The following is a 288,358-nucleotide window of genomic DNA, read 5'->3' on the forward strand; positions in this document are numbered from 1 at the left end:
TGTATTGTGATTTATGCGGTTTTGACGAAGTAGATTTAATTCAAAATTCGTTAACTGTTAATTCAGTATCTTTAAGTGAAGTGCAGGAAAATTCCGTATAATTTAATATTCCGTACAAGGAAGTCATGTGGTGTACACATCAGATTTTTTCTACTAGGAAGAATAATAAAAAAGGTAGAGCACTTCGGTGATGCTGTAATGTTCCCGCGCAACTGGTTACGTAGCTACTACCGCTCAAACATAGACAAATATCTCTCAGAAAAACACACCGATTCAAAGGATTAAATACATCTTGCTCAACTATTCTGTCCAGATTTTTGTAATCATTTGCCTACACGTTCATCCACTTCTGGATGTAATCACGAAATCAGGTATTAATACACTTATAATTTCGGTGGACTAGATTATTATAGAATTATAGAAATAATCGCTTAATAATTTTATTATGACACGATCATACCAGGGTAAACATCTAATCTATAAATATGTGAGAGTATTTATGTATCGAAATTTTAGATCAGAGTGCGACTCAACAATTCCTTTTAAACGGTTCTAAGAACTTCAAAAACTAACTGCAGACATGCACATTTTATGTGTCACCGTTAAGCTCTAGTGTCTGGAGATTCGGCAAATAAGTCTCGGCTTCAAAGTGTTTGGCAAATGACGCTTGATTTTTTATTGCTTTTCTTCTACAGTCTCTAAGTCAAAGGTGTTTTCTTGTGTTCCATGCATACTTACTCTTCCTCGGATGTTTTTGATTCTTCTAAATCTTGACAAACTTCTTAGGTATCATGCAGTCTTAACAGATTAGAATACAGCCCAGTCAAAAAAGTGAAAGCGTCAGCATAATGCTCAGCTGAGGAGGGCATGTGGAAAGACCGCGTTTATGTGGCTTTTCCTCCTAAGTCTTTTATTCTTATTTTTGTAATCTCTTTAGTCTAAAGAGGCAATTAACCGTGAAGGACTATTAATTTCGTTTTGGCATTTTGCGTTGAAAACTATAAACGGCGAATCACTTTTCAAATTGCTGCCACCAATGATTAGATCCCTGTATTATATTTAAAGAAATTGAATAATGAAGAATCTGCATCGATGTGTGTATGTTTCTCGCATTGTAATAAAACAACGGTACCTGCAGTCATCAAAATTTGAATAACATGATCTTCCGCATAATATGGGCATGTGGAAGCCCTAATTTGCATTTGAAATTTGTTTTATTATCGATTTCATATTCTGTGACACTTCAACGAATTTTTGATTAAAAAAACTAAATGATTACAAAGCGAGCAATGGCAACACTATACGAAGAAAAAAACATTTTTATCTCCAGCCCGCGAGACTCTATATCGGAAATTCTAAAGATATGCTCATTTTAAAATTATTTTGCGATATTGCTGTTGAACTGAATTTTATATACGTAGAAACTGATTTGAGTACGTAGAACATGATATTTAATAAATAAAGGTAACACACGAAACGTTAAAAAACTCCCCTTTGGACGCAATTTAAAATCTGAAACCTTTCAGACTTTTTCATTTTACTTTCATTTTTTTTTTTAATTTTTGTAATCTTTTATGTCCCGCTAGTAATTGTTCTTTACTCCACGTTTTTTCGTGAAGGTAATGGAGTGTTTTATATATATATGCACTTGAACGGAACTGATTTTGAAAGTAATTTATTTTCAGTACTTTAAAAAAATAGTTGCAAATGCTGTTTAGATATAATAAATAATAATTAAAATTAGAATTAAAATCACCAAATAATAATTCATTTAATTTTTTTAATAAATAATAATTGTTTTTTTCCTCCTTTAGGTGTATTCCTTATGTCTTTTAAATATTTTGTTGTTGAAATAATATAAATAGAAAATAATTAATATAAAAATTTTAATTAAACAACTGTTAATTACTAATTAACATTCTGGAAATTAGATTTATGAATCCGCAATGCGAATTAGTTCTTTAGTGGAAAAACTATGAGTTAGTTGGTTGTGGGTTTTTCAAGTGGAAACAAGCTAAAAATTTACATGGAATTTATACCCTTAAATAGTATTTTTCTTCTTTCTTAATGATAGTAAAGCAGAAACTGTATAAAATGCAAGGGAGGATTTAAAAGGATTCAGATTTTAACGGTCGCCCAAAAGGGATTTGTTAAAGTTTTTTTACGCTGTCGCTGAGATCGCTGAGCTACCAGTCTGCTGTTGCATTCACTGCTGCTAATGCATTTCTTTTTGTCTTTTTAACTTTGTTATTAGGCATTGTTTTCTTCGCACATACGCCATATAAAATTCAACAATAAAATTAGAAAAATCTCAAAAGCAGCTTAGCAGCATACGTTTAGAATTCCCGATGCACTGTTAAGTTTCAGCACAATATTTTTCTATTTTTTTCAGACTTTTCTCCGCTCATCATATGAAGGCATGGATTTTCTTAGTAAGATAGATGGCTTGCAAAACTTTTTTTTTTTTTTTTTTTTTGTCTTTTTATTACTAACGTTTTAAATGATAAATTTATTAATTAAATAACATGTTCTTCGCAGTTAGCCCATAAAATTAAATTCAACAGCAAAATCAAAAATATTTACGAACAGCATATTTTAGAATTTCCGATAGACAGTCTCGAGTGCTGGAGATAAAAATGTTTCATTTCGTACGGTGCTGCCACTGCTCGCTTTCAAATCTTTGAGATTTTAACAAAAATTCATTAAAATTTTACAAAATATGAAATATAAGAACTAAAATTCAAATTTCGGGCTTCCAGGTGTATATGTTCGGATGAAATTTGAAGGTCTTAGGATGAAATTTGAAGGTCTTAGGTATCGTTTTTTCACAATGCGAGGAACATACACATTTACATGCAGATTCTTCATTACTTAATTTGTTTTAAAATAATGCAGCGCGTTAGTATTTGTGTGCAAGAGTTTGGAAAGTGATACAGCCGTTTATAAATTACAAAATCCCGTTTCCGGGTTAATAGCCCTTTCGGGCTAACCTCCTTCTGGGCTAAAAAATTAAAAATTTTGCATAATGTTAAAAATTGAAATTAATAAATTTCGTGCCTCCCTACAATCTCCCTTTAAATAAGAGAAAGTGTAAGGTAATATCATATTCTCCCCTCTATGCCCTCGTGAGAAACTAGAAGATCACGGCGAGGGTATTATTTGATTTTTTTCGCTATTTCTGTCTGTAGTAGAACAAAAAAAAAAAAAAAAAAAAAAAAGATTCTTCACATCTTTTAGTAGGATTATTCTATTCTTATAAGGGTTTTTCTTGAGAACCATTAACATTATTTTTTGCTGTATCATTATTTAAAAAATAAATAAATATATAAAAAAAATCTGAAAGCTTTCAGATTTTACATTAGCCTCCAAAGGGGCGTTTTTTCAACGTTTTGTGGGTTACCTTTATTTTATTAACTATATTTTGTTAACTAGAATTTCCCATACACAGTCTTGTGCGCTGGAGTAAAAATGTTTTTTTTTTTTTTTTTTTTTTTTTTTTTTTTTTTTTTTGTTGTTGTTGTTGTTTTTTGTACAGTGCTGTCATTGCTCGCTTTGAAATCGTTGTTTGTTAATCAAAAATTCGTTAAAGTTTTACAAAATATGAAATAAATAATAAAACAAATTCCAAATTTGGGCTTTCAGATACCCAGATTCGGGTGGAAACGTACGTTATTCAAAATTTGATAGCTCTAGGTACTGACGTTTTATCACAATGCGAGAAACATACGTACATTTATGCAGATTCTTCATTATTTAATTTCCTTAAATACAATACAGGGATGTAATATTTGGTAGCAGCAGCTTGAAAAGTGAACCGACATTTAAAGATTTCAACGCAAAATGCCGAAACGATTATTAGCCCTTCTCGGCTAACCCTTTGGGCTTAAAAAAAAAAAAAAAAGAAGGGGGAAAAAAAACCTGGTTTGTTTAATTACAAATAATGTTCAATCACATTATCTTGATTGAAAACGTGTCCTCTCTGTTAAACCTGTCCATGTGTCTCAACTTACATACTTGGATATGCTATGTGAAATTTCCAGCTATCATTTCATAACAATGAATAAATAAATTGCTTAAAAATACATAAAAGCCTTTTTCTTTTTGTCCTCACATATTTTGAAACTTTTTTTTAAAAAAAAAATTTCCATTTATAATGAATGATTTAAAATATGTAAGCACTTTTTCCTTCGTACATTTTAACGCATTTTATTTACTTCAGTTTATTTGTAAAAAAATATACGGAGAAAAATTTAGCAACCTAATTTATAAATTAAAACGGCAAAGAATTTGATTACTAAAAACTCTCTCTCATTGTTCACTTTTCCATGTTTCTTATTTTAAACAAAACAAGACACCGAAAACACTTTAAAAATAATTATTGCAGTTTCTACTCAAAAAATGATCGCTATCCTTGATCTAAGAAAATAATTTTACATAAAAATTACAAATTGATTCAAAATTTTTAGCTTGAAAGTTAGTTAAAAAATTTCTATGAGGTTTAAAAATTCATTAAATTTCATTTAAATGAAATTTCTGTTAACGGTTTTTAACCTCATTTCTTAACAACATTTTAAATAATTATTTATTATTATGCTCATCAACAGATTCTTTTAACATATCGTCAAAAAATCCTCAGCTTTGAATTTATGCAATAGTTAGCCAGCATGATATAGCTAAATCCAGTCATTGCTCCTGAAGAAGAGAAAATTCCATACTTCCCTCTTTCGACACAACACCAAACAAAGCTTAAATTTTAGTAATTAATATAATTACTTTATTGTGAATTTTTATAATTATTTTTTTATAAATACTTTATTAATTGCTAATATTTTTAATATTATTAAAAATTGAAAAAGTCATCATATAAAATTATCTTATTAGAATAATACATATAAAATTCCGCAATATTATATATTATTAAAATATTTACTTATACAAGACGCATAATTTGCGAATAACGTGTTTACTATGCAATACAATTACCATCATATAATGCTACGAATGCATATAGCTGCAATAAAAACAGTTGTAATTTAAGCAAAAAAATGAGAAAAATCCTAGTAAAACAGATTAAATTCCATTTTCTGAAAGCATACGCAATAAATAAAATACAGTTACAGCATGTGAACAGAAGATTATGCTTCACAAAATTCAAATCTGCAATAAAGAAAATGCTTAAATCAATCTTTGAATTAATCAACAAGATTTGAAATTTGTAAAGTATTTAAAAAAATTTATTTGTAAAGTATTTTTAAAAAATTTAGTTATTCTTATACGGCTGTAACCTTTAAGAAATTATTTAATTTTCTGATTTGATTTGACATTTTATCATTCATTCCGCAGTCTCTAAACATACGTAATTTATGGCGAGTTGCTGATAGTTTATCTACAGACAAAAAAACACTCACTCGTGTCACAGAATACGCAAGGACAAGATATAAAAGCAATTATTTATTACAAAAGTAATCACGAAAAAATTACCACCGTCCTACCTGAGAATGTCCAGAGATGGGTGGTGTTATCCCACGTGATGCAACAGATGCGACCCCACCGAAAAAGACCTCTTCTCCCTGCCCCCTTCTTCAAAAAGTCACCGCCCGTAAGCCATGCCCCTTTTCAGCGCGCACCCAACGCAAAACCCTGCGACCTGACGTCACCCTCACGAGTGACGTCACCCTCACGAGTGACGTCAGCCATCAACCCGAGATAGGCGGGGTTAAAATAGGCGGAGTTTCAACTAAGAGCTTCAGCGAATGGGATAGTGGAGGAGGCCAGGATTTACCGCGCCGCGTGATCGGGCGATTCACTCCACCAGCAGCTGCCTTCGCAAGCGCGGAGCTATTGCTTCTGGGGCCGTATTTCCCGCGAAAACGACTGAGTGAAGCGCGCTCTTTTAGATCCGGGAAGATCCCCCATCCGTGCGTCCGACCCAAATCCGGCTTGATCCAGGCGAAAAGGAAAGGCTTATAAAGATTTGGGGGTTTTGGAAAGAGTATGCCCCGCCTAACTACCCGCTTGTAATCCCCCCCTTCTTCCTCGTGGCATTCCTAATTGATAGATGGACAGTCTCAACGAATCGCTCTGCCTGCAGGACTTCGTAGGCTCCCAGGACCCCACGTCACTTGGGGGACCCATGGGGCCCCTGGGCCATATGGTCAGCTTGGGGCACCATCACCATCACCATCATCATCACCAGTCACCCTTGACCCAAAGGTCCGGAATGACTGCTGACCACGGGGCAGTGGTCACGTGTTCCACAGCATCCCATTTACCAGATTCGGCGTCTGATAAGAAAAAAAGAGGTAAGATTTTCTTCTGACAAATTTGACAACTTGCTATGTGTTTTCTTTCGGTCTGAAACGTTAACTACTCCTACACAAATGGATGTTTCTCTCTATGACTTGCAAAGCAGGTCGATATATCTCTTTTGTTTATTATTCATCGGCCTGTAAAATAGTTACTGGTTATTTTTTTAAACTTTAGTGGTGATTAATTAAAATATAAAGGCATTAACATAAAGATATTATTCACTATATTTTTTATTAAACGTTGAAATGATTTTAAAATGATAATGCAATAATTTTTGTAGAATGTTCTATCAGAACTAATTTCCTAAATTAAAAATTTTTATTGCTGTTGTAAAACTGTTAATAATTTAAACATTAGTTTTTATTTAAAATAATTAAGGTTGTTACTTAATCGGCAGAGATTATGTAACAAGGAAAAAGAAAATTAAAACAGTAAGTTTCTAATGTTGACTGCGAACTATAATAATGATTATTAACCGTAACCGTATTATATGCATCACTGTAAATTAGAACTTTATGTTTTGGCTTTTGATAATACTTGGGCAAAAGTATTTTCATTGTGTCGCTTTTTTACATCTAGATACTTTGAAGTTAAAAGATGATATTTAACGTTTAAGTAAAATTTTGCATGCACGGTAATTGATTTGATTTACATAAGGCTGAGATCTATTTTACTTTGACGTGACATCTGGGGTAAAAAAAGATATAAAATGAAAACAAAGAATGCAGTAAAGTAGCTTTGACTTTACTCAATCAGAGTATTTACGTAGGGAAAAACATCATTTAATTCTGCAGAATGGCATTCCCAACTGTTTCGTATGTTTTGCAAGCTAATTGAGCTATTTTCTGATACTTTAAAAAAAAATACAGAACTGGAATACTTTTTCTCATCGGGGAAAAAGCTAACATAGTCGTTTTGCTTTAAGGAAGATTAAATATCTTCTGAAATGATCGTATAGAATTTTGATTTCTTTCGTTGCTTTCTAGTCGTTGTTAGAATCGTTTGTTACCGTTGCTAAGATTACTTTTTGGAGAGATTAATCTCACAGTACGTGTAAAATATACGCAACGCTGTCTCTGAAAAACTATTTTTTCATTTCCTAGTTTCTGTTTTAATGATATACAAAAAGTTTGTACACTGGATTTTTTTAATTGCTGTATTTTCTTCTCTATAATTTTATGAAAATATTTGCAGAAAAGTAAACAAATATATATTCATGTTTATTTAACTAAAATAACTGAGCACTTTATAACTGAGACAGCAATAATATTCATTTAATTACTGCATCAGCATTTTATTCCACCCATTCCGTTCCATATACCAAAAAAAAAAAAAAAAAAAATATATCGCATTGTAATATAAAAATTTATTATAGCTCTCTTTATTTAGTCTGAGTTTCAGCAAATAATAATTAATTTTATCATAAAGACTCTCTAAATTGCTTGCTACTGCAATGCCTTTGCTGAGTATGTAAAATACGTAAGACACAAATTTCTTGCTTTACTTTTAAAAACGTTTAATAATTATTGACAATCAACCGCAGGGGCGAGTACGAAAATATCGTTATAGCCAACGGCACTGGTCGGCTGCATATGCGTTTTCCTATTACTTTCCATATGCAATTATCGTAAAAACACTTCAGAATCGGCCTTTTGAAAACCGTACGCATCTTATATATGCATCCTTACATTTAAAACTATTCCAATGTAATTAATAAGGTGTCACATAACGTTTAAGTTAAAAGAGAACTTTGGTTTTAAAGCAAGGTATGGTATTTAGAAAATGTAATTATCATCCTTAAATAACATCAACATATCAGTTTTCTTATGTGTATGAGGTTATCCCTCTTTCATTTTTCGTGAAAAGTAGTCTTCAGAATTGTAGAGTCAACTTACATGTGAAGCAGTCTCCATAATTGAGCTTATACGACACATGATCCAGTTACATGAAGGCAAGACTTCCAAAAGACAGATAATATTCATTCATGCATTCGTGCTATTCGGTACGTATAGCTATATATATTTCATTTTTATAGAATGCCGTCCTGACAGCATTATGGGCCTTTCAGCAAACCAGTGTACAGGGCCCCTACGAAAAACCATTCATAGAAATAAAATGTACCTGGATTAGCATGGGGCTTCCATTTTCGTGGGGCCACTGGGCAAGTGCCTAAAGACGACCTTGATTTCATATGAATCAATTAGTTAGTGGTCCAAGAAAGCAAGTCTTTTAAGGTGACGGCCTTCTGGTATTTGTAGCGTTTACTTGCTCTTCATCGTGTGTTTTCTAGGAAACAAAGAGGAAATTTCTATGAAAATAAGCGCCATCATTTGCTATGTCATTTAAACTACGCTAAAAATAAAGCTTCTTTTCTCACCTTTCCTCCTATGTCACCATATAGCTTTCCTTTCATGACCAGATTAGAAAGTCACACATAAAAGCAATCCTTAGGGAATAATCTTTGTATGTTGGCTATGACAAACCAAAGAGAAAGACGCGCTTTCCAGTTTGTTTAGTTGATACTTTGCACAAATAAATAAATGAAAAGAAACTATAATGTTAAAATAAGAATTATGAAATTTTCTTTCATTCCTATATCTGGTGAAGAAACCTTAATTGCAGGAATTAGCTATACATAAACTTTTAAGTGAAATTATCTAGTACATATAAACTACAGACAACATTTGGTTAATATTCTGCCATTAATTCGTAATTCTTTGGTAGTTTTAGTTTCTTTCCCGGTGAAAGGAGTAAATTTATGAATGCAAAAGTAATGACAATTACTCAACACTCAGTTGTACATTTAAAAAATTTTCTTCGACGTAGAGCATGAGACGTTCAATGCATATATATCTGCAATTGAAGTGGCAAAGAAAACATTTTGACTTCATTCTGTATTCTATATGAAGAGACTTAATAGTGATATTTATATTTTGGGGCAATGGAATACCATTTTAACTATAGCAAACTAACTAACTGAACAATAGTAAGAGATACAGATGTTAATTTGCCTTCATATTTTTCATATTTATGCAATATGTAAATTTAATTTAGAAAAATTTTTAAGTTCCTTTGAAACGATATGCATTACATATTTAATTCTACATTACATATCTAATTCAGCAGCCGAGATCGTAAATCAAGGCCACCCGCTAAACTATTTTTAAATTCTATGACTATTTGACTAATCATAGATTTTAAGGACTATTTGATGTTTTTAACGTCAAACTAGAAATCATAGCCATAACTACATTTGTAACTATACGAAATTTTATTTTGATGATAAGAAAAGTTTTGAGATGATTTTTCTAAAATTTTTTAATTTGTTATTAATTTCCCTTTTTAAAATTTATTCATGCAATTACGTTACGCTATATCACATTAGGATATTAAAGCATATATCTTTCATAAAATCTAGCTAGTACTGTTGATGTCTGAGACTTTATCTTTAATTTACTCTCCATGCAACCTAGCAGTTTCTAAATTTAATTTATAATACATCTAACTGATAATTTTTTCAATATTTGTAGACTTACTGTAAATTAATCAAAGATTATTTATTAAAGATATTGAATTAATCAAAGATATTTTAACACCATTATTACCGACCTCGGTACACATTTGTTTATTATTTTAATGAATTTGATAGTATTAGTCATTGAAAAATGGAAATTCAAATATATATATATATATATATATATATAAACTTAAAATTTATAAAACAGAAGTACTAGATTTTACTATCATATATATATATGTTTAGAGTCAAAGCAAGGCAATTACTCAACAATATTAATAACTGTAAAATAGGTTCAACGCATTGTATATATAATGGTAAAAAAAGGAATTAAAAGCATCAATTTTTTCTGTAAGCAATGGTAATAAATAAGGTTTTGCAAGAATAAATAGAAAGCAATATTAGAAATTTCAGAAGCATTGTATGTTGCGTCATTATGATGGAATTGGATGCTCAATACTTTAATCTATGTGTCTTACAATTAATTATTTCTTAGGTAATATGCGATACGGTAATATTTTGTTGCTTTTAAATGATATTGTTGCACTTTGCATGTGGTATAATAGTATGTAAAATGAAATAACATAATTTGCCCTACCATAGTAACATGATTTAAATATGCTTGTTAAATACTGGATGCTTTTGTAGGACCCAATGAAACGAACTCGAATACGATTTATCACAAAGCAATTTGTCGTAGAAAGAAACTAAAATAGAAAAATGAAACACCAGAAACTAGAAACACCAAACCATCGTAACATGCTCTTTGTGAATACAAAATTGAGAACGATTTTTTTCGTAGCAATAAAACTATTCCGAAAACAATCGTGACGAAAAAATGCAACTAGGAGGGAAATTGAATACAGATAGAACAACTGTCGGAAGCAGAAATAAATAAACTTTCTTCTAGCTTTGTTATGGTATTGTTCAGGGAGAATGTATCTGTATTTGTGGCGGCCGAAAAAACGGGGGCTTTCTGAAGCTGGAATTTATTATCTTAACTGAACAAATCTGTTCTATTTTTAGACCCTAATTTAATTTTTAAAATTTATTTGATATGCTTCTGTAATCTGTTCTATTTTTAGACTCTAATTTAATTTTTAAAATTTATTTGATATGCTTCTGTACTGCTTATATACTAGAACCACAAATATAGCTAAGCTAATTTAACTTTACAGTTATTATCTCATGCTTATTAATAATATCTCTCCCCAATGGTATTGTACTGTTCTTTAGACCAGTGTTTCTCAACATTTTACTTTCGCGACCCACAGACGCAAAGCTGCAATTCATCACTGTTCTTATTCCTATATTTGCTGCTTTATAAGAGGAGAGTATGTAAACATATGTAATAATTACTAATTAATTAATAATTATAAAATAGTTGAAAACTATAAATAAATATTTAAAATTATTTAGGAAAACTGTAAACTTCAAAACGTTTCTCGACACTCATTTTAAGAAACATTTTTTCAGATTATTTTAAAAGAGGAGGGTATATTTAAAAATACTTATTTAACACTACTAAACGTATAATAATTTTGTTGAATGATTCATAATAGAGTTGAACACGAAAAAACTAACCTCTCTTTGTTCTAGAAATGTTCCGTTTCGGTATAAATAGTTTTAATTTATTGTATCTTTAAAGTGAAAAGATCGCTTTTAAATTAAATAATTCACAAACTTTTAAACCAATGAAAACTATTTTTTAATAATGAAAACTATTTTTTTAATAATCAAAAACATTGTGAGCTTAGATGTGATTATTGTCTACCTTAACAGGGCATACAGTACATTTATTTACTTGCATATCTTCCACCTTTTTTTTTTTTTTTTTTTCTTAGTCCAAAGGGATTTGAATCCCGAAGGACTATTAGTTTCGTTTTGGCATTTTGCGTCGGACTCATAAATGTCGGTTCACTTTTCAAACTGTTGCCACAAAATGTTAGAGTCCTGCATTATATTTGAAGAAATTAAATAATGAAAAATCTGCGTAAATGTATGCATATTTCTCGTATTGTGATAAAACAACGGTACATAGAGCCATCGAATTTTGAATAACGTAATCCTCCAACGAATATGAGCATGTGGAAGACCAAATTTGAAATTTGAAATTTGTTTTATGATCGATTTCCTATTTTTTAAAACTTTGACGAATTTTTGATTAACAAACTCAAGGATTTCAAAGCGAGCAATGGCAACGTTGTGCAGAAAAAACATTTTTATCTCCAGCGCGTGAGTCTCTGTATCGGAAATTCTAAAGATATGCTCGTTTTAAAACTATTTTGCGATATTGCTGTTGCACTGGATCTTATGGTTTAAGTGCGAGGAACATGATATTTAATAAAGAAAGGTAACACACAAAATGTTAAAAAACGCCCCTTTGGACGTAATTTAAAATCTGAAACATTTCAGTTTTTTTTTTTTTTTTTACTAATTTCATCATCTGAAAAATCGAGAAAGGAATCTAATACATGAGGAACTAATATGTAAGTTTCTAAAATGCAGGTTCCTGGAGTTAAAGAACTCAACAGACTAAAAATGTAATACGAATAAGTATTAATGTACATAATAGATATTACTATATTGTATATGTTTCGAACATACAGTATAGTAATATCTATTATATACATTAAGTCAACCATAGCTATTGCCTTCAAAAATACTTATTTTACTTCTATATTGCATGTTATTGTTACCTTATATATTCATACCACATTAAACGAAAAGTTTTTCGAATTTTATGCTGAAGAAAGACTAGGGACATAAATAAGCGAATAAATATGGTAACAAATCACAGTCGACCCTAGCAAAATACCTGGCTTTTATTTTTTAAACTATTTGCCTGTTAATAACTTATTGAAAATGAGAAATGAGACCCCTGGGAATGGAAGGAATGTATTGGATGCTTCCCCCCATATCAAAATATGTATTTAAGTCCACATTAAGTACCCATATTTAAATCCTTCCTCACATACCTAATTTTAATTTTTCTCTCTTTATAAAGTATAGTTGCAGAAAACATGTCATCAAAAATACTAAAATTGGCAAAGGAATTATTATTAAAATTCAGATTTTTCAGATAAGTATAAATGAAAGCATCTATTTGTAACTGCTGCACATTGAAGTTTACACTTTTGTAAATTTGTATAGTTTGCATTCTTGTAAATGTGATATAGTAGAATTAATTAAGCAAGATTTACAGAAGTATTTTTCATTATGTTTGGCACATATTGGTTGCATCACGGAACAAAATTATTTGTTAACAAAATATAGATTCAAAACCTTTTGTTAATTTCAAAGCCTTTTTGACTTTTTTTTTTTTTTTTTTTTTTTTTTTTTTTTTTTGTCTTTTAAGACGAAAATAAATGGAGGAAAAGAAGTAAAGATAGAGTTTGGGTTAATGAAAAAATCCCGCAGTATTTTGATTTAATTTATTACTTTTTCATGCATGCAGCATGATTTAGAGTAAATCTCCTTCTCGCTCTCTCTCTCTTTTTTTCCCCCCTTAACATCGAAACTTAAAACGGCAGTTATAATTCTGTATAAAAAATTAAAGCTCAATGAATATTATTTTTTGTTCGAATGATCAAAATATTTAGTTAAGTGATATATAAATGTGAGAAGTAGGTCTGTGGAGTCGGGCAGATTTTGGGGTAAAAGGAGTCGAAGCTGGAGTCACTAAAAACAGGTCGACTCCGACTCCAGTTTTTGTTGGACAGTTTGAATTTGAATTGAAATTAAAATGAATTGAAAAAAAAAATTAATGACAAGGTGAGTTATTACTTTTATTTATGAACTATATACATTAATAAACAGTTATTTTCTATTTTATTGACATATTAATAAATAAATATGAGGGAGAAGGATGGATGTGATATTTGCCATTAGTGATTAAACTGATTCATTTATTTACTTCATTTAGTTAAAAATCTCACTGGTAAATTTAGGTAAATAACAATAGTAGCAAGAACTCCCAAAATTGATGCCATTCTTAGGAAGTGAGCATGAAAAGGAGCAATTATTGATCAAGCAACGTGATAAGGAAGTACATATTTGATGATAAACGTGTTTTTTTAAAATTAAGAACTTTTTTAGAAGATGTAGATAACCCTAATGTTTTACTAACGGAAAGACTTTGGAATGATCTTGCAGAATTGAAAACTCTTCTTTCTACGCTGTATATAGCCACAAAAAAGCTGCAATCTGGAGGCGAAAATGGAAGAATGGGATGTTTGTTTTTTCTGAAGTGGAAGGTTTATTCAAATCATTTCTTCAATGAAGAAAAGAGAAATTAGTTTGCTAGATTATGAGATCTTGCTGGGTTCAATATATATAGATCCAAAACACCTAATTTTCTTGGATGAAGAACAAATTAAAAAGTCAAAGAAAGCCATCTATGAACTTTCATTAAGAACGAAATTATTCTCAGAACAACTGGAGAATTCGAATCAGGACAGTCAAACTGCCTACATTGCAACTGAGTCTCTATCATCCTCTTCCAGTGATAAATTAGATTTTGAGAAATATTTTTAGATAATATTGAAAAGGCTAAGGCAAAGCGAATGACAATAAGGAACCAAGAGCCTTTAGATATAAAAATGAAAAAATACAAGCAAGATTTCTACACGGCCTTTGAAGAAATAGAGAAATATGATTGCGTTTGCAAGACATCTCTTTTAGAACTTATAAAAATCTATCCTGAAAAGTTGAAAGAAATAGCCCTAACAGTAACAGCTCTTCCTCTTACTCAAGTTAGTGTGGAAAGACTCTTCTGAGCTCTGAAGTTTATCAAATCGGATCTATGGCGCTCCAACAAAGAAGATCTTGCCGAAGCTATACTGTTTCTTAGAAATAACTAATGCCAGTTTTTCCATTTCATAAAAATGCTAATTGATATAAATAATTTGCTATGCCGTTAATTTTTTTTTCTGTAGGATCTATTACTTCTTTTATATTAAAAAAAAATAAGCTGTAACCCATGTGTATATGTTTATATGAGGGAGTCGGAGTCTTTAAAATTCCAGGAGTCGGAATCAGAGTCGGAGTCGGTTATTTTCCCTACCGACTCCATAGCCCTGGTGAGAATTTCAGCTTATGTTTTGCTACAGCTTTCTTTTCTGATTTAATTTAATTTCCATTTATAATGCTGCCCACCAGTGACCAAGTGGTTAAGACTTACGAGCCCTGGTCTGAGACTTACGGTCCCGGCTTCGGTTCCCTGAAAGCAAGCTTGCTATATGGGGTTTTCGTGGTTTTGCTTTTGTATAACATGAATACAAACCGTTTTCTCTTGGGCATTTCTCTACAAAAGTGGTCCTTTTGTGGTAACTTCGCAAGCTTTGTCATAATCAGTAAACTACATCAGATAATCTTTATGAGTATAAAAAGAAAGAGCTTTCAGCCTAATTGCACTTTTCTAACTCAAATAGGAAGTAAGCTTCTGAAGGTCTTATAATTCATGTAAATGGTCTCTTTAAAAATATTTTATAAACCATTAAGTCTAAATACTTTGCATACATTTTTATGCATGCAAAGTATGTAGACAATAACAAAAGCTGCGAATTTAAATAAGAGAACGAGACGCTTGAGAACTTTTGTCTAGATTGCATATTCTGCTTTTTCTTCCGATGTTATATATTCAAGAAACACATATGTCAAACTAGGGTTAAACAATTTCTAATACTGCTTTCTTTTTCCGTTTAATTGTGTTGTTTTGTTTTTTCATTTTAGAAACGTTTACAGAAAAGTCCTTCCAATTTCTATATTTTCTCTTTTTCATTACCAGAAATAGTCATTTTCCTATCTTCAGTTATTGCCATTACTCAAGATATCAGATCTTTAACTTACTTCCCATAAAATCTTACACATAGTCAGTTCTCAGAGGGCTGCTATATTCATCGTAACGTAAAAATCTCTCTCTTTATTTAAAAAAAAAAAATAATTAACACTAGTTGCTTAATGAAATGAGATTTTCAAAAATTTGAATAATTTACTTAATTAACACGATTTATAATGCATGTAATTAATATAATTTACATTATAACCAATTCGGAGTTGAATATTTGCACCATTATTATGATTAATAAAAACGTTGCCATCGTTTGCGCATATCAGTACAGAATAATTATTTGATTTGTAGAATACACAGTAATAATGTCCGATCTGTAAAGTGAGATGAGACATTCTTTAGAACTTTTATAATTTTCCTTTGATAAAAATTTAGCAAACATAAAATCATAAATTAGCTTTTCTTTATATCCTTTTCTTTTCAATATTTTATTAGTAGTATCATTTAGCTAAAAATAGTTTACTAGTTTGAAGAATACAAATAATAAAATAATTTTACTTATAGTATGATAATATCATCCTGTCTATTTATTTAATTTGAATATCCACAGCGTGTTTAGTATATTTGGAAGTCAGACGGGATAGCTCAGAATCTAACTGAAATAATAATAAAAAAAAAAGTTAAATGAATTTTACATATTTGCATCAACAAATCAAGCAAAAATTTCGAAAACTGCTCGGTAAAAATATATAATTTTTTAGTTTTAGTGATTTAGTAACTTTAAACAAAATTTAATGAAAAGCTTGAAATTAAATATCAGTCTGCTTTTTCCCTCCTTATATTTGTTTCTTTCTGGCCAGTCCCATTTTTTTATTATACGGCCGGCTTGTACCGGCTAGGAGGATTGGGGCTGTGCCTTTATAATAATAACAATATATATTGCTATTCATTTTAAGCGCATCCACTTGGTTATATCTAATGTATATTGCAGGAGAAAAAAAAAAGGGGGGCAAGTTCTATATCTCTCGTTCTATACTGGGACGATTGACGAAATTCAACTTGCGTTTTTCATGTCTCTAGAGCGCGACTTAGGATATGTATTAGATTTATATATAGCATTGTTCTAATACAGGTATTTTGACACAAAATAGGACCTTTTTCTGAAATAACATACCATTTTTTTCCCATATTTCAATTCTACGACTCAAATCACGCCAAGTTTTGTAAAAATCGCACGAGTAGTTTTTAAAAAAATTAGCTCTCAAAATTTTAGCTCCTCTATGTTCATTGAGTTTGGTATATATTTATTAATCTTTCTTTTTTTATTAAATTTATTTGATTCTTCCTTTCACATCTCGAAATTCAGGTTAACTAGTTAATAGGTATATAACTTATCATTGTTTGCTTTGACTAATTTGTATACATATCTAAGTAACCTACCCATCACCTTTTATAAATCATATTATATAATCAGCTGTTATAAAGAAACTGCTAATACATTCTATTACTTATTTAATCAAGGATGATACTAATGTACTAATTATATAAACACATTATTTTTGAAATTTTACGGAATAACTATTTAATTTTAATTATACGTAAATGTGATTAAGTTTTAAAACACTAGATTTGAAACAATTTGTTTCAGCAAAAAGTTTGTTTGTAGCCTTATATAGTTTCTTCTGGACATTTTTTGATTTCTTTTAAATTTCCCAGTGTGAAAACTAAAGAAAATTTCAAGCAAATAAAAAATTCTAAATAAAATTATTCAATAATTATCTAAGGTATTGTGGAAGTTATGAATATTTAGCACAACTAAATTCATTAAGGAAAGAGTTGTGAAGTTAGATGCCGATGTTTTCCAAATAGGAATGCTCCAATTAAATAATAATCATAAAATCATCTTTCTGAATTAAAGGATGTAGAATGAGGGGGGAGGAGGAATTAATTTCGTTGGAGAGTTAAATTTATCTAGTGCTAACTTTGTCAGCCCGAGTATTAGATTTCATCACACTGAAGACGACTTTGCATTTTTGAACGGGTTTATGAAAAGGAGGCAGAAAAGGTTTGCATGTACGATAGCTCGATGTTACATTTAATGAAGACTTTTTTTTCAAATTCTTAATTGTTCCCAAATAATTCAATATTTTAGAATTACTAATGACTTATATCTACTAATACTATACTAATACCTATATATATACCTACTATACTAATACCTATATATTTCAAATTACTAATGACCTATATTGTTACTATAAATGGGAATCTGTTATCTATTGTTAGATGGATTTTAGCGTTTTATTTCAGATATTTTATTTGTCCAGAATTCATCCCTTTCTTTTCTGTTAGTTATACTAAAAAATGAGGTGTATTGTAGAATCTTAGAATCAAATTTCTTAAACATTAATTTTAAGTAATCTTATTCTAAAATTCTAAAAAGTTCTTCTTCTGAGAACTTTTAAGTTCGATCCTAACATTCTAAGAAATTCTGAGAACTTCTAAATAAATTTGATCTTAAAATTATAAAAAACTCGAAGAACTTTGATTCGAAGAAATTCTAAATGCCAATAAGACGCGTATAAGCTTCGGCTAATGCCATGTTTTTCGAACACATGTTTTCGCGGAATATTTTGGGAAAGAAGTAATATCTACATATACATAACGTGTAAAATGTAAGATTAAAAACTATCTAAATGGAGAAAGAACAGATATTGCCAAAGAAGGAGAGCTGATTGATATGATGTTTGGAGGCTTAACTGAATCTGACAACTTTTTGATATCTCAATGACTTGACTTGACTTGAAAGAGAATTTAAAGATTTATGAAGGCTGAGTGATTAGATGTAACTACAATGTTTTGGGCTCTAGTTTCGTTTTGGCATTTTGCGTCGAAAACTTTAAACACCTGAATCACTTTCTAAATTGTTGCCACCAAATATTATTCCCTTGTATTATATTTAAAGAAATTAAGTAATGAAAAATCTGCATAAATGTATGTAGGTTTCTCACATTGTGATAAAACAACGTACCTAGAGCCGTCAAATTTTGAATAACTTAATCCTCCAGCCGAACATGGGCTACTGGAAACCAGAATTTTGAATTTTGAATTTGTTTCATTGCTTATTTCATACTTTGTAAAAACATTTATGAATTTTTGATTAAGAAACTCAACGATTTCAAAGCGAGCAATGGCAACACTGTACGAAAAAAAAAAAAAAAAAAAAAAAAAAAAAAAAATTATCTCCATTGCGCGAGACTGTGTATCGGAAATTCTGAAGATATGCTGATTTTAAATTATTTTGTGAGACTGCTGTTAAATTGAATTTTATGGTTTAAGGGTGAATAACATGATATTTAATAAATAAATTCAACACACGAAACGTTAAAAAAAAACCGTTTTGGGCCTAATATAAGATCTGAAGGCTTTCAGATCACCCCCTCTTCACCAATTGGCGGGTACTTAACCGACTTAGGATTAGCCACTACTAAGGCCGGAAGTGGTGGCCACTTTATTGTGGAAGCACCTAACAGATAGGCCACCATTACCTTCCATGAAGAGATCGACAATTACAACTATGCCTTCTCCGGGATTCCTTCGGCACAGCAGTAGGCTGCCCTATCCACTATATCATCTATAAAATAGAGTAGGCTGTAACTATAAAATAGAGGTAAAACCTAGATGCATATTATGGAGGAAAAATACAACGGTCAGTTTTGAAAAATGTATGTGACTATATTATGAAAACAAAGAATTTCTCTTCGATTTCTTCAAACAGTCAATAGTTAATTTCAGTGGCGTTGCTAGGGTGGAGGCAAGGGGGGACATCTGTCCCCGGGCGCAGCATCCAAGGGGCGCCAAACTGATTCTACGAAATTTTTTAATGAAATGTCTCCCATTCTTGGCACACAGAAAGGGTCGCAAATTCTTCAGTTGTCCCCGGACGCTGGAAGTTCTAGTTACGCCCCTGGTTAATTTAGTATTCTTTTTATTTTTGGCAAAAGCGAAAATTTACACTTATCAAACCTGAATTTTTAACATGCTTTTTACTGAGAAGAATTTCGAAGTATTAGGAATATGCATCTTCATTTTTAAAATAATAAATCCGTCTAATAAAATTCTAGATCTTCTCCTGGACAGATCTTGCAAGAAAAGAATACCGTTATAACTCCACCCACCAGAAGACATATTTTTTTCCCTGCTTGTTTCTTTATTTTTCGTGCCTCTAATTGCTTGTAAAATACTGCCAAGAAATACGAAAATTAATTGTGCAAATACAGTATACCAGCAAGCTACTGAAATCAGACAATTCTGATTTGAGTAGCTTGCTGGTATTCCATTTAAAATCTAGCGGAATATTTACTGCCCAGAAAACCTTAACACTCAGCAATGCAGAGAATGCTTTTTCTATACAAACTCATAGAATATAAAGTATCAGACTCGCCAGAGTTCAGTGCATCCCATTAATCTAAGTCACTCAACTGGGAAGTGACTTATTTACCTACAGAAGAAACCGTCCGCGATAGAGTACTGTTATTTACTGACCCCTCCTAACCTTCTGCTAGAGCACGTGTTGCTTGACTGACCCCCCTTATAGGGGGTAGTGTTCCGCGGTCCTAACGAGGCGGTGACAGAACGACGCGGGCTGCGGAGGTGTCGGCTCGGGTCCGCGTGCAGCTGCGTGTTCCGGTTGACACGCGATACTTTTCCGAATGGTTCAGGGCAATTGGTCACGCAGAATGCAGGCGAGAGACTGCGTCGGAGTATTCTCTGCTCAAAAGAAGCGACAGAGAGGATACTTAAACAGCAGGGGTCAGATTTAGAACCTATTCCGCTCCCCAAAACAGCCATTTGAAATATTACGCAGCGCCGCTATTTGTACTACACGAAAAAAATTGGATACTATTTTCTGATTTTAGAGCTGAACAAGAAATAAATTGTATTTATACATTCTAGAATTCATTTTTGATTCTTAGAATTATTTTGAGTTATTTAACTTTATTACTCATAAATCTCTATAAAGTTAAAAAACAAAATTAAGTTTCAAGAATTTAATTTTGCAAATACAAAAAATTTAAATTGCAGTCATATTCCGTGCATGCATTATTTAAAAAAAATTTAAAAATATATTAAAGAGCAATATTTTAAGTCATTTTAGAGTGCCAGATAAAGTTTTTCTCTGCCTAAAGTATCCTACGAAAAAGGGTAATGGAGAAAACGTATATATGTTTGATCAACATTTTATTCTATAATATTTAACAACTAAAAATGTTTATATTATATTGAAACACACCACACAATGATTAACAAGCTTAATACTTTCAATAATAAAAAGCTTTCGTATATTTGCTGAATAATTTCATTACTGCTTTTCACCACTTCTAAAATTTGCTTTTAATTTAACTGCCAAAGATGCCTTCTCAGTGAAGCTACATTAGTTTTCTTTGTGCTATAAATTCACAATTCTAAGATTCATGCGGGAAGTTCTCTCATGTCATCGATGCAGCTCTCAAATACGAAACATCATTCAATAATAATATACATTGCTGATGAGAGAAATAGCACTACCAAGGAAGGCATGATTTGTAACATGAATATTTACTGGCGACAACACTTAATGATATAACGCACGAATGATTAAAATTTCAAAATTGTAAGCGAAAAGAAATGTGCTAAATTTAGTATTCTACTTGTTCGTCTTTGATATTTATAATTAAACGCACGCAGCGCAGACTCTGGATACCTATTCATGACAGACAAATTAAATATATATCAACAACTTATCAGTTCTGTCGATGGATGTACGACCCAATTTGGTAGTGAAAATATTCCACACGTTACCTGTCAAAGATAAATCAGGCGAGCGTCCAGGCAGGCGAAGACTCGTACTTCATAGTCACACAAGAAATATTGAACAATAGGGGCGACATGTGCAATAATATTATCTGTTTGGAATGTTGTCCCAGTATGGTTCTGTAGCAATAAGACTTCTGATTTCAACAATTCAGGACGATTCATAGAAAGCGAAAGTCTGAATGAAATGTGACAGCATCCAACACTCTGATGTTAAAGGTAGGACCACTATATTCTTATACGTTCCGTAGCAGTCTTCCAAATGGTGTTTCCCATTGTATTGGCAATCAAGAATCCTGCCATCATAGTCCATAATTATATTTTAAACTCATCGGTTAGGGGACATATTCAGAATCTTACTGCCGTTGCTCTTTACACCATTGAGGTCCCTGATGTCGGTGGTAGGAGGTCACCGTAAGTCATAAAAATAGACAACTCGGTGTAGCAATCATTAACGAATATGCTAACAAATCCAACATTACCATACACTGAGAAGCAAAAATCGTACGATATCTGCAAATTTATAAGCAGCACATCTCGTTAAAAGTGGATAAAGAATCAAACAGCTATCATTGCTATCTACTGTATTCTTGAATACTTATAAAATATTTAGTGGCAATATAAAGGCTATCTGACTTGAATTAACAGAGTTTGAACGTGAAAAGTAGTAAGAAGCCGTCCTTGGGAACCGAAGGATGCTGCCCTGGAGATCATTGCGTTATAGAACAATAGATGATGTAAGAACAGAACAATGGATCCATGCCTTTGATATGTCGCCACCGCCATCTTGGACACGTGACTGCTGGAAATGAAGTCGCCATCTTGAATTTACTCGGATATGATGTAGACGGGTTGAAGGACGCTAAATGATAGTTTTATTTCTTTTAGTGGTAACGACAATATTTTTTCAAAGTTTTATTTTGTGGCAATGAACTCTTGAAACAAGTTTGGGGAATAACTTTAGTTACTCGTCGGATTCATAACTTCCCTCATTGGAAACCCACAAGTCGAGATTTTATCCCTTCAAACCTGTCTTTAAACCTTGCCCAACAACAAAATTAAGCATGACGTCACTAGGTTGGGACTGCGAAAGCCTGTTTGAACGTGCCCAAACCGTTTTACGCCTATATGCTTCCTCATCGAAGAACGAATACATTACTTTAAAACGAATGAACAGATTACGATTATTCTTTCACAGCTCTGGACGTAAGACGTTTTTCACATTTTTAATTTTTCTTTTCTTATTACTTTATTACAAACAGAATTTTCGCTATTTTCGTTTTGTTTTCGCCTTTTATCAAGTAAAATTTACTACTTTTCTCTGCATATTTTTTGTTATATGCAAACATACATTTTATTTTTGCATTTCTTTTTCTACGTTTGAACTTTTATAAAAGATGCTTTTCCAAATTTTTTTTCCCTTTTCATTTTTCTCTTTTGGATTTTTTTTATCTTTACAAATGTAATGTTTTTCCTTTTGTACTTTAATTAACTTTTTTATTTTACAAAAGTAATATTTATTTTTACAAGTTTAATTTTTTGCTTTTCGTTTTTTATTAAAAAAAAAGTTTTTACATTTTTCATTTATTTTATAAGAATAATATTTATTTCCGTAAGTTAAATTTTCCTTTTTACTTTTTTATTACACAACCACAAAATTTTTATTTTTTTCTTCTTACTATGTTTTACTTCGAAAATAAATTTAAATTAAAAAAAACATTTTTTTTCTTTCTTCAAAAATAAATTTAAATTTTAAAATTTTTCTTACACAGATTTTGTATATTAGTTCTGAATTAAAATCTAATAATTAAAGAATAATAACTTTTCATGAAATAAAGTTTACTTAAACCAATACATGTACAGTCCTACCCCAGTTTAGTTGAAATACATACCAAAATATCATTTCTTATTATTTTATGCTACAAACATATAAGTCAGAAGGCACTTTTATTCAACAAAAGGTTACTTTTACATAATCTATTAACTCTTTGGAACAATTTATAAAACTATTTTGGTTTTTCTCGTACACATCCTGCTTTAAAACACTAAAATCAACATTAAAACTTGATTTTCGTCATGTGAAAACATCACGCGGATTCTTAGCATGATGCCGCTATTAATAGCAGTCGGTAAGTTAAGATCTGGTCTTCTTCGGTAGCACATAATGAGACCAGAACTCTAGAAAACAACTTGTGGCTTTTACTATGTTTTATAGATACCTCAGAGGCAGGCAAATGGTGTAAATGACCTTTCTTTAACTGAAATAAAGTTTAACAGACGGCACCCAATCAGAAGCCAACACTTTTGGCTTTAAATCAAAGGTAAACTAAATAAATAATTTATAATAAACTAAAATAAACTAAATAATAATAATAATAAACTAAAATTAATGAAATTTAAGTATAGTCAGTTTAGAATAGCTTCACAGTCCTATTAGCTTCACAGTTTAACGAGTGCGCAAGCTGGCTCTGATCGAGGTCGGCGTAGACAAGCCTAACAGAAAGAATAACTCAATGCCGCAAAACTCTAATCTAGAGAATCAACGTTAGCAACGTGTCCGTCGAGCAGGCAGAACATGTTTCGAATTCACCCTCCAAAACTTGCTTTTAAGTACATCCTTCTTTCTACCTAATTTGAATATCGTTCTCGCTGGAAATTTAGATTCTACCAGTGAAATAAAACGAGGGTTGATAAGAAAGGACATTAACATAAAATAACTGGTTAGAAAATTAAAATGAGATCTTATAAGAGACTACAGGGGTCAACAAGAGACACATTACAGATTTGTCTATAAGAAATGTGCTGTAAAACTGGCCTTGACAGGACACGGCAACATAAGACCGAATCTTATGCCTTCATTAAAAAAATAGCATCAGTTTCAGTACTTTCCTTCGACTCACGAACTCATTATTCATTGGGACTTTAGATGATAACGAGAAGCAATGGATTTAGCTTGTCAGCTAGGTACTGTGTAAACTGGTGGTGATTCTATAAAGATGTGAAACATTTATCTGACATATATTATATTTTCTGATCAAATTGAACAAGATTTTCTGCTCCTTGGCGACCATTTGCAGTCCTTTATATAGACTTCACATACCTAGTAAAGATAGGAGTTCCAGGATAACATGCGCCATGTTACTGCTCTCAAAATGTTCGCGATTGGTTTGAGGAACATTCTGGACAATTCCGGCGTGTGATTTGGTCACTTAGATCGTTAGTTATAAAATCTATTGAGCACATTTGGGTACTGTTCCAGTGCATTAAAATTGGTCTATACTGATAAAAATACGTCAGGTATAACTGCGTATGTATAATTGCGAATAACTGAGGTAGGTGCTATCTCAGTATCTCAGTGCACCTATCTCAGTTATTCGCAATTATACATACGCAGTTATACCTGACGAACGAATAATAATTAATTATTCCGTAGCCAAGGTATATAATGGATGGCGCTTTTAATACCATGCATTATACTAATTATTAATTATTATTTTAATTAATTACTTTTATTAATTATTACGTATTATTGGTTCTGTAAATTTTAACAAAAATATCAGTTACATACATTATACAGTTCTATAAATGTAAATTTTTAATTATTTATGAGTATGTTATTTTTCAATAGCACATTTCTTTTACATGCATGAGCAATGAATGTATTGTAATGATCTCAAAAGTTAAGTGCAAAACATAAAATATTTTGTTAAGCATATGCATTTATTGTTTCTAAACTACTCAAACTGTTACACTGGTAGGTGAAGCACCGCTTTTTAACATGAAAATTAAAAGTTTGCGTGGCAACAGCTTTAAAACGGGCAGTTTGGGAGTTACTCATAATTAACGCTTTGATAGCATAATATTACGTAAGGTAATGAAAAGAATGCAAGGCAGATTATAGAACAATTCTAATTAAAAAAATGAAGAAGATAAATTACTTCCTTAACATGCTTTGAAGATAATTTTTCAACCTTTAAAAATACCTTTTGCAGAATTAAAATCAGATTTAAAAAAGCAAAATATATAGTTTTGGCTAAACCTGATGGAATGCTATCATTTTATCATACTTTTCTACTATATTTTACTATTACTGAACAGAAACTAAAATATGTTTGTTTAAATCAGTACCGAAGTTTTAGGTTTCCTCTGGTTGTAATTTTCGGCTAAATTATCCTCATTTGAACACTACTTACTTTGGAACTGATTGCATGACATTAAGTTCATGTACGAGAAACAGATTTATGAAAATAAATGCATTTTATTGCGTAATTTTCCAAATGAGTGCTTGGCGAATGACCTTTTTCTCTCTCTCCTTTTTTTTTTCTTCGCACTTTTCTCCCTGAGTAGTAATTTACGAATCATATTTCCTTTAAACTTGCATGGCGTAAAAATTTGCGAAATCTTGTTAAACGGGCTACTTAAAAGCTTTCCGCATTAAATATCTCGACATCTAATATATCCTGGGGATTTACATAGAGATTTTATGGGCCTAAACATCCGAATAATTTTGGAAAAGGAGAAAAAACTTTTCAAATTCCTTCGCAACAGTTTGCAGTCAAATTAAAGGAATTCTGGAAGAAACGTAATTAAAGGGTTATCTAATTAATATTTCTAAGGTAATTGCTTTATGAATGTTAGAAAAACAGCTTGTATTGCACCAAAATATTACAAAAAAATTATTACAAAAAATCGAGTTAAATTTAAAAAAAACACCTTTGATTCCAATAGTTGAAATCTTTTGTTAAAAATGAATGAATAAATGCAGGTAATTAAAAGAGTAAGCTTTCTATGAAGGGAAAAGCTCTAAATCTCTTCTCTTGCTCTTTTTTATTTGGGGCTGGGAATAAAATAGTTGATCTATTTTTTTTATAACTCATAAGAAAGTTGCATGAAAATCTTAGTGTATTTTAAAACAAAAATATGAAGGGAAAAAATTATCAGTTACTGATGCTTGCCAAGAAATTGATTTTTTTATTCGAAGAAAAACTAATTTTTTCCTCCCTTCAGCTTTGGCAGAAAGAGACTTAAGCAAAACAAAAGACATGTTTAATCTCATAAGAAAGAAATATAGTTTTTGACAGATCCAAGTGTTAATTACTAATCTTTTTTTCTAATTTTGTAGCTTTCTAATTAAAAAATAATGGACATAAAAGGAAAAAAGTGGCAATTTTTTTTGCTCTGATCTTTCAAATGTAACCGAAACACGGAAAAAGAAAACAATATCCTCCTTTTTTTAGAATTTAATTTTTTTAAGGATCTTTTGTAGTGGGCAGAAGAAATATCTAATCTCACCTTTAGATTTTTGACGTTGCCTTTAATTTTTTTTTTTAAATACCTCAATACCAACAATGACTACGAAATCTCGGAGGATAAGAGAATTATTTTACCAATTTTAGATAAATAAGGCTTTTATTAAATTATTTATGTTGAGTGTGTTTACTGGCAAGAAAGCTACAAGTTTAAATAAAAGAGGAAGGAATTAGTAAGTGTTTACCAGAATAAACATTTGTAAATTAGTTATTTTAAAAAGACTGATTTTCTTTTTCATAAAGGATGTTATCATTTTTCGAATATATTAAGGCTTTTTTAAGTCCTTCACATGCGATTTATAACTATGAAAATAGTAAGGTTGGATTTAAAATTTTTTTATGTATTTTGTAACTAAATAAAAAACTCTTTTCGGTTTTCTTCTTCTTTCTTTTCGGTCTTTAAAAAATAAAGAATTTTTTTCGGTTATCTCCTAGAATTCTTACATTACCTTGAAATTTCATTTAACGAATATTTTTATTCATCAGGGAAACACACATATTAATTAAAAATGTATCAAGGGGAACAAAATATGTGTGGCATTAAAAACATATACATACATTGAAAGGGTGCTTTTAAAATACAATTAAAAAGTTATGCAGACTTTATTATATCCTACAAGTTTAGAGCAACAACTAAAAATTTTTAAATTTTAAAATTTATTTCAGTTATTACATTCAAACAAAAGTTTTATAAGGCTTAAATTTCCTACCATGCTGCGTTATTGTTAAAAGAAAGTTAAATTACATTTCAAGATTTAGAATGTAGAAATATTTTATTATCCTTCTGTCATTCTTCGGTAAACCTCTCTTAATTTTGACATGCATTTTATCTTATGCTTTTAAACATATGGTTGTGAACAGTATAAATTATAGGATTATATTATGTTGAGTAGTTATTAATTATTCCAGATTTTTTTATTTTTCACAAGAGCTCTAATTTTTACAAGAAACCAGATTGTTGATTTCGTAATTATATGTGATCTTTGCATTTAATATGAAATTAGCCCTGCAGCGTTCAGACTTTTATATTATTTTCACCAGTCTGTTGAAAATTTTGTCTGTCATTTTATAACTTTATAGATACTGATGACCATTTTGATTGCTATTTAGTTATGGTTTTTTCTTCCACCTGAAGATATAAATTTTTTGGCTTTTAAGCCATTTTACATGGCACTTTTTAAAAATTTCAATCCTTAAACGTGTTCTTGTCAGATGCGGTCGTGTATGTTACAAAAAGCAAATGTAGATAATCGTTCTGAATGAATGAATTAAATAGAAGAAGTTTCAATCCATTTCGTTTCACATACTACATATTTCGCAGAAACTTCACGAAAGCGCGCCACTCAGTCTCGGGGAGTCTATATTTACAATCGTTTAATTGTTAATCCTAATCATGTACTTCCAATGAAAATTGTTCTTAAAATAATGTATAAAATTTTATGTAAACTCTTCAATACTGCAGGTTGAGGGCTCTCTAAATGTACACAGGCATGCACACGCACCCACACCAAAAAAAAATTAATAAAATGTTTATTATGCATTAACAAATTAAAGCCTACATATTTTTACATTGAATTCATACATACATAAAGACTATACTAAAGCATGATTTGTTCATAAATCTTGATACCAGACAGTAAATTTCACGTTAGTGTTATTTATGTACATAAAATATTTCTTTCATAACGGTCAGAAAGTGTATTTTTTTATAGTCTTATTAAAAAATAAAGCAGAAAAGAACTTTTAAGAAAACTTGGGATTTTAAAGTAATTTTACTCTAAAAACTTAAATTTATAAAAATTATTCATAAATAAGAAAACATGCAAATTATAATGTCATTGAATATGCCATTTGATTTCTGAAGCAGATCTGAGCTTCAAATCGGATTCGGCGTATGAACAAAATGACATATACCAGAGACAGTACAGTGCAATACGAGTTGATACTTAAGACAATCATTGGCAATACAGTGCTGCATATTTCAATATAAAAGACGTCATAATTTCTCTCATGTTTCTGACTTATGTCCATTCAAATTTTGAGTTAGTCAAAGCTGCATATGAGGTAGCTCAACACAGGAAGACTTAGCCTCGTCTAAGATTTGAAACTAAATTATGTATTTTGTCTATGAAGTAGTGCCTTATGTAGCAACCACTTCAAGATTAAAACTCGGAGGATCTTTTGATGCCATGACTTCACTGATATTGGCTCTGTAGTTAAGAAATTTAAGAGGACATGTCGTTTATAAATTTAGTTAGAAGAAAGTTTATAAACATATTTGTTTATTTTTTAATAATTCAGGAATGATGTAATAACATACGGAGAATTTATCAAGTAATGCATGATTTACATACACAAAACATCAAATGCTATTGGAAGGTAACAATCGTGATATGGAAAAGACTGTGATTTTAGATAATGAAAAGAGTTTTGACATAAAAATGAGCTTTCGAATGTATTTATTTAATTCTGTGACATACAATTAATCAAAATTATACGGAATAAAATGAATAAATAATTCTGGCAATAACACACAACCATGTAAAATCGGTGTAACTCAGCTACACGACTGTGGAAGAAATAGCCAAACTGCAAATAGTTTTTCTTCTCGTGAAATCTACTGCACAAAGAAAACATTCCTCTTTCCTCTTCTTCACTAAATCTTGACACCTTTAAAAGGAGTTTAATAAAATTCAACTTTAAAAAAAGTTTTAAAAAGCTTTTACTAAATTTCATTTTTCTATGCCATTTGCAGCCATGATGAAAAACATAAAAATGCTAATATATATGATATTACATGCATAAAATTTCTCTTCCTAGTTAATATTCAAGCTAGGATATTCACTTATAGATACAGAAATTAAAAAGCTTTAATATTCAGTTGTCAAGGGCAGGAATGATTTTTTTTCTCTAATATTCCTAAATTTAAACAACATTTTTATAATTTGGAAAGAAGAATAGCGTGGTTCCATTTCATAAAGGTGTTCCGTGATAAAAGTGTGGCACCTTTTTGCTAGTCGTCCGCTGTTTAAAAAAACAGAAAGCTTCACACGTGTGAAAAATGTTATATATTATAAAGATCAGTTTGTAACTTGTAAAAAGAAACTTCGAAAAGGTGTGGGCAGCTTCATTTGCTTTGCTAATCCGAGTAGTGCATTACTTCCGTAATGATGCTTCATTATAAAGGTGATAGCACCAGGGCTTAAATTAAGATGAGGTATACTGGAATCTGGTTCTGTTACTTTTCGGTTTTGAAAGAAACTGTAAGTTGAGCCGATACCCCAATTAAGATCAGCCTCAGTATTTTAATGTTTTATTTATTTGTTTTTCAATAATTTACTAGTTTTTATTAATCTCTGTATATTTTGCACAATCATTCTTCTTTTTTTTTTTTTTTTTTTTTCTTCTTCATCTTATTACTCACTTCTGGCGCTTTCCATAACGTTCCGTCAGTTTTAAATTTTGAAATAAAGTCCTGACCTGACCCTGCCTCTGATCTGTCAGTAAGTTATAATAATATATGTTTTTGTTATTTACGTGAAATTTCATTATACATAGCTTTTACGTCTGTTAGCAGTGACTACGGATTTTGAATACTGAACTCTCCGAGCTTTCCTTATCTATTTTATTAGGCCCTTTTAAAATAACTAACACTATAATCGCCAGATGTTCCTATAAAATCACTACCTCTACATTATAGTTTCAAATCTGATTCAAAGCAATTTTTTGAATATTTAACTTCTAATACTGACTGAAGTCTTCAAATTTTATTAGTCCAAAGGGGCAATTTGCTCTGAAAACTATTATTTTCGTTTTGACATTTTGCATTCATCAAAAATTATCCCTCTGTATTATATTTGAAGAAATTAAATAATGAAGAATCTGCATAAATGTATGTATGTTTCTTGCACTGTAAAAAAACAACGGTACTTAGAGCCATCCAGTTTTGAATAACATACGTTTCCACCCGAATATGGGCATCTGGAAGCCCAAATTTGGAATTTGTTTTATTATCTATTTCATATTTTGTAACATTTTAGCGAATTTTTAATTAACAAACTCAACGATTTCAAAACGAGCAATGACAACACTCTACTGGGGGGGGAGGAAATCTTTTTATCTCCAGCGCGCGGAACTGTGTATCGGAAATTCTAAAGACATGCTCATTTTAAAATTATTTTGCGACATTGCTCTTGAACTGAATTGTATGGTTTAAGTCCGAAGAACATGATATTTAATAAGTAACGGTAACACATTTAATAAGTAACGGTTAAAAAAAGCCCCCTTGGACGTAATTTAAAATCTGAATCCTTTCAGAAATTTTTCGTTTATTTTTCTTTTAGAAAAGAGACATGTAGTTGCTCTAACTTTCATTTGCAGTGAAATTATTTTTATTTGCAATATTTCAACTGCAGTAAACACTTACAAAACAGGGAAAACGTTAATTTTTAATTTTTTTTTTTTTAATTTTGTGTGTGTGTTACTAATGAAACATAACAGGCTTGCAAAGTATGAAAGATAATATATACTTTCAGCTTTTAATTCGAAATACTGCCGCATCAATATAATAATAAACTTTACCTTTTGTAGGAGCTACTGAAATAGATTAGCATCTCTATTTTGACTATCTAAACTATCTTTTACTGATCTTGACTATGTCTGAAAATTGCATCTGGCCCTGTTCCAGATTCTGCATTGAAATTGCCAAAACAAACCAAAAAGTTCGGATGCTAAATCCATACGCAGAACTTGCACTCGAGAGGGCCATTTGGCGAAGGCAAAACGACTCAATTATATCGCCAACCTCCTCTCTCTCCCTCTTAATAAACAACGCAAACACTTAACATAAGCTACCGTACATCACCGTCTTGGAAGTAAAAAATATATATATATATATTCCCAAAATCCGAAGTCTAGCTTACCCCAAATCCTCCTGGTTAGGTAATTAAAACTTTAATGAGCTTTAGCACGGATTAGGACGCCTCGTTTTGCCATATCAATTACAGCGATGAAGGAGCCAAGATGGCACGCCGGGGGAAACGATAAGGGGGGTTATAATATACTGAAAAGGATTTGACTCGGAATCGTTGAAGCTTTAAAAATTAAGTTTTGGAAAAGTTTCGGAAGATTTCGGAGGCTGTTTGCTTCGAATGGATGGTACATTCTTTCTTTTCTTTTCCTTTTCCTTTTTTAAGTGTAAGTTATTTCAGAAGTTGGGCTTGGATACTTAAAGTTCAATTTCCGTGAACAGAAAATTTCTGCCATGTTTACAGAAACTATATTTCATCTTCAGTTTTGCGTGGGTTACGTGCATGGTATTCCACTGGATCTTTTCTGTATGCATAAATGTTATATAAATTTGCAAGTGTTAGTAACAGAAAAAATATTAATGTCTAATTTTCACAGGCTTTCATAACAGAAAGAAATTAAATGCAAAAATAAATGCGTTCTTTTAAGTAAGTTTAACTAAATTCGTTTAGGAATCATGAATTTTAATTATGAATAGGAATTATGAATTGAACTGCAGAAATATTAATCTTTGAGTATGAATAGAATGTAGTTTTCCAAAAACATAATAAGCAATTAAATAAATAAAAAAAGGAAAAATACAACCATAAGGTTTTATTCAAAATTTTAAATTATATTCTGAATGTTAGATAGTATATAAATAACAAAAACGATATTTGCATTCATAGCCGGAGTAATAACTTTTATTATGCAGTTTATTTTGAAAATTTCGTCTGTGAGCAAGTTTTTAATTTAAGCATTACTTCCATACCATTTGAACGCTTCTACAACTGAAGCTTCTCCAGAAAGACTGCAGGTATGAATTTTTTCTTCTGGAGAAACTTTCTTAATCTATATTGCTGAAATGATTTTTAAGATAAATTATGCATAGAAGTAGAGGTTCTGACATATTTTACGCATTAAAAGAACTTAAAACACATGCTACACTGTACTGATTTTCCTATTAGTGAACAGGATTGACAAAAGAAGATTTGGGTTTCGTTAAACTTGAAAACTCTTTGAAAAATCTTTGCCGTCACCAGCAGTAGCTTCATTTTCAGACAGGGCTTTATCTTTTTATCTTTTATCTTGATAGGGTATTTAATTAGGCATTTATTCATTTAGAATAATACAAGAAATGCACTAATTTTAAGGAAAAGAAATTTTCAAACTTTTTTATTTGTAGAGGCGGAAAATAAGAGGAGGGATGTAAAACGAGTGGTTTATAAGAACAAAAAATGCTATAAATTCTCTTCCTTTTTAAGGACAAGATTTCCAGGAATTCATGTATCACAGTTTGAGAACTATTTATTTCATAAAGATTCTCTTAACACTAATTCAAACCAATGAATTAGACAAAACATATATTTGAGTCAAAGCATATTCGTAGTCAAAACATATTGATATTTCTGATACGGCAATGAAAAATAATCAAATGAGATCTTTTTACCAAAAATGATGCAAATATGAGAAACTTTTTACCTTATGTACTTACAGTTTAAAATCACTAATTTATTTCTACACATCTGTGGTACTGATTTATAATGAAAGTCTGATTCCACCTGTGCCAATGCACTGTATGCGCTCAAAATTCTATAGGCATCAACTACAGGACATCGACGTTTATCAATGTCTCCAAGCAATTATAAGGAGAATAAATTAAATCCTATTGATAATGTAATAGTACAGACATTATTATTTCACATACGGTTACATTTGTAACTATTTAATTCATTACGCATGATGATAATTAACTATTCCTGTAGTCAAAGAGAATGTATATTTATTGCTGTTTTTTATTTCGGAATTATTTTTTATTGAAAGATATTAGCACTTGATAACACATTCCTTCAACTCCCTTTGCTTTCACTTTAAGTGCTGAATTGAACTTGCATTAATTTAGATAATTTGATGGTAAGCATTACATATGTATTACATATGATAATACATTTTCATTAGCTAGTAAAAGAAGAATTATTTTGTGCAGCTGAACCAACTGAACCAACAGCGTCAGATAACAGAACTTATTTTTGCCACTAAAAGCAACAGTGATATATAAAAGTAAATTATTTTTTGCCTATTACTTGTATTGAAAATGATAACAGAAAATGAAAACTAAAGTAACAAATATAAATAAATAACTAAATCTAAGTACATATAATATATTTAGATTTAGTTATTTATTTATATTTTTTACATATAATGTAAAAATTACCGATTGCAGCCTAAAACTCATAAAGTTTACCATTAAATTTTCAGATAGCTTAAAAATAATTGAAAATTATATAACTCATGAGATTAAAAAAAAAAAATAAAAGATTGCGATTTGATCTCGGCATGTAGATTTCAGTTTAACGCCGAAAATAATTTCAACCTAGGCAAATACAACAGGCTCGCTATAGGACATCGTATGTACTTCATGCAACGAGTTTGATAATTAATTTTTGTACGTAAAATGCGCATTTCTTGGAGCGATTTACTTCTATGTGATAGCCTTGATTCTTGGCTATAGATTTGACTCAAATTTTTCATGAAAGTAAGCTTTTTCTTAGACGTTTTTCAAAGCCTGTTTATCATTCTTGGATACCATTTCTCTAAGGCTAATCCAAAGCGCAAAATACCATAGGAGAAGCAATACTCACCAGCGGCCGAAGGGTGAAGTGGCTGAACACTGATAGCTCAGTCGGTGGTTCGAACTCGAATTTTGTATGGCGAATTTTGTATTATCGGCCTACCAGCGGCCGAGCACTAAATCGCTGAACACTGGTAGTTTGCTCTGAGGTTCGAATCCGGTAAACAGGCTGGCTGCATGGGTGTTTCTGTGGTTTTTCCCATGTGTAAAGTGTATATGAGCCAGTTTTCCTTCGAAAGTCCTTCAAAATGGCATCCTTTCCCATAAGCAGATAACCTTTGTGTGCTTTGCGATAATTAAATAAACCAAACCATAGGAGAAGCGTCAGGCGATCTACAGGTGTTTCGTTAATTGAAATTTCACAGGTGTTTTGTTAAATGAATTATAAGATTCACTCAAGTTTATTTTATTTCAATTTTTGTTTCTTTCTTTACTAAATAAATGACAGTTGACTTGAACATGTGACTAGAGGCTTTGTTCATATGAAGCTGATCTTTACTGATGTCTTTTCCATATAAGGCTGTAATTTCTTCAAAAAATTTTCTGAAAAATTCTGCAGATAGGGCATTAATTTTAGCTGTACTTAAGATTTTTGGGAATTTTAATTTATTGAATTTGAATTTTAACTTGTAGTAGGATCTTGCAGTTATCCCTTGGGAACGTTTCCTTACGCTAATGAAGCTATTTCTTAAGTAATTTTCGTCAAACGAGTAAGAAAAAATGATCGCCTTTTATTACAGCCATCAGGCCTCATCGAGTGTTATGACGAATTTTCGTTTACATTTTTCAGCAACTATGCGTTTTTCATATAATTTTCCACAGTTTGTATGACTTTCAGCAGTATGTTTATGCAAAAGCAGGTGAATTTTAGGTTTAAACAGCTTTTCTTTTACTCACAATGCAGAAGACTTCCCCAGTTCGATGTAATGGATCGTTAAGTCGGTGGATTTTCTTTCAAGATCAGAGACTTCACTTTTTTTTTTATATTTACTTCAGTTTGAGGTGTTTTAGAATGCGATTTTGCGGCTTTTTATGTTGAGTCCAAAGAGGCTTTGTCCCTGAGGGACTATTGTTTCCGTTTTGACATCTTTAAAAGGCTATCCCTTTACAAACTATTGCCAGCAAATATTATCGCCCTGTATTATATTTGAAGAAATAAAATAATGAAGAAATCTGCATAAATGCATGCATGTTTCTCGCATAGTGATAAAACAACGTTATTTACAACCATTAAACTTTGAATGACGTAATTCTACTGCAAATATAGGCATCTGGAAGCCCAAATTTGAAATTTGGAATTTGTTTTATTATCGATTTCATATTTTATAAAACTTTAACGAATTTCTGATTAACAAACTCAAGAATTTAAAAGCGAGCAATGACAACGTTGTATAGAAGAAGCATTTTTATCTCCAACGCATGAGACTGTGTATCGGAAATTCTAAAGATATGCTCAATTTAAAATTATTTTGCGATATTGCTCTTGAACCGAATTTTGTGGTTTAAGTGCGAAGAACATGATATTTAACAAATAAAGGTAACACATAAAACGTCCCTTTGGACGTAATTTAAAATCTGAAATCTTTCAGATTTTTTTTAAAATTAAATTTTATTTTTTTAATTTTTACCCTCACTTACCTCACCGATTTTCCCTGTCGGATTTGATGTGCTAAAAATGTTCTTTAAAATGCAGGAACTTCGATTTTTACCCCCTTTACAATTTGTTGGTACGAATATTTTTTCTCGAAAAGTGCATTTACATAACCTTCGAGCCATCTATCAATTTTAGAAACTATTTCTAACATAAATATCTTATTCTGCATTTCGCTCGAAACAAAACATTAGCAGAAAATTATATTGAAAATACCAAACTTTGAAATCTCGAAATGCTAACTGGAAAATGTAAATAGAAGATAATATGTAAATAGAATGTAAATAGAAGTCCGAACTACCTTTTCTAATTTAAGAACTAATCCCCTTCTAAAATTAATGAAATAGAGCATAAAATCTTGTATCTAAAATGGCAAAGACAAATAATAAAAAAACAATTGGAACATTAATGGCAAACTTTGTGAAATGCTAGACTGTAATCTGAAGTCTTCAAATCGCAATTTTCTTTTATTTTATTACTCTCTATGCGCATGAAATAGAAGAGAATAATTTATTCATGGTTAAAATTTTAAGCAGCTCAGAACTATATATATATAAAAAAAAAAAAAAAAAAAAAAAAAAAATCTGAAATGTTTCAGATTTTAAATTACGTCCAAAGAGGCGTTTTTTAACATTTTGTGTGTTACCTTTCTTTATTAAATATTATGTTCCTCGCACTTAAACCATAAGATCCAGTGCAACAGCAATATCGCAAAATAGTTTTAAAACGAGTATATCTTTAGAATTTTCGATACAGAGACTCACGCGCTGGAGATAAAAATGTTTTTTCTGCACAACGTTGCCATTGCTCGCTTTGAAATCCTTGAGTTTGTTAATCAAAAATTCGTCAAAGTTTTAAAAAATAGGAAATCGATCATAAAACAAATTTCAAATTTCAAATTTGGTCTTCCACATGCTCATATTCGTTGGAGGATTACGTTATTCAAAATTCGATGACTCTATGTACCGTAGTTTTATCACAATACGAGAAATGTACATACATTTATGCAGATTTTTCATTATTTAATTTCTTCAAATATAATGCAGGACTCTAACATTTTGTGGCAACAGTTTGAAAAGTGAACCGACGTTTATGAGTCCGACGCAAAATCGCAAAACGAAAACAATAGTCCTTCAGGGACAAAACCCCTTTGGACTAAAAAAAAAAAAAAAGTTAAACATCCTTTTCTGGTACCGCTAGTTTTTATGAAATGAAAGCTTCTAATCTAAACCGCAACAGCAACTTTTCTGATCTTTCTCCCCCTTCTTCCATTTGAAAAATCTACTTAGGTCTTAAAATCATAAACATCCTTCTACAATGGTGTAAAAAAATTAAGATAATTTGCAAATAATGTCTATTTTTTCTAAATGTACTGAACAAAAGGTACTAATTACTCCGCTGAAGATATGCAGACATTCAGAGTCAAATACGTAAGCGTATACGAGCGTAGGTGCTGAGCTGGGATTGTGATATAGAGGATATAAGCGCACGAGAGGTTTTCGACGCTTTCTGTGTTTGTATTCCTTTGCGACATTCGTTGTATTTCTCCCAAGCTTTGGATAAAATTTATGAGGTCTCAAGTAAAATAAATAACCAGGAGCCTACGGATCACGGAATGAGATGGCGAATTGTCGGTAAATTGGAGGCGGGCCAATCATAAACACAAGTGGCTACAGAGCTCAATGCAACGTCCAGTGTAATCTGCAATTTGAAGAAACCGTTTCAGGACACTGAATCTATATCGAGAAGATTTGGACGATGTCCACCAAGATCCACAACGGCGAATGACGATCGTTATTTAGCACTTTCACCGCGGTTATTTAGTACTTTCACATGGTTCTGACTAATTAAATTTGTTACCTTTTCCCTTGTATGATCCAAGACGTAAAGTTCATCTAACGAAATTATTTCTAGTTCTAACTTTCCGCCCTTCGTTTTTTGTCTATAGTAAATTTTAAAATCTTTTGAATAATCCCTTCAAACTTCTATGCAGCTCCTGATAGGCTGCATAACCCAAGTAGCTCTTGGAAGCGAAAAAACTCATTCTGTGTTTCTTAGATATTGAATGATGTATGTATGAGATGGTCACCCAATAATTAAAACAAAATCTATTGTGTGCACCACGTGATTTCCTTGCACGGAATATTAAATTATACGCAATTTTTCCTGTACTTCAATTAAATTTATTGAATTCTATCTCGTGGATAGCGTATGAACCCCAATAGAACAAATACACTGTTTAAAATTCAATATATTTATTTACCATAGCGACAATCTGGCGTTAGGTTAACTTAACAGAGTCACATCTCATTCATTTTATAACTCAGAATACACAAAATTTATATCATCTGAAGAGCTGTCTAATCGATGCCACATGTTCTATTCAAATACTATAATAAATCTAAAACGATATGTAAAAGAAATTAAACAAATGAAAAAGAAACAGATTTTCACACACGATTCAGCGTAACATACCTAATGCTCGTGCGCTAATCGTAACCATTCTCATCTGTCCGAGATAGACTGGCGATAATATTTGCAGCTAATACGAAACACTTATTTCCTCGAATGTCGTTAGAGATTTATTTCTCATTGAATTAATTCAGTACTCACTTCGCGGCAAAGCCAAAATACAAAATACAAAAACTTAAACTAGCTTCATTAAAAATTGAAAGATATAGAAAAATATAAAACACAAAATACAGTTAAAACAATTTAAAAACATAAAATTAGAGTTTCTGTGCAAAAAGAAGCAATTCGGCCAGCAGACAAAAAGGCAGATTTTTCGGTGCAAAAAAACTAAAAGTTTCTTTTTGGACCCACTCGGCAAAAAGATACTGAAGGCGTAGAAACTGACTGAATTTGTTGTGGACGCTATGCCGAGTCAATATGTGGAATAATTTAATAACTTAAATCATAATTCCAGAATGGATTAAGCATGCTGCTATGAAAAAAAAAAAAAAAAAAAAAGAGGCTTAGCCGCACTTTAACAACTTTTAAATTGTTGATAAGTCTACAAATATAACATGGAAGTTAACTAAAGGCATAAAAACCTTAACGGGAAGATAAGAACAATATAATTCAATCATTTTTTAGGCAAAAAATGCCCAATTTACCAACATGTAAGAACAGAAAAACTGAGCTCAAGGAGTCGAGTAACAGAGTGGGTATATACGAATATATCAAATGTACATTATATATATTATATATTTATATACTTTTGGTGGGCCGATTGCAACCAAAAAGGGAGGTGCACATCTATATGTCATAGCAGTCCCACATACAAAATTTCAACTTTCCGAGGCTATTCGTTTTTGGGTTATGCGAGGTACATATATACAAATGCAAGTTCAGACGCAACGGAAAAATCTTTTCTGAATCCATTTTAAATCAGTTTTATAATTCTTTTGGGGAAAAAGAATCCTTTGTTCAGTCCTTCCGTACAGATATCACGCAAAAACATCGTTAAATTGCATTCGATAGCGGTCAAAATGGATATTTTTGTTGAAATATGGTACCCGGAATTTTTCGTGATTATAATATTTCCTTTACTTCTTACAAGGAAGTAAAAAAGCTAATGTGTACACCACATGACTTCCTTGTACGGAATATTAAATTATACGCATATTTTCCTGCATTTCATTTAAACTTATTTCCTTTAATTTTATTACAGATATATTTCTAATTCAATTAATTCAGTTCTCATTTCGAGGCAATGCAAAAATACATATAAACTCAAAATATTTTCATTAAAAATTGAAAGATATAGGAAAACATAAAACTCCAAGCACAGTTAAAACAATTTTTGCAATTAAAATTACAGTTTCTACGTAAAAAGAAGCAGTTCGGCCAGCATGCAAAATGGCAGACTTTTTCGGTGCACAAAACTGAAAATTTACTTTTGATCTAACTTTGGCAAAAAGGCAATGAAGGCGTACAAACTGACTGAATTTATTGTGGGTGCTATGCTGAGTCAATATATGGGATAATTTAATATGTTAAATGATAATTCCAAAACGGATTAAGCATGATTTAATTCGCAATAATAAAAGAAGGCGTTATCTTGGTTGATGCGAAGCTTAGTTTCTCTAGATTAGCAACAAATCCACTATTCTGCTACGTTTCAAATGCAAACAAATATGGCTGCTATAGTAAAAATAATTAGGCTTAGCCGCACTTAAACAACTTTTATATTGTTGATAATTCTACAAATATTGCATGCATATTTACTAAAGGCATAAAAACTTTAACCGGAAGATAAGAGCAACATAATTCAATCATTTTTAAAGCAAAAAATGCTCAATTTACCAACATATAAGAATATAAAAACTGAGCTCACTAAGCCGAGTAAAAGAATGGGTATATACTATATACAATTTTGGTGCGGCCGATTGCAACAAAAAAGGGAGGTGCACATCTACATGTTATAGCAGTCCCACCTACAAAATTTTAATGTTGTGAGGCTGTTGGTTTTGGAGTTATGCGAGATACATACATACAAATGTACGTACGGACACCACGAAATATCTTTTCTGAATCCATTTTAAATCAGTTTTATAATTTGTTTGGGGAAAAAGAGTCCTTTATTCGGTCCTTTCGTACAGATATCATGCAAAAACACATTTAAATTGCGTTAGATAGCAGTTAAAATGGATGTTTTCGTTGAAATATGGTAACCGGAATTTTTTGTGATTACAATACTTCCTTTACCTCGTACAAGGAAGTAAAAATGGAAAACAATCTGTTTCTTTTGTGTAAATCCGAAGCTGTGAAAGTCATTCATGCTTTATAATTTGCAGCAAGTCACAGGAATATTCCTTGCATTTTTCAAGTATTGACGCTTAGCAGATTTTTCCAATAATTAATATTTTCCCACATTTCAGTTCCTGTCAAGTTAGCTCAAATTAAAAGAATAATCTTTTGTTTTAGAAATTCTCCTTCAAAAAATTTTTCAGAAGTTTTATCCTGTATTAATTTGCTAAAATCTCCTGTCATAAAATAGTTAAATACTCCTTTATTCAAAAGTTCGTGGAAAGTCATGGATTCCAACAGTTCCAACAGTTGAATTTAGATGTGAAAAGTTTAGTTTGGTTTATTTGATTATGGCAAGCACTCGAGGGCTTCCTTTGCCTTAGGGAAGGGATGCTTTTGTGGAGGACTTTTTATGAGAAACTGGCTCGCATACGCGTTACACATGGAAGAAACAACGGAAACTCCTATGCAGCTAGCCCGTTGACGGGATTCGAACTGGACTGAACTAACAGTGTTCATCGACTTTATCGCTTGCTCGTTGGTGGACCAGGTGGGAAAGAATGTTAGTAGATTCTGTATAAAAGAAATGTATTCACAACATGGGGGACACCGTATTCCGTGATACATTGAAAACAAAGTTAGAGCGTCTTTCAACCATTCGGTACATCGCCGCCCTTTCAGCAAATGGTACTTGAGCAAAAAAGTTTGGATTGTTTCTTTGTTCACAAGAAAATGCCTTTTATCACAGAAATACCTTTTTTTTTGTGGGAGAGGGGGTCAGATTTTTCATTTAATGACCTCCTTGTAATCTCTAATCGAGATAATTTTACAAGATCAAAATTATCAGACAATTCAAGCTATCTAAAATGACGTTACGGTCAGTCCCTACACGCACCAACAAAGGGATTTTACCTACACTTAAGGGAATTTCAGAAAGCTGGAACTGGTAATTTTTTTTTTTTTTTTTTTTTTTTTTTTTTTTTTTTTTTTTGCTATGAATATTACTTTGGAGATGGCTAAGTAATAATGCTTTTGCATTTCATATACTACTGTTCTGTAAAATTTTTCGAGAAATTTTTTAACATAATAATAAATTATTATTCAGACATAAAATTTGCCATATCGTTTGATATCAGCTGGAATGTCAAAAACGTATCTTCTCGAATTAATTCAACATATAAATCATGTCATGCTGTTTCTTAAATCATCCAGCTATCTAATTTATTGCTTACGAAATTAGTATAATCTTATTTTTCAGAAAATTTATCATGCGTGAGCTTTTAAAATCAGGCCAGTATTTGGAAAATCAGCCTAAGTCGCTGAACAGTGGCAGTTCAGTCCGGGGCTCAAATCCCGGAGAACGGGTTGACTGTATGGGCGTGTTCGTGGTTTTCCCCATGTGTAACGTGTATACGAGCCAGATTCCCTTACAAAGTCCTCCACGAAGGCATGCCTCCTTCAAGGCAGATAGCCCTAGTGTGCTTTGCCGTAATCAAAGAAATCAAACCAAATCAAAACCTAGAGCGCATTATATGATACCTGTATTTATGAAAGGCAGTCATTATTGCATTTTGCTGTATTTATATTTATAAAATTCCATAATCCCTGTATTTTATGAATACAATTTTTAAAATTCGATGTGCACGCAAACGCGGAGGTTGAAGCTGAAAAACCTCTTCTCTCTTCTCCTAGATCATTATCTGCAAAACTTCCCTATTCTTCCGCTTATATAAAATCCGCAGCTACTAACATGAATCGGGAGTTGACGGATTAGTGCAAAGAACTAGAAACCGCCTTTGGTAAATGTTGCCGAAATGAGAAACATGAGTTTCAATTTATTTTCCGCTCACCCTTGGAATAGCGGAATTTCAATGCTTCCACTCGGCGAAAAATCAGTATTTTGAAGTTTCGAGAAGTTTATTCTTCAAATTAGTAAATCTTTTATTAATTAACAAACAGAACGGTTTAAAAGCAATAATACCGTTCTTAATAATTTAAAACTTTATGTAATTTTTTTGAAAAACGGTTGTTCCTAGAGCCATCAAATTTTGAATAACGTAATCCTCTACCCGAACATGGGCAAAAATTTTACATATTTGGTAATGTATCTGATTAATATAATTTAAAACCCATTTAATTTGTATTTTTTTTTAATTCATAAAATGTGTGTCTAACCCAATAGGTAACGTAAGAGGTTTTTTTTTTATTTATTTTTTATTTTTTTATTTTATTTTATTTATTTATTTATTTTTTTTTTTTTAGTCTTACTTTTCTGCAATCAAAAAGAAACTGAAATTTTTATAAACCCTTCTTTTGAGGTGTTAAACTGAGACCTGATGTCTTCCGATTCCCACTTTCTTATCACCTTTCCCTTCTCACCACACCCAGCTGTAACTGAGGTGTGGGGAGGAGTGGAAGGTAGTATAAATCGTATTTGATTTAGCCCCAATTATGATCCTATTTTCTTAGCATGGGAATGCACACTTTATTGGAATTTAGACAGGTCAAAGGTTTTTCTCCATGCTAAATAAATAATCATTGTCTTTGCTTGTAACAATAAAAGCACCTCATAAGAGTTTTCTCAAATCAATTTGCAAATACTCTAGTGAAAAGTTCAGTTGCCAAAAACAAATATCAGATCTTTAAGAAGTATTAGATCTTTTTTACAGTTTCATCTTATTATTATGAGGAAAAACATATTCCTTTTATGCGAAAAAGTGTACCTTATGCTGTGTTATATAACAACATATCCTGTTCTAAAGCTCAAGGAAGCAGCCCTTTCTACTGCATTACAGGTAGCAAAAGTCATGTGTAATTTTTATCAATGGACTTGTGCGAAGAGAATTTCTGGGCTGTTCATTGTTATAAAAGAAGAGTGACTGGGTATGCGCACTTTTCTCATTGCTATGGTTCACCATTTTAAACTGGAATAAAAAAGTTTTGATGATGTTTAATATTGTAACAAAGGTTATGAAGACGTATGGAAATGCATTTTCTGGTGGTTTTGATCTTTACTTCGTGTTGGAATGTCTTCATTTCATCGCCGTCTAAATGCTGAAATAGGAGCTTCAGTTCTCGGCTTATTACTTTATCGATAACTCATAATGTTATGTTACCATTTCCAAATCTACGGCGAAACTTAGTAATTTGATCATTTGTATACTTATATCTCATTTGCATTGCTGTTTCCGCCGCCTAGCCGGTATAGTGGTTAGGCAAGTTCACTGCGGTAACGACCGGCCCGGGCTCGAATCCCAAAGAATGCATGGTTGTAACTGTCCGTTTCTTCATAGGAGCCACATGGGGCCGTCTGTTAGGGTGACATTCACAGTAAAATGGCCATCACTTCCGCCGTTAGGAGTAACCAATGCTGAATAGGCAAATGCCCACCCTTTGATTTAAAAAAAAAAAAAAAAAAAAATGTGTTTTTTTTTTTTCTTTTTTTTCTTCAATAATCTATTTATTTCGCTCTGGGACAAGTAAATAAGCACAAAACTATTTGAATTTCATTCTGTTCCTCAACTCATTCCTTAAGAAAGCTTTGTTGGCTCATTTTATAAAGAATTATCTTATTACGCGTCCTTGAATATTTTTAGAAGACTTACAAAATAATCTTTAAGTAGAAAAATAATTTCATTTTTATAAGCTTTGCAAACAATTCATCGTTCTGCATGATTTTTTCTCATCATAAGAAGCTTTCGATCTGTTATCATTACTGTTATCATTCAAAATAACAGTATGTTTTGAAAGATATCATTGAAAAATGTAGCTTATCCATGTACATCTAAACATTCTTTATACTAATGTATGCTTTCAAAATTACTGTATTAAAAGATTTTAAACTTAAAATGTATTGCATCATTGATTTTATATTTTTAACTGTTAATATAGTAGCGAGATATGAAAAAAGCTATTAGAATCAATTAAAGAACTTTTAGTCCAACATTCCTAAAAAAAAAATTGGAGAAGAAATGAAATTTATGGGCATTTAGTTGAAATTTTGTTCATTTATATATCAAGTACACCTAAAATCTAAAGTATGTATCGCACGACGCAAACATTTAAAGTAATGAAACAACGAGTGATCTTTTTTCAAGTAATATTTCAGCTTCGTTTTGATCATTAATTGCAGCATATATATCCACTGTATATTAAACTTTTATCAGAAATTGGAAAGATTCATTTTTATACATAACTTTTTTCAATTATTTTTTAATGCATTTTGCAAAGCAAGAAAATAGAGTCTAAGGCCTCAAAGAAGAATCTGTTATTAAAAATGTTAAAAAAATTATTAAAAAAATCTGAAATCTTTCAGATTTTAGCGATCGCCCAAAAAAAAGGTTGCTAAGGTTTTTTTTTTTTTTTTCTTCTTTTTTCTACTCTCTCTGAGCTCGCAGTTACCAGTCTGCTGCCCCTTCTAACTTATTTCTTTGTGTCTTTTTAGCTTTATTATTAAGCATCACAATTTAACAGAAACATAGTAAAAATTTTAAAAGCAGCAATGTCTTTTCCCACTTAAACGTTCAGTTTTCTAAATAAAAAGGCTTGCAAACTTTTTTTTTTTTTTTACTTTTCGTTATGAACTTTTTGCGTGTTAACTTTATTTATTAAATATCACCTTCTTCGAACTTATAGAAAATTCAGTTCAACAGCAAAATCGTAAAATATTCAAAAATAGCATATCGTTAGAATTTTTGACAGACAGTCGCGTTCTGAGAGATAAAAATGTTTTATTCCATAGAGTGTTGCCATTGCTCTCTTTCAAATCATTGACTTTGTTAATCAATATTCATTAAACTTTTATAAAACATGAAATAAGTAATAAAATATATAACATCATTCTATGAAAATATTAAATATTTTTAATTAGATAATAAATTTAATGCATTTTTATTATATGAATCAATCTGATTCAAAAGTAAGGAGCGAATGTTCTTAAGAACTCGTCTGTTGTTTTAAAATAGCCTTGTTTTTAAAGATATTATATTTTGCCCATAAAGATCTTACATTTTCCCGAATGGTATCATATTCGAATGGAAAGTGAAACGACGCATTTATAGTAAATTCCATTTCGCAACCAATAGCCCTTTTGGGCTAATAAAAGAAATGAAGTCTCATTTTTGTAATCATATTTCAATTTAGCACTTGTAATAGTTTTAAGCTCGAGAGTTACGATAAGCCTATTACTTTAAGAATTAATCTAAAATGTATGTGGTAATTCAAAAACCAAATATTCTTCATGACAAAACTCGGGACAATTATATGCAATGTTGATTTAAATTCTATATAAAGGCTACAACATTGTGATCGTTTACTTCGCTAAAACTGCAGTCTTAAATGGACTTTTCATATCTCTTGCAGATAGGTAGAAGCGCTTTCCATAACATGTTTCGTGGGATACTGTCGGTCAAAAACAATACAGGAATAGCCACCGCCAGAGCGATAACTTTAATTCCAAATCAAAAGAATCTAATTTCGATTATTATAATTAGAACTAGTTATTTGAGGTAATAATTCCTAATAATGTAAAAATTTTGTCAGTTTCTTATGTTTCTACTTAATATAAGAATTATTTTGAATACTCCGAAAGCTGTGCTTTTACTCATAAATTAACTTTCAATCAGATCAGAGATTTCCTTTTAGCATAAAAAATTCAATTTAAATCCAGAGAAACAGTTAAAGTAAATTTTTTATGAATAAACTAATTATTACCTTTTATTTAATTGAATTACATGTGAATGCCTGAAATAATCCGAGAAATATACATAATTTACAATTTTTCTTATAATCAATATATATTATAAAAGTGTACAATGTGCGTGCCGCTAAAACTCAGAAAGGAATCCCAGTACGATCAAGAGAGTTATATGGTGTGGTAGCCTCTAAGCCCCATCCATCCAGATACCCGTTTTTACCTGAAGAGCTATTTTTGAAGATATAAGGGCTGAAATTTTCGTCCTCTAGAAATTTCTAGAACAGACCAGAACATTCGAGAGCATTCAACACATTTCAGAACATCCCGAAACATTCTGGGAAACTCTGGAACTTTCGGGAACATCCCAGATCACTGGGGAACATTCCAGAACACTCTCGAATGTTGTGGAATGATCTGGAGCATTGTGGACCATACGAAGGCTTTTTCGTGTAGGTGGGTCTACCCATTGGTAGGGGTCATATAAACCAAGATCCGTCGTGGGTTCGATCGTCAGTTTCTTATCCGCGAAGTTCAGTGAGTGAATAAAAGCAAACAGTGAAGTGTGAGTAATCAAAGTGATACAGTGACTGAATATAAATCGAAAATAAAGTGTACATAGTGTATTTCTTAATAAAAAGTTGTTTTGATTTATATTTTATAGAATGCGCAAACGTAAAAGAGAAAGCGATTTTGCCAGTTCTGGAGTAAAACGGCGAAAACAAAACAAAACAATAACAACAAAACAAACAAACCAAACAAGCAAACAAAAAAAAACAGCGAAGAAATGAAATAGTCGAAGAGCGCGAAGCAGCACTATGAGAAGTAGAGAAACCGAAGAACAACGAATTGAAGAATCCGAAATTGCGACATAGTCTTATAATAAAAGACTGCGAGCGCGAGCCACCCATGAAAATATCTCCCTACGAGGAGAGCGAACGAGGTCAAGTAAACAGTATTTCCTAGCAAATGAATCATTCCACTACGACCTGACGGAAATATATAACAAATGCAAACACGTCGCAATCCGAAAAATGGCAACATAAATTTTGCAACGCGAAATAAACTCAGTAGAGAAACACCAAGGATCTGTTGCACGAATGGAAAAATTCGATTACCACCAGTGGAAGCACCTCCGCAGGAATTTCTACATTGTATTACCAGGAAAACTTCAGAATCAAAATACTTTCTTCAAAATATAAAAGCGTACAACGCCTGCTTCCAAATGACTTCTTTCGGAAGGAGGACGAACTGCCCATTTCGCCCTACAACTACCGTTGAATATAGCAGAAGAAAAGAACGATTCCCGATCTGTAAAATTTCAAGAGTATCTGGAGGGGGTGAACCCCTAAAACAAACTAAAATTATCTTCTGAGACGAATGCACACTGGCACATGAAAAATCACTCCAAGTCATGAACAGAACATTGCAAGACTTGCGAGGAAACTCTGAAGTGATGGGAAGAGCTCTACTCATACTCTCAAACAAATACTTCCAGTTATTCCCAAGTCAACACCAGCAGATGAAATCAATGCATGCTTAAAAAATCACATCTCTGGCCACACATACAAATACTGCGTCTAACAAAAAGTATGAGAGTTGAAATATCGAAGGTTGAAACAACAGCACATTTTGCTCAAAAACTTTTACAGACTGGCGAAGGCACATATCCTACTGACCAGATGATGGACCTCCTTGAAATCAACAGTGATTTCTGCAACATAGCCACTACTGAAAATAAACTCATCGACCAAATTTATCCAAACATTGTTCCCAACTATACCAATCTGGAGTGGCTATTTCAATTTGGCAACTAAAAATAACATCACCTACGATATCAATGGAACAAGGATGGTCGTCAAACAGTTATCGAATAACATCACGGAAGTCGAACTTATGACTGGAAAGACAAAAGAGACAGTATTTATCCCCAGAATACTATAGATGTCTACTGAAATGCCATTCCAGTTTAAAGGCTGCAATTTTCAATCAAATTAGCCTGTAGCTTACAACTAACAAAGATCAATGATAAACTTTAAAACACTGCAGCATCAACCTGAAAGACTCCTGCTTTACTCATGGTCAGCTATATGTAGCTTGCTCTAGAGTAGAAAACTCGATAAATTTGTACATGTAAAATGCCCCGGATAACAAAAGGAAAAATCTTGTTTATAAACAAGTATTGTAAATAGTTAGAATATGGTTTCAGTAACAAAAAATTACCTCTCATATTTTAAAGTTTATCCTTTTATTTCAGCTACCACCCAATCTCATATCAATTCCCCGCACGAAGCCGGGTACCCCATCTAGTAAAAGTAATAAAATATACCGTAGATTTCTTTTGTTTTTAGGGTTTTTACAAATGTGCTATAAAACGTATTTTATTCATGCATCTAGCAAATAATGTGTATTTTACATCCAGAACATGTCTGATGATGAATTATAACGCTATTTTTTTTAAAAAAATTACATGGAAAATAAACTAAATAAAGATAAAATGAAATGTTTTATGAGCATTAATTTTTAAAATGTTTTAGAATTTGAAAGAAAAAAAATATTATTTATGCCTTCATAATTTTTATCAATATTTTCACACTTTGTAAAGGATTCAGAATCATCACAATTCAGTATTCTACAAATTTAGGAACATTTATGTCCTGTACTGTCAAAATTAAAAGTTGGATGCAATTCTGAATCTCTGTGACTCTAAGAATTCATTTTCACAAGATAAATTATTAAGTCTTTCAGTTAATGCATGCTTATACTAAAAGTATCTTATATTTTGTTTATTGCAGACGGCGGCTCACTCCACGAGAAGCCGAGCCAAAGCGGGACGACCGCCGATTCCCCTGCGGACAACTCCGCTGACGACGATCCGAAAAAGAAGAAGCGTCAGCGGCGTCAAAGGACCCATTTCACGAGCCAGCAGCTTCAAGAACTCGAAGCTACATTCGCTAGGAACAGGTATCCGGACATGTCCACCAGGGAGGAGATTGCCATGTGGACCAACCTCACAGAAGCCAGAGTCAGAGTGAGTATGCTGCTTCAATTTCTCCTCTACCCAAGTTACCGTATTACCGCAATGAAGTGAATCAGTTGTTTGCGAGTCTCTTCAATATTCTAAACCTTCTTGTTTTGAGCCTGTACGAACACTTCTCTTAAGGTCTTGGAATGAGGTATAGCCAACTCCCTTATGATGGAAAATATACTAACGTTGTTTCCATTCGTTCTTTTACACAAAGCTGTAGGAGCTGTAGGAGTTAGCCACGTCTAAAAACTTTTTATAATCTATGTTTAAGTCTGTAAGGAAGATTATATTTTGTGCTTGGATAATAAAAGCAGTTTTCAAAATAATTAGGGGCGAGGGAAAAACTTTCATTGTGCAATCTTCCAGGCTAACACGTTAGAAATGCCAGTACTTTAAGCATTAAGTAAACAGAAATAATTCTTCCTGTTGCCAACTGATAAGACTAAACTTTGACCGGAAATAAAATTAAAACTCAAAAGAAGAAAAAAAAAATTCAAAAGAAGAATTTTAATTTTCCGGCATTTATTTTTCTAAAATAAATTGGTGAAAAAATTGACAAAAAGAAAAGAAATTTACAAAAGTTTGCAATCTGAAGTTTCATCATTATCATTAAATTTCACTTTTAATGCAGACGATTGTGATATGGAATTCGATATTTTGCAATTGACATATTGTATATAATGATTTTATTTATAACGCTAATGGTATAAAACAATACTTTTTCCAAACTATTATTAAGAAACACAGGTAAAAATAATTTTAAAATTATTTTACTTTGTTTCGCTGCATATTTATGAGCAAGAAAAAAAAATAATGTTATTTTTATTCAACTAAAAACTTGGTTAAGCATTCTTTTGTAATGTTCCCCACTGATGGTGCTACGCTTATAATGTTTTATCTATATTGTTTCACATTAATTTACTCTTTTATAATGATTCTTTACTTTCCTTGATAAATTTTCCATTTTGGTTATTATGAGTCATATTATAGCGAATTGTTAAACTGTTACTTAACATGTCACATAATAAAAGAGGAAGTGTTAAATTTTTCTTTAGAAGTATAATTCTTCATGTGCGTTTTGTTTTTTGTTTATATTAAAGTAGATTTCTTAAATTACTTTCGTCAAAGGATTTCTTATTCCTTTCTCAGACTTTTTTCTCAATAGGCTGTAGAGTTCCTCACTTTGTAATCTAGTAGGTTGCTGTTAGAAGTGAAGAATCTTAAGAACTGATAAGCGAATAATCGCTTGAGTCCGTATGACAGGAAACAACAAGATAGAAGAGTAAACTAGCCCTTTATTATTCCAACTAAAGTTTAACAAAACTCCGTCTTGGAGTGTACAATAAAGCCGACATTTCGTCTTTGAACTTAAGAGACTAAGAATAATACTAAACTAATCTAAACTAAAGAGGTATAGCCGAAGCTATCAAAATTCTAACAGTTGGCCACTTAACGTTAATAGACTGCGAAGCTATCAAGGGCCTAAAGTACGGCCGAGCGTGATAATAGCTTACGAGAAAATAGCCTAAAAAGGCGGACGCGTGCAGCCAGAATACCTGATATCTCTTTCTCCAAGCTCGAAGAACTTCGCGGTTAAATACCGCTCTTATTATGTATTCAGACGTGATTCTAAAACTACGCTCTGGCCGGGAATGTAAGTTGAAGTTAAGAATCGATAGGAAAGGAACTTAAAATTTAACTGTTAATAAAATTAACATAATTCTTACAGTGCAATTACTGCAATTCTCAGTATTTTACAGTATATTAATTAAGCTGCTTGCTCTGGTATTCTTAAGACTCGTCAAGGATTTTCGAGAAATTTATTGATAATATTATCTAAAATTAATTTTAATTTTAATTTGTTACAAATGGATATTTAAATAATCAGACATGTATTTCTTACTATTAAGTTTTGATTTGATATCCATTTTTATTTATTTGAATAAAATATTACCCTTATATATTACATATTAATTTAAATAGAAACACTAATAACGTGCTAGTAGTAAAAGCTGATATCTGATTATCTCAATCTAAAGTACTTATCACAGAAATAAAACTGATGACAGAAAAAAAATCAAAAATTAATTTACGTTTATTTAATTTTAAATTTTATATGATTGATATAATTTAGATGTTATTAATTAAATGCATACACTAAATTATTTCTAGTGCTATTGATTTACAAATATTAAAATAGTTTTTGAAATCATAACATGTCTAAAATTTAGTCGGTTTTTTCGAATTCGTTTTTTGATCATAAAAAATGAATAGCAATATAAAACTGAATTAACTTTTTGTTTATGTGGAAAAATATTTAATCTTAAGGCAATACTTATTTCTGTTATTCCAAGCCTGCCATTTTTCTTTCAGTTGTTTCGAAAACATTATAGTATCTTTGAGTGGCGTTCTGATGTTTACCCAAAGGAAGAATTTAAATAAAAAAAATAAATATAAAAAATAAAATAAAAAATAAGTAAAATACAGAAAAATACATTAAAAATTCTGAAACCTCTTAGATTTTATATTATGCACAGAGGAACTTTATTTTAACGTTTTGTATGTTACCTTTATTTATTAAATATCATGTTCTTCGCACTTAAACATAAAATTCAATTCAACAGCAATATCACAAAATATTTAAAAGAGCGTATCTTTAGAATTTCCGATACACAGTCTCGCGCCCTGGAGATAATTTTTTCATTTTCTGTACAGTGTTGCCATTACTCACTTTGAAATCGTAGTGTTTGTTAATCAAAAATTCGTTAAAGTTTTACAAAATATGAAATAGGTAATAAAACAAATTCCAAATTTGGGCTTCCAGATATCCATATTCAGGTGGAGACGTACGTTATTCAAAATTTCATGGATCTAGGTACCGTTGTTTTATCACAGTCCGAGAAACATATATACATTTATGCAGACTCTTCATTACTTAATTTCTTTAAATATAATACAGGGCTCTAATATTTGTTGGCAACAATTTAAAAAGAGATTCGCCGTTTATAGTGAATCAACGCAAAGTGCCAGAACGAAATTAATAACCCTTCTGAGGATATTGTCCTTTGGGCTAATAAATAAACATTCCTATGCTTGCTTTGAAATATGAAATTTGCATTACCAACGAGTATAGTACGTTTTCCAGGAACAATTCTTCTGATTTAGATGAAGTTACTAGAATATTATCTTGTCATCATCGATATCAATATTATTTCGAATGTAAAAAAAAAAAAAAAAAAAAAAAAAAAAAACTGATTTAAAATTTTTTAAATATTTTATAGATTTTTTTAAAGCAGTTTAGCATGTACATTTTGTACTTGATAATTTTTTTTTGAACAAGTTGATAAAGAAACACAAAGTTATTTTGTTTGCTACATTTCTTTTTTTAAATTCTTTTTTAAATTCACAATAAAAATATCTGCTGTTCCTTTCTCAGTTAACAATAATGGATCTTTTCATGCTTAAGCAATTGATAGTTATTAAGAAATTCGGGTTTGCTTTATTGAAACCATGTTCATTCACAAAAGAAATTGTTTAAATTAATTTTTGCACACATTGTAGGATATTTTTCGGAAATTTTTTCACGAATTTTGCTTACTCGGAAAAATTAACTACCACACAACAATGTTCGATATTTTGTTCAGTTTTAATTCTGTTTAGTAGTCGTACGAGTTTCTGAACTTTTCGCATGGCAAAGCTATATGTTTTATTCAAACAAACGCTATTTGATTTTAATCTGTGTTTTATTCAAACAAACGCTATTTGATTTTAATCTGTGTTTTATTCAAACAAACGCTATTTGATTTTAATCTGTGTTTTATTCAAACAAACGCTATTTGATTTTAATCTGTGTTTTATTCAAACAAACGCTATTTGATTTTAATCTGTGTTTTATTCAAACAAACGCTATTTGATTTTAATCTATGTTTTATTCAAACAAACGCTATTTGATTTTAATCTGTGTTTTATTCAAACAAACGCTATTTGATTTTAATCTGTGTTTTATTCAAACAAACGCTATTTGATTTTAATCTGTGTTTTATTCAAACAAACGCTATTTGATTTTAATCTGTGTTTTATTCAAACAAACGCTATTTGATTTTAATCTGTGTTTTATTCAAACAAACGCTATTTGATTTTAATCTGTGTTTTATTCAAACAAACGCTATTTGATTTTAATCTGTGTTTTAAAATAGATATAAAATGCTTTGGAAAAAATTTCGATTTAATTGAATATGCAATTTTAATAGTAACCAGAAAATGCTACTTTTAATTTAATAATAATAATACTGCTTGTCAGAATATGATAAGCAAATCGGAATGAATTAAGTATAAAAATCTTGTACTAAGTGAAAGCTCATAGTTTATCACCTTTGTTAATTATTTAAAAAAAGTGGTAAATGTATGAGTGTTATTTAGCAGAAATTTTTTCTTTAATATTATATATTTTAAAAATAATGAAAACAATGTCTAAAGCTGATTATACAAATTATTAAGTGATTGTAATTGTAAATAATTATAAGTATTACAATTTTGAAGATATTTTCTGCGCTAAACCCAGTACTTTATTAGGAAGGTAAATTTTTTTCCTGTTTTTTTCAAAAATGAAAATTACAGTTAAGGATATTTTTCGATCATAAATTCGGATGTTCTATTTAATCTCCTCTCTAAAACAAATGGACGACAAACAGTACATTTCTATTGTTAACACTTACACTCAGCTTCAGAGAGTTTCAGCTTCTAATTTTTCAAAATTAAAAAACTATTTAATTGAATTCTGTTTTGCTTTAACCTCCAGTAGACAAACGATAAATTTCTTTACTTTTCCTTTTCATACCAGTGACTTCTTACTAGTGAAAGACAATCTTTCATTTTTACTGCCTTGTACGAAATAAAGGAAATATTGAAATCGCGAAAAATTTTGGGTATCGTATTTCAACGAAAATATCCATTTTGACCCCTCTCGATTCCATTTGAACGAAGTTTATGAATTACAACTGTACGTACGGTCAAAATAAAGAACTCTTTCTCTCAAAATGGATTGAACAAATGGATTTAAAATGGATTCAGAAGAGTTTTTTTGTGACATCTGTACGTACATATGTATCTTACATAACTCAAAAACGAGTAGCTTCAGAATTTTGTATATGGAACTAATATAAACATGTAGATGTGAAACTCTCATTTTGGTTGCAATCGGTCGCACCAAAAGTATATAAATATATATATATTTATACTTACTTTGTTACCTGGCTCAGTGAACTAAGTTTTTTTATTCTTATATGTTGGTAAATTGCGTATTTTTTGCTTTAAAAGTGATTGAATTATATTGTTCTTATGTTCCGGTTAAGGTTTTTATGCCTTTAGTTAATCTGCTTACAATAGTTGTAAAATTATCAACAATTTAAAAGTTGTTTAAGTTCCACTAGGCCTAACGACACCGCCATTTGTTTACATTTGAAACTTAATTGCATAGTGAATCAAGTCAGTTTCTTTGCCAACTTTAGTGTCTTTTTTTGCGAAGTGGAGCCAAAAGTTTTAAAATTAATTCAAACTCTAATTTTAATTGTAAAAATTGTTTTTAACAGTTTTTAACTCTATTTGTTGTTTTAAGTTTTTCTGCATTTTACAATTTTTAATGAAGATGTTTCAAGTTCTTATTTGTTTTTTTTTCTTGTCATGATGTATGAATTTAATTTATTGAAAGAGAAATAAATCACTAATGAAATTTGTAGAAATAAGTTTAAATATGCATAATTTAGTAGGTTGTACAAAGAAGTCATATGGTGTCCACATCCGATTTCCTTTTTTGTGTTTAACTCGATCTATTGTACTTTTATTATTGAAAGCGTTGCAAAATTTAATGCAAAATGCATTTTCCAGGAATGTCGTTCAAACTCGCATTCGGGCATTTATTGAAAACTGTCTTATTCAAAATCAGCTATAGAATACTAAACTACTGTTTAGCAAATGCTTTTATTTTTTTATGTTATACAATGCATTGTCGATGTATTGTTCTAAAGTGCATTGATTGAAATAACTAAAAAGAAGCGACCTTCTTTTGAATCTTAATAAAATTTTGCATTTTAAAAAATGCAGCAATAGTTTTTATTTAAAGTTTTATAGGAAGAACAATGTGCATTTTCATGAGTAAAAAGGGATATCAGAATCACAAAAATGTGTGAGATAATATGCGATATATTAAAGGGAAAAAATATACAAAATGTTTACTGCTTAGAAAATTTGAAAATACTTTGGACGGTAATAAGGAGTTTATTGTAATAATCTAAAGTAGTTTTATCATTAAAAGTTTTTGAGGTGTGTTGAATCTGAAGTAGTTTTATTGCTCAAAGTTTTTCGTATAAATTAAAAAGAAAATTAGAAACGAAAACTACATTTCACGCTATGCTCATGAGGTTTGATGCTATGTCTTCTTATTAAAGTGGGCGTTGTATGTGGCTTGGGTATCATTTTGGCGAAGAATGTCTGATAGTCAAATAAGTTTTGCATTAAAAGCACTTTTGGTGTTTAAACCTGGGGGGGGGAAGACGCTTTAATAAAGAAGTACAATTTAAATAACTGCGTTTTAGTTAACATTACCTGTAGCCACTGAAAAACCTTTAATTATTTTAATAACTTTAAACATTTCATTATTTTATAACTTCACTGTTTTAATAATTTAAATTTCATTTTTATGATATATTTTTAGTGAGAAACGCAATTCAACCTGCAAAGAGGAGTGGGAGGGGAAAGCCTTTAAACTATTCTGTACATTAGAAAGATTTCACAACTTTGAAAATTGTTTCTATTCTTGCTTAAACTATCTTAAGCATTCAGAAATTAAACTACGTTATGTTTTCTTTCTAGTTCTGATAGAAAACTATCCCTTTATACTAGAGTAAATTGTCAATAATCATTTGCAAATATGAGCAATATGTACCAATGATAGATCACAGCCGCAATAACAACACGTTTCAAAACCCATCAAGTGATTACTTCTCAGAAGAAGATGCAATCGCCAAATCCGGAGGAGAGGAGAGACAATCGAAGATTAAAAATGAGATTAACTGGGAGAGGGGCGGATTACGGCAGAGGATTACTTGGCTTCGCGTCCTCCGTTGCCCTTGACAACCATGAGAAGCTCCGCCGAATTGCAGAGCTGAGTCTCAGGAGTTAATCATTGGAATAATTTTGCGATGGCCAAAAATTCGGGGTCAGGAACGCCAAAATGGTAAATATTGGGAGATTAGTAACGCTGAAGGATGCGGTTGAGCTTACTGAGGCACGCAGTAAATTGAATTAATATCGCTAGTTTAAGAAAATTCGCGTGCCTCATTTATGGAGGAGGTAAGGAATCGGCAGATACAAATTTATCGTAAATGATTTCTGGATGATAAAAGGAAAAGAATCTAATGTGGCTGGTTTATCAGTTTCTCAGTCAAACAAATCTGATGCAAAAGTCAATGATAAAAACGGTGCATAATTTTACGCAATATTTAATATAGTGCAAATTCAGTATGCTCAGTTAAAAAAAAATATTAATTACATCTTCGTATTCGTAGATTTTCTCCATGCATGCATAGTGCTTCTCTAAAGTTTTAAGACTAAGTTCACGCAAAATTAGAAGTAAATAACATTCTTAATTTTTAGTCTTCAATATAAAATCCTTGTAAGTTTACACAACGTGGCAACTTCATACAGCTACTTGTTTCCTCCACCAAACTCAACTTTTGGAATACTGTTTAAATCTCAAACAATAGTTTTTGAATCTCGTCATTGCTATTAAAACAGTAACTTTTGTCATGTATCTTTACATTAAAGAAGAAAATGTATACTGAAGATGTCGCGAATAAGCGAGGTTGAGAATCGTGATATATATATTTTTTTCTAAAAACTGCTTGAGTTAATGGGATTGTATCAAGGCGCTTTTATCATGTAGCAGAAACCAGTTATTCGATTTAAGGTTTTTCAGGACTAACGTGCTGAATTCTATTCAAACGTATGCCCATTACGTCTATATAAAATATGGAGTTCACCGATTATCTTTTGGGAATAATGGTCAAATTAATTTCGATAATCTCACCAAATAGAGTCTACTTAGTGTAACCACTCCTGGATTCATTATCAACACCTTCACATCCATCATGAATTTACCTCTACTAATGAGAAAATTAAAATCGTGCTTTGTGGATTGGAAATTTTGAGTAAAGCATGCGGCGCCGTATGCTTTGCGCAACATTTCGAATGTCTTCGTTGATTCTTCTCGCTTTACTTGCAAAAATTTGGCTTCCATTTGCTTATCTTTCGAATCCATGACGGTAGATGACACTGGATCAAAGCAGACAATGAACTGCATGGAAAATTCTCTCCATAAGTAGATGAAATTTTAGGAGGTGTACGCTAAAATGTGATAACAATAAGCCCTGTCAATTGCCATTTAGCACGTTTGCTGGAATTTATTAAAAATTAATCCTAAAACTTCTTATAGGCCTCGCGTATTTATAAAATTTTTAGTTCTCCAAAAATGCCAAAAAATATGTCTTACCTGTAAAGCGACATATATCATTATTACTCTATTCAACGGAAGAATTATATTTTTTTCCCTAATGGCGTGTCTAAACCGTCAACTACTAAGGCCAGAAGCGATGGTCACTTTATTATGAAGGCCCTTAATATTTAGGTCATCTTTGCCTTCTATGAGGGGACGGACAAATAAAACCATGCGTTCTCCGAGATTCGAATCCTGGCGCTTTAGTATCGCAGTCGTCACCCCTAACCACTATACCAGAAAGAATGACGTGTTTAAAGGATAAAAAATGCAATGAAGCAATTTTTGTTAGATTAAAATTGTTGGTTAATTTAAGATTAGGCCGTATAACAACCTCTCAGTTTGACTTTTAAGTTAACAGCATGTTTTTAATAATGAAAATTTCGGAATTTTTTCTCTCCCTTTTTGATTGAGATAGACAACATTTTTACACCTCGAAGGAGATCCACTGTTTTCAATTGCTACGCAAAATCACATTCTGACTGTATAAGTTTCTTAAATACGATCATATTTCGGAACTGAGGAGCGGAAAGATGCAGACATTGCGGAAGAGACAGAGGGCTAGATGCAGACATTGCGCAAAGTATAAGAGCTTTTACTTATCTTCCATTTGTCCTTACCCATGACAGCAGATTCTTAGACTGCTGCCATTTAGAGAAGCATAATATTTTAATATTTTATCTATACATTTTAATCGGCCTCTTACAGATTAATGAAATGAGAGATTTAAAGGCAATAAATCCCATTCTTTAAATTAAATCTTCATTTTATTTTTTTTTAATAATGCGCCTGATTGATGTAAAACCAACTGATTTTCATGAATATTTGCAGTATTTTTGCAAATATTAAAATTGATGATATATATCTGATGTTTGATGTATGATGTCTATATTAAATAACTAATAAAACGTCATTTGCTTTTTAAACGGTTTATAATACTTTTCATTAAACATTTTTTCAATACTAATTTAATCTTTAAGAAATCTTAAAGATAAACTTTACTTTGATATGTTAGTCTATAATCTGAAGACTTGAGATTAACAATTTTTGTTTTTAATATTTTTTGCTTTGCTTGAAAAAAAAAATGCTATATGTTTTCCATTTGCAACCTAATTAGTTAATTTTAAATTAAAAGCTACGTAGCATATGCTCCATAGTCTTCAATGAATTAAAATAAATCGTATTTTAATTATTTTGCTAAGCAAAGTGTAAATTCGCTTTTAAAGATGTAAAAAGAAATCTAAAAAAACAAACCGGAGATTACTCCTTACCATTAGTGTTAACCAAATAAGCTTATATGTTTTTCGCCTCTGCTGTAATATTGGCAAGAGCTGAGAATTAAAATAATATTCTTTGCTTGATTTGATCTCCCCATCTCCTGTTAAATTAATGAAAAAATTATTTTCGTTCTCTGTTTCTGAAATAATTTTGCTTAATATTCTATTTATTACAATGATTTGCTATTTGCACTCTTCTTTTATTTAACCTTATCTTTTCTAATTAATTTTGAAACTTGCTGAGCCATTAATTTTGTTTAATTAGTTTCAGGTAATATTAGTTCTCGTTATAACTTAATTATAGCAACCCACCAGGTCGAAGGAGAAAGGCGACATTGTTAAAAGAATAACCTGAAAGTTTCGGATTAGAATGGTGACACTCATATACAGGAAACTGTTCATAAAAGCATATTAATGTCTGCATAAAAGCAAAAAACTTGCAATAACATTTCATTATTACAGATTAAGAAAAAGTGGGCATTAAGAAACTTTTCATAAGTTCGAGGACAAAGAATGGAATCCGAGAGCTTCATATCTCTCTTTCCACTGCACTCAAAAGTGCTTTTGTTGAGCGTATTATTTATCTTGAAACCGTGTTATACTACTGTTGAAAACGACCATGTCCTTACCTAGAATGTGATTCCTATTTCGTAGCTTCTGCTAGTCAATCTATATATCCAACTGCCTTTGCATTCAAATTGTCCCGTAATAACTTTTGGTTCTGTATTCCTTTTAGAATATAAGGGGTCATTCTTCGCCATAGGAGAATCGATACTTATTTCGCTGGTTACAAAGTTTTAATTATTCCGTTTAATGTTACTCTCGGAAAGCGCACCATGACGCCTATTTATATGCATGGAAAATCAATTTAGAGTTACCTGTCTTAAAAAAGGAGCCTTCGAAATGGGTGTTTACCATTGAGTCAAAGTGGCTAAAGTTAAATATTTGATAATTCTTTTAAAACTGATAACATTTAGGGTTCTGGCGGCTGGGTGCATGAGACTATAGCATGTTTCTCAATTTCCATTTCATGGATTTACCCCTTTTTGCAGCATAACTAATTTCTTTTAAAATATTTTCAAAGAGTTATTCAATTTTTTACAGACATTTGTCATTCGTTTTGTCTTAAATAAAACAAATAACCTTCGATAATTCCTTAGTAAGTTAAACTGTATGAATGTTCAATGGACTTATTTACGCAGCTGGTGGTGAACTATTTCGCACTGCGTCGTTAGACAGATAACCCACAAATGCTTTGTCGTGATTGGATAAAGTATCGCATCTTTAAAACATACATTGCAATATAAATATTAGTCTTACAATCAACATTTACAGCTTTCTAATTGAATTATAATATGAATATTTATTCAGCATCTCCGGTAATAAATCACAAAAAAAAAATAGTTTTATCTCTGGAGCATTCCTCAGCAACAAAACAAGTGAAATTAACTTCAAAAAAGTTTTATAATCTGACAATACCGAGACAAAGAAAAGGAAGATGTAGAAGAAACTGATAGCTTCAAATTAACAGGTATTAACAATAGTAAGCAGCGTTCAGATAAAGGTTCTGGGCTAAAAGTATGGACTGAATTTCAATTATGCAGTTATGCAGTTTCAACCATGACTAGACTGGCTAATTTTAAAGCAAAATACAAATAGTCGAATATTTCGGAAATGTTACTTAAAAACGAATTTTATAAAATACGCATGCTTGTGCTGATTTGATTGCTGATGTAATAATATGTCTAAACATTGCATTAATCTGCAAAGCGTTTAAACGTATGATTATTTGCAATTTGCTCTTTTCTGTTTTATTCGATGCTTTTTATTTAGATAATTTGCTAATTAAGATGCATAAAACCGATTTTAGCAGTTTAATATTAAATGCTTAACTATAAGTTTCTTCATTTTCTTTAAATATTTGACGTTTTTATCATAGAAAACTTAATTTTTATGATAACACATGTAACGTGAATTTAACTCTCACACTGCCATCCGTTGCTTTGCGGAAGCATTATTGTTAAAAAGGAATAAAACATAACGCAGAATGTAAATAAATATCATGGCCGGAAACTTTAGAGTATGATTTAATGCTGCAAAATCAGCTGACATATGCTTGTTTGTTTCTTTAACGTTTAGCGTCAGACAGCTCTGCAAGAAACATAGAATACCCACATCATGGTCATCATTTTTAGTAAGTGATCCGACAAGCGTGTTCTATTTTTATTACTTCTGCACTTCCCTTCTTCTGCTTCTGCGAACCGATAGAAATTTTCCAGCAGGATTCTTTTTGAGAACGAAGTAAAGCAAAACAAGGGGCAAATCACCTTCTGCCATACCTGAGCGAAACGTACATTCGTCAATTAAAAGAACTAGAAGTCTCGTCTGTCTCAGTAGCTTCTCTTTTTTATTTATATATTTTTTCCGTCTAACGTCTTTCTCTTCTGTTTTAAGAAAGAAGAGAAAGAAAGAGGGTGAGAAAGGAAAGAGGAAAAAAAAAAAAAAAGAAGAGTGATGTAGTGTCTCTGGACTCGAATTCGCGGCAACTCTATAAATCGGACTTTAGTTGCAGTGACAGGGACATAAATTTGAGAACGAAGTTTGGGCCGCTTTCAGAGCTCGGATTCAAAACTCCCTCGACAGCCATTTTTTACCACACGAAGTGTGTCATTGACTGTTTAATAGGAAATTTTTAAATGTGAACCATTTTTAATCTGTATGGTTTCACAATTTAAAAGCAAAACATCATTGTAAAATGCATTCCTAACAAAGGGTAACAAGATCAAATCTGGATAGGACGCTCGAAATTGTTGGAAAATTTCAATAAACTCTCATAGGAAAAAGAAATTACGCTATGAAATTAACATCCTTCGTAACAGTTGTTACTAAATAAAAATATGTTTATCAAATAATAAAATGTGATATTATAAAATAATTTCCGCCATATACAGTAAATATTATTAAACAACAATCCAGGACCTCGAAAATATCTGCAGTGTTTACGAGCTGCAATAGGGGTAATATTTTAGTAGTGCCGAATAATGCGTTACGTTTTAAAACAGATTACATATCATAGCTTTTCAGAATTACGTCTAAGATTTCTCGCTTAGTTTCTTAATTTAAGACTCTTCACCTTTCGCCGAATTTATTCCATGTTAATGCATCCTAAATATTTAATGTGTCTGAATACCCAGGTATAATGTGGTGCTTCTGTGTGATGAATTCCGGATGTAACTCACATACATTAATATGTCCATTTAATTCCTAAACTGAAGAAATTTTGGGAAGATTATCAAACAGCAAATAAAAAATAAATAAATGAACTCGAATGAAAAATAGTATTTTATCCGTTATTCAAGCAAAGATGATCAGTAACCGTTTATATTGCTCTCATCTCGGTTGAGCATGTAAATGCTCCTAGACATGAAATGCAGGCTAAATATGTACTTATTTTAATTCAAGAGAGAAATTTTGCTTCGTCATTTGTGATATTCTCTTTCAATAAGGATGGTATCAAAAAAATCTTTATTTTTTAAAGTACGTTAAAAGAAAAAAACTCCTTTTTTCGACAAAATTAAAGAATGAGCTATATTTTTGTAAGCATGAAGTCCATTTTTCTTTTCATTAGAGACAAAAAAGTGAAATAATTTTTATTAGTGTAGGTCGGAAACTAATTTAACAGTCTGGCTTTGCTGCTATTGTACTAAAATTAGAGAAAAAATTGTTTTTAAATAAATAACATTTATTTAAAATTTAAAATTACATTACTGACATACATCCATGCATAATCTTCAGGCCACATGAAATTCAGCGATATTATATATGCGCCCCAAAACGAAATTTATTTACAGTTTTTGCAACGAAAACACACGGTGAAGCGAAAGTCCTCTTGAGAGGTTGATGATAGGGAAAGAGGCCAGAACCCCCAACAGCGTCCCCACCAGGGTGCTGTCCCACAAAATTGAGGCGGAACTGCGCAGTTAATGCAGCAGGACTATACCTGTACTATTAGCGGTGAAATTCTGGTCTGCTAACTAGTTCTACTCAGGGAAAACCTCTATAAAGGAAGGTTGTTAAGGATTCTTTTAGGGAAACTGGCTCACACAAACGTTAAAGTTTGGGGCTCACCTGCCTAAATTTTGGTGTTAGTAAAAGTTGAAGCTTCTCAGACGCACGTTGAAATTTACGTCTTACATGTCTTGTAATTTATTAAATTTTGTAATTAGTAAATTTTGTGTCTTAAAATTTGTAATTCCGACCACTACCAAATGCACCATCATCTATACTCGACAAAACTCATTTTTCATTGCGCATGCTCCAACTATTGTAGTTCTGTAGTTACGTCGATGCGTAGAAGTTTTGATTTTCAGTTTTATTTTAATTTCAAGCATACATTCATAAAATTTTATTATCTATAATGGTAGAAATATCTTTAAAAAAGAAACAAAAGTAACCGATGAATATCGATAACTTCAAAACGTGAATACTACTTTGTAATGTAAAATGAACATGGTTTAACAATTTGCTTGTTTTGCTGTAAAAGCTAGATATTAAAAAAATATAGTATTGATAGTTATTATATTACTAAAACAGATCATTTATAGATATTTTCCTCTACAAACACAAATCATTTAATGATATTTCCATTTACACATCCTTTCCCTTGGATCTTTTAATGCGAAATGGAAAATTAAATATCTTAAAAAAAAGTCTTAGGACAACAAAAAATAACGTATTTTATTATTGCTAAGATTTCTTTCAGTTATCGAAGAACAACAACGTAATATAATGTTGGTTATTGTTGTTCTTAGGCTTATTCAGATGACACAGCGCATTCAAGAGCATTACATGAAATTTATTACATACTTGGGAAATATAGAAGATCATTTATTAATACAGAAATTATACAAAAATGGGCTTCATCAATACTTCCATTGTATTATTCGATAAATTTAGTAATAAAAATCAAATAGGTTCCAAATTAAAAATATTTCACTCTTAAATTTTAACTTGCCTTAGTCGTATTGAAAATATTGCAAGGCACATTTCTGATAACAACAAAAAATATTTAAAATGTATATATATTTTAGCTTGCCTTTGATTTTAGAGTATTGGTATTTTAACAACAGCGCAAGGTTCCGCTTTCATTAAATATTGTAGTACACAAAATTTAATTTATTTGCTAAGAAATTTAAAGTGAATTTGAAGATTTAAATAAATTTCAGTCTATTGCCTGCAGAAAATCTCTAGAATGTAGAAACAGCGACTGCAAATGCAACGCTGTTTGATGAGTTTGTCAAGTTAAAAAACAATACGAATTTGAATGTTATTTTTAAAGAAAACAGAAAAAAAGCGAGGTATGATGAATTTTGGAAGTTAGCGCATAAAAAATAAAAAGTTGTATACTGCATAAAGACTTTTGACGTTTTTCGCATCACCACATCTTTGTGAATCGCGATAATTGAAAATGAGCTATCCGAAGAGCTTATATAGAAAATGAACTGCTGATTCCTAACTTCATGATTAAGACCAGAATGTAGCAGTTAAAAACCTGTAACCTGATGCATCAGAAATAAAATATTTATCGCAATTTCAAAAATCATATTTATTTTCAAATTGATGTTTAGATATACCAAGGTTTATTTCTTATTTTGTTTACTATTAAATTATGAAGTAATCTTATACTGTGTTTTGACCTGCCTAATGTAAATATATGTGTAAGATGTGAAATTTTAAAAAGAGAAAAAATATTGAGATTGGAGAACGTAGAATAGTAGAGCGATAAAATTAACAATAAAATAATACATTTTTCAAAAATATTTACTATATTAGCTTTTATACAATTTAAGTTCATTAAAAACTAATGAAAAAAGAACGTCGACAAAAAAGAAAAAAGCAATCCAGATAATTGGTGTTTCACATAACTGGAATCCTAATAACTGGAGCTGGGCTACACATCTGTTTCAGAAAACTTGAGAGAAGCTGAAATGATGCTAACTCTACATATTTTGTGAGATAATTCTACGTATTTTGTGAACCGAATTTAGAACGCAATCTAACACTTATAGGGCCTTTATCCACTCAGCAATACCTATGAATAAACTAAAACAAAAAATGTACTTAATTATTACCTTTTTTACCTCCGGAATTTGGGTTCCTATACAGTGCTGTTCAGTTCAGTTTTTTAAGTTTTGCTGTGGCAGCTTTTAAAATGATCAGACTTCTTAGAAATTACATAAATATCAGCAAAGAGTATCATCATTCTGTAAAACGATCACCTCTACTGAAGACCAAATTCCTCTAGATAAGTGGAGGGTACTTTTAGGGAAGTTTCATTACATTCAGTTTAGATTTAATTCTGTTGCGAATGTAAATAATTAATGATTTTAAAAATTGCAGTCTTTTATTTTTTAACTGATAAAATTCAATAGGTATTTTGAAAAAAAAAATTGATATACACGGTATGAATATATGTTTCATAATTATTTAATGTTGTGTTATGATTGCTATCACGTAAAATATATTTGAAATCTCATTGGAATCAAATAACAGAATTCAGAAGAGCTTTACTTTCAGTCAACAGAGGTCAGCTGAAATCTACTCGCATAGTATTAAAGGCTTATTGCTTCCATAGTTAACTAGAGGTGTAGAGGCATTAGGTTATTTCGAAGCAGTAGGCATGAAAAATGAGCAATGCCCTCACCGAGACTCGAACCACAGTTCTCTCGAATACGCACCGAGTGTGTTGACCACTACACCACGAAGGCATGCTAAGAAGGCGGAAGAAATACCTTATAAAAGTAGTGTTTAGCGTTAGTTTGTCTTTCGACTTAGGAATAGTATTGTACATTTAACTGATCAAAAGTTGGTGAGTAATTTGACGTCCCCTGATCTCAGAATTCCAATTTTATTTCGGGAATATGGACAAATTAAAGTAATTTTATTTTAGACATTGATTGGAACACCTTCAAAAACAAACTTCCTGGAATTGTTTTATGTTGTTCTTGCGTAGAAGCATGTTTCTTTATCTTCATTTTAGCTCCCTGTAGCTGAAGAGGAACGTTAAATTTAACAGTCAAAACTATAGTCTTGCAAATTTATTCTCGTTACGCCTTGCTTGTTCTTAGTTTTTTTTTTTTTTTTTTTTTTTAACACTGATAGACTCATTTCTTACATTATTACAGAAATTAAAAAAATAATAATAATCCTCTAATAAGGTATGCGTTATGTGCATATCTTATTAGAGGATTATTATTGTTGTGTACAGGAATTTAAAATGCGTTCATTATCAAAGAGAAGGAAAACTGAGCCCAGAAGATAAATTGACTATTTACCGTGCCATTTGAGTTCTTAAATTTAAGGTAAACTAACTTGTTTTAATTTAAAAGTATGGTTTTTTTAAACGCCTGTATTTTTTTAATTTGTGTTATTATTAACCCTAATATTGCAAATAAAGTTCTTTAACACAGTTATCTACACCTAGCCTGTAGTTTATTTTTCATTATATTATGAAAGGCTTAAAATCTGTTGATGTTTAACTTCAATTCCCACTTTCAATTATATTTTTTTAAACAAATAGTTCATTGCCTGGTATTATGTTTTTATTTGCTAAACTATCATTAGACATTTAGAACCAATTATAGAATTTTCGAAAATCCTTAAAGTAACACATTCCTGTCATAGGCAGAGGGTCATTGCATGAATTTTTGTAATTAAAATTATTCTTTACATGAGTGATTAAAATTTAATTCCTTATGTAATTTCAGATGATCGAAAATTGTTAGAGAAAATATTTCTAACAAATAACTTCAACAATTTTTAAGGAAAACCAGCGTCTGATAATTAGCTGGTATTTTATTATCAGAAATTAACCTTTTTTCTATAATAAAACGTGATATTGTATCAAATGTCTCTTCTTGAAATAATCATTAGTTTAAGTTAATAATTATGTAAACAATACAAGTAATTAGTTAATTAATAGTAACGTAGGCAAATGTTTTAAAGTATTAATTTTTATGCATTTCTTTTTCATCAAATGTACGCGAAACGAGAAGTTTGTGAATACAGATAACCCTTGTATAACACAGTACATAGGTTCCTAGAAAATGTCGTGTTGTGTGAAAGAGTGTTGTATGGGACCCAGAGCCAGTATAAAAAGGGGGTTTACGTTCCGAAAACTTATTAAAAACAAATATTTTTTTAATTCTATATAAACAACTTAAATTTTATTAAACATATAAATAAACTTAGGAGATAATATAATAAATATTATTTAGTAAATAATATATATATATATATATATATATATATACAACAGAAAAAAATATTACATATTTTAATTTAACATAACTTTAGTTTAATAAATTTCTTCTCTGTCAGCCCTCAATATAATCAGCCGAAAACGTTTTTTCGGTGGAATGAGATCGCTTTCACTTTCAGAATTTCTTTCTTCATTTAAAGTTCTGGCATTTTCTTCCCTCTTTAAAACATCTGTAATTTTACTTTGCTTAGTAGTTCTTACCGAGTCAATGTAAATATGCCGATATGCAGCTAGACAGTTTTGCAACTCTCTTTTTGAATTTTCGGCTTATTTCAGCGGAAGAGTCTGCAGTCAAGAAAAATGATTCGAGATTTTCAGCTAAGCTTAGGCCTTCTTTTAATTTTTTAATGCTAACTTATTAACTGCACAATCTTCATCAGTGCTAGTGTCCTCAGAATCAATTTGGTTTATGTCTTCAGATGCCATTTCCATCAAATCTGCTTCGTGAATTCTTCTTCCGCAAATAAATCTTGAACGTCCTCAATATAGCCATGTCGACGAAACCTTCGCCTGCCTCCGATTGATTTAGCAAGTTCTAATAAACCATCAACTTCATTTTCTGGCGATTCATTTTCTTTCAGAGACAAAGATACGATGTCGATACAGTGCTGTCCTGTATGTCTTCCAAGCTTCCATTACATTAATTGACTTTGAATCGTCTAAAATCCACTGTAATGCTTTTCTTACGTAATATGTTTTAAAGGTATAAATACTACCTTGGTCCAATAGTTGGAGTAACGAAGTAGTGTTAAATGGCAGTATTTCGACGTTGGATGATTCAAATCTTGTGGGTGACATGGAGCATTATCTAATATTAATAGTACCTTGAAGCTCAAATTTTTCTGCCTTAAATAACGTCCAGCGTCTAGCACAAAACAATTTTAAAGCCAATCTTTAGCTTCATAATCAGCCGATGCAGTTTATCCTTGAATTCTTATTCTATGAAATGTAAGACGTTCTTTGAAATTTTCGAACCAACATTTACTTGCCAGAAAATCTGGGGTGACAGAAGAATCTCCACCTTCTTTAAGGTGCTTGAAAATTGAGAGCTTTTTGTTTAATGACATTAACATCCAACTGAATTCTTTTTTGACAGCTATCATCAATCCAAATGCTGAATGCCTTTCCCATCTTCTCAATTATTGCCGCCCGGGGGCGTACTGCACGTTTTGCGGATGTCGGAGATCCTGCAGCCAGTGCACGTCTTATTTCTTTTTCATTTTTATTAATAGTCCGGACTGCTGCTTCATTCAAATTAAAACTTTTTCCAATGTGAGATACCTTTTCTCCTTTTAAAAGACTGTCCAAAATTTGTATCTTTACTTCTAAAGAAATGAATTTCCAACGTTGGTTTTTTTATTTTTAGCGGACATTTTTTGAGACTGAAACTTAATGTCTTAAAAGATCAAAAAGTTATTTTTTAACACATCGTGGCTAGACGCAAACTGCCGAACAACAGCGTGAGACACTTTTGCTTTCAGGGCACAATGATGAGGATTCGAATTTTGGAAGTCGAACGTGCAGGTTGTGCGTTTTAGAGCACATTTTGTGACCTTATATTGTTCACCTTCTGCAATAGTGAGGCTTCTTCATTGTTATCTGGTGATTGTGCTCCATTGAGACTGGGTATTGTTTGGCGATTTTCTTATAGTGTTAGAGAGAGACTGTGCTAGGAAAACATGTCGTAGGAGGGTTCTCGCAATTTATGAATCGTGTTATAGCGAAACCGTGTTACAGGATGCCGTGTTGTAGGAGGGGTAGCTGTATTTTAAAATACTACAGTTCACCAATTTCTTTCTCATAGAATAAACTATTATTTTTTCTTTGGTAACTTTTCTATGGGACGGTTTGATGGATGTTAAACCTTCTCCAGACTTTGTAAATTACATTTACTTTGTTTTTTAATGTTAATTTTAATGTTAATTACTGTAAATGTTAGTTTTGCTACATTATAATATCCAACTAACTTACTACTCTTTTTACTTCACCCTGTTCCCCAAAGATTGATTGTTATTTACTTAAGCTAATTGTAAACACATTTTTTTAGCTTTAAGTTCCATAAAATTAGGATGAATATGCCCACAAAGCAAAAATTTTCGATCAGCCTCAAATATTATTTCAGATTTAATGAAGGAAACAAAATCTAGAATGTAAAATGAAGAAGAGTAAAATAAGTTTAATGCAGTAGTAATAGGTGAAGTAAATACTAGTATGGATAGTAGTTATCAGATGTCGAAGAGAGCCAATATTTAAATTATAGAATACAAAAAGGAAGAGATTTAAAATATTTGAATAATTTCTTTCGACATACCTAAAACACATTTTCAAATAGTTCCTGGGAACTTTGCCAGTAAGTAAGTTTCTAATACAATTTAAAAAATTCCGACTCTAAAGTACGTTCACAAAGCCTAAAAGTCAAACTACGTTTATAAGATGACTAGTTAATAAAAGTCTAACAGCTATATTTCAGAAGTAGTATACTCATTTGCTTCGGGCTTTTAATTGATAACCAGAAAAAATAATTTACAGCCCCCTATATTTATGACCAAATATGGCGATAGAGGATTGTTCGTTATTTTCTAGACGGTGTTCCGTCACGTCTCCCTTTAGACTAGACAAACTTCCCCAGAAAGTACAGGAGTATAACGCCGTGCAAAGTCGAAATCAGTTTTCCTCGCAACTAGCCGGGGAGTTGGAAAAAGCAATTTTTTGTCCCTCTATCATCCATGTAATAGCGGTATAACTGCTACAAAACCGCCCCAGATGCGAAATGTTCCCCTGGAGACAAGATGGGGGTCGAGGAGGATATATATTTCACTTACTAATGAAAAACAAAATGGTGATGTCCCGAGCTACTGGACCATCTTCTCCATCGTACTGTTTCTCCGTTTGAGACACAGTGATGTTATATATATAAGAAATAAAACGGAGCAAAACGTTACTGATTTTAATAAGTAAATATGCAGGTATGGATAATTTTGTTGGCTTTGTTTATTATTTTTTTCAGATGCAGAGCCTATTTTGTAAACTGGAGCCCTTTGGGAATCCGGTATCCAATCCGTTTACGAGTGAAATTTTGCCAACCCCAATGAATGCTTCCCATCTCTATAAGCCCATTTCTCAAAATAGCTTAAACCTCTTCATTATTCTAATAGCTAAATCAAATAATGTTCTAACTGTGTCTTCTAAATATTCAGCGATAAAGTTATATTTGTTATGTGAGTTTTCAAAACGATATTATTTAATTTTGTATATTGTTTAAAATTGTCTAGCTCGTTAGCTATTCTTTCTTAGAAATACTTCAGTATTTCTATGTATTTCAAAAATTTAACACATCTCCATTATATATATATATAAAATGTTGTATGATCTTAAATCCATTTAGTGGATCTTAAATCCATTCTTAGGAGATAATATAATCAATTAATCAATACTGTTTAGGAAATAAATTATATATATAGAGAGAGAGAGAGAGAGAGAAATATTCAGATTTAAAAGATAAAGTCAAACGCTAGAAAGGATTGTTGTAAGTCATATTTTAGAATTGCCATTCTTTGCTTCTTTAAACTAATTTTTACACTAAACTATAAATACTTATTTAATTGTCATAATTTTACAAATTATAAACAAATTCTAAATGAATATGAAATAAAAAGTAAGTTAGCATATGTAAAATTGTATAAATTGTAACAAAAATAATACTTGAAAACGTAAAGAAAATGATTTTTTAAGGGTCAGAAGTCAAAGGCCTTGAGGTAAAACGTTAAAATTGTATACTTTTTACGCTTGCCTAAAGAAGTTATAATTTATTTACGCATAGAAACTAATACTTCCACATTACTTTTTATACGTAATAAAAATACATAAAATAGTTGCGACTAATTCTGCATCAAATCGCTCTACAGTAAATATATTTTGATAAATATACAATGGTATTTAAAATAGAATTAAAAAAAACCAATACCACAAAAAATCGCGAAAAAATCGAGAATTTAATATATAGCATTGTAAGTCTGCAAATATAAATCAAAAGAATATTCTTTTACTACTCCCATTTATCTGTTTTTTAAACCAGAATTTTAAAGTTGAATAAGTTTTTATCATTTCTTGCGTCGCTACTCGGTGAAGTCAAAAGTGTCTATTCAGAACGGAGCAATATTATGTTAAAAATAATTAAATTGTCACCAAATTTTGCAAGCGGAAATTGAAAAATGGAAAATATACAATTATTTTTTGGCCTTTCTGCTGTCTTTGCACTACTTTTCTCTTCCATGGAAGGTTAATTAAGAAAAAAATGGTCTTGATCTGTATTAAACAAGTGTTGTAAGTTTCATTAGACAGAAAGTAATGTTATCTAAAACCTTCATCTTATTTTTACCTCCCAGGTAATCGGGAATTTTATCACAGGATTGCAGAAAATAATTTTCTCTTAACAAAAAGTTATTTATTTAAGATAAAAATTAAAAACCTTTCTAATTAAGCGTTACTGACTGGATATTTACTTTTAAAATGGGGGTCGAAACTTGTTATTTACATCATATGCATTTTAGAGGTTGTAAAGAGAAAAGAGTTTTGTGAAACTACTATGACACTTATGCTATTGCGACGTGCCTTAAGACAAGAAATATTGAGGAGGTAATTTGTCATAAAAAATTTTAAGGAAATTAAAATTGTCCTATACGTAACATAAGCATATTTTACCGGCAACGTGAACAACTTAAGCTATAAATTTTGAGAATTATATGTTAAACTCCGTAGGAAAAAGGAAAAAAAAAAACTGAGAATGATTAATAAACATATTTTTAGCCCAAAAGAGCGTTGTCTCGAAACAGCATTTTGCGTCGGTTCACTATAAACGGCGTATCACTTTTTAAACTGTTGCCACCAAATACTACTGCTCTTTATTATATTTAAAGTAATTAAACAATGAAGAATCTGCATGAATGTATGTATGTTTCTTGCACTGGGGGGGGGAGAGAAACGGTGGTTTTTAGAGCCATTAAATTTTGAATAACGCAATCCTCCACCCAAACATGAGCATCTAGAAGCCCGAATTCTGAATTTCGAATTTGTTTTATTATCTATTTCGTATTTTATAAAACTTAAACAATTTTTTTATTATCAAACTCAGCGATTTCAAAGCGAGCTGTGGCAACACTGTACAGAATAAAACATTTTTATCTCTAGCGCGCGACACTACCTATCAGAAATTCTAAAGATATGCTGTTTTTAAATATGTTTAGCCTAAAGAGACATTAAAAATAAAAATAAAAAAAAAAAAAAAAAAAAAAAAAAAACACCCCACCTTTTTGGATAATATAAAATCTAAAATCTTCTACAGACATTAGGATATTTTGGAAGCAGGACATGGGAAAAATGTGCAGTGTCCTCGCCCAGACTTTAATCTCGGAACTCTCGAATATGCACCGAACCTGCTGACCATGACACCCCGAAGGCATGCTAAGAAAGGCGGGAGAAATACCTTATACACTCCTCCTTTTAAAGGCTATTGGAAATTAGGGGACCCAATCGCCAAATCCTGGTGGTGGAGAATCATATTATCCACCACCTTTCTTAGTTCGGGTGCCACTGTAGAGACATTCGGATTTTTTGGAATCAGGAGATGTGAAAAATGTGTAATGTCCTCTTCGGGACTCGAGCCTCGCAGCTCTCGAATACGCTGACCATTACATCACGAAGGCATGCTAAGAAGGCGGAAGAAATACCTTATAATCTTCCAATTTTGGGGGGAGGGTGGTTAATAAATCATTTTCCTATATACTTTTAGCCAGGCATTGGTAAAACTCTTTCTGTTTTGAAATAACAATATATTGCAACTTATAGAACACGTATGCTTTATATTGATGGATTAGTTCTCACTTTGATTGGTAAAGACTGGATCCCAATTGGAATGAAGTAAAGAAACTTCTTAGAATCTAGTTTCTAAGAATCTCAGAATAATTTCATTGTTAAGCATTTATTTTATATATTTTTATTTACATATTTTATTTTTAAGGATTTTTATTATATTTTATTTACAATAAATTGTAAATGTGTCGTTACCTTCGTAGTGTATTATTTGCTGCTCAAATATATGTGTACACAGCCAGAACTCATTAGATATTGCTGAGGTATAGGTTATAATCATGTTTCAATTGAACTGTATTCTGAATTTTTTTATTGAAATCTCCATGGTAAACTGAGTCAACAAGCAGGTTAAGAGTGATCTTCGATTACGTGAGAGAAAACTCCATATTTCATAATCTTTCCAGATGCTTGTTGAGTGTATTCACCATTCATAAATAACTATCCTTATTCGATGGTTGACATAAATCAAGTCAATAAATAGGAGCATGCAATAACGGTTGATTCAACACCTACGTCGGATCCCCATGCCACGTACCCTTTCTGCAGCACTTATTCACAAAAGACCCAACAAGCTAATATAACGAAAAAAGAATGAACCTGTAATGAGAATCATAACCGGTGGGGAACTACGCGGAATGAAAACGCGACCACCCCTACATGACCCAAGGGGCCTGAACCCCCGAAGGGACAACGTCGACGCGTCATTTTGTGACTGCGAAGGGGGAGAGTTGTGACTGTCGTCACCTCCCAGATGTCGGAGCTGCGGGCACGCTCAATTAGCAGCAGAGACCGATATCGGGACTTGCGATAACGGGTGCAATTTCATTTTGTTAGTCAAATATCGGGTCTGTTTTGCAAGGAAAGGTGGAATGCCTGCAACTAGTAGTTGGTGCCTGGGTATGTGGTGCTTGCGATATCTTCCATGTCTGACATGCGTATCAGTTGGTTTGAAAAGGAAACATGATTGCAAATGGTACTTTTTGTTCACAAAAATTCATGTCCATCTCGCCCCGAAACTAAGACAAAAGTGTTACACGGATTCTTTTTCCCTCAAAACTGAGATTAAGTTTGACCTCATTATATTTGAAAACATATTTTTTGTCAATTTCTAGACGTCTAAGCATTAAATCTTCGTAAAGCATCATAGTCAACAGTATCATATGTTCTTTTTCAAATTGGAGTCCTTTGAGGAATATTTTTGCACAGTTTCCCAAAACATATGGCGGTAATTTACAACCTATAGTATGTACACGCAAAAATAAATACGTAAACAAGTATGATAAAAATTAAAACTAAATTAAAATAAGAAAAAGGCAAAGGGGAGAATGCATAAACAAGAATCACATTATTATTATTTTGCAAAGGATAAATGATTTTCGATAAAGATGGCTACAGGCTTGATTTCCTTAAATATCGATTCTAGATATGAATTTTCAGCTACAAAATGTTATAATAATGTAGACGGTTTTATGAAAACAATGTCAAGTTGATCAAGATGAAAGTTTATAAATATAAAATCGAATTTTTAACGATTATCGAGTAAGTGAAATATTTCATATTCTTTAAAGAAGTTAAATATAAAATGCTTAATATCTGTAAGTGCTAAGTTCTCAGACCTATTCAAGAATAAATTTACTGGCTTGAATCACTTTTCAATGACCACTACTAAGCGATTTCAATCAGATTTTGAACTAATTAGGGATAAATTGCCAAACAAAAGCTGTCCGTTTTATTGATTTATAATTCCATATTGCATAAGAGCAAAGAAAGTGGTTGTAAGTAGATATTAATTTCTAGTATTTCCGCGAATTTTGCAGGTAAACGATTGAAACGTTTTGTATTTATTTTATGAAAACGTAATGAGCAGTTTACTATCTGAACTTTTCTTCTTCAGAGATCATATAGAAAAATTAGACTCTATATGTACGGAGCCTCTCTGTCATAAGGCCTGAAACTGCTTACCCAGAAATGTCTATGTTTTTGAGAAACTTCGTAACTGGAAGTACGAATCGAAGAACAAACAATGTTTAAAAAAAAAAAAAAAAAAGGACGTTTTAAGCATCTTCCCTTAAATACCTCATTACTTTATTTCTTAAATATCCACCTCACAATGGCCTCGTTAACCACTTCAGCCTGATATTAGCTCGTTAACTCTTGAGAGAGACTTGTCGATTTGAAAATTCTCGTCATGCGTTAGCAATATCACACACTCGTTGGGGTTAAATGTGGGCTCGATTGTTAACCCCGAAAGACACTCGCCGCTTCGTGCTTTCCAACACACAGAATGCAGCTAAAATGAAAAAGGTGATTGAGGGCTTAATTGGACACGCTTGCTCCTTAGATGGATTGTATCGGAATGGCACAAAAGTAAGTTCACTTATAAAAAAAGGGAATTAAGAATACTCTTCCAGCGTCCTTTCAGCTGGTATAGAAATGGAACTATTAAATTAAAGATGTGCTTTTAGGGGGTCGTCTTTATTAATTTTCAGATAAGAGATTAAGGAACCCAAAGAAATTTTTCTCCTGGGTACGGAGACGAGTAGGCCGTTTTCTAAGTAGGACTTGGCGGGTGATGAAAGAGGGAAGAAATATTTCTAAGGCCAATGTCAGATGCAAAAAGTTTATCTTTGGAAGAAAAAATAAGAAAACATTTGAGTTTCATAGGATGGCGAAGTGGTTGAACGTTGGTCCGGAATGGCTGAAACCGTCTTCGCAAAAATGGATATGGACAGCTTCAGATAACCATTATTTCCCTGGGGCTAAGCTTGGACCCAAGGAAATGGTAGCTGGTACTGCTAACTACTATACGAATAGACATTTCTTAAATATTTTTCAACTATGATATAAAATTTTTGTTATGATCATATTTTATCACCACTTTGATCATTTAGAAAGTTTTAGGATACTTTTCAATTATCAATAAATTACTTTCAGAGAACCAATCATCCACACCATATTTTAACTACTGTGGATCATCGTTTCCAAAAGTAGCTTAAATTTCCAGTTACAGACGTTCAATATCCCACCATCTTTGTAACTAGAAATGTTTAGTAAATATATAGAAAAGAAGAGGAAAATTAATCAGTGTATCAGAGAAAAATAGACCGTGGTCGAATTCAAACTTGAGCCCTTCGGATTGGAAAATATAATTCTTTAGAAAGCAAAACCAGGATTGAAGGAATATTTTGAATGGATTCTTTTTTGTGTAGTTTGAATGCAAGTGATACATATTTCTCAAAAAGTGAATATTTGACAAATAGTTTACAGACTAGTTTTCTGGTGTGGTGAGTTATGGCAAAGCACACGAGGGCTATCTGCCTAAGGGGAGGGATGCCTTCGTGGAGGACTTTCTAAGGGAAACTGGCTCGTATACATGTTACAAATGGGGAAAACCACGAAAACGCCCATGCAGCCAGCCCGTTCGCGGGATTCGAACCTCAAACCGAACTACCAGTGTTCAGCGACTTTACCGCTCGGCCGCTGGTGGGCCCGACTAGTTTTCTAAGGCAGACTGTAAGATTTAACAGAAAAATTACTTGTAAGTTAAAAGATAACAGATAAAAAACCAACTTTTAATAGATAATTTCTCAGTGTCTCCCAATTCCTAAGTGATTTATTTATTTAAAATATATAAACTAAATTAGACAATCTGCTACGGATTAACCTAAAATATTTAACTCAGTTTATTTTTAAATGGCGTATGACTAAAATAAATGTATTAAACCCTAATTAATATATAGACAACTACTAATTAATATATAGACAACTACTATATACTATATAGACTATTATATAACTATAATACTATATAGACAACTAACAGCACTGATATGCGACTAAGTCAACTAACTTACAGAAAAAAAGTCTCTTGCAAAGCTTACTAAAGTTGAGTTATGGGAAACGTTTTCAATATCCTTATAACTGATATATTGCAAAACACCATAATCTGTAGTTTTTTTTAATTAGTTAAACAAATTTTGGTTTCTTTTGCCCTATGAGGATGGTAGTTACAAGAAAAATTTGATTTTTTAAAGATCTCACAATGCGATAAAAAATTCAGTGATTTTCACAGCAGCAGTATCTGAAAACTCAGAACCAAAAACATTGAACATATGAGCATTAATATACGATAATAAATATCATTGGTAAAAGATATTAATCCATTATGCGATATTTTAATTAGTTGGTTGGCTGATAAGTTATTATAAATATTAACTCATGCTCTCACTGAACGCAGATAAAATCGCAAAGTATTCTACTATTCCATTCAGTCATTGCAAGCTGAACTCTGAATAAAGTACTAGTGTTTTACAGCGATGATCAGAAATTTTAACTGTCTAGCTTGCTTCGTTAATTCTTCTGACTGCATTTTGATAAACTATAAAATCGCAATTTAAAAGGGAAAAAACTCGGTCATTTTTATTTATTTATTTATTTTGTTATTAAACTCGAAGAGAAAGAAAACTTTTCTGCTGTTGAAGAGTTGAATAATAAGTGAATAAAATGATAAGATATATTACTTTCGTTTCCTGAAAATATTCTGTGAAAAATATATGCGTGAATAATTCATAGTTTTTTTTAGAAATCTAAAAATCATAGTGAAGTTTTTTTTCCAAATAATCAATAGTGCTTAAAAAATTCCATACAATTTTACTAAAAATTAAGTTGATGAGAAAAATATATTATTCACGAAACTGAAACCACGAATTTCACTGCATTTCCACTGTTTCCTCTTTTTGCAACATCTTGGACGTTTTCCGACATTTTGCATAATGCCAAAAGAGAGAATTTCGTTTTCTTAGGGAGACATATAAACAGTTACCGTAAAGTAATTATGCCGACTACATAACAGTATTTACCTCAAATTTAAAATGTGTCAAAACTTAGAAAACAACTATTCTTCACTTTCAAGACTTGGAAATGATGTCAACCCTATCTGTATTTTTGCTTTCGAGTTTTTTAAATTACAGAAATGAACTGAAATTGCTAGAAATAAGGTCTAAAAATCCTGCATCATTTCATGAAAGAAATGATAAAGGAAGTTTTTCAGTGTTAAGTGATAAAGGAAAGTTTTGCACTTGCCTTGTACTATTCAGGAAATTTGAAAACAAAACTTGAAAAACAAACAAACAAAAGACGAGAAAAATATTTTTAGGTATATTTAAGTCACTTCTCAGAAAGTTTTAACAATATCTAATCAGAAACACGTGACAGAATGCAAAAATATCGATGAGAAAGGTTTACGGTATGTTAAATAAATAAATAAAAATTTTAGGAAACATGATACAAGCACTGCATATCATGTTTTCTCCAGATAAAAATGACAAGTTTTACAGTTCTCTTTTAAATCTTTCGTATAAGATAGAATATAAACAACTAGATAACGAAGTATAAAGAACGAAGCCTGGAAACACAACATGTAAAGAGCAAAACCTGGAAACACAACATGTAAATTTTACGAAAGTACAAGCTGTAGCAAATGTTAACAATAAAATAGAATAAAATTAAACAAAGCCTGTATTTTCTAAATTGCGACTTCTTTATTAATCAAATGTAATCACAATGGGAATTTGAAAACTAACACAATTTCGTCCCTCTATCTATAGTTCATTCACTATATTCGTGATCAGTTAAACTTGATATGTGAGTTAAAATCATTATGACGTTTTTGCAATAGTCCTGATTTCATTTACACTACTCACGCTCATTACGCTCAAAATATTCATTATTTAAATCTGAATATTTAATTAAAATCAAATTATTTAATGTTATCGAATGTTATTATACAATCTTGAATAACTTATCTCAGCTTTAAGAGTTCTGCTAACAATTTTCTTTTACGGTCACCATGAAAGTAATATTTGATGAAGACTACCATATATATATACGTCCTGCACGAGATTCGATAACCCAGGGGTCTAAAACCCATATTGAAAATATCCGTCCATTGTTGTTAATGGTGATACAACGTTTCGATATCATCTATGTATAGGCTATACAGTCAGTCGCCCAGCTGATCTAAAGTAAACCGGTATCTGCCGTTTTTTATTGCCATATTTATCAGGCGGCTTCTACGGTGGCGGCAATAACGGTCGCCGCGGGTGGCGCCCCGGCACAATTGCCGCCCGTCGCTTCCGCACGTGTCCGTCCGTCCGGCGGTCGCGACGGACCGTCTTTCCAATCATCGGGTGCTTCCAATAACGCGGCTCCATTTATCACAGGTTCCGGCGTCAATTCCAATCAAAAGTTAATATTTTTTCGGAAGAAAAGCTGGCGAGGCGTGACGCACTGTGACACTAGATTGGAGGTTGCCGGATTTGGCGATTTAGTGACCGTATACCTTTGGTTTGAAATGCACAGCCAGTGATATTTTTCCCATATAATAACTAAAAAACATATTTCCGCGTTTAGCCAATGTTGCATTAGGAATTTTTTACTTTTCCGCCATTTTTGTAAAATAATTTTTATGTCAATTGAACTCTTTTAAGAGTTAGATATTAAATTCTTTATTTAAAATGTTAAAAAAAAATCCTTTTTTCGAATAAATTTTCTAATATTTTATAGCTATTTAATCAACTTAGAATAATAAATTTATGCTAATATTTAATTCCATACTGCGTGTAATTTTTAATATGTTGCTTGCAAATGGGGTAGTTTATAATCATGCCTCTATCTTTTATTGCATGGAACCGATTTTTAGGTTTGTGCAAATACATCATATCTCATATTTTACGAATTCAATCAATAGCCTAGTAACTAAACTCACCGAGAGCCTTGGCTCTTGGCAGATGAATGGCATTCTGTATGGAACACTCATATTCCTTTCTAAGAAAGCATCCTTTCCCAATTATATCAGGCAAACAGCTTCGAAGTGCTTTACTGTAATTTAGCAGCTAATTATCTTACTGTAAAACTTTGTACTATTTGGATATTAGCCAAATAATTCAAACTTAATAAGGTTCAAAGGTAATCAGAATATTCAGTTCTTCTGCTGACCTTATTATATGAGCGATTATTACAAATTTAAGAATTTATTTCATCTAAAGAATACAGCTTGGCTTGTTTTTAGATTTATCTGTCCACTTGTATCATTCGCGAAAGAATGATAAAGATATGTCTATTTGATACGTTAACTACTTTTATAATTTAATTTTAATTGGTTAACATGAAAACCACTATTTCTTGCAACTTAGAGCTGAGATTTTGCAGGAATATGATTTGAAATGCAAAATGCTTTCAGTTAAACAGCTTTATGTCTCTGACTTCATTATTATTGCATTTCTTCGATTCTGAAAATCCTTTAATTTCAAAACCACCAACGCTTGAGGGGGGGGGAGAGGTATAGATGGTAACTGGAAACAAAGCAAATAAATAGCAACTAAAATATGTTTTAGCCATTTTATTTTAGTAGTTATATTCGATTTCGAATAACAACAGTAATATGTTTTAATGAATAATTACGAAAAATTCATTGCTTTGTTATAATTAACAATTCGAAAAATATATGACTTTGAGACTCCAGCCAATTCTGTTTTCAGCCACATTTAAACAGTCAAAAAAGATGTTTTAGAACCCCCAGAAATGCGGTGCTCCTATGCTTAACTGGAAATATCTGAATCAGTTGCTATTTTGCTGTAGATGAGGTTCGTGTACTGAAGTTTTACTGTCGCATTTACCAGTGAGTTCATTATCTGCAGCCTACGCAAGTTAAACAGAGGATTTTTATTGTTATGAACTGTGAATTTTGTCACGGGTATATATTTTCGTACTTTCTTTGATAGCATACCACAGATTTACAAACTAACTACACTGTAGATGTGATTTGGTAGGTAAATTTATTTCGACAAACTTATTGCTTCGCATGGTGTTGGTGTGTTGGTGTATTTAATTATGGCAAAGCACACGAGGGCTATCTGCCTAAGGGGAGGGATGCCTTTCGTGGAGGACTTTCTAAGGGAAACTGGCTCGTATACACGTTACACATGTATTGCTTCGCATGAGCTCCAACAGAGTTCTCATTAACTTATTTTGAAAATAGTGTATTTAAAAATGACGTTTTGAATTTCTAATACTTGTTAAGTTATACTTAGTCTATGAGCTTTATTTTGTAATATTATTTACAAAACCTAACTTGAAGAGTAAATAGCTATCTTAAAATTATAAGGTATTTCTCCCGCCTTTTTGGCAAGCCTTCGTGGTGTGGTGGTCTGACGCTTGGCGCGTATTCCAGAGGTTCGAATTTCGATTCCAAAATATTCAGAAATAGGCTTTTTCCACGTATCTATTTGATTAAGAAATATAAAATTTAATTCATTGCGTTCAGATAGTTAATTTTTATATACTCTGAGAGCTAATATCTGTTTCTATGTCATGTCATATAAGTTATTTAAAATTTTTAAAAATGGCAAGCATTGGGAAATAACTTTTTAAAATCGTTACGGTCTTCATAATTATTGTTTCTTTTTGTGAGTATAATATAAGCTAAACTCTTAGATCAGAGTTAGATGGACATAAAAATTGTAAAAAAAGCATTTAGTACACTTTTCACTCTAATATTGGATACTCATACGTAATATAAATAAATACATAACCCTTTGGTATAATTATTTTAGTCTAGTATTTAGAAAGGTAGACATCTCGTCATAAACATGAATTTGCAAAATCTTTACATTTTTAGGGTGGGTAGAAGCCGTTTAAATATTTAGCACTGGCTTAGTTTCGAAAAAAAATCATTCTGAATTATCCGCAATAGGTTTCTTATATTTATATCTTAGAAAACGTACTACACTCTTTCAGTATACAGATATAGGTATCAGTGGAAGAGACACTAGAATATTATCATATCTTTTAGCATGCAGGTGATAGGTCACAGCAGGTCCGGACAACCGGGCGGCTTTCGTAGATTATTCGAGTATTGTCCGCAGTTATCTAGGGCAAGCCATTAATGGCGTCATTTTCAGAATCTTCATTTTCAAATTGAACAAAAACGAATCCTTTTGATTGCCCTTCCTCCTCAGTTGCCCCTTCAGAGATGCAATTTTTCCATAATTAGCAAATATATCATACAATATTCTTTCATTAATACTTGTGTCTAAATTTTTCACGAATAAATTGGCAGTAGAAGATAGCTCCTTTAAGACGTTTATGTTCGCCCACATGATGCGGATGGCCCGACCTTTCACATAGTTCAGAATATTCAAGGCCCTTTCCACATCCTCAAGCCTTTCATAATTAACAAAACCAAAACCTATAAACTTGTTAAAATGTAGGTCTCTGCAGATTCGGATATCCGAAATCTTTCCAATAACTGAGAATTTCTTATAAGCAATATCTGAGAATTCCTTATAAGTATAAGCATGCATATATCTTAACAGTTATGTATAAAACGAGACAGCAAATTATCATACAAAATGAGAACAATAAAAAATGCAAGTTCTTAGTTTTGTCATGATTCCTATGATATATTAAAACCAAGTACAAGAAAAATTTCCTAATAAATATGTTTGATCTATCACTTGATCTATATCTATATGATTGTAATTTTTTATGTGTTTTTTTTTTAGAAGTCGCTCTCATGAATGAGACTAAATCAACTGACCTATTTTCATTGATTAATCTTCTACAATGATAGACAAAATTATACGATTCCTTTGTTATATGACTGGTGTGAGAGTTTTTAAAATGAGTGATTATACTAATAATTTGTGATATTCGACGAAGAAAATGTAAATTGTCACTATTCAGTGACTATTATATATATAATAAGACACTGAACTCTTCGAAAAAATCGTACCTAGCTCGACTCTTTGGCGACAAAATCTTCGGACGTTTAGCAACCCTTTCTGCATGGCTAAGAGCAAAACGCTGTGGGATAAGAAAGTTCTATTCTAAGGTAGTGTCTGGAGGCGGGAGAGGCTCAAGAAATGAATGGCAGCTCCCATATTAGCAGCATTCCCCCTGAGACGTCCACTGCATGTACAGCCTCCCGTGTTCCGACATACCAAATTGTTTTCCCATCTGTCCTTTCGTCCACCCCTCTCCTTGAATCAAGGCTTTCATCTCTCCAGGAGTTGATATTGATGAACAAAGACACAATTCCTGCAGAGTTTTGAAAAATACAAAAGGAAAGTCACTTCTCCAAGTGTCCTCTCCACAAGAAATGTGAAGTTGCCTTCCCCCACCCTCTACACAAGCACATATAAATATATATCTATATAGAGCCTAGTTAGTTGTCCAATAGGTGGCTTTAGGTCCCACGGTCTCTGGGCTGTCTCATCGAATCTCGTATTGCTCCGTCGAGCTTTAATCTGCGAGGCTGTTCTTTTTCGCTCCTCCGGGAATGGTAGAAGATTCTTCTAGAAGCTCCTGTGAGTTCAGATTTTGTTTGGTGCACTTTTCTTTTTTTGTTTCTGCACAGCAATTGTCTATTTTCTGCATTGGTCAGTAGGAAGTTTGTCAGGAACCTAGTTTCTACAGTGAATAAAAATGTAAGGGCTGCTTTTCGATAGTTATTTTACGTTACCTAGTTAACTGTATAGTATCTGGTTAGTATATATGAGCATCTGTTATTATTCTGTTACTACTCACCACAGTTCATTTCTAACAAGGCGGATTGCACGAATTTAAGATAACAATACTCGCTTGACACATATAAACAGAAGATTTGCTTCACGATTGCCGAGTAAAACGGACAGTACACAACGGACCTGAAGGGTTACTAATTAAAAGTTAAATAAACATTCGAAATTACTTCTTGCATAAGATTTATTCTCAACTCGGGACTGCTGTGAACATAAGGTCATTTAGATTTACCTGAAAAGTTTGAATAATGGCGGAAAAAGCTCAGTCGTCAATATATAAGGTTCATTTAATTAACTCAGATAATCCGTGTTAATTTTTTTCTGTACTTTCTACTCCATTACCAGAACACAAATAAAGTTAAATTTAAAAAATGAGTGAAAGCAATAGTTTGAAGAGCTTACTTTTGCAAAACCAAGTTAGTTCCTTAAATTTAGGGTCAAGTCATTGCGAGCTCCGGCCGATAAGTGTTGATGATTTCAATTTAAAGCCAGCTAAAGAGATTTACAAAGCAAATCTTTAATTATCCTTTCTCTTAAATATTAGCTCCACATACAGCAGTTGCTATGTCGTTAATTTTTTGTTTCGGCTCATAAAATTTATAAAAAATGAAGTTTTAAATGAGTTTTATCATTTGTATACTACTGAAGATTAGCGTTACCAGGCTTGCAAAGCAAATCAAGATGAATACTTAGCCTAAACTTTATAAATAATCCAAGACAAATATTGTAAAAATACTTGAACATCATGTTAAATGACAGAAGGCTATAATATTAAGAGCTGAAGTTTTTAGGGAAGAGATCTTTTCATTTTTATGCCTTAATAATAAAAGGAGAAGTTAACTTAAATCAATTGCAGTTTTAAGACTCAGTCATATCACTCAGCTCATATAATATAATTTTTTTATTATCAATAAAAAATTTCCTATATTCAAAGTCGGCACCAGACATTTTGTCACCCGGTACCTCCCTAAATTCAAAATATATTTCCCGTCCCTAAATTCTGCTCTTCCGTGAACACTTAAATGTCAACAGCTTTGGCACTTGTATTGCAAATATTGGGCTGGCAAGAATGTAATTTCGGTTTGCACAAATAGATAGCATCATGTTCGTTTTTTTTTTTCCCTTGTGTGTCAAATTCAGGTTTTGGTTTTGGTTTTATTAGGTTACGGCCAAACATTCGAGGGCTATTTGCCGTAAGGGAGGGATACCTTCGTGGAGGACTTTCTAAGAGAAACTGGCTTGTATACACGTTACACATGGGGAAAACCACGAAAACGCCCATGCAGCCAGCCCTTTCGAGTGATTCGAACCTCGGACCAAACTACCAGTGTTCAGCGACGTTACCGCTCGGCCGCTGGTGGGTCCCTTTTGAGATTTGGGAGCTGATACTTTTAAGTTTCTACAGAAACAAATTCCGTATATTTTTTTTACATCTGTTAATCTGCGTTCAGTTTTTAACATGGGGAGCAAATATATTATATATATATATATATATAAAATAATGTATATATATATATATATATATACATTTTTTAAGGAATCCAACTTAATTTAACTTCAGGGTTTCAACTAGTAATAATAGCAAAAGAGATGAATATGCGTTTATTGCTTTTAAGTCGCTTATTGCTTATTAATTAATAACAAAATAAATTTGAAAGAAAATTTTAAAATCTTGCTCTTTGTTGAACGGTTACATATATAAAAATATTTCAATTTGGGAAATGGCGAAACTTTTCTTTTAAATCGCTGAATTTATTTATTAAATTTGAAAGACAGATATGTTGCATTTTGCTCAGCGGCAACACACTTCTTTTACACTGCCGAATTTGTTTGATTAAATTTGAACCGTAAATATCTTATGCCTTGCAGAGTGGAAACACAGCTTTTACCTTTGAATTTTTAATCTAAAGTTTAAAATTAGCGTAAAATATATATATATTAGTATATAAAGAGTGCGGAATCTCATGGGGGCGGGGGTTTGAGAAATTCTGGGTAGACAGTTACTTTTCTCTTGTTTCGATGATAGCCCATATTTCATCAGTTTTAAGGAGAAGTTAACTTAAACTATTAGTATATAAAGAGTGCGGAATCTCATGGGAGGGGGTTTGAGAAATTCTGGGTAGACAGTTACTTTTCTCTTGTTTCGATGATAGCCCATATTTCATCAGTTTTAAGGAGAAGTTAACTTAAACTATTAGTATATAAAGAGTGCGGAATCTCATGGGAGGGGGTTTGAGAAATTCTGGGTAGACAGTTACTTTTCTCTTGTTTCGATGATAGCCCATATTTCATCAGTTTTCATACCACTATAGATTTATATGAAAGACAAACACGCGAACACTCTTCTTCATTATTTACTAGATATATTTTTCTCACAATATGGCAAATAAGTAACAATATTCTGATATTGTCTATGTGCGTGTGGAGAATATTCCATATACCTATATGACAAATTATAAGTCTTGAATATAATATATAAATAGGATGTAACTTGCTCGAGATATAAATATCATCGTATCTCACAGGTTCCTTTACTCACTTTGTAAATCTTAGCTTCATTTATAAACTTCGAATTCTCTCTTCAAATGAATTTATTTAACAGCTAATAAAGTTATCTACAGTAAAAAGAAAATCCATCGTGAAACGATTTCCTTATTTATTTTCAAGAATAATTATGTATTCTAAATGTATAATATTGAAAAATAAATACCATTCTTTACTATAAAATATATGCGAAACATACAATTTTCATTTAACTGAAATATATACAAACTAGTGATATAAAATAGCTGGAATATTCTACTGAGATTTTTTTTTTCATTTTTGTTAAATCGAGTTTATAATAAATAATGAAGATTTCATATATTAACTATACTGATAAATATTATTCTTGTGCAGTTCATGGTTTACATTAGGTGATTAAGTCTAAGCAATACGAGGGCTATCTGCCTGTGCGGAGGGATGCCTTCGTAGAATTTTTTTTTCCTTTTTTTTTTTTTTTCTTTTTTTAAGAGAACTGACTTATATCCACCTTACACATAGGAAAAATCACAAAAAGCAGGAACCCTAGTCAACCTGTTCGCCGAGATTCGATTCTAGGTCGAACTACCAGTGGTCAGCAACTTTACTACTCCGAAGCTTGTGGGTCTATTCATGGTTTTAATTTAAAATAAAGCTTTGGTTACATCTATTATAAAATAGCCGTTTTCAGATTACCAGCGGCAGAGCGGTAACGTCGCTGAACACTGGTAGTTCGGTCCGAGGTTCGAATCCCGCGAACGGGCTGGCTGCATGGGCGTTTTCGTGGTGTTCACCATGTGTAACGTGTATACGAGCCAGTTTCCCTTAGAAAGTCCTCCACGAGGGCATCCCTCCCATAAGGCAGATAGCTCTCGAGTGCTTTGTCGTAATCTAATAACCCCCCCCCCAAAAAAAAAACTAATCAGATTACAAATGTAATGCATTTCAAAGTAGCTAACGACTAAGTTTGCTGATCTTTCTTGAACAATAGCATTTTAAAATTATTATATGCGCATATTTTACACATATAAGCCTACTTATTATTTTATCAAAATACGTTTATAGGAAACTAAAATACATTTTTGTGGGAGGAGGGAAGCAGAGTTTAAGAAAACATCTCTAGAAACTTAAAAGAGAATCATGGGAGTACTCATTCTTTAGTTGCGAAAAATGTATAAATGCGAAGAAGCAACCACTATACTCGTCCCTTTGAAAAACCAGTAGTTATTCGATGTCAAGTTCAACACTTATTATCTCGGAATTTCGAAAATTCACTTATGTATACAATGTATTATAGTTTATTTCAAAAAATTCTAGAAAATCTTCATTTGATTGTGCATTTAATTACTATTCTCAGCTTAGCCGCCTAGACGGTACAGTGGTTAGGGAAGCCTGACTGCGATACCGAAAGGCCTGGGTTCGAATCCCGGAAAAGGCATGGTTGTATCTGTCCGTCTCTGCATAGGAGGCGATGATGGCCCACCTATTGGGTGCCTCCATAATAAAGAGAGCACTACATCTGGGCTTGTATAGGTTAATGGACTGTGTTACACTGTAACTGTTCACAATCTGCTTTTAGAGGGGGACTATTCTCAGCTTTGAAACAAGAAAACTACTACCTGACAGCATTTAATTTTTATTTGTTATTTGCTTCTACTGATGAGAGAATCTTATATCAGTAAAAAAATTAGATACAATATTTTTATTCTTGGATTTTGTGTGTTAAGTGTTGGTTTTTGTGAGTAAATCATATAGTAATTCCATCTTCTTATAAATTATACATTCGTCTTTTAGAACAAGACAATGAAAAATTTTGATGCTGCAAATGAAAACTTCTATTATTATATAATGGTTATAACGAATTATCTATCTTAGAGAATTTTTTTCTATCTTAAATTGTCCAATCAAATATTACTCTGAGGTTTGTAGGACAAATTTTTGAACTTTTCTTAAATATAACTTTTTAAAAAACGTCATATCACAGTTTTACAAAGTACGAAACACGCACAATAAAGCAGTTTCGTAGGACTGCATTCATATATTCTCAAGAAAAATTAAAAATTAAAGTAAAGTTTCATCTTGGTGATGCACGTTTTAAGTTACTTATACCAATGGTGTTTATTCAACTGACCATAATAATTAAGTGACTGAAGTCTTTCTGCGTTAAACATAGCCATGGCTTTTGTTGGAGAGCCGTATAAAATTAGATATATTATTCTCTGTAATTTTCATTTTATTTAATGTAACTGTTAATATTTTTTAGGTAACATTCTAGCATTTTAAAGCAAAATTATTTTATAGAAACACTTAGATTATAATAATTATATTCATTATTACAACTGCGATATTATACTATAAAATTATAATAAGTGGTTCAATGAGAAAAACAACATATTTATTACAGTAAATGATATTTTAAGTAATTTAATGGTTCGATTGGTTTCATTCTTCAATAATGAAAGTAGGAATTGCTATGAAATGTTTATACCAAAAAATGAGAGTTTTTTATCCACCCAAAAAGTTTCATTGTTTCGATGATAGCCGAATATTTTCAATGAATACAGTTATACAAGCACTTTTTAGCATGATTATGCTTGTCATTTTCCCTAAAACTCTAAAGATTATGTAATATAAGCTTGTTGTTGGGTAAGGTGTATCTTTTAATTGCTTTTGTAAAATGTTTGGCCATTGCTTAATTATTGGCAAATATTAGCTCAAGATGGCAGTACTTGAGATATTTCACCAGAGGTAGCTACCATGCTGATAATGACATTGGAGCATCAAGTGAGTGCCACAGACACGTTATTGAAAAGCTAGTTAGAGGCGACAATAATGAAGATAACTCTACAGCGTAGGAGCACTTTAAATTCCAAAGCTCGCAGCGCCAAGCATCAGCATTCGCACAGCCAATTACAAGCTTCCACCTAGCTTCGAAGTCAGACACCGGCCTTTATGTCAGGCACGTTTAAGGCATTAGTCTACCCTTGTAATATATAGCCTCTTCCACACATTCTGAGCACACTGCGGGGGACCCTTCTAATGATTTCAGAATCACCATAGAACTCCATCCTCTACCCACACCGACACCATCCTCCCTGACTCCTCGGTGTGCAGTGGCTCTGATTTAGAAAATAGGGAGGAATAGCAGATACTGTTCATTATTTATCCACCCCTACACCATTCCCCCTCAAAGTCTGAGGACAGTCGCAAACCGCGCCAACCCAAGCGTGAACACTGGCATCCCAATTTATCTTGCTTTATTTAGAAGGGAAGCAAAGCCTTTATAGGGGTCAGCGCGCGGAACTCAGTCTCAACTAGGGACTGCCTCTCTCAACCCTTTCGTCTCCCTGAGGCTGCTTTTGTCTCACGGCATTCATAAATATTTAGAATTGTCGACCGTCGTGGATAGCGGAATGAGAGAAGAAAGGCTTAATCCCAGGGATGACCACTCATCCCTCTGCCACTACCCCATGGTTCCGACCAACCCACCACAGCGATCCCTTTTACCTCACTTTTAAGTGGAAGAGTTGTTTATTTGCGGAGGGGATTCATATTTCGAGGGTGGGAAAGGAGAACGCGATCTTAAACTGCATGTCGCGAAGAATTAGCATTGTTGAAAATTCTCTGGGGTTTGGGTAACAGCTAGGTCGGACGATTCTAAGCCACATTTCGAGTGCTATTTGTTAAGCGGCTTTTCCAAGTGACAGAATTCCTCGAATTTACTGTTTCCTGAGAAAAGCGGAAAGAGTTTATAATGAATTCAGATGCCGCAAACTTTCCTTCGGAAGTGGAATGGTTGCTTGAGTGTGTTCCGTGGACTTCGAATGAAATATCCCTTGAAATTCTCTCCAAGAGCTTTTCTTTATCTTTAGACATTTACTCTCCGACCTGCTGGAGAAAATCTCTTAATGCATTTGTAGTATCGCTTGCATTTCGCAGGGTTAATTTATCTGTGTAACCATTTAAGATTCTAACCATGTAGACTGGTTAACCATGTATGGGATTTTTCTTTCACTCTTAAACTTAAAAGCGAAGTTATTAAAATTTCGTTGTGAAAAGTATTGTCTATTTTGCAAAATTTTGCCATGATATATTAAGGAGATCAAAGTTTTGCAATGTGCATTCTGCTCTGATAACACTCTATTTTATGTTGCGTATCGTATCTACTGTTACATACGCATAAACACAGAGTGTAAAAAATGTCTTGCAAGAAAACCAGGAGTCTTGAACTGTGGATATAACAACTCCCAACGGTTGAAAAATGTATCAATAAAAGAGCATGTTAAGGAGTCTAAAAATGAATGAAAATAACACCAGTGTTGGAAATATTAAATTTACATCTATTAGATAGTACATATAGCAGATAAATCAGGCATCAAATAATATATACAGCAACCGAATAAACCAAGATGAGAAGAGAAATAATGCCTACAGGGGGCTAGATCAGATTAAAGAGAGAAAAATACGCAGATTGATTCAAAAGTAGGCTTTCAACAGTCATTTACTTCTGCAGAAGACCTTGGGGTCAATAAAGGGAGTTAGAAGCTTGTAAGACAGATTTAGTATTTCAAAATTTAACACACAAGCTCCCAACGGTTGAAAAATGTATAAATAAAAGAGCATGTTAAGGAGTCTAAAAATGAAATGAGAACTGCAGGATTAGCTACTGGTGTTTACAAAGGATAGAATAGAAAACAACCATAAGCAAAATATTTTTTTTTCTTTTTTACTATAAGACAAAATACTAATGAATTCTCAATTTGGGGGGGGGCTAGGGCATGATTTTTTCTTCTCGACGTAAATAAATATCGCCATTTCCAGACTCTTGCTAGACTGTATCGCAATCAGAATTATTCGTAAAGTTGGAAATATCATATTCCTTCTCAACCATTATTTTATATAATTTTGAGGTTCTTGCGTCAAACAGTTAACAGAGTTCTAAATGTGTACTGAAAGTAACTGAAAAAAATTAAAGTGCTCTGTGATGACAAAAATGGTAAGAAAGTGAGAAGCTCATTGTTTTATAATTCACAGTAGATAGAGTTAAAAGTATAACATTGTTTATATGAAATACATATGACCTATTCTATCATGATAATCACCTCTAGAAGGTATTTGCTTTATTGTGATATTCATATCTGGATACCTTGAAATATTAGATTTCGTTTCCACTTTGCGGCTTTCAGTCAATATTAAAATAAAATAAATAAAATTTATCAACTGTCTTTTGAACTGGGAACTGTACATTGCTTATAAGAAATAGTGCCATTTAGAAAATTATTTTATTTAATAATAATAAATTGATATATTTGCATGGCAACAAAATTTTTAAGAGACTATCTCTTATTTCAAAAATTGTCTTTCTGGTGGGTTTATGTGAATTTAAAGTAACTGTTAATTTATTTATGATTGTTAATTGTTTTATAAGCACTTGTAAATATTAGTATAAAAACAATATATCATCATATCAACAAATGCAAAAGAAGTAAATATGTTTAGGCATTAATAATGATAAAATTTAACGTTACACTGGCTCTAATTTTATAAACAAACTCTATGCTTTGGAAAGAATTTGATTCTTGACCCTTTTTCAATGAGTAAATTATGCACGAGGAAATGAGTTTCAACAAGCAAATTATTTAGTAATTTGTTTCATTGTCAAAACATTCTGCCTACATTTTTGCTCGAACATATCAGCTCCTTTCGAAGCTCTCGTAAAAGTTCTCTGCAAAACTAATCCTAATTTAAGTATGAATTTTGTCTTGTGATGTAGCTCTCATCATATGAGTAAAAGACCAGAGCCCAATTTCCGGAGAGTCTAATCATTCTTCAAGTTGATCCAAAAACCCTAATATCTATATATTGAGTACATTGACGGCAAGAATTTCATCTAATTCTCTAGTTTGTGTGCTATTTTTTTATAATATGAATTCTACATCTTATATTCTACGCCCATATTCGGTCTCCATACATAAAATCATTGTTCGCATTAAATAAAGCAGAAGATTATTATTTTTTTCCCAATGGTGGGCTCTAGCCCTTTATAGGCAGGGGCTATAAAGGCCGGAAGCGGTGGTCTTTTTATTATGTAGGCACCTAATAGGTGGGCCACCATTACCCATATCGAAGGGACGGACAAATTACATCCGTGCCTTTTCCATGATTTGAACTCCGGCCCTTCGGTACGGCAGTCAGAGTAACTAACCACTATTGGTTGGGCCGCTTATCAACTATCATTAAAAAAACTATCATTAAAAATAAAATGCATATATAAATTATTAAAATGTAATCTGTTCATACCTCTTCGTTTGTTACGCAATTAAGTTAAAAGTAGTTAAGTAAATTAAAAATCTTATTTGACCTCTTATGGCAATACTGTTCAGACAGTTTATTTTCCAATCGCATGAAAATTAAAGATTTTATGTCTCTTTAAAGCTAAACCAAAAATAATGCAATATAACTTAACGGTATAAAGAAACTTATAAGAATCTGCTATATTTATCACCATAACTTTCGGTCTGATGATTATACAGCCTCTTTTTTAAGGATAAAAGTCGTTAAAGCGTTTGACATCGGTAAATCAATCGGCTAACTTGTTTACAGGCATTCATTTGCTAGCAATGAAATTACGGTAACTAACACATTATGTCATCACCATATGTTGATTTAGGAAAACTGACAGCAGATTGGTGTATCTTTTGAAACACTTAAGCCCGTACTTAACTTTAGGGAAATTAGTTAACTCTATTAAATAAGCGCTGACAGATTTAAAAATATGTCTAAATTCGATTTTTCGAAAGTCACAAAATCGTAAATTGAGTTGAAACAGCGGAACGTAAGACAAAAGCGAGGGGAGAAAAAGCACTCAATGGCCCAAGACGTCATCCCAGCCATGTGCAACAAGCTGCCACTCGGCTCCAAAAATCAAAGCGAAAACCTCGAACCATTGATCAAAAGCATAGACTGTGTTTAATTAGGCATAGTAATGTGTTTAAGCCCGGCCTGCATTAGAAGGGCTTTTCCAAAAAGGAGAGAAAACTCTCTAATTACGGCAGAAAGGCGCAGAAAAGGTATCATTGGCTCGGATTATGGGATCTCAGCCATCAAATCCCTCAGGATTGAGGTTGCTTAAGCAGCTGACGTCTCCGGTTATGCGGCGGACACAGAGAGGAGCAATTTTGATGATTCTTTCTTTTGTTTTGGGTTTGCTTCTTTGGTTTTTTATTTTTTTGCCATATTATTTGAAGTCTTATTTTATTTGTTCTTAGAATTCCTTACTCGATTTTTCTTTTCTCTTTTCGAATTTTCATAGTATTCTGAACAGAGCGGGTCAAATGTTTTTAAGAATTTGCGTTGTCATATGAGATGCTGGTATTAATGGAATTCACAGAATAATTACCTTCAAGTATATCACTTCATCCCTGTTATATAAAAATATGAATGAATTACATTTTTAATAAACGATGTAAAACATTTCTTGGAATTTTGTGGCTTCAGTTCTAACCCACCTTAATATTGCAATAAAACGACTCACGTTTATTTTCTTTCTCTTTTTTATATGTTTCCCAGCATATAAAATAGTTATATTTTCACTCTGTGTACCACATTATTTTTTACATATATTCTTAGTTCAGGATTTCTTAGATGACGTTCCCCGGAGTTCTGTTGTTCCACAAGAAATCGAGGTTTCGCGAGAAGTGATGAATAGGCTGATCATATGTAAATTTATTTTTACATTTTAAATAAAGTTATATAAGATAGAAGCAGTGGTGAATTGTAGATTAAATACATTTTTTAACTATTTTATGTTTGATTTTATATTTAGAGTTTTTATTACTTTACTTATTATAGTTTACTAATTTCGTAATTTAACAAATATTGAGTTTTACTGAATTGCTGTAAATTAATTTTATTCATTTTATATCACTTCAACAATGTCAATATACGCTTAAGTTATTTAACTAAGTATTAATGAGTACTATTTTCCTTCGTTTCGCATGCATTTTATTTGATAAATATTATTTCCGCTGATTTTTTAAATTGAATTTTATAATTATTGTTATTAGCCCAAAAATGCGATTAGTCTCCAAATGCAATTTTATCTTATTTCATTAAATGCGTTGTTTCACTTTTCATTCGAGTCTGATCCCATTCGGCAAAATGTAAGATATTTAATTTATCTTTCAAATATAATGTCTTCTATTGATGAATTAAATAAGCTATTCAAAAGATATAGATGCAGCTGTCAAGAATATTATTTTTATACTTTTTAATCTGACTCAGTTAAACAAAAATGCATTTAATTCATGACAGAGCTAATTAAAAACACTAAACATTTTAACAGAATTGCTTTCCGTATTGTTATATAATAATGTTATATGTCACTTTCCAAATATATACAAGACATATGTTCCCATAATAGTCTAAATATATGTTCATCTAGTATCCTTATAAGGTATTTCTCCTACTTCCCTAGCGTGCCTTCGTGGTGTAGTGGTTCTGCACACTGAGCCGGTATTTCAGAGGTCCGTGGTTCGATTCCTGGCGAAGGCGGTTGCATGTTTTTCATCTTTTCTGTTTACAATTAACCTAATGATTCTACAAGTGGCGCCCGCACTAAAAGGGTTGTGGATGATGATTCTCCGCACCCAGGATTTGGCGACTAGGTCCCCTAGAACCCTTGTCGCCCTTTTAAAAGGGGAGTATATAAGGTATTTCTTCCACTTCCCTAGCGTGCCTTTGTGGTGTAGTGGTTCTGCACAGTGAGGCGGTATTTCAGAGATCCGTGTTTCGATTCCCGGCGAAGGCGGTTGCATATTTTTCATCTTTTCTCCTTCCAATTAACCTAATGACTCTACATTCTAAAAAACAATCGCTATTCCAACAGGGCCATCTCTAATCATATAATCTAAGCTGATAAAATCATATCAAAGTTTAGAAGAGCCCTTTTGGGCAAATGTTAAAATCTGAACCTTTTCAATTTTTTTAAAGTTGTTCTGCATTATTATTATTTTTAGCCCAAAGCGACAATTTGCCCAGAAGGGCTATTAATTTTGTTTTGCATTTTGCGTTGGTTCACTATAAACGGCGTTTCACTTTTTAAATTGTTGCCACCAAATAGTAGAGCGCTGCAATAAATTAAATAATGAAGAATCTGTATAAATGTATGTATGTTTCTCGTACTGTGAAAAAACAACGGTACCTCTAGAGACATCGCATTTTGAATAATGTATTATGTCGTATTAACGTATTACACGTATTAACGTATTATGTACCTCCACTGGAATATGGGCATTTAGAACCCCAAATTTGGAATTTGGATTTTGTTTTATTATCTATATCATATTTTGTAAAACTTTAACGAATGTTTTATTAATAAATTCAACGATTTCAACGCGAGCAATAGGGGGGGCATTTTTATCTCCAGCACGCGAAACTGTATCGGGAATTCTAAAGATATGCTCTTTTAAAATTATTTTGCGATATTGCTTCTGAATTGAATTTTATGGTCTTGGGGCCGAGAACGTGATGTTTAATAAATAAAGGTAACACAGAAAACGTTAAAAAAATCTCCCCTTTGGGCGTAATATAAAATCTGAAAACTTTCAGCATTTTTTATTTATTGTTTTTAATATTTTTATTTACTTTTTAACTTTCAACTAAAGTCTTAACTATTTTATATTGGTATTTATTTAGTTGTTCTTTTGTGTGTGAGTGTGTGTATGCAAATTTTGGATAATGTGGATGAAGCTTGGATATCAAATCAGAGCAAGCCCATGAAATTCATCGCGGCAAGGAGTAAGATTGCGCCTGTCGTTGGTAACAGCGTTGGGCACCATACGGGTGACAGTACGACTTTGCTCATTTCTACCTCCAGTTTTGAAGGACAGTACCCGGGAACGGTTCCAAAGGTCTTCCACCCCTCTTCTCCTGCCACTAATTTCTCGAGAGGACATTCAGCTAGCCGTGTATTTCGAGTGTCCCCATGCCGCACAGACATTATATATTTGCAAACATCCATGCCTCCTCCGGGATTTGAACTCTTGCCCTTTAGAACGATACCGAGAGTCACTAAACACTATCGCGATTGGTCGCCGCCAAACAGCCTTAAAAATGTAAGCTGTTTTCTTTTTTATATAAGCTAGATATAAAAATACGTTCAAATTTGGTATGAACTTTCTAAAAATAGAAAAATATTAGCAAAGATTTTTTTACAATATTTTATGTACAGATTCTTTGAACATGAATATTATTTCAAGGGTTCCGCTGGGCTAAAATGGCTAAAAAGTCTAAAAAATTAAATAAATAAATAAATAAAAAATCTGGAAGATTTCAGATTTTAACGGTCACCCAAAAGTGTGTATTAAATTTTTTGACGCTCTCGTTGAGCTCGCAGTCAGCCACTCTGCTGTTACACTCACTCCCACTAACATATTTTTTTCTCTTTTTAGCTTTATTACTGAACATCATTTTCTTCGCACTTACCCCATATACATTCAACAAAAAAATTACAAAAAATTTTAAAAGTTTAGAAGGTGTAGAATATAGGTTTAGAACTGGCGATGCAGCGTTACATTTTTTTGCTTTTTTTCGGTCTTTTCTCAATTTATCATATCAATGTTCAATTTTCTTACTAAGATGGCTTAGAAAACTTTTTTTGTCTTTTCATTATTAATGCTTTGTATGTTTTCTTTATTTATTAAATATCCCGTTCTTGCCACATAAAATTCGACTCAATAGCAAAATTACAAAATATATAAAAACAGCATATCTATAGATTTTCCGATAGACAGTATCGTAGGCTGCAAATAAAAATATTTTATTCTGTGCAATGTTGTCACTGCTCGCTTTGAAATCGTTGAGTTTGCTAGTCAAATATTCGTTACTATTTTATAAAATAGGAAATAGGTAATAAAATAAATTCAAAATTCGGGCTTTCAATGCCCATGTTCGGATGGAGGACTATATTATTATATTTGATGGCTGTAGATACCGTCTTCGTTCACAGTGCGAGAAACATACATACATTCAGAAAGACTCTTCATTATTTAATTTCTTTAAATATAACAGAGGGCGATAATATTTAGTGGCAACTATCTGAAAAGTGGTACAATACAACGCATTTAAGTGTTTCGTTGTGAAATGCCATTTCAAGACTAATCCCATTCGGAACTAACATCCCTTTAGGGTAACTAATAAAATAAAAATAAAAATCTTTACATGTCTATCATTTGGACATTCTCTACACTAACTCTGTTTTTTAACTTTATTCAGAATTTTTCATCTGTGTTTGTAACTTGGTTCATTGTTTGATACAACAAGCGGCCTTAATTTAGATTCTCCAAAATGTCCCATTACTTTCTTTCTAAATCGGGTCGTTTTTATTTTTTGATTTAAAATGAGAGATTTGTAACTCTTTCTCTCTCTTTTACATTTACAGACAACTGCTTTTTTCCCAAATTTCAACATAATATTTAAGAAAACCTACAATAAAAATTTCGATCAGCCAATGAAAGAAGAAAAAGGCTAATAAATTTTCAAATTAGAAATGAAATAATTAACTTTTTTTCTTTATATTATTTTACCTATAAATCATTTTATCATCCAAAAATTTGGATGACGAAATGACTTTTTATAATCCAAATATTTTGTTTTGTTTCTTTCGTTTAAACGTTTCATTTCTTTCCTTTTTCTAACTTTCCAGGTTACATTATACAAAAGATTTATATTTATACAATATTCGTAGCAGTATGTATTCACATTTGCATAGTAAATTTGTAAACACTAAGTTGATCGAAAATGCTGTCATTAAACGTGTTGCCGGATGTAACTTATGAAACAACCTCCTTGAAAATAAACATGTTGAGTCTATTTGGCCTTTTTAAAATAGGCAGCACGAAACATCAACAGTGCCTTTGCAGTTTGAACTTCGGACATTCTGATGCTAGTTGGTTGGGTTTCTAATAATACCACACAGTCACGTGGTAAAAGAAGTAGAACATTCCTTGTTTTCTTCCACTTAAAAAGGGAACAGGAAGGAGAGGAAACAATCACGAAATTCAAGTAGTATTCTTTGCATTTTTAGTTCAAGTGCCACTTGAAGAGTCTTTAAAAATGTTTTTGAAGACAGGAAACACGAAGAACTAGCTGTGGCCTCGTCAAGATTCGAAAACTACGGATCTTCCAATCCTAGCCTGACGTGCTTCCAATTACTCTTCTAAGGTTTGCGGTGGTGAAGTAAAAAATTCCTTATAAACAAATGAAAATCATCTTGGGCCACTAAAAACTGATTATTTTTAAAATTCCACATCATTGTGAGACAATTGTAGTGAAAGCGCATAATGTTGTAATATCTGTGTGCCGTTTATATCAACAACAGCATGCATGAATGCAAATTGCTCTACAAAAATAAGTCAAATATGAAACCATTAAACTTCTGTCTTAACTGAGTAATAAAAAAAGTAAAGGAATATATTGCTCCATTAGAACTTTAGAATAGTGTTTTTCTTATTTTGAACACTCTGATTCATTTCACTAATCCAAATGAATTTATTTCTCAGATTAATCCGTTTTTAAATGCAGGCAAGTCGACAATCGTGCTTTCCTGTTACTTATGGCATAACATCTAATAATTATAACATTATTCTGTAGTTTTAAACTGACCTTGAGCTAATTGTGATTTTGAATCAGTCATGGAGATCGTTCCTCTTATTACTTCAATAAATCTGAAGTTAACTATACATTCTAGACTAATAGTAGATTCCTCTAGCAACTTTTAGATTATTAAAAATGAAAATTAAATAAATTCCCTTTCGGAAACAGAACTTTCTTAAAAATGTAGCAAACAAGCCAAATTTTATTTTCAAACCTAAGATTTATGCATTTATATTGTCCCTTTTTGCGGCATGCGTTCGTGGTGGTGTAACTGAAAGTACATCCGACGCGTAATCGGGAGATCCGGATTTCGAATCCCAGCGAGGATATTGCGGATTTCTTCAGTTTCCTGCCACTGAAAAATTCTAGAAGACTGAACAGTGGCGTCCGAACTGAAAGTTAGTCGGTGATAATTCTCCACCACCAGAATTTGGCGAATGAGGCTCTTCATCCCTAGTCGCCCTTTAAAAGGGGAAGTATATAAGATATTTTCCGCCTCCTTTCCGCATGTCTTCGTAATGTAACTAGAAGCATGCCCGACGCGTAATCCGGTGGTCGAGATTTTGAATCTCGCGAGGGCACTGCAGATTTTTCACATCTTCTACATATCAAAAAAATGAAATAATAATGCCAATTTTGTGATATTGTAATATCTAATGAATTTGCCTTCACATACACATATGTAAAAAGAAATACTTCTAATACTGAATTTAATTTCTCGGACAATTTTTAATTTCTTGGTTTCATTTCTCATTCAAAAATATCATATATAAAATTGTCAGGAATTTAATAGAAACGTTCATGTTAAATATGATATGCGATAAGAAATTATTTTTAAAATTATTGAATATTGAATTGTGTCTATGACGCGCATTCTTCTCTTTGTGTGAATTTTTTTGACATTTTAGCTGATTTCATTGGCCAAATAAAATTATCTAATTGCATATTTTTGCAGTACTCTAACATTGTTTCGATCTTAAATAAATAAACCAGATAAACACTACCACGAGACAACGATGCACCAAAAAAATAAATATCAAGTAATGAGGATCATTTAATTCATCGAAAAGTATTGTTATAGATATTCTTTTGCGTTTTGCGAATCCGTTAGTTTAATAAATTAGCAAAAATGGGATAAGTTTCATTCACTATTTCATCCGCAAAATTTAAAGGAATAATGGTAATTGCATTCTTCAGGTTATGCATCATACTAAATTTCCTAGTATCTTATGATGTAAAGAAAAAAATCTTTTGTATTGCAAGCACGTTCTCTAATATAATTCCCTAGTCGTCCTGCTTAACTTTTTACAATTATCCCTTAACTAATATAATGAAACAAAGACAAAGCGGCGAGCCGGAAAAAGGAATACTGAAAAGCGTAATTTTGAAAAGTCGAGGTTCTAATCACTGGAATCGAAAATTCGCTCATTGTTTAGCTTCGCCATTGAATTAACGCTTTCGGTGGCAACGTATTCGAATTAGCGCATTTCCGAGGAATCGCATCTCTGATAGCAATATTTAAATTCTAAAACCCGAATACATTTAAGTATCCGGAACTTCACAACAGACATCGTTTCCGTCTTTAATTATTCAAATCACCTTTTCGGTAAAGAATCTTACCAGTGAATATGTATAGGTTATATGTATATACTAAGTGGAAAGGGAGGGAGAAGTCCTGCTGATTGTCTTCTATTCTCAATCCTTTTTGAAAGCCTACAGATTGCTAATCCATAGGCTTCAATAGGGATTATGCTTCGTGGAAAAGAGTTTTAATCACCCAGTTGGCAACGAGTCTTAAGTTTCTAATTACGTTATAGAAAGGCGCGAGACTGGCGAGTGAATATTTGCAACGTTCTGTAATGTTGAATTGTCTTTAATTTTGCCGGGAGTGTTAATTGACATGCAAAGGCGTCGAGCACTTCGATCTTGAGTTAGCGGGTGTGGAGATTCTACGTATTCAAATTACTTCCAGGTTCTTAATTGCTTTTCTGGTGTGATTAAATCTCGAAATTTTCCGGAACGCTTTGATTTTTGTCGAAGAATGGGTAGTTCGACGAGGGATTGGTCATGATTTGTAAAATCTATGGAAACCACTCGAGGAGGAAATAATGCAGATTCAAAAATTACAGGAGATGATTTGCACGGCTATTTGATACGTCAAGAATATCTTGTTACTAACTGAGGTAATCTCGCCCAGATCATGTATAAGAAATTTGCATGTTAGATCCCAAGACTGATGTTCTGGTGTAAAATGTAGTATTATAACATAAAGTGCTAATCTAGAATCTGCCATATTAAAGAATAAGGAATGTTAAACAAGTCCATGTCTCGAAATGCATTTTATGATGATAATTTCTAGAATTAGTTACATTGTTCAACATTTATTATGTCAGCTGTAGCATTCAAAAGTAGAATATCTGCATTTCAAGTACTCTGAAGTAAACTCAGAATTTGAAGATTTGGATAATTTTCCGGGTCTTTAAGGTGACACTGAATGAAAATCCTGCTAATATTCACTCTGTCTTATAATCCTTCATTTGCAGGCCTGGAGAAATGTCAAATAACAATAATCCGAAACAATGTAAAGCTAAGGTTTAAAATGGTGTCAAAACTTGATGACCTAATGCCACATCTTTTGTTGTTAATCATTGAGAATAAGTCACACAGAATGATACATTTCTTATGATCTCCTTTTATAATACTTTCCTTCGATGAACTAGAATTATTTCATGCATATAATATCATAAATTCAAATACTGGCCAGTTTCAAATTTTTTTATTATGACTGATCAGCAATTACAAAATCTACTGCCGCGTTCCGTTGATATTTCTACCAAAAATTATGAGCTGTAGATGCGATAAAGCCTCGATTATCCAAAAGGTTAACCCAACTCATTAAAAAAGTGTTTTGTTTTTAAATGCTGTTGACGAAACTCCTGAAAATATATGAAATAAAATACAGAAGTAGCGAAAGAATCGACTTCAACAAGGTCATCTAATAAGTTCTTTTAAATGCATCGTTATCGTTTTTTGTGCATTCAACGCTATCTTTAAACGCGTCTCTGCTTTTTTTATGCTATACTTTTAAAAATTTGGTTTAGTGTTTCAACAAATTAAGGAGTTAAAAACGTTGAAATCAAAGTAAGGCAAATCTTTGTTCCATTATTCGGGGCTTTGGTTGAACCAGTGTCTGGTAATATGTTAACTAGACGTTGGTTACATGTTGAATCATGAATGGGTGTTAAACATGAATTAGGAATATGCTCAACCATAAATTGGGAACATATTTAACCTTGTATTCGGAATATGTTAAACTATGAACTGGGAGTATATTACGTCGTGGATTGGGAATATGTTGAACTATGAATTAGAATACCTTAGACCATTAATTATTATGACGTTCCCTACTAATTGTACACAATTAACTTCATTTCTAAAATAAATTTCATTCATTATTATTATTGCCTTTCTTGTAAGCCATAGAGATAAGGCTCAAAGCCATAGAGATTTATCAACTTTTAATTTCTGTTAATGTTTCTTGCACGGTACGTTAAAATGCATTATGAAGCATTTTAAAATGTAACCGTATATACCTATGAAACAAAGAAAATTTTACAAAAATATTCAAATTCTTCCATTTAGTCAAAAAAATTCTATTTTTAATATCTTAAAAATATATTTATAATGTGTTATAATAAATGTGTTCATATTAATAATGTGTGAATTAATATAATGCTTTTTTAAAAGATAACCATATCCGGAAATATCCATAGCCCTTAACGACAATAAATTATACTGCAGAGTTGAAGCAAAAAACACCGATTTCCAGCTATGAAAGAACCTAATGGATATTAAAATTGCTGATATCAAACAAAGAGTGAACTGAATGTTGGTTACTCTATCATTTCATTTTTTTCTATATTTATCACTAACAAAATGGAGCGTGAAGAAATAAAATTTCTTCATACTCCATTTTTCCAATCATATTTTCATTGGTTAGATCCAATCAAACTACTCTAAAATCATACTTTGATTGGTTAGATCCAATCATATTTTGATTGGTTAGAAATAATTATTTATATTTTTAAACACTCAAACTTCCTTTTGCAGAAAATTAAACAGACATCCAAATAGCACTTCTTTACCCTTTCAGGAAAAAAAGAATCAAATGCCTCTTAATTGTTATTACCTTTAAATACACGCTATTAATAAATTCTTAAATTTACATGCAGAGCTTTTACTTTGTGGGAAAGGTTAATTTGTTTTATCTGTTAAAAGCAGAAGCAATATTATAAAGTCATTTCTGTTACACATAAAACTACTAAGAGACATGATTTTACAGGACTATTGGAAGTGTTAGGAGAAAAATATTTTTGTCATTTCTGCCGTGAAAAATGCCACCAGTTTGCCAAAGTCTTAAGAAATTCAACGAATTAACGTTCTATCTTTGCAGAAGTACAAATTGATGAAAATTATTGATATGAAGAGTAAAACATAAATGTTTTTTCAGTTTGGCAGAGAAAATGCGCATAATTTCTTAAAATCAAACATTTTCAGCAGTTTAATGTTAAGATAAGCTGGAATTTAGTTAAAAACACGTATATTTTTGGCATTTGTATAACAATAGGGTGCAGGAATTACAACAATGTGTATAATAAATATAGCTGTTCAAGTTCTATATGTATTAATATATATAAAACGAGAAACTACATAAAAGAGAAAATTTTTAAACACCAAGTTTAGCCAAATGACCATGCATTCAAACAGAGTATTTGATAACATGGCTAAATAACGAAAATTCAAAGTAACTTATCAAAAAAAATTTCGTATAAAGGGGAAGCTTAGTTAATATGTCAAAAACGTTTTAATCAAATAATAAAATTTAACAAAGAAGTTTTAAAAAAGAAATAAAAAGCAGCAAAATATTCCAAATGGATTTCTAAAGTTAATCGATTACCTTAATTTTTTCCCCCTCTCTAGAAAAGTTTTCAAAATCAAGGTATTCTTTAAAACTATCATCACATTTTGGCATGGAAAGAAATATACTTGGATATTAAGCGTACTTAATAATAGTAAGCTGATGATAATATCAAATTCTCGCATTTTTAATGATGATTTATTTTGCACAGAGATTTCCAGGTCATAAATTTTTCACGAATTTCATTCCGTGTATTCTGGTATACAGTAACTATGCCTCGCATACAGGTGCGCGAACGATATGCGCAGATCTCAGAATTTGAGAGAGGTCTTATAGTTGGGCTCAAAGAAGCTGGTTAGTGTTATCAGCGAATAGCTCGACATTTGAGCAGGAGCGATGCCACTATTAGACGATGTGGTAGGAATGCGTGAACCATGGCCGCAAACAGCGTCAAGAAGGAAGCGGTAGGCCTAGAGAAACGACAGAACGTGAAGGATGAACAATCATCAGAGCGGCACTCACAGCCCCAGATGCATCATTATCATCGACTGTACGTGCAACTAGTGCTTCAGTGACCGCAAGGACCATTCATAGACGGCTCACAGAAAAGGGGCTGAGGTCACGGCGCCCCTTGCGCCGACTACCATTGACCTCTGTACAACGTCAAGCCCGTTTGCAGTGGTGTCGGGTTCATTCGCACTGGAATGTCACTGACTGGAGTAGAATAGTTATCAGTGATAAGTCCCGCTTTGAACTGAGCCCCAATGACCAGCGAAGGCGAGTCTGGAGACGCCCCGGACAGAGGCGTGATACCAACTTGACTATTTTCCGGCAGATAGGCCGACAACCCGAACTGATAGTCTGGGATGCCATTTCATTTCATAGGGGGCCCCCTTTGGTTGTCATCCGTCGCAACCTTACAGCACAGCGGTACGTCGACGAAGTTCTAAGGCCCGTTGTGTTGCCCTTCATGTCACTCTACCCTGGGCTTATATTTCAGCAAAATAATGCCCGCCCCCACACTGCACATGTTTCTACGGCTCGCCTTAGTGCTTGCCGAACATTACCTTGGCCAGCAAGGTCACCGGATCTCTCTCCTATTGAGGTCGCTTGGAGCATTATGGGCAGGGCCTTCCAACCAGCTCGGGATGTTGGCGATCTAACGCCGCCAGTTGGACAGAATGTTTTCATGATATCCCTGAGGAGGACATCCGCAACCTCTATCAATTGATGCCAAGCCAAATAACTGCTTGCATAAGTGCCAGAGGTGGACAAACGCGTAACTGACTTTTTCACTTTGTGAAGCTCTATTACTTCAATAAATCACCCAATTTTTCTCAAACTGTAATTTTTATTGTAATCTCAAATTGTTTTTCTGTACATATACATCACTTCTACCGATTTTCGTCCCATTTGGATAATTGCTTCTTAGTGCGTCGCCTTTTCTTTTCTTTCTTTTTTTTTTTTTTTTTTTTTTTGTTGTTGTTGTCTAAGAGTGTATATACTAATTATATATAATATTAATTATTAAATATGAACGGATTATTTATTTGTGCTTCTGTTATATTTTGCATTCTTCTAGAACATTCTGTGAATAATAGTTATTCCCTTATTATTTTAAACTAGAATTTATACCTATAATTTTAAACTCGCAGTTACACGAAGCGTGAACACTGCATAATAAGATACATTTCAGCTTTCTTACATCTAGAAAATAATCACAAATTCTAAACTAAAAATTCTACAATTGGAAATTTTTAATGTTTGCTGGAAGTGGAACTAGCAGAATAACTTTTAATAATGTGTGTTACACATAAGATCATTATGAATTAAAAGGCCATCTATAAATCAAGGCTATTTATAAATTAAAACGATAAAGAACTCTGTGAAACTATTTGTATGAATTGAGTAATATTAACTGTTCCACTCTGATATATATATCATTAACTATACGATTTTATTATAAAATTTGTCATAAAATCGCCAATCTTGAGGTTCCATTATTGAACCTGAAGATTGCCGGTGATCTGTAATGAATATTTTAGATTTGAACCTTGGTGTTCATAAAGACAATGGAGGATTTTGTGGCATTTCTTATTTAGTTAATCTACATATGGTCAATTTAGAAATCTAGTATCTTCGAACAACGTTAAAGGCAGTACGATCAAGAAGAATAAATCTAGTTTAATCGTTTGCCACAATGAATTACCTTATTGCTGCAAATACTAATTCTGTAACAAATCAAAGAGATCTAGATTGTACTAAGATATCATATACAGAAACTTTCTTACAGGAAACTTGCTGAGATTTATACAGTATATATGCATTAAAACACTAACAGGAATTCCAGAAATTTAACTTTAATAATATTTCCGCTGTTAATTTGTTTTATCCCTTTTGTCATTGGTAACCAGTTGGTTACTTAAAGAACCTCTATGTAATATCTTATTTTGCTAACAGTTTTAAGAGGAGGTACTTTAGTAATACGTTTCAAGAGAAGTTACGATAGTAATACCTTTTAATAATAATATGTTTTTAGTAGAAGTTGCATTAGTAATATCTTTTAATAATAATACGCTTTAAGAAAAGTTGCGTTAAAGAAAAATTACATTATGAATTGCGTAATGCTATAAATTATTTCGTAATATGAAGACATCTGGTTATGACAGGAATTTGTACCTTCGCGGACTTCGAAAACTAATAAATAACCAAATTGGAATCCTAATTTGAATTAGGATACGTAGGAGGTTTATAAACTCCCTTTAACTTTATAGGAGTTATTTAGATATTGGGTCAATATCTTTGAAAATTCAGAATTTTAAAGTTTTCTAACATAATTACAGCAAATCTCGATGTATTCTTCCACATGATTGATTCATCGTTGAGAATTTTCACGAAATTATGTCCTCGTAACGTTATCTAACTTCTACATTGCCTAAAGACATTATTTTGCTCCCCCCCCAGGTTTTACATGCATTGCAGCTTTGATTGTTTGAAGGAAACACGAAATCTGTTGCCTTTCTAATCTAGAGAGTAATGTGAACTTGATTACTGAGGTTGCAAGATATACCATTGTTTTGGTCGCAACTGTGGCAAAAGCTTTGATTAAGCTAAAACGTGTTACAGTATAACCCCATTATCAAAAGAAAAAAATAGCCATATGCCTAAATTGCTTCTGCTAACTTAAATGGACTTTCCTATGTAGTATATATGTGCATCTCTCTCTGTGTGTGTAAATGTAAGATATAAAATATCTAAATTAGAAATTATTTGCAATAATTCTGAGGTCTTCATTTTATTTGTCTATTTTCCTTTTCTGCCGTAAAATACTGCGGTTTATAATAAATTACTCTAAACTGTGTTAATTCAAAATTAATCTTTTTAGCGTGATTCTTGATAAAGATATAATGTACCAAATATTTACATAACTTACAGTCAATATAATTTCAAATTTGGGAATCGAAATTCACGCTTAATCAGTCAAAATAAAGCTGCACAAAAACTAAGCCATTCCGAACAGGATTTCATCTTGGAATTGTCGCATTCTCTCTTTTTTGTTTCTCCTGGTATCAACTCGCTTGCCAATTGCTACTCTTTCTCCGATCAGAATTAATTGCTATAAAGATATAGGAATGGTACAAATGTGACCATAAATAAAAACGTAGATTGTGATCACTCTATAATGTGAACATGTTAAAAATGTGCTTCTCAAGAATAAAATGGTATTAAATCAGCCGCTTCGACTGTTAACATCTTTTACCCACAAAACTCCGTCACTCCGTAAATCACGCTCTCTGTTTGAACAACTTCTAAATTATTATACATCTCTATATATAGATAGAGAGAAATCAAATTTTCTAATAAGCTAAAAGGGTATGTTTAATAATGCTAGCTTCTCTCATGCACATGAATAAAGCAATAAATTAATTAAACAAGTATAGCTAATGCTATGCTTCCAGATTTTTATTGTTCCGTTAATTTGGCACCCTCAACGCGGAAAGAAGGTATGCATTACATGGACAATCCAAAAGTTCCAGCTCTGGTATATAAAAAAATGTTTGCTACAAACTTGCAGAATAAATGAATAAATTTGAAAGCTTAGTTAGAATATTAGTATGCTTCTTTTTAACTCTTTACTGAATGAAAAAATGTGGCAGTTTGTTTTAAAATGTTAAAGACTGAGTATCGTTCTGTGATTAAATTTTTGACTAAAGCAAGCCTTAACCCAAAAGAAATGAAACAGCGCTTGCTTCATGTATATCCTGATTAGTCTGCTTCCTATTCTATGCCGAAAGAATGTGTAGAATAGTTTCGCATGGGCAGAGAATCTCCAAATGATTCTTGTAAAGGTCAGTCGTTGGCGGCATTGGAATAAAAAAAGATTGCTCGTGTCCAGAAGGAGATATCGAGAGATTGGAGATAAAAATTCAAAGAAATAGAAACAAGATTGCATCTGTCTAAAAGCTGTTTGGGGCATTCTGTCGTAAACATCTTCACATGAATAAAATCTCTGCTTGATGAGTACCCGGAGTTCTTTCAGCAATTCAAAAACAAAAATGTGGGCTTTAAACGTGCGACCAATCCCTTTTACAGCTCAGATTTCTCTTAAGTGATTACTCTGTTCTTCAAGTTGAAATCTGCTCGTCAATGGAAAGAGATATAATTGATGACATTGGTGTGAAAAAGAGCATTTGGAACATTTTGAAGACAAACTGTAAGAGTACTTTACAGAAGCATAGATTTGTTCATTAAACGACGAGAAAAGGGTATCGAGGTAAAAGGGAATTATACTAAGAAATAAACCATTAAAATGTACTATATTTCTTTCAGGAGTACATTAAGCGCAAAAGTTTTGGAGCAACTTTCGATTACAGCTTTAGTTTGATATCTCTTAACTAACTACTGATTTATTTTGCCTTAATTATAAAATTTAATTTATTTTTATTAAGTAGATGAAATGTTCATGCATTACTGGATTCTCTTACATAATTTTCATTTATCACTTTACTGCCTTGTGGCTATCTTAGGCCAAATTTTAATAATGATAACATGTTTTTTGTTTTCGCTCTTTTTACTTCCTTGTACTAAGGAAGGAAAAGGAAGTATTGTAATCGCGAAAAATTTCGGATATCATATTTCAAAGAAAATATCCATTTTGACCTCTCTCAAAACCATTTGAACGATGTTTCGGCGTGACATCTGTAGTTGCGGAGAGTATAAAGGATGCTTTTTCTCAAAAGGGATTGTAAAATGGATTCAGAAGAGATTTTTCCGTGACGTCTGTACATACGTATGTATGTATCTCGCATAACTCAAAAGCGAATAGCCTCAGAACGTTGAAATGTAGTATATGGGATTGCCATAGTATGTGCACCTCTCTTTTTAGTTGCAATCATCTGTACCAAACGTACATATATAACGTATATATATAATTTATTTTTAGTAGATTATTCAATGCATTATCTCCTTTGAAAACAATAGTTAGAATTCTATGAATTGAATTAATTCATTCGCATATTTAAAATGGAATTATTAAAATGAAATAGTTAAAAGCGAAAATGTAACCAACAAACTAAGTAATTAAAGTAATTATTGTTATTGATTGGAAACTAGTTGAATTTTCAAGAGGAACAAACTAACTTTCTATCAATTAACAATAATTAATAGAAGCGAAAGTGTTTCGTCTTTTTCTCAAGCAAGGATCAAGATTAAAAAAGCTGTGAAGTAAGATTGAGTTAAAAATTATGACTCAATCTTAATTTGCAGCTTTTTTTAGTCTTAATCAGCTTTTTACTGTCCATTGGTTTTTCCTATTTCCATTTTCCCCTTGGATCTGAATTTGCTTTTCAAAAATAAGATCAATTTATGGATTTGCTGGATTTATTGCTTTAATACTGATAATTACTTTAACATTCAAGCATATGGAGTCTTGATGTAATTTTTAACTTTCTTATGGATATTGCATTTATTCACATTTTTGTGTATTATTTCAGTTTTCAGTTAAACTGAGTATCGACAGCTTCAGTATTTAGTTAAATCTGAAATTCAGCATTCAGCTAAATTTTTATTTTTGTACTTTAATATGAGCTGCCAACTGGGTGTTAGGAAAGGTATCCCAAATTACTAAATATTTCCTTTTGGCTTACTTAATCAAATATAAATATTTATTAACTACTTTATCTTACTCTACACGTTTTCAAACAAGTCAGTTATGTAGCGTAACTCGTCTTTCGTGTTTTGTTACTGTTTTCCTACAAACACACACATATATGTTGCAACTTCTTTTGCGAAGCGCGACAGAAATGAAATCGCCTCAGCTCAATAAATAGTAACCACGCAAAGAAAGAAAAAGTACTTGCTTCTTCTTTGTCGCAATATCCAAAGTCCGGCAGGAAAAATATTTTGTTTAATGATCCTTAAGGCAAACAGCCACCGTTTGAAACAAGAACGAGAGGTACATACATGTGTGTACACATACACTTATGTATATATGTGTGTAGTGTATCCATCTATATATCTGTAAAAAGCGGTTAGTAAAGTGGCTGGGAATGGGTGGGAAAGGAGAATCGGTGAGGGAGAGGGGGCTATCGTAAATTATACAGCTCGGTCCGATAAGCCCCGTCAGATCGGAGATGGTTGTCATGGCAACGGGATGGAATAGATAGCTGGCATCGATTTTTTGGAAGATTTTTTTCAATGTCTGTGTGTGCTCGTGTTCCTGTTTTTTTGATTGAGATCGGTCTGATATCGGATGGAAAATTCGATAAAAGGATTTTTGGAGTACTTGCTCCTGTTTCTCCAGCATTTTTATTTATTTTTTGCCTTTTACGTTTTTTTCCTTACTTTTTTGTGTCCTTTTAAAAACCTGATATTAGTTTTGGTTCTTTTTTAAATAGGATGTATAATTATGACTTAAATCTCTCAAAGTGTATTCCTTCTAAATAAAACTTTTTAAAATTACTTATTTGATAATATGTTCTTTACTTTTAATAAATGCAATGAATATTTTCTCACTTTCTTTTTTTTCTTTCTTATTACTTTTTTGGGGGGGGCTTTATATTATATATGTATAATCCTGTCTCAAGAAATTGAAGTTATACTTCCAGTTTTACAATTAAGTAAATAAAAGAATGAAACAAGTTATATCAATGTTTTGAATTCCATGTGTATTTTTGATGACTTTGAATTTTAAACACCGGCTGAACACTTAGTCATTTTTAGTCTATGAGCCAGAAGCACTGGAATGCAAGATATAAGAGCCAGATGATATGTTAATGACAAAATTAATGACATATGTGCCAAAATCCAGGCATTTGTAAGTAAACAAATAAGTGTTGGAATTTTATGTGCATCGAAATGATATTTAAACCCATGTACACTCCAATCTGCAAAACAAATCGGCACTTTCACCGTGCTCGCTGAGGCACTTTTAATTTTCTTCGAATACTTTTCTTTTGTAACTTATTAATTGTTTTTTATATTAATTATCGACTTCTCTCGCTATATGATTTTCTCTTCGATAACTACCAATTGGCCCACCAACGGCCGATCGCAAAAGCCGCTGAAAACTGGTAGTTCAGTTTCGAATTTCGGCTAGCTGAATGGGCGTTTTCGCCGTTTTTCCAGTGTATAACGTGGATACGAGCCAGTTTCCCATAAAAACCCTCCACGGGACGTCTCTCGGTGCCCCGTGGAGTACTTAATTGCGGAAGACATCAAGAATAAGAAACTGAGAATAATTAGCGTTTAATTTTTGATTTAAGGTTCTGTGTCAATAAATAAAATTATAGAAATATTGGAATAATTCGAAATATGAAATGACAAAAAATATTAGCAATAATTTTTACAAGAATTAATAATAATAAATATATTAGCCACTGAAAGTGTATTAAGTCTCTCTAACGAAGTCAGATCAGAATCTCAGCCTCTCTAACGAAGTCAGTAGAACTTCACAGTTAAATACTTCTTCTCCTCATTTGCATTCAAGCGCGATTCTGAAAATACACTCTGGACGGAAGTTGTAATCTGAAATATGAAACACAGACAGAGCTGAAATAAGCAAGCTGAAATATGGCAAGACAGGAAAGTAACTCTAACTCAAAATTAACTGTTAGAAAATTAAGATAAACCTTAAAGTATAAATCAAAATTACAGTCTAAAACCTTGCTCAGCTAAAATTAAATTTAAAATATTCTGCCGAAATATTTCTAGTTAACTTACTGATACTTTATTTCTTTTCAAGATAGTTCTTAATTTATTTACCCTTCATAATTGATTCACATTTCGTCATAAAAGAATTTAGTCAACCTTTCTGAATCATATTAACTGCAGGTGTCACTGCTAACGCTGGAACTAATAACTAAAATAACAATAAATAATAAAAAAAATTTTAAAAATCCGAAATGTTTCAGATTTTAAATGATGTCTAAAGGAGCGTTTTTTTTAACGTTTTGTGTGTTACCCTTATTTATTAAATATCGTGTTCTTCGCACTTAAACCATAAATTTCAGATCAATGTCGGAAAATAATTTTAAAATGAGCCTATCTTTAGAACTTCCGATACACAGTTCTGCGCGCTGGAGATAAAAAAAAGGTTCCCCCCAGCGTAGATTTGCTATTGTTCGCTTTCAAATCGTTGAGTTTGTTGCTCAAAAATTTATTAAAGTTTTACAAAATAGGAAATCGATAATAAAACAAATTCAAAATTTCAAATTTGGGCTTCCACATGCCCATATTCGCAGTAGGATTACGTCATTCAAAATTCGATGTCTCTATGTACCGTTGTTTTATTACAATGCGAGAAATATACATACATTTATGCAGATTTTTCATTAGTTAATTTCTTCAAATATAATGCAGGACTCTAACATTTGGTGGCAACAGTTTGAAAGGTGAAAAGGACATTTATAGTGATTCAACGCAAAATCGCAAAACGAAAATAATAGTCCTTCAGGGACAAAGTCCCTTTGGACTAATAATATCTAAAGCAAACAATAGTTAAAGTAGGCAGTTTATGTCTTAAAACTCACTCATCTCATAATATCTTAAAACTAACAAGAAAATAATTCGCAGAATGCAAATTATGAAATAATAGTAAGGCTTATAACATTCTTTTAATTGCATTTTCGGAACTTTCAAATTCACCATTTTAAATATATAAAAATAACATCTTGCCTATTTTCTAAAATAAAAGTCTTAAAACTTTTCCATTTTAAATTGCTTTAGAAATCATTGTCATTCTTAGCTTCAAAACGGAGAATAATTAAAGTAAATGTTTTGATATTTTATAGCGTTTTCAAAAGCAGAGTAAGTGTATTTTTGCAGTATGTTAACATTTCGTATAAGCTCTGTAAGTAAATATACCATAAAAACAAAAACAACAACAACAAAAAAAAAAAAAAAAACAAAAACAAAAAAAAAAAAGGGGGGGGGGAATTTAGCATCCCAAGCAGTAACAATTCTTACTCGTGAAGATATCCGATATTTTTGGTAGTTGTTTTTTAATGATTGTTCCCGGAAAGGGGAGGAAATGTTTGATGATTCTTGTATGTAAAACATAGTTATTACAAAAGATGTTTTGCTTATTTTCAATAAATAATACACTTCCTTTTCGTTCCTTGACTTCGTAGACTTGACCAGAAACTTGTAAAACCTATTTGTAACATAATTATCTATAGCAGATATAAGGTATTTATTACGCAGATTTAAAATGTAATGCTTTAAAAACGCTATACTTTACTTCCTCCGTTGCTCGATTATTTTCCAGTAATTAGCCAAGATTCGATAAACGTATGTCTGTTTGACTTATTTAAGTTTTCAGTTGTGCCGCTAGACACCATAACTTGTGAAATTTGAAAAGTACCTCAAGAAAAGCTTAAAAAACTTAAAATATCATCACTGAACTTTTTAGTGTATGCAGTCTTTGACTTCTAATATAAACAACGCTGGATTCCGTACAATTTAATATGCAATATTTATTTAGCGTTTTCGTACATTTTGGGTGATTTTAATTAATTTGAGATTACTAATATTTAGAGTTATTTAGATTAGGGTAAGGTAAAGCGTTATCTCATCTAAGAGAAGGGATAACTTGGAGGACTTTTTAAAGTGAATTGTCGGAATGAAGGGAACCTATGGTTGAGTAGAAGAAAATCACATGAGAAAAACAATGAAACTCCAGCGCAACCAGCCTGTTAGTTGGGATTTGAATTTGGGTCGAACTAACAATGTTCAAAGTTTTTTCAGCTCGGTGCTGGTGGGCCTTTAAATAGTTAATATTCGTATCAATCTTTTAAAGTTAGAAGTACTTTTGTACTCAATGATTATAATTACGAATAATAAAAAAGAGAAATATTGTTGAGCAAGACTTAAGAAGGTGAGTCTTCATAAAATTTTAATTAATTTATTTATTTGGATTTGATCTCAAGTTAAAAATGAGAATTTGCATATATGCTACTAATTAATTATAATGAAGATTTTTCATTACGTAATCAGAACTTTTAATATCTGGAATTCTGAACTATACCGGCTTAAAAATCGTTACTATGAAAGCAACAAAAATTGGAAAGAGAAGTTATTTACAACTTTCCATTTATCGCTTTTCCATTTACGACTGAAGCTCCGTTTTTGATATATGGTCGACATGGTGGTGTCACAAGGTTATGACAACTATAGAGCCATGTTCTCATCCCAGCTGCGATGTCAGCAGAATAAACATTTGTAACGCAGTGTTTTATGGCCGGAAAATGCATATCTGAACAGTTGCTGCTGATAAAATGCTTGGACTTCGAGTTACGAGAAATGGTGAAGCAATATAGCTCGTGCAGTGACGTAATACTTCTGGTGAGAAAGGTAATGATAATGTCTTAACAGATGAACAGCATGCATTCAGGGAAATACTGAGGCCCAAAACATGAAGCTTACTCTAGTTGTGATACATTTAGTTCTTATATATTTTGTATTAAAAAAATGCACTATGAACAAACATATTTTCGACTAGTATGAAGCAAAAAATGCCAGTGGGAAATTTAAATTTTTTTTAACTTCAATATTTGATTGACATTGGTTTTCATTAATATGAACTTTTAAGAAAATTTGAGACGAATGTACTCAAAATGCAAAGATATTTTTGCAAAATCAACCTAAGTTTAAAAGATTGCCTCTTTTAAGTCTCCTTGTTAAACTTCCTTTTTAAACTCCTTTTCTGTGTAAATTAGTTGACCATAGTAACAATAATCTATTTTTTATGCATAATCATAAAGCCCTTCCCCGAAAAAAAAACAGCTTAGTAATGGAAAAATTTCAGTCATTTATTTCTATTTATTGAATGGGTAACAAATGCCCTTTAGACATTTTTCGAGAAACTACCTAAAGAACTGTTCTAGTACTAGTTCCTAAATTCGTATGATCACGGACAGTAAAGCACAAAATGAAGCTATCCAGCATGAAAATGTTTTAAGTATGTTCTGTTGTAACACAGTAACATTTTATTTTTAGAAGAATATTTCATATTATACTAAAGAAATTCAATTATTTGGTCCGTGTTTGTAGTTTTTACTTTCTTGCACGAAGTAAAGAAAGTATTGTAATCACGAAAAATTCCGGGGGTCATATTTCGACGAAAATATCCATTTTGACCGCTATCGACTGCAATTTAACGATGCTTTTGCACGATATCTGTACGTAAGGACGAAATAAAGACTCTTTGCCCCCTCAAAAATTGTAGAGCGGATTTAAAACGAATTTTGAATAGAATTTTTCGTGGCATCTGTGCGTACGTAAGTATGTATGTATATCCCATAACTCAAAAACGAGTAGCTTCAGAACATTGAAATTTGGTATATAGGACTTCTATAACATGTAGATGTGCACCTCGTATTTTAGTTGCAATCGGCCGCACCAAAAGTATACTATCCTCTCTGTTATTCGGCTCAGTGATCTGTTTCTTTATTCCCATATGTTTGTAAATTGCGCATTTTTTGCTTTAAAAATGATTACTTGTTCTTATCTACCGGTTAAAATTTTTATGGCTTTAGTTAATATGCACAGAATAGTTATGGAATGATCAACAATTAAAAGTTGTTTAAGTGCAGCCAAGCTTAGTTTTCTTGCCGTAGCAGACATATTTGTTTTCATTTGAAACTTACAGAACGTTGAATTAAATCTTGCTGCACCTTCAGTGTCTTTTTGCCGAGTGGGACCCCCTCCCCGAAAAAAAAAATTTTTAGTTTTGTGCACCGAAAAATCTGCCTTTTTGCCTACTGGCCGAATTGCTTGTTTATGTGCAAAAACTCTAATTTTAATTGTAAAAATTATTATTTTTTAATTGTTTTAATTGTATTTGGTGTCTTATGTTTTTCTATATCTTTCAATTTTTTATGAAGATATTTTGAGTTTTTACGTATTTTTGTCTTGCTGTGAAGTGAGAACTGAATTAATTGTATGAGAAATACATCTCTAATGAAATTCGAGGAAATAAGTTTATATGAAATGCAGGAAAAAATCCTTATAATTTAGTATTCCGTACAAGGAAGTCATGGGGTCAATGAAGTCAGACTTTTTTTTATATCAAGGATGTAAGAAGTTTTCTAACAATATTTGCATATTTAGGAATAAATATTTTTTCTTCTTTGAGCATAGACCATAATTAAATTTATTACGAAATGTTTTTGAAATATTCTTTTATTAATAAAGGGATAAAAACAGGTTGCACAATTCTCTCTATGTTTTAATCCATTTTTTCTAAATGGAATTTTGAGACACAAACAGTTATAGATACGTAATTGCGAAAATTTTTAATAATTTGGCAAATATCTGTTATGAAGACATTAAACCGCGCTGAAGGTTAAGTGTGGATAAAAAGTACGAAAACTGTAACAACTCTTAAGGTCGAATAATGAGTTTGTAGAACGTGCTACAGAAGTCATGTCTACATATTCAATGATACTTATTAAAGTAACTAAATGCTTACTAAACCGTGACCGCCGGAATGAATAAATTTTCGATGTTTTACTTAAATTCAGTGAAAACGTTGTAGTTTAGTAAGCCTAATATTAGTTTAAGAGAAAGTGCCAAGTTATTATACAAATAAATCAATCTTGGCAAATCAAATACATCAAAATACAACTAATTAACTTTTTTATAATAAACTTTATTTTATGAAGAATTACAGCAGATAATTAACAAATCGAATGCTGCATCATCCAAATAGGTTTGACGAATAAGTTTCATCTGTCACTATAAGAGAAAGAACTTTCACCTGTATTCAGACGTTTTATTCATTTAATTTGGAAGGACTTTGTATTGTAATTCTCCAGATGTTTTTATAATAAGACAAGTATTTAACAATGCCAGTACACGAAAATTTATTCGACCGTGTATAAATCATAAAATTGTCTAAAGTTGTGGGTACATTTTATGTCAGAAAAGAAGTCTTGGCAATTTAAAGCAGATTTCAGTTATTTTTCGTTTCTCCAAGCTTTTGTTAATTCAGCCTCTTAGCAAAAGCTAAGAATTTAGTTCACAGCGTTTGCTGATTTTCGTTTCTCTTAGCTTTAGTTAATTTACTTTTTATCTATTTATTTATTTTTTGTTACATCTATTTTTCTAACCTTTGATCTAACCATTGATCTAACCTTTTTCTTTGTTTTCCAAGTCTTCTGTCCATAAAACTGAGTTTTTCTCTCACAAACATAACAAACATGGTTATTAGTCTGTAACAGCACAGTGTAGTAGCATAGTTAAAATTTTCCCTAGCCTCATAACTATTACTTTTGTATTTAATTTTATCTGATAAACGATATGCACATTTATGACGGAAATATTTAAAATCAATAAAAGGCTAAATATCTGTACAATTTTGTACTTTTTTATAACGATGTTGCATAGAAAGCCATTTTGGCAATTAGATTATATGAATCTCTTTGCTTTGCTTATGTATGTTATAACAGCTAACAATTTCAGTTTTGCATTCCCGCTGACGGACTTGCGCAATGAAATTCACAGAACCCTGGATGTGGGCAAACATGTTAAATTTACGTTGAACGATTCGTTTACGTGAAAAAAGACATAAGAACAAAGACACCGATTCGGATATATGTTATATATCGGAATTCTCGAATGCCCTTACGAAGCATAGTGTACGTCTCAAATGATGAAAAAAAAAATAACCCTCTAAAAGGCAGTATTATTTCTGCACAGAGGTAAATAAATGACTATTTCAAACGTAAACACCTTTTTGATTTACCGTAAGCAAAACTCATGACCGCGAAAAAGCACTAACTTATAGCTAGGAATTTTTTCCCAACTTTATGAACCAACTGTCATTTCTAATTGAGTTAGTAAGAAGAGAAGTATAGGCACCTCGAATACATTCGAACACATTTTTAACGTCTAAATTTGCAAAGGAAATGGACAAAATAAAACTGCATTGCATGGGAAGAAAATTATGCAGTCCATTATTATCACCTATTTAAAAATGCACTGGCAAACCTAAAAATAATATAAGCTTCTGTATGTGAATCGAAGATAGGTGTAAGTGTATACATAATTTAAAATACCGATGCAGTAACTCCTTCTCAGAAAGTAATTTGTTACGCCGGTAGCTCCCTGCGAACGAGTTACCAAAGTAATCGAATGTTAACTTAGAAGTAATAAATGCAATTTATTACCCGAATTACGGAGCACCGTTTCTAGAACAAAAGGGAAGGGACACGTTTGTGGATAAATCCGCTTAAAATAACGTATCCCTCGGTTAATCGAAGACTGCTCCTTGAGGAGTACGATTCGCGAATAAATTTTTCATGCGCCGTAGAGCGATATATTTTAATTAGCGCATGCTCATGCGTCGGTTGTAAAACGAATCGGCCGCGGGATGGTATGAATATTTAAAGACACGCGCTGGCGGTTCGCGTTAGTGGAATTTAATATTCGAATTAATGGTTTATTAAAGGGGAAAGGAAAATTTTGCAAGAGGTGGTGTAAGGGGTTGAGGTTGTCGTTTGCAAGGGAAGGGAGGAAGTCAATATCCCGCTTTCGCTTTCTGATAAGGGTAACGGAGAGATATTGAATTTAGTTATTGAATAGTCTAAAAGCTTCTACTATTGAACTCTTTTCGAACTCTAGTAAGTGCATTGTTTATAAAATTAAGTTGTAATTCGTTTTGAATAATTGTTCAGGTATCCATCTCATATCTAAAAGTCGCAACACACTTAACTTTTCATTATTCATACTAATTAATGCGTGTATGTACGCAAAAACATGGATAATTCAAAAAACTTCAAAAATGCCGAACGTAAATCAACAATAGTTTAAAAAGGTAAAGCAACGTAAAAGTTTAGACTGCTGTGTACTTTAAAGTCTGAGCTCTTCATAGACTCCAAATATAGTTTAGATTAGAGTACGTTGTTTAAAATGAGATTTAATTTTAAAAAAAGAAAGGAAAAAAATCTGAAAGGATTCAGAGTTTAACGTCGCCTCAGAGATTTTGTTAACATTTTTTAAGGTCTCGCTGAGTATCGCAGGTTACTCATCTGCTCTTAGACTCACTTTTGTTAATATAATTTCTTTGTCTGTCTAGCTTTATTATAAAGCCTCGATTTCTTCTAATTGATGCCAAATACAGTTCGGCAACAATATTGCAAAATGTTTAAAACAGCAGCATATCTCTAAAATTTCTAGTAGAGTGTTAGAAGTTGCTATACCTTTTTTATATTAGCACTGTTATTTCTCTGAAAACTAGGTGCTCGGGCAACCAGCCTACTAAAACAGTTATCATAAAAAGCAAAATGAGTGTAATAAGTCCATCTGGTGTAATTTCATTACAATATTTAATATTTATGATTAAATATTTCTTACCTTGAATGCATTTGTATTTAAATAAATCATATTAAAAATTTAAAAAATTCTTAAGAATTGTGTTTTGTGAAACAATTTTAAAATTCAAAGTCGGGCTTCGAGATACACATGTTCCGGGTGGAGAATTATTGATTTAGTCACTAAAGTGGTGAAGTCAAAAAGTAAATTTCGAGCACTTCTGATACTAATAATATTGAATTTATTTTTATTTTTAATTTTTTCTCTTCTGGAAAATGTCTAATATTTCTTTCTTATTTCGACTTTCCTTTGGAAAATTTGACGTCTGATGGGCAAAATTATGATGCCATTAAGCTCTAATTCAGTTTGTTGACATTTGCAGTTAAATTACACATGCACGTATTCAAGTTTTCAATCACGGTTAATCTTGCTGTTAAATTTTCATCTTCCATATAGAATACTTGATATAATCCTATAGTCTTATTCATTATTACTCGTACCTTTTTTATCAACGTATTTATTACTTTTACATTTCCAAATTTATAGATTTATTCATATTTGAATAAGAAAAATTGATTACTCGTACCTTTTTTATCAACGTATTTATTACTTTTACATTTCCAAATTTATAGATTTATTCATATTTGAATAAGAAAAATTGATTTCAACAAAATTCAATGCTTTTACCTTTTTATCAGTAGAATCGTTTATTTTTCCATTATTAAAAATCTGTTTTCGCCAAGTTTGACGAATCCGACACCAGTTAGACTACAGGACATTTAACCGACACGGATACTTAGCCCCGACAGGACAGTTAGCCGACGCGGACACTTAGCCGACACGAACAGTTAGCCGACAAAACGTTTAGCCGACAAGGACACTTAGCCTACAGTACATTTAGCCGAGACGCACAGTTAGTCGACAGGACTTTTAGCCGACAAGGACACTTAGCCAACAGGACATTTAACCGACATAGTTAGCCGTCAGTACATTTAGCTACGGGGCATTTAACTGTCAAGACATTTAGTTAACAGGACACTAAGTTGACAGTGACGTTTAGCTGACACGTACCCAATAATTATTTAAACTTACTATCAATTACAAAATTTCTCGATGACTCCATAAGTCCAATATTTAGGTCATTTTTTCACCTATCAGGAAAATTCATTTTTCGATTCTTAGAGATCTCATATGTGCTTTTAATTCTCGTGTAATTTGGCATTGTTTGATAGGTATCGTGCTGTTTGGTGTATATTGGCTAAAAATATTTTTTTAGCTAAGTACGACGGTCACTTAGTTACATTTTAATATGGGATCTACAAAAATTTGCCGTAAAGCTTCTTCATTTAATCAACTGGGTTCCTTTGAACACTTTCACATCCTTAATAATTTTTCTTGTTTATAATGATATTAATTTTCCAATGTCGCTTTTCCTAATGCTTTCAAATTTCTAATACTTTTACATTTCATTACAATTTTACTCAGCACATTATGCTACATTCTTTCCCTTATAAAATCATTTAGCTGCTCTCACTACTGAAATTTTCTTTCCCTGTCATGAAAAATCTGAATAATGCAATAAAAATTATTGTTATTCTTGAATTATACTTTTTATAGAAACATTGGCAATGAATGGTTAGTTTAGCAAATACATTTTATTTTGTTATTAAAAACAATTAAAAAAGAGAACTTTTAAGATAAACAAAGCTTTAAATTATTTGTGATATAATAGGCAGTACATGCCACCATTCTTGAGATAAAAACTCTGTAACATATTATTGACCACGCCTCTTGCTTAAAATACTTACTTAGGCTAATGCTTATAATACTAAACTGTTGCATAATGTTTAATTTAAAGTAAAATATTCTTTCACGTTTTGTTTTATTCAGAACTGAATGCATTTCCTCAAAAACTACATTTTCACTCTTCATATATCGAAAGCGTTGCTGATAGGCAACTCCACTCTTATTGTATTTTCTAACTGCGACTACTAAATGATTTGGATCGTGTTGGGGTTGCGCGGATGCATTTTGAATACATTTATCGAAATTGGTTGGTGCAGATTTTAGTACACTATAAACACATACATAGAATTTCTCTTTTCCTAATTATTTGTATATAATATTATGCACTCTATTTTGAAAGTCGCGATTATAAGTTTCAATAAAATATTAAATAGGCGAATTCTCCAGCACGTCTGTAAATAGGAGAAAATTATTGCTGGATGCGTGTCATGCATAGTTCTGAGAATGCCGTTATCAAGCCCATCCGAACCTGGAGTACTGGGATTGAGCTTCTTGATTACGTCATTCAGTTCCTTACTTGTTGGAAAAGGCTCAGAATCAGCAATGGACGAAGTATAAAAATATTGTTCAATACTAGTCCGTATTTCCTTCTGCGCTGTAGTGTCTTTATGGGGATCATCATGCTGGAAAATCGTTTCCAGTATATGTGTCTGGGAACTAGTGAATTTTTCTGTTGCGTTCGTACAATATTTCTGTCAACATTCCAGTTTAGCCTATGAAATCTTCCATTTGTAGACTGCGCGGTTTTTCCTGAAAGTCAAATATGACTGAAATTAAAAGAGTGGAAGGTGGTTTTATTTTAGTTATGACATTTAAATCCGCTGTTAATCAAAGAAACAAAAGGTATTGAGTGCGCCACAAAATAATGATGTTGTTGTCATAGCAGACATCAATGTTTTAGGTACCACAGTATTTAAAAGGTGTTTAATTCTGAATTTCTTTACATAAAGCAAAATGTGTATCAGTTGTTACAGTATTACAAGTTAAATGAGAATCCGTTGTTACAGTATTACAAGACTATGAAAATGATTCGTAGTCTGCATTCAGTTTTTCCGTATCCTTCTTAACCCTTTGATGGTCATGAACGAGCTTAGTTCGTATTCCAGTTACGGACTACAGTGGTCAGAAACGAACAAACTAGCATTCCAAATTTATCACTGACAGATATCGTGCGTATTTGATAAGAAAGAATTATTTAATCTCGCAGTAGCTGAAGGGTTAATCAATCGAAGAGCACTTTTTTCTTCCCAAAGTACCAGTGCATTTTTAAATGAGTCTGTGCACAAACAGATAATCTTTGTCAAATAGTTCATTGAAGTTTAACTAAGCTGAGAATCATTTGTTACAGTGTTACAGTTCAACTGGAGCGACACGTAATCCACCTGTCTTAAAACTCAAATGCGATAATTAGTTACCATTAATTATATTTTTCAAGAACAAATTTTAATCGATTAACTAATTATTCTTGACGCTTAACACAGTCATTACTAGAGTAGAGTTTTCGGTTGTTGGATAATAATACCACAATCACGAGAAGGTGCCTGGCTGATAGTTAAATTGATAAATATATCAAAGAGAAAGTGATCTATTTCATATTAAAGAAATTCTGTTTTATTTTCCCGGGATGTTAAAATGGAAAAATTAAATCATATTATCAGAAATTTTTCATTTTTCATTAATAACATTAGGAGTGAATGATATCTTTTATGAGACAAAGCATATTGTGCTGTTCTTGTGCATAATGTAAGAGCTATAACAGGCTTGAAGTTCTGAATAATTCTTCTTCCTCCAGGCTTTTTGTTGGAGGCTCTCAAACCCATTTCACCAGTTTTAACCAACAAATTTTGATTTATATAACTAAAGAGAATTTTCCTAAAGGATATTAGAAATGATTTTTGGTTCTGTTGATGTTAATGCTATAAATTAAAATTCAGTGAATAACTTTTATATGGCTTCTGCATCTACTAGTCTTTATTTTTAAATTAGGAAAAATACCATCATAAGGCATGTGTAATTTTGGAATGTTACTATTGAGTTCCCATGTCCAAATTCCTTTCTCAGTTATTAGCAAAATTTCATTTTGCATATTTTTTTAACAACAAAAGGCGCTCGTTCAAAATATATTTACAATTGTAAATTATCCAAGTTCCAAGTTCAAGTGGCAAGCAATTGTGATTCTAATCACAGTTGCGCTTCTTGAACTTGGAATTCAAATTTTTCTACGATTCCAGCAGTAAAGAAAGAACCAAACTTATAAAAACGATGTTCCCAAATCAAAGGCAGTAAACTAATGCCTTTTCCTTTTCTAAAATGAATATCAATGTAGAAATAGTGAAAAGGTAGAATAATTCCTTTCAATCATAAACTGGAAAACGATTTTATAATAATAAGCATGGCGAAATTACGATGTTCGTTTAAATGTAACTCCTCAAACAATTATTTTAACCTTTCACCCTTTTTCTACCAAAGCTATCATATACATTAAAGTAAAGTATAAATCTATACTTTAAGACACCATTAAAAATGTTCCTTTGAAATAGGATACTCATTTCTTAGGAGCGATTTGCATTTTGATAGAGATTTAGGCAATGTGAGGCATCAGCAGAAATATGCCTGGTATAAAAATAGGTAATGGGTACATGCATATGACTGAAGTTTCTCGCAAATCAAACAAATTCTTGGCGTAAACGATATCTTATATGTAAATCATCTCTGTTCAAAAATGTTCAAAACCGAACTGAAAGATTACGAGAGCGATGCACGAATAGTCGATCGAAACGTCGCGTATAATAATAATAATCCAAAGTAATGCTCCCCCTAGCATCGCCAATCCGCGAATAGCGAAACATTCCGAAAAGATTATTCGAAAAGAGCAGCACAAACACCATTACATCGGCTCGAATCAATGACAGATGGCTGGTAAGATGCGCCATTATATCTCCTTTCCATTTCTCAAACTCGCTTGCTTTTAGCCATTATTCGAAACTATTGGTTCCTTAAGCCTTCAACCGCTCCCTCCTGTGAGTGGCAAGCGAAAAGAGACCATTATACATTCCACTACCGAGCGAGCCTTAAGTTGTTTCTTCTTATTTCCTCTTTTCCCCTTCTTCTCGCAAATCTCAAGTCGGGGGATCTGGCAACTACTCTGCAATAATGACGTCACATCGCTGCCGCGTTCTAATGAGAATTTAAGTCGCGTTCTTCTGTCTATCAATTGTGTTCGATAGCGTTCTAACTTTATACATAACTTCCACGAGCGCGGGGGGATTTAAAAGTATTTTAGGACAGGCCGTAAAATAAGTAAATAAAAAAAACACAAAGAGGCGTGTAAGATCGCTTTTTGGGAGGATGAATAAATATTAAAAAAGAGATAATTCTGGAAAGATCTGCCGACATTTTGGCGGTGATGGACGAGCGAAACGCCACGGGTGGCAGCGCTCCCTGGTGATAAATTCCGGAGTTTTGAAAAAAAAAAAAGATAGACTGAATCTTCCAGTAAAAATTTTTCACGGATACGTATCTCACTTTTTCAATTCCAAGTCCTAACGCTATGCGGGGAATTAATTCGTAAATGAATCTAGCTTTTAGAAAGTTCTGTAATTAGCTAAAGCAGAGAAAAGGATGAGAGTAACTTGTTAATCAGAAAACTTTCATTTTGGAAGATAATTTGAATTTAAAATTCGTTGCAAATGTCTTCCTTTTAATTGAACAGAATAAAAAATATAAGAATGATGTATTCTTTCCAATTCGCGAGTTTTAAGAGAAAATGTGTTACTGTATTATTCTTCATTATCTTCCGAACAATCATAATAATAGTATACTCTAGAGATCAGGGTTGGATTTACACAAAGGTAAACTAGGCACTTGCCCCGGGCTTCTAGTATCTAAGGATATCCAAATCACCCTATGTATATTTTTATATAATATAAAATTAATATATAAAATATGTAATTTTTTTCTATCATAGGTTTTATTAAATTTGAAGACTAAAAACGATTTTAAGAATTCTTAAGATTCTCTTCTTTCCACTTTCTATTGCTATGTAAATAGTTTACGTGTGTTTGCTTTTGCCAATTAACGTAACCTAACTTTCCAGATAAGATAGGAACCTGAGATAAAATGGGTAAGCTTATGTTTTATTCAAAGCACAATAAACAGAAAATGAACAAAACAGACAGAAAAATTCTTTCGTTGTTTGTTTGTTTCAACAATTTTAAATGATCAATATTCAATTATTACGTCATTTCACGAAATATTTTATAACTGGCATCAGCGATATCTTCTACTACGATGAAATAACTAGAGGAAAGAGCTTTTAGAAGATGGTTTGAACTGCGCGCCCCGTTCTGGAGGTTGCTGCTCTCTAAAGATAATATACTTATCAATTACGAATGAATTCTTCAAAATTGTAAAAGAAATTATTCCTAAAAATCATATTATTTTTTAAATTTCCTAAAAATTATCCAATATCTGATAAAATCAGTTGGTGTAATTATAAAATAATAACTTTAATATAAAGAAATTCTTCTCATTTCATTACGTAGATCCTTATAGAAAAGTAATTATAAAAATGCATTAAAAATTAAAATTAAACGTTCTTCCTATTTTTAAACTGCGTAATATAGTAGCAATAAAAATCCTCATATAATTTAATATAGTAATCAATAATAATAGTTTTTTTTATTAATTAATTTTTAATCAATATTTTTAATTAATCATAATAGTTTTTAGTGTAAGATAAGTTTACAACCTTTTCATTTCCCCCATTACCTTACATTGTGTTATGATATCACAGCAATAATTACTCATGTGTCTTGATAAAGTGACAATTTCGAAAGTTATCACACTCTTAAGTTATGACAATATTCATTTATATTCAAAAATTTCAAGTTATTAAAATAATTTGAAAGATTTTTAATTAATCTTTCAAATTATAAAAGAATGTTTTATTTTAGGGCAAAGTAAAAACAATATACGTTTACTCCTTATTAACTATATTTTATTTTTTTAAGGTATTTAACTTTCTGTAAACATTTATAGACACATCAGGAGACATTTTAAAGTGAACAGTTCTTGCAGAATTTACGATACGCCAAAAGGGAATCCAACTCGGATATTCAAATTATGGCACTGGTATGGTGATCAATGCAGGACAAGGATGGAATGTCATTACAATCAACTTCCGATTAATCGGTAACAGGCTAGACTGGCCTTGTATAAAATAACGCTAAATTTATTTATTGAAGAAAGATGGATAAATTACAATCACAAACTTTTAGAATAAAACAAAACCATCCACGGAAGACAAAAAATGAAAAAGAAATGTGTGGGATTTAACAATGATATCTGACGATGTCATAGCATTTGAGAGCATTTTTTATCAATAACGACATGTAATTTTATTGCATGCATTCTAAAATATACAAATATTATTAAATTGTTCTTTAGTAATGAATTGTTCAGTCATTAAAAAGTCAAGTGTGCAACTAATTAATCTTCTGTTTCACACTAACTTTTTCAAACTACAGCACTAACGCAAACAAAATCGTTGTTCTTTCTGTTTTGAATGCTGATTTAGTTTATATAATCAAATGAAGTTCTCCTTCCTATTAAATTATTTGAAAATACAGGAACATTTTAATAGGATTTATTTGTCAATCATAATATGGATTATTCCTCTTCCCAGTATCTTTTTAACTGTCCTTGGACAAACCGTGATTTTTGGTTAACCGTGGTTTTTGGTTTGGTCCTCAAAAGCTGACCCAATCGGGCGATCCTATATATTTGTTACTTTAAAACAGGAACTTACTAATATACTTAGAAGCTGAATTATTTCATAATTCATCTAATTCACATATAGATTATAACTGGTCAAACTGTTAATTTTTAAACATTTATCCAGTTCTAATAATTAATAAAATGTTCCTGTAATACCATTACCTACTTGATATAGAATAATCTCTTGATATAGAATATACCTGATATAGAATAATCTCTTTGAGTCACCTAACAACAAAGACCTTTTTTATTTTGAAGATCAGTACACAGTTTTTCCCATTCCGAGTCCATAAACTTGTACTGTACAGAACGTATCCTTTTTCTTTCTAATTTGCGGATTAGAGAGAAAAAAAGTCGTCCGTTTTAAATTTCAAATATAGGTCAAGTATAGGGTAGTGAAATAAGCAACTCCAAACTTGGACAGTAATATCCTCTCACAATAATCATGTGCTTTTTAAGGATTATAGATAAAATAATCCAGAATAGATATAGATAAAGAAAAACCATATTATAATATTCAGTATGTCTTACATTGTGTCAACCTAGATGCGCAGCACATTTTATTAATAATATGTTCAACAATAATATATGTAAAAGTCTTCACACTTCATTATTACTTTGTTAAGATTAGTAATGTTTTACTGTTCGGGATTTATTAATTAAACTAGACTATGGTTATGAAGCTGTCGTTAATATTAGGTTTAATATCGTGCTCGTTATTTTTTATGTTTATTATTTATATTTTTTATGTTTTTTTATGTTTATCTTTAAATCTCATTATGCTGCCCGTAAATACAAAAGCATGATTATATCTGATAGAAAAATTTCGAATTTATCTGGTTTTTTAACAAGAAGTACACTAGTTCGTTTAAATATGAAAACGTTGCATTGTTAATCTTAACGCTTCTTTCCTTTTGTCCAAATCACTATTGTATAAAATTCAGCGGATACAGAATATCATCTTTCCTACATGGTTATTAGACAGCTGTTATGTTTTCTGGAAGTTAGATAAAAGTATAACTGTAAATATAGTCGGGAAATATGCCGAATAGCTAATATAATGTAACATTTTGCTAAATATGATGTTGATCTTCCATATACTGCTGAAATAACTTTTAATTCGACAAATTATGAAAGTGGGGAAATGAATTGTGTTAATGCGAGATAATGTTTACGGCAAAGTCCAATTAAATCAAAACGTTTATTTAAAATATTTTAAAATACCATTTATTTAAAATTAATCTATAAAAAAGAGATTCTTAGAGAAGTACGGGGTTAGAAACATATTGTATTAATTTCAATAATGCTGCAATTGTTTATAAAAACTATCGACTGGATATACTACATTACCTAATTTAAAGGGCATCAAATGTTACTAAATAAATTATTAAAACTATTATATACGGTATAATAAAATAAGGATTTAAGTTCATAAGAACTGCATTTATTGGCTTTTAATGGCTTAGTTTTTTAGAAATATAGTAATAATTCAAAAAATAAATTAAACATCATAATGACACAGAAAGGCGATACTTTGAAATTTGGTTATTTGACTAATCTTATGAATTTACATTAAATATCCTGTCTTTCAATCAATGGCACCACCTACCCAGTCGCTTGAATAGTAACATGACGTAATGAATTGTCTAAATATTTTGGAAAACCTCTGCTAAAAATCTTTCAAACGTCAGAAGCGTGACAATATTTGTACCTTCTGTTCTGGTTTGCTAATTGATGAAACTTGAAATTCTTCTTTTCATATCTTAAAAAGGAATTCAGAGTAACTGCTAGCATGTACTTCTTAACACAAATTAGCACATTTTTCTGAAAGGACACGAAAGACATTTCTTGTATACATATCCTCTTTTTGCATGATGTGCATTTATATTTTTAGCTAAATTCTTAGGATTACTGATTTTCTATTTACATAATAATATTGTTTACTTTAATTAATTTTGCCAGTTAATTGCATTTTCAATTTTTGCCTCTTGCAGGTATGGTTCAAAAATCGGCGTGCCAAATGGCGGAAGCGAGAGAGAAATGCAGCTGCAGAACTCAAGAATGGTTTCAGCACTCAGTTCAATGGCTTAATGCAGCCTTTCGATGACAGCCTTTACTCAGGCTATTCTACCTATAACAATTGGGCTGCCAAGGTTCCCAGTCCGTTGGGTGCCAAGAGTTTTCCCTGGCCAGGACTGAACTCCGTCAACGTCAACCCCTTGGTGACACCAAGTCAGGGTATGGGATGCTTCAATGCTTCTTCTCCACAAGGGATCACAAGCTCAAGCATCATGCCCAGCGTCAGCATGCCAGTGAATAGTCTTAGCAACCCTGCGCCTCCCTGTCCCTATGCCACGCCCACACCTCCATATGTATATCGCGAACAGTGTTCCACCATGACTTCCAGTATAGCAACCTTACGGCTAAAAGCCAAACAGCACACTGCTGCAGGATTCGGCTCCTATGCACCTATGTCCCCTCGCCAGACTCCCACATTGTCACCGTGCCAGTATGCCACGGTGGACAGACCAACTGTGTAAGCATCAGTTGATATTGTGTTATACGGACAGCAATGCCTCACAATGGACTAGTTGTGACGAAAATGCTCTGGTGGGGGCGTCAGTTCTTACCTGTGACAATCTTCTGCGATTTATGTACTGTCTGGTTGTAAGATAACTTCGATGACTCGATTTTTAAAGAAGAAATTCCTGCGAATTACGAATTAAGGTCTAGAAAATCATTCAGTAGAAAGCCTGGTCAAAAGGAGATTTACTCGGCTGTACAGAAACACTTCAAAATCAAATCACTTGAAAATGATTTGCCGGGAAAATAATATGTCACAATACAGATGAAGATGTCTTCTAAATTGAATATTTATCATTACAGCCACATACAATAATAGGTAAATTTGGAAACAATGTAAAATTAAATAGAGTATGAATTTAATAATACATACAATACTTTAATCTAAAGCGTGTACTACTACTAACATTACATTCAAAACATGTTAAAACACTAAAACTATTTATGCGCATTATATGAGCTTTAACAGTGTTTTAAAAGAGTTATATTTTTGATTATATTGTAAAGTGTTTTCATTTTTTTTCATTCTTTAAAATGGAATTACGAGTAGAAAGTGATGTTTGAGAGATATTATTAATATTTAAAATTATTATTCTGATAAATGCAAATATATTTCCCCTTCAAACATTTTTTAAAGTTAATTTAATTGAAATCAATTCTGGTACAAAACTGATTAGTTCTAACTTATAAAAATCCTTTTTCTTGTCCACTTAAAGAATTTATTATAATATTTCCTGCTTTGTCAGCTTCGCTGTAAAAAAACTCTGTTACCTGGGCATAAGTTTTTAAATTACAAACAAACTAAAGTATCCTTCGAACACTTCACTTTATTTAGTCTGGTATTTTATTCGACAAATTTTAATTGCGAAACTCTTGAATATTGCAAAGAAACCTTTTTTAATTAAAAAAATATTTTCATACAAATAGATTTTCTAGTATTACCAAAAAAAATTCTAGACTGCCATCGAGATTGCGATATATGTTATCATTATAGAAGTTACTTCTATACTTCATTAAGAAACCATAAACTAGAAACTTCAGTTAGATCCAATCCATCACAAGACTTCTAAAATAGAAAAGATTTTTAACGATCAAGAAACCATTAACTCTGTGCAAAATAATGCTTTTTGAAAAATCTTATTCATTCGTGAGATTGCAAGGTTCTTCAAAGACATATCATTGCTTACAAATATTATAAAACATGATTCTAATTTAATATGTAATAATTTTATTGTTAACATTGCTCTTCTGATTAAAAACACACGTGTTCATTAACACTAATATTTGTAATAAGCAAAATAAGATTTTTGAAATAAAAAAATGATAACTTATTTAGACATCATCTGCAAAAATTTTGAGAACTCCTTTACAGGCTTTAGTAACTCAAAGACCAACTAAGCTTCGAGATTCGCTTGTGTTTGTAAATATTTTTTAAAGTATTTTTTGATCACGGAGAGTTGAATGTATGTTGTGTAACACTTTGTATTTTACTTTTCGTTTTCTTAAAAATAAGTAATGTTTTCATTTGCAATGCATTTTTTGACTCTGCACAGATATTTTATATGTTGTATTCTGTTTAATGTCACAAAAGTGCTCCCAGAACTTCAGTTAATCAAATCAATCTTGTAGAAAAATGCTGTAAAGAATATTATATTGAAATGCGTTTGATAAGCATATTATACGCTATGAAAATCACTCTTATTTAGAAAACAATTTGTTATGTAGTGCAATACATAAAATTAATTTATTTTCTTTCTTTTATGCAATAAAATTTATAACTTCTAGTCAAAAAATATATCTAATGGTTTTCTCTGACATACGTTAATAAGTCTTTAATTATAAAATACTACCGATGAATAACGAAGAGTTTAAACAATTATAAAAACTTTTATTTTCGAATGATTTATAATTGTACATGATTTAAAAATTAAACCAAGTTCTCCTGCACAAAACACAAAACCGAAAATGTAATTGTATGTACAAGTAATACCATAAAATTACTTAAACCGCTAAAAAATAAAATGTTCAAATACTAAATTAATAAGCAAATTGTTACATTACATTCTTAATAGAAAAATCAATTCCATATTTTAATTAAAATAGCTTGTGATTGAAAAGAAATATTTTTGTAGAAATATTTAAGAGTATAAATTTTCAAGTAAATATATAAAGCGTATTTATTTTACTTTTCATTGCTGTAAATTCTGTCACGTTTCCGAAACAAACTGATCAACAGAACAATTTTTATTCCATAACTAAATATATCAGTTTTGTTATGCATGTTTTTTTAATTGGGTGAACACATAAATTTATTTAAATTTAATACTTAACTATGAAATCTAATACCAAGTGTTTTTTAAAACAAGCTTAGATATGACACAATGTAATTCTTAAAATTAGATTATACTTCATGAAACAAAAGTAGCACTTAAGAATAACGCTTAAAATTTTTTCTATGTTTCAAACTGAAATGCATATTTAATGCACTTTAATGAATTTGCATCGTTCATCTAGGAAACCATATTAAAATATTAGAAAACTAAATTTGTTTTAAAACGAAACCCATTCTAAGCAAAGGATTACATTTTTTTAGCCAAAAACGTTTCTTGCATTTCCAATATTTTTTCTTATTCAAAGATATTTATAAATTTCAAACCGACTCGCAAAACAAACAAAATTTCCCATATTGTGCTAATATTAATTCATGACAATTCAACTTTCATAGATGCAATTTTAAGCACTAATGGAATGTAATGATGTAGAAAGTGAAATTTTGGTGCAAGAGTTTCAGATGAGAACAAGTTTAACGTCTATGGCATGCATAACTTATTCTCTCGCTGCACTTTCTTCATACAATTCAACACACCATACTATCAAAGAACATATCAGATTTAATTTATTTATATTTCCTCTCTTGTATATATAATTTTAGTCAGAATGCCAAAGAGTTTTCCCTTTGTTGAAAACAAATGAGTACGAATTATAATGTATTATTATTATAATGGAACTTCCTGTATGTATACTAAAATTAATAAAAAATGTTCCTTTAGAAACTTGAGTAATTTATACGTATGTGCTTTTCTCTTTAATGTTTCTTTAGACTGGTTAAACATAATATCGGTGACTTTATACAAATAATCTGATGTGGACGCTATATGACCTGCTTGTAAGGCCTATTAAAATATACTCTTTTTGCTGAACTTCATTTAAAATTACTTCTTTAAATTGTTTTAACATAATTAGCCGATCTCTCAAGGCAAATTGGAAATAACATCAAAAATTGCAGATTTTGAAATTAACTAACCCGGTCAACTTTTATCCTACTGGAGTCCAAATTTCTTGTAATTTTATTCCTTCATAATGAGTGTATAACTTTTCCATATATAAGTACAGGAAACGGGAGACCGCATTAAAAATTAGGCTTCGTTATTTGTCAAAAATTATTATTATTTGTTTTAAATTTGACAGTGCCCAAACATGAATATTTTCTTCATTTAAAACACTTCTGCAACTGGAAGTAATGATTATGACCAAATATTGTGAAAATAAAGGCTGGGTAAGGACTTTTAAGCTACGTAAGTGGCTACGCGTTCGGTATTTCCGATTGCAATAAAAAAGAAAGGTGCACAGCTATATGTTATAGCAATCCCATATGCAAGATTTCAACGTTCTACGGTTAATCGTTTTTGAGTCATGAGACATACATACATATATACATATCTTACAGACGTCACGAAAAATTCCTTTTTAAATACATTTTACAATCAGTTTTGGAAAAAAGAGTCATATTTTCTGTCTGTACGTACAGACGTCACCCAAAAAAAATTGTACAAATAGATTCGGGACAGAACAAAGTGAATATTTCTGCTGAAATATGACACCCAAAATTTCTCGCGATTCCTTTACTTTGTACAAGGAAGTAAACCTGAGTGAATGGCATAAAGTAAAACATGGCCACATTATCTGTGCCGTAAGCAAAAATTCATTGTCAAAAGTATACAGTTACCAAACACCATTTTGCTTGCAAGAAATCTAACACAACCGTATTTGGGAGCTTATACCTCCCTTCTTCAGCATTCAAATAATGAGACCAGATTTTCGATGGTTTTACGAGACCAGAGCAGGCAAAATGATCACAAATACCGAAGCTTCTTTCGGGATTCGAACTCATGCCTCTAAATGCAAAAGCTGCTCCGATTTGATCAGATCACAATTTTACCAAAAGTCAAGTGAAGAAATTCCTCTGATTCCTAATGTACAACTAGAAATTATTTGCAAGCTAGCTACCTGCTTCTGCAATTAAATGACAAAGAATTCATCTGGGCAAAATCTCAGAATCAAGTAGAAATCAGACTATTCTGGACCGAGTGATGATCATTTAATCTGGCTACTATAGCCCACATACGATTACTATAAAATTTATTTTTAGTGGAAACCCAGGAGAATACTTTAAGGGCAAAAGCTTTAAGAAAATGCAAAGATGACCTGATAATGTCGTACATAACTTTTACATGAGACATTCCAAGACACAAAGCAGAGAACTTGCTGCTTAGATAATAAAAAATAATAAGAGTAAGTTGGAAACTCCCTCGAGTCCTGATATATCAGGAATAGCAACTTCTGTATATATATTATTACCGACAATTTTTCTTAAAAATTTGTTGTGATCTTTCTACTAAATACTTGACTTTTAAACATGTTCAAACTTGTACCTTGTGTACTAATAATTGACAACGGTAAAGCCAACATGATATTTTATAAATAATATTTATGAATTGAAAAGGAGAAAACCATGAGCCATTTTCCCTTAGAAATTTCCCAGCAAAAACATCACTATCCTTAGGCCGATTGCTATCGCGTATTTTGCCGAATTCCAATACTCCAAATCTAAACTTCTTTACGTTTTTCAGCGCATACTTGATCTGTCTCTTCGAAGAATTATTATCTCCGTTAATATATCACACAATCGTTGCAGATATTTACTTCTACGTAGACATCTTACATGTTATTGGGTTAGCAAGAAAGCAATTTCGGTTTTATAATGTAAAATGAAACTCAATTTTTCTACATAAAAAGTGAACTTTAATCAGTCAAATATCTTCTATTCTCTTTGATGACCCTTTATTATCTTTCTGGTAACTTCATGATTCCACGCTCGTAGAACTTCTGATCCTTATCATCAAAAAGCATAACCAAGAGCGATTTGATATTACACTTATTACTGAAGTTTTTACCATCTAAAAGGTTTCGTAAACTTCAAAATAAACGATAATCTGACGGTGCAAAGTCGGAGGTATAAGGAGATTCGGCATCACTTCCAAAATAAGCTCCAGTAACTCCCTACGTGCTGCTAAAAATGTTTGAGACCTCGCAATGGCATGGTGGAACACGATTCCTTTGAGATTTGTAAATTATGGCCTTTCTTTGATTGTTTCCTCGAATTTCATAAATTGTTGGCAATAAACATATGCGTTAATCGTTCGGTTGCTTGGGAACATCTCAAAATACACAACACCTTTTAATCTCACGAAATTAACCTGACCTTTTTCTGATTCATTTTAGCTTTCGCTATGATTTGTTCCGATTCATCAGGCTTTGGACCATTATCTTTTTAAAGTAATGTTATTGGAGATGATTCATTTTTCATTACCAGTGATAATTCGCATAAAAAAAGAGTCGATCACATTACTTTTGAAATTCGCATTGCAAACAAGGATTTGTTGTGTTATGTGAATTTCTTTCAGTTCATGTGGAACCCAAATATTGAGCTTTGTAAGGAGTTCAAGACATCTTATGTGATTTTCAATGGTCGTGTGTGATGTATTTAACCTTTTTGCAATTTCTCGCTCAGTTATATAATGATGTGATTCAATATGGCTTTAATTTTGTCATCATCGATTTCAGAAAGTCGGGCAGAACGTTGGTCATCTTGAAGCGAAAGATCTTCAGAATGAAATTTTTAAGTCAATTCTGACACATGTGTTCTGTTAAGCAATAGACACCATAAAATTCCCATATCTCTTTGTGAGCCTCAGCCACGTTCTTGTCCATATGAAAATAAAAGAGTGAGTGACCATAAACTAAGGCTTGTAGATCAAAATATACGGAATGTTTTCCTATAGCAACCTAAAAGTATCAGCAGCCAGATTTCAAAAGAAAAAATATAAGATTTTAACAGAAGAATACGATACAAAAACAACTCTATCTGTTTCTGTAAACCGAAATTGCTTTCTTTCCATCCCAATACAATTATCATAGTAGATGTCTTTTATTAAGGGGTATCAGAAACCCCTATACCGACAATGTTAAACTGGCCATTTTCGATGGACTTTTTCTCAAAATCTGCTGTAGATACAAGCTTGAAATTTTTTCTGTAATTAAAGTATGCCTATCTGAATATACTGAAATGAGCTTTTAAAACATTTTGAATTTCAGAGAAAATTACAGAATATTTTGTTAGGCATAATAAAATTTAGCATTTTTCTCACACACACACACAAAAAAAAAAAAAAAAAAAAAAAAATTTAAAATTTTTTCGAAGTTTATTACAAAATCCTCATTTCAATAAATATTAGGGAACCTAATAAATAAGCCATAAAAAGTTTAGATACCTGTGAGCAGTAGTTCCTGAGAAAAGGTACATCGAGTATAAGAGAATCACGTTTGGAGAAAAACGCGTTTTTATGTAAAAATCCTTATTGATCAAAGCAGTAGATGACAAATTAAAACTAGATTTTTTTACAGTTCTAATTTTCATAGAGATTAAATAATGGTATTTTTAGAAAGATAAAAGTATAGAGAATTTGAAAATGCAAAAATCCGAAATCGCAATTTTTTGAAAATTTTGGGGTTCCAACATCCTTTAAGGTGTCTTGAAGAGTCGTCTTCAAGAGAATAACTTCATCGAATGAAATTAACAATTCTAAAGACTATCTTGGATCTTGGCTACTACTTGTCGGTGTGACTCAGTGGTAATTAAGACGCCAGAGTTATAAATCCATTTATGTGGCCTAGCATTGTTTCTGCTTCATTTGTTGTTATTGAAACTAGTTTTAAAAGTTAAAGTTAGGGAAGAAGTTTTTAAGAGCTGATATAGCTTTACTTCTAGTTCTTTATTTAAGAGAAATCTACCTAATAATTCTTCTGCAGTAATATAATTTTTAGCAATCATACGAATAAAAATAAGCTATTCAATATTCATCATACCGAATGGGAGAAACAGTAATATTTATTAATCTCCGTTATCATCTACACATCTACTAATCTATTTTCTTGTCTTTTCTCAGTCTGCTGTATCACAGCTTTTCGAGGTAATTGTATTCCAAGACAATTTGAATTTCGAGGCAAAAAATTTTTTCCCGCATTACTCATTTAGTAACTGCTACGTGATCATTGCAAATCGAACAGCAACATTTATCATTCATCATTGTAAGAAAAATGATCAAGTTCCTGTTCTTCATGAAAATGATAAGTCTTTAATTTTTTATTATACTACTCATTGTACTGGTCACAAAAATGCAAAAGAAGTATAAAAGTAAACAATTTTAATTTAAAACTTAGAAAATTAAAACTTAGAAACAGAGTACTTACATTTTTGCACAGTTGTAATGCTAAGGAAAATTAGCACCTTTTCTAGAAACTTTAATACAATGTCAAATTAAATATTAAACCAGAAACACAGGAATGCCAACTTATCTGTTGTTACATCCAAAATTAAAAGAAGGAAGCCCGCTAGAAGGCATATTGGACAGCGAGGGGATGGCAAGTGATGTAGCACGGTCGCTTACCCATTCTAGCAACGGCTGATGTGGAATGCGAATTTTGAAATTCTATCGCGATCAATTTGTTGGCTATTCCTGTAAAATGTAATTAGAAACTACCAGTAGTTAGTTACTAGTTTTGGAAGATTAATAGCAGATTACTTCTTAGAGCAAGGTATTTGTCGGCCTGGGATTTGAATTCTAGTTCCGAGTTAGTAATAAATATTAAACCTATTTTAAAAGCATATATATGGGTTTAACTTGTTCTTGTGACTTATTTTATTTGTCTGACAATAACATCACAAATTCATCGGAGCAAGGAGTGCAAGATCGCGTCTGTCGTTGGCAAGAGCCTTGAGTACAAAACAGTGAAAATAGGACTTTGCTCTGTCACGTCCCTAATTATGATGGGGAGTACCCCAGAAATGAATCTGAGAGTCTCTAATCCCTCTTTACCTACCACTAACCTCTCGAGAAAACCTTCGGCTGGCCGCAAATTTAGAGTGCCTCCATACCGCACAGGCACAACATCCATGCCAACATTTACAAACATCCATGCCGTATCCAGGGTTCTAACATGTGCCTTTCGGTACGTCTGTCAACGTTACTAACCACTATCTCGCTTGGGCGCCTATACTTCAAGTTATTTAGGTTAAATATGTTTCACATAGACATAAGTTGCAAGATTTATATCCATTATGAATTCCGAGAATTATGATAATCTTATCTTGAATGTCACTACTTTAAGTATTTTATATCGCTCTTTTTCCCCTCAAAATGCATCGCTTTTCTTCCGAAAGGCAATCAATTTGTTCACTTGCCCTTAATGTTATTGAACGAGTGTTTTTAATTGTCCGAAAAAATGCAAAAAGAATGTAAATAATGTAACAAATTTCCAAAATTTAAGCCGAAAATTTCCTACCCAGTTTTAAAACTAACACACATATATATATATATATATATATGTAATGTACCAGCTTTTGTCAGGAATAAATAGATTGTTGAAGAATCATAAATGCAGTCGTAGCTTAAATTATCAGACGATAAGTTTAAAAAACAGGATCCATTTATTATTGGTCAGGAGAAATAGCAGTTACAAAATCAGATATCCGGAGTAAATAAAAAAGAACTACTAATAACATTTTGTATGAAGTTTACTGCATCGTGACATTTAAGAAAAAGCCCCGATATTCTTTTACGAGTCCTTTTATAGCCTCTGGAAAGGCGGAGCTTCCAAGAAATGACGTCAGCCTCGTCAGCCAATCCAGTTCGCTTTAAATATTTCCAGAACATTCTATAGCTGTACGTGTAGAAAAGGCGGGAAAAACAACTTGACTACGGGGCTGTGGATTTAATTCCACGTAATTTCAAATAAGAGAACGTCGCCATTAAAAATGAAAAGAACATACAGTTAGAATTTTAAGTGTATTCTTGACTATGGAATTTTATTATTACAAATATATATATGTAATTTTGGCAGTTGGGCACACGAGTGAAGCTTGGAAGTCTGGTCACATCAGAATTCTGGACATTGCTGTGGCTGAGTGTAAGGCGGCAACCAATGACGACACAGAAAGATTTAAATTTATAGCTCCATATCTTTATTCAATTCATAAGGCATTCTTCATCATTCTTTACTAAATAAGATTAACTTTAAATTCATTGAGTCATAGTATTCGAAAAATAGGAGGCAGATGAGAGCAGCAGCATAGGTCTTAACAGCAGTAGAGACAGAAAGCGGTCTCCGACGCAAAACGGCGCGAGTTCTCTATTTATAGGAGCGGTTACGTAATATGCTCGAATGTTCTCAAAAGTACTGGTCTAGGGAAGGATCCTAAAATTGCTGAAAGTTAATTAGAGGTTACTTGTTCGCATAGAGTGAAGCCATCGTGTTTTATATAATATATATATATGTAAAATATATTTACATATATAATATATATATATATGTAAATATATTTTACATATATATATATTATATTTTACACACACATAAATATACGAGTATATATACTAGAGAAAGATAGATAGGTTTAGATTTAAAGTTTAAATAATAAAGATTTGCTAATCTAACAGAAATATCTCTAGTGCTCAAAATGTTGCAATAAACTTTAAGTCAATTTTTGTGTAACATATCAAATATTTCAAGCCTAGAGGAAACGTCACTAAGCCTAAATGCCTAAATGTCACTTATATCATAAAGTAATGAAATTTTAGCAAAAGAATTCATCCGGATATGTACAATTTACTCCAGTAACGATTGTCATAACAGCCATCCAAAAATATCTTCAAAGACTGTTTTCTTCAAGCAAACAATTACAACTTCAACGAGTTTATTCATGGGCCTTTTAGGAGTAGAAATTCGGAGAAAACTAAGACTAAACGCAAGAAATTTATTAGGCTATGTTAAGTTACCAAGTATATCTGGGAACTTCCTAAGTACTTTTATTCATTGCTCTGTTTACAAATACTTGAATTGCGTTGGAGATGTCAACATGTAAAAACTGAGAGAAAAAAAGGCCCAACAGCAAAACAGAAACTTTATAATTTACTGAAAAAGTTAATTTGCAATTCGTTGAAATAAAGTTACGGATGCTTCTGCGAAGGAATCACTCATACGCTATACACTCAAACAAAGAAACTGGGTCAACTTTATCACGTCTGGCTAATTTTGCAACTGCTCTGAAGTATTTCTTGTCAATGTCAAATGTCAGCAATAATTTTCAGAAAAATTTGTAGTAGTTCGAGAAACTTTAACGAGTGTTAAATGTTCTTAAATAAGAGCTGCTAGTTAATTCTTACTACATAATGTTAGACTATCACAATTCCATTTATCGTTTTTAGTTAGTTATTTTTTAAATTCCTACTATTAACTCATACTCTCCCTATAGCTTGTTCAAATTTTCAGTCGTTAATAAAATACCTTTTATTCATCCGTTCAAGTTCAAATAGATTTTTTAAACTTGTAATGGATGACACTTGATGTTAATACAGTGTTTTCCCGTATTAAGGTCAATTCCTACTTATTTATTCCTGTTTATCGGAACTAAAGATATGCTGGGTTTTCTTCCCTGTACTCTTATATTTCTTATATTACTTTTTTATATTTATATTTATTTTTCTATTACTATTATTAATTATTATTTGAATTAAATAATTATTATTTGAATATAATTAGTTTGAATGAAATTTATAATATGTTTATTATATATAAACGAAATTATATTATAAATATTTATAAACTCACTGAAAAGATTCCTTGTAATAACGAAGTATTACAAAAGATAGATAGAATGAGAAATTATAGACCACTATCATCTTCATAAATTAGAAACGAAAAAATATTCATAATGTAAATAAAAAGAAACTAAAATAAAATTTTTCTTTATTGACCTAATTAGGAATTGACTTTAACATTTTTTTTTCATATTACTTGTTAGATGGAAGCACTAAAAATTAGCTGTTGTTTAAATCATTTCTTTTTCTCTCCATTTTATCACACATTCGAATTTAAAAATAGCGGTTCAGTGGCACCAGCTAAGAAATAAACAGCTAACTAAAAGCAGTAGATCACCTACCACATAATTACCGAGTTGTGATATTCTAACATTATGTAGCGAATTTCGTAGAAGAATATGTCTGCAGTAATTAGTTAAACAAAAACTTAGGCAAACAGTTTAGTAGATTTTGGATAAGGATTTATTTTTCATTGTTTAGTTAGTTTACAATTTTACAGCAGACATTTTGATTCTCGTGGTTAGATTAATAGTTGTTAGATTTGAATAGCGAATTATAATATTTAATTACCTTAAACATATATTTAACTAGTTCCAAGCTATGTTTACACTGCTGGCTTTTCTACTGAGAACACGTTTCTTTTTAGAAAGAGATTTTTTAGTATTATTCAGAAAGCAAATCAGAGTTCATACTACATGCACGTATGAATATCGTTTTTGAATTAAGATGAGGAAATGTTATATGATTGAAACCGTAAATCATTTCCAATTATTATATGTTAATTGGTACTGTCCTTTGATTATAATCTAGGATTTATATAATAATAAAATAAATTAGTTCTTCATATTTAAATAAGATTTCAATTTGTAATCTATTTCTAAAATATTAACGAATATTATAGGAGGCGCAGAATTGGCGAAGAAATGCAGTAATACATTTCAAAATTTTAATCATCATGCTCCAATAATTCTCGTTAAATGATTTTTAATTATATATGTTTGGAATTAAAAGTCTATAAAATTTTACCATAAGTTTTATAAAGAAAACTTTTAACATTATTCGTTACCTACATCCTTTTGCAAGTTTTTTTTCACTAAATGTGCACCTAAGATACAGAATGTTAAGTAAGGTTATTTAAAACCTGCTTCTAATTACTATTTTTATTTTTATTTATTTTAATATTCGTTCTCAAAGATTATTTTTACAACTATATAAGAAAGAATTTCCTGCAGAATGATAAAAAAAACCTGCAATTTGATCCTCATGCATTTTGGTAACATATTATGTAAGTAACTTCTCTGCAAGCATAAGTTAGTAACAGAAAAAACAACTCTACAGGCTAAATAAAATCATTTAACAAATTCAGTGAAAACTGGTAGGATAATGAAAATGTTTACGTATTCGTTCGTTACGGTACGTTACGAAATGTATTCCTGAAATCAAAACTATGAACATACACATTTTTCATAATTTTTTTTTTACATTCTTTCATTAGATGTGAATACGAAACTGTTTCGCTCTTATGCTATAAAACTTTCATTTTATTTTGATGTTAAAGACTGAGGGAAAAATTTCCAACAAAATGTTTTTCGACATATACTTATCTTCTTAATGGTGAAGTAGCACTTCCATTTGTGACTTAAAAAGACCTGAGTTAAAACGCAAAAAATATAAAGATATCCTTTCGTAAAGTGTCATGAAATATTCTGAATATGAAAAATTCATACTAAATTTTCCAACTGAATAATCTATCAATCATTATAACTAACTATAGGTTAAATAGTGTTACGAATTTGGTATTTAAAAAGCTAATGTTAGTTCAATTATAAATTAAATGGTTTTATTTCTCGCGCAGTGCAGCGCGTGACGAATATTAAAAGAAAGCTAAGCCGGAAAAATTAAAAATACAAGAGCGCGTGCATTAAATAAATAAATAACTCTTTTTCATTTCGAGAAAGTACTGGAAAATTCTAGCACGTGATTTTAAATTGTTATAAAAGGAGGAAAACATCTCAGTTCGTAGTTAGTTGCTTAGTTTGTTGTTGTTTAGAAAACTGCTCTTGTTGATTGTAGCGAATTCGCGGATTAGCGTTCTTTAGCTGTTTTGAATTACGTTCTATTGGACATTTGAGTAGTTAAAAGATAACTACTGTGAGATATTGTAATACTGCATGATAAATTGAGAAAATTTAAGCATTTTTGTTGTGATAATAATAAATTTTTGTTCATTTTTCATCGGACTTGTGCATTCATTTCATAACGAACCCGTACGCACGCAACAATTTTTGGTGTCAGGAGTGGGGTTTGAATGCCAATAACAAGAGCGATGGAAGAGCAGTTAAGGCAATTCATAACAGCCTTTGCCTCGTTTAAAGAAGAAATGAAAGAAGAGATGAAATCTAGCCAAGGAAAGATGGAAGGGGCCGTCAACTCTGTTAAGGACGAAATGAAAGCCGTTCAAGCTGGTCAAGAAAAGATTGAAGCAGGTCAAGAAGAAATGAAAAGAGAGATTACCTGCATAATAGAAAATAAATTTGAAGCTATGGAAGGCAGAATTGACACAGTTGAAAATAAAGTTGGACTAATTGAAGGAAGAGTTTCTTCGGTGAAAGAAGAAATAGAAGAAAGAGTTTCTTCTGTAAAAGAACATATAGAAGGGAGAGTTTCTGCTGTGGAGGAACGAATTGAAGGAAGAGTTTGTGCCGTCCAACACCAAATCGAACAACAAATTGATGAGAGAGTTTCTGAAGTTGCCAAAGAAATGGATACTTTAAAGAAATTCGTAGCGTCGGCAGGGAGCAGGAGTGATGATTTTAAATTCTTACCAATGCCTGCTCGTCCACCTCTGAAGCTATCCACATATGATGGGAAGACCTCCTGGCAGGTGTATAAGACACAATTTTCTATCGTGGCGGATGCGAATGGATGGGATTCCCAAGCTAAGGCCTGTCATCTCGCCGCTTCTCTAAGAGCCGACGCAGCGGATATCCTTCAGACTCTTCCCGAAAACAAAAGGTTAGATTTCGAAGCTCTGTCCGGCGCCTTGGAGTTGCGCTTTGGGGAGAAGTGTTTAAAAGACTACAGCAGGCTTCAATTAAAATCCCGTCAACAGAAGCCCACCGAATCACTCCAGGAACTCGCCACGGATGTTGAAAGGCTGTCCCACCTCGCCTTTACGGAGTGCCCGAGAGAAACGAGGGAAATTCTGTCGCTACAATATTTCATCGATGGCATCCGGGACCCTGAAATACAGAAAGCACTGCGAATGGCCGATGTTAAAGATTTGAAAAGCGCTTTAGTGTATGCCATGAAATTTGAGGCAGCCCAGCAAGCAACTCTTAGGGATAGCTACCCAGTCAGATCTGTGCGAGTCCACGACCCAGGGGACCAATTGATGGCTCGTTTAGATGATTTATCCAGACAAGTCGATGCTTTGATACGGAGTAGCAGTGAGAACAAAGTGGCTGTAAGATGTTGGAGATGTGGTTCTGAAGGTCACCTACGACGGCATTGCAGAACACCCCAGGACACGGATAATAAAACGGATGAGTTGACAAGACCAGTGAATGCTTTAAGACGGAATAGTGGTGAAACAAAACCGACCCTAAAGTGCTGGAATTGCGGTGTTGAAGGCCACCTACGAAGGAACTGCAGAACTCCCCAGAGCACGGAAAATAAGGCATACGATTTAAACAGACAATTAAATGCCACGGGAAGGAAAAGGACTGACAAGAAACCAAAGTGCTGGAACTGTGGAGCTGAAGGCCACGTACGAAAGAATTGCAGAACACCCCAGGGTACGAAAATTGAAACAATTTCTGAGCAACGACGCAGGAAACAAATTAATGACCATATCAAGGAACGGAGGTTGCCAGATAATGAAAAACCCTGTTTTAAAGCGCTTAAGATCTCTATAGTGAGTGGCAACAATAACGGACTGTCCATCAATGGGAATATCGATGGAGTTCCTTGCAATATGATCATTGACACAGGAGCTAATGTTACCATCATTAGGAAAGATTTAGCTGAACAGTTTAAAGATAAATTTATTTGGACGCCATCCTGTGTTACCCTTCAGACTGCGTCTGGAGATAAGATCGACATAACTGGGAAGTTAAACGTGAACATCACGTTTGGAAGTGCCGCCTACCATCACACGGCATATGTGGCGGATATTACAGATCCATGCATACTCGGATTGGACTTTTTAAGGAAATACAATTTTTCCTTAGACTTCAAAAACAACAAGCTGCTTTCAGCATCTGATGGCATGACTATCCATCCTCAAAAGGGATCCTCGCCTGGAAATGTCGACGCCTTGTCCGAAAGATCGAGCTCGGGAAGCTGCCGAAATCATACTAGGGTCGAAAAGAAACTCAAGACTACCAGCTATTCTCCATCCCAGAAGATCTTCGGTCGAGACCTTCGTCTGCCTTGTGACAGCCTGTTTAGTCGCCCTACGGATGCGCCTTCATCGCCTGAGGAACACATCCAAGATGCCCAGGCCCGGTTTGAGGGGATGCACCGTTCTGCACGAAAGCGAGTCAACTTGGCGACGGAGAAAATGAAGATCAGATGCGACACAAGAGCTACTAGACAGAGATCCAACAAAGGAGACAAGGTGTGATTGTGGAACCCAATTCAACGAAAAGGACTGAGTCCTAAATTACAGTCACCTTCGGATGGTCCATATACAGTGCTGAACACGAATGACGTCGTGGTTCGGATCCGTGAGTCTTCGAACTCTTACGACAGGTTAGCTTATTACTATGGCCATAGTACGTAATGTAAATAATTGTAAATAGTATCAGACCATGGTCCTTTTTGTTTATAAATGTGTATTTAGTATTTGATTGCATTTAGTATTTGATTCGTATTTAGTATTTGTTTTGTATTTAGTATTTAATAGCCTTTGATTTGTTTAAGTTAGTTATTGCATTTATTGTTCATGTTGTTTGATATTGTAATGTAATGTTCATGCCACAGTTGTAAGTTTAGCTTCCTGTCCAGGGATTGTACTGCCCGGGACGTGCAGTCCTTGGGAAGGGGGCAGTGTTACGAATTTGGTATTTAAAAAGCTAATGTTAGTTCAATTATAAATTAAATGGTTTTATTTCTCGCGCAGTGCAGCGCGTGACGAATATTAAAAGAAAGCTAAGCCGGAAAAATTAAAAATACAAGAGCGCGTGCATTAAATAAATAAATAACTCTTTTTCATTTCGAGAAAGTACTGGAAAATTCTAGCACGTGATTTTAAAATGTTATAAAAGGAGGAAAACATCTCAGTTCGTAGTTAGTTGCTTAGTTTGTTGTTTTTTAGAAAACTGCTCTTGTTGATTGTAGCGAATTCGCGGATTAGCGTTCTTTAGCTGTTTTGAATTACGTTCTATTGGACATTTGAGTAGTTAAAAGATAACTACTGTGAGATATTGTAATACTGCATGATAAATTGAGAAAATTTAAGCATTTTTGTTGTGATAATAATAAATTTTTGTTCATTTTTCATCGGACTTGTGCATTCATTTCATAACGAACCCGTACGCACGCAACAATATTATAATAACATAATAATAGGCATTAAACATAATAACAATTAATTAATAATAAATTATATAGTTATTAAAAATTAAAAATTCGTTTATTATTAAACTAGATTAAAAATTATTATTAAAATTAAAAATTTGGTGATTTTGGTTTATTCGTTACAGAAAATAATTTCATTTTAATTGGGGAAAAGCAATGAATTAATGAAAATAAACAGAAAGTTTTTGACAAGTTTATTAAAGTTAATATTTTTCCTGGTTGTAACTAAAAATTACTTATTTATTCCTCAGTTTTAGTATAGGAAATTTAAATTAATATAATAGCAAGATTAGGTGTTTAATTTTGGGATCGGTCTAAATAAAAATTAATTTAATTTTCTGATTTCAGCTTAAACAGAAATGTGTTCATTACTTAGATAAACATAATAATAATTACTATAATTTTATCTGAGAAATTGTGTCTTGTATTTCAGTTGATGGCAACAAAATCTCTTAATGTTTTAAACTGTATAATCTATTTTGAAATTAAGCATGAAAAGGAAACAATAAAAAATTTTCTCTACTTAACTACATTAAATACTACGTACTTGACAAACAGAAATAAAAAATACTTTATTTATACGCATTTCTTGAACATCAGGAAGTACTATGGCAGCTTATATATATGGAGCTCTGTTGTACTATGGCTAAAATGCTGAGATTATTAGTCTACTAATTTCATACCAATAGATTAATATAACCATAAACATAGATAAAATTAGATGTTATTTTTTAAAATGTAATCCAATTTACGAATGTATAGTTTGAAAACCAATATAAGTCATGTAAGACTTATGTAAAAGCTTTAACAATGTAATGTAATATACGAATAGCAATAGAACAGTAAATTCTCTGAAACTACAACATAAATGACTACGATACGCATTAATTGCATAAAATAGTATCTCAACTTTTGGGTTTTCAAAGAACCATCAAAGTCTCAGAAATCTGTATGAATCAACTTAACCAGCAAATTTATGCACACTGTTTTATAGACTAATTACTCCCTAAATTTTATCTACTTTCAACCTATCTGGTAACAAAGTTGAAAAGATACCAATATGTCTGCCGGGTTTCAAACAGCCACAGAGTTTTGCATGGTATCTTATGACAGAATGTCTGTACACTGAATCATCTTATGACAGAATGTCTGTACACTGAATCATCTTAAAAGTAGTAGGTGATAATTTTTAATAAATATATCTCTATCTTCGGTGATATTTTTTCTGTAATCTTTCTGTGTTGTCTCCTTTCCTGAACATCAGTCTATAAGTTATTTTCTCTCTTCTTCCAGCATGCCTTCGTGACGTAAAGGTAGCACACTCGGTGCGTATTCAAAAGGTCCAGGTATCGAATTCCGGCGAGGGCATTGCTCATTTTTCACGTCTCCAAAATATCCTAATAAATCTATAGTGCACCCGAACTAAAAAGGTGGTGGACAATAATTCAGCACCAACAGAATTTGACGATTGGGTCCCCTAATCCTCAGTCACCCTTTAAATGGGGATCATATAAAGTATTTTCTCCCTCCTTCCAGCATTAGCTTTTGGTGTAACGGTAGCATACTCGATTCGAGAGATCCAGGTTCGAGTCCTGGCAGAGGTATTGTTCATTTTTTATGTCTCCTGCTTCAAAATAATCTAATGACTCCACAAGCTATCTGTCATTTTCGATGGCCTGCAAATTTTTCAAGACATGCTTTTTTAAACTGCCTGATGCACTGGTCACAGTCATGTTTTCCAACTACGAAAATATCTTTGGCTTCGGGCAAACCGTTTCCAAATCTTTTCAGTGATCACCACATACCTCCGAAATGGAGGTATCTGGTGATCTTTGAAAAGTATGAAAAATATCACTGAAAGATATGTGGTGATCACTTATCTTCTTCTCAGTCTTGACAATCGAAAGAATAATTGATTATATTTCAATAATATATCTGATGGATATTTCAAACACTTTTGAATGCTAAAAGGCACTGCAATTTAAACAACTGCTGTTTTCTCTAGTTTTGTCTAACAGCTAAGGAAACCGATTTGTGATGTATCTTACGTTACGTCATGCGGGCAGTACGCTTAGAAAGCTCGCACATTTGAAATCAGAATGTAAAAAATATAGTTAAACTTAACAAAAAGGGTTAATAACTTAAAACAAACGTTATAGATTTACTGAAGATTTACTACAAGAGTCCTTTAACATTGAAACAGTCGAAAAATTCTAACGAAAAGTAAGATTCTGAATAAAAAAATTGTTCCTTAATTCATTATATGAAGTACTCGTGAGTCTCGTTACTTAGAGAGGAGAATGAAAAGACGTATGCAGAAGCTACGTCTTTAGAAAGAGCTTTGCTGTTTTAACTTCAGTTCAGCTCCCCCAAATCTAAATCTCCCCAAATTAAAAAAGGGAAGATCGGAGTAGTGGAGTCTTTTCTTTCCTCCATTCCTTCTCCCTTTTTATTTTATTTTATGAGTTTCGTGAGTCTAGAATGGGCTAAAGTGTTCCACATGAATGGTTTATCTTACGTTTTGGAGTGTGGGACGAGGAATTTAAAACTAAAGCGGTAGCCGAATTCAGTGGCTTTATTTTCCATTCTTTTGTCTTAAATAATAAAAGTTCTCTTGCAGCTGTTTCTAAAAGAGGAAAAGATACTAGTGTTGTTTTGTCGCATGATTTGGTTTCAGAAATGAAATCTATGCTTATTCTGCTGTTTTTTATCAGGCATTTTTTTCCTTCATTGAATTTATATGTACCCCGGTAATTTGAATTAAATGAAGTACAAACCTTCATTATTATTGGCATGTAAGCAAATTATAAGTGACAGATAAAACTTAGGATTGTAGATAAGTCATTATATAATTGAAAATAAACAAAAGTAAACTGTAAAATTTCGGAAAACATTCCAAGTACTTATAGAATAAATTTTAATTACAGGTTTGAAAATACTCATAAAACTTTGTCTTCTACTGAGTATTCTGAAAAATACAGAGGGTGCTTACACATTTTGTAACGATTTTGAATTTCTCTTTGAATTTAAATATTAATTATAAAATATAATCGTGACTGGCATCAAATTAGAATAAGGTTTAATTATCTCTCCAGATTAAAAATATTCTTTTTCTTTAAAATGTCGCTGAAAAATAAACAGTGGATCGAAGGCTATATACTTTAAAATGCCGAAGAGAAATACTATTATTCAATTAATAAAAAAGATATGAAAAGCATGGTTTTAATATTTCTACACATAAAATAAGTGACATAATTAATATGAAAGGAAAGAAACGTCGAACTCTACATCTGACTGTGAAAAAGGTAAAAATGCACACCCAGCAAAGATACGTATAGCTCTTATTAAATCTAAAGTCGCATCTCATGTTTTAAAGGAAAATCCAGCCTCCCAAACAGCTGTTGCAAAATCTTTAACTCGAAGCATAATCGAGAGGTCCAGGGTTCAGTCACTGCACATTTTTACGTTTTTTACTTCCAAAATCCTAAAGCCTACAAAGAAAATGGTCTATTCTTTATTCATTTCTCAAGAGTTTAACTTAAAAAGTAGAAGTAATAAATACTAAAAGACTATCAAAATGAATAAAACGTTAAAACAATATTGCTCTGAAAAAGGTTTTTCCCTATTCGATGTGGTGGTTAGTGGCTGCGACATCGTTGGATTCCGGCTTCAATTTCGGAGAAGACATGAGTGTTTTTGATTTGCATTTGAACCAATACTGTTTAACATCTTATAAAAATGTATCCATACTAGCATTATTTGTAATATGTTCCGTAAATCAATATGCAAATTTTATTGTATTTATTTCATTTAATTAACTTAGTACCTAATACGGAATTATGTGTGTTAATGTACTACTCAGAGCACTAACTGGCATTCAAATTTTATTCATTATGGTACTCTATTATTTAATGCATAAGGTATTTTCACCCTTCTTTCCATAAGCCTTCGTGGTGTAATTGGAAAGCATGCCCGGCAAGCAGTCGAGAGGTTCCGGTGTTTGAAATCCAGTGAGGGCACTGCATGTTCTTCATGTCTTCTGCATCGATAAACCTAATGACTCTACAAATCCACTGAGTTGCAATTGTTCTTAATATAATTATTATATTATTTTACATATTTTCCCAATCCCTAACTCCTGCCTTTCTTTTTCCCATAAGATAAATTCACTGAGCGGCAGAAATGATTAATGTTTGCACCTTCTGTTTCCACATTTAGCAAAAGTAAATTACACTGTAATATGACCCGTGATATTTAACTCTTGATTTTTTACAATATTGTAAAAAAAGAAGAAAGTTGCTCATTTTTTGTGAGTGATCATGATGAGAATATTTGAGATGGACAGGACGGGTATTAATTTCTTATTTAGTAATTCAATCAGAATACATGATACAATACAACTCATGAAGCATTTTCGAATTGTTGAAGTGTATATATTACCGTGAAAGACCGAAATTGGAGAATGTCGACATTCTGTGATGAATGTCAGCATATGCCAAATACGCCGGTGAAAGATCGGATATTTGGTTATGTTCTTATACATTCGGACCATCATGGGTGTATGCGACAAGCATAGATATGCTGTGGTGGAGGTTGGAAAAAGAAGCCGAGAAGACAGAGAGAAAAGCTTTGTAAAAGTAAAGGACAATTATGCAGTTTAAAGTGTCCCAACAAAGTTGATAAATAAAATTGTATAAATCAATCACATAATTAAGTTTATTGTTGGTGTTATTTTCTTTTCTTATTTTGAATGTAATTCGTTTGTTCAACTGTTTATGTTGATGTGCTATTACAACTGTTTATGTTGATGTGCTATTACAACTGTTTATGTTGATGTGCTATTACAACTGTTTATGTTGATGTGCTATTACAACTGTTTATGTTGATGTGCTATTACTTAAGCTTCTATTTTGACATATATCATAATATGTTTTAATAATAAAATATAAATTAAAAATATCCGACGGAATTACTGACCACAGTCGGACGTATAAACGGAATATCAGTGACTGCAATGACCATTGACAGGAGACTCGACTAATGGGAGCTGCGGTCACGCAGTCCATTTTGCCAACTGCCGATCACCATTGATCACCGCCAGGCACGTTTGCAGTGATGCCCGGGGCATTCGACTTTGAGTGTTGCGAACTGGATTACAATCGTTTTAAACGATCAACCCAGCTTCGAAAGGAGCCTGGATAATTAGCAAAGACGTGTCTGGAGACGTACAGGACAGCGGTGAGGTATTCACCTGAGTATCATCTGCCACACAGCCCGACAACCAGATGTTAATGTATGAGGTGACATTTGGTTTGATAGCTGGATCCCTTTGTTTGTCATCCCTGACACCCTTGCAGGTGTCAAAGTGAGAACAAGTCCGGACACCAGGGGGCTTACATAGACTGATTGGGTGTTATCCAGATCCGCAACTACCTAGAGCATCACTCTCCGATTCTCTACATCGGCCGCATCAGGAGTTTGTTGAATTTACATTCGCAATTGAATTTACATACTACATAGCCATTATTATTAACGGCCAGGTGGGTTGCATACTCGTAAACTAAACTAAACTAAACTACATAGCTATTGACATTAGTAATTAATAAATGCAAATGGACACCTAACGCACATAATGCACTAATTGCAATAAAAACGAATTAAACACATAATACAGATTATACAAAACCCAATACAAAAAATCTCAAATTACTTCATAACAAAAACTACTGTTGCAATGCTTTAAACGTAGAATACGGAATGTTACATTCATTGGAATACATTCATACTACAGTCACTGTGTTTCATTGTGATTGTCATTACTGTGCCATCAATACTACAGTCATCCTCTTTCATTACAGACAGTACTATAGTTACTGTGTGCAGTAATGCTATATAGTGCATATACTTTTCATTCTATGCCAGGGGTTCTCAAACGGTGGTACGCAAAGAAGCAAAGAATTTTTAACTATTAAATTCAAAAATTAAAACCCCAACATCCTGATTTGAGTTTTTCTCTAACACTCGTACATTTATGCGATCTGAGCTTTGTTCAAGAGTGGTGGTTGTAGTAGCAGTGGTGGTACTAAAGGTTGTCAAATTTTGTTTAGATAGTAAGAGTTAGTTAAAAGGTTGAGAACCGCTGCATGCCTTTTCCATTACACAAGAGCAACTAATCAGCATGACCCAGGTTCAGCCCTAGTGCCTCTACGTTTCCCATTATATTTTGTAATTTCTTAAGGACGGCCAGCTGTTTGATGAAGAATCGCTTAAATGGATGGTCAGTGTCTGGCAACCGCACTTCCTACGCCTCTGTAAATGCGCACGTTGTTATGTAATAATCTGGGAATACAGCCTCGCCGCACACACAGAGATTAGAGGACACAATTCCCCTTTTCTAGAAGTATTCCGAAAGAGGCCATGGCCTAATACGAAGCGTATTATTAATGGTCTGAAATTAAGTGGCCTGTGAAAACATTGTTGTAAAAGGTATGGCTCTTCTACCCTGAAGAATTCTATCCCATTCTTCCTGCTAATGCTGTAATGCAGTGATCAGATTTACTTTCTTGGGATGGGATTTTAGAAGCAGAGTGATCATGCTTTGGACATCTATATTGAGTGCAGCCTTTTTTGGAAGCTCATCAGCATTTTCGTTCTCTGGTCCCCGGGGTGGGTCTTTATCCAGGAAATATGAGTAGGTTTGTAACGCTCATTTTTGTCGAGCGCTGTGTATCTTCTATGAGTGGAGCAGGATTAAAGGAATTCCTAGTCGCATGAGTTACTGAAAGGCCGTTCGAAAATATATAGTATATGTCTCCATCATAGTTATCTGCGGCTGCTATGACCTGTCTGATGGCCACAGCGTCCACTTGTACAACAATGTTCTCAGGTCCTAAGTGCTCTTTTCACGTTCCTGTTGGTTATGATTCCACTGTCGATTCCTCAAGTTGCGAGGCGTCTGTGAAAAACCAGACTGTATTTGCACTGACTCCACAGCTGTCAAGCATTGCCATGTGGGCGTAAAACGCTTGCTCAGATAACACCTCAGTACCTTCTTTGAGAACAGGTTTATTTCACATCTGCAAAAATTCGTAAAGTAGTGGAATGTCTGTATTATACAAGACATGAAAGACGGGAACACTGCTAATAATAAAAGTACAAATGAAAAAATGACATAAGTGATAGATAATAAAGCTATACATTTGTCTGCCAGGGAGTGCTGTATGTACAATTCCATCAGCCAAGTTTCGGATCACACCTGAAAATAAAATTTTAGTAATAATTTTTACTGTATGATATTTTTTAAATCGCGAAGTGTGCGAAATCATATATGCAATATGCTTAACAATTTCCGCTTGCTAATCAGAGGGAGATTGTCTTAATCAGTTTTAAGTCATGAAATTGCTAGCTTAGTTTGTTTCATTTTGAAATACTAAAATCTTTTGAAAATCTTCAAAATCTTTATCATACCTTTTTCAGCTAAATAAAGATTTCTTAATAACGTTTTATCTGTGAAAGTTACAGTTACGTTTGTTTTCAAATTAAAAACATTTGAGTTTAAAATCGAAAATGTTAAAGCCATATTTTGTTAAAGGTAATAAACATTTTCTCAATCAAATTACGTTCCTCAAAGTTATTGCATACGCTGTAAAGTAATAAGTTGAAAAGTGAATGACGAAACCACACCGACCTGATATTATAAATGAATGCTGTTAAAATAATTATAAATAAATAACGCTATAAAATAAATCCTCGTATCCTGTCACGGCGATAACTTCTCTAGGATTATCAATTTCGAAAGCGACCAATATTTCCAAAAACATTAATAAACATCGGCGTCTAATACCATCTCTCTAAGGCGAGAACCTTCATAAAAGATAAAATATCTGAAATTGTGGGTCGTTGTCTTAGGATTCTCTGCACAATAATTTTCAGAATATAATTATTAAAATTATTTAAACAATAGCGAGTTTTAAGAAAAGCTATTTACAAATTTATAAATTGTTGAACATTTTAAAATTTCCTTAAATACTTGACTTTAAAAAGAGCTATTTTTATAACGTACTGCTTACTAGTAAATTACATAATACATAAATCAGTAGATTAATTTTAATATTGAGAGTAATGGCTGATTTATATTTAAGAATGATTTAGTTTAATGGGAGATTTTTAATGCGATAAACATTTACAATAATTACATAACGAAAACACAAGCATGGAAAACCAGAAAAATTTTTACACTTAGTAGAAAAGAAATGTTCACAAACAGGAATTTAACAATTTACTAATAATAGAAATATGTATTTTATACTAATAAACTTGTTTAACACTTCTGTTACACTTTATTCTGACTAAGCAGATACAGCTTAGTTTTCCTAAACTATATACAGCAAACATCAACCTTCTGTTATGCCCTAGGGACTACACTCCCTGTCTACTAACACTCCAAATGCTCTTCATACCACACTGCACTTTATTCCGAATTTATCGACGGATGCACAGAGCGCCAAAAGTCAAACCGAAACCTGAAGGCGCAGTGACGCGAATACACACGGACAGTCGGACCTCGTTTTCCATGCCGTTTGTTCGCTGATGGGTGTCTACGTTAGAGGGGGGAGGACCGTGTTGCTTCTCCCTTATGTATTCAGAGAGGAGCATGTAGTTCGACGGCGTTTTTTAAAGTTTGTTTTCCCTTGGGTTGCGAAGGTCTGGGTTGTTAGGATTCCTTTTCCCGTTTGGCGACGGATTTGTTGAGTTCTCGCCATGGATGACGAGAGATTGAACAATACGCTTGAGGAAAAATGTATTTTTTTTTTTTTTTTTCGTGTATATGTAAGCGAATAGTTTTCTTTTTTGTCATAAAATATATACTCAATATTTGTGTTTGTGAACTACGTGTTTGTGAATTTGAAAAGATAATTGGCTCGTTGAATTCCTTGCATGCACAGCATACTTCTATTACAAGAGATTTATTTTAGAAATATTAATTTGGTATTTACCATAACGGTCCAGAAAAATGTGTAAATTGTCATAAAAATGCTTCAGGAACGAAGTGAGCTGGAATTTGATTTTATGACTTACCAATTTTGATTTATTGCTACTTTATATGTGCATTATTTGTGTACTGCGCATCTCAAATAAAGTAGCCCATCAGCGGCCTAGCGGTAGAGTCGCTCAACATTGGTAGTTCGGTCCGAGGTTCGAATCCCGCGAACGGGCTGGCTGCATGGGCGTTTTTGTGTTTTTCCCCATGTGTAACGTGTAAACGAGCCAGTTTCCCGTGGAAAGTCTTCCACGAAGGCATCCCTCCCCTTAGGCAGATAGCCCTCGAGGCTTTGCCATAACCACACACACGCACACACTCAGATAAAGAAATGTAGGTGTTGGCTCTGACCATTAAAACGATTTCACGATTCATTATGTCTTTATTCTGCTTTCACTTAATTACGATTTAAAACGATTAAGTTTAGAAAGAGATTAAATGTCATCTTTCATTGCCCTGTTTCGACGAAAAGATTAAATTTGTTATCTCTAAAAGACCTATAATTCCTTTTCTCTCGCTTATCACATCACATATGCGCGGTGATGCCAAAAAGATTATGAACAGAAAAATATAATTCACTAATTACAAATTGTTTAAAAAAGCGTATTCCTTTTATAAGCACATCGTCTTTTCTTAACATGTCCAAAAATGTTGATATGATAATTTTATTTGATATGTCAAATCACGAAGTACTTAGTTCAAAGATGATGGTAATTCTAGTAAGAATTACTGATTACATTTCGCAGCCTAAGAATTCTTGAGACCGATGTTATATTTTCAGATCCTATTTTATTGCTCTGTAACAGCATTTATTATTGCATTTATATACGGTTTATTCACTGTTATGTTTTCTCATCTTGCAAAAATTTCAATTCAAAATATATTTTTTCATTTTACTGAATTATTTCCATATAATCAAACACCAACAACAAGTCATTGTTCTGATCGTGAGTAAACAATAAATTTAAAAAAAAAAAAAAAAAAAAAAAAAAAAAAAAAACCCAGTAACGCCCTTCAAAATTTTCTTGCTTGCAAAATTTTATTTCTTATTTTATTTATCTTCAATGAATACATGCTTTTAGAAGGGAATAATAACGGTATAAGACACGTGAAATATAGATCGAAATTCATTATATATAGAATCTGCAATGGCTTGAATAAAATAAAATACGTTCTAGATAATTTTAAAATAGATTTACTTGGAATTAACACAAAATTGGTACTTTTCCGTTATGTTCTTGCCATGCTTTTTGGCATATGTGAAAGAAAAACCTAATGTGCCAAGGACCAATGATAGCACCATCTGAGGACCAAACCATCTGCTTCGAGTGTGCGTTTAATTTAGCACATTTCATTATGTTTTTATAATTTCTAAACTCACCAAAATGCGTGGCAAGTCCATAGCGAAAAACTACTCAATATTTCTTTATAATACAACCCTGTATGAAAGAACAAAAATAAATACTACTTAAACTTCTATATTAGTGGTCTCAAAGTCAAATTTCAGTCGTTTTTTTTTATTTCCCCACCTGGATATGTTGTTTTCAGTAAGTGAATAAAAGTAATTAAATATGTATTTATTGTATGCCACCGAAATGTCTGTTGTTTACTGTGTTTGCCACCTTGTCCCACGCGCTTTATACGTTTTCCATCTCTACCCTAGATCATATGTTCCTACTCGATTCAGGCTGAGTTGGAAGGCAAATTCGGGACAATATTGTTAAATTCTTATGAAGTATCATAGATAAATACATTAGAATTATACCTTCTATAAAATTTAAGCTTTCCAAAACGACTGTTTCGTAAAATGTTCCATGTTATATAGAACAGATGTTTGTATAATAAAGAACTGCAGAAAGCAGAGCTCGGAAAAATAAAACAGCTTAGACTATACAAGGTACGAAAATCTTTTATTTATTAAAGGAACATTTGAAAACAACTGCAAGTCTAACAGATAAATGTGTAGTTTAAAATAGTCCACTTGAGAACATTACCAATTGTACCATATACACTGACTACCAATAAGTATTTGGACACCTGTGATAGAAAAGAAAAACTAACTTTATTCAAAATCAATAGTTGGTAGAGCCTCCACGAGAGGTAATTACAGCGTGTACCCTCCGGGGCATACTTTCCACAAGTCTTTGTATGACAGCTAGTGGTATTTTCTTCCACTCGGCTTGGAGAAGACATAGAAGTTCCTTTACCGATTTTGCATGGGTAGTGCACCCCTGAATTCGGCGATGCAACTCGTCCCAGAGGTTCTCGATAGGGTTCAGGTCTGGATTCTGGGCAGGCCAGTCCATTCGATGAACTCCATTGGCACCCTACCAAGCCTTGGTTAACGTCGAAACATGACAACTGGCATTGTCGTCCTGAAAGTAACAGGGGTCCAACCCGTAAAACTGTTACAACGTAAGAAGCCCATTGGTCATTCAAAATAGTGCAGTAGGCATCGGAGTTGAGTTTAACATGAATGGGGACCAAAGGTCCCAGCCCATACCAGGAGAAACACCCCCAGACCATAATTCCACCTCCACCGAACTTGACTGTTGCCACAATGCATTCTGGTAGGAGACGTTCTCCAGGTAGACGCCAGACCCAGACCCTTCCATCCGAACGGTAAAGGATGAACCTTGATTCGTCCTCCAAAGAACCGGTTTCCACTGATATACGGTCCAATTTCGATGTGCTTTGCACCACGTTAACCGAGCAGCGCGGTTGGACTTTGTGATCAAAGGCTTATGGGCAGCAGCACGATCATGGAAACCAAGCAGATGTGTTTCCTTGCGGATGGTATTCATTGAAACAATACTCTTGGATGCCTGTTGAAACTCCTCGAGGATGAGGGCCATCGGTTGGATGCGGTTCTTCAGAATTTCGCTGGACAGCACTCGTCGGTCTCTATCTCCCAGTTTCGTTGGTCTGCCGACTCGGGGCACATTCCGACAATCACCGTTCACCTTCCACTTCTTAATCACATAGGGCACTGTCGATTTTGGGTACTTCAGATCGCTAGATATGTCCCTTAAGGATCGGTCACATTTGTGATACTCGATAATTATACTTTTCTCGAAATCAGAGAGCTCCGAACTGCGAGGCATCTTGCATGCGACTAAAGCCGATGCTGTTTCCTACACCATATATACCGGCGGAGTCCGTGACGTACCTTAGGACCGCAGATATCGTCATTTGCATAGGTGTCCAAATACTTATTGGTAGTCAGTGTACTAACATTTATGTGAAATTATAACAATGACTTCAATGTTGTAAGTGAACAATTTTCTTGCGCTGTTTCAGGTAGTATGTATATCTTCCTTACTTAAAAATAGATTATTTGGTCTAGTAATGCGATATTACTCGACCTACGGACTTAAAATTTTAGTTCTGCCCATGCAATGTTATCCTCACCTGCTCTTATTATTGAAAACATTTTTATATTTAAAATAATTTTTTCTGTGTAGTTTCTTGTGCTCTTTCGGGAATAAGACTGAAATTCGGAAGGCTCAACTACCCAAATCTTAATCAAATCCACAATCTATCCGTACATAAAATTTTGAATCGATTCATTAACTGGTGTTTGCGGGATTGCATAACAAATATCTAGTAAACATTTCATTTTTATGTATTAAAAGAAACGTTAGGTAATACTGTACATTTAAATGTAAAACAGGTATCATATAATGCGTTAAGTCCAATAGAGTTTTTAATTACTCTGCATAATTTCAATATTCTGAATTCGGATTAATTCGGACTTAAATAAAGAGACAAATTTCTATAAAATGTATTAGTTCTAAACCTTTTAATAAATTTTACAAGTGGAAGTGAATTAGCCTTTAAACACAGAAGTGTGATCTGTATGACCGCGCCAATATTTTAGAACTGCGAAACTGCTTACAAAGTTATATAGTTATTCTTTTCCTTTTCAGTACTTTCAAGTTGACATTGTAGACACATTAGGTTAATTGGAAAAGCTGGAGAGATGAAAAATGATCAAACGCTTTCGCAGGGAATCGAACCACAGACCTCTGGAATACCAGTCCAGGGTGCAGAACCACTACACAACGAAGGCATGCTAGAAAAGTGGGAGAAATACCTTATAAAATATAACTATTCCTAAATTTTTATTAAACGCTATCCAATAGTATTTTTTTAAATAATTTTTAAAATTGCGCCGCGATCATATAGATCTCACCTCTGTGTTCACGTTACTTATCTCTCGCATGAGGGGGTGAGTGTCGAACTTGTAAAAGAACTTAACTCTAGAGGTTTGACGTATGTCGGTACTATGGAAAAAAATAAGAGAGAAATACGAAGCGAATGTTTTCCAAATAAAATGAAAATTGAGAGATCTTCCCTTTAAGCATTGACAGATAGAATGGCTCTCGTTTTATATGTGCCTCAAAAATTAAAAAGTGTTATTCTCATTTCTTCAATGCATCATTCGAAATCAGACCTTGAAACTGGGAAACCAGAAATAATAACATTTTACAATTTGACTAAAGGAGGTGTAGATGCATTGGATGAAAAATCTTCTAAACAATCTACAAGTCGAAGAACAAGGCGATGGCCAATGGCCATATTCTTTAGGTTACTTGATGTAAGTGAAATAATCTATTACACCAAGTAATTTTCCATTGAATTCACATGCAATACATCATTGGAAAAAACTGATTTTTTTGATGGACTTTAGTGAATTAGTGAAACCACATATGGAACGGAGGCTTCACAACTGTGAACTGAGAAATAAAAATGTGCATTCAGAGAGTGTCCAGATGTAACTGGTACCCTTAAAAAGCGTAAAATATGCTTTCGTTTCCTCTCTAGACTAAGAAGAAAAACTACCTATTTATGTTTCAGCTACAAGAATCTAATATGTAATGAATGTGCCAAGAGAATTTGCTAATAATTGTGTTGAAAATGCTTAAAATAATGTGCTACAATTTTTTAATATTCTTTATATATTATACTTTTTGGTATTATTTTATATAATCCAGATTCTGTAGATGGAAAATTTATTGAATAGTTTGTACGCATTTGCAAGTAATAGTCTTTATTTTATTTATATTGTTACGTGTTTCGTACTTTTTCGTAGATGATTTAAAAATAAATTTTTAATGCATTAATTTTAATGAAAAGAATTAATTACTTCAATATAACAAGCGAAGTGTATTAATGCTTATATAATAACAATAGTACATTATTTTAAAATTTTATATTTTTAAAATGCATAAAATAGAGCGCAGTCTGAGAGACCCCACCTCTGTGTTTTCGTAACAGAAAATGAACCTCTGTACTTAAAGGTTAAAATATGGAGATAATTCGCCAAATGAGGTTCCTAAGATCGAAAAGCATCGAAGAAAATGTCGCATGCAGGAAAGGTAGTGCACGGCCATTTGTTAATCTCATTGCTTCATTACAGACATTTCTCGTGAGCAGGGAACTGACATATCTCAAAGTGACAGCCCTCATAATTGTGCAACCTCCCACTTTCCTCTTCGCTGATCCCGATCCCAACGAACCGGAAAACAGCCTGATAGGCGACGGCTTCATAGAACCCGGACAACCGGTTTCCCTCACCCCAAAATTCCCGGATTAGGTTACTTAGGTTGCGGAGTTCTGCGTAACAGGCGATGCAGTCAATTGGCTATCATCTTCTGATTGGCAGTGACGGAAGAGGAAAATGAACATGACTAGAATAAATGCAGTAACCATTATTTTATACTAAATCGAATTTTTAAAAATGTACGTTGTATGAAGTATAATGTATAAGATGAAGCTTGATAATAGAAGTTATGAACCCAAAGACAGAGTTTTGCATACAAAGATGCAAGTTAAATTTAATTGAAGTATTTCTTTTATTTTGTTATTATTTAATTAATTGATTTATATATTTTAAATAATTGAAAAGAAAGAAAAAATTATGCAAAGATGCTGGTTAAAATGAACTCCAGGAAGTATTGTTTACTAAAACTTTAGATAATTTTAACTACTAACTTAATAATACTGTTATTTTGGTATTTTTTTACTAATTGATTCATATGTTTAAGTAGTTGAAAAACGAGGAAACAATTATAAATATAAGCTAGGCTCATCTGAAAAATTTTACAAAAATATAAACTTTCCTTGTTTCTTACATTAATCGGTGAGTGAATGAATTTTAATAAGAGAAATTTGTAGAGTCAATAGGTTAATTGGAAGCAGAAAAGATGAAAAATATGCAACCGCCTTCGTCGGGAATCGAACCACGGACCTCTAGAATACCGGACCAGCGTGCAGAACCACTACACCACGAAGGACAAAGTGGGAAAAATACTTTATGTACTCCCCTTTTTAAAGGGCCACTAGGGTTTTAGGGGACCTAGTCGCCAAATCCTGGGTGTGGAGAATCATCATCCACATCCCTTTTAGTTCGTGCGCCACTTGTAGAGTCATTAGGTTAATTGAAAGCAGAAAAGATAAAAAATATGCAACCGCCTTCGCCGGGAACCGAACCACGGACCTCTGGAATACCGGACCAGCGTGCAGAACCACTACACCACGAAGGACGCTAGAAAAGTGGGAGAAATACCTTATAAACTGAGCATGAGGAATTGGAAAACAAGTTTTCGTTTCGAAATGGTTCAAAGCTACGAAACAAGTCCAAGCTCTTCTGTTAATATTATAAAAGCTGACGAATAAGTGCTTTATATGGAAATTTCAATAGTTCGGACAGCAGTAAAATTAAATAATATAGATTTTTCTGTATTAATTATATAGAAATATGTAATTATATGGAAAATAATATAATATATAGAATATTATAATATTATATAGAAATATATAATTAATATAGAAATATACAATTAATATAGAAAGAGAGAAAATCAAATCTTTAATTTTATTTTCTCTATTTTTTCTATATAATTAACATATATAGAATTAATTATATATTTATATATTAATTATATAGAAAAAAATAGCAATTTTTTTCATCGTCATTTCCAGAATTTATTTTATACCTGTTAATATTATAATGCAAATCGGATTTCAGACTCGAAATCTCCGTTTTTGAAAACGTAAGACAGTTCTGACTTTTCAGATATGCAATGTACCAAGAAAATTCAGTGTAACATTAAACCCGTATTTCACAGAAAACCCTAACATTAAGTGAACACTAAATTATGAGAAAACCGTAGCGCTAATTCATTTGATTTTTTCGCTCCGACAAAGTGTGCTTGGCAATAGATTATGTCATCATTTAATGAAATGTTCTTTGCTCAATAATATATAGAGTTATTTTTCAAAGCATTTTCAAGAAGTTGGGATTTCACTAATGACATTTACTTTATTCCTGCATAAAAAGATCCAACGGAAAAAATTAAAGAAGCTCCTGTTATTAATATATAACGCTTGTTTCTAATTTGACTTATAAAACTACATCTAAAAGGATAAGAGCCAAGAAGAGATAGATTTCAAGGCTTGCTATATTATTATTCATCATAAATAACATAGTTGAATTGATTTTTTTCTTTTAATAATAATGAATAATTACATCTCTAACTGCAATTCAGAAAAATTAAGAATAAAATATTTCAAGAAAGCTAGAAAAGAAAATTAATTTTAGCTGCTGGAAAATTTCTAAGAAGACAAAATTAATTCCTCAATGAAAAGCTTGTAAGATTAATTCTTAACTGCAACTCTTTAAGCTAACTTTACTTAGTGAAAGTCCGTACTATGCGCTTACTAAATTTTTAAACTCTAGAAACATAGAAAAGAGGAAAAACCTAACTAAAAATATATAAACATACAAGACATAACTTAAAATTTATGTCTTGTTATAAAATGACACTATTAAGTTATGTGACATAACTTAAAAGTTATGTCTTGTAGTACAACTAAAATTTAGAAAAACTAAAGATCCCATTTGCAATCAGAAATTAAAAATATTTATTTATATACCTTACAGAAAATAAGTTTGATTCGCAACACCATGCTTATGCATTTTGATTTTTTCGTATTATGTGTAAATAATTGATACAAGCATCAAGATAAAATTTTCATTTATAATTGTAAAAATTTATACACGATTTTTCACTTTGAAAATAACACATCTTGAGCCATTGAATATATTTGAAATCATTGAGCAAAACAAAAAAATGTCTGAAAACTGAAGATATTAATCATATTCAGTAAAACCAAAAGGACAGTTTTATTAACAGCTATAGCTTATTTAATGTTATATTAACGCTTTCCTAAATTTCGAAGAAAATTTAGTACTGGGATATGTATATTCATGAGAAAAATGAGGGCATTTTTAATGAGGGAAAGAAAAAGGACCAATGTTTCGTATTCTAGTATTCATATGTTTGTAGTCTAATGCACAAACCCTAAATTATACAAATGTGCATATCAAGATACCCCTTTCTTCTCAACATATAACGTCGAAATGAGAGTGGCTAAGAAAATAACACTTTTAATATTTGAACGTTTTGAAAAAATGAGTTAAAAGATGACTGAAATCTTTTTCAAAATGTATGTGATTTAGAAGAAAAAATGTCGAAAGCCAACGCATTAACCACCGGCGATGTAGTAAAATAAATTAAGAAACAAAACAGAAATAAAATAAAGTGATATAAAATAAAACGTGTTAGATATATATTAACTAAATGGATACAAAAATGTAACCAATGCTTTACATTTAAAAAATAATGTTTAGAAAAGGACTACAATTTATTTAATTTTTGGTTAATTAAAAAAAGTATTATTTCATGATATTTGGTAAAACGGCCAATTTTAGTTTATTTTATAAACACGCGAAAATTACAGTAAACAAATTTCCTCAGATTATCAAAAATTTTTATTATTAGCCCAAAGGGGCATTTCACTCAGAAGGTTCACTATAAATGGCGTTTCGCTTTTCAAATTGTTGCCACGAAATATTATCACCCTGCATTATATTTACAGAAATTAAATAATGAAGAATCTGCACGAATGTATGTATGTTTCACGCCCTGTGAAAAAACAGCGGTACTTAGAGGCATCAAATTTTTAATAACGCAGTACACCATTCGAATATAGGCACCTGGAAGCCGAAATTTGGAATTAGTTTTGTTATCTAGTTCATACTGTGTAAAACTTTAACGAATTTTTAATAAACAAACTCAACGAATTCAAAGCGAGCAAATGGCAACACTGTACACACATACACAAAAAAAAAAATAAATAAAAATATCTCCAGCATGCGAGACTCGTATGTGTCGAAAATACTAAAAATATGCTCGTTTTAAATCATTTTGTGATACTGCTGTTGAATTTCATTTTATGGTTTAAGTGCGAAGAACATGATATTTAATAAATAAAGGTAACACACAAAACGTTAAAAAAACGCCCCTTTGGGCGCAATAGAAAATCTGAAAGCTTTCAGATTTTTAAAAATTTTTTTTATTGTTTTATTTATTATATGTGTGTGTTTTTTCTTGATACAATGCCTGACGTAGAAACTGCAAATCTGCATTCTTGAGATAGCTTCTGAAAAATTTCATATTTACGTTGCACACAATGGAAAATCTTAGTCCGGGCAATCACTTTTCTTCCCTTCAGTTGAATCGATATGAAACTCTCTGAATAAGGGAGAAAAGACTTATATTCATTAGTGTCTTTTTACGGTTATGCTTAGTCTAATACTGGAATTTCAGCCATATGACGTTACTAGACAGGTAGCGAGTTATCACTATGTCCAAAATAGCGTAACAAGATTTAAAAAGATTTTAAACAACCTTTTATTAGATTGATCTTTTGACATAGACGGCACTTCTCGTGCTCTACGAAAGAATCACTATTTTTGGTAATGCAAATAAGTAGTAACAGTCAAATAGCCTTAAACGTTGATCAGTGTCTAAGACTACTCACAGTTAAATATTAAGCTCACGTTAGCTTGAATAATTTAACGACGAGATACACTGGTGTGCAAAAATTAAGGACGAGACGGTTTTTCCAATATAACTTTGTGCAAAAGCTTTCCAAATCAACACATTTAATACCGTAAGATCCCCAATACGTAAGGACATGAGTAATGTAAACAACACTTACTAAAAGAGAAATCAGAGGGATAAAAAGAAGCTTTATTGAAAAAGTAGCATGGAGCGCAATGCGACTGAAGACCGAAACATCCCTGTGATGGGTGTCCAGCAAGAAACATCCGGTCTTTAATAGGGGATATGATCTCCCCTGACTGCTAGGCAGGTTTCACAGCGTCTGCCCATGCTGAGAATGAGGGTGTCAATGAGTTGTTGAGGCATTGCTGCTCATTCGTCTTGCAGCGCCAATCGAAGCTCCAGAATCGTTACTGGTGGTACGAGCTGCCAAGCGTCTGCCTAGAAAATCCCATACATGCTCGATGGGATTGAGATCCGGAGATCGTGCCGGCCAATCCATACGTTCAATATTCTCACTCTCTAAGAGCTGTTTGGCAGCTACTGTGCGATGACACGGTGCATTGTCGTCCATGAAAAGGAACTGCGGACCCATAGCGCCTCTAAAAAGACGCACATATGGAAGAAGAATCTCGTTACAATAACGGGTCCCTTTGAATGAACCTGCGTCGAAGATGTGAAGGTATGTACGACTACCAAGCATGATGCCTCCCCAAACGAGAACACCGCCACCTCCATACCCGTCCCTTTCAATGATGTTCGAGGGATGATTGCGGCTTCCCCGCTCTCTCCGGATGAGTATGCGATGAGAATCGCTACTCAGACTGAATCTGCTCTCATCTGTAAAGAGTACTCGTCCCCATTCATTGTCTCTCCAATTCCGGTGTTCCCGGCACCACAGAGAACGCCTTCTCCGATGGGCAGGCGTTAGAGGTACACACCGCACAGGGCGTCGTGCAAACGGACCACCACCGTGCAGTCTTCTGGCCACGGTAAAACGCGATATCGGTCGTCCAGTCGCCTGTGTTATGTGTCTGGCGATTTCTCCCGCTGTCTGCCGCCTGTTTCTTCTGGCCTGTAAGGCAATATACCGGTCATCTGCGGGTGTGGTTCCTCGTGGACGACCACTATTAAACCCCCGGATAGCTGTTCCTGTAGTTTGAAATTGTCTCCAAAGTCGTGAAACGATGCTGTGAGCAATTCCGAACTCTGCAGCCACATTTGCCACACTGCGGCCTTCCTCCAACTTCCCAATGATTTGACCTCGGGTAAAAGCATCCAGATGTCGTCTAACAGATTGAACTATTCGCCATTTCTCGCTGAGGCAGCAACTCGGTGTGATTTTAACTTCTATACGGCGTGCAATCTCTTTGCCAGAAATACTGATCTTACGCCGACAACATGCTTCATACTACTCAGACACTGCCCCATTACGTCTACCTGCATATCTGCGCATGTGCTACCGTACATCACCTTACTTAATCTCCTGATTGGTCTTTATGTCCGCTCTGCCTCTTCGTTCAGCTGATATGCTAATTTTTCGACTTCGTCCTTAATTTTTGCACACCAGTGTAGTTTATAATATCCGGTGCAGGAGAACGAAAATGGAGATGGTTACATGCACATAGAGCTAATTTTACATTCTGGTAAAGAATACGGAAAACAGAAGTTAAAATAAAGATCAAAATCATAATACATAAGAACTTTACAAATTTCATCATTTACATAATGGTTCAAGTTAAAGTAAATTAATTATATCCCTATGTTCTCCTTACTACCACGAGTAAGCGCAGATATAGTCCATTAGCTCTAAATGTTAATGTTTTCGGGGGGGGACAAGGTTATTCCAGTTCATATTATTATATGAACCTCTAATTTCATTCCAATTTATAGCACCATAAAGGTGTTTTAATTCACACCAAGGTAATGCTTAATACAGCAATCTAATTGTACTAGTGGCGCCTAAAGCTCTGTGAGCAAACATAAGTTCTCGTTGTCTCACGTATGATTCTTCGTAGGTTAACTTAGAGCTGAGACATACATAGGTTGCTGAGATTCCGAAACTACAACTAAACATCAAATGAAAAGGAGGTTCAAAATGTTGACTATTGCTACTACGAAAATGCTGTCCTTTATTCCATAATACAAATGAAGTATACAGCTTTTGTAAACAATGCATGACAAAATTTTCAGTTCTTAAGTAAGTATAATCAATCGATTTCATAATAACTTTCGACAATTTAAGCACAGTAGAGTTTCAAGTATTCAAAAATTAATCAACTAATTCCCTCTTTACAAAAATTTTGTCCATATTTCCTCTGAAAGCATTGAGATAAAAAAAGCCTAAAACTAATTTTTAGAGAAGAAAATGCTTTTTCCTTGATGTATGACGAAATGAAGAATAATTGCTGCACGATGAAGGATTTTTTCCCTCCCTCCTCTTTCTATTGCTACAAAGGACTCATCTAACACAATACCCAACAATAACTGCATCGTGAGAAATCACGCTACCTAGAATAGACGCTGAGTTCAAGAGTAACAAAGAGAGAGGTTTTCTTCCTTTTTATTACCTGAAACCATTTATTTTAATTAAGAACTTGAGGGATTCATCTTCTCTGTTCTTTGTTACCGTGCTAGCCAGTCTCTCTTCATTCTCAGCACACAAAGCGTGTTTTGCAGGTTAGTGTATTTAAAACTGTTTATATCAGGACGAGAACTTTTGCGTGTTAGCCACTTCGTATTCAGAACAGGCAGGCAGATGGAAAAGGAAAGCATTGCTTTTACTTCAGTGTTAAAGCAGTAATAACTAATACAGGAATAGAATACAATGCAACGTTAATTTCATCATTAGTGAAGACAACATCAAATATATCTTCTTCAGAATCGTAGATAGCATCGTCTTGGAAACAGAAAATAAATAAAGATTCGATTCGAAAAATACGAATGTCAGACTGGATAACAGCTATTACAAATTCGAAATTAAAAAATTTCAACTTAGGACATAAAATTACGTCTCAGACCTGGAAAAATATTCAATTAATCAGAATGATTAATTGAATATTTTTTTAATTGAAATGCCGTCCTTTGAACGTATTAGCAGCTTTATCCAAATTCTTTTCACCCATTTTGCTTAATATGAGTTGGAAGGAAAAAGGATTTTTGTAATTATCTATGAAAACCATTTCGAGTAATACCACAACTTTCAACCTGTTAAAAGTCCTCAATTTGGAGATGTTTGCCAACAAGATAGCTCGCTTTCATTTGGGGCTATAATTCCATATATATTATCTACAGAGAACTGCATACAAAAAATTATAAAATAAAAAATCTGAAAGCTTTCAGATTTCATATTACGCCCAAAGGGGCTTTTTTCTACGTCTTGTATGTTATCCTTATTTATTTAATATCATGTTTGATCATGTTTTATTAAATATCATTAAATCTTAAAATTCAATTCAACAGCAATATCAAAAAATATATAAAAACAGCATATTTTTAGAATTTCCGATACACAGTCTCGAACTCTGGAGATAAAAAAATGCTTTTTCTTCGTATTGACATTGATACTTTGAAATTTTGAGTTTGTTAGTTGAAAATTCGCTAAAGGTTTACAAAACATGAAATAGATAATAAAACAAATTCCATATTTGGGCCTCCAGATGACCACATTTAAGTGGAGGATTACGTGATCCAAAATTTGATGTGTCTAGATACTGCCGATTTTTCACAGTGCGGGAATATTCATACATTTATGCAGATTCTTTATTATTTAATTTCTTTAAATATAACACAGGACGATAATATTTGGTGGTGACAATTTGAAAAGTGAGACTCCGTTTTAGAGTAGACAAAAATAGATTAATTATTAATTTCGTTTTGCAAAATGCCAAAACGAAATTAATAATTAATCTATTTTTCAAATTAATTCGTTTTGCAAAATGCCAAAACGAAATTAAGAGCCCTTCTGGGCAAATTGATCCTCCGAGTTAATAATTATTTAGTAAAAAATTAAAGAGAATTATGTATAAACGGGCAGTAACACAGTATATGTAACAAATATCTAATAATACAAAATTTAAAACAAATATTCACAGAATACAAATGTTTACTTCAATTTCTAAGAAAGATGTTATGAAGGCTGTTATTCAAAGTACATTTGATATAAATTAAAATATAATACTGAAATATTTTCAAAAATATTATGTGTTTTCACCTAAAGATTTGATCGAAAATTAAAAATTCGATGCTTAAAGTTCGCTGAATGAGAGTTTATATTTTACGACACACAATCCCCTTACATTACTCTAATTCCCGTTGCTTACGTTTGCTTTATTTCGGAAGTGTGCGTGTGTCATCATGGCAAAGCCTCGAGGGCTATCTGCATAATGGGAGAGATGCCTTCGTGGAGGACTTGCTAAGGGAAACTGGCTTTACGTTACACATGGGCTACACGTTACACATGGGGAAAACCACGAAAACGCCCATGCAGCCAGCCCGTTCGCGGGATTCGAACTTTGGACCGAACTACCAGTGCTCAGCGACTTTACCGCTCGGCCGCTGGTGGGCCGCTTTATTTCGGACTAAGCTAAAGTAGTATGGAAAATTTTTGCGATATAACGTTTTCCTTTGAATGCTAAAATGCACAATGAAATAGTATTACTACTAAGTTAAATGCATACTGGATCATCTAAACACTGGGATAATTTCTGTAGTTGAATATACTTTTGTGCCATATGAACTGACTTTCTTCTTTATAATACGGCGTCTCAAGCCCCATAGAGACTTGGGTGATGTCGCTGTTGGTAATTATCAGGTTCGCGATGTTACAGTTTCTTTATTACTTAATTTATAATGTTGACATCAAGGTCAGTATATAAATAAGCTTAGGCTCATCCCAATGCTGGCGTTACTTACTGACAAAAGTGTGAAAAATGGAGATACAAAGTGAACAGAGAAGAAAATATTTTTGAACAGACTAGACCTTATAAGAAACCCAACTGTCTGTACTCTCTTATTTAGTGATATACCGCTGATGACCAACATCTTCTTTCGCTCAACTTATAATTTTCAACTCACGGAGTTAGTTTTGCTGCTATAACCAGTCAAGTGAAGTGCAACATTTGCTACACAGATTTCATTTCAGTAGAGCCATACGGTGATCTTCTAGATCATTAAAGATAAGACTAGACCTGAAAATTTAATTCTTTCTAGAAATGTTAAAAAGTTGTTCAAATCGTAGACAAGTTTCCGGCAGAGCGGAACATTTATTATTATTGTCATTTTAAGAAAACTGGGGATTGTTATTGCAAATGCTGCGGTATTGATTACTTTAAAAATGTAAAATACCCTTGGAAATGCTGCAATACTGAATGCTTTAAAAATGTAGAATATCTCGTATTTCTTTTCCTAAAACATCGCATTAATAATAACGAACTCGAGAAAAATTTTCCAATCAAATTAAATAACAAATCTAATTTATTTAGTTTAAAATAGTTATTATTGTTGTTATTATTTTAAATAAGTGCACATTGTGAACAATGCTGAAAATATTCCATTAATTTAATGTTTTAAAAAACGTAGAATATTTTACATTTTTTAAACCTAAAAGATTACGTTAATGATAATGAGCCTAAGAAAACTATATGATTAAAAAACAAAAATAGTTTAATGTTGCGGTTACGATTTTATTTTTATAAACCAATACGATTTGAATACATAGATATTTATTTAGAGATTAGAATGCATCATGCATTTCTATTGTAAACATACTAAAACAACAAATATGTTGTTATATTTTAAGTGAAGTTACTCATTTCACAAATTACTTTCATTTTATTAAGCAAATACTGCTTATGTCTTAAAATCCTTGTGTATTAAAATATGTCTATTAATCATTTTTGTACATAAAATCAATGACCATTAATCTGATCATTAATGACCATGAAGATGAAGATTCCGCATTAATAATTGATGTACTCGAAATACATGATTTACTAATATTTTACGCTTCAAAATTATCTTTTTAGTAAATGCTGAAAAGATTTATTCTAAATTTAGAAACTGTATCAGAATTTATGCAAGAAAACGATACGCAGATGCATAAAAATAATTTATAAAAAATCTGATGTGTACACCATATGACTTCCTTGTACGGAATGTTAAATTATACGCATTTGTTTCTTGCATTTCTTTTAAACTTATTGGATTTAATTAAATCTACTTCGCCGACAGCGCATAAACCACAACAGAATAAAGGCATTCTTTAAAATTCACTCTATTTGTTTAACATAGCGACACTCTGGTACTAGGTTCACTTAACAGTATTATATTTTCATATTATAACTCAGAGTGCACAAAATGTATATCATTTAAAGAATTATCTAATAGTTGCCACATGTTCTTTTCAAATACTATAATAAAGCTAGAATGATGTAAAAAAGAAATTAAGCAAACAAAACAAAATAGAAACAGTTTTTCACAGACGATTGAATATTTCTCATTCAATTAATTCAGTTTTCACTTCGCGACAAGACAAAAATACATAAAAGCTCAAAATATCTGTATTAAAAATTACTAATTATTAAAAATTAAACTACTAATTATTAAAAATTAAGTAAGTCTTAAACACTTATTTCCTCGAAAAAATTCCAGAAAGGATTAAGCATGATTTAATTCGCAATAATAAATGAAGGCGTTATTTTTGGTGTTGCGAAGCTTAGTCTCTCTAGATTGGCAACAAATCTACAATTTTGCTGTTTCAAATGTAAACAAATACTATGTCCGCCATGTTATTTAAAACTTAACCGCACTTAAACAGCTTTCAAATTGTTGATAATTTTACAAATATTGCTTCCAGAATTACGAAAGGCATAAAAACCTTAACCGGAAGATAAGAACAACATAATTCAATAGTTTTTAAAGCACAAAATGTACAATTTACAAACATATAAGAGTAAAGAAACTTAGATCACTGTGCCGAGTAACAGAGTGGATATATATATAAATATAGTATTTATATACGTTTGGTGCGGCCGATTGCAACCAAAATACGAGGTGCCCATCTACATGTTATAGCAGTCCTATATACAAAATTTCAACGTTATGAGGCTACTCGTTTTTGAGTTATGCTAGATACGTACGTACGCACGTACGAGCATACGTTCGTACAGACGCCAAGAAAAATTCTCTTCAGAATTAATTTTAAAGCAGTTTTATAATTTTTTGGGAGGAAACGAGTCTTTTATTCTGCCCTTACGTACAGATATCACGCAAAAACATCGTTAAATTGCATTCGATAGTGGTCAAAATGGATATTTTCGTTGAAATATGCTGCCTGAAACTTTTCGCGATTACAATACTTCCTTTTCACTTCGTACAAGGAAGTAAAAAGAATGCATGTTTAAAAGTGAAAACTAAATCTCTAAGAAGATTCTAAGCTACATTTTCTATGCAAAACAAATAAGTATCAAGAATTTAAATAAAAGAATCAAGAATTTAAATAATTTCAAATGATTAGTCAAACTAAAAAAATATCAGTGCTAATTTTAGAAGAAATCTTGACTCATGAATTTCGAAAGAAACTCCTTTTTAGGAAAGCAAAGGTTTGTCTGTAATTAAAGGTGCAAATTATAGACAATATACAATGTTCCTAGATTAAAAAGATCATTTTGTTGGCATTCGAAATATACGAGGACTTCAATGCCAAAATGAGCGTTTTTTTTTTTTTTTTTTTTTTTTTTTCAATTTATTGCTTTAATATTCAAATATTCAGAATAATGCAATTGTTAAGAATAAACATTTGTACTGCTTTAACGAAGGAAAGATATTTATTAAAAAAGGACGGTGTAAAAGCTTACTTTTTAGATATAAAATAATCATCATCGCTTAGCACGAAAGCATAGTCTGACCTAACCGGTTTTGTGATACATTATTCCACCGAGAGCTGCAATCGTCTTCCATTTTTTTTTCGCACACTGAAGGCAGTGAGTGTCTCATCGATATCTTATTCAAGTTCCAATTTTTTCTACAGAAACTTCATATGTGAATGAGTAGAAGAATATACGGAACTACAGCTAAGTTTTCCTAGCTTTATTTGCATGAAAATGAGGTAATTTACTAACGACATATTCGGCCAGCTTCATCTATCGTTGACCATGTGCTGTGGATAATGTGATGCATTTGTAATGCCTAAATAATTCTTTGCACATGCTAAAAATACTGCTAGTTATTTGAAGAACATATAATTCGCTCCGATATGTCAACATATTTTTGTGTTTTCTTAATTAATTATTGAGGATGTACTAGGATTATTGTGTGCATGTGTTCTGCTTTATGAAGTGATTCAATAAGGAACAAACAAGATGTGCGTGTATATTCTTTCGCTTACAAGCGCTAACTTCTGTGAAATGATGAAACGATATATATAATAATCAAGAAATTAGTAAATTGAAAAGTACCTACTCATGAATAAAATTAACAAAATGTACTAAGTATTTTCTTGTGTGTTCTTGAGAAAAGAAACGGCATTGTAGAAGTAAGAAACATGTTTTAATATTATTGAATGTTATATTCGATAATTTTGGTATCTTAACAATTGAATTATTGTCTTTCAGAACACATTTGCTACCTATTTCTAATTTGGAATATATTTGCTCATTGGCTGCATTTCATACACATTAAGCAATTATTCATGGAGATGATATCTTGTATGTTAAAATTAACTTTTGCCATAACATTTGGCCACCATCTCCACAACAGAGGGACAATTACGCTTGAACAAATCCACAAAATATAGTAAAAAAAAAGTTTTATGAGATGTATTAAATCTTATTTACAAAACCTGTGAATTTCATGACCATATGACTCATACAACAACTGATTTTAATAATTAAAAACAGTTACGAAATGTAATCACCGTATATTTCAATGCTTCAATAGAACTTATTTTCCTTCACCTTCTCCTTCCCGACATGTGGAGATTGCACGCCTCGCCCACTGTGTTAGTTTAGTTCTTACAAGGTCCAGGACTAGAAGTCAGTGACGTCATACAACAGCAAACCATGTAGTATAGTAACCTTGGCTACAGAATAGAAGTTACAAAGATCTATGACATTCCCCCTCGCGTACCTTGATAAATAGCTAGCAACTGGAACTCTATGGTTGAATTGCTGGGGAAAGCATAATTGACTTAGTATGCATGCTTCGAACTCCGAAAATTTAGTATTACTGTGAGACAACACTACTGAGAGATAGTACTACTGTGACAAAATTACTGAGAGATAGTACTGCTTTGAGACAATACTACTGATTTATTACAGTACTATGAGAAAAGAGGTTTCTTGCATAGTTACCCAGTAATCTTGTTGTCTTTTATTCTGATGAAGGCCGGTATCCATTGTATCCTGCAGATTTTCTTCAGTTGCTTAATTATGTTGTAGAGACATTAGGTAATTTTGAGAGATTGAAAAATAAGCAACGCCTTCACCGGGAATCTAACCGCGGACCTCTGGAATACGCCTTTAAGGGTGCAGACCACCACACTAAGAAGGCGGGAGACATACCTTATAATGTCAAGAAAAGAGTGTTGGGTCCTTCGTTCATGCCCCCCCCTCCACTCAAGTCATGAAAAATTATTATACTGTTAACTTCTTTAGCGCTTGTTACTGAAAAGTTGGCGGATAGCAGTGAATTCACTGGTTTAATTTAAACAGATGTTGCATTCACCAGTTTCTTACTGCGTTGATTCTCGGTTATAGCTGAAAAGAATCAAAATTAGAATTATTATAATCACCTTGTTCCAAAATGTTACAAGCAAAATACTGCATAAATGTATAAAAATACCGCTTTTGTAATATCGTTCATTGTGAAATATCTCTTTTCAGTAACATTTATCTTCTAGAAAAATAGAGCTAAGCAAGAAAAAAAGCTCTCTTTTTCTCAGCTGCAGGATTTCGACACTGCATATACGATGAGTACCTCCGATGGAGTCCTGGGCGTCACTCAATCCCCTGCCTCTACCTTTTCTCTTTTTCGCCATATAAACGCATAAACACTCCCACATACAACGACGTCCGTTCCAAAATCCCCCCGAAATATAACTTTCAAAAAATTTCCTTCAAAAGCGGCGGCTCAACTTGAAACTTTTGCTGGGGACGAAATTTTTATTCGAGAAAACTCGGCGTTACAAAATGCCGCTTTGCTTTCAAAAGAATGCGAGCTGAGATAGAGCGAAAGAGAAGGAGAGAGAGAATAGCAAGAGGAAGAGAGAAAAAAAAGAATGTGTAACATAAAACAAACTAAAAACACAACGGTGGAAAAATACGCTGATGAAGACAAATGCTTTCCAACGCAAAATGTCCACCATCGCTAAACCTTCGTCTCATTTTTCATGGCTATCCACTACTTTTTTTTTATTTTTTATTTTTTTGTTACTTGTTACTTATTTATCCCGAGAAAAGCGATTTTTTAATTTTTTGTTTTTTGCGTTTTTCCTTTTTCTTCTTTTTTACTTCGCGCCGGCGGGAAATTCTAATACCCTTTAATTTATGCCCTCTGAAAACTGGGGTATAATTTGAATAAAGTCTGCGTTCGCGATAAAATTAATTTGGCCAAAATTGCATTTACTTGGCCACTTTATGCTTCCTGTTGGGGCTTTAACCCTCTCTTGAGGTTGGGGGAGTGTAAAAAGAGAAAGAAAGGGAAAGAATGATTGGCTGGTGAGCCATATTTGGCGATTTTTCGCTTTATAGGAATGCTATCTAAAAATAATCACAGTTCTTCGTATCGTGGTTTGTTCATTACGAAGCACAGATATTCAGTATCTTATCTCAATAACTCCACCAACAATACTAAGTTTTGTTCGCTAGAAAGCTTTAACAATTAAACTAGTGTGCAAATAATGCCACCACATTAGAATAATATTAAGCTAGCAATACACTTGTTATAAAATAATAATTTGGAATAATCAATTATTTTTATAAGAAAAATTCATTTCTATCTGAAGGTGTTACTTTAGTAATATGAAAACATGTGACTCCCCCTATTAAATTATGCACATTTTTTCCTGAGCTTCATTTAAACTTATTTCCTCGAAGTATTCTACGATTCCTTAAACCAAGTTGAAAATTACTTCAAATATTGTCAATTCTGGAACTAAATTTATCGATGAATTTTGGTCCTACGTGAATCAATCTTTCATTTTGTCATAACGTGTGAGAGTATAGTAATCGAGAGACCCAATTAAAGGTTAAATTTCTTTACAAAATTTATTTTTTTTTAAATTTGACATCATTTAAAATGCTTCTGTAATTGGAAGTATACCTCTACGACGAACAATTCCGAAAAAAAAAGCCGGGTAAGGACGTTTAAGAAGGGTCACAGAGGTGAGTATGTATATATATATATATATATCGCTGGTTGCAATAAAAATGGAGGTGCACAACTAGATGTTATAGCAGCTTCAAATACAAAATTTCAGCGTTCTACGGCTAATCAATTTTGAGTTAAGCGAGCTGCGTTGTTACGTACAGATGTATCGAAAAAAATCTATTTTGAAGCCATTTTGTAAACTGTTTTGAAATAAAGAATCTTTTATTCTGTGCGTATGTAGAATCGTTAAGCAAAAAAAAAAAAAAAAAATCCAGCAAGTAATCAAAACGGATTCGGGAACGATCAAAATGCATATTTCCGTTGTAACCTATTATCGGAAATTTTTCACGACTGCAATACTTACTTTCCGTCGAACAGAGAAATAAAAAACAGGAAAAAAAACTGCAGAAAATTTTGACATCGGTATTCATAATTCTTTTAGGATGATGTAATTTTTCCGTGAATATTTCTCAGTAAAAAAGTAATATTATTACAATAATACAGTTAGCATTTTAGTTCCTGTTACATAAAAAGAAGTTTTAATATTATTTCTATTAATTTAAAAAATAATGCATTTTACAATGGGAAAGAGAGAAAGGGAAAAAAAGGGAATAAAAAGAAAGAAACAATGTTTCTGGTAAAATATTTCGGTTATTTCCTTACTATTAACATTTTTTAAGTTATTAGAGAGTTCAAAGAACACAAATCAGCGGTAATTTTTATAAAATTTTGTCGATTCCTATTACCTGAATTCTCTAATAATTGTTATTAGCCCAAAAGGCTATTAGACCCAAATGGGCTATTAGTCTCGAAACGGCATTTTGTGTGTTTTCACTTTATGAGTTGATTCACTTTTCAAACTGTTCCCGCCAAATATTATCGCCATATACTGCATTTAAAGAAACTAAATAATGAAGAATCTGCATGAAGGTTTCTCGCATTATGAAAAAAACAACGGTATCTAAGCCATCAAATTCTGAATAACTTAGTTCTCCAACCGAACATGGGCACTTGGAAGCCCGAATTTTGAATATGGAATTTGTTTTATTATCTGTTTCCTATGTAATTAGTTTTGTAAAACTTAAGCGAATATTTGATTAATTAATTCAACGATTTCAAAGCGAGCAATCGCAACACTGTACGGAAAAAAAGTTTTATCACCAGCGCTCGAGTCTGTGTATCGGAAATTCTAAAGATAAGCTGTTTTGCTGTTGAATTGAATTTTATGTGGTTTAAGTGCGAAGAACATAATATTTAATAAATACACGTAACACGCAAAACGTTAAAAAAACGCCCTTTTAAAAGTAATATAAAATCTGAAAGCTTTCCATTTTTCTTTTTTTTTTTAATCGTGTTATTATTACTTTAGTCTTTAAAATGTCTTCTAAACTAGAAACCGAGCGCAATGGTATTATAACGAGGCATCGCTATCTATTATATCCAATAGGACGGGAAATTTATATTTTAAAACACATTTTCTCTCCTTAATTTTTTGTATTGTAGCAAAATGGACGTTCCAAATTATATTAGCGAAAGCTAATATCTATCTCTATATATGTATGTATATATGTATATATAAAAAGGCATATAAATTTCTTAAAATTTAAAGTTAATTCTTTACATAGTTTTTTTTATTAGTTAACTGTTATTTATATCAATCGTACAAAATCTCTGTTAATAATGGTAAAATACATAAAACAAATTAAAATAGGAACTTAATATTTTAATGTTTTTATCAGAGTCAACAGTGAAAGGTTTCATTTCCGATAAGCTTAACTAACTGGGTGGAAAATTAAAATCACTTGGCCCACCAAAGGCAGAGGGGTAAAATCGCTGAAAACTCGTAGTTATTCTAACCCAGGTTCAATTCCAGGTGAACAGGCTGGCCGCATGGGCGTTTTCGTGATTTTCCCCATGTGTAACATGTATACGAGCCAGTTTCCCCTTGAAAGTCATCCACGAAGGCATCCCTCCGCTTAGGCAGATTGACCTAGTGTGTTTTGCCGTAATCTCAATAAACTAAATTAATACTGCTTAACGTTAAAATATATATTTGCGATTAGTAGTTATATAATTTGTTAACGGATATTTTACGATGGATTTTTATTTTAAAAATTAATATTCTTTGTGAATCTTCATCTTCTATCTCGAGATACCTCAGCATTTTCTTTTGTCGCATTTCGTTGCATTCTGTTTGCTAAATACCTGTTTTAGTGTGTTATTTTCATAGCGAAGCTGGTGACTATTGTAAATCTCTTTGGGCTTATGGTGTCATAGTCGATCCTTAATATATTGATGGTATGTATGATTGTGTTAGAAGATTCTTTCATTTTTAAACTATTTATTGAAAATTTCTGAATTTCTAAAGCAAAGTAGAGCGGTGAAGCTGCGAGGAATAAGAAAAAAATAGATTCTGTGCAGAAAAGCTCAATGCTTTCGAATGCTTCTGAAGATCTTTGCGGGAGGGGGGGTGAAAATCAATTTGGCTGGGATATCCCCCCTTTTCGATAGAATATACAACATTTTTATGGTAAATACGTTTTCAATACGAAAGTTGCTGATTCCGGAGTCTGTAATGAAACATACATAACAATGTTTCTCATTAATTGCCAAATTAACTTGATTCGTCCCGTGCATCATTTATCTCATTCGTTTTAAAAATAGTCCACAGGAACAAGTGAAATTGATATTTACATGGGTTTCCATATTAGAAAAAAACAAACAAATATAGATTAAGTTTTTTTACTACTGTTTATTGTTTTCTAGAAGAAATTGACCGCAAGCAGATTAAGTTAGATGTATATTTGATTTGCAAGAAGAATATCTCCTCAGTGCATAATGTCTTACTTTAGGTGAGAAATTTTCTATATTTTACATACATTACAAATATTTCCTCCGGTATCTTTTCCTTTTTACAATCTTAGGCATTCTCTTGCTCCGATCTGAAAAAAATCTTTAAATAGTAAATTTAGAAGTATAGACACTGAATTATTACAAGTATTAATCTATCTAAATTGCATTAAAGCATAAGGTGGGTAAAAGAGAGGACTGGCCAGCTAGCCAAGTGTGATAATTTGGAAATGCGACAAGTATGTTATGTGTTTATGATTCTAAAAAGAAAGCATAAATGAAATGGAAAAGAATACATATCCTATAAAAATAGGAAATAAAGATTCTTTACTGAATCTGAGAAATGCTTTAATGGTAGAAACCTTAAGAAATTGGAGATTTTGGGCATTTCTTCGGTTTTGTTAGTAGATATCTATAATAATTGCTATTTGTTCGACACCATACCTCCGTCTTTGGCGCATGAAGGAAACGAATAAAAGTTATATAGACAATCTCCTCATTCACCGGGCATAAAAACCAGGCTGGAGTATTCAGTGGTCTTATCCCAAGGTCCTTTAAATAGATTTACTAATTTAAATGTCTTATTCACTAATTCACTGGTAGACAACTATGAAGATAAATTGCCCTTGTGGAATTCCTTTTCCATATTCTACTACAATTTGAAAAGTTATAATAAAAATGAATTTTTAAAATAAGAATTTTTTAACTAGAGAGGAAGAATTCGCTTCTTTTACCACCTTAGGAAACCACCTTAGGCAATAATCCACAAAGCAACTGCTTTTGTGGAATGCCATTATCAGCTTCTGAAATAATTTTCTCATATCATAGTGGAAAAAAAATTCTGAATCTTTAAGGTAAAAAATTTGTAACTGGATAGGAGAACGCATTGATTTGTAAAACTTATATTGTCAAGAACTTTTATTTAAGCATTTTAAATTTCAAATAGAAATTCAATATTTTGTCATAATAAATAGACAGGAAATCAATATTATAGTTTTGTGTTAACTTGTTAAAAATGAAATATTTTGATGTATTATAATAATATAAGAGTTGACTTAGGTAAGACTGCTGTTTTTAACGTTTTGAAAGATTTAAAGGATGCAGTCTATATTATTCACATTCATTTGCTACTAAAATCTATCACAGTAAATAGACGGGCACTAAGGTGTGATATTTTTATTCATGTAAGCATACTCTTCTTTCACAGATAGCAGTCAAACCTTTTCAAAGCAAAATACCTGGCCCCATTTTAATAGCATGTTCTTAAAAGTATAACTTATTTTGTATACGTGATCAGGCATTTTATTTGGGAACAGAAGACATGCAATGGGTATAATATCCTCGCAGAAACTCAAACTGCGAATTTATCAACTGCTAGTCGGAAGACTTTGCTTACAGAGGCGTAGCTAGGGTTTTCAGCGTCCGGGGACAACTGAAGATTTTGCGCCCCTTTCTGTGTGCCAAGAATGGAAAACATTTCTTTCTAAAATTTCATAACATCAATTTGGCGCCTCTGAATGCTGCGCCTGGGGACAGATGTCCCCTCTTGCACCACCCTAGCTACGCCACTGCCTTGCTAATTATGTCGCGAAGGTACGGGATAAGAAGGGAGGGAAAACTTACAGATTTAGTGATTTTTCAGTTTTCTTCGTTTCGACTTACAACTCTTTGTAAAAAGTGATCAAAATTGTTAAGGTATCGAACGAGCTTTCAAAAACGATTTTAATACGCGTTTGTGGTAAGAGTATAAAATATTATCGGTAGAAACCTACATTCCAATAACAATACATAGTAATAATACTAATGCCGATATATTTAAAATAAGATATCTTCCTTTGTGTTTCCCTGTACCTTGAATCCAGCTCCCTCTTATTGCTAGCCACTACTACTCACTAAGCCTCAGATCTGCTGCTAGAACTATTGTTTGTGTTATCTGCTGCAGCGCATAGATCGCTGTTATCATCGGTTTTGTCACCTTTCACTCCGTCTTTTTACTTTCAAAGATCTTCTGAAGCGTCAAGCATAACATATCCCTTAAAACTGATCACTATTATTGCTTCATCATTCAGAAACCATGCACCCAAAATCCACGAGCAAATTAATTAATAAGACAAAAACGCCCTCTAAATAGATGAATCCATTTTAAAATTTACATGAAAGTTAGCTTTATAAAGGTCCTGAGGAAAAGAAAAATTATGTGATTCTTAAAAAGTATCATACCTTGCCAAAAAATCGAGTAAATTCGGTTTCAATTCAATTGATATACATTTAGGTAATTTTAATTTGTTGATTTATCTATTAATGTGTTCATGCACTTTATCAAATTGTCCCTATCATTTATCAAAAAGCGAATCCGTAAAATTGTCAGCCATATTAAAAATCCCTATAAGAAGTTTTGCGATGATTTTTATATTTGAGAACATTTTAATATACTGATAGAACAATCGCAAAACAATTACAGCTTAGAAATTATAATATGGCTCTTTCTCTTCTGAGCTACTTTCCTGTTTCGGACTCATCTACACTAACATAGAGTCAGAGATCTGATCGCGAAAGAGAAAAGTAATAAATAAAACTTGTAACTTCTTTTTAATCTGTAAATTGCTAAATGGAAGAAGCAGGAGAATAAGTATTAATGTGTTGGCATTAAACACATTGATCTTTCCTCTGAATTTTCTAAAATGATTTTGATATATCCGAAAAGACAAATACAGCAAACTAAATCAGCCTATATGTGCTACTGCTACTTTTGTCAGTCTCCCTTATTTCGTTGTTTAGGATTTTTATGCCATATAGATGAAATGGCTTAAAATTTTATTCAGACAATCGGTTTAATGATTAATAATGACAAAGTGAACTGTTAGAAAAGATCCTTAAAGTTCTCACTCAGGATTATGCTCTTTTTCTTGCTCCCCTCAAAAAAAAAAAAAAAAAAAAAAAAAAAAAAAAAAAACGCATCTTAAAAGAATAATTTGATTATCTCGAAATTTTATCTGCAAATCAGACAAAGTATGAAAATGATTAAATTTTCAAGGCTAATGAATGTCAACTTACATTTTAACGCTCTTTTCTACTGTATAACCAGCATCGTATATAACAGCTAACAATTACGAGCGGTTTATCTTTTCTCGTTATCGACATTGCAGCTGCCTGGAGGTACAACCAATAATGCCGTTACGGCATCATCTAAGACATTATAGACAACTGAACGACTTCGAACGTAGTCACTGGTAGCATAGCAGGGATGCGTGAAGCAGGCTGGTCTACCGAACAATACGCCGTAGATACCAAGCACCGTAGATACCAAGCAACCTGCACCGTAAAGTTACGGGTGTGCAAAAGGACTAGTAATTATGGTTGCTGCAAGGTAACTCAGTGGAATCAAGGCTTTGAAAGGCGAAGTGTGCACGAATACGAGGCAAGATCGGAGGATTGCGCTATAGGCTTCCTAACTGCTCAGATGGCATCCTTGTCTGCTATCCATTATGCTACAACCTCTTCCATACCATCTGCAGTAGATTCCACCGTCTCACGAGGCTTGGTGCTGAGGCGGAGTTGTGCTCATAGTGACCTTTAAAATCTACATCTTTAACCCCACAACATCGACGAATTGTTTGAAATGGTGCCGCAGCCGATCATAATGAATGCTAGCCGATTGGTATCGCATAGCGTTCTGTGATTTATCTAGCTTAATATTGGAGCACTTGACCATCGAGCCGTGTGTAGAGGGGGCAGTGCCAGCAGTTATAATTAGCCTTTGTTTCATGAAGGCACGAAATCATTAACTCTGATCAGAAATTTTGGGGTGTTATTTCTTACGATAGGAGGTCGATCCTAGTCATCCTGCATGCAATGTTAACAGTTTAACGATATATGTATGGCATCCTGTGGCCGTTCATTTTACCCTTCATGGCACGTTTTCCTGAATCCATTTTCCAATTAGGATAATACAAGACCCCATACAGCTCGTATATCTCAGGACTGTCTCCAAGCTGTTCATCCTCTTCCTTGGCCAACAAGGTTACCAGTTTCGCCAATCGAACATGTATGGGATATGGTAAGTCGCCAGATTAGGGCACCCCTGAATGTCGCAGATCTTGCCGGCAAAATATTTCGAGGGATGAGATTATAAATCTTTATCAATCCTTACCTCAACGTTAATACACATGCATCGCTGCCAGGGGCAACTTCACCAGTTACTGATTTGAACATCCAATGTGCAACTGCTAGCCACGGATGGGTGCTATGAGCTTAAAAGCTTAATAATTTCCATTTCTTGAATTTTACTTAAATTAAATGTAAGCAGTTTAAAACATAATAAAAATATTACAACAAAATAATTAACTTTATTTTCTTATATTTCTTTTAATATAAAGCAGACTATTTAATGATTATCGCATCTAGTTTAACACTTAAACAAAATTTGAATTTTTTAATATTGCTTATTAATTTCATAGCTGTACTAATAAACAGAGATCAGACTAGAAATTCATTTATTCGGCTGATATAATTCTGAATGTCTAAAGTATTTAATAGCAATAAACATTTTTTGAACTTAAATTACATTTGCCTTAACACCTTAATGACATCCGATTAGTTAAAGTTGCTGAATAAAAATGCTTCTAACATAGATATGATTGTCGACCGAACGGTCTGTAAAACTTTAATGAATTTTTGATCAACAAATTCAAGGATTTCATAGAGAGCAATGGCAACGTTGTACAGAAACACATTTTTATCTCCAGCGCGCGAGACTGTATCGGAAATTCTAAAGATATGCTCAATTTAAAATTATTTTGCGATATTGCTCTTGAACTAAGTTTTATGGTTTAAGTGCGAAGAACATGATATTTAATAAATAAAGGTAACTCACAAAATATTTAAAAAACGCCCCTTTGGACATAATTTAAAATCTGAAAACTTTCAGACTTTTATTTTTATTTATTTATTATTATTATTATACATCACGATCTTAAGGTGAATTTCTTTAAAGATTTCACTGATAAAATGCAATTTATAAATATTTCCTCAGATTAAATTTGAAGGATAAGTATTACTGTACCTTAACAATACCTGAAACACATAAGTGTGAAAAATCTTTTAATTATTCTTACATCTGATCTGTATCCGCCAGTTACTTTAAAATTACGCTTTTCTTAACGAGGCTTTTCCCACTTTTCGTCCTCTATTTCAAATTAAAAATTCTATGTCAAGTTATTATCACTGCTATGAATGGTGAATCCGCAAATATTATCTAAAATTAAGCTATCGCTAGCACTCGAAATCCTAATCCTAACTTACGCCCATAATTGGCCTCTTATGGGCATTTCCGCCTTTTCTTTCTAAATATTCAGGGGTATAAAGATAATTTTAGTGATCAAAGGAAGTGCCTTAAGTGCTTTCATTGTATTCGGAAATGTATTCAATTTATTCATTTGCATTTAGTAAAGGTATTCAGTTCAGCTCATTACTTTCAGTAATTATAACTAATTATGGAGCTCAAGATTGTATAATATTTTCTATTCACCTATACTTTTTGTACTTATCTGAAGTGTCTGAATCATCTAGCACTCAATTTAATTGCATCTAGCACTCAATTTAATCAATTCATGACAGAAATGGCATCTGTACAACTAAGTTTTGAGTGCCATTAGCAGAAAAAATGCTTTTTTATGTAAGTCTTAATTTTAATTTCGGAGCAATAATTTTTCAGACCAAAACATTGGCGACGAAACTTGGCGAGTTTTTTTCCTCGGAAAACTTACAGCAACCCCTGTGGCGCATCAACGCTGCCTACGGGAAAAGATGACAAGAAACTCCGCCAAGCTGTGCTCTGGATCTACGCTCGAGACAGGAGAGGGCTTAAGTTCCTTACCAGAGACCTTAGAGGGAAAGCTAAACGTGAAAATGAAAAGATTCTTGAGTTTTAATTTTTATTGTGCTTCCTCGAAAAGAGGGCTTAAAGGTGAGAAGAAAGTGACTCCCCGCAAAGACCCCCTAATCATTAAAACGGCAAGACTTTCTTCCTTTTTGGGGTCCCTTAATTAAAATGTCCGGACCACGAGGAAATAAAGAGACACGCGCGCTGATTTGAGGGAAAGACTTTGAAAGAAATGGCGGGAGTAGTGGGGAAAAGATCCTTGATTTAGAAGAGCCCCGCCAGTGAAAGGAAGATATTCTAAATTTAAGGCAATCCAGGCTTTTAGTGTATTATACAAATAAATAGCGCATTTTATTACTCCCCAACTTTTCTGGAGAGATGTATGGTTTTGGAGAATTTACTGATTTTTTAATTTAAGATAAAAACGAAGTTCAAAATTAAGATAATATCGCAATGGTCGGAATAGCATTTACGTCTTAAATTTCAACTTTTGCTGAAACTTGTTTAAATAATTTTCGCAAGGTTTAAAACCTTTTAAAGAAAATTGAAGCAAGTATCAAGATAAATGTGACGAGTACAATGAATAAAATAAATTAATTTTAAAACCAAATATTATATAAAGTAATAACAATAAATTTAGTTATTGAATTATGGAAGAAAATTTTTTTAATTAAAATGAATTAAAATAATATAAATTTAACAGAAAAATTACTATCAGAAAATATCATATCGCACTCTAACGCCTCTAACAGCTTACCGATAAAAAGATATAACTTCAAACATCCTAAAATACAAAGATTTTATAAGAAGTAAAGGAATTTATAAAAATATAAAAATCATAAGATTGAAATCAGTTTACAATCTGATCTTGGTACGCAGCTTTCATTTTAACACCTAAAAAAAATGTTAAAGCTATGTAGTTACGACAGGCTTATTGAAGAATAGATTTCCTAGAAATTAAAGATGTAGAATATAACATTTTATATATAAAATGAGTTGTTCAAAATGGCAAATCCTAATGGTTACAAAAATCTGTGACATCATTGAAATTTTATTGCAATCTAATTACATAATGGGGGTTTGTATATTCATTTAATAAAGAAGGACTTAATTGAGAGGTAACTGTGTATTTATTTCCCTTGATTGCATTTATTTCATCTAATTTTGCTGCCTTGTATCACTTATAATTTTATTGCATTTATTTCCCTTTTGTAAAGCCTTGCAAAAAATATTTTCCTCAAGTTTGATTTGATTTATTTGACTATGCAATGCACTTAAGAGCTGTCCAAGCTGGTTGGAGGGCCGTGCCCATAATGCTCCAAACTTGCTCAATAGGGGAGAGATCCGGCGACCTTGCTGGCGAAGGTAATGCTCGGCAAGCATTAAGCAAACATTAGAAACATGTGCAGTGGCGGGGGTATTATCTTGCTCAAATGTAAGCCAGGTTGGCGTGACCTGAAGGGCAACACAACGGGCCTTAGAACTTCGTCAACGTACCGCTGTGCTGTAAGGTTGCGACGGATGAAACCAAAGGGATCCTTACTACGAAATGAAATGGCACCCCAGACCAACACTCCTGGTTGTCGGCCTCTCAGCCGGAAGACAGTCAGGTTGGTATCACACCGCTATCCGAGGCATTTCCAGACTCGCCTTAACTGGTCATCGGGGCTTATTCAGAGCATCGGGCTTATTCAGAGCTTTGAAAGGCTTGCGAGACTCATCACTGAAGACTATTATATTCCAGTCAGTGACATTCCAATGCGAATGAGCCCGACACCACTGCAAACGGGCTTGACGTTGTACAGAGGTCAATGGTAGTCGGCGCAAGGGACGCCGTGCCCCCAGCCCCCTTTCTGTGAGCCGTCTATGAATGGTCCTTGCGGTCACTGAAGCATTAGTTGCACGTACAATCGATGATAATGATGCATCTGGGGCTGTGAGTGCCGCTCTGACGATTGCTCGGTCTTCACATTCTGTCATTTCTCTAGGTTTACCGCTTCCTTCTTGACGATGTGTGCGGACATGGTTTACACATTCCTGCAAACATTGCTTAATAGTGGCATCACTCCTGTTCAAATGTCGAGCTATTCGCTGATAAGACCAACCGGCTTCTTTGAGCCCAACTGCCCGACCTCTCTCAAATTCTGACATCTGCGCATATCGTTCACGCACCTGTATGCGAGGCATAGTTACTGTCTACCAGAGTACACGGAATGAAATTCGTGAAGAATTTATGACCTGGAATCGTAATTTCTCCTTTTAAATATCCTGCCAGTTGCGCAGATCAAATAAGCTGTAGTGACAACCGTTTATTGGCAGCCAAAATGTAAAATTTTGCATTTTCCGTCGAAACCTGTATGCATATCAATTTGCTTTATATCTTCTCGGTGCGTCGTGGTGCGTCTTTTTTTTTTTTTTTTTGTTTTGTTTTTTGTTTTGTTGTTGTTGTTGTCTAAAAGTGTATATTATTTACCATGTTTAAATAGATAACAATATAATTTATGGATATTAATTAAAAGTTTATTTTTAAGTGCTGAATGTTTGAAATGTTTTATAGTCACACGATCAGGAACCTTTAGGCCTTTGTAAAGTTATGCTATAAAAATGTTCGACACAGAAAACCGCATTTATTCTGATATGTACAGCACTAATATAAAAAAGGAAAAATTGGCTGGTTTAAACTTAATAGTCTAAATAAAAAAGAAATTAATGAACTGAAAATAATAAACATCCCCAAAAGACTTCTCTTTCACTAAGTGTTCCATATTATCAAAAGCAAAAACACATCATATAAAAACAATCAATACTAATTAAAAAAAATAAAAATCTGAAAGCTTCCAGATTTTACATTACGCAAAAGAGGCGTTTTTTAAGGCTTTGTGTGTTAACTTTTTTTATTAAATATCATGTTCTTCGCCTTTAAACCATAAAATTCAGTTCAACAGCAATATCGCAAAATAATTTTAAAATGAGCATATCCTTAGAATTTCCAATACACAGTGTCGAGCGCTGGATATATATATATATATATATATATATATATATACAGTGTTGCCCTTGCTTGCTTTTAAACGTTTGAGTTTGTTAATCAAAAATTCGTTAAAGTTTTACAAAATATGAAATCGATAATAAAACAAATTCCAGATTCCAAATTTGGGCTTCCAGATGCCCATATTTGAGTGGAAACGTACGTTATTCAAAATTTGATTGCTATGGATACCATTGTTTTATCACAATGCGAGAAATATACATACATTTATGCTGATTCTTCATTATTTAATTTCTTTAAAGATAATACAGGGCGATAATATTTGGTGGCAAAAATTTGAATAGTGAACCGACGTTTAAAACTTTCAGCGCAAAATGCCAAAACGAAATTAATAGTCCTTCTGGGCTAACGTTTTTTGTGCTAAAAATAAACAATAATTTTATGTAATATACAAAAAAATGAAGCTTAATACTAAGTATACTATATGTTAATTCAAGTTTTGAATTTGATGTACAATAATATTATTCGCGAATATTACGCCTCTGCATTTATTGCGGTTATGTGGATAATATTCTTGCATAATACTCATAGAATATGAGTAATACCACTGGATAATACGCAGCTCTCTAGAGAGATATTTGTATAATTTTCATTATAAGACAATATTTTTGAGTTTATTGATTACTTAGCGTTAAGACATTACTAACATTAATGAAAGCAATAAAGGATTTTCTAAATTGGAAATTCCCAATGTAATTTTTTTAATGAGTATGGGAGTGCATTTGGTTATTTACAACGGTAAAGCGCTCAAAAGTTATCTTATTAGGAGTTCATTTCTTTCTAACGGAGTCCAAAGAATATCCACTTTGTTAGAGACTGAAAAAATTCCAAAAATCTACCTCATCAGTTATCCCACTCCTTGGTTTGTAACGGAAACCTGAATGAAATTACTGCATTGAATGGTCTAATCTTTTGGCTATTCATAGGCCATAAATTAAGTATTTTAGCTTTTCATCTTAAGCCATAAGGGATCTCTGTAATTAAAAAATAGTGTATATATGCTGTAAAATATCCTGCACGGTTTTAAAGAATGAAGACATTAGTAAAAATCATTCTTTTCTGTCAATGAACTGCCCAAGTGCTGTATTTGTGTGCTGTTATACTCGTGTTCGAATCTGATTTCAAACAACATCACAGAACATACCATATTTACTCGCAAATAAGATCCTCTCGAATGTAAGACATTTTATCTCGAAACGGAATTTTGCGTCATTTTACTAAAAACATTGTATCACTTTTTAAATTGTTGCCACCAAATATTACCGCCCTGTATTATAGAGAAGTTAAATAATGAAGAATAAGCATGAATGTACGTATGTTTCTCGCATTGTAAAAAAACAACGGTATCTGGAGCCATCAAATTCTGAATAACGCAATCCTTCACCCGAATATGGGCATCTGGAAGCCAGAATTTGGAATTTCAGAATTGTTTTATTATCTCTTTCATATTATGTAAAACTTAAACGAATTTCTGATTAAGAAACTCAACGATTTCGAAGCGAGCAATGGCAACACTGTAACAGAAAAGCACATTTTTATCTTAGAGCGCGAGGCTGTCTATCAGAAATTTTAAAGATACGGTGTTTTTAACTATTTTGCGATATTTCTGTTGAATTTAATTTTATGTGGTTTAAGTGCGAAGAACATTATATTTAATAAATAAAAGTAACACACAAAATGTTAAAAAGGCCCCTTGGGCGTAATATAACATCCGAAAGCTTTCGTATTTTTTTATTTGCTTGTTTACATTTTAAATTTAAAAAGTTTTATCCACCACTATATACCACGGTATTTGAAACGACAGATTTTGAATCAGCTGGTATGAGGACATTACAGAATGATGTTTGGTAAACATTTACAGTACTGTCGAACCTCATTTAGCCATCGCTTAGATAAAATGTCACTCTGCTTATAAGCCATTTTTTTTTTTCTTCCGAAGTACTAAAATAGCTTTTGTTCATTCATATAACTTAGCTTAACTTATCTCTTCCTGTAAAAAACTGTGCATACTGCTCTACTCTGGCAATTTTATTTTTTTTATGTTTAGAAAACCCATTTTATTCGCAGAATTTATTAACCTGACATGTTTCGGCAAGGCAAGAGATTGTGCGATAATCCAAATTTAATAGTCTTTTCTGTCTTCCCACGTGCAATCTGGCCCATCAGCGGTCACCAACTAGTGGTCCGTGAAAACGTTTTGATGGTCCGCAGAAAAATTGGGACATTATATATATTTTTATGAAGATTCAGTTTAAAAAATGACAAGTAACAAAACCTATTATCGAATATGGATTATACTTTTTTTTAATTTTAGCTTCTACTTTTAGCGAAATTTCTTCTGAATTTAGCGACTTTTTAGCTACTTTTGCAGGTGTATCTAGCGACACTTGAAAGTGAGAGTTGACATCCATGGATATGCTCGTGTTATGAATAATAGCGCGGAATTCTATTTCCTTTTGAATTATAAACATATGCTATTGTAGTCGTTAATAACACAGTTTTTCTCTGTGCCAATAGGCAACTTGATGGATTTTTATGAGAATCATCTGCATTCTTGTTTGTAATTGCATCACTGGAAGTTTCCGTTTTTGTTATGTCTCACTATTGATTGATGGCGCCATTGCGGAATAAGCGATGGTTATTATGTTTACAATAAATAAAAACTGGTGGCATAACAATTTCAGTTTATAGATATTGCTGTGCGTTTGTCGGTTTGTTCTTGCTTTTCGTGAAGTTCCTTTTCAGTGATATGGGAATGAGAAGCTTTCAGTACAAGAAGGTAAAATTTTTGTACTTTTCATATAATTTTTCAATGTGAACGAAATATGTATATCAGTGAGATGTTAATAGTGTTTTCATTGTTACTCATAATCAGAGGCTTAACCTGAATTTCCATAAAGGCATGCTGCTGAACGCGAAATGTTTCGAAAATTATATTAACAAATGAAAATTAGAATTACATGTATTGGAAAGTTGAATATTGTTTTTGCGTATTAATACGTTGTTTTTAAGTTCTGATTTAAGGGTTTTTTTAATTCATATTAGTGGTCTGCCAAATATAAAATTATATATGTAGTAGTCCGTGAAGTTCTAATGGTTGACGACCGCTGATCTAGCCAGTTGTTTAAGCAATTCGAATAGAAGGACTACGTTGAAAAGCAGAAAATGTACATTTCTTTCTTTAACCTTTTAACTGTCATGCCCGAGAGCACTGATGTTCGAAAATGTCACGCCCGAGTATTTCTCGGGGTAATTTTTTTTTTTTTTTTTTTGAGTGCATCGTATTGTCATACCCGAATATATATCGGGAGATGTTTATTTCGGCTACATTTGGTTTTTCCAATAAAAAAATTTGACAATTTGTGTACCCAAATCATCAAAATAACTTGACAGTTAAAGGCTTAAGCCCATGAAATTCTTTTATGCTGAAAATCTTAATTTTTTAATCTTCGCAGTTTTAATTGCAGAGCTGCTAATCGGAATAATTTAGAAATATATCAAATAAGTAACTACCAAAGAAGAAATTAGGGAAGTTCTCCTTCCCCGATTAGTTTGAGAATTTGCCCCCCCCCCAAAAAAAAGATGATTCAGATTTCTTTTTCTTTTTAACATTATATAATATTCAACTCAGATTTTTCCCTAATAAAAGATTAAAAACATTTAAAGCATACTGCGTGCAAAATAATACAGCGTGTACGTCTTAAAAGAAATTTACTCCCTCTCATTTAATACATCATCCTTTTTCGTCAGTTTCAAGAGTGATATTTGACAGTACTTCTCTTTACAAACTCAGCAATTAAGCTTGATCTCCTAAAATAAAATTATCGTGCTACATTAGTCTATGAGTAAGGAATTTGAGGCTAAAATAAAATTTACTTGAATCACAATTAAAGTCCATTAATCTGGAAGTAATTTATCCACGCAATATCAACTCAACGCCTCTGTATTTTTAAAGCTGTCTCGATCCCGCAGAGAGATAGAAGGAAGAAACATTTCGAGGAGGGGTGTAATTGTGATACCAGATGTCTTTTTAGGGGGGGATATAAGAGGGATCGGTGAACTAAAGGATCAGCAGGGGGTGTCATCGTTTGTCATTCGTTTAGTGAAAATCTGAGGCGGCCCTCAGTTGATCAAAAGCCGCTTTAAAAAAAAATGGTTTAGGAAAGTTTGGCGGTGGAACTGTTTCATTCAGGTATGTCCTAACGCCAAATACGTAGCCAAATTCTATTACTCGAGATAGCAGTATCACATTTTAGTTACCAATTTATTGTTATCATCACTATTATTATTACTATAATAACATTGTGATTGGTTTTAATTTTTGCTCACGTTGCATAATCGTCACACAGTTTCATAAATTTGGAAACAAAGCACTGTCTCAGATTGTTGTTTAGTCAGTTTAAAAAAAAACAGTTTAGACATCTGCGGAGAAAATAAAAAAAAAACGTAATTAATTTTACAGATTAATATGTTCTCGAAATAAATGCAAAAATTTGTCTTGTACATACCTCTAATTAAGGAAGCCTAAATATTTACTAACTCAATTTTGATTACTGAAACTTTAAAGCTAAAAATATCAAATTCAAATTATGAATGTGTTTCCTGTTAGCTAATACACTTTTAGTGACGGGCAAAAAAATATTTAAATCTATCCAATGTTTAAAACAGCCAAACGACGATAAATTTTTAATTATTTCAACCCAGTAAAACTCTCCAAATGGCGTGACGGTGTCATCCTTTTGTTACTGACTACTCTTCGGATAATGTAAAACCGCAGAACGGACTATTATCATGGAAATAGCCCTGGCTTTTCTGCAAAATCCGAGGGAGTCACCATTTGAAACAAAACAAAGGACAGAAGAAAAATGTATACAGTTTCACTTTCTGACACCAGGGGGCGGAAACACAGGCTGATCTTTTGAACAATGGCGAAGAGTTCATCAATAACCTGTTATATATGGTTTGGAATCCTTTTTTTCTGCAGTGCATGTTGGGGGATTCTCACCCCACGAGCATCAGTATATTGCTTAACGGTTATATAATGGACAAGGTGCTCTTTTCGTGAAAATTTATGCGACCCTTTATGATTTTTGTTTGAGAGCTCGCGTTGTAGAAAAAGCATATTACAGATGTACGCTGATATGCAGATTTAAGTATGCTATTCTCATAAGAAACGGATGTAAATGATCATTTAGTTAATTTTATGCTGTTTGTTTAATCATAATCCAGTTTTGATTATAATTTTCTATCAATATAATGACGTATATTTAGACGTAAAGTTCAATACCAAATGCCCTAAAAATTGTCTATGATCAAAATTATATTAGGAAGCATGTAAAGTTTTCAGTTTTAACGAAGTTTCACAAACGAAGAATTACGAGTTTGGTAAATAATGGGGCTTTTGATATTAAATTAAGATGCCCATTTATTTGGTTTCAATATACTTCTCATAAGTATAGCATATTTGAATCTGCATTTACTTGCATTGTATGCACTCTATTAATATATGTATTGTCCTTCTATCGTAATAAAGAATGAGGTAATTTTACAATGTTACTTTAGTTTTGATTACACCTTTTACATTACTAAAGTATTATATACATAATATATACCAGGAGTTCTCAGCCGGTGGTACGCAAGAGAAAAATAGATGGTACGCAAAGAAGCAAAGTATTTTAACTATTAAATTCAAAAATTAAAACCCCAATATTCTGATTGAATTTTTTCTCTAACGTTCGTAAATTTATGCGATCTGAGCTTTGTTCAAGAGTGGTGGTGGTACTAAAGGTTTCCAATTTTTGTTTAGATGGTACGCGTTAGTCAAAAGGTTGAAAACCGCTGATATATACCACATACATATTATATACCATGGCTTAATACAGAAACAGGTCAAAGGTATCATAAATAAAAACAGGTAACGGTAAAAGTGAGCGAGAGACCAGAATTTCATTATTGGTAGTATAGGTATTATCTCGTCGCAATAACTGTGGAGTTCCTGCCCAATTTTAAAAAGCAACCCGGCACACAGTGTTGGCCGATTCCTGTCTCAGGCAGATAGATACCTTTTCGGTACTTTTTCTAAGCCAATTAACCTAACCTAGCATGGTAGTTTAAAACGACTACCACTTTTATTAGTAATTACAAGTTCTTATATGTAAACAAGCTTCATGTCCTTGAAAAAGTATTCAATTTATTTATTTTGTTTATCATGACGTGGATGTTGTATCGATTAAATGCGAATTTAAGATTTGGAGACTACTTCCGTCTTCTAAGATCCGAAGAAGCTGACGTAAGACAAACGAAGAACAGGAAAATAATTTGAAAAATAATTTTCTCGAAGAAAAGTTAATTTTTAGCAAAAAAAAAAAAAAAAAAAAAAAAAAATGGAAAAGAAATGGAATCTTTTACTGAATACAGTCCATAAAAATATAACCAGGGGGGAAAAACAGACTTTTTTCAAATTTTTCTGGTTTATTAAATCGGGCTGTAAGCTCGTGTATCGAATTTAGTTTTAAAATATATATTCCTCATGCTCAAAATAAAAATAAAATAAAATAAAATAAAAGTGCTTATTGTAACCTGCATTGTAAAATCAGAACTTTCCCTTTTCTCTATTTTTAAGGAAAAAAAAAGAAGTACAGGCATTAAAAATATCTAAAGTTCGAATAAATAAATTGCTCACAGATGTAAACAAAACTATGAGATAATAATCGAAAGGTTAACTGGTCAATTTGCGGAAATTTTTGCACATCCCTAAAAAATTATTACCTTTTGTTAATACAATCATCAACAAAAAAGTATTCTTTTATTTATGTTATAATTCAAGTTCTTAAGTATGAAAAAATTTCGAATTTCAAAAAAATCATTTTTTAAGCTCAATAATATTCCAAGAGAAAGAGAAAAACCAAACTTTTATTTGGTTTCCTAATTTTATTTAATATTTTTTATGTACAAGACCTTTTTTTTTTTTTTTAAATTGCGAATAAATCCGAAGAATTATAATGTAAAATAAGAGAAAAATACTTTAAAATTTCGCAAATTATGTGTGTTTAATTTAGAGAAATTAATATTCTTTAAATTACATTCAAACGAAATTTTACAATAATCCTGAGCTGTGTAAGAAACATTAAAAGTGCTCAAGTAACTAATTGCTCTTTAGTAATTCAACAGATCAATACAAATATTTTTCATTTTATAATAATTATTATTAATAATAATTAATAATTAATAATTAATCATAATTACCGATAATAATAATAATAAATAATAATGCAATAATCTGTAATAAAAATATAATAATATGCAATAATCTATAATAATAATTTTTTTTCGTATTACAAACTACTAAGCTTTTCTAGACACATAAAATGAAAAATTAGATGAATATTTTGCTACTTTAAGTATTCGTTACAAGTTCAGAAACACGTGTCTAAATAAATCACAACACTTAAAACCACACTAATATATACTCCGCCTACTGAGGAATTCGAAACGACTCACGCTATGTTTGATCCGACAGGTCAATAGTTCATCTAAAAACTGGGTGCTGGATGTTATTTGTAATGGACACTAAAATGTTTGTAGCGGCAAACTGAGCTTTCCTTCAGCCTTCTTGGGGTTATTTAACACGAGGGAGATCGCTATAAATCTGAAGGCGATGCAGCTGTTAAGCGGGCAGAAAAGGTACGAAAAAGGTTAAGCCCTAACAGGAAATTTCGGTGGCACTTGAAAGTAATTTAAGTACCTGAGAAGCCCTGTAAATTCTTTTCCTATCGGGGGCCAAAGAGACTTAAGATTTCATTGCTTTTAAGGAACACGAAGAATTTGTAGAATGTCACATTGGTTGAAATTGATATTATTTTAGATAATGTGTACGTGTGTGAGGACATATTATAATAAAAGCCTGTACCTATTTTGCAAGTTTTAGGTTAAAACAATTTTTAGCTATTGTTTGATAGTATGTGAGAAATTCAAACAAAAATTTTTCAAATCTTGATTTTTTTCTTTATAATTAGACAAAAAGAGCAACCTTATATAGCTCGGTAACTGTTTGCTTTAAGAAACGGATGTTGTTTTTGTTTTTGTTTGTTGTTGTTGCTTGTTTTGTTTGTATTTATCATCATATTATTATAAGAGGTCTTTTTATTTTAACTTCGAATTACATTTATGTTTTGTGGATAAGTTTACATTAGAATGTAATAAAGGAATGACACTGACACCTTTCTCTCTCTCAATGTTCATGATTTTGAGCTAGAGGAGAAAAGTAAAATTCCATCGGCTAATACACGTCTAGTCATGTCAGATAAAAGTAAATCGAATTTTAGTGTACATGCAAATAATCAGAGAAAAAAAATCTTCGTTTGGGTTTTCCTGTGTAAATTGTTACTTTTAGAGGCTTATATTCGAAACTTTTTCATGCATAGTTAGCTGTGTTTAACAATTATAACTATCTGACTTCTCAAAACTTTACTTAAGGTTATTTAAAACTATTTTGTTTAAATCTGAAATTCCCTTCCCCCTCTGAATTCGACTAATGGCAGTGAAATTATTTTTTTCGGGGGGGGGACGGAGCACGTATAAAATTTATTTGTTGAAGTTTGAAAGTATACCGTATTTGATTCGGTTCTTACTTTATAACCATGGCTTTTAACTTTAAGCATGACAAATTTGATAAAACAAAACAAATGAAAAAAGTAATAGATAATACATAAAAGTTGAAAAACTACGACTGCAATTTCGTATGTGCGTATAAGTAAACCAAAACCACAGTATATAGATTATGATGTACTAAATTATTTTTACCTAGCGTCAATCTTTATACATAAGTAAGAGAGATAATGTTTGTAGAGACATTAGAACTTTTTGGAAGCAAGAGAGACTGAAAAATATGCAACGCTTTCGCCGGGAATCGAACCGCGGACCTCTGGAATACGCGCCCAGCGTGCAGACCACCACACCACGAAGGCATGCCAATAAGTCGGGAGAAATACCTTATATCTTTTTGATTCCAAAACTCGATTGGTAGTTTTCAGTAAATAAACACGAATTAAGGTCCTTAACACACATTTTTACTATTTTTAGAATATAATGTCTGTCTATGTGTAAAAATATGTATTATGAGATAATCTAAAATTTCTCAAATCTGGTATTTAATATAAGTATTTGGTTGAAAACAACATTTTATATGCATAAGCATTAAATGTACCACAAGTAGCCACAATTACAGTTATGCCACAACTGTTGTGCTACAATTATAAGTATGCCACAATTGTTGTGCCACAATTATAATTTTGGAACAAATAGCAAGAATAAGCTCACTGTGAAGATACTTTCTCTGTGTAAAGCAGTTATGTAGGTACTTTGTATGCCGTTATGTGTTTGCTTCAGTTCTCAGTTTTATATCCATTTCATTCTTGTGTTGAATTACTTTCCAAACTAAAAGATGCTACCGTCAAATGTTGGTATTTACTTATTAATGAAACACTCTCGCACAATTATTCGGTTTTTTGTAGATGGAATGGTGAAGGTTACTTATCGGGTGCAAGTTAGTGATTTTCGCGACTTTTTTTAAAGATTCCCAAACTATATTTATCGTAAACCATCGAACATTATTAGCATATATTAAAAAAAGCACTTTAGCCCTTTAACTTAACATACATTTAAAAAAAAAAAAAAAAAAAAAAGAAAAAGAAACCTTCAGCGAGAAAACTTTAAAATACAACTTATTCATAAACAAAGATCATATGGTACCAAAAAAATAAATAAATAAAATTTTTCTTAAAAGCGTGTCGTAATTTTATGCTCTGATCTCCCTGCGTGCACAGTACTCTGTTTTCGCTTAAAAAAAGCATCAGAAATCGTTTTAAACACGGCATCGTGCACAATATCAGCATTATTAATAGGCTGTCTATCAAACGCATCTCATTATTCTCACTTTAACGATTTTGAGATAAAAATGCAGATATTTTACTGCACTTTCTTCCATAGCTGACAGATTCTCAGTCCGAATATTTTAAAATTAAGTCTCAGGGGGCAAAATCACGATTTTTTAAAAAATTTTTTAACTTAGAACGAAAAGAGCGCTTTAAAAGATGGCGACGTTGCTTGACTGAAAGATTGTTACGAGTATGGTTGGCTGAAGAAAGTTTATGCTAATGGTTGCTAGAGTTTCCCACATTCTGCTAAGTTGGAGATTTCTATTAAGATGGTTGCGAAAATACGTAAGTGCCTAAAGGTTATATCTATGTATTATTTTAAGGAAATAATATATCAAACATAAATAGCACAATGAATATTAAAAATATACCATAACAGCATTTAACACTCCCTATTAAAAATTCTAAGGATATGTTACTGTTAAATATTTTGCGATAATGCGGTTAAATTTTATGCTGTATGAGTGCGAAGAATGTGATATATACTCAATCAAACTAAAAGGACAAAAACAATGAGAGAGAAAGAGAAAGATCAGTCTTCTGTTAAGAAAACTGAATGCTGATATCATGAACTAAGTAAAGAATGGGGAAAAAATTTAAGGCAGTAATTGACACATTATTAGGAAGTCTCACTGTATGACAGAGGTTGTACTACGATCGATGCGATATTTTCAAATCAAAGCAGGAGAACGGATATGTACATGAGTCAGTACAGTTATAATTTAATTTTGCAAGAGGACTTAAACAACATTCTAGTTGAAATGGTACAAATAACAAAAGAGAAACTTCACCATAACGAAATAATATATAGACTCTTTAAAATACAGAGAAATTACAAAAGAAAGAAATTCATTAGAGAAAATTCTCCAATCCAAATTTTTTAATAAGTTATGTTAATAACGTGAATACAATTATTGTATAAACTTTATTTGTAAATCTGCCACAATATATGGCAATGTAAAAATTTTAGAATTATTAATAAATACTACTCAAGGGTGGACGTGGGGAGAATCGATTAACCGTAATGGTAGAGGGATGGTGAATACATCCTCCGTTACTACTACTACTACTATTCAATAACTGTTTTAAATGTCCCCAGATATGACACACATTATTATATTAATGTCCCAGACTCCTGAAAATCTGTACTTCCACTACTAGCAGAATTGCAATCAATGTTGGAAACTAACTCGAAGATTACAACTCTTGCTGCATAAACTATCCTCGGAATTTATGAAAATTACTAAAATACACGTACAAGTTTTATATGACCTTTGACAGAAACTGTATAATCTTATGTTCATTTTACATTGGATTTACACACCTAGACTTTATTTAAAGATTAAATTAAAAATGACGACGTAATCTCGACAATTATTATAAGCTGGTACTATGAAACAAAAATTTAAATGGAAACTATCAGCTAGTCTTTTTTATAAACAAAGACCTTCTCTAATCTGATAGATGGAAACGTTTCTAGTGGACGGCAACCCTACATTTTCATTCCATAATCCTTCAGAATCTCCCTAGTTTGCCTGCCAAAATGATTTAGAGTTGCATCTGTCCAGTAATTTGTTAGCACTGTCACCCGTTTAACACCATCACTCCAGAGCGCATGCGCTGTATATCAGGGGTAAATATATTGAGGGAATTTACAGAGTGGAACTCGAGTCTATTGAAAGGGGCAGGAAGAGCATGAGAAGTGACATAAGTGACATCCGAACAACTCCAGTAATATGGACTACTCACTTCGGTATGCAGTCTGGGTGACTATTAAGTCAACTGCTATTTGTAATCGCTTTGATGGCACTGCGTGTCTCCACTTGTTACAGCTGTTTGGGATTATTCTAAAGGAAGTGAAGTCAGATGTCGTATGGTTTAGAACAGTTGCCAACTAAAGTTAATAATAAAGGAACTTGAAGTATTTTAGCTTCGACCGTTCATTTCCTATTTCATTCCTTGAAGCAATTCGGAAATAACAGGAATTTTGGAGTTGATTTTAAGAAGTATTAATGCTCAAGCAACTCTCTTCTAAAACCACAGACTTTTTAAAGCTTCAGTTCAAAAAATAAACGTATGTATGTTATAAGGGCTTATTGATGCATTTTTTGCATGTATGCGCTTATGCGCAATTTCAGACTGATCTTTTTTTGGGGGGAGGGGAGCGAAAAATCTGAGTTCAGTTTTAAAAAATACAGTAAAAACAATTGCAATCTCGAAACCTCATATCAAAGTCTAATATATTAAAGAAGAATTTTTCATTCAAATTTCGAAAATATTCTAAAATATCGAATAAAATTTAAAACTGGAAATGATTTCTTAACAAATGATTCTATATCAGTTACATAATATACGGTGTTAGAAACATTTTTCATCAACTGCAATAGAATAAATTACCGTTCATAAAAATTAAAAGCTGGGTGTAATATACATTATATAGCTATATTTTATTTTAAACCAAATAGATAAAGTACTAAAATTGTAAAATAAAAATTTAAATTATTAAGAAGTGCATTCATTGTTTTCAAATCGCCCAATTTGTTAATCAGTAACGGAATGATTAAAATCGGAAGATAAATTAAAGATGTTTTACTTTTCCGGATTGCAGTACTATAAGAATCAACTATGTGAGATCGAGCGTGGTAGGTAAATTATCTCACATTGTCAGCAAGGCATAAAGCATGGATAAATAACTTTTACTTCATCATTTTTTTTTTCTGTGTTCGTCGGTTTTCGAGGCATCAAGATGCTTATGGATTTTAATTTCCCAAGATGTAGTTCTGCATGTCAATTGAAAAAATATACCTACTTCAAAGTATACTAAAAAGAAAAATATTAAATTGTACCAATTCTGTCATCCAACGCATAGTAATCGCTTAACACTGCATTGCTGCCACAATAATGCCATCCTAAAAACATAATATAAACTAATTGTTAGTTTTTTAGTATTTAACACCATACTGTTTACTAATTAACGAATTTAAAGAGGAATTGCATTGGGAAAGCAAATTATTCCTGCACCGATACCAATCGTAGAATTCTAAATATCTAGACTTCAGATATTCGAAATGTTTACCTGAATCTTTCACTTCTTCTACCTATACTAAGTAAAATTAAGTTTATTATTGGTTTATTTTTTTGCTTTTAATTTTTGTATATAATGTAAAAGAATAATGAAAAAAGTACAGATTTCTAAGAAGCTGTTTAAAGTGATTTAGATGATTTCTTACGATACATAAATTATTATACAGTGGCGATTTCCCAACTTTTTGCAGTCCAGAGCGGTTTCAGAATTTGACACCGCTCCTAAAATACCAAAGAAGTTACAAAATATCAAAACATCAAATAGAGAAATAGATTCAAATCTGTGCTTATTTTTTAGATAAAACTCTAATTCTAATATTTTAAAATGTTATTTTGTTTGTTTCCCGTTACCATAATCGTCGCTCAGATTTTAGAACACTATTTCGTTATGTCAAATGTTTGTTGTTCCGCAGCAATTATAAATTCATTATGCTTTGAAAAATGAAATCATTAATTGGAACTATATTACCTGGAATTGAATGTGTTCATTTTTATTAGATTTGAGACTAATTCTAAATTTTCTCTAATCCGAATACTAAAAAGCCCTCGAATGTTTTAAATCTTGAATCTTTTTTATCGTAAACTAAAAACAGCTTTCATTTGATATTAAAAGTTTTAAATTAATGCAAAATTTTAAATCTGCTTCCTTTAATTAACAAAAATTAGATTGTACTTTTTTAGAAATAAATATATTTTATTAGTGAGCTACAAATGTGATTTTATAAATGAGTACAAAATTAAAACTCATGGATGTTTAAAGTTCATTTTGCCAACATAATTAGGAAACAATTTAAGGAGCTGTTCATATTTTTTACATCTCATATTTTTCCAGAACCTTTTTTAAATCAAAGCAAATTTTAGAGGGGAGGATTATTTTGAAAGTTAATATAGGTTTAAAGAGTTAACATAGACTTTGAGAGTTAATACAGAAGTCAAGACTTAACATAGGTTTAGAGGTTAAAATAGAATTCAAAAGTTCAAATAGGTTTAGAAAGTTAAGATAAAATTTAGACTCAACATAGATCACAGAATTCAAGAGTGAACATATATTTAAAAAGTTAACATAGATTTCAAGAATTAACATATGTTTAGAGAGTTAAAGGCAGAATGCAAATTTAGCACAGACACTACAGGAAATGCTAAATTCCTTCCAGAAATTTATGAGTGCTGAACTCAATGCCTCAACATGATTATAATAGAGATCAAATCCACTTGAACTGCAATACCATATTTTATTTTATTTTTTAATTAATATATTTTTTTAATAATTGCTTCTGTTTGATTTCAATCAAACTGATCTTTCTGAAAACTTGATTTAGGGGGTTTAACGCTTTTTAGGTTAGTATTCAAAAGACAAAATATTAGACTGACAAAAAATGAGCGAAGATTCGAGCTTTCAAATCTTAAATCTTCCCAGAGATTTTTTGAAACTCGAATATTCGAATGTTCAGTGTCTAATTTTTACACTTATTCAATTCTTTGAAACTAGATACCCTTTTTAATGGCTTAAAAAGTCCTCCACTTTCTACATAAACTAATTAAGAGAATTTAAGATTTCCAACGAGTTCCCTTTCTTCGAATGAGGCTCAAAAAACGAGTAATCCCCCCCCTTCTCTCCAACAGGTAATTCATGCAGATGTATGATTGGGGAACGAGACCGTCTGCATCTCTCTTTCTCTTTATTGAATAAACTTCCGCTTCTTTTCTTTTCTGTTAATAAATCTCCGCGGCATGGTCTTTAACCTGGAAATAATTTGTATTCCCCCTCCGTGGCAGATGGATTCCCTGATAGCTTAATTAACGCCACAGACTCAGGGGTCTAATGGAATTTTTTTTAATCTTCGCTATCTTTTCAGAAGATTTATTTTTCTGACCTTAATTTTTTATGTAGCGTGAAATACGGTGCCCTTTTCTCCTTCCCTCTGAGTCTGTACTGAGTAGAAATTTCTTTTTCATTAAAATATGTACTTAATATGAGATGTAAGATGCCAAATGATAAATATATGTTCATCTTTATTTTGCGGTTTCCAAAAAATCAATAAATATGAATAAATTAAAAACTTTTAAATTATTGCAGTCTAAAATTTCAGATTACAGTCTAATACAGGTTCCCAATGGGGTCGGTATTGACCCCGTGGTGTAGCTGAAATTGTATAGGGTGTTGATTACCAAATATGCGACGGTAACTGATTTTAAAAATCACGATCCATAATTACAAAATAATTTTTACGAGTAGTAAAATTATATTTATTTGTTAACTGATATAAAGATATATCAAAGTAAGGGAAGAATGCAAGTAAAATAAATATAACGAGGAATATACACTAAAATGTAATTTTAAATATTTTTAAAACAATAATAAATTTTTAAGCATATAAATTTTTTATGCAATAAGGCAGTTTGAGTAAGTGAAAAGCAAAAAACAAAAGAAAACACACACACACAAACATTTTTTTAAATAAAAAAAATCCGAAAACTTTTAGATTTTTTAATATTTTTAAAGGGGCGTTTTTTTAATGCTTTGTACGAGTATGTTACCTTTATTTATTAAATATCATGTTCTTCCATAAAATTCAATTTATTGATAAAAATCAATAAATTGAATTTTATGGAAGTATTATATTTATATAATTTATATTATTATATTAATAATAAATAAAATAAATAATTTATTTAATTTATATTATTTTATTTATATAATTTATATTATTATAAATTGAATTTTATTTTAATATATTCAATTCTTAAACCATAAAATTCAATTTAACAGCAATATGACAAAATAATTCAGTAAAAGCATATCTTTAGAATTTCCAATACACAGTCTCGCAAGCTGCAGATAACTTTTTTCCCGTTCAGTGTTGCCATTGCTCGCTTTGAAATCGTTGAGTTTGTTCCTTAAAATTCCTTAAAGTTTTACAGAATATAAAACAAATTATAAATTCCAAATTTGGGCTTCCAAATTGCCCATATTCGAATAGAGGTACCGTTGTTTTTTCACAGTGCGAGAAACATATATACATTCATGCATATTCTTCATTATTTAATTTCTTTAAATATAATGCAGGGAGGTAATATTTGGTGGCAACAATTTGAAAAGTGAAACACTGTTTATAGTGAGCCAACAAAAAATGCGAAAACGAAATTAATAGCACTTTTGGGCACATTGCCCCTTTGGACTAGAAAGCAAAACTTGATTGGAAAATAAGAAACTAGTTGAATAGTTTTCAACGAGATATATTAAGCAGTATTATAGCAAATATTAAAAAAAAATGCATCACTAAATCAAGCGCAGTTGTCACAATAATTAAAACCGAACTTCTGTGCAATTAGAATCGGTTATTTTGTTTCTGAAAACCTGCTTATATTTGGAAAATTAAAAATAATATTAATACAAAAAATAATTACACATAAATCTAATAAAACTTTTCTGAAAACGGTTGTTCCTATTCTTAGTCTAATTGTTATGTTTAAACTATCTAAGTGCAATTATTTATATTATGATTATGTTGCATACTCTATATTATAGAGAAAAATGTAAAGAGTTAATAAAGAAAATCATTCCTTTTAAAGGGATCGATGCAAGAAAAGGACTGGAAATCCCTGGTCTAACACCTCTAAAAATTTATTTCTAAACATTTATAAAGTCTCAAAAAGTTAAAACCAAAAGTTTAAAAATACGAAAAGTGCAAAAATGATAAGATTAAAAAGAACTTATCTTGTTATTAAGGTCTCAGTTTTAACTACTGAAACAGTTTCAGGCTGAAATGTTTCGATAAGCTTAGTAATTTAAGATTTACCTACCCCAGAATTCCATCATAAATTAACACCAATTGGAGATTTTTGCACTTATTTAATCAAAAAATTAATTATTCAAGACTCGGATACGCATTTATCCACCGGATCATTTGCGTACAAGGTATGCGACAAATATTTTCCTCAAGTGACAATGCTTTCGGGTGTTCCAGGACACGAAATCAGTGAACTAGTTATAATAAACACCTCGGAAAGATTTTCTTTGAGGTGCTTAATAATTCATAATATCGGATTTTAACGAAAGTTTCCCGCCAACGAAAATATCGTCTGCGCAAACAGTTCGCGTTGGCGTGATTAATCGTATTTTGTCAAATGATGTTTGGCATTTAAACGAAACAGACTTGCTTTAGAATAATGTGTTGTGAAATTAGTGAAAACATATCGTTATCATTAAGTACAAAGTGTCTGAAATTAAACTATTACGCTACCAGATTAGAGCCATCATTTACTTCCAGTTCCGTTGCAAAACGGAAACTACAGAATGTCACCAAATCATGTATACAGCTTTATTAGGTACTAATATTGTATCATATGACATTGTGAAGGTTTGTTACCGAAAGTTCAAAAAAAAAGGACTATGACATTCAAGAAGCAGAGCTCACTGGCCATCCTACTGATGTTGATGAGGCCCACCTGCGAGAACTTGTGGAAAAAGATCAAAATGCAACCAGTCGAGAACTTGCTGAGAAGTTAGACGTTAGTGCGATGTCAATTAGTCGCGGTATGCATCACATAAACTTGATGTACAAGTTCAATCGCTGAGTGCCGCATGAGCTGACTCGAGCAGATAAGGACAGACGTGTTCGGCCTACACTAATCTGCTCGAATATCAACGCAAGAACAAAATAATGGACGGATCGCCACTTGTGATGAAAATTGGGTTTACTTAAACAACACAGGCCCCAAAGGGACTTGGTTTGCGCCCAGTGAGCTCGTCGGCAGCGCCGCCGGAAAGCAGAATTTACCTAACAAAAAGATCATGCTTTGCATCTGGTGAGATTGCCGTGGAATTATCCATAAAGAGTATCTGGAAAAATTTAAAACTCTCGACAGTAAGGTGCACAGCGAGAAGCTAGTCCTTGTTAACGTAACTATCAAGGAAAAACGTCAGACTGAGTTCCGGCGCAAAACGGTAATATTCCATCAAGATAAAGCAATTTATTTTTCTCTGCTTGTGGTATTACAGTTAAAAATACCCAAAGCAAAATATTTCGATTTCCTGTTTACTTGTCGATGCTACAGCTAGACTGGACTACAATTCTAACATACCATACTCGCAAATAGAACACAACATGGCTGGGCTGAATAGAAAAAAATTAACTATCTTCTAATTTTGCCGAAATCGGTGCTCAAACGTTTTGCTATTCTGATAGGCATCTATATACGCAAGCAGCAGTAAAGTGGGCTAGAATTCTCCTCAGACTCCCGGTTAGGATTTCAATCTAGTTTTAACCTACACTTTTTGCCGTACAATTTGTATAAACTTTTGATCTGAGCGAGTAACGTGACGAAGCAAAGGATAAAGGAAGACATTAGCATAAAGCTAATTATAGACAGACGTGTTCATAAGTGACGTCAGCGTCAGCATTAGCCTAACCTTGTTTGTCTACTCACCTTGGAACCCTCCAACGCAATGGAATACTAGAAAAGAAGTCGAGATTTGCATCCTTGCGTATAAGGACGTCCGAAGGTTACGCGTCCATTTCCACATGAGCATCCAAAGTCAACAAAGAGCATCCAACTACAAACCGATTATAGTTTTCTGTATTTGAGACTGTAAAGCTTCATACTCGCTCACTGATGTTACAGCTGGCTGCGGATGGCTTTCTCCGAAAGTTCAACGCATCCCGTCCTCGTAGGCATTCCAGGCATGAGCAGCATTAATAAAATCAATTGATCGTGTTCCTGTGTTCTGCATTGCTTCTGTTGTTTCCAAATTTGCTGGTTTCAGATACGAATCTGTCGAGCTGTAAATGTCACAAATGGAACTTGACCCCTCGAACAACTTTCGCTGACGAATTATGGTTTAATTTCGATTGGTTTTCGACAATTTTACTAAGAGAGCTTAAGACTTGCTACTTGGCCTCCTAGGAAGTGACGAAATGGCCTTTTTGGGAGACGTTTTTGCTATGATCTCTTTACCTCTTCTGGACTAATAACTACTATTCTTTATCGAATGTAGCTTTACATTTACTTGTTCTTACAAGTTTCACTGCATTAAGATTTGTGGATAACGCTGATCGGCAAAAAGCGCGTTTGGTTGCGTTTATCTGCAACGTAGAGCTGCTCCTCATATTAAACTTTTTTTTAATTTTTGCCTTTTATTTAAATACTTTCAAATTATGTTGAACTTAATGAACAATATTTTTACAAAGCAACAAATATAAATTGATATTAGAAGCTACTGAATGTACTAGTAAATAACTGTGTAAAATAAATTATTCGAGTAATCTAGAAGTGATTCCAAATGAAATACTTAATCTTTAATTTCGTGTTGTATGGTATATGCTTGTAAAAAAATATATATGTTTTGCAGTGCCGGATTAAGACCTTCAGATACCCTAAGCACTTAAATGATTTTGGTGCTCTCATATACAATTACAGTATAACACTTGTTTTTACTCATTCCTTTTCTTTCATTCTTGGATTAGCTGCACCTTATATTTCATGGTAAATCCAGTAATAGGACATTTTTATGATGCTCCCTTTCTTTGAGTCCCTAAACATCTTCCTGTGCTGTCCCCTTTTCTTAATGTCCTAATCCACGCTTATTTTATTTAATTATAAATCTAACTCTGTTTTAGAGTTTGTAAATGTACTATATACGTTTGTTATAAAACTGCATTAGTCATTCTAAAGCAGTAGAATTGTATTTGCATATTGGTCAAATAACTATTACTGGTATCAGGCGTACTTATGTGCAAAAGGTTATGGTTCCATAATACAGCGGTGGTAACCCAGTCGCCGTATATACTTCTCGACAGGATAATTTTGTTTTCGTTTTAATAATAAATAATTTCAAAAAAAAATTCCTCAAATACAGAACTTCAGATGTCATTCTAATAACAATAACCTCAAATAGATATTTATAATCAAACTCCTTCTCGAAATTCTCTCAGATAAAACGCAATTTCATCATTAACAGACTGCAGTTAATTATCCTAACTTATCTAAAAAAAAAAAAAGTTTAAAATACATTTCTCCAACAGTTATCAGGATACAAAGTGACAAGATGTTTTCAGAACTGGATATGTTTAATGAAAAAAGATGCAATAGAATTTTACCAAAATACGCTGAGCAATTATTATTTTTAAACGAAAATTTACCGTTCCAGAAAATGACGAAAATCTTCAGTAAAGAAATTAAACTTTGAAACTTTTTGTCACTGTCTAAAACTGCATGAATTTTATAATTTTGCTGCACAATTAAACAGTTACTTCACCCTAATATTTTAATAAAATATAAAGAATTTCTTTGCAGATATTTATTTAATTTATTATCAGAGAGTTATTTTATTTACAGGAACATTTAGAGATATTCAACTTAATATTCAATTTTATAATCATAATATCTGTCTCTTGTAGAATATTCGGTAGCTAGACAGCATGTATTGCATTAAGAATATTTTCTAGATGTCCTCAGCATTCCTAAATATTATCCTGGTTAGGCATTTAACAGTTATTTTAGCCTTATGTCTAGCCTTATTTATACTCAATAATTCTTTCCCTTTCAGTTTTTTAAGTAAAAGAAAAATGATTCACTTTTTCATGCCATTTAAAAATTGTCCTTTTCTGATTCCATAATGTTTTATTCTTTCTGTAAACTCATTTATCCAATGAACCTCATTAGTACGGATCCGTTTGGAGAAAAATTGCAAATACATCACACGGCAAGTGATGAAACTGCAAATACATCACACTTAATTGAGTTGTACGAAAAAAACCCCATCGTCACTTCCTTCACTTAATAAAGGAGACTTCAATTACTAGGTGCTAATAAGCCAGTCCCCCTTCTCACTTGCCCTCTATCGGAGACCATCACCTGACGCTTGGGGTGTTTGAGATCGCGTGATCGCGCGCCCGCAGATGCACGTGCAAAACTGTTATGTTGTGATGTAACTGTATGAAGACTTAACTCTGGCACGCGACCCCGCGTCTTTCGCACTTCTGTGAGGCGAATTCTTTTTTCAGAGTACTTTTTAAAAATACGGAGGAACATCTGCCAGGTTCCTATTGTTCCCGAGCTGATTACTCAATTGGATTAAAGCAGAGGGTTACTTCTAAGTTTTTCATGTTAAATTTTTGGCGAAATTACAGTATCGCCAAATTGTTTTTTCGCGTAGTACATCCATCTTCATCGGAGGCTGAAAAATTTTAATAACAGTCCTTCCTTAATGTGTTAAAGAGACAAAACAAATGAGTTTTCTCATTTTTTTTTAAGTAAAAAAATCACTGCGTTTTTTTTTTTTTTTTTTTTTTTTTTTTTTTTTTTAATTTTAAGACAAGGGCAATAAGAAGTTATAAGAGAAATTCATTGTTGATTAATTTTAATTTTTAATTTTCCAATATAGTGATTTTTATTTTTAAATTAATAATGCTCTTCATTTAACTCTGTGCCTTTTAGCTTAATACCTCATTTTAAAACTCTGAATTAAAAATTATTTTGGATGCTTTATTTTATATTTTTATTATTTCTTTTCGTAGCTTTTCATTAATAGTATTTTTTATGTTTTTTAATTCAAAATTTTAATATTTTATAAAATAGTTTTAATAGTTTTATAAACAAATCCGAGATAAATTAAATTAAAAGTTTTATGGCTTTACTTTTTTGACACTTTTTAAAATAACAGCATTATATTTTCCACCGAAAGATTTAAAATATGAATAAAAAAAATCGAGAATACCGTTCTTATTACATACTGTTAGCAACGAATGCAAAATGCGCTAAGCTATTTTACAACTGTCGGAACTAAAAAAATTTGAATGGTTTAAAACGATATAATAGAAAACCCAGAAAACTGTTTTGAAAATTTCTAGTAATCCTTAAAATGAGAGACACAAACAAAAGTATTTTAATATTTATTCTAATTATGATAGGAATACGATACTTGGGATAAATTCAACTATGTGTGAACAACGTTTTGGCTGAAAATTTGGAAAACTAAGATTTTAAAGAATTTGATCAAAACTTAAATAGTGTACCTTGGCGAAACATGTTTTAGTACAATTTTCATTTACCTTTGAAGCTTTGAAAACATTTGAGAGTTTTGGTAAATTCTCTAATTTATGTTATTATACATATTGCAAATTGTTTAATAAAGTCATAAATAACATTCTGAAAGTCCTTAAATAAAAAGGATAATTTGTAAAGCTAAAATTTGATAGAGATTTATAAAAAATACAAAACGAATTAATATTCAGTTTTCTTTTGATTTTATTGCGATAAAACAAAATTGATAACCTAACAAATTAGATGCTTATCAGCGAATTTGATGTACATTTTTCCTGGTCTTTTGTGTTTTTTTCTTCTATTACCAATCAATTAGAGGGGAATTATGCAAAATGTTTCACTACTAGATTTATTCATACTGTACATTATTAAAAACATATTTACAATAACATTAAGTAATTAGAATAATTTTATCAAATTTTTAATTATTTTTATATTTCCTACAGTTTTCTCTGAAAGAAGTTTATAAAAAAAATGAGAAGTATCTCAAAATACTTTAAATACAATGATTAATAATTTATTTATTTTTAACCTGAAGTAAATTATTTTAAAAATCAGTGTCATTAAAGAAATGTCAAATTATAGGAATTATCATCTAAAGTTAGGATAAAAAAAAGGTCAGAAACTTTTCCGTGCTTTTTCATTTTGCGCATCACTCAACCTTATAATACGGTACGCCATGTTAAATCGCATTAATCATCCATGCGAACTGCCATCTCAGATTACTGATATTATTCTTGCTGCAAAAAAGACTTAAATTTTTCTTTGGCGGTTAGCTGCAAGTTCTGAACCTTCTTGCTAATCCTAAAGCAGCAAATCTTTAATTTCTCTTTGAAATCAAAATGTGCTACTTAATCAAAATGCGCTCAGTGCAGCGTAATTCTATAATTTTAATGTCAGATGCTAAAAAAGCATTGAAAAGAACATGCATTAATCTTAATGCCTTTTATCTTTTTTAGTTATTGATTATATGCATTTTGAAAAACATTTTAACATAACTAATTGAAAATTTTTATAAACATTAAAATCACTAGAGAAATAACAAAAGATGTTTTACATCCTATTTTAAGCCCGATAATACGGAATAATATATGCGCCCTAATAGCAAAAAACTTTCATGCATATTTTTTCTTTCAAATAATCGCAAATTTAGCATCATTAATTTATATCACATTTTATAATTATTCCAAAATGTAAATACCAGTAGGAAAAATATTAAGAGATTTATTAAGATATTCTTAATGAAACGGACAAAAATACCCCCTTTAAAAGCTCTTACCTGTAACCCAGAGTAATTTTGCTTACTTTTAATAATGGTAGCCTTGTACCTACTTGATGATTAATCAACCGTAATTGCAATGCTTTTTTGCTCTGAAATGCGAAGAAGGGCGATAACTTTTCTCTTCTGGAAACTCAATCTTGCTGTCAAAATTCGATTACCCATCGTAATAATTAACCCATCACGATCTGGCGGAGCAAAAGAGGCGAGAAAACGCAGGAGAAGTCGATAACGTGACTAAGGGTACGTCAATCACGTGCCTCCAGGACACGTGCCCTCCTTCACGGATTTAACGCGCAGCGTTACGTTGGAGGGCCCACCGGACTTTCCCTTCGGTCTCAGACGTGGTGCCACCGATTTTCACGCCTTGGTGATTGTCACGTGTCAATCACGAGAGCAAATCTCTCAGAATTTTTAGTTTGGGAAATTCACTAAAATATTTTCTCTGCTTTGTTGAAATGAATGAAATATAAATTCTTTTCTCACTACGAAATATTGCGTGTATGTGTGTAGTGATACTCTTAATAATCTCTAAAATGTTATTATCTTTAAAATACTCAACCTTTGTTTTATGGAATCTACACATTATCAAAAATATTCCTTGATCACCTGATTTAGTTATCCATAATTTACTTTTTCTTCCCTCAAAATCCCCTTTTTTGTGTGCGAGTGTGTAATTTAATGAAAAAAGTGTTTTATAGTTCCAAAACGTCCGTATCAAAGAGAGGCTGTAACATGAGGAAATATGATAGCCAAAATCTGCGCACTGATGTTTTCCTAAAGCAACCGAGAATATGATGAAGCCATGCTTCACTGCTTATGCAAAGCTTTTATGAAAAATCAGGCCTTCCATTGCTCAAGTTTCCTTGAGAATGAGCATGTTATTTATTATAATATGCGCAGTTGATCTTAACATTTTCCTCTACTCCCCTTATTATTCACTCCACTCCCCACACTTAAAGAGGAGTTATCCCAGATGGAAACGGAATCACTTTTCAAACTGATGCCACCAAATATAATCTTTTTGTATTTTATTCAAGGAAATTAAATAATGAAGAATCTGCTTGAATGTATGTATGTTTCTCGCGTTGCGAAAAACAATGATACCTAGAACCATCCATTTTTGAATAACTAAGTCCTGCACCCGGTATATGGGCACCTGGAAGCCCGAATCTTGAATTTAGAATTTGTTCAATTATCTGTTTCATATTTGTTAAACGTTAACGAATTTTTTATTAAGAAACTCACCACTTTCGAAAACAGTAGTGGCAACAAACTGAGCGGAATAATTTTTTTTTTATCTCCAGCGAGACAATTTATCGGAAATTCTAAAGATATGCTGTTTTTAAATATTTTTAGCCCAAATGCTCTCGAAACGTGTATGTATGTGTTGTAAGATTCCTATTTCTAAGTTACAGCTAAAGTTGAGGAACCTTAACAACTGGGAACTTAAGAACCGAATAATCGCTTTAGTTCAGTAGCCAGAGAACAGATACTCGAAAAGGTTTAAATACCCTTTATTATTCCAAATAAAGTTCACAGAAGACTCCTTCTTGGAGTTTACAATAAAGCTCCACTCGGGCTTGAACTCAGGAAACTAAGACTTTCTTTACATTATGTGAATAATGTTTTAAAATTTTTTCCTCTGCCTTGATGATAACAAAGGGAACTCTTTTTATTCCAGTCATTTAAATACACTCAAGATTTATCTAATACAACATTTTTCCATTTTTGTCCGGATAAATGTTTCTCATAACGAATTCTGCAGCGCGTTCGGCGGTATTATGTGGTGGAAAAAGACGACGCACATTATGTTTTTTCCTCTTTTTTGCGGTTGAGAACAGCATTAACCACAAAGTTAACACCATAGACCTGTTATATACTAGACGGAGTATCGCCATTCAAAACCGGGTGAAAAAGCGGCACAGGAATGAGCTGCAGGTGTTTGGGCATAAAATGGAACTGAACCCAGACTTTGGCATACTATCGCCATGGCTGGCGATTTTTTCATTCGAAATGCGAACTTGGAAAGATGTCATTTCGCAGAAGCTGCCTTTGAATTTGCAGAAGAGGTTAGATCGATAAACACCAGCCAAAATTATTAATTTCCCTAAAATTGGACACTTTATTTTAAAATTTAACTTTATTTTAAATTTTAATTCTTAAAATTTAAATAATTCTCATGCTGTAGAATAATATTTTGTAATATGTTCCTCGGCGTCTACAAAATTTAAAATAAAATAAAAAAAAAACTGGAGAGAACAAACTAAATAATAAACTAATAACTAAATAATAAACTAAATAATAAATAATAAACTAAATAATAAATAATAAACTAAATATTAAATAATAAACTAATAAGAAACTAAAAAATAAATAAGTAAAATAAATAAATAAAAAAGAAGGTTTTTTAGTACTTAGGACAGAATAAAAAAAAAATAGATAACATAAGAAAAATGAGTGAAAACAGAAAATAGTACAAAAAGGAAATTTAATATTAATACGAAAAGGAAATTTAATGTTAATACGGTGTATTACAGAGAACTACAGAGTAGGCGAATCAAAGTGAGAAAGATATTAAATTAATTGAACTAAAAATGAATGTCAATATAGCAGATATAAGTTAAAAGGAAGAGAGAGAGTGGTAAATAATTAAATTATGAAACTAAAAGGTGGTAAATTAAGACTTCCTTTTACTAGCAAAATATATATATATATATATATATATTATGCACGTTGCACAATGTAGTCACACTTATTTTAAATAATTTTAGAAGGTAAAATTTAAATAATGTTCATTATTTTTAAAAAGAAACTTAAAACTATTAAAATTTTGAAATTTAACTGCTATATAATTTCTATTTTCTTAATACTTAACAAATTCTTAATATTGGAATAAATGCCAGAAACATGATATAAGAAAGAAAATACGTGATTGAAAGTAAACATATTTGTTATATTTGGATGCAAGAAAAGGGGATAAAATAAAGTCATTCATGTCCCCCCCAAAAAAAACATAATTTTATGCAGTTCTTACACAGTGTTACATCAACATTACCAAGTATTAAATACATACGTTACTACTTCGCACATGTCCGCATAAGCAAACGCATACAAAGAATATATAAAAAACGCATTCAAAGCAGTCTGTTGGCGTATGAAATATGTCGCCAATACTAGACTAATTAAAATTATATTGTATTACTAAAATTTTAACATTTTTTTCGGAACACAGTTACTAGCAACATACATATGTATTAAGATACTTTTATTTAAATGTTATTTCAAGTATGCATATATTATATAAAATTAGAAAATCTATTTTTTGTTAGAAAACGGCAAGTAGAGTGGATAAAAAAACCTCTACATTTTATATAATTACGTTTTAAAACATTAGAAAAAGCTCAGCTGTGAAATGTTACTCCTCTACCTTTCACGTATCTGGAATTTCATCTATATGCGGAGCACGAAAGTACCATTTTTGAAGTCCGAAACAATGCGCGTACACGCAAAACATTTGCTTCTCACAAATTCTCCATAGACTGTAATGGGAAGGAAGATCCGCGGGAAATACGATCTGGAAAATGTTCCAAATGTCACGTGGTTCGCATTCCTGTTCCCCTTCAGGGTTGCCGTTTCTCTCTCTAGTACATTACAGCTCTATGGTTGTTAACACTGAGCATTTTAAAGAATTTGGCAATTGTCCTTTGACTTGGCGTATTTTCTTTTTAGCATTAAAAATTTTTCATTTACGACATTCGAAGCATTCCGTTTTTTTTTTTTTTTTCCATTGGATATATATATTAGGAAAAATGTTTCTACTTGAAGCCAAACTTTGACTTCTTTCTCTTTTTTGTTGACAATATTACCTATTTTAACTTTAAACATCGATAAACCATGGCTTTGCAGTATTTTTAATAACTAAATACGAATAATTTTCTTCGGAAGTTCAGAAACGTAGCCTTCCACCCATTGCTTCTTCAAAAGCTCCATTTTCCATGAAATCAAAACTGCCAAGTAACAGACGATAATTTATACTTTCAAAAATATAGTTGCAACTAAAAAAGAATTTCCAAGGAAATTTTTTCTTTATAACAAAGTAAAATCGTCTAAAAAATGTGCGAACAGCTTCTGTATAAATGCATTTTAAAAATCTTTCGGTTTCGGTTGCGTTATATTTCTTGGAACATATTACCCCGCTGATGTGAAGGCAGTATAAAATTTAAAAATATTGTATGCTGCATTCTGAGCTTTTGCACTGTCTATGGAGCTTCATCTCTCTATTTGATTATTCATGAATTTGTCTGCTATTGTCAAATTTTGAAATTAAATTTTGACTCTGTTTTGCGAAGCTATTCTTCGTAACTCTTTTCACATGTACATATTTGGGATGATAATACAATATTCCATAAAACTGTCTCAAATTCGGTATAGATATTTTTTATTTAACGTTTAGTTTTGTTAATTATCTTAATAATCAAATTAATTACTACAGAATATCAATCTTTGTACCAGAAACAGTTTTAAAATATTGTTTTACGAATGAAATTCTACAGGAACTTTTAACATAATTTACTAAATTAGTATTTTTTCAAAAGAATTTTTATTCTTTTTTAGCTATCTTGCAGTTAGTTACTAGAAATATCACTTTTAAATCAAAATATTTAACCCTAAATTGCTAAAATCCCCGCGATTTTAAGTGAAGATGATATCAAATAGCTAAATTAAACGGACATTTTAATGACTGTATGCCCTTTTATGCCATTTCTCAGAACAGAAGATGTTGAAGAAACAAAAGTAATGTTAGGGGTATTTCCTTGTTATATGGATTAAAAGGAATTATTTTTCTGGCAATGATTTTCTTTACCTCTTATTTTTTCCCGATTCAGTACAATAATAAAACAACTGAACCGAAATTACAGAAATGATATAATAAGACTGATTGCGTACAGTTAGCATAAAATTTATTAGAACAATTTGGATTTAAAATATTTCACTGTTAGGAACCCCGCAATTTTAATCTTAATCGCAAACGTACTTGGCAGTTAAATCTTTTTTTTTTTTTTTTTTTTGTTATTTAGTGCATTTTAATCAGTAACCGTATAGCTTGGGAACCTTTTAATATACTTTACTATTTATTATTTTGACAATACATCGATTGACGCTGAATTTGCTTTAGTCACAAGGGTAATCAACTGCAAAATATTGATGCAAAAGCCTTTTCCCTTTGCATTCACGACTAACGGAAAACACATTTTACGAGCTGAAATTTTCCAAATGTTGAACGAAAAGTTACAACCGAATTTTTTTTCCATCGCATAAAAATTATTTTGTTTTTCTCTTCATATTGGAAATCATAATAACCTCTTTCTTACGGATGCATTTCACCGTTTCTAGTGGGCACATTTGCACGCGGTGTAAGTTAATTAATCTCTTTATCCTTTTTTTTTTTTTTTTTTTTTTTGTTATTTAGTGCATTTTAATCAGTAACCGTATAGCTTGGGAACCTTTTAATATACTTTACTATTTATTATTTTGACAATACATCGATTGACGCTGAATTTGCTTTAGTCACAAGGGTAATCAACTGCAAAATATTGATGCAAAAGCCTTTTCCCTTTGCATTCACGACTAACGGAAAACACATTTTACGAGCTGAAATTTTCCAAATGTTGAACGAAAAGTTACAACCGAATTTTTTTCCATCGCACAAAAATTATTTTGTTTTTCTCTTCATATTGGGAATCATAATAACCTCTTTCTTACGGATGCATTTCACCGTTTCTAGTGGGCACATTTGCACGCGGTGTAAGTTAATTAATCTCTTTATCCTTTTTTTTTTTTTTTTTTTTTGATTATTCTCGCAACGAAAATTCAGATGCCATTGAAAGATTATCAAGTACAAAATTCAGGAGTAAACTTAAATTTCGATCAAACGTCAGTCTCTGGAACGCCTTTTTGAACGTTTAGAAAGTAGACGGATAAGAGAAATTCCTCTCAGGATCACTACCAGATACAAGCAATCAGTCAGTAATAACGATGCATTATAAGCAATATTACATTGTATATAGGACAGATAGAAATAAAGTTTAATATTGAAAATTGATCATTTTTTTTTTTGCCAAACTTTTCTGGTAATTTTAAGTCTATTACATACACAATTATCGTCACACCAGAGTAAAATTCTGAAACGGCTGAGATAACATAACCAAATGTTTTCTTTTTCCCAAAAGTATAAGCAAAAATTCTGTAGCTCAGCAGAAGAGCGCCAGTATCCTAACTGATCGAATATGAGGTACTTGCGTCAAAATTATGATCATGGTTGAAAAGGTTCAATATCTTTTCCCTATTAAATTCCATGTTAGAACCATTCTAAAAAGATCAACACCATCATGCGCATTAAAATAAAAAGGACTGTTTTGATTCCGTTATAAAGTATTTTCTCTCTCCTTTCAGCATACCATCGTGTTGTAACTGAAAGCATACTCGACGCGTGTTCGAGAGATCTATGGTTCGAGTCCCAGGGAGGGTATTGAACATTTTTCACGTCTCCTGCTTCAAAAAATCCTAAAGAATCTACACCGTGATTAGTGATAAACCGCTTTAAAATACTTGCTATATATCTTTTCAAATAAAAGAAGAATTAAATCTTAGGAAAATGCCGCTTTGACTTCATGTACGATTAAAAACATCTTGTCGAAATTCAAAAACAGTTTGCCTCCAAAACTTGGCAACTCGACACTGGCATTTTTCTTCCAGTCTACAAAATGAAAGTTAGGTACTCTTCTTTACAACCTTCAACAGAATGGTAACCAAACAAATAAAGTTTCCAAACGTGTACTGGGGGCCAATATATATCACCGAGCCTTATTCTCTGCAGCAACAGAAGCTTACAATCGGCAGGGGGTTCAGGGGCTATCGCATAATCAGGCAGATACCGTGAAGTAACTCTCTGCACATATCGCATGAGAAAAATTACACCCGAGTCCGGACTGCCTGACAATAGATCCGGATCAACAACAAGGACATCCTGAATTGGAAAAGCAGGGAAGAGGGGGCAAAAGAGACTCTCAATACGAAGACATGCTAGGGAAGTACCGTGATACAAGTGCAGGAATAATACTTACTCTTTCACCTGATCGTGATAAATCGAGTGAGGGGGAGGATTATAGGTTCCTTTCAATGTGGGTTGGTGTGCTGCTCGTTTTTTGATATTGTCTTGTCCCGTTTCATCCACTTTTGCTTCTAGAGAATCGGACGATGTGTGATTTATTGAAGGGTGAATGGAGATAGCGTACAGATTTGTATGGTAATCGCCGTGAATACACGAGAAACGAAGTTCTTCATCCTCAGATATCAGGAAGTGAAATCTTTAGTAGATAAAAACATAAATAAGCATAACGTATGCTAAATATAGTAGTCAATTTACGAAGCTGAATTCATAAAGTCATCGAGATTTGAAAAAAATACGTTTTCACTATTTAACTATTTGAATACGTTCCATCAGATAATGTATAATTCTTGTTGCTTTCATAGAACTTCTGAATAACATCGTAGAAGTAAATTTATTCTGTATTATTCGTTAATTTTTCCCTGAATTTTTGGAATGTTTTTAAGATGGTTTCCTTAAAAGTCTGACTTCGCTTGGGGGTAAAAAAAAAATGCGTTCCAAACAGTTCAATCTGTTTGGAATGAACTACTAAATGACAGTTATGTAGAGTGTACAGAATATCATTAATCAGTTTTTGAATACATTAATTAAAAATATCGGGTGCCCATAAAGCAAAACAAAAAATCCACTTCTTTCGTGAGCAGATGATATTAAACCAAATTGCGAAATGATATGTATCAGCAGCGCTGCAATTCTTTACCCCTGCTAGCTTGTTAAAATAACTCAAATAATCGATTCTTAAACTTTTGTGGTAGATGTTCTATATGTAATAATTGAATCAAAGATTTTGTTAACACAAATCATAAGGCGTAAAAATATTATTTACAAAATGGTTGAACTCAAATAAAGGGGAGTTAAAAAATTAAAATTTAAATTTAAAATGTGTATTAAATAGCATAAGTGTAAAAAAAAAAAACTTTTTTTTTTTTTTTTTTTTTTTTTTTTTTTTGTTCAATCATGATTTATCTGGTTTCTAAAAATGCTTTATTTTTAAACAGAAAAAATTCATTTCTTTAAGTCCTCTGTTCCAAATGAAAGGACTGCTCTCTCGTGAAATAAGAAGTTTTTTAAAGCAATATTTTTATTTACCTCTAAAACAAATTGAGTTTACTATCTTACAAAAAATTACAATCGTATCATTAATGAAATCCAGAGCTTTCTTCTTTTAAATTAAAATTCTTTTTCTTACAAAAAAAAAAAACATTTTAAAAATAGACCAATCACACCTCTATGAAAACTGCTCATTCTATCTCGCTTCACAGCTATAAATTAATAAAAATAACTTGAAACATTGAATTACGCCTCGAATTTTTTTGCACTTTCTTTGTTAAATGCATTTAAGTCTTAAATGCTACAATTCTTGGTCAATAAATTCTGCATAATAGATTCTGCAAATATGAAAAATCTTCCGAATTATCGTTTCATCTACCATAAACTTTAATACAGAATGGAAATATTTTTTCACTTTATTAAAATTGTTAATTAATTTTTTAATTATCGATTCAAGTTTTTAATTTAAATCGCTTATTATTTTTAATGTTCATTTTGTTTAAAAACTTAAGTTAAAAAAAATTCAGATTAAAGAAGAACCCCCCCCCAAAAAAAAAGGATTCTAACCGAGACAAATAACCATTTTTGTACTAAAAGAGATAGAGATAATTTAAATTCATTATTTTTAAAATATAAACAAATTTTAAATAATAAAATTAAAATATCTCTTTCATGAGATGGATCACGATATAATATTTAAATTTAGAAGGGGAAAATATCTTCTCTGCGTTCAGCTGCGTGAACACGTCAGCACTACAACACCTGCGAATGCAAATCCAGCTATCATGAAGTCTTTCAAGAGTTTGATTGACTCGCCGTATTACGTCATAGCATAGGCTGTGTCGTTGCCATCTAAAGATGAATAATATTATGCTTAGAATGATTTCTGTATTTTTTTCTTTCCTATAAAAGCCCTGTAACTGTCAAGTGTTTCAACAGCTGACACGCAAATGTATTTGGTTATTTTGATTCTGCTTCTCTTATATTTTTTTTATTGCTTTTCTTTCTTATTGCTGTAAATGGGAATAAATGAATGGTATAAAAATTCAGAAGCAAAATTTTCGCTGATAATTTAAATATTACATTTAAAAAAGACCCTCTAGAAAAAACAAAATATAAAATGATGAAATAAATTTATCCAGTTCTATCTTGCTTAAAGAAAGCTGTCCGATGCATTTAAAATATAAAAAAACTGATGTGGACACCATATGACTTCCTTGTATGGCATTTAATTTAAACTTATTTCTTCAAATTTCATTAGAGCTATATTTCTCATTCAATTCAGTTCTCACTTCGTGGCAAGAAAAAAATACGTAAAACCACAAAATATCTTCATTAAAAATTGTAGAATACAGAAAACCCTAAAACAATAAATAATGTTAAAAAATCGTTAAAAACAAAATTAGAGCTTAAATTAATTAAAATTAGGCAGAAAGATAGATTTTTCGGTGAACAAAACTTTTGACCCCACTCGGTAAAAAGACACTAAAATTGATGTAGAAACCGACTTAATTCACTATGCTACTAAGTTTCAAATGTAAACAAATGGCGGCGGCGTTAGGCTTAGTGGAACTTAAACAAATTTTAAACTGTTAATAATTCTACAACTATTGCGTGCAGATTAATTAAAGACATAAAATCCTTAACCAGAACACAAGAACAATGTCATTCAATCACTTTTAACAGAAAAAAAAAAAGCACAATTTACCAACATATAAGAACAAACAAACAAACAACAACAACAAAAAACATAGCTTAATGAACTGGATAACAGAGTGGGTACATATATACATATATTTATATACTTTTGGTGCAGCTGATTTTTTTTTTATTTGAAAACATACAGACTCCCCGTGCAGCCCGTATGTACAACACGGGGTTTACAGAAAGTAAGTTAACTAAAACATTAACAGTTACATGCATAAATAAAACGAACAAAAGCAGAGAATAGCAGTTTGGACCTCACGGAAACAGATAAGTTCAGTGGCCAAGGTCCCTCCGAACATTTTCAAATCGTTCTGCAAGCATAATTATAGGCCATCAAATGTAGGGCATGAGAAAATCAAATGTTCCACATCCTGAGGTACTCTTTTTGAACATTCACATAAATTGTTTGATCTTAGATTAAAACGAAACAGGTAACTTTCAAATTTACCGTGACGAGATAAAAATTGAAAAATTTTAAATTTTATACAGAAAAAAGACTCGGCATGCAGTCTATGGTAAAAAAGAAGAAAAGAAACTTTTGGTGACTAATTTGTCGCAGCTGGTAAAGGTTGAAGAGAAGAAAGAGAATCAGAACAAATAAGGTACCTTGAGGATGTTGTCTCATTATCCGCTACCAAAACGAGAGGTTGCACATGTACATGTTATAGCAGTCCCATACACCAAAGTTTCAACGTTCTGAGGCTACGCGTTTTTGAGTTATGCAAGATACGTTCATACGTACATACAGACGTCACAAAAAAAAAAACTCTTCTGAATTTATTTTAAATCCATATCACAATCCGTTTTGGGAAAAAGAGTCCTTTATTCTTTCCGTATAACAGATGTTACGCAAAAATATTGCTTAAATATAATTAAGAGCGGTCAAAATGGACAATTTCGTTGAAATAAGGTACCCGAAATGTTTCGCGACTACAGCATTTCTTTTAACAACATAAAAAGGAAAATAAGTAAAAATTGGAAAATATTCTTCAAAAATCAAATGTTTTGTCTATGCAGAATGTGAATTTGAACCGCGCAGTCATGATATTTTTTCCAGTAAATATATTGTACAAACTTTTAGTAATTTATGTGACGTAGAATAGTCTCAAAGCAATCATGAAACATCAAAATATCGTGAAATTAATAAGTTGGGTATGTCATGAATGTTCGAACAATTAATAATCCTTTTATCATCAATTACCACAAAAAATGCCCCCATATCCATTACAAATACTCTTCGTTTATGATTTGAATAGTATTAATGTGCATAATATTTACAAGTATTTTGTGTCATATGAGTTAATAATAGCGATGTAAAGAGACGTAATTCATCCTGCAAACAGAGAAGTATCAACTCAAAGTACTCAAAGTATCAACAAATGTAAGAACAGTATTGTAAAACATTTTCATTTTCCTTATGACTTTTTAATTTATTTTCTCTATAACTTATATCTATCGCAAAATACGTCATACTTATGAATAACATAAGAAAAAGGAAAGAAGAAAAATTGAACAATAAGGAAATAAAAGAAGAATTTTGATATTTTATAGTTTTCGAAAAGGGATATTTATTTAAATCATTCAATGCATTTATTTAATGTTGATACTAAATGGAACAAAAAATGCCCCGCCTCAAATAAAGATTCTTCAGTGATAAATTTTTGAAATGCAGGGTTAAAGATAATCATTCTGTAATAAATGACTATAGTATGCATTTCAACTGCCACATATAATACTGTGATACATAAAATTAAACTTTGATCATCCAGGTTTCTTGTCGTGCATTACAAATGCTCTCTGTGAGATTACGAGATGCAATCTATATACGTTAAGGCATTCTCTAAGGTGAAACTGCATGGGTGTTGTGGATTTTCCTCCCATTAAATGCTGGGTGATAATTGCAGCCCAAAAGTAATATTTTAAACATACACTCTTTTCCGTGCACACAAGAAATCGCAAGGAAAGAGGTCCTGTGAATTTTAGAGGGCAGGTGAGGAGATACACTGTCGTTTGCTTTTTTGGACCATAGTCTAGGCGTGTTGGGACTCAAGGACCTTACATCTGAATGCATTTGAACTGTGCGACAAGAAACTTGAATAGCCAGAGTTTATGTATCACTAAAATATGTACTGATTAGGTTGTTTACTATAACCATTTCCTTAGTTTCTCCTTAGCGGCAAAATCCACTTACCCCAGATAGAAGTTGCCAGATATTGTAATCAATAGGAAATTTCTCTTGCCAACACTTCGTGTTCAAAAGTTTTCCTTGAAGTTATACTTTCGTCTTCCTTTCTGCGTGCCTTAGCGATGTAAATTGAAGCACACGCGAGGCGTATTCGGAAGGTCTGGAGTTCTAAACCCAGTGAGAATACTGCACATTTTTCTCGTCTTCAGCATCAAAACCCTAATGACTCTACACAGCATCTTAAAGGAGATCTTTAATTTTTATTTGAATACTACTACATTATAAAACATACAGGGAGGTCGCAAAACACTTTGCCTATAAATGAACTCCCAGCGGCTTATCCGCTCAACCAATCGAAATGAAATTTTAGATATTTTACATGAAGGTATGTGCTCGAGAATGTGATGATTTAAAACACTGAAGATCTCACGATTAGGTTCGGCCACATCCACTTTTTACTTCCTTGTACGAAGTAAAAAGGAAGTATTGTAATCGCGAAAAGTTTCAGGCAGCATATTTCAACGAAAATATCCATTTTGTCCGCTATCGAATGCAATTTAACGATGTTTTTGCGTCATATCTGTACGTAAGGACAAAATAAAAGACTCGTTTCCTCCCAAAAAATTATAAAACTGCTTTAAAAGGAATTCTGAAGAGAATTTTTCATGGCGTCTGTACGAACGTATGTACGTACGTGTGTACGTATCTCGCATAACTCAAAAACGAGTAGCCTCAGAACGTTGAAATTTTGTATATAAGACTGCTATAACATGTAGATAAGCACTTCGTATTTTGGTTGCAATCGGCCGCACCAAACATATATAAATATATTTATTTATATATATATCCACTCTGTTACCCGGCTCAGTGATCTCAGTTTCTTTACTCTTATATGTTTGTAAATTGTACATTTTTTGCTTAAAAAATGATTGAATTATGTTGTTTTTATCTTCCGGTTAAGGTTTTTATGCCTTTAGTAAATCTGTATGCAACATTTTTAGAATTATCAACAATTTTAAAGTTGTTTAAGTGCCGCTAAGCCTTTTTTTTTTTTTTATGGTGGCCATTGATTGTTTACATTTGAAATAGCAGACTAATGGATTTGTTGCCAATCTAGAGAAACTTAGCTTCGCAACAACAAAGATAACGTCTTCATTTATTATTGCCAATTAAATCATGCTTAATCCTTTCTGGAATTTTTTCGAGGAAATAAGTGTTTAAGATTTACTTCGTAATTTTTAATACAGATATTTTGAGTTTTTATGTGTTTTTGCCTTCTCGCGAAGGGAGAACTGAATTACTTGAATGAGAAATACTCAATCATCTGTGAAAAACTGTTTCTGTTTTGTTTTGTTTGCATAATTTCTTTTATACATCATTCTAGCTTTATTATAGTATTTGAATAGAACCTGTGGCAACGATTAGATAATTCTGTTCTTTAAATGATATAAATTTTGTGCATTATGAGTTATAATATGAACGAAATTAAGTGAATCTAGCGCCAGAGTGTCGCTATGGTAAACAAATAAAAATGAATTTTAAAGAATGCATTTATTCTATTGTGGTTTATGCGCTGTCGGCTAAGTAGATTTAATTCAATCCAATAAGTTTAAATGAAATGCAAGAAAAAATGCGTATAATTTAATATTCCGTATAAGGAAGTCATGTGGTTTACACAGATTTTTTTCCTGCTCAAATTCATCAGCGCATTGAAAAATCATAAACGGCGTTGGAACAATACACGGATCACGAAAACTACCAGTATAAAACATTTGCAAAGAAGAACATTGTGAAGGACTGGCGACAACACAAGAGAGTAGAGAAAAAACAATTTTCATAGGAATTGCAAGTGTTCAGTGTGTACAACAAAGGTAGAATCATCTCCTGTAACTTTGCCGTTTCGTTGCCACCACGATCCCCCGAACTCACTGCAATGGATTTCTTTATCTGAGATTATCTGAAATCTAAGCTGTACACATCAGGTCCACGAAATTTGTCAGAACTGATACCTGTAGACGTGAAGTCATACAGATTCATCCTGCAATGCTCGTCGTTGCAACAATCTCTCGCATACAATGCGTTTTTGTCTACGGAGGTGGAGTACGTTGAAATTTGTAATACCAATAAAAGTTTTTTCCCTCATCTCTGTTGCGTTGTCACTGGTCTTTTATACTGTACTGCTGTTCTTTGCAAAAGTTTTGCCCTGGCAATTTTCGTCATAAGTGTATCGTACATCCAACGCCATTTATGGTTTTTTAATGCGCTCATCCTGTTGCGTAAGAAAAGGGGTACGGCCATTCGAAAATGTCAACATTTTCTCACTGTAATCTTAATTGTGAGGGCTCTATATTGATTTAAATTCGAGCGTATGTCTTTAAATAATAATATGTGGGATTTCATTTCTATTAATTATGTGGCTAGGCCGTTAGGGATTCATATATTGGGAAAGTTTTATTATGACCACCTTGCAGTTACGTAATTTAATAACTTTATCGTTCATTTATTTTGATTTAAAAAAATCTGTTTTATATATTTTATATTATTTTTAATTCCTAATGTTCACAAATATTTGCGCCATTCATTTGGCAGCACTGGCATCAACAATAGTTTGGCGATTTTTTACGGTCCTCAAAAAGGAATAGTATCAAAAATTGTGTTCTGTAAACAACAATTTTTTTACAGAGGCTGTTCACACATTTTTAGACGATATATATTGTATTCACAAAACTAAATTACATAAAATTCTTGTGTTTTAAATGTTCTATTTGACATCCCTTATTCTGAACTATCTTTCGACACCGCAATTTCCAGGATAATAATGCCTTTTGAAGTGGCAGAAGAGATATTCTATCCCATTCCTCCCGAACAGCTTTCCAGTGTCCTGTTAGAGTTTTGCGACAACGTTTGGATAATGCAGTTTTTGAAAGTCCGAAAGCATCTGCCTAAGTCCATAGGTGACACATCGGGAGATTTAGTAGGGATGTCAGTGAAGCCTTGATACCAGTTTTTTGTTCCATTTTTTTTAGGAAATTTACAGTGGATTTTGATGTGTGACTGCTAGCTTTGTTCTGATGGAGTCTCACAGATTGATGGCACTGTGGGTAAAGTGATGGTATTTCATTCAGAAAAATTTGCGATACAATATGTTCCTGATAGTATTTGGAGTTAATCTTGACATTTTTTTGAACTCTTTTTATTTTTAACTTGTCATTATAAGAAAAGCCAGCAACAATCATGAATCCCTTAGAAAAACTTTCTTTCGATTCTTTGAACCATTTACTTAAATTTTTTTCTCCCCTTTTATGATAATAAATGGCTCTTTTTTTGTTACAATCATTTAAATACACCCATGCTTCATCTATTGTGACAATTGTTTTCCATTTTTCTTTGGATAAGTGCAATTCTGTTTCTCATATAGAATTCTGCAGCGTGTCCTGCGTTGAGCGATATGCTTTGGAAGAAGACGACGATGCACATTGCGTTTTTTCGCTTTCTTAAGATTTAAATCAACGTTTATCATTTTGTTTACAGTGGACACCGAGCATTTTAATGATTTTGCAACTGTCCATTGACTAGGGGGATTTTCTTTTAACATTAAACAACGTACCTTTGCAATAGTCGAAGATGCCCGTTTTTTCCTTGGATATTTGTTTGGAATTTTTGTCCCACTTGAGGCTCCAATTTGACGTTTTTTTCCTTTCTTGTTTTTGATATTACCTATCGACGCTTTAGATATCACAAAACCATGACTCTCACATCGTTTTTGGATAACGGAGTATGCATATTTCTCTTCGGAAATAGCGTAAATGTAACCTTCGAACCACTGATTTGTTAAATTCGCCATTTTTAATAAAAACAAAACTTTCAAGCCACAGACGATAATTTTGACTTAGAAATATTCTTTGGTTAAAACCATAGTACAATTGCAATTACTTCTTTTGCAGCAAACGATTTTTTATTACCGCTTACCAAAATCGTCTAAAAAATGTGCGAACAGCTTCTGTAAACCAATTTTAATATTTGCTCTTCTATATGAAATATATTATATGTGTATGATATGTAAAGCAATGTAAATTTTGTATTTTTACTTATAAAAAATTAATTGTTTTAGTTACTGATATGCCATTGCAATTTTATTCTGAATTTAAGTTGGCTGGCTTGATTTATCAAAATAATTAAGAAGGATTACAATACTTCTTCGCTCACCTAGAGCCAAATAGTTAAGTCGATGAACAATAGCAGTTCGACTTAGGTTTCATTCCAGGAGAAATGGCTACCTCTATGGGCGTTTTTGTGCTTCTCCCATGCGTAAAGTGGATGCGAACCAACTTCCCTTAGAATCTCCACCACGAAAGCGTCTTTTCTCTTAGGCAGATAGCTTTCACATGCTTTGCCATAATCGAATACCACATGCTTTGTCACAACCAAACAATATTTCTTCTATTCTTCTATTTATGGATAGCAATAGTCTTTTACTTATAACAGATGGCCCAGAGTTATCTCAATTTGAATTGGAAAGAAAATGCCTGAAAATTTGGCAAATTTTCATGTTTAGCAACAGATATAATGGGAAAGTATCACACATTAAATAATTATAATTATTAAATAATTATAAGTACTAATACTAATAATTACCATCACTTACAATAGGATTATAACACTAATAATTACTATATAATAAGGTGATCCCTTTTGCCTTACCATGTATTTTTATCATAAATATTATAAAGCATACTTTTAACATGTTGTAAACTGTTCTTCTCTCTTTTTTATTATTGATGTAAAAAACACACTTTCTGTTTCATGCAGGGTAGCAAACTCTCAATAAGTTAAGATGAGCCAATAGAAGGATTTCCTGTTTATTCCAAGAGGTTATCTGGAGCGTGAAAACGTATTATAAAATGAGTGGGCAGATGTAATTTTTACCTTAGGAAAATATATTTGTATTTAAGAGAACAATATTTACACTGCATTATTTAAAATTTTTTAAAATTATTTTTTCCCTTCTGAAATTTTAGATCTGCTTTAAGTCTTTGTATCAGTTCTTACAGCATTAATTAATAATCGAAATTTTCATCATTTTTCAACTAGCTTGATATTATTAAGACGTTAATACGTTAGAAAAAATTATTGAATGAATGACGAATTTATTGTTAGATAATTTATGTTTTCAAACGAATAACTCATCTGAATATACTCCTACTTTCGTCTTATACGCATTATAATTCGCAGTATTAGTGAAAGTTATATTTCTAGTAAATTCGGTCATAACGAGTTATTAAAATTAAAGAAATGCTCAAAATACACTTAAGTCAAAATACGTCATGAAATATTTGTCTTGTATCAGTTCAAAAGAACTCAGAAAGAATGGCTGACAAATCCACTGGTATCCAATTAGGTAAATATAAATAAAAGCAAGTTTCTCTCCAAACATGGGCTATGCTCGGAATGCAGCAAATTGTTGACTTGTTTTCCCGCTGCCACGAACACGACGACTGATCGTAATTAACGTAAACCACTGGCAGACAGCAAGTATTCACACCCTCAAACACATAACTGGAGAGGAGGGGTGAGGCAGGGGAGATGGGTTACGAGAAAAAACATCCTCCCCGATCCCTTTACAAATGAAGGGTAACGGTGAATAGCTATTGCAGCTGTGAACCTCCGACCTCCGAAGAGTTGTCGCAAAGTGGCTAAAAAGGAAGGGGGAGTTTGGCATGAGGTAAAAAAGACACGGAGAAATTGAAGAGCCGAGACAGAAACGAGGGGGCGAATTTGAAGGTTCATTTACAGCCTTCTCTTCAGACCATTCGCCGACTTCAGTGCTCTCCCCCAACTCTGTTCTGGGAATTAAAATAAACAACTGAGGTTGCCTGCCGAGTTCAGAGTTGCCTGTCAGTGGGGCTATTTGTTTTAAGTTGTGAAAAGGGACGTGTGTGGGTGTTGGATGGGCGAGGTTGTGCGCGAAGAATCACACTCCCTCTTCCTCGCAAGATCATATGACAAGAGACCAAGAAATGTAACACACTTGAAGCGCGACTGTGTTCGAAATCAAACGTGACGATGGATGCAGAGAACTAGTCCGAACTGAGTTTTAAAACGTAGAAAAATTCAGCTTTAAAGAGGAGTTAACTTTTAAGGAACTATACAGAACACTCCTGTAAAATTTTGTACTCGGGTTTAAATGAAATTTTAAAAAGTTGGTAAACAAAACACCAATCCAAAATTTGAAAAACATAATATTACAAGGACAAATAAGAAGATGCATAATACAAGCTTATAGCATGTGATGGTCGATGCATCTTTTATTAAGTATATTCTAAATACTCTAACGATATATACGCTAATGATCTGATTGCAAAGTTCGAAAAGGAAAAACAACTCAACTCAGATTGTAACTCAGATTAGGTTAAAGTCAAAATATTTGACAAATGGGATACATTCCGCAAGAGAAGAGGACAAATGACCTTATTCGTTTCCATTAGTTCTACATAAAATCCCGTGATCTCTGAGATCTTGTCTGTTTACATAAGCTACACGTAAGTCACGTAATGTCTAAGATCATCGGAATGAGTCTCATTGACGTTATGTCGAATTGACGAATTCGAAATTAATATGAACCTATTTCGATCAGCCGAATTTTCAGTTAATCGATTTTTTAGAGCGCCCCTTCAGTTTCAAATTGCTTAAAGTTTGCTTTCATTTTATATTCAAATCATTTAGTTTCCTCTTAGCGATGTGCTGTTTCAATTTGAAAGCTAAAATGGAAGTTTTGTGTAACATAGCACAAGGGCTGCGCAGAAAGGTATCTCCACGTAACTGGAAGTTTGTCAGACAGTGGTTTATTGAGAAAGTTATAATAGGTCTGGTACAATATCCATAACGTAAAAATTGCCCAGAAACAGTATGTTTTTTCAAATACTAATTGCAGCATACTTCCTGTGAGGTTTAAAACTACGTGGTAGATAAATCATAAATCTTTAACCCTTTTAAGAAAAATAAGAAATAATCTCTCGATATTGTTAGCTAGAACCTTCCTACATCATTCTCTCTTTAATCTTAGAGATCATTAACATTCAGTTTTATGATATCTTACAAAAGATTTGCACAATATTCCAACCAGACCTATGCACTCTATTGAAAGCATTATCATACAGTTTACTGAAACCTATGTGCAGATTTTTGTATTTATTTTTCTACAATTTTTAGTTTACAAACTATGGCTTATTTTAAATAATTTCAAAGTCACAAAAATGGAAAAAAAAACATATTAATACAAGTGACAGTTTATTTCAACTTTTGAAAATAGCAAACATGGGTAAATATGTGAGAAATTGCGTTAATACTTGCATATGATTAAAAGAGACTTTTCTTCCTGCATAAGCAATAATGCCTTTTAAATCCTAAGCGTCTCAATATATAAAAGCAGAAAAAGCAATTAGAGGCGCTGTAATAAACGTCGGCAAAAAAACTACTGAAAGTTTATGCCTAGACTTATTTGTTTCTAAAATTCTAATAAATACGTAAGCATAGAGTGCTCGAAACCAGGTGCTAGTATTTACGAAGTTAAACAGAGGAAATTAAAAAGAAATCCCAAATTAATTGTATTCCTAAACAAGTGTAAAATATTTCCTAAAATTTTAACATGCTTCCTTGCGTTGTCGTATGTTTCAACAATTATATTTAACAACATTTCAACGTAACAAAAATTTAAAAATTTAGATTTTTTTTAACTTCAACATTCATATTAGGAAATTATAAACGTTGCTATCCTTCCATTTACTTAAGTATAAAAATTCATGATATATTAATTTGCAGGCTGCTATTAAAATATCATAACAGAGGCCATATTATATTTTTTAAAATTTTTTAGAAATTTAAGAATTTATAGATAGTAAGTCATAAAAATACGTTGTGACAACTGACGTATAAATTATCCTATGAAATAAAAACATCAACAACACTGTTTACTTCCTAACGGTCATTGAGGCTCATATATCAAAGCTGAATGCACGAGTAGCGACATTTTGAAGAATAAGTGTTTACACCTTCACACTGTAGGTCAGCAATTTTTCCCTTTCCTTTTCGTTACAAGGGTGGTACAGTTATTCTGAAAGGAATCAATATCCTGTCAGACGTATATCTGATCGACGCTGTTGGAAACTTATATCGTAAGACAAAAAGTTAATTGCGCATTTTAATATGTAGTGACCCTCTTTCTTCGCTACAATTATTACGGAAAATTAGTATGTCAGAGAGACTTGCTGTTGAAATTTAGGTTATCAAATAAGACCTTGCAAGATCCTGATATTAATTCTTTTCGCTTATGCTCGTGGACACTGTGGAGATTTTGGAAATGAGATGGCTAGCGTTCTAGCAAAGTTAGCCACGAGACTTCCAATTGATTTAGATCTCCTGTTCCTGTTTCTCACAGGAAGTTCTTTTATAGAAATGAAGCCCTCTGTATTTGGTACAGAGAATATCTGGCCTCACCAAAAGCGCAATGGACAATTTTTGACAATTAAAGTCAATTTTTAACTCGGTGTGCCAATTTTAAAAGCTGTTTAAAACGATTTGGACGTACATAAAGTACTTTGTGTTGCTGCGGTAGCGGGGATAAAGATGGTTTGGTTTATTTGATTATCGCAAAGCAATCGAGAGCTATCTGCCTAAGGGGAGAGATGATTTCGTAGAGGATTTTCTAAGAGAAACTGGCTCGTATACGCGTTATGCACGGAAACTACGAAAACGCCGAAGCAGCCAGCTCGTTCGCAGAATTTGAACCTCGGATCGAACTACCAGTGTTCAGCGACTTTACCGCTCGACCGCTGGTGGGCCGATGAAGATGTAAAGCAAATTCTTCTTGAGTGCATTCATCAAGTCCAGCAGGTAATAATAATAATATAAGATAATTTATGTAATTTTGAAGCGCCTGCTTGTATCTTGGCCACCAATTGTTTTCCTGAATATTTTCGGACTAAAGAGATAATTTCTGCTTTTCGGAAATTCATTCTCAATTTAGACTTTTGAGTTCTCTTTATTTTACTACTTCTTTATTTTAGTTTTTCTCTTCATTATTTTTTATGTAATTTTTCCACATCTGCAGTGCTAATTATGTTAGTTGGGGTTTTTTTTTATTCTGTAAATTAGCTGTGTAAGCCTCGAGGTATACTTTGTGGGACACGAGAAGTTGAAATTCAAGTTAACCGAAAAAAACGGGGGTAATAATTAATGAGATGAACTTATAGTTTTTTTTTCTTATCTTACTTGTTAGATTATTATTTAACAATAAAGTATTGTAAGGAAAAATAATTTGTATACCTCCAGTTTTCAAAATATCAGCTGGAAGAAATTTTTCAAAATAATATTCTGGGAATTTTTTTTTCTGTAGAAAAGTATACACGATTAGAAATTAAAATTTGAAATACTCAAGTTGTCTACTCAATTTCGACTATTGGATTTTGAGATGCTAGTTGAAATTTGGATTCTTACACATTTTTTGTCAAAATGTTGAGGAAATCAGTTTCAAGCTTCAAGAGTTTTAATTACATGATTCATTAATTATATTTATTTTTGAAATTAAAGTTAAAAATAGGTGTGATTATTGATGCAATAATACACGTTTATTTTTAACATACCCCTATATTAATTAGCGTGTTTCAAAATACATCTGCAGAGTAATAAATAGAGATTTGTTTTTATAAGCCACATTTTCAATTCTTTTTTTAAATGCTGATTTTAATTTTTTTATTTAAAAACTTTTATTATTAAGCAAAACTCCTTCATCATTATTGTTGATGTAATATTTGCTGATGATGAAATGAATCTAAATTGAATATGTAAAAACGAGAATCAATATATTTCACAACTTGTATTTTAGAAACAAAATTTCTTTTCTATCACTACTTCAAAATGCTTAGATTTAATGCGTTTATTGAGCAGAATAACTTCAGACACAATTTAGATATTATTGAACGATTTTAGAGTTAACGAAGTCAATGTTTTCAGTAGATGGCGCATTAAAATTTTTATTACTACTGCATTTCTAATACAGACATAGGATCCCATTAAAATTAGTTTAAAAGCCTCTCTTCCCGTCAATTTTTTTGCCTTTGAGGGGAAAACAAAGTGCTATGAGGAGTTAAAAGATGTTTTGAGGGGATTATTTTTTAACTAAATTCATTTTTTAAAATAAAATTCAATGTGAATTTCGCACATAAAAGTAAAATAAACAAGAGTTAGGTGGGAATGGAGTTAAAAATTAATCCTTTTCTAACAATTCATTAATTAAATATATTTTATTTAGGTATTTCTAAACAATTTTGTTTCATGTTAATTTTGAGTTTTACGGTACAGTTTGACTTAATTACAACTGAAAACTGGAGTAAAAATTTAATTAATACCTATAAATCAGGACTCTTTTCCCGATTATAAGCAGTTCTGCTGCAATCGATAGTTCCCTTCTGCATAACAAGAGGTATTCTGTGCCTCAAAGGTTGTCCCCTTTCGCGCGGCAAATTCGATCTTTTGTTGTCCACAGAAGGTGCTGTCAAAACGTCACGGTACGCCTACGCGATTAGGGTGTGATTTTAACCACTTTTCCAAACAAAAAAATAGCTTTCAGAAATCATTGTGATATGTTATCGGAATACCAAAACAACATAAAAACATCTAGTTAATAGTATTTCCTTAATACGAGAATGTATTGTCAGTAATCGGCAGAAACTTGGTGAGAAATTTTAACATCTAAAGCAGATCTCAAGTTTAACACTTTTTTAAATAGTCTTTTTATCATTTTCACACTGATCTTAAAATCTGTATTATTTTAAGTTTGCTCATCTCCGCAGTTTTTACCTGTGGCAAGTATATTCATCTCTTCAGTTTCGCCATGATTCTGATAGCCAGCTAAATACATATTAGTTTAAAATAGAGACTGTTTAGATTCTTTTCAACTCTGAATATGTGACAATTTGCTGTTAAAGCAGTGAAAATAACATTTTGCTATTAAAGCATTTCAAAGCAGTCTAATAAGTGAACAACGAGTGGGATAAATGTGCAGTATATAAAAAAATAAGAAAGCAACGGAAATAAAAGAAAAGGAATTAAAATTCTAAATAAACACTGAAAATTAATTGTGGAAATATTTTTACCAGTGTTTTACCAAGAACAGCTATTTTATCCGCTGTATGCAATAACAATCTGTTTGTCTGAAATTTTATGCAATTTAGAGCATAAAACTTCGGATAGTAGCCGATATTTAGCAATTTTTTAAACTAATATGGTGTGAATAAAGTTTATTTGAAATAAATATCTGTTTATTTGTATAATGTCTCGGCTAGTGTCCTCGAAAGAAATTTTCCAAAATGTCATAATAGTTTCGAGAACACTAGTCGAAATACAACTCTACTCGTAGTTTTACAATACATAAACTTTTTAGGTTTGGATTTGAATTTATTAAATATGGCACAGCACACTAGGGCTATCTGCTTTAAGGAAAGGATGCCTCATACAAGCTTTTCGAAGGGAAACTGGCTTGTATTCTTGGAAATCCACGAAACTTTAGCGCTCATTTGCGAAGTATGATCCCAAGTCGTACTGTTAGTGTTTAGCAATCCACCCCGTCAATCACGGGGCCTTTTTATATAGTAGAATTTTGGTTATTGAACACAAAATGCTTCAGATAATCTCAAATCCAGTAAAAACTGTTCATAAAACAGACCGTTTGAGAAGACAGGAATTGTTATAAAAGTGAAGTAACAAGCTACGAGTATAATTACTACACAATGAAATCGGTAAACAGTTTGTCTTTTTATATGCAGAACATTAAAATTATCACATTGGAAAATAAAGATAGTTACGACATAACAATACACTGTGTAAAACTGCAAGTTTAGTCTTAATTAATCGATTTTTCTTATGAACTGGAACTGTATTGTCATTTGTTTTCGTTAGCTCTCAGCAGAATGCAAATGAGACACCTATATTGAAGATCAATTTCCTAAAAGTTTAGAAAGAGAATGCTTTTGGCAGCGACGATGACCGTTGTACTATATTCCCACTCATCTCTACTACATATTTATTCGGCGTTAGCCATTTTGCTAGCAGAATCAATCACGCACTATGCAATTAGAGCAATTGTGTTTTGGGCTGTTTGCAGCACTATTGTGCCCCGTATCTAATTAATTTAAAAGTTCAAAGTTCACATTTCGGCTATCTAACATTCAGCTAGCTGCAGAGATTTAAATTATAAGCACAAGTCGTACATTTGGTCAGTTTAAAATTGCATATAAAATGTTGCTTAAACCTCTTTAGGATTCAGTTGTTTTTTACATAAAGAGAACGATAACTCACCTGGCTGTCTTGAGAGGGATTAAGAAATCATGTGAATCACAGAGAGAAATACCACAAACTGTGTAATAGCCAAGAAAGGCGTTGTGATGGGTTTTAGAGGAAATGATAATAAGTGCAACGCACGCGTCCAATCACATCTGTTTTGTTTTTTTTTCAATTAAAATAACGTGAATGTTATTGTAAAATAGGAATAATCCGAATATGGTTAACAGTTCCTGATAGCTTACAAGAGGGAACCCCACCAGTTGCTGAGTGGTTAAGAGCACTAAATATTGGTAGTCAGAGTTGGTTTTGGTTCATTCCCAAACAAATGGGCTGGCTATGGGGTAGGTTTCGTGATTATCCCACGTGTAAACGTGAACAGGAGCCAGTTTCTCTCAAAAATTCCCCCACATAAACATTCCATCTCTTAGGTAAATAGCCTTCGTAGTTTTGCTCACATTCAAAACACCTAACCTAACGAAGCTCAAAAGATAAAGCATCTGTGAGCAGATCTCGGGCTCGATCTCAAGTTCGGAGAAATGTCTTTACATGTGTTTTCTGCAAAGTTCAAAATGTTATGTTAACGTTGGCTAACGTGCTTTGCTTTATGTGCTCCATTGGCTCATTTGCTTAATCTAAACTGAAAAGTTTTTGCTTACTTGTAAGATTTATTCGCTTCCGCTTTCCATTAACATGTTTTAATACAGTCATAGAAAACAGGGGGTCTCAACCGGTGGTACGCGTACCAGTGGTGGTACTCAAGAGAAAAATAGGTGGTACGCAAAGAAGCATAGTATTTTTAACTATTAAATTCAAAAATTAAAACCCCAACATCCTGATTTTTTTCTCTAACACTCGTAAATTTATACGATCTTTGTTCAAGAGTTGTGATGGTAGTAGTACTTTGTATTGGTTTTACTGAAGGTTTTCAAGATTTGTTTAGATGGTACGCGTTAGTCAAAAGGTTGAGAACCGCTGCTATAGACTGAAAAGAGTATATAATTAAAAGATGAACTAAGAAACTGTTCAGGTTAAACTGAGAACTGTGAGGTAAATATAATAAGATGAACTCCTACAAGTGTATTAATGAACTGTTTTAATTTTAGCCACTTGTTAAGAATGATATTGTTAGAGTTATGAAGGTTCGTTCAGTAGCAGTAAAACAAATTTTTTAATGAAACGTTGTAGGACAGCGATAATAATAATAATAATAATTTGTAGTATGACTTTGAGGTAATTCTGGAATGCCGAAAGAAAGGGAATAACTGAAGATAACTGAAGATATAATAATCAAGTCTCTACTGTGTTACATATCGTTGCACAAACATAGCTAGAAGCAACTAAATTGCTTGGAATTTTAAATAGAATCGTTTGAAAGAGCTTGCAAAGTGCTCACCAAAGAGAAGTTTTTAATTTTTACATTGTTTTAGCTTAGAAATCCACGATACACTGCACATCTTTCTGCCATTCCGAGAACATAAAATATGGAATGGAATAAGAAGCGGATAGATCATGGATTTTCTTGCAGTTCCCCCAACAAAAAATATCTACGTCGAGCATTATTATACAGGGGCTTCATCATGAATATTTGGTGGGGACGTAGGGAATAGGAAAAGAAGGAGATTTCACATAGGAATGCATGGGTGCATACAGACCTGTATACCATGTAGTAGGGCAAAATGACCCCAGTTCAGTGATGGAAAGAACACATAAGAAGGAAGTAGTAAGAGAAAAACATTTATTATCTTACATGTAACATTTCTTTGCATCGGTTTCACAGACTTACAAGAGGTTCTCGAACTGCTGACCATGTGCTAGAATGCATGACTCACAACGGCGTTGCATGGATAACCGGACCTTCTGGAATATACCTGGCATTTACATGCATATCTGAAAGTTCATTCCACGTATACCGGTTCATGTTACTTCTGCAAAATCACCTAGTCGAATGACGACTGACTGCACATGTCAAACAGCTGTGCTTATGTATGAAAGTTGCGTACACATAACGCCCTCTACACCACTATGCGTTCGTCTGCGCCCATACTTTCCTACTTTCCTATATGAAATCTCCTTCTTTTCCTATTCCCTACCTCCCTACCAAATATTGATGATGAATTCTGAATCACCCTGTAGAGATAAGATTTTAGTTTTCTATTCTGATTGGCAAGTCAAGTTTCATAGTTAAAATTGTAACAGTTCATTGATACACTTGTACGAAATAAGCAAATGAAAATTTTACTTGCATATCGATGACCCTGCAAAAGGCGTCTATACCTATAAGAAGGTTGCTTTTTTAAAGTTAAAAAGGTTGCTATTTTAAGTTAACTGATTTTCATAAGAGTGCGAATATTTCTATGTTGGGGACCCTCTTATGGTAATTTCTTTCTTTTCAAACACTGGCTGATGCACATATAGATGCCGGCATCTTTATGGCAGGCCACCGCCCTGAAGACATCCACTATTCCTGGTCGCTAAGTAAACAGTCTTCTTTAGGTTTTCATATTTTTCCGTAAGAGTGACATTTGGGACAATACGAGACCATTTCAAGTTCTTCCCATAGGTTGAAAGCCCTAATGTATAGGGATACTCTAAAAGATTCCTTTATTTTCAGAACGCTATACATTCAAAAGTATTACACGTACAGTTAATGAGGGATACTTGAAAATAACTTCAAACTAATCTTTTTTCTGTGAGAAGTATGTGACAGATGCAAGTTACCCGGGTAGGTCACAGCTGTGGTTGTTTCCACAATCGGTTGCTGTTTCCAGAGTTTTGTCGATTGATGTTCCAATGAAGGAATGTCCAACAGGACGGAAATTCAAGTTCGTCGATACCTGAAGAATGAACTTCGGTATCGTTGGAGTGAGGATGAACTCGCTTTTCCCCTCAGGCCCCCAGGTCACCTGATTTTACTCTTTATGACTTCTTCTTTTGGAGCACATTAAAGACCTTATGTACCTTTTATGTACCCCCAATCCCCAAAATATTAGAAGAGCTTAGGGGAACGTATCATTGCTGCAGTGATGACCATTGACAAGATGACGCTATGAAATGCGTAGGACGAATTCATCTACCGCCTGGACGTGCATCACATGACCCACGGGGGCAACATAAAACATTTGTAGAATGTACAGTAAATTTTGCTGAGTTTGCTGTTGTTTTCATATATCATTCATGATTTGTAAGTACAATACTTTTGAATATATAGAATTCTGAGCATGAATAAATCTGTTACAGTATACAGATATTTTTCTATGATTAATAAATCAAAAAACTTCAATTGCTTTTTCATTCAGTTATACTATTAATTACTTTCTCTCATTATCTACTCGGACTTTTACCAATCAGTGTGCACTAGGTATGCACTAGGTTATAAATTATTACTGAGATGTTACATTAATTTTTGACACGTTTCTTGAAATCGTATATCGCATCTATATAATCAGATCTAGCAATACTTTTAGTAGCACAGCAAAACATCCTAGTTTACCCCCATTTCATTGAATGTGCTGAATTTGTAAATGTAAACTTTGTAAATTACTGTCAATAACTTTTTTTGTTTCCAAAAACTTTATTTTTTGTCCTCTGATGTTGTGGTTTCAAGTCTTAATATTCATAATTCAGTTGATTTATGTCTGTTCAATTTATTTGTTTTCCTTTCTCATAAATATATTTAAATTTAAATAGTTATTGCTGTTAATGTATCTGAATGGACTGATTGTTTTGCTTTCATTTTATTTTAATTAAATTACAGCTTTTTTAATACTTCATTGTTGCCAAATAAATTTCAGCTGTATGTCATTTCTGCTATGTGTATAATATATTACGTAACATCAAATTTCCCTTTGAACATTTTCTATGAAAATATCTTTCCAAATGCAATTAACTTTTTCATTCTTTTTCTTGTTTCCTAACTGCAAGTTTTAAATGAAGTTTCGTCTATTTTATATTTTTACTTCTTTAAGTTGCTAAAAGTCTTCTAATTCAGTTTGTAATTTTTGATTTTTTTTGTCTGTAACTAATAATATTGTTTAAAGATTCTATTTGCTCATTAAATAATTTTGCTTAGTTATTTTTCACAAATTATAAAAATTTCCAAACACTCAAAGAAAATCTGTGTTAGAATTACAATTAAATGTGAAATATATATTTATATATATATGAAAATTCAGTATATTAAATAATCTTAAAATATGACATCGAGCAAGTCATTTAATAATGAATTAAAATAGAGAGTTTTACGTAACGGATTTTAAATTTGTTCTTTTTAAAGGCCTTTTTTAAGCTTAAAAATTCACATTCTGAAAAATTAAAAATACCTTTTTATTGTAATTTCTTTCTGACAACTTAAAACAAAAAATTCCCCAAATAATGCAAATTTTAAAATAAATTACAAAAATTCACCGATTAGCCCTTTTGAAGGAATCAAATTCATTTAAAATAATCCATAAAATCAGCGATTTGCTATTCCGAGTACTTCCTTCAGTATTATCCTCATTTGTAAATTAAAGAAATATGTAATAAAAGTTCGGTTAAAGTTATCAAAATATCCATTTATTGTGATTATCAGGATTGTACAAAGTAATATAAAAAAGTTAGAGTTTTACGTATCCTTAAAGAGTAATCCTCAAAGAAAAGGGATAAAGTATTTACTGAAAAGCAGTTAGGTTCAATCAGTTGGAATGTATTACCTTATTTTTTAAATATATTCTTTGGGAAAAAAAATGGGCCATTGGTTTGCGTATAGAAGCTCTCATCATCAATCACGAGGTCATTTATAAGGTCATAAGGCCTCCCAGAAATTGGAGGGGTTGGTGACCAGATGGTCTCATTTACTCCTGATCTGACCCCTGGCGGCTGTTTTCTTTTATTTTCTACTCCATGCACAATATTATCTCTCTATTTGTTTCGAAACTGTTTATTGCTTAAAATATATTCTCTTCCGACTCTACTAATATGCTCAAACATGATTAAAGTAACTATATAAAAATGTATTAAAATGACAACTTAATGTTCCTTATGAGTTCCCAAAAATCTAAAATTTCAAATTGGTTTATCTGCTAGGATTCAGAAAAAGACATTTTTATTAATAATATTATTACTGAGAAAAAATATGAAAATATAACAAAATATACTTTTTGTTTTCCTAAAGCTAAACGCCATATAAACGTATAAGCTAAACGCCATGTGTACTATATTCTAATGTCGGAACTTGTCATCTCCTTACGAGTAAAATCCATATATCTTGTGTGAAATCTGGTCGTAAGTAATTTCTGTGTTTGCAGCCCTTGAGGAAATGACGCAACACGATTCAAAAATACTCCGTACAGGTTTATAGGTTTATTACGTGTAAAGTCTTTTAAACAATTAGACAAAGAAATTTTAAAAAATTTTACTTCTCATAAAAAAAAAGAAAAAGAAAATAAGAAGAAGCCTTCTGTTTCAAATGATTATAAAAGTATGCCAGAAAAAAAGTTTCGTCCTTCTTTCTTATGTTGTGTTTATGAAACATGGTTTTATTTACACTCTCAGTCACTTTTCCTCTTGTTAAAAAATTCGCACTTTCATCTTTCAAAATATGTCTCAGGTATGAAATTTTGTGCAACTGGTCGTTTCATTTGTCAGTTCCTTGTCACATTCGTTTGCTTGGCCAATCGACGCAATCATTAGAACATGATAGTCATGATCATGAAATTTCAAGACTGAGAAAAGAAATATATTAAACAGTACGTCTGGAGTAGGTTTCCAAGAATTCATTACAATTTTCTTGTGCCAAATTGCTTGGGAAAAATTTTCAATCAGTGAATTAATTTTTTATAGCTTCCAATTCCCTTAAGATTTTACTGCTGTGGAAAATGATTTTAATCCTTATTCCCCTCAAGAGGTCAATTTTGAATTTCCACAGGTCTTTGTAATAATAAAGTTCAATATTAACAGCAAATTTTCCCGTAACAGTTCTCTGAGTGATTAACTTAACTCTCAGATGGACACACAAATAGCTGTAAAAGACATAAGATGTAATTATACCTTTCTCAGAAAGATTTCATTGAAAATCTAATGAGGATACCACAAGACTTCACTGAACGGCCCGTTAAATTATACACATTTTTTTTTTTTTTTTTTTTTTTTTACTGGGGGTTCATTTAAACTTAATTTCTTGAATTGTTCTAACTTGAATAACCGATATGACGAGGGAAGTTGAAAATGACATCAAAATTGCTAGTTTTGAAATAAAACATCCCAGTCAATTTTTGTCGTAGGTGGATCAAAGTTCTTATAATTTTATTTTTTCATAACAAGTATAAAACTTTTCCAAATGCATATAAATACAATTAAAATACAAACTATCCAAATACAAATATTTCCAAATACATAAAATATAGGAAACGGGAGACCGCATTAAAAATAATTTCTGATATTAGTCTAAAATTATTATTTTTTTTTAAAAAATATTGTCTAAACTTGAATATTTTTGTCATTTGAAACACTTCTGTAATTGGAAGTATCTGTAATTGGAATCGTTGGGTAGTCATATATATGACTACACAACGATTGTGAAAATAAAGGTCGAGAAAGGACTTTAAAACCTAGTAAAGAGTGAATATATAATATACGTTTGGTACCACTGATGGCAAGAAAAAAAGAAGGCGCAGGACTTCAGGTTATAACAGTCCTATTTACACGATTTCAACGTTCTACGGCTAATCCTTCTTATGAGTCATACGAGATACATATATATATCACGAAAAAATCTTTTTTAAATTCATATTACGAGTAATTACAATCCACTTTGGAGAAACATATCCTTCATTCTGTCTGCACGTACAGGCGATACGAAAAAAAAAAAAAAAAAAAAAAAAAAAATCGTCCAAATGGGTCCGGAAACGGTCAAAATGGATATTTTCATTGAAATATGGTACCCGAAAGTTTTCACGATTACAATACTTCCTTTATTTTGTACGAGGAAGTAAAAATAAAAAATCTGATGTGGAAACCAGATGAACTCCTTGTACCGTCTATTAAATTATGCACATTTTTTGCTACTTTTCATTTAAACTTATTCCATCGAATTTCGTTGGAGATATACATCTCATTTAATTAATTCAGTTCTCACTTCGCGGCGAGGAAAATATACATAGAAACTCAAAACAGTTTCATTGAAAACTGAAAAATATAGAAAACCATAAACCATCAAATACAGTTAAGAAACAATTTTTACAATTAAAATTAGAGTTTCTACTCAAAAACAAACAATTCGACAGGCGGAAAGAAGACAGATTTTTCGATACACAAAACTTAACGTTTTCTTTTGGTCCCACTCGGCAAAAGAAAAGGGAGGTACAGAAACGGACTAAATTCACTATTCTACGAAGAGTTTCAAATGTTAACAAACGGTGGTTACGTTAGGCTTAGTAGCACCTAGACAACTTTTAAATGATTAATAATTCTACAACTATTACATGCAGATTAACTAAAGACATAAAAAACTTTACCGGAACATAAGAACAACATAACTCAATTACTTTTAAAGCAAAAAATGAACAATTTACCAACATATGAGAATTAAAAAACTAAGTTCAACGAGCTGGGTAGCAGCCGTTATCTAGCTCGTACCATATATATATATTTCGTGCCGCCAGTTTGCAACCAAAAAGGGAGGCGCACAATTACATGTTATAGCAATCCCATGTATAAAACTTCAACTTTCTGAGGCTACTCGTTTTTTGAGTTATGCGAGATACATTCATACGTACAAGCGACATAAAAAAATAAAAATAAATAAATAAAAAAAAAACTCTTCTGAATTCATTTTACAATTCGTTTGGAAAACAAAAAGAGTCCTTAATTCTTACGTACAGATGTCACGCAAAAGCATCCCTCAGATGGATTCAAGAGCAGTCAAAATGGATATTTTCGTTTAAAAGTGATACCCAAAATTTTTCGCAATTACAATATTTCTCCGGGAAGCTCGACTTTGGAATTTGGAATTTGTTTTATTGCCTATTTCATATTTTGTAAAACTTTAACGAATTTTTGATTAACAAATTAAACGATTTCAAAGCGAGGAATGCAAAACTGTACGGCAAAAAACATTTTTATCTCTTTTTTTATTTTTAACACGCGAGACTGTCTATCGAAATTCTAAAGATAGGATGTTTTTAAATATTTTTATCCCAAAGGAACATTAGCCCCAAATGCTCTCGAAACGTGTATGTGTACATAAATAAAATAATAATAATAATAAAAATAGCTTCTTTGGACGCAATATGAAATCTGAAAGTTTTCAGCTTTCTTACTTGTAGGTATATATGCTTTCGTAATTGTATTTTGTATTTTTTGTATAGTAATTGTATAATTTTCCGCTTAGTGTTTCAAAGCTTTATTGCTAAAGTTCTGTAATGCAAAATGATCGTAAATTGCTTAACGCATTTCAGTGACAGATAGTAAATGATTTAAGAAGGATACCTTTATTTTCATTGCAATAACTTAAACACGTTTTTAATATACGTGTTAAATGTTATAATTCAGTATTTGAATCTTGATGATACATACGGTATTCAACCCGATTCGTTTTTTTAGCATTTCAGATGTTACGATTTTAATGATTTCATAAATCCATTGTTTAAATTCAATATTGCTACATAATTTGCTGCTTGAAGATTGGTCTTAAAATTTCCTACTTTAAGAAACTTAATGATGCGAATGACTTGTTCAACCCCTGCGGAATTATATGGGGGGCTGTGAAAACGTACGTTTTTACAATTAAAGTAGCCCAAAGGAACATTAACTTGCATTGAAAGTAAATGGTAAATATGGAAGTCGTTTGATATTCATTTAGAAATGCTTAAAAGAACGTTCGGAACAGCTTCGGCTAATTGCAAATTGTCCCTTGTTGGTGATGCCAACGAAGAATAAAATGGTAGAGATATTCTTCAGTTTAGATGTATGGCAGATGTAGTTATGGGGTCGTTTAGTTTTCGAATACCATAAAGTGGAAAATTGCTGCGTTAGAAATTACGGGTTATGAAACTCCAGATGCTTTCGGCTTGAGTTAAGATCTGTATTTATTTTAAATCGATGTTAAAAGTTTTGGTTCCGAATTAATGGACAGAATTGTTAGACTCTTGAGAAGTCATTAGGATGGTAGCGCCTTAAATACTAGGAAACACGTCTCGAGAATTTGGTGGTGGTGGTGTATTTAATTATGGCAAAGCACACCAGGGCTATCTGCCTAAGAGGAGGGATGCCTTTCGTGGAGGACTTTCTAAGGGAAACTGGCTCGTATACACGTTACACATGGGGAAAACCACGAAAACGCCCATGCAGCCAGCCCGTTCGCGGGATTCGAACCTCGGACCGAACTACCAGTGTTCAGCGACTTTACCGCTCGGCCGCTGGTGTGCGTCTCGAGAATTTGAAAAATCGACTCCAATAATGTACGTAATACAAAGTAATGAGTTATCGAAATGTTTTAAAATGTAGTATAATTTCCAAAATTTCTTGAATTGCTGCATAATTTGATGTCAAATACAAATGGGTATACTCTTTAACTGACTTGCTCTTCCTAACTGGAATGCACTTACAAATTTATGACAATCCCCTAATTTAGTTTCTAGGCCTAATGAAAGAAAATAAGTGTGGCAAAAAAATTCTCAAGCAATTGCAAACCGATGAATGGCATTTCCGCTGCTCTTAAATATTTTCATTTATCACCTGTCAAAAAAAATCTTTCCCTACCCTATAGTTTTAATTCTATTTGTGCAAATGTGTAACTACCATTCCTTAAATTATAATTTCAAGTAAAACCTAGTATCAACGTAAATTTAAAGTAGATAATTTATTAGTATTTGATACTTCCTAATAATGCTTCAAGAGGTGCTTAGCTGCCCTTGGTGACTTTACGGAAGCTGCAAAGAAGTTACCGGTTTGGAGAGAAAATTAGTAACTGCCACAGCTGCGGTTGCGCAATAAATAAATAGCAGTGTACTTTTGCCTCTTGGTTACAGGTATTTCGAAGTTAACTGTGTGTAATATTTATATACATATATCTGCATAAGCTTAATGCTAAGTGATGTCGGAATAAATTAAATTACCATATCCTTCGACCGTGAATATAAAGACATTAAAAAAGAAGAGAGAAGAAGATGACAAAGCATGACCTTTATTTACAGTCTTCTGATGTATCATTCTCTATGCATTTTTTATTTTCATCTTAATTTTACGATATAAAAGAAGGACAGGAAATTTAAACGAATAATGAATTACTTTATATTTCATAGATTGCTTCTCTCACCTAAATGAGAAAATCTCATGGCTGTTCATTTTTTTAGGTATTGATGTAATAATATTCGCTCATTCATGTAATAAATTTTGGAAGCATTAAATTTGGGAAGCGCTTCAGAATATGCATGTTTTTCTCCTTTCCTTTCGTGTTAAAAATTTATTCTCGTGAATTTCGAGGAATGACTTAATGTAAGTAAATATAGTGTTCAGTTGAAAGGTTGTTGGTATATTCAAGTCAACGCACACATAATGAGTAGGTTTTCGTCAAATTTTTCCTCTTTTATATTTATAAATAAATAATCTGCAAAGAATGTCGATAGAAAACTTTTTGTAGAACAAATAGTGGCTAAATTCGAGGTAAAAAAAAGCAATAACAAAAGTATTAAAAGTTGTCTTTCTTATTTTCGTTTAATGTTGTCAATTTTTTTCGGGGAGGTGGCTGACAGCTGTTAGCTGTATCAAGTTTAAATGGTATTCAGAACGTGCAGCATTTACGTAATGGCCACTTAGATGTCACGAATTTTAATTTGCACTGCAGATTAAAGAAAAGAATTAAACTCTATGCTAGTTGTTACTTTTCTAGTTTATGTTCACTATATCTATGGCAGAAAGTGCATTTGTCTTGTTACGTTAGTTATATTTATATATTACTACGGAGTTCAGGAAAATTTAAAACTTTCGCTCTCCAGTATAGTGCTGTCATCTGCAGCGTTTCTGAAGAGCTATTTTTATTCAATTTTCTTGGTGCTGTTACGTTAGTTATATTTATATATTACTACGGAATTCGGTTAAATTAAAAACTTTCGCTGCCCAAAATAATGCTGCCATCTACAGCGTTTTTGAAAAGTTTTTTATTTGTTTTGGTGCTGCCATCTATTGTGTAAAGATGTAAACATTTATTTTTTCTAAATCGTGATACCATTAAATTCACATGCTAATAAATAAGCAAAACAGGAGAAGCATAGTAAGAGTGAAGGATTCCCTTAATGAGAAAGTTGATTATTTGCATAATATAAAATAAAGGATCAGTTTGTACATTTATTTTAAGATTATAATTTTTGATGAGATTAATTACTAGTTGCTCATTCATTTTATACTAGTAGAAGCTCACTATGTTTAAAAGATAAATAGGCAATGATAAAATTGCATAGATTGTAAAGAATAATACTGCAATGATGGGAAAGATATGAATCAAATGAGTATTTGAATTGAAATAAATTACGTATGTTTCCAAAACATACGAAATAAGAAATATAAATGATTATTAAAAGGATAATATAATGTTTTAAGTGAAAAACTATTGACAATTCCACACAATGACAAAATGCACAAAATACTTTAATGTACAGATAATAATATAAAAAACATTATTATATTTAACATTATAATACTAAATTTTCTTAAATGAAAAAAAAAAAAAAAAATGCTGAATGACTGCATGCCAAAACATTTTGTACTAGGTGACGGAGAATGAGAACAGAATTCATGAATTTCTATGAAACAATAATACCTATTTTTTCATAGAAATTCCGTCACCTAGTGAACGTTTTCTCATTATATGGTGTAATAGTGAGACTTTGGCTACATAATTTAAGCTCCTTGTTTTCGAGAAATTAATTTGGTCTTTGATTTTTTATATCAAGTTAATAATGTGATTAAAACATATCTGTGATCAGAAGAGATTACAAGTTTGGATCTTTACTCACTTTACGAATTTATTGACAATCGCTTGTGCCCTTTTTGCAGATTGCTAAAATCGAAACAACTGGGAGAAAATTTTCATCGTAAGGCTCTGAGGAGAGCAGGTTCATTGCCATCAGGATTCACAGCATTGGCCTAGGACACCAGATCCGGGGATAAAATTTCCTTATTTTATATCCCATTATGATGTTAACTGAACGCTTCTTTGTCTGAGATAGCTTTTCAGTAAACAAGTTATTGTTCCTGGGTAAATGGTTGTTGCTAGATTGCTTATAATATCCGGCCATTATAGTAAATTAAATGCACCTGGAATTCAAATTGATATAATCATAATGTCCTTATTGTTCTGCCTAGTATCAATTATAATATTCAGCAAATCTTTCAGCCCATGTTCTGTAGTACGAGGAATGAATTAGCGCTACCAATTTAAAGATAGTGGTTTAATCGTGCAGCACTTTGCTAATTGAATGCATGTTTACACTTTGTAAAGCCGATGAATGATGACTATGAGCTAATAATGTAACAAACATATCAAGCGCTTAGGTACTTGTAGCATAGGCTGAGTGCTCTAATTAGTTATTGGATTAGCACAGTTGTATGCTTTGCGAATTTTCACGTTAGGCTGCTCTGCATCTTTGTGTGAGTAGATAAGTATCCAAACTGGGCAGCTGCAAATGATTATTTTATGTCCACTCAATGAAGATGTATTTCTCACCAACTAATACTGGATGTGAGTTCCGTCAGACCAAGTTAACCTTTGGCTCTTCCGCCTCCTACACATGATTTGTGCCGTTGTAATCCCAGGCAGAATGCGATATACTGCGGCGTTGAATGGATATAGGTCCAGTTCAGCTACCTGAAGTCCTATTTTGGTCTTCAATGGATTACAGTGGGCGTAATTACATTAGTATAGGTGTTTATGCAAGTAAAGATCTCCCGTATTCCATCTGAATGTCTGAATTTAAAGGAATGTCATATTATCATTGCTCACAAATAAACCTTTCTTTTTAGGTACTCCATTCTGCATTCCATGCTGAGATGCATTTATTTCCGCACTTTATTAAATATCATTTAATAACTGTTCTTGAAACAAAAACTCTGACTAAACAAGACCATTTTTGTAAATATCAATTTTATTTAAACTTTAAAGGGGACTAAAAATATTAACTACTCTCTCACAAAATGTATTACTTACATGCCCCAAAAGTCTTTAGAATATCATTCTGATGTTGCCATTCCTCTTTTCTTTTATCCATAATTCACGATCTTTACAATGCAGAGAAGCACCGTGACAGTATACTCTTCTGCAGAAATCAGTAGGGGTTAGTTCCATATTCTAGATTATTGCAGCTTGATTATTCAGTGATGTGAAATTTCTGAAGCAAGAAGATACTCATTGGAGCATGTCTTTTTTTATGTACAGCTCTTGCAACAAAGCTGTTTCTGTATGAAGCTGAGTGACAACCTGTATGATATTTGGTGTGGCAAGATAAGATCTTGCCACACTAAATATCATACATCTTTGTAGGTTACACTGGAGTATCCTGCAACGCTACTGACGACTGTGTTGCTGTGCTTGTCTCTGAAAACACATGTATATTGCTGCTAGGAACTTAGAGCTGCTCTATAAGCTAGACAGGCACTACGGCTAGCTTAATATCTAGTGACTGCTCTGTGCCTTTTATGGTATTTGGAACTGTGTAACTGGAAGAGGTTTCCTTGGAATATTTGTGACTAGCAAATAGAGGCTTTTGCTGTGCCTAAGAGGGACCGAAGTAGATTTACAAGAAGACTGTGGTGTCCCAAATCTTAACAGCTGTATCATTGTTGGAGACAGCGCAGAAGGGCAGAAGTTAAAGTCAAAGCAGGTACAACCAACTGAAATACACTCTGTCGTATAATTCTTGCGTATGAGTCATATCTCATTTTCTTTTTGCAAGTTCGGTTGCCCTGGCTAAGCTCGGTGTGTCGAATACAATAATAAAATATAATAAACTAAAACTCCTTTTACGTAAATCTCCGTAAAAACGCTTTTTATAACTCCTTTTAAAAGCTTTTTAAGCTTTTTATACAAATTTGCTTAAAATAAATCAAATTTTCCTTAAAAATATCCCCTTACAATAAATTAAATTCAACTTAATTTTGTATAAATGTTTTCCTTTGTATAAATGTTTTCCTACATGTTTTCCTTTCTTTCTTCTTTATTATTGTTTATAAATGCATCAATTATATATCATCTGCATTTCTGAAACCGCTGGTTGTTTTATAAGCACATAAGCATATAAAAGAGCATACATAAGCATTATAAGAGCATACTCACAAGACAAATCGATAGTTTACTTGGGAGCAAGAAATTTAAATCACAATTCAAGTCTTAATCGAAGCGCGTTTAAAAAGGCTAACGCATTTGCGTTATTGATATACTTAGCACTAAAAATGTTAAAGACCTAAACGCTGACTCATTCGAGAAGGCAATTTTAAGTATTTCGTGTAAATATTACTGAAAACGAATCAGGTATATGAAACTCAACATAAAATATGGATCTTTATAGAAGATGGATCTTTATAGAAGATGGATCTTTATAGAGGAATCTTTATAGAAGGATCTTTATAGAGGTACGGAAAGTTCCAATTCGTAAAAGAGTTTAAAGAAATTAGTAATTGAGAAATATTAAAACATTTAAATCACAATTCAAATCGTAATCGCATCACATTTTACAAAAGCGAACACACTTCCCTAGTCAATATGCTTAGCACTAAAGCTTAAAGGCCCAACCACTGACTCATCCTAAAAAGCAATATTAATAATTTCACATAAATATTATGAAACTGAATCAGGTGTATGAAACTCAGCATAAAAATTAGTTCTTTATACAAGATTTTATAGATACGAAAAGTTCCAATTTATAAAACAATTAACAGAAATTAATAATTGAGAAATAATAAAATGGATGGCAGCAAATTTTTGACTTTCGGAAGAAAAATTAGTAAATCTTACGAATGTTAACTAAACTCGCACTGCAATTACTTACGGTATTATTTTTGAATGCCAAATCGGAACATTCGTAAGATGGGTAATCGATAGATGGCAGCACAATAAAATTTCGGTAGGAAAAGTCTTAGAAAATAATGAAGCACTGAATATTTCCTTAAAGGGAAGGAAATTTTTTTCAGTTATTTACTATGTAATGTATAAAATTCGATTTGAATATTAAAAAGAACTTTACAATAAAAATTGGTCTATGTTTGATGTTTACTCATTATGCACGGAATTTTTCGGCTTGTTTGTGAATGAATGAATGAGAATTATTACATAAGACAAAATCAATCAGCAATTTTTAAATAATACAAACTAAAATCTAAATGAGTGCAAGCCTATTTACTGTAATTATAAAATTTATTCATTTTTCTTTACGCTTCACTCGAGTCAAATATTATTATGAATAAATAAGTTTTGCTGTTATAATCCTTAAGACTAAAAATACTTAGCACTAAAACTACGACCGTTTCTGACATATGTAAGGAACAATCTGCATGATTAACGATAGATGGCAGCACCATAGTGATAGGTTTTGAGACTGAAGGTTGTATGGACTATTTTTATTGGCATTATTACTGTAAGCAAAATTAACTAAAAAAAAAAAAAAAAAAACTTGAATTTTATAATTCATTATAAAGCACTTAAGATGATATAAAATTTTGCTTAAAAATTAAGCAGCAACTGCTGAATATTTTGAATATGCTCAATTATTTAAATTAATACTCGTTTAAATTAAAATTGGTAGTTGTTTCTAGGTTCCAAAATATAATAATTATTTTATGTCGGCAAAGGAAATAAAAAAAAAATATTACATGGAGTTTTTTATTAGGTTTAAATGTTTTCAGTTTAAAGGGTTAATGACCATCTATTTTTTTTTTTTTAATTAAATTTGGAGCTGACATTCGTTGATAAGTTATCATTCATGAGTTGTTTTAAAACACTCTCTTATTCACTTTATCATGCTTTTACCAAATTAAGACCCTTGCATGAGCACTGAAAGAATGTCTAATGGATTTGTCGCATAGTATCTTGATTGTGAAACACGTTTACGATTAATAAATACTTCCTCTCCACACACAAAAAAATAATAATTAAAAGAAAACGAAAATGAAGCATTACTCTTTGAGCGATTCCAACAAGATGTGTATGTGAACTATACATAAATGTGAAATGCAGAAAAGTTCAGAGGCATGTAATTATACTGATAGTGAAAAATATGCTGATGGCCCAATTCCAAGAGTGGGTGGGAGTATTTTTATATGAACCCCCCAACAAATACAACAACGTGTTTTCTCAAAAATAAATATAAGAGCATTCAATTTTTATTAATCATTTTCTTTCCGTATTCGTTTCCATCCTTGTGAATGATATGACAGGAAAACCAAAGTTTAACAATTGGAATATTTATATTAAAGATCTGGTAACTGAATAATTTACTAAATATTTCAAATAAAATAATCCTTTCAGTAAAGTAAACTTATGAAACACACATAACAAATTCTAGTATAGAAAGCCTTTTGGATTTTTCTCTGCTTTTATTAAATGATTGACTTTCAATCTATTTATGTAGATCGCTCTTTAACATAAAGATTAAAATTGAAAAAACGTTTTCGTTTCGTTATTTTCGTCACGAGATGGCACCACAGATCATATTGTCAAATATTTTCATATTTATCTCTTTCTATTCCTAATATTTATTTTTTATATTAATGTCTCGAGCAGGCAACTCAAAGAGAACTAATTCAGAATTTGTTTAATAAACGGCCTGAAACTTTTGAAATATAAAAAAGTTGTTTACCTCAGAGTATGTAATTTATGATCAATTATTTTTCCTTCTTCTATTTTCCATATTTTATTATATGAGCTTTCTTAATTTGATCTTATTTTAGTCTAATTAATTAACATTTCATTTAAGTTATGAATATCAACAGTTTGCCGAGCGGCAACGTTTCCATATTTTGGCCAGAATTTTGAACATTATTTTCAAAGAACGAAAAAAAAAAAAAAAAAAAAAAATTGAAATATACATGTACAGCTGACATTTTTTTTTTTTTTTTTGTAAATAAAAGAGTCTGATATTTGCTTACATTCTCTGCAAATTATTAATCATATATATCTTTTATATGTTCTACCAGCAAGAATATTATCCAAAGGTATACCAAATAAAGCACGTGGTGCTGCAGCAGCAAGGCTGGGAAGATGCAAACAATAAAACATTATATTTAAATCGAAACTCTTCATTTAGTCTCAGACTAGCACACTTCTTGCGCAAACCCCAACACCATTTGGGGCTGAAAATTTTGGAAGCATTGTATGTAACATGTAGTAACTTGGTTTGATTTGTAAAATAAATGTGAAAGAGAAAAGGAGAGAAGATTTTCACGAAAATGCATATTCAATTTTAAAATACTATTTAAAAATTTTTCTTGATTTCAATTTTATAATTCTGAACGCTCTATTTTTTCAGTTCTTTTTGGATGTAAAGCTAATGGAAATGTAAACCTAGAAGAGACGCATTTCTGTGAGACAGTGACAGATTTTTTTCCCCCATATTTACAAACACATTTATTTTCATCTCCGGAAGAACTTCGAACGTTTAGCTGTAGGTTCTCCTCTCTATGAGTTTAACTTAAATAATCCTATTAAGACTGCAAGAAAATAGTCAGTCCACCTGTGAAATTGATATAAAGGCCTAGCAAGATTTTAAACAATATTTTTTAAATTAAAAGTTAGAACTTTTTATAAAATAACTTCTCAGTGCAAATTAAAACTCCGCTACTTGCGGATATTAAATAAGAGAAAATTAAATTGAAAAATTTTAATGAATTCTTAGCCGAAGACTCCAATGTGAATGGTCAAACTAAGCATTTGCTCAAACTCTAATAGCGCGACTGACTTAACTTTAGCTAGCCACATAACGAATATCGGAACACCAACGTGTAATATCTCGGCGAGAGTAAAGCACAACTGCGAGTGTCACTACCAAAAGCTCTATCGCTGAAATTCACAAGAACTCCGCTTTAAATAGGCTTAACATATATGCATCCTGGTGAGAGGTAACGAAATGGTTTTAAGTTCTAGTGTAGATCCATATCATAAGAAAATAGTTTAATTGACATAAACAGTATAAATTTTCTTGGCAAATTGCCGTTTTGGTACAATATTTTCATTTTTCATTTTATTCGGGAAACATTTTTATGATTTTATATTAAAAATGATGTCTATATACAGAAATAAGATATTGTGTCCATTATTTATGACACAATCATCCCTACATACAGATTTTTGTCCCCGTTTATTTATGGTTCCTTTGATGGAAGAGAAGATTCTATCCGAATGTTTAACCGAAGCGTTTCATGATGGTAACGAACTCAGTTCCATGACTAAAATCTGTTTAGCAGTGTCTGTTCTTTGATATTTCAGTATTCCCTTCACTTCAGCATAAAACACGCTAGGAAGGCGGGAGAAATACCTTATATACTCCCCTTCTTAAAGGGCGACTGGGGTTTTAAGGGGACCCAATCGTCAAATCCTGGGTGTGGAGAAACCTTATCCAACACCCTTTTAGCTCGGGCGCAACTGTAGAGACATTAATTTTTGGAAACAAGAAGAGATGAAAAATTAACAACGTCTTCGGTGGGAATCGAACCGCGGACCTATGCAATACCGGCCCAGCGTGCAGAACCACTACACTACGAAGACACGCTAGGAAAGTTGGAGAAATACCTTAAAAGGTATTTGAATTCACGAGTATTTTGGGAAACAAAATCTACTGTTTAATATACAAGATGGTAGAATTTCAACAAGTTCAATTAAACTTTCTGAAAACTAGCTTTATAATAAATAAATTTCCTTATTTGCAGATTCGTCAGACACATATCTTATTAATTTCACAATAAAGGTAAATCTTTATCTGTCTGTTTGCATTCTAATGTGCCCTCAAATTATTGATTGATTTTTAAGTAATACCAAACCTATCTTGTATCCTAAATGACGAATCCGCCCAAAGGTTGAGATGTGTTCCTCGCTTCTTATATCTCCCACAGACTGTCTAATGCAGCGGTTACCATTTAAATTTTCTCGTTAGCATTTTGAGATAAAATGCTGTTTTCGCTGTAATTGTCTGCTTAAGGTTTATTTTCATTAGAATGTAAAATAAGAAATGGTTCCTAAACTTGCTAGATAACTCGATGGTTACGTAAATACATTTTCGGCAGAAAAGTATTCGTATCAACAAATTATACAGCAATGTAAAAGTCGAGGTTATTATAATTCAAAGAAAGGTATTTTTAATATATTGAAAGAAAAAAGCATATAGCTGAACGTAAAAAGAAAAAAATATCCGAATACCACATCCTAAGACTGTTTGAACATGGGTAAATATCAAGAAAGTGAAATCTCTTATCTTTGAAAGGAACTCCACCGACTCAAAGATCCATTTCCTGGGAACTGGGAATGTCTTCCTGGGCTGTAAGTAAAATCACTCACTAAGATAGCTAAATAAGATGTTAAGAAATGTTTAACTTAAAGTTCATCTGCTTTTATCAATATATATTTGAGAAAGAAAACAAATTGTAGAAAATTATATGAAAGAATCCTAAAATCCTAGCTGTTGCTAAATGGAAATTTATTGTAACACTCCATAAGGCATGGACGTATTCAAGTGACTATAATAATAATAATAACAATAATTAAAAGATAGATAAATTTTTCAGTTGCTCAACTGACGAAAAGGGCTTTGTTAATGTACATAAAAATTCCTAACGGGGTTCATGATAGTTGCAGGATTTTGTTACAACGGTAAATTAAAACTCGAAATATCTGAAGTAAGGCTCATTCACCAGAGCTGATTTGTAAGGAAAAACTTTTAACCTTATAAGGAAAGCACATCAATGAAGTTCATGTAGACAAAGCCACTAGTTACACATCTAAGTCAACTGCTGCTTATTTAGCAAAGAATCGGAAACAGGAATAAATTACATCCCATTTACTGAAATATCTGTAAAATCACCAGATTCTTTTCCTGCGGACCTTTGGGGTTTCAGGTTTCTAAAATGAGTTTAATGAAAACAACATCCAAGTACACTTGGATCCAAGTACAAAGTACATCCAAGTATAAAGGACTTCGGTAAACGACCCAAGAAGAGTGGGATAAAATTGACATGACGCTGTTAAAAAACAGGTCTACTTTAATGGAAAATTCGAGATATGACAAAGAATCAAAATTGTCAGATAGAAGCAAATCGCCGTAAGAAATACATACTAATGCATAAAAAGTAATTATCAAAATCGTTTCTATAGAATGTGAATGACCTTCTGTATAATATGCAACATCATCAAGCTCACTGTGACTGATCCAACATCCAAGAAACTCTTTATTAAGAAAACAAAGAATTCTCAGTTACTGCTGTCACAGTCAAGAGCTAATTTCAACGGATGGTGGATAACTTATGTACCATCTATGGAATTAATATTAAATTAATTATGATTAAATTGTAAAGCTGATTAAATTGTAAAAACCTTCACTGTAAAAAACATGGCTTCTGGTGTGAAATCTCCATTAACACAAAAAATGTTTTTTTTTTTTTTTTTTTTTTTTTTTTTTTTTGCCAAAATACATTGAGATTAGAGTTTGGAACGAGCTTAGGCTCGAGCTTGATAATTTTTGGTCATTTCCGAGCACTCGATACTCGAATCAAAGCTCGACGGGCGTTCGAGCTCTGTATATACAAAATGTTTTTCGTTCTGCATTTTATTTTTAATTTATTTGTCAACATATTTCTTAAGAATCCTAGAAGACATTTTATTGGTGTCATTAAACTGCTCCTTTTTAAGTACATAAAAACTAAAACTTTTGTAACTGTATTACGGATAAGTAAAGTTAAACAATAAAAGGATTATAAATATATACAGTAAAATAATGCTTTTACTTTTACCAGTACTTTTACCTGAACAGTGTTGAAACTTGTTTTGGTAAAGAGATGAATTTGTTGCCGCCTACATTACATACAGTACAGTATATAGAAATGCAAGGATTTTTTATCTTTACCGATAGAAACAATATACTTTTAATTTTAAGTAGTAACGTGTATGTAATATTAAATAATGATTTTCTTAGTATCAGTAAAGGAACAAAATTACATATTGTTGAACATTGAAAATGCCGTGTTTCGCAAAACAAACATTTATTACAGAGTAATACGCAGAGAAATGCAGAGACACAAGCAGAAATACAAACAGAGATAAAAGCAGATCATGTTTTAACAAATCATAAACAAATAGAGGGGGATTAAGTTTCGGAATACTTCGGACTTGACAGAAAGCTAATGCATCGGACGTGACAGAAAGCTATACTTCCTTTCAACCAATAAGAATGCGATTACTAATATCTCAACACAAATTTAGTCAAAATTTTAGCAATCCATGTTTTTGGGCCATTTTCTTTCTTTTGAATGCTGATATCCCATCTTTTGGGATCTACTCATGTAAACCTCATCAGCATGCCCATCGTGGAAACATCTCAGGTTGCAGGGAAGTTCTGCTGCCGCAGTAGAAACTCTGCATAATCACGTTCGTATCAAAGTATTTTGGTAAAAATGGTTAATATTATTGGAGTTACAGCCGTGAATACACGCATATTTTAGAATAGTATTTTCTATTTTTTCTAGAATAGTAATCATGCCGAAAAACAAAAGATTAACCGTTTGGAGTCATTTCGCCAAGGCAGACCAAAATTATGCATGCTTCGATGAATGCAATAAAAAAAATTCTTTTTTAAATGGAAATACGTCAACAATGCGTTGTCATCTAAGCAGCGTTCATAACATTGACGTTGACAAAGCAGAGGCAGAAACGACAACTAAAAAATCAAAAACTTTGGATAATTTCGTAATCAAAACATCAATTGAAGAGATTGTTGCAAAAATGGCTGCAATAGATGGTTTATCAATTCGTCAAATCACTCTCAGAGTTTATTCGACAATCATTGCCCTTAAGGGGTATGAAGCTTCCAGCCAACAAAAAATCTGCAATGTCTCTTGTTTATAACCATATGGAAACTGTGAAACAAAAAATCAAAAATGATATTAAAAAAGATATTGCCGAATCAAAGAAATTCTCCATTACCATGAATGAATGGACCAGTATCGATAACCGGAGATTCCTGAACATAAATCTGCATACTGCCTGCCAAAAAAGTATCAATCTTGGACTGTTAAGAATTTTTGGAAGTTGCGATGTAAAAAAAAATGCAAGAACTCGTAGAAGTCACCTCCAATCTTTTCGTCTATCATTTAAGTACGATATTGTATCCACTACTGGGGATGGAGTAAGTGTTATGATGAAGTTCGGAAAAGAATCACCTGCTTTTTATCAAACATGTCTTGCGCATGCCTTGCATTTGATACAAAAACTTTTGTAAAGAAAAATCAGGGACACAAGAAAGTATAGACGAAAGTTCAGGAGAAACTGATGATTTTGATAATGTTGATAATGGTTTGAGCATTAATGAAACTGAATTACAGAAGGAATCGTTCAAAAAAAACATAAATATTGTGAGACAAGTTGTAATTTTTTTCAAAAATTCTGTTGTGCGTTCAGATTTGTTCAAGTCTCAATGTAAAGAAAAATTACAGATAGAGTAACAACTCTCTATGGATTGTAAAACCAGATGGAATTCAATGCTGAAAATGCTTGAAACATTTGTAAAATTTTATGACGGTATCAGGTTCAATGTTTCTTCTAACTTTCTTCGGAAACATACAATGACCTGACTAGAACAGAGAGCTTACTAAAGCTATGTTCACTAATTGTAGTAAGTGGACAGGATACAGACGAAGGGTATACAAAACCCTTTATTTTTTTCTTTATATACAATGACTTCCGTACTTCGGAATACAATGACCCTCCACTCGGGGTCTAACTTAAAAGATATCAAAATAAAACTAAACTCTAATTTAACTTTAGAATAAGATTGGCCTTATAATAACAGAAAGCGTATGTAGCACAGAGACTGTGAACACTACAATACGTTTAATTTATCAAGAGGATTAAAACCTCTGGCCTGGAAGGCAAAGTAGCAACTGCGTAACTTCTAAGGTAAGCGGCCTGCTTCGAACTCACGGCTTCCTCTCTTCTGCTTGGCAAAAAGGCCACACTTAAATACTTGGCGTTCGCCAGACAACTTTGCATAAACTCCTTCACGCTTATAATTCTGGCCGGAAGTAGAAAATAAGAAGTGATAGTAAAGATTTAAAATAAAATAAACGTTAGTAAAACTTAAGATCCTTACATACTTCCCGCCAGAGTTAATTAGTTTGAAACTGAGGTCTAAAACGACCTTGTTGAAAACTTTTAGCTCTAGAAACTAACGCGAGGCCAACCTTTAACAAAAAATGCTTCGCTAGAAACTAGAAAAATTTAAAAGAAAGAAATTTGTTACAATAGCAGCTCCCGGAATATACAACAATCTTTTTTCTTTTTCATCTGTACTGCATCAAAACAGGAGCTTTATTCAATTCTGGTTCCTTCCAGAGATCTGGAAGGAAAACTAGTTTAATGAAATGTTACAGAATGACATTGCAAATAACATATAGAATATACTTTTCTTAACATTCTTATTTCATTCATGACTATTTTAATTATCTCTCCCCGTGCTCTCTGACATGTGTTGTAAAAACACCAAACACGAATGTGTTTCTGTCTATGTGTTCAACACTTCCTCCTACAATCAAAACACTAACGTGTTAAAATTCAACATACGAGACCTCTTAACACACCCTAATTTCAACTCTAGACCCTGAGGTACTATTCTGAAAGTGGCTAACTCTAAAGTGTAGCGTCAGAGAGCCTAACTACATCATTCAACCTTTAACACATATTCAGCATGATTTAATCTTTACAGTCACACGAATAACAAAATTTTTTAACATTACTTTCACTTTTACCATATCACGGTATTTCTAAACATTCAAAATAACAGTTCACATGTATACAAGAACATATGAAGATGCCGTTAATTTTACACATTTGAAAACATACATTAGTAGTACATTGTTAACTTCTATTCTTTTCAAAGCAAGTGCCAATTCTTTCTACATTGAAATAATACTACATTTCAAAAAGTCTTTCAGACTAAAACTTCTTTCTTGTTAGAATGTTTTAAATAAAATTTATACAATTTAAGTCTTTATACAACGCTATTATACATCAACTTTAGTTTTACGCGCGAGTAATTGAAAAACATAATAAGAAAATCGGTCACAACTCATTTCTCGCCCTTTTGGCGATAAAGGTAGACCTCGCATGAGGTAAAACTTCTTCAAATCTGCCACTTGCAGTAAGAATGAAAGATTAACTTAAGTTTGTAAAGTAACACAAAATTTTACTTATCTTTGTAATATTCAGACATCCTTTTCTGGGCCCAGTCTTTAAAGGTGCTGCAGACCGTTGCTTGGTTGATCCTCCTTCTTGTACGGGCTCGCCCTTCAGTGCTTTCCTCTGGAAGCTTCCGTTTTTTCACCACTACGGCCACCCTTGAACATCTTCCTTCTGTCCTCTGCTTGTGGTCTTGGCCGTTTGAAGGCAGCTGGTCTTGGTGGAACCGGGAAACTTCTGTCGTGATCCTGCTTGGACCTCGTTGTTGGCCGTTCAAATTTTTCTTGTACTTTTTCCTCCGCCGCTGATGGCCCTTCCGCAGTTCGGCGACTTTTGCTGCGGAGAGTTCTGTCGGATGAGTCAATCTTCCGTTTCACAGCCGGGTTATAGTTGCCGTCCTTTCTCCCGGTCTTTTCCACATACGTCGGCCTTCTCCCTTCTTCATTCTGGGGGTGTTCGTGAACTCTGTTTTTTGGACGGTGGAACGGCTTCTTTTTCTTTGTACCTTCAATTTTTCCGCGGGGCAATTTTCTTTTTACTTGCTTCTGTCTCTCATTGGCTTGCCCTTGTACTTGTCGTTTTCCCACCTCTGGAACTTGTACCTGCGGTGTCTGCCGTACCGGATCCTGCAAAAGATCTGAAAAGATTTGCATTTTATTACGGTCATAGAATGGTTTTATCTGGTCAATGTTTGCGGAACAGGTTTCGCCATTTCTTGCCTTTAATACTACAACAGCGTGAGTTATTTTTTCTATAACATATGGTCCTTCAAAGCGTGGGAAAAATTTGGCAGTTTTATCTTCTGGTGCTGAAGAAAGTGAATGCTTAATTTTTAGTACTTCATCCCCTACTTTATAAGTTACTCCCCGTCGTTTCAAATCATAATAGAGCTTCTGTTTTCTTTGTGCTACTTCCGTATTCTTCTTTGCTTCCTTAATTAGTTTTTCTATATCACCCATTTTAAATTCTGGGGCTCTTTGTTGCACATAAAATAATTTATCTAACGGTGTTATAATCTTTCTGCCTAGAAATAACTCAGCAGGAGTTTTGCCCGTTGTATCATGTTTTGCGGTCCTAAGGGCGAAAGCAAATTCATTGACATAGTTATCCCAGCTTTTATGAAAATTTTTAACATAACTACGGATAATTTTCACTATATTTCTGTTGACCCGTTCCGCTATATTTGATTGCGGCCGATACGGGACCATTTTTAAATGACGTATGCCCAGTTTTTGGCACATGTCTTCAAATATATTACTTACAAATTGAGGACCATTATCCGATATAACCTTTAGGGGCGCCCCGTATTTTAAAATATATTTATTTAAAATAGAATCGGTAACTAATTTCGCGGAGGCTCGTTTTAAGGGAACAATTTCGGTCCATTTACTAAAATGATCAACTATAACAAGGAGATAGCGACTTTTGTTTAACTGACTTTTTGGGAAAGGGCCCAATAAATCGATACCGATTATTTCATTTGGAAATTCGGATTTAATACTATTTAGAAACCCGGCCGGGCGGAAATTAATATAATTAACGGCTTGACATGTTGGGCAGGACTGGACATACGCCCTTGTTAACTTTTGCAGTTCAGGAAAGTAGACTGCCTCGCGTACGCGTTGAGTAGTTTTTCGAATACCAGCATGAGAAGCTAAAGGGCTGTCATGGAGCTCTTGCAGGATATTTAATCTAAGACTAGCTGGGATAACAGGTCGAAATTCGTTGTTGGAATTCGTAGTTTTTGTATAAAATAATAGACCATCTATTAGTTCGTAATGGGCCGCCCTATTTCTTATCGCCACAATATCTTGGTGGCTAAAATTTTCAGGATCCTTCAAATACTCATAAATACTTCCAAACTCAGGATCCTTACCCAGTTCGGTTATTACAGTTTCTCGGGAATTTATTGTACACGCTGTCAGCATTGCAACTTTTACGGTATTACCCTGTTCGTCTAATTTAATTCGTGACAGGGCATCTGCTACGATATTTTCCTTTCCGGGGGTATGCTTGATTACCAGATTATATTCTTGCAGCTTGAGTGCCCATCTTATTAACCTTGGGGATAAATTTTTTCCAGAGTACAATCTAGTTACCGCCGCATGATCAGAATATACTGTTATCGGCGCCTTTCCAAAATAGACTCGGAACTTTTGCACTGCTAACAGAACTGCAAGTGCCTCTCTCTCGGTCGCGGAATAGTTTCTTTGTGTTTGATTTAAAGTTCGGCTAAAAAATGCTACTGGCTGCTGATTTTGCGAAAGTACCGCTCCTACCGCATAATCCGAAGCATCCGCTGAAATTTCTAAATTTTCATCCTTTTCAGGAAATTTCAACACAGGGGCTTGCGTTAATGCTTGTTTTAATTTTTCGAAAGCACTATTGGCTTCGGCCGTCCACGAGAATCTTGCCTTTTTCCTTTTTAATTTTAACAATGGCTCAGCGATAGCCGCAAAATCTTTTATAAAGGACCTATAATATGAACAAAGTCCTAGAAAAGAAGAGAGCTTCTTTGCCGTGTTTGGAGTCGGATACTTTTGTACAGCGATTATTTTTGATTCATCTGTCTCGATCCCTTTTTGCGATATTTTGTAACCTAAATATTTTAATTCAGGGGCTGCAAATTTGCATTTTTCGACATTAACTTTTAGACCGGCCTCATTTAATAAAGAAAACACCTGTCTTAAATCCTGTACATGTTGGTCTAGATTATCACTAGTAATAATGATATCGTCTAAATAGATAAATGTGGACTTTCCGAGAACAGGTCTTAACACAATGTCCATGCATCGCTGAAATGTTGCTGGGGCGCCTGAAAGGCCAAACGGCATTCGCAAAAATGCATAAGTGCCAGACTTGGTTATAAAAGCAGTCTTAGGCACGTCCTCAGGCCTGATCCCTATTTGAAAATAACCATTCGTTAAGTCTAAAGTTGTCATAAATTTGGTTGATTTTATGTTCCTTAAAATTTCTTCTATAATCGGTAACGGATATACCGGATATTTCGTTATGGAATTTAATTTACGGTAATCAATAGCGAATCTCCACCTTTTTGGATGCTCCAAAGGATAATCATTATTTTTCTTACATAAAACCACCGGACTAGCATAACTACTTGAGATAGGCGTTACGATCTTTTTACGTAGCATATCGGTAATATGCCATTCTATAATTTTTTCCTTATTCTTATCATACCGGTATGGTTTTTGACGAACCGGCAATGCATCTCCGGTGTCAATACTATGGTTAGTAACCTGGGTAAATCCTGGAATATCACTAAATAAGGAAGCAAATTCACTTACCACTTGTCGGATTCTATCTTGCTCGTCATTAGGCAGGTGGTCGAGATTTACCCTTGGCGGTTCAACCTTTTCTACACGCACTGGCTTCATCGTCAGCTTAAGAGACGCTTCATTAAAATCCAGTGTAGCTTGTGCGTCTGAAAGAAAGTCTATTCCTAGTATTAAGTGTGCTTGCAAATTCTTTACTATAAAAAACATCACCTTTACTTGTTCGTCCTTGATACGGATGTACAAAGGTACTTTACCTACGCACTTACATTGTTCTCCTTGCGCCGCTAATACTGTTGTATTATCCGCATTATATATGCGGTATTTGCGAAAATACTTTCTAAAAAAGACTTCTGCCACACAGGAACACTGCGCGCCGGTATCCAGGAGTGCGGTGGCCGGGATATTATTTACCAAGACTTCAATCTTCGGAAGAGTTAAATTTTTCACCATTACTGTATTTAACTTGTAGGAAGAGGGGTTTTCGTGGCCTTCGGATTTCCGCACCCTCTCGTCAGCAGAAATCCGTTTTAGTTTAAATTATTTTTTCTTTCGGTGCTTTCCTTCTTTCTCCACTGGCCTTGAGACTTTTTTTCTGGGTTGCTATTGAACTGTCGACGTTCGCCGGCTGTTTTTGAATGCTCGGGTTTCCTTGCCCACTGATTCGCTTTTTCTCCGTAGCCATGTGCTTGAGTTTGCTGTAGTCTTGGCGTACCAAATTGGTTTCGCTGTTGATATTGGCGTCTTCTTTCGACGTCCGCCGTTCTTCTACTTTCAAACTGGATTGCTAGCTCAAATAATTTTTCCAGTGTAGTCGGATTTCTCAATTCAATAAAGTCTTGCACTTGGGGTAGTAACCTCGGCAAAATCACTTGAATTATTTCAGGATCCGGACGGTTTCCATACAAGAGCTTGAAAACGTGAATTTTTCTTAAAATAAACCTGGAGAGGTTTTCCATTCTTTGTTGATATATACTGAAAAGTTCTGTTTCTAATTTCGCACGATCCCTTACAACAGGGAAGGCTTTTAGTAGGGCAGTCTTGAAATTTTCGTAGGTATAGGTGGGACTTCCTGCTTGACCCAAGAGACTTCTGCCGATACATTTGAACCAGTTAAGCGCTTGGCCCCTCAAAGCGCTGGTAGCTAAGGTAACTTTTTGAAACTCGTGCACGGGGTAGAGCATGAAGTGGTCATCCAATTTTTCCAAAAAACTGGTTACCTGTGAGTTTCCATTAAACGTTGCTTCTGGTTTTATCGAAGCGCGCATGGTCTGGACAATATACCCAAATCCTTCCAGGGCGGCAGCTGGCATTTCTGGATTCTGAGCTGTTTCTGCAGGCAGCACAGGTTCTTCTTGAAACTCGGCCATGGTTATTCTTCGTCGGGCGCCACTATCAGGTTCAATGTTTCTTCTAACTTTCTTCGGAAACATACAATGACCTGACTAGAACAGAGAGCTTACTAAAGCTATGTTCACTAATTGTAGTAAGTGGACAGGATACAGACGAAGGGTATACAAAACCCTTTATTTTTTTCTTTATATACAATGACTTCCGTACTTCGGAATACAATGACCCTCCACTCGGGGTCTAACTTAAAAGATATCAAAATAAAACTAAACTCTAATTTAACTTTAGAATAAGATTGGCCTTATAATAACAGAAAGCGTATGTAGCACAGAGACTGTGAACACTACAATACGTTTAATTTATCAAGAGGATTAAAACCTCTGGCCTGGAAGGCAAAGTAGCAACTGCGTAACTTCTAAGGTAAGCGGCCTGCTTCGAACTCACGGCTTCCTCTCTTCTGCTTGGCAAAAAGGCCACACTTAAATACTTGGCGTTCGCCAGACAACTTTGCATAAACTCCTTCACGCTTATAATTCTGGCCGGAAGTAGAAAATAAGAAGTGATAGTAAAGATTTAAAATAAAATAAACGTTAGTAAAACTTAAGATCCTTACAACGGTACAAAGGATGTACTCATTGAACTTGGATCTGAACGTCTTTTAACAAATTTAAACCTGGAATTTATAAAATCGATAGTCTTGGCGTTGAAACCAATTGAAGTGGCACTTAACGCTATGGGTGAAAAACAAGCCACTTTACGAACAGCATATATTTCTATCAACTTTATGCGAGAGAAGTTAACTGAACAAGAATCTGAAATAAGTACTTCTCTTTCTGAAAATATCGATTTTTATATCAATAGCAGGATCAACAAAAACATCACAGATCTGATGAATTCACTAAAATAAAACGCCATCAAAAGCTTCTATAGAACTAGCAGCTGCTTTGATGAAGTTTTATTTCCATCACCAGATTCATCACCAAATTCATCAAATGAAAAATCAAGCAGTGAAGAAGAAACAACTACTAAAGTTTGTGTTTCTCTTGAAGAACAACTTAGAGTATTATTAGAAGCTCCAACCAGCAAACTACCGGAAGCTGACCGCTTTAAAAAATTAAGTCAAGAATTTACTTTGTCAAAAAGTAATGGTGAATTAATTGACTGTAAATATAAAGCCGTTACTTGAAGCTATTTACAGTATAAAACCAACGTCGATTAATTCTGAGAGAGCATTTTCCGTGGCCAACAATTTTTGCACCAAAACTAGGTCGAAGCTATCAGATAAATCACTACATGCACTGGTGTTTTTTAAATATTTTTTCATTAATATAAATGCACAAATAAATGTATAAGAAAAAGTTTCTTTTAAATTTCTAAAAAATATTATTTTAATTATAAGTCCATAATATGTCTTTTGATAATGTAAGTATGTCAACTTCAGATGCTCGAAAGCCCGAAAAAACAATCAAGTTCTAGCTCGAGCTTCAAAATAATCAAGCTTTACCGGACCATAATTGAGATGTTTATACCAAGTATGTGTATATAAGAGAGTGTTTTTTTTTATGTCAATACAATTTTTACACTTGTATTTGCAATTTTTACACTTGGCAGCACTTTATAGCAATATACTTGATAGATGGCAGACAAATACATTCTTTATGGATGAAATGTGTACCTATTTTAATGCCATGAAATGTGTATGCTTTTTATGTAATGCAGATGTGTTTACTTCTTATGCTATGAGATGTGCATATTTTTATGGCATTCTTAACTCGATATTTTTGTGTTTCAGTTGGTACATATGAAATTAATTGTGATAAATAGGCACCCCATTGGGATTCGAAACCATACTATTCCTTTTGAATAACTCTATAACTAGTCAGCATGTTATCAGAATAGTTTTCAAATTATTGGGCCATGAAGAAAAAAAATCTTAGAAGTTCTTTTGAACGAATTTCTTGTCAGCTTGCTTAATATGTCTCAAGCTTCCTTTTTTCCGGAATGCTTATTTCTTAGATTCCTTTTATTTTATTCCCTAAAGGAAACTTCTTAAGATGGAAAAACATGATTATGAATTTCTATTGCTTTGTATTTAATTTTGGATAATCAATTAAATAAATTTACTATAGAGATGTTTTCGCGTTTTAGGAAAAGACACAAAAGAATTTAACTGTATCACCAGATTTCAAACGTAGCTCGAATATTTGAATTTGATATATCCTTTTTTTAATCAAGGATCAAGTATTCTCAGTAAAAAGTTTTCCCAAGTCTCTCAGAAAAATCAACATGTAAAGTTGTTTTCTTTCTGATAATCCCAGCTAGCATAACTTTGGAAATCCAAATACACGACTCTGCTTTTGAACTGTTACTGACACGAACCAACATTGCTCTGAAGTTATCAAGCATTATCGTTCTTAATTAAAAATAGAGAAACACTTTGAAGTTTCCGTCAATTATTGGATACGGAGCATCTCTACGTCTCCTATAAGCAACGCCTTACTTACAGGCTCTGAAGGCAATGTAGTAATGAATTATGCCATTCGATATTTATAACTGTCCAGGTCTCCAGATCTGAAGCCCTGTGAACTTTCTATAATCTTTAGGTTTCTATAATCTTTAGGTTTCTATAATCTTTAGGAATTTAGGTTCCCACATAGATACAACTCAGGATCACTAGCAATATTGAGAAACAGCGTCCGACGTCATGTACCAATGCCCCCCTACACGAATGTTGTACACACAACATCTTATTTTGGCTTCAGACACGTTTTGATATTAAAGAGCATACATTCGAAGTGCATTAGAGGTAATTTATATTGCACTGCAGATGGTACATACAATTAATTGCAATCAAACACTTTGATAAAAATTTCATTATTTTTTGAAATTGTGATTGGGTCCTCTAATCCCCAGTTGCCATTTAAAAGAAGAAGCATATAAGGTATTTTCTACCTCCTTCCAGCATGCCTTCGAGGTGTAACAGTAGCACACTCGGCGGTTATTTGGGTGTGCAGGTTTGAGTCCCGGCTATGGACTTGTTCATTTTTCATATTTTCTGCTTCAAAATAACCTTATGACTCTACTAATGTCTCTACAATCTACTTATGACACTAGAAGTGCGAATTTTGTTTTTGGTATGTGAGTGTGTGTGAATTTGTTCTCATGTTAACTACGTTAATACACTTGTAAATTCTCTGAAATTTTATTTCTTGAATTGTTTGTTAAATTTGGATCATATTTTGTATTTAAATTTCATAATCGAAGCTAGATCTTTAAACTGGTCCTAGCTACATTAGAACCTTAAGGAATGAGCATTCTCAAGTTACTGGTAAGACTTTTAGGCAACACTTAGTTTAAAGTTTTATGGCTCAAAAATCATAGGAAGAATTTCGACAGATGCTCTATAAACAATACATTATTGAAGGGTCAACTACATTTGACCTAAGAAAATTGATCTATAATTAGAGTCAATTATCCCAGGAAAAAAATAGCTATCTAATGCTCATTACTCATAACTGAGAAATTTTCAAAAAGCAGTTACTAACTTGGTTTTTTTCGAACGTATTAACAGAAAAATTATGAATTAACAGATTTTAAAATAGCAGTTATTAAAAGTAAATTTAAAAATAGGCAATAATTACGATTAGTCAGAATCCTACTACAAGCATTCCAAGAAAATCACACCTCTTCTAAAATATAATAACAAACATCATCGATATCTCCTTTTCATCGCTTGTTCAACTCTTGAACCCATCTTTTACTCAAAATATCATGATCGATCAAACACCTCGGCACGTGAAGATCGCTCATTTGAAAAAAACATCCAAAAGCATTCAGAGCGAAAGTTGAATGAAAAACCACCGAAACCTGAAAACAAACCGCATCTGGAGAAGAATTTCATCAAAAAACAAATGGGAATATGCGATATTTTAAGGGCAAGGGGGGTGGGCAAAAACGAAAGAAAGAAGTGAAGATGCACCTCGAGACAAATCGTCTGTCCGACCCGTGGGGTCACCGTGAGAGAACAGTAACCACCCAGCTATGGAGCGGTATCTCACCATCCCGACCCACCCTCTAAGGTTCGAGAGTTCGGGGGGCATAATTACTGGTCTCTTACCTTTCCATCCCCCCTCTCTACTTTGGCATTCCTGAGGTGTGCTCCCTTCCTCTCCCTCTCCCTGTTCACCTTCCGCTCGAATATATGATTTTTTAATTCTTTGTCTCTATCTGTGAGACCAGGTATTCGTAACTATGCGTTCTCTTCCCACGCTTCGGTAGATGATTTAGACTCATTGGTTAATAACTGCTTCTGTGGTATGTTAAAGGTAGGTTTGGAGTTCGAATTCTTGCTTACTATTCGTTAAGTTCAAACTGAGTGGATGCTTGTCATCGTGAGACAGATCGTAACATACTTTCCACATTTTTATCTCAGAGACGCCATTCCAATTCATTTAAAAATCTAAGCAATTACGTGCTGCGGAGCATAATATAGCGATTTAAATACCTTTCTAACTTCCTTGTACAAAGTGAAGGAAGTACTGTAATTGCGAAAAATTTCAGGTATCACATTTCAACAGAAAGTATCCATTTTGACCATTGCCGAATCCATTTGAACGATTGTTTCGCTCTCTGCTCTGCTAGGATGTAATTATGCGGGTCTTGCTTCCTGTTGCAAATATATCAAAAATGTAAATGTTCTTGAATAGGCAAGCAGATTATGGCCTCAAATGTCAATTGGAAATAAAAATGGAATTAAAACTTGCTCGATTGCCAAGTTTCTTAGATATTACCCAATCAACATACTGGCATACTACGCAATGAGAATTCTTCCTCTTCAGTATGGTTTTACCATCTATTCTATTTAGCTATTACGCATCAACACTGCTCCGTCTTTTCCCTGTCAATATTACATATATATGTAATGATTTTAAAGTGCGAATATGAACGCACTGGAACTTTAACAGCTTACGATACCGCGTAGATGACCGAGAAGACCGTGGTGTGGCAGAGTGGAAAGCATGATGACGCAATTTAGCACAGCATATCTTGAAAATTCACAATCTTTAGTTTTACGCATATCATCATCCTTTTTCATACAAGATGTTTCCTAATTATATTTGAATACAGTAAGTTGCATTTTGAAGTACGACGTCGTTTTAAGCAAGTAAGCGGCAGCATACATGAAAAGCGTTTTGCCGGCAGGAGAGCTTATGCGAAAAAGGGAAGAGTATCATAGAACTTCAAGAGGAAGAAGGGTTGAAGTCGGAAAAGTTTCAGTTCAGAGTTTGGTTTACAATTAATTTGATTGGACAAGAGGTAACTGCATTAAAACGTTACGTGAGATAGAAAAATCTGAAGCCTGTAAGAAGAGATGAATTTGGAGGCAGATCACCAAATTTAGAATGTTAATTTTTAGATCGGCAATAATTTTTTTTGAAACAGCTATTATACTTTGTTATATTTTATATATATACCAACTCAACTATTACCTTGCTTAAAAGTCCTTAACTGACCTTTATTTTCGCATTCGGTGGTCATAAACATTACTTTCAATTACAGAAGTGTTTTAAATGACGAAAATATTAGTCTTTGGGCAATGCCAAATTAAAAATAATAATAATAATTTTGGACAAATAACGAAACCTAATCTTTAATGCAATCTTCCAGTTCCTATACTTATATTTGGGAAAATATTATACTTGTTTTGAAGAAATAAAATTGGAAGAAGTTTGACTCCCATTGACAAAAATTGAAAAGTGTATTTAACTACAAAATTTGCAATATTTGAAGTCATTTTCTACTTGCCTTGAGAGGTCGGCTCATTAAGTTAGAATAATTTTAGGAAATTAGTTTAAATGAAGTGCAGCAAAAATGTTCATAATTTTACAATCTTATCAAAGCTATTGAAACCTAATAACGTGACCTGGAAAGGCTGAAACACGTTCTGTCATACAATCCCAAACACTCGACTTAAATACTCTCGAACTCAATTTGCATTCTGGTGAGGAAACCGATAGGACAAGTGATAATAACGGCTGAAATTATAAATAACTTGTTAAGTAAAATGATAATAACCCTTCAGGCCCTTCATAGTGCAGAGGGCGTTTACGTAATTTAAGACTATATAGAGGCAGGTTAATTGATGTTAATAGTGGAAAAAGTACTTTTTTAATATTCGTTTGATAACCTTCTTCTGGATTATGAATCGTGATTTTCATGACAGAATGGCCTTTTGTAAAATTTCCAGGGGTATTGATTTCCATTCCTCACCCATTACTTTCCACAGTCCATGAATAGTAACGTCAAGGGATTTCTCAGGAATACATTTAAAAAGTATATAAGAGAAACCTGTATCAGTCTTCTTTTTACTTCCTTGTACGAAGTAGAAAGGAAGTATTGTAATCGCGAAAAATTTCAGGTATCCTATTTCAAAGAAAATATCCATTTTGACCGCTATCGAATGCAATTTAACAATGTTTTTGCGTGACATCTGTACGTAAAGACTCTTTTCCCCCAAAATTATAAAAATGATTTAAAGTGAATTCTGAAGAGGATTTGCGGGGCGTCTGTGCCTACGTACGTACACATGTATCTCGCATAACTCAAAAACGAGTAGCATCAGAACATTGAAATTTTGTATATAGGACTGCTATATCATGTAGATGTGCATCTCCTATTTTGGTTGCAAATCGGCCCAACCGAAACCATATAAATATATGTATATATATATATATCCACTCTGTTACTCCGTTCACTGATCTCAGTTTCTTTATTCTTATATATTTGTAAATTTTTTTGCTTTAAAAATAATTAAATTATGTTGCTTTTATCTTCCGTTTAAGGTTTTTTATGCCATTAGTAAATCTGCATGCGATGTTTGTAGAATTATCAACAATTTAAAAGTTGTTCAAGTGCAGCTAAGCGTAATTATTTTTGCCATGGCGGCCATATTTGTTTACATTTGAAATTTAGCAGAATAGTAGATTTTTTGCCCATCTAGAGAGACTAAGCTTCGCAACAACAATAGCGTCTTCATATATTATTGCGAATTAAATCATGCTTAATCCTCTCTGAAATGTTTTCGAGAAAATAAGTGTTTAAGATTTACTTCGCAATTTTTAATATAGACTTTTTGAGTTTTTATGTATTTTTGCCTTGTCGAAGTGAGAACTGAATTAATTGAATCAGAAACACTCAATCGTCTGTGAAAAGTTGTTTCTTTTTTATTTAGTTTGCTTAATGTCTTTTATACATCGTTCTAGATTTATTATAGTATTTGAAAAGAACATGTGGCAACGATTCGATAATTGTACAAATGATATAAATTTTGTGCATTCTGAGTTATAATATGAACGAAATATAACGCTGTTAAGTGAACCTAGCGCCAGAGTGTCGCTATGTTAAACAAATATAGTAAATTTTAAAGAGTGTATTTATTCTGTGGTTTATGCGCTATCGACGAAGTAGATTTAATTCAACCCAATAAGTTTAAATAAAATACAGGAAAAAATGCGTATAATTTAATATTCCGCACAAGGAAGTCATGTGGTGTAAACATCAGTTTTTTTTTTTTTTTTTTTTTTTTTCAAGAAATGCAGTGGTATGCTTCGAATTATGACCTGTTGCTTTGATTCACTCTTTGGAAGTCGTTCGAATAAAAAATTGGAATTTCTTTAACTATAGGACGTAAAACGTTTTCTTGATACTACGTTGAGTTGATTAAAGCTTTTTTCCACTTTTTTCATTCTTAATTTCTTAAGTGTAAGAGAATTCTGCGATAATCATAAACCCCTTACTGAAACTGTATTTGCATTGACGGATCCAAGTTTGTAATTTTTGATAATAAATAGACCTTTTCTGTTGCAAACATTTAGGTAAATTCATGCGTCATGAAGGGTCACAATATAATCCCATTTATCTCCTGATAAACAGTTTTCACACATGGTTCTACAAATTGTTCTGCGTTAAGCCATTTGCCTCACCCAAAACTAGTGAACTCTGTTTATTTTTGTTAGAATAAATTAGTGTCACTTTTGCATTATAAAACTCAGCAACGTCAGAAACAAACGAGTGCCAAACGATATATTGGCGAGAGAGGATTCTGCATATGATGCGGAAGTTAAAAGATTCTTTACTTGTATTGTACTTGAGCTTCATTCTTTTCAGCATGTTAGCTTCTTTTATAGAATATACTTCTGATACTATTGTCTAATAGGTAAGCCTGAAACTATTAAAAACTCATAATTGAATCTCTTTTGTAAGTTCGTTTTTCAACACTTCGATTTAAATGCTTGTAGAAACTGCTAGTTTCGATTTGTATTATACTTGTGTTCTATTTAAACAAACTCTCTAACTTGTTAAATAAAGATTTCATAGTTATTCTAACTTCAGATTCTTTAATAGAACTGTGTTAAATAGAGGATAGTATACTCAAACGAATTAACAGTTTTAAATGCATGACACATCAAATGGAGCCTTTTTAAGTAATATATCTTGGTTTATTATTTTATTTATTGTTGCTATAGATATATTTAAAAACTTTGGAATTGATTCTGTGTGACCCAAGTTAGGTCATTTGTTAAGTTTATGATTGAATAAAAGGGTTAGTTTATTTATACATCCTTCTTCTGATCTCTGTTTAGTTTTACAAGGCTAGAAGATAATACTTCAAAAGACCTTTTTTAAACGAGAATGATGAAAACCTATAAAGAAATATTACTAGTACCAATGAGAATCCTTTAATACTATCCATTTTATAATTCAAAATGAATATCTCATCAATAATTTAAAACACATCAGACAGTTTTGTCAAAAAAAAAAAAAAAAAAAAAAAAAAAAAAAAAAAAAAAAAAAAAAAAGGAAAGAAAGAAAATGTGAAAGAATTCAGATTTGAAAGTGGCACTAGAGGAGTTTTAGAAGGTTTTTCTAGTCTCGCCTTAGCATCGTAGTTTACCTATAGGACTTATTTTTGACGTAGCTGTATTCATTCTTAAAAATAATTTTATTTTTATCTTTTTAGTTTTATTATTGAGCAAGTCTTTCATTGCGTTTACGCCACATACACTTCACCAAAATCACAAAATATTTAAAAACAAAGCATATTTTTAGAAGTCTTGATAGAATGTTAGGGGTCGCAATGCATTTTTTTTTTATATGCGCTCATTATATTTTCGAAAACTAAACGCTCGAATGACTAGCTACCTAAAAGAGCTGTCATAAAAAAGAAAAATTATATAATGGTTTTAATGGGTTCAGTTAGTGTCATGGCATAAAGGTATTTAATATTTCTAATTAGGCATCTCATGATTTAAATACTTTTTAATTAAATAAATTATATTAAAAAGCACTAAAAATATTTTAATATCTGTGTTTATTCCTTTTCTGTTACATGATTTGTTACTTTTGTAGGCTTCCTATAAAGTACCAATTCCCATTATCCAGTTGTTACCATGTTTAAAACAGAGATTTTATATATCGTAGACGAAAAATTCATCATAATTTATATAAGACGAAAAATTCATCATAATTCATCATAATTCATTCATAATTTATTTTCAACAGTAGTAATTTTCCTATCCATTTTCAAAAGAATGCAAAGTTACCATTTACCTGAGTTAGTTCATTTATTCTGAGATCTCTTATAATACGCTCAGTATTTATCAATACTGTGTTTTAGATTTAATTGTTGAGTTAAATTGTTAGTTGATCAACGATACAGAATTATCTGTAACAATTTTTTCGTTGTTTCATTAAATTTTAACTTCGCTAGAGAAAGAGATTCTTCTCATTCAAACATAAACTGCGACTCAGCCATTCTGTTTCTTTAACAATGATTACAATTGCTTTCCTACGAATTTGAGGTAATTGAATATTCCTGGAAATATTTGTTTTCGTAGAAATGAATAAAAAAGCGAGAACGTAAGTAAAATCCTGGAAAATGAAATTCTAGATTCCCGGCAAGAAATCTTTAAAATAATCAAATCGTACACGTTTTTTTGCTGTATTTCGTTTAAACCTATTTTCTCGAATTTTATTAGAGATATATTCCTCATTCAGTCAGTTCAGTTCTCATTCCGTCCCAAGGCAAAAATACATAAAATTTCAAAACATCTTCATTAAAACTTTTAAAATGCAGAAAAACCTAAAACACTAAATGCTTAAAAAGAAAAGAATAAATTTTACAAATAAAATTAGAGATTTCACCTCGAAACAAGTGATTTTGCCAAAGGGTATGAAGACCAAATTTTCGGTGCACAAAATTCAAAGTTAACGTTTGCACCCACTGGCAAAAAGACACTGAAGTTGGTGCACCAACTAACTTAGTTCACTATTGTACGAAGAGTTTAAAATGCAAACAAATGGCTACCTCCTTAGGCCTAGCGCCATTTAAATATTCAAACTGTTGATTATTCTACAACTATTGCATGTACATTAACTAGAAGCATAAAAACCTTAACCAGAATATAAGAACAACGTAATTCAATCCCTTTTAAAGCAAAATATACCAGTATATAAGACTAAATAAATGAGCTCACCGAGCCGGGTAACAGAGTGAGTATGTACATATATATATACATACTTTTAGAGCGACCAAAAGGGGAGGTGAACAACTGCATGTTATACCAGTCCCATGTACGAAATTTCAATGTTCTGAGGCTACTCGTTTTTGAGTTATGCGAGATATACATATACGTACGTACGTGCAGACGTCACGAAAAAAATCTATTTTGAATCCATTTTAAATCCATTTTACAATCCGTTTGGGGGAAAAGGGTTCTTTAATATGTCCGTACGTACAGATAGCAAGCAAAAACATCGCTCAAATCGATTCAAGAGCGCTCAAAATGGACATTTTCGTAATATAATATCCGAAAACTTTCGTAATTACAATATTTCCTTTACTTCATACAAGGATTCTGTCTGTACGTACGGAAGTACAAAAGGATAATTCAAATGGATTCGAGGGAAATCAAAATGGCTATTTTCGTCGAAATAGGGTACCGGAAGGTTTTCGCGATTACATTACTTCCTTTACTTCGTACAAGAAAGTAAAAATGAAAGCAATGTTTAAAGACTTTGTACTACACAATTTCACGAACAGAAGCAAATCGTTCGGTTCAATTAATCATCGTTTTGGGTTCAAAGGCTAAGGAATATAAAGTAGACTTATCATCCCCTCGACTATTACGAAAGCAGAGAAAAGTCACAGAGAAAGACATTCCAAAATGGTGCTTGAAAACGTAATTTGAAATGTAAACTTGTTTAAACTTTATTGAAAGTGCATATACATATTTGCGGAATAAACAAATATTTGGCAAAAGAATGTGTATATTTTAATTAGAAAAACGGAATTCATTTATTTTCATATTTCTCAGAAGTAATTCTAGCTATGGCGTTAATGAGGTTTTCAGTTCAAAAAATAGGAAGATAAAGCTTCACTTCTACGCCAAACTCATGAACAAGTTTTATCTTAGATAAAAATATGTTTAAACATTTTGCACGTATTAGCTTTTGAGAAAAAAAATCGAATTATATGCGTTTTACACAATGATTAACGTGTATTTCATAGAATTTGCAACTAATTTTTTCAACACACTGCAAAAAAAAGCACAGAATGTGGATATTAATTTAAAAGGCAAAAGATACAGTTCCGAGATTTTAATAAAAATAATTAATGGTGTGATAAGAATGAAGAACCAAGAATAATTTTAATGTATATCTGATTTTTTTGTATAATGGCATATTTTTAATAGAAGGGATTAGATTAGTTATCGTCTGAGCTTTCTTCCTTTATGTTGGTTTTGTAAGTATAGTTTACAATATAATTTGATAAAAATATGAAATGTCATTAAGTTACTTTAATTGTCAAAAATAATTTTTGAATTTTCAGTATATGAATAAGTTTGAGTATTTTGATTGATACTGACCAAATGCAGTACATCTTAATTTTATTTTCATTTTGTCAAATGTTTATCGGTATTTAGTCGATAATTTTCTACACGCAAAAATGATACGTTTTAGCGCTTTTAAGACAAGAGACAGATGAGCTTGTTCATAAAGCTAATACTAATTGTAAAGTCATTAGGTCTGGCGCGAAAAATTTGCAGTGCCCTTGCAGAGATTCGAATCCCGAACTTCTCGAATACATCTCGAATATGCTTCCAATTACACCATGAAAACATGCTGATAGGAGGGAGAATATATCTTATATACTCTCCCTTTTCAAAGCCGACTGGGGATGAGACAAATTATTGTTCAACACCTTTTAGGTCGAGCGCCACTTGTAGTCATTAGGTTTTTCTTTGAAGCAGGTGCAGTGCCCTCGTCGGGGTTCGAACCCTGGACCTCTCGAATACGCGTCGAGTATGCTTCCACTTAAACCACGAGGTCATGCGGAAAGGAGGGGAAAAATACCTTATAAAGTTACAAGTGTAATAAAAGCAAAGAAGCATGATCCAATGACTTCAATTTAAACTACTGCATTAAATACTGGAAAAGGTCACAGATCTAAATTTTTAGAAATAGATTTTCCTGCATACTACAAACTGATCACGAAAACAAAATAACTTTATTTCTGTATATTTAAGAAAAACTACTGAAAGGGCGCAGTGGATTTATCGACTCATTCTCTACTTCTCTGCTAAACATGATTGATCAGTAGTCAGCCCTTTACCAATTTTTAATATTTATAAATATTTGTAGTTTACGTATACGAGATAGTATTTTATATCTTATTAAAGAAACTAGAAAAGATGACGCTGAGTTTTATACAGTACTCAGTCGTGGGAAATTTAAGGAAAAGTAAGATTTTCACTCAAATTTTAAGCTGGACTGGCATGGATGTGGAAAAATCATTTATAATATACTTCACGTGATACCAAAGTTATAAATAAAACAACGAGGTATACAGCAAATACTAAATACAGTAACCCCATCGATTTGTTTAAGTAAGGCATTCCATAAACCTTTATGTAATTTTAGTTTTACGAAAGTCGAATTCGTAAATTTCTTAAGTGTATAAGGTATTTCTCCGAACTTCTTGGCGTGCCTTCGTGGTGTGGTGGTCTGCACACTGGGCCGTTATCCAGAGGTCCGTGGTTCGATTCCCGGCGAAGATGTTGCTAATTTTTCATCTTGCCTGCTTCTAAAAATACCTAATATCTCTACAAGTGTAACTTCGTAAGAAACTTCAATAATAATAATAATTATTATATGCATGTAATTATTTAAATAGTATTGTTTTATAAATGAAATAATGTATTGCAGCAGTATTTACTTGGATATAAATAATGAGTGTATGACAAATGTAATAAAATTTAGCAGAAATAACATGCATAATGTCTTGTAAATCTAATTTGGCTCTGTAGGGAGAGAGCTGACACTGGAAGTGGATGGCAGAGAAGAGAAATGCTATTGTCTGGCAATTTCTGCCTCTCTTTTTGAAGAAGGATGAGGATAGTATCTGTCATTTGGGTTTGCTTTCTTGAATTGCTTTTGCAACCAGCATCTCCCAACATTTCTAGAACAGACTGTGTGATCACATGCCTTTAGTCATCGTAGATAAGACTTTAGATAGACATATTGGAATGAATACGGATGCTAACATTCTCGAATTGATCGGTCATATGATTCATCAGTTCTAATTTTGCAACCTCCATGTCTTATCACATGAAAAGCCTTGGATACTCCATTTATTATAAATTTCGTAACTTCTGAAGTTAGCGGCTTAATATTTTCCCTGGAGTTTCGGAGTGCTTCTAGCTAATTAAGATCATCATTGTTTCTCACAAGAAACTCGTTAATGTCAGTGCTATTCACTTTCAGTAATAATTGCTCTGAAATTTATATACATGTCTCCGACTTTTACTATTATTTTTGTATCAACTCACCACTTTTAGTTTGAATGTTACAGCTTTTGCGCACTTACGTAAATCGAAAGGTAGAGTATAGAAAATTAATCTTTTCATAAATAATTACGCTACTTTAATAGCAGCGAAACAAATGGATTAATAACAGAGACTAAATAAAAATAAAAGATCATCTTCAGTTGGATATAAATTAATCTTGAACGGTGATACGTTCATACTTCGAATGAAGTTGTTGGTAAATTTTTGTAGTAGCATCGTCCATTCTGTTTCCAGTGCCATTTTGAAAAGTTGCAAATGTTTATTATGGCATCTGCTCAAAGCTGTCCAAAAATGCTCAATGGGTCTTACATTGGGGGAGTTAAGAGGTGGATTTATTCGAGTACTCTTCTGATTTTCCGCAAACTTACGAACAGCTACGGAGAGATAGGAGTTGTTTTATGGTTTATAAAGATCAATTGTATACGATTGTTGCCTTGCAGCATAGTTCACTTGGCACAAAATTACGCTCTAAAAGTAGACTTCATTTTTTACAAAATCATATGTTTATCCAAATACTTTCCAAATAAGAATACTTCGATTGCCTTCATTAATGTTCTCTTCGCATACTTCTTTCCCAAACCTTGCCAAATTAGTTGACATTCGAAATCCCTGATATGGCTGAATATTATTTTATTAGCTATCGGTACTATGTTCCACTAAGCTGTTATCCAATTCTTGTGCTCTATACTCAGCTGTAAAGTGAAGCCGATATGCAGACTTCAAGGTATGTTGAGTACTGGTGATACACAAATAATTCGTTTCGCTACAATAAACCTCTATATCTGGTATCTCCATTCCCATGCGGTTAGTTCGCAATAGATTCTATCTTATCTGTAGACAGCAGTCTATTGTAGACATTATTGGCCTATAATAGACGTTGTTTTCCATAGGATATCATCAGTAGTCCAAGTAATTATACATATCGTATCAAAACGTCAATGCCAGCATATCGAATACAGTAATATCGAACTCTTAAGGCACATTATTTTGTCTCGGTGAAGACACTTAAATTCTGCCTAAAAACTCGCTTTGTTGTTTGCATAACGATATGAAAATCATTGAGCGATTATTCTTATGATTCCGAAGTTTGTGGAACATTCATATTTTATTTTTTTATCATAATTAAACGATCTAAATATGCATCGGCCTTCAATTGAAAATGTACTATTTTGTAAATCATCAGATTCTGTTTCGTTTAATTTTGATGTTACTATCTTTAAAATAATGCTGTTAATCAAATTTTCCTCGTCATCAAAATTACATAGCATAATTAAAGAATAATGCTGAAATTATGCTATTGTATTTTTATTTGGTTTTTGACATATAAATGTATTGTTGCGTTGCGTGCGTACGGGATCATAATAGAGTGAATGCACAAGTCCGTCAAAAAGTTAATAAAATGTTTTCTTATCACAAGAAATATAAAAAAAATCTGGATTTTTCCACAAAGATATTCGTACAATATCACAACATAACGCAGTAGTTATATTTTATACTACTAAAACGTTAAATAGAATGCAATCCAAAGATCAGAGAAAGCTAATCCGATTTCAAAATTACAGCAGCTCAGTAAACAACAACAACTCAGTAAACAATTGAACTGAGATGTTTCTCTCCGTTTTTTTAATCAGTCACAAGATGCTTCTGGTAATTTCCGTTTTCTCGAGATTTCTGCAAATCAAAAGAGTAGAATTACGAGATATCTATTTATCAAATGTTAAATGCACGTGCTCCTGTGTTTTTATTTTTCCGGTGTAGATTTCTCTTAAAGTAAGTCTCGTGCTGCATTGCACAGGGATATAAAACAATTTTAATTATAATTCTATTAAAAATAGCAAAATAAATACAAAATCCGTAACAGTATAAATATCCCTCCAGTTAATATTTATCTGTATTTCCTTACTTTTTTTCAGTTGGGCTTGTTTGAACACGATTACTAACAAAATATATTTTCAAGAAGTTATGTTGTTCCATTTTTTGTTATTGGGGGGGGGGGGGACTGAAAAAAACTTTTTTCCAATACCCCCAAAACAAAGTTTATGACATTCCATGGTTAACCTATAGTGGTTCAAAGATGGCTTAAAATGCTTGTTGAAGACTTGTGTGCCCAATGAATGAATATTATCTAACAGACGTGCTAAAATTGATGAACGTCTATTATTCACGTTAAATAGAAATATTTACCCCACCCAAAATATGGTAAACCTTTACCCTACTCAAAGCATTGAAATGGTATCAAAATCCAGCGTTGAAAATCATTTGCAACATCTTGGAAAAGTTTAATTGGTACATTTTTTCCTTCCAATACAGGCTGTATATTTTCGATTTAAAGAGTATTAAGGAGTAAATCAATAAATATATTCTAATTAGTCAACGGTTTCGTATTAATTTCTAACAATCTTTATATGCTCATTACTGATTTCCTTATTAAAAATGTACGCGTAGTAGTAAACAAAAACACTTAGAAATATTCAGACACTCCTGTTAGCTACAACAATTTTTAACTTTTATTATTTCATTTGCTGCTGAGCTTAGACGTCTTGCAAATAAACACAGCTTCTAGAGAATAAAAGTACTTTAATTTAATACTTACTTTACAGCAACTGGAAAGCTGTTTTTTCTGTCACACACAATAGTATGTTGAGAAATTTGTTGTACAGGTAGGAAATTTATGATGGCAAAGGACAAAGTATTGCGCACGTATAAGAAATTTAATTGCTATTAACCCTATTATTATGTGTTTAAACCTATTATTATGTGTTTAAATGTTTAAATTAAAGTTAATTAAATTGTTAAATTTAAATTACTAAAAAATAAAAAAACTGCAATGGAAAAATAAGATAATGAAGTAAACGAAAGTAACATGCTTTCGGTTCTTTTGCCTAACTTAAGACCGCTGTAATACTTTGACAAAGCTGGGCTGTGTTTCAGCGAAACTGCGATCGGCACGAAGTTAGTTTTATGAATATAAGTGCTAAATTTTACTTCGCATTTATTTATTTCTATATTATGATGAAACTAACTATTGATACTTTGTAAGAGTTTTACTTACACTGAGTTTTATGAAAAGAAATTTTATTAAATTTCATGAAGAAATAGGGATAAAATTAATTATCACGTTAGCATTCGAAACAAAAAAACTTCATAAGAAATTTTGAGTTAAATATTGATTAGGCTGTTATAAACTTGGAGATAATTGCAAAAATTAAATGAATAGATTTTTGAATTTCAGAATAAATACATTTGACTTCTGAAGAAATTTTAAGCAAAAATATAGCATTTTAGAAAATCATTTCTGAGCATTTTAAATCATTTTAGAGTATCATTTCTGAGCATTTTAAAATTATCTAAAATTTCGTTTCCCATTCAGCCATTGAAACTTAATTTGTAAAAAAATTTTAAGTCACTTTATTTTTCTGTCCATATCACTTTTAAAATAAAAGAATATTACCACCATATATCCCTGCTGTGTATTAATTTTAAAGAAATAATATAGCGAATATGAAAAAAGTATGTCAACTCAAATGAAAGGATGTTGCAACCAAATGTTATAGTCATGCATTATTTAAAAAAAATATAACTAATGTAAAAAAATGTAAGACAAGACTAAACACTCAATCAGGAATTCTAAACACATTTTAAATATTTTGCAATTTTGCTCTTGAATTTTATATGAAACAAGTGAGAAGAAAATGGTGTTTAATAAATAAAGTTAAAAAGACAAAAAAAAATTCTGTAGGTCTTGTATAAACAAAACTAAACATTAATATGAAGAACTGAAAAAAACTTAAAAAACAGAAGAAAAGTATTTGAAAATATGCTACTTTTAGCAGTAGTAGTAGTGATGGAGGACGTGAGCACTATCCCTCTACCATTACGGTTAATCATCGGTTCTGCCCACACCCGTCTTTGTTTACTATTTATTGGTAATTCTTGAATTTTGGCCATATTGTGGCTGATTTACGAATAACGTCTATACAATAATTGTATTCACATTATTAACATAACTTTTTTCCTTAATTTGAATGCATGTACACTGTGAAAAAAAGGCGGGACAGTTCTATATCTCCCGTTCTACTGGGTCGATTGACAAAATTCAAATTCCGTTTTTCATGTCTCGAAAGCGCGACTTAGGATATATATTAGATTTATATATATCATTGTTCTAACATAGCCATTTTGACACAAAATCGTACTTTTTCTGAAATAACATAGCAATTTTTTTCCATATTTCGATTCTACGTCTCAGCCTAGATATTAAATTTTGTAAAATTTGGTGCGAAATTTAATTGTAAAATTAGGTGCGTATTTTAAGAAATTCAAAAATTTATCTTGGCGAAATTTTTCCAGTTTGGCCAAGAATAATTCACTTGGCGAACTTCTTAATATATGGCAATCAAATTTTCCTTTCCCTTCCACTATGCCGGAGAGGATAAAAAGGTACCTCGTTCCTACGTTTTTACATTGTGCATGAGAGGAAATAAAGTCACTTCCTTTATACTTCCAAATAATTTTAGCAAAGTGTTTAAACCATATCTGATCGGTTTGATCGCTTGCAACAAATATGCCGAATTTCAAAATATATAATATTAAATATATAATTTCCAATAATAATAATATAATCCAATAATAATTTCCAATATATAATTTCACGTATATCTTCGGAAATTTTGAATAAAATGTGTAATTTTTTGCAGATATGCTTAGAAATGCGTCTACTTGAAGATGATGAAAAAAATTTTATAGATTATAATTCAAAATTATTTTGAAAAATTTATAAAAATTATTAAAAAATACAAATTTTCAAAGTAAATTCTAAAATATTGGTGAATTTTATTTGGAAGGAACCTGAATTTCGAAATGTGAAATTAAAAATCAAATAAGCTTAATAAAAAAACAGAGATTAATAAATATATACCAAGCTCAATTAACATTGAAGAGATAAAATTTTGGGAGCTAAATTTTTAAAAACTACTCATGGGACTTTTACAAATCTTGGTAGTTTGGCGTAATTTGAGTCGTAGAATCGAAATATGAAAAAAAAAAAACTGGTATGTTACTTCAGAAAAAGTCCAATTTTGTGTCAAAATACCTATACTAGAAACTGTATGATACTTTTTGCTAGAAATTAATCACTTTTTTAAATTATGAACACTGATGTTATTTGCTTTACTCTATTATAGCTTACATTTATTACTTCACTCCTTTATTTATTATACTATTAAATCTTTATTATAACTTGTCATATGAAATTATATTACTTGACATAAATCTGTGCCCAATTTTGTTAGGATGTCCATTGTTTTTGTGAATTTGTACTATGTATTTTTTTTACTAAGAATTTACTAAAAGCTTGAATATTTGTTGTTGGCATTTTAATAGGAAAATTTTTAGTGAGTGGGAAGTTGCTAATGTAATGTTCAGGCGTTTCCACATGGCTACAAATACAGGTACGTGTGTCTGAAATACCAAACCTTTCGAAATATTCGGGCAAAGGTTCGTGGCCTGAAACACAGCGCACTAATTGTGGGTTTGCAATTAGTCGTTGTGGATTTACCTTGGCGAAGTGTTGATGTGTTATTTTATCCGTTTCACTGTTGTTCCATTCGTCTTGCCATTTTGAAATGGCAATTGCTATAAGATGCCTTTTTAAATAAGAGGTTGGCCATGGGTTATCTATATATTCTGCGTCTTGTCATATAGCAGCTTCGTTAGCTAGTTGGTCCACTATTTCTTTGCTGCATATCCCGGCATGACCTCTTATCCATTCTAGAGTTATTCTGAATGAAACATTAAGTTGTAAATCTTTCTGTATTGCTGCAATAATAGATGAGGTAGTTTTCGAATCTTTAATTGCGTAGAATGCGGAAAGGCTGTCAGATTTTATAATTATATTATGTCTACAATGTCCTTTACTGTATTTTATTGCTTTACTTATTGCCATTGCCTCGGCTTAGAATACACTATTATTTTTTTGAAGCTGACTCTTCCATTGGCGAATTATGATGCCATTATGAATTGTCACAAAAGTGCATCCAACATTTTTATTACTTTTAGGTCCATCAGTATAAATCTCAAATTCTATAGTAGGAAGAAGGTACTTATTTTTTGTTTTGATCCGAATCCCTAATCCTTGTATTGATGGATGAGTTTCTATGAGATTTGGATGTAGTTCATAAACATATGGGGAGAAATGAATATCATTGAATGTAGCTAAGTGGCAAAGTAGTTTTACTTGCTGCATTGTGAATTCTAGTTCTGTGTTGATATGGAGTGATATGGAGGACATTTATTGCGTTTCAAGATGTTGTTCTAAATGCTTTAGTTCTATTTAAAGCAAATGGTCTCTGTATGCTCAGAAGATATATAATTCTTCACCCCTGCATTGGATATGCCCATATGGCTGCCCAATATGTGACAATTCTTTCAATAACGATATGAAAAAGGACCTATCGGATATGTGGATTCAGTCCCCAATGCTGTCCTTGCATTTGATGTCGTTTAATTGCAACAGCATTAGCACGTTCTTGATTTCTAAATAGGGGGTATCCAGTTCAGTTTTCGGTTAAATGTGAGTTCTAAATATATAAGTTGCATAACAATTTTGAGGCGAGTGCCTTGTAGACAGATCGTCGGACGACGTGCCAGTGATACCCCTTTTTTTTAGGTATTAGAAGAACTTGTGATTTATTTTCCGCTATGGTTAGTTTAAGATCTTCACAAAGAGTATTGAAGATATTGCAAGTTTCATTAGAGTTATTTTGTAGTTCTTCTCTGGTGCGTCCTTGAACAATTAAGGCGGCGTCATCTGCATCTGCATATATTTTAGTATGCATTGGCCATTGGGCTTTTAGTACTTTATTAAATCTGAGATTCCACAAATCAGGGCCCTCACATGAAACCTGTGGGCAACCTTTTGTCTGTTTTCTTATAATAGCACCATTGTTTTGGATTATAAACAGTTGGCGGTTACATAAATAATTTCTAAATGTTTTGAAGATATTATAATTAGCCTTTCTTAGTGCCTGTAAGATGGCTTGTATCAAAAGCATTTTTTATCAATGTTAATGAATAATGTATGACGACCAGAATTGAGGTTATTAAGAATATTGTTCTTTATATTTGTAAGTGCATGAAATTTTGATTTACCAGGTCTGAAGCCATACTGTTGTTTACTACGGAAATTTGTCTTGTGCAGATAATATTTTAATCTATTTATTAAAAGCTTTTCATATAGTTTTCCAAGGGTCGATAAGAGGCAGATAGGACGGTAGGCGCTTGCTATTTTTGGATCTTTATGTTTCTTTAAGAACAAGATAACCTGGCCAACTTTATATGCCTTTGGAAAGAGATCTGCATTTATAAGTTTGTTAAAATAAATTTTGAAGAATTTTAAATTTGAATTTATTACCACCCTAATAATATTATAATCTCTACCAGAGCCTGGAGCTCTCCTTTTCGGTAGATATCTGGTGATATGTTGTATTTCTGTGATTGTGAACTCAGTATCTTCCGAGGATGCAGGCAATGTTGTTGAAAATCCTACTGTGGGTTGTGCTGTTGTATCATTGGCGATGTCATGTTCTGGAAATACTGTATCTAAAATGTGACTGATAGTTACATCTGAAAGACTGGAACCTTGGGAGGTTGTCAGTTGAAGATGCAGTTTCATTGATGTAAAGAGTTTATCTGTTGCAATTTTATGATGCACACCATATACATTTTCATTTTCGGTACAAAATTAATGCCAGGAGTTAATTTTTGCCTGTACAATCATCCGCTTATAAAGGGCCTACTTTTAAGACTTTTAAACTACTTAATGATACTTTTAAGACTTTTGTGTTTTACTGATGAAGTTTACGTGGAAACGTGTTAAGAAAGCTTTGTTTAATAATGAAAAAATGTCGCGGTAGTAGGAGTAATTCCAGAAACTGGCAAACTGTGACTTCAGTGGAAGTATGATACATTTTAACACACCCTTTAATCAGAGGTTAAAATCTAAATCCTTTTCTATTACAGGGTGAGAAACTCACGGACATGCTCACGTTTTCGTGCTGCCCGTCAACACTCAAGCTCAAAAGAGTCCGCTTCGTTTTCATATTTAGTTTCGCGCGTTTAGACAAGAGACACTTGTTTTTATTTAGAATAAAGATTTATTAAATGACAAAGTTTAAAAATTATTTTATGCTTGAACACATGGGTCGTAGTTTATAATACTCTGACTAATCACATGTTGGAATCTAATCAGTAAATTCTAAGATAAGTGAGACTTTAACATAGAAGATTAGTCAGCTATCTTATTTACCGTAAATTTTACTAATATTTTATGTAGATTCCCTGCAAGAACTGGATTTGAACATCCGGCATAAAGTTGGCAGTGATCGCATATCAAACACGGACCATCCTGACCAGAAAGCCAACGACAGAAACTACAGCAGGTAAAGACTTGTACACTGAATTAAAATCTCTACTGGAGAACTTACTTGTTCCACTGGTAAAGATTGTCTGCATATTAACCTACGGAGGACGAGCAATAGCAATAATGAATGTACGAGTTGCTAGAATTTTATTTATTGAGGTTAAATACTTGACAGGGTGAGAAATACTTGTTAACTATTGCAAAATTCATCAACAGAGTATTTGCGTAAAAATTTAAATATACCAGTTGCCATCATTCCTGCAATAAAACTCATTGATTTTCTCAAATCTCGAACATTAAGTCAGTGCCA

The 288,358-nt window shown here is 32.3% G+C and overlaps 1 protein-coding gene across 1 annotated transcript; it reads left to right on the forward strand.

Moving 5' to 3' along the window:
* The first annotated feature begins 5,780 nt into the window (after positions 1-5,780).
* On the forward strand, positions 5,781-133,259 carry LOC118185921 (pituitary homeobox x-like). Its single transcript, XM_035355888.2, has 3 exons — positions 5,781-6,302; positions 49,309-49,544; positions 129,618-133,259. The coding sequence occupies exons 1-3, from the start codon at positions 6,059-6,061 to the stop codon at positions 130,161-130,163; spliced, it is 1,026 nt and encodes a 341-aa protein (XP_035211779.1). The 5' UTR covers positions 5,781-6,058; the 3' UTR covers positions 130,164-133,259.
* Positions 133,260-288,358: the final 155,099 nt, after the last annotated feature.

The sequence above is a fragment of the Stegodyphus dumicola genome, chromosome 7, assembly GCF_044657685.1.
Source record: "Stegodyphus dumicola isolate Sdum_Otavi_A_Nest chromosome 7, ASM4465768v1".
Taxonomy (NCBI): Eukaryota; Metazoa; Arthropoda; class Arachnida; order Araneae; family Eresidae; genus Stegodyphus; species Stegodyphus dumicola.

Bases quoted from the DNA above. Each gene is read 5' to 3' on its own strand.
- LOC118185921 (XM_035355888.2), top strand. From the start codon at position 6,059: ATGGACAGTCTCAACGAATCGCTCTGCCTGCAGGACTTCGTAGGCTCC. The intron at 6,303-49,308 runs GTAAGATTTTCT...TGTTTATTGCAG, and splicing joins GTCTGATAAGAAAAAAAGAG to ACGGCGGCTCACTCCACGAG. The intron at 49,545-129,617 runs GTGAGTATGCTG...TGCCTCTTGCAG, and splicing joins TCACAGAAGCCAGAGTCAGA to GTATGGTTCAAAAATCGGCG.